General features: G+C 41.4%; 9 protein-coding genes across 22 annotated transcripts; 6 read left to right on the top strand and 3 right to left on the bottom strand.

The window, feature by feature from the left end:
- Positions 1-3,976: 3,976 nt before the first annotated feature.
- grhl1 (grainyhead-like transcription factor 1) lies at positions 3,977-22,784 on the top strand. The gene is made up of 16 exons (XM_054796680.1): positions 3,977-4,144; positions 6,611-6,800; positions 7,231-7,304; positions 9,579-9,712; positions 9,800-10,032; positions 11,274-11,356; positions 11,572-11,725; positions 11,805-11,916; positions 12,043-12,137; positions 13,878-14,121; positions 14,228-14,355; positions 16,241-16,269; positions 16,503-16,588; positions 20,570-20,655; positions 20,836-20,900; positions 22,227-22,784. The coding sequence occupies exons 1-16, from the start codon at positions 4,125-4,127 to the stop codon at positions 22,339-22,341; spliced, it is 1,848 nt and encodes a 615-aa protein (XP_054652655.1). The 5' UTR covers positions 3,977-4,124; the 3' UTR covers positions 22,342-22,784.
- An 11,382-nt stretch (positions 22,785-34,166) lies between these two features.
- LOC129192540 (Krueppel-like factor 11) lies at positions 34,167-37,139 on the top strand. Its single transcript, XM_054796681.1, has 4 exons — positions 34,167-34,376; positions 34,906-35,169; positions 35,357-36,233; positions 36,410-37,139. Exons 1-4 carry the CDS (start codon positions 34,338-34,340, stop codon positions 36,712-36,714), a joined length of 1,485 nt encoding a protein of 494 aa, XP_054652656.1. The 5' UTR covers positions 34,167-34,337; the 3' UTR covers positions 36,715-37,139.
- Positions 37,140-38,286: 1,147 nt separating this feature from the next.
- Positions 38,287-42,114, top strand: dnaaf2 (dynein axonemal assembly factor 2). 2 transcript variants are annotated; one of them, XM_054797685.1, is made up of 3 exons: positions 38,287-38,455; positions 38,748-40,357; positions 41,501-42,114. In XM_054797685.1, exons 2-3 carry the CDS (start codon positions 38,807-38,809, stop codon positions 41,783-41,785), a joined length of 1,836 nt encoding a protein of 611 aa, XP_054653660.1. In that variant the 5' UTR covers positions 38,287-38,455; positions 38,748-38,806; the 3' UTR covers positions 41,786-42,114. The 2 variants fall into 2 exon arrangements, with proteins under 2 accessions (XP_054653660.1, XP_054653659.1); XM_054797684.1 differs by having other exon boundaries at positions 38,748-40,372; positions 41,501-42,112.
- A 13-nt stretch (positions 42,115-42,127) lies between these two features.
- lrr1 (leucine rich repeat protein 1) lies at positions 42,128-48,404 on the bottom strand. Its single transcript, XM_054797686.1, has 5 exons — positions 47,867-48,404; positions 46,701-46,799; positions 44,950-45,202; positions 43,619-44,093; positions 42,128-42,739 (listed from the first exon to the last, which is right to left on the bottom strand). Exons 1-5 carry the CDS (start codon positions 48,047-48,049, stop codon positions 42,484-42,486), a joined length of 1,266 nt encoding a protein of 421 aa, XP_054653661.1. The 5' UTR covers positions 48,050-48,404; the 3' UTR covers positions 42,128-42,483.
- Positions 48,405-49,081: 677 nt separating this feature from the next.
- On the bottom strand, positions 49,082-57,261 carry si:dkey-13p1.4 (transmembrane protein 151B). Its single transcript, XM_054796608.1, has 2 exons — positions 56,822-57,261; positions 49,082-52,806 (listed from the first exon to the last, which is right to left on the bottom strand). The coding sequence occupies exons 1-2, from the start codon at positions 56,930-56,932 to the stop codon at positions 51,193-51,195; spliced, it is 1,725 nt and encodes a 574-aa protein (XP_054652583.1). The 5' UTR covers positions 56,933-57,261; the 3' UTR covers positions 49,082-51,192.
- A 259-nt stretch (positions 57,262-57,520) lies between these two features.
- On the top strand, positions 57,521-74,106 carry rpap1 (RNA polymerase II associated protein 1). 5 transcript variants are annotated; one of them, XM_054797566.1, is made up of 27 exons: positions 57,521-57,551; positions 58,288-58,488; positions 58,792-58,940; positions 59,113-59,205; positions 59,918-60,107; positions 60,656-60,823; positions 60,962-61,180; positions 62,871-62,986; positions 63,062-63,160; positions 63,681-63,782; positions 63,852-64,019; positions 64,103-64,279; positions 64,395-64,529; positions 64,615-64,785; positions 64,873-65,030; positions 65,110-65,280; positions 66,226-66,421; positions 66,656-66,765; positions 66,847-67,042; positions 67,854-68,000; positions 68,125-68,267; positions 68,984-69,416; positions 69,506-69,624; positions 70,818-71,049; positions 71,139-71,315; positions 71,600-71,656; positions 73,573-74,106. In XM_054797566.1, the coding sequence occupies exons 2-27, from the start codon at positions 58,290-58,292 to the stop codon at positions 73,699-73,701; spliced, it is 4,254 nt and encodes a 1,417-aa protein (XP_054653541.1). In that variant the 5' UTR covers positions 57,521-57,551; positions 58,288-58,289; the 3' UTR covers positions 73,702-74,106. The 5 variants fall into 5 exon arrangements, with proteins under 5 accessions (XP_054653541.1, XP_054653540.1, XP_054653538.1 ...); XM_054797565.1 differs by having other exon boundaries at positions 57,522-58,488; positions 59,921-60,107; positions 60,659-60,823; XM_054797563.1 differs by having other exon boundaries at positions 57,522-58,488; positions 59,921-60,107.
- Positions 74,107-81,015: 6,909 nt separating this feature from the next.
- Positions 81,016-199,573, top strand: ltk (leukocyte receptor tyrosine kinase). 8 transcript variants are annotated; one of them, XM_054795931.1, is made up of 33 exons: positions 81,026-81,125; positions 82,224-82,337; positions 82,407-82,622; positions 85,759-85,843; positions 132,697-132,795; positions 135,676-135,742; positions 135,969-136,197; positions 139,239-139,375; positions 139,512-139,655; positions 140,136-140,285; positions 140,949-141,049; positions 141,124-141,284; positions 141,358-141,452; positions 141,821-141,892; positions 142,099-142,273; positions 143,907-144,057; positions 144,225-144,344; positions 144,723-144,879; positions 148,456-148,641; positions 148,823-148,921; positions 156,098-156,250; positions 156,345-156,455; positions 160,426-160,612; positions 162,660-162,750; positions 162,916-162,980; positions 171,417-171,546; positions 171,625-171,722; positions 171,801-171,893; positions 172,714-172,815; positions 175,717-175,851; positions 175,942-176,032; positions 176,480-177,529; positions 179,413-181,654. In XM_054795931.1, the coding sequence occupies exons 4-32, from the start codon at positions 85,769-85,771 to the stop codon at positions 177,494-177,496; spliced, it is 4,491 nt and encodes a 1,496-aa protein (XP_054651906.1). In that variant the 5' UTR covers positions 81,026-81,125; positions 82,224-82,337; positions 82,407-82,622; positions 85,759-85,768; the 3' UTR covers positions 177,497-177,529; positions 179,413-181,654. The 8 variants fall into 8 exon arrangements, 6 of the variants coding, with proteins under 6 accessions (XP_054651908.1, XP_054651906.1, XP_054651907.1 ...); XM_054795932.1 differs by having other exon boundaries at positions 81,047-81,125; positions 82,213-82,337; XM_054795933.1 differs by lacking the exon at positions 82,224-82,337 and having other exon boundaries at positions 81,016-81,125.
- itpka (inositol-trisphosphate 3-kinase A) lies at positions 182,600-199,833 on the bottom strand. Its single transcript, XM_054795938.1, has 7 exons — positions 199,343-199,833; positions 194,309-194,405; positions 194,017-194,230; positions 190,148-190,352; positions 187,361-187,462; positions 185,340-185,411; positions 182,600-185,205 (listed from the first exon to the last, which is right to left on the bottom strand). Exons 1-7 carry the CDS (start codon positions 199,583-199,585, stop codon positions 184,987-184,989), a joined length of 1,152 nt encoding a protein of 383 aa, XP_054651913.1. The 5' UTR covers positions 199,586-199,833; the 3' UTR covers positions 182,600-184,986.
- A 345-nt stretch (positions 199,834-200,178) lies between these two features.
- On the top strand, positions 200,179-211,430 carry ivd (isovaleryl-CoA dehydrogenase). Of its 2 annotated transcripts, XM_054795936.1 has the most exons (14): positions 200,192-200,230; positions 200,303-200,445; positions 202,085-202,174; positions 202,309-202,360; positions 202,450-202,619; positions 202,715-202,808; positions 205,414-205,544; positions 205,652-205,748; positions 205,831-205,924; positions 206,010-206,091; positions 206,182-206,286; positions 206,765-206,837; positions 210,076-210,205; positions 210,493-211,430. In XM_054795936.1, exons 2-14 carry the CDS (start codon positions 200,314-200,316, stop codon positions 210,512-210,514), a joined length of 1,272 nt encoding a protein of 423 aa, XP_054651911.1. In that variant the 5' UTR covers positions 200,192-200,230; positions 200,303-200,313; the 3' UTR covers positions 210,515-211,430. The 2 variants fall into 2 exon arrangements, with proteins under 2 accessions (XP_054651910.1, XP_054651911.1); XM_054795935.1 differs by having other exon boundaries at positions 200,179-200,445; positions 210,493-211,426.
- The last annotated feature ends 3,529 nt before the right edge of the window (positions 211,431-214,959 follow it).

Here is a 214,959-nt window from a genome sequence, read left to right as displayed (position 1 = left end):
AAAGGGCATTCTTTAATACAATACCAGGGGTGACTCACTTCTCCCTCAATATTGTGCCGAAAGCAACTGATGCTGTCCGACACACCAGACGTTGTCACATGTCTAATTATCTGGCTGTGGAAAGCTGGTTCTATGTTAAATGCACAGGCAAATAATTGCGAGATCTCTGTGTGAAAGCAACCGGCTCACAGGCTTGCCTTTGCCCTTTCATGTGTGACAAAGTGCTGTTTTATAAGCTCCTTTTAATGTTGTACCAGCGCATAAAATAAACTGTAAAACCTATCAAACAAACTCAAATGAGATGCTAAATGACAGGACAGGACATCCATGGTTATAGGGGACAGAGTCGGTGAGAAAACAACCCCAGGGTGATAAATCGCCATTAAAAACGTATAATTACACCCGATGCAAAGCGTGCGCAATGCAAACAAGAGAGGACCTAGAAAAGTACCTTGGGGCACGCCACAAAGGAGAGTTTCACATGAGAGCACCTGAAGAAGAGGGTAGGAACTGAAACAGTCCGGGGCTTACCTTACTGCTACACACCCACCACTTAAGAGGCACAAGATGCCAAAACACAATCAAGCGACGCCCTGCATCAACGTACCCCCTTAGAGCCTCACAAGTGCTCGTTTGCACTTGTTTCACAGGTTTGATCCCCTGCCTTTTTCCCGTATGGTCTCCACATTGTGCTGTGTCGAGTCAGCATCCAGGCAGCCATCAACAATCCGGCCTCATATTCCTACCCCCCCCCCGTATCCATCCATCACTGCACTGTCCCATGTCCTCAGTGCAAACACAAACAAGCTCCAAGAGAAGCAGGTGTCGTTCCTCTGGGATAAATAAACAGAAAACCAGGATCCAGGAGCAGGAGCTGTTCTACGTATGTGTGAGTGAGAGAGTGTTTGTTGGGTGGGGGGGTGCTTACAGTTAGTTTCTGCTCCAATGTGTGTGTGTGTGTGTATGGGAGGGGTTGCTCCATATATTGCTGATAGCATCTCTTCAGCCCCTTTTGTCTCAAACAAAGCTGTTTGTTTGCACCAAATGCGCTGCTTCTTTTTTATCTCAACCTTTGGAGTGTTTTTGTACTATTTTTATTTGTTTATACCACATTCTGACCTCAATCGGCTATTTCCGTGACCCAACAGCAAACAAATGAGAGAGGTGGCCTACCCCCTGATTTGGATGCGTGCTATTTGCCTGCAAATTTACCTGCAGGTTGATGATAATCTACACTGTACAAGATAGGGGTACAGTAGGATGCTGCTAATTCTTCAAAGTGCAGTACAATCGACACTAATTTAAGGGCAAAATGGCTCGTTATTGGACTTTTTGTGCTTTTAGGTATGGGTCAGGAGTACAACTGCAGTGAAAAGATGCTGTTACCTTAAAATATACAATGATAAACTTTTAAAGTGTCCTCAAACAGTTTATAAAGACTTTTTTGTCAGTGGAAGTAGTAGTAAAAATGAAAGTATGTAAAGCACATAAATTAATTACAGTGCAAGATAAAATGACATTATGAATAGACATTATGAATAGCAAGCTTTATAAAAAGTAAATACAGCACAATACTTTCACATATGATCCATCCTTGATTATCTGGGGGTAATATTAAAAAAAAATCTAACCCTGCATTATGTAGTTTCTCCCTAAGTTTCCGTTGGTATTTTTAACAAATTAATAGTACTGGTAATATTCAATAGACTAGCGTAACAACAAGGCAATGAAACTACTGCAATCCAGTCCACAAAGCATACAAGTAAATACATTTTAAAAATCGACAATATGTTAAATACAAAAATAAATGAATAAAAACATGGTTTAAATAATGAATAAAATACAGAAAATAAAATAGATATAAATACTCACTCCCCTACTCACTGAAAAATAATTTTAATTATAAATAAATTGAACAGGTAAAGATAAAAGGAACGGCAACTAATAATACATTAAATAAGCTCCTCACACTTGGCCTGTCTCCCTCCCTCTGTAACTGGGTGTTTAACTTTCTCACAGGCAGGCCCCAGTCAGTCAGAGTCCACAACCGCACATCCAGCTCAAGAATTGTGAGCACTGGGACCCCACAGGGGTGTGTGCTGAGTCCACTCCTCTACACGCTCTTCACCTACGATTGCGTGGCCTCCCAGAACAACACCAGCATCATTAAATTTGCGGATGACACTACAGTCATTGGCCTGATCACTGGTGGTGTTGAAACATCATACAGAAGAGAGGTGGCGGACCTCATAGCTTGGTGTCGTGATAACAATCTCCTTCTCAATACGGATAAGACTAAAGAGATGATCATCGACCCAAGAACAAGGGCAAAGGAGCCGCATAGACCCCTGTTTATTGATGAGACTGAGGTGGAGAGGGTGAAAACCTTCAAGTTCCTTGGCACACACATCAGCGAGGACCTCACCTGGTCTCACAACACCCAACAAATTCTGAAGAAGTCCCAAAGGAGACTGTACTTCCTGAGAAGACTGAGGAAATTTGGCATGCCCACCACAATCCTGAGTTGCTTCTACAGATGCACTATCGAAAGTGTCCTTACCGCCTCCATCACTGTTTGGTACGGTAACTGTACAACACGTGATAGGAAGGCACTCCAGCGAGTGATCAAGACCTCACAGAACATTGTTGGGGCAGCCCTCCCCTCACTGCAAGACATTTATAAATCTAGAGTCCTACGCAGAACACACAACCTCATCAAGGACAGCACACATCCACAACACTCATTATTCACACTCCTACCGTCAGGCAGACGCTACAGGAGTTTCAAGTCCAGGACCACAAGGCTGGCAAACAGCTTTTACCCACAGGCCATCAGGCTCCTCAACGAAGCACTCGCACACGCCGCACGCAACACACGCACACACTCATAGCACTTTATTTATTTATTTATTTATTTATTTGTATTATTTACTTGTATTAATGTCTCTTCTGTTGTTGTTGCTTAATTTATTGGTATATATGTTTATGTGTTTATGTTTCTTATGTTCTTATTCTTTCATTTGTTTTCTTTCTTTTCTTGGGAGAATGAACAGAATAAGATTTTCATTGCATGGTATAACTGCTGTTTTACTATGCACATGACAATAAAACTCTCTTGATCTTGATCTTGAAAATAGTACAACGTAATTTGACCTTCTCTACATTTTTAATTGTCCAACGGTTCAATACTTTTTCACAACTTTCTGTTCTCTAACAAGGAGCTGAACGGCAAAATTAATCCTAAAAATGCGCATCCCTGTTGCAACACTCTTCTATGCCGCATATCCTCACTAAGGTTGCGGGGGTATGCTGGAGCCTATCCCAGCTGACTTTGGGCGAGAGGCAGGGTACACCCTGGACTGGCCGCCAGTCAATTGCAGACACACAACCATTCACACTCACATCCATACCTATGGACAATTTAGAGTCTCCAATTAACAAAAGATAAAATACATCTTTTTGGAATGTGTGAGGAAGCCGGAGTACCCGGAGAAAACCCACGCACGCATGGGGAGAACGTGCAAACTCCACACAGAGATTCCCAACGGAGATTTCAACCTATATCTTCCAGATGTCCTGACTGCGTGGCCAACATGCTAACCACTAGGCCACACTGCCTGCATCCTGAAATATCCCACACTTTTTGTGAGAAGTGTATTATATTTCACTTATTAATCATGATGAGGACGTCTCTGTCAGCCTAATTTGATTTCAAATTATTATTATTGTTTTTGTACAAGCTAATCACTTTGTAACCTACTTAACAAGTCAACAAAGTCAAATCTCAGTCTATATTTCTACCGGTTCCACAGTTATATCTTCGGTAGGGATCCGTTTCAGCCAATCAGAGCCTCGTACAGGGTAATTGACATTGTGACCCCGCCCCCTGGGCACCTGTAATCCAATCCCAGGCGCCGCCACAGGTAAAACCGGCCTCGATTTCTCAGCAATGCCCCCCCCCCAAAAAAGCGAGTCGAGCCGACAAAACCCGTTCTGCTCCGTCGGGGACACCTTGTTTGTTGCCGCTGCCCTCATCCAAACGTTCGTGGAGGAGTTTTTCCACGCTTAAAGAAGACGGATCGGATTTTCAGTCCCAACTAGAAAGTCCAGTTCGACCGACCGAGATGTCACAGGAGCATGACAAGTAAGTTGTTGCTGGACTCGCCACTTTTCTAGCCTTCACAACAAACAGCCTCACGCTATAACACAAAAAGCCACCCGTTATTCCTACTTTTTTGGACTTTTGCATGTTTTTTTCCCCTCTTTGTCACGGTGGAGTTTAAACGACCATTTTTGGCTTACTCACGTGTCTCACCTGCCGCTGCTTGTTTGATACATGTACATTTTTTAACCTGTCCTCTGAACGCTTCATGACTTGAAATGTCACTTTAGGATTATCCTCTCTGCTTTTGTTTTTAATGCATGATACACTTATTCCGGGAATGTTATACTGTCACTCTTGTGCTTCACCTGTCATGTTGAAGCCTGCACAGGTGGATCAACACCTGTCGTGAGAACACAGGCGCCTGTTAGAATAATCATCATCATAATAAAAAAGACTGTCCCGAGAGGGTGATGTTTTTTTCTGCCTTTTTCATTTTGAGATGTTTGATTTTGCCCCGAGCGCTAACAGTTGGAGTCTTATGTGTTTAGTCCTAATGATGTTTGCTCAGGAATAAACAGCAGAGAGGTGATGTCAGTCAGATGATGTTGTTTTAGGTCATTTTGTAAAGTTCTATCTTCACTTTGCTGGATGCAAAAAAATATGTGTGTTTTTCCTCCATGCTTAGGTCATCATTTTTAACCTTTTTTTGTTTTGAGGGCAATGACGAGGAGACTTTTGAGGGGAATGAAATAGTACACCTGCTAGGCGTTGGCTCTAGTATAACAATGTAAGCAAGCATGGGGGCCGTTTGAGGATTTTAGTTGATTTTTCTGACAATTTTTGCCAAAATGAAGCTTTAAAATCCAATGAAATTATTTAAATATCCTGATGAGACGCAAACTCATTGTTTTCTGATTGGATTTGATTTCCCTAAGAGTTTCATTGCACCTAAATACACCTTCTTATCAGGTTGCGGTTTTAGAAAAGGCACAATTAGATCTAGGGTTACTAATTATCACTTTGCATTGATCACTGAGAGTGGAAAAGACTGCATTTGTTGTAGATACTCTGCATAGAAACTGAGCCAAGTTATCATTTGTTGTGGGTGTTGTCAAAGCTCAAGACACAAACAGTGGAACTGTGGTTCCTTCCTGCGACCCGAAATGACTCAAATATATCACATATTGACTTGATATTGGGTATAAATATGATTTCATTACAACGTCAGTAGTTTCAAGCTAAATAACAACTGTTTTTGGGTCCCAGCTTGCAGTTTGGAAGCCTGCATTTGAAGATAGATAATGTTAAGCAGGAAAGCCTCATCATTAAAGTTAACATGAGCAAATATATGCTATGCAAACAGGCCAATTCAAATAGTGAAAAGTCCAATATTTTCTAACATGTTGATGGCTGTTTTATTTCCAATTCCAATTAAAAGAACATGGAGTTCAGAGCTTAGAGGCTCACAGTGATGACACAACAAGCCACAAAGAGGTTGAAACTGTAGTTGAGTATTTAGTGATGCGACCGGTGCGGTGGCGGTGTTTACAAAGCAGCAGAGGCACACCAGCATAAGACAAAAGACGCAAGCTCATCGAAACGTATTTTCACGAAGTGCGTTGTCTTATAAAAACGAGGTAAGAATGTGGCTGGGTCAGACACGTCACCCGGTGGTTGACTTTTGGACCAATGAGGAAGCGGCGGCGCCCGAGTTGTCACACTGGACAAGCCTGAAGAGCATCTTTTCTCAAGGAGCATCGGCCGTTTCGTGACCGAGATTTGTTGCACAATCACAGGAGAGCCTGAACAACTGGTCCTGCAGATAAAGAAGTCATTCTCTTTCTTGTGTGTCTGTTTAGCGGAAAGGCCGTGATTTCTAACCTTGTTTTTCTTTTTTTCTTTTTTATTTTGAACCCTCAAAAAAAAAATCACATCATATTAATTATCTTTTTACAACATGTGTTCACCTAAGCATCAAAGATGATTTAAAGTGCATGAGAAAGTGGAACAAAAAAATATCTTTAACCACATGGTCATTTATTAACAAGTATATTGCAAAAGACAGTAGCAAAACAACCAATGTTGGAATATTGGTCAACATCAGACTGTTCAGCCAGCATTAACACTGCTGATGAGTTCCACATACCAGCATTTTAAAGTGCATGTAGAGATATATAAGGCTGCTGGATGCTGACCACTCATGGTGCTAAAAATGCTGCTGCTGCCATCTTGTGGAGTTAATAAAAACTACATTAAGAGGTTGCTTGCAGCCACAGCTGTTAATGACAATGTGTTTTTATTGTGAAGCCTAGAGGTTGCTTGCTTTTGTACACTCTCACAGACTCTGTGGTCACGATAACTCATTCTGGTAGCAATACAACACTGGCATTAAAACAGGAGTTCAGAACATTCAGAAAAACATCTTCCCCATTAAAAACAACAATGAATCCATGAATCATTAATCTTATACTGTTCTCAGCATTTGTTTTCATCTTTGTTCTACAGCAAGCGTGCCGTCCTGGTCTTGCAGAACGACCCCAACTATGGCGGCCAACGTCGCTCTTTCACCACAGAGGATGAAGCTTGGAAATCTTTCCTGGAGAACCCCCTGACGGCCGCCACCAAGGCCATGATGAGCATCAACGGGGATGAAGACAGCGCCGCTGCTCTCGGCCTGCTCTACGACTACTACAAGGTATATCATTGATGAAACGGAGGTTGGACCGAAAACCCTCAAGGTTCTGTGCAAAAGGCATGAGCTGATGACTGATACAATTCGAGGATTTTTTTTGCTATGCTGATTTACATGTTGAATGGGCAATATTGGTGACAGGTACGCCCGCGCATTGGTAGCGTTCAAGAGTGCAACTGTCTTGACTCGTGCTGCAGCTCAGATGACACAATCACTGTGGACTTAAGCTCAATCAAGAGTGTAGACTCATGAGGTGGGGGGGGAGTGGGTTGAAGGGGGGATTTGGTTCCCAACCCCTGCTCTAAGCAACATGCAAGAGCGTGTCGCAACATCTGTTAGGCAGAGAGCGCATACGATGTGGCATGTAACTGAAGACAGCAGATCGATGTGATGTGGTCAGACGTTCAGCGGCTGTGTTTACCCTCCTATACAGGTGCCCAGGGAAAAAAGAACAATACCCCAGAACAAGCCAGATGCTTTGGTCTCTGATGTGGATCCCAACAAAAGGTAATGGTCATAATGTGCAACAGCAGTGGGCTACCACGGAGAAATTGTAGCATTCTCTCAGTGTGAATGAAGTGTGCCGCATCCTCAGCTGGTCCAACCACAGTCATCCCTCGCCACTTCCTACTTCAAATTTCTCGGCTTCACTCTGTCACGGTTTTTCTAAATATATTAATTAATAAATCATTCTGTTTTGTGGTTGAATATGTCTTATTATTTGTAAAAAAAAAAAAAAAAGCATATTTATGCAAATTTCTATGTATTTTTTTGCCTAAATTAAGCATTTTCAAGCATAAAAATGGCTAAATGAACCTAAATGTAAATATAAGGCATTCAAAAGACGCATTCAAAGATGTGATGATATGTAGTATTCTCCACTGGTCCCGAAGTGTCAGTGATGTTACTGTAATGTTCGGTGAGACACACAAGCACCAGACTTGATCGCCGGAACAACAGGCTTTTGTTGCAGGTTTGAATTATCTCACAACAGGCACAATAATCCCTAAGACGGACTACTGTTGCGACTGTAGCTCAGGCCAAGCTAAAACTCAACTTTGAACCCTTGATGCCACTTCCTGTCCGTGCCACCCGAACACGTTTACAGCAGCATACATGAGTAAGAGTCTTATTTATGTTTAAATGGCCCATTTTATGATATTATCTACTATATTGGGTAATACAACTGTAAAGGTGACTATAGGGGTGTTATTTTTTTGTCTAGAGGGCTCTAATAATGTTTTCAAAAACTATTTAGAAGATTGTAAACATATTTTCTATGCTATAAGTACAAAAATATTCCATTCTACTTTGCAGAAATTCACTGGCACCAATTAACCGTGATAAATGAGGGATTACTGTAGTGTATTTTGAATGATAAGAGATTCCAAAAACATGCCTTCTGACAGTTTGGTGCACCATGTATCATGCTTATCGCATATCGTATCGACTCGAATATTGGACAACCCTAACAATAATATTACATTCTCAATATCAGTGAAATAACAACTGGTAGATTGCAACAGTTGTTCGACTTTGCTTCATTGATCATCATTATTTTAAAATGAACCAATCAAATGAATTTACTAACTAATTAATTAATCAAACTAGGTATGCTCAGTAAAAAATCATGTGATCGGCACATGCATTTCAATGCGATTACAAAAGCCGATCACCTGCTAGAGCTTCACCAATGTAGTCTCACATCCAAAGTCTCCTTAAAGACGCCGTCTCATACTCTAAGTTTCCCGAGTGATATTTCTATGTTCTCTTGGGGAAAAACTAAGTAAAATGTTTTTGTCTAAATTAAGGTGATTTTATGGTTCCTTTTTTCATATCATACAGCCAGTAGCAGCGGTGTAGCCAGGAATTCTGGTTCCCATGAACAAAAATCTTGTTGCCACCCCCCCTGCACCCCTGGCCAATGGTACTTGTCATAAATAAATGTAACAATGTGTAATTAATACATGTGATAGGTATCTGTATCGGTATCGGACGATTGGGTCAATATGGTAATATGTTTTTACAATGATACTGTAATAATGTCTGCATTTCAACCGTCTGAGATGTATAAATGAAAATGCTGAGAACGGTTTCTAATATTTTGTCCCTCTCGTGTGAAGAATGACCTTTTAGCATGATGCAGTGAGGTCAAGTTATCTTAAAAAAAAACATGCTTGATACAGTTGCTATATAAAGTACAGTCGTACCTTGTTTTTTGTCATTAATTAGTTCCAAAATGTCAGAAAAAAGAAAGGCAATTTTTCCCATACTATATATTGTAAATCCAATTAATCCGTTCTAAACACCCAAAAATATGAACAACAAAATACATTTTATAGAGAATAATTATAGTTTTACATGCGGAAAACAATGTGATATAATGATAAAAGACGACTGAATGGAACTTATTGTAAATGTGGACTTCCTGTACATTCTCTCGAGATTAATTCAATAGTGTTTCTCACCTTCTTTATCAAATTGCTGGCACTCGCAACTTTCTGTGGTCCCATGGCGGGTTATTTGGCAGCCACATTCAATAAAAAAATGCACGGGCAGTGAGTCAGCAACGTGGAGGGTGTTTTGTTTAGGCACTTGATTTTGCGGAATGATAGAGAAAAGGGCAAACGGACCACATTGTTACGTGCAGTGTTGTACAAAAACCGAAACTATGAAAACTGAGGAATATTTTAGTGAAAATTTTGGACGAAAACTAAATTGTTCGAAAACCGAGGTTTGACTGTAAAAAGCTCAAACTAAACTGCATTATTCTTTTTGCAGACACCAGCTTCAGGCGGGACATTCCATCCCTTCCCTCCCAGAGACGAGCATGGAGAACAGGATCCAGGTCCTGAAGGGGCCCTTCAATATTCTCCAGTTGGCCCAGGACAAGAGGACCCAGTTCCCATCACCAGGTAGGTCTCCCCATGTCAGTCTCTCCTCTTCCACCATGAAGCCATCATCATCTCACTCATGTGCTTTTTTAAAAAAATTGTCTTCAGACACAACCGTCACAGTGTCCATCGCCGCCCTGCAGAACTACCCATCCGTCAAGACGGAGGTGCCCATTCACGGTTTGAGCGTGCCCAGCAGTTGCGCCGAAACCGACAACCACGTGGGCGTCTTCGACCGCCCTCAGCTCGCCCACAATTCAGTCCAGTTCAGCCCCACCACACAATCCCGCACGCCCCCGGACTCCACCTTCTCTGAGAGTTTCAAGGACAGTTCCCAGGAGGTGAGTGTTTCGATCCGATGCCTTCCTCTTACGGAATCCCGTTATTGCATTCCTTGAAAAAAAAAACAACCAAACCCTCCTCTCTTTACTGCCCTCAGATCAAACAATAGCACTTTTACCTGATCCCATGGTGGAGCCGACGGTGGGCTCAGCCTCCCTTGGTTTTATTTGAACACGCCAAAATAGCGGGCAGTATGTTATTATGTCATTGTCTCAGCTACACAATAAAGTGCTGTGCTGTTCCCCGACAATGGCCAAAGCCTCTATCCTCTTTCTCTTTTTTAACCTGGAGGGGATTTACCACAGAAAAGAGTAACCTAACAAACCTCCTTTTTTTGGGGGCTGGGGGGTTGGCACCGGGGGAACATGGAGACATTTGCGCTCAAAGAAATGAGGATAAAGGGAGTCAATTAATTTACCACACTGGAAGACCTTTTTCTCATTTTCTTCCTTCCTCATTCTCCTTTTAATATATTAAAAAAACACTTTTATTGGGAATATGTGTGAGTTTACACCAGTATTTGAAAAAGGGATGGCTATGGCTTATTTTCTCTGATTATATCTACAATTGTGGGTAATATGAGTGTAAAGGTGCCTATATGGGTGTTTTCTCTGCTCTAACTACGAAGATATTCCATTTATAAAAAAGGAATCCAGTTTCGCACAAATTCAGATGTCACGGTCGGGTCTGGAACCAATTAACAGCAATAAACAAGGCGAAGTCACAACTCCTCAAGGAAGCATTATTCTGCTCAATACAGCACTGACATTGAAACCGGAGTTCAGAACATTCAAGGAAGGATTTTTTTAATTACAATGAACTGATCGTTAATTTTCAAGAATAGTTAGTGTAAACTCATTTCAAACAGCAAAAAAACAGTTAAAAAAAAGTATGAGGTGCTGAATTTCCGGTTTGTAGCTGCTTTAATTTATCATCGAAATTAAGTAGGATAAAGAATATAAGAGATTCACTTTTTGAATTGAACTACCGAAATAAATTAACCTGCACGTGCTTGCACTAACTATTTGTGTATTGGAATGCATGAGAAAAATTCAAAACATGTCCGGTAGGTTACATGGCGGTTGTCTATGCCAATACATTTCTTGTTGAAATGAATGAAAAAGCTGTCCTATCAACCACAATTTACCATAATCCTGTCATTTATTTTGTCTTTTGCCAAAGTTTCATAGAAGAACCCTTGGTTTCCTAATAATTTCCTCATTCTATACATGTGTTGCAGGTCTTTTCCTTCCCGGGGGATCTCCAGTTACGTATGGCCTCCATGACGCCTGAGGACTACACTCAATTTGACACGGTGCCGGGGTAAGTCGCATTGCTTGCCGCCCGCTTGCCCGCCACCACACTGCCTTTCAGCTTTGACACCATGGTGCAGAATGACCTCCTTTCTTTTGCGCTCTCAAAGGAGACACCGGACTCCCTCACTGTGGGACAGACGAGAGCGTACACCGATGTTTGTAATCCTGGATTCTAATAAAGGCTTATTTTTCATGTTGTACTATTGTATCTATGTATTGTAGGAATAATTTCGAGTATACCCTCGAGGCGTCCAAATCTCTGCGTCAGAAGACTGGCGACGGGACCATGACGTATCTAAACAAGGGACAGTTTTACCCCATCACCCTGCGGGAGATCGACAACAAAGGCCTGCAGCAACCCATCACCAAAGTCAGGGTGAGAAGCAGTTGAGTTTACTTCATCCATTAGCTGTACTTGTTTCAAACTCTTAAGTGGAGGATGTACTTCATCACAGAGCGTAGTGATGGTCGTGTTCGGAGAGGAGAAGTGCAGAGATGATCAGTTGAAACATTGGAAGTACTGGCACTCAAGACAGCACACTGCCAAACAGAGGTGTCTTGACATTGGTAGGTGGAACTTTGAATTGATTGTGTAGGTGTGCTTTGGTTAGACCACAAATGTGTGGAAATAATGCGCACACAACCACGGCATGAGATGTACATGCCGAAAACTCTGCTGTCTGCCATCCACAGCTGACTACAAGGAGAGCTTCAACACCATTGGCAACATCGAAGAGATTTCCTACAACGCCATTTCCTTCACTTGGGACACAAACGAAGAAGCCAAAGTAAGATGACATAATAAAATAAATAAAATAATGGTTAAAAAATATTTTAAAAATGGAGAAAAAAGGAGGGAAAATAAAAATGAAATGAGATAAAATAGTGTCAGATTTTGAAAAAGGAAAACAAAAAGTTTTACATGCATGAGAAAGGTAAAACGAGAAGAAAAAATAAATAGTGAATAAAAAATGAATCGTAACATTATCATGATGTAGTATAACACACTGTCCAAAAAAGTGTTTTCCTAAATGGTCTGTCCCTTCTCCACCAAGATGGAAAGCTTTCATAAATAACACCAACAACATACAGTATAAACCAATGAATGGGGAAACTCAGCAGTTGGTCCTTTTTCAAGGGAATAATTCATCTCTTCAGTTCTCCTTTGCTGTGGCCCTGAGACGTTATTGTACTGTCAGTTTGGAGGGAAGATGAATGATGTAATTGGGCCTCTACACAGCCTTGCAGCCTATTGCTAATGAGTGAAGTCAACTGCACAAACATGCCTCACGCACGCACACACGCAGACCAGGATGTGACTCGAACCATCTCATGACTCCAGGCGTGTGTCCATAGGATATTCATCCTTGTGTGTGTGTGTGTGTGTGTGTTTGTGGTTTTGTCAGCACCGCGCCACTAGCTTGTTTGATGAAGATGATGCTTGCGTGTGTGTGTGTCACGTTTTGCCCTGCAGCATTAATGTATGAGCAAAGGCATTGTGTAATGTTTACCTGACATTTAGCGATGTTTAAAATTGAAAAACTACCATCTAATCCATGTTTTGAATTTAATTCACCTCATTATGTCATCACAAAGTGACAATGCAAGCATCAATAGACGACTACAATGGAACCCCCACCAAGGCTTAAAAATCATAATTCGGATCACATTGTCCATATTCCTAGATACCCACTTCTTGCATAAGCATACATTATGCCATTGATATTCATGCATTATTGGTTTACACAGTAAGGAAAATGTAGGTTTAACATTAGTGACTTTGCACATTCATAAAACAAAATATTAGGATAAGTCTACTTTTTTTTTTTTTTAAGAAAACAGTATATCTGTGACCAAATGGTGCCTGATAGATCTATAGTCCAACTTTTTGATGAGATATCATAATTGTTTAAAACATAAGCACCTGGAGGACGAATTCAGTAGGAAATGCAGTCGTCATGTGTTGACGAGATTTGGCCACGAGAGGGAGGCACAGAACACTAAACAGAGAACGAGGTGCTGCCTTTTTCAACCGTACCGTTTTTGTTTAAAAAAAAAAGCGCAGCAGTTATATAACATATACTAATTTCTTATTACTGTAAAAAATATATGTTGCGTATTCAAATATATTAGTACTACTCTGTAATGATAATGATTTAATGTGTTTTGAACATGCATACAAGTTACATTGCAATACATCACGTAGGAAGAAGTAAGGCTTATTTAATTTCACCCCCCATCCGTTTCACATCAATTGCAATATATTTGTTCACTTCCTGTATTCCAAATATATTCTTTGCCAGTTTAAAATTAGGAAAATATATTCTAGTGTGGATTTTTCATGGTATACAGTGTCAGAGTCAAAAGTTTGGAAGCTCTTGAATTAAAAAATGTGTCCAAACTTTTATCTGGTACCATATTTGTCTTCAGTCCAAGAATGTGTGCTTTTTGTCACAGCAAATCACTGAATTTTTAACAAATCATCCACCAGTCAGTCTCTCTAATGGATCTTCTGGTCCCTCCTGCAGATCTTCATCTCAGTCAACTGCCTGAGCACGGACTTCTCTTCTCAGAAGGGCGTGAAAGGCCTGCCTCTTAACCTGCAGATTGACACGTACAGCTACAACAACCGCAGCAACAAGCCCATCCACCGGGCATACTGCCAGATTAAGGTGTTCTGTGACAAAGGAGCCGAGAGGAAGATCCGAGATGAGGAGAGGAAGCAGTCTCGCCGAAAAGGCAAGGTGGCTGACCTCAACCCTGGCCTCTCCTGTGAGTGGTGACCTATCTAAAAACCTTTTTATGAGGTAATCATGTCGGTGCCATAAATGTATTTACGATTTAAGATGCTCCCTTTATGCCTTCTGCCAATTCCCAGTCGCCGATGTCAAAGTGCCCATCCTTCAGAAACGCAATGACGTGACCATTTTCAAGATGATGACTGACATTGAGACCCAGCCTGTCCTCTTCATTCCTGACATTCACTTCTCCACCTTCCAACGTCATGTGAGTTACCACACACACACACACACACACACACCTTCAGGCCATAAACACACACGCATCCTCCCACTCATGGGCCGACCGGGTCACGCTGACCTGCTTGCTCGCTGGCGGGAACAGACAGTTCTGCTTTGGTGCTGATAGGAGGTTCTGATTACTGATGGTTATCATTCACCGTGCTCACTGTGACCCGAACACCTCATCTGCTCACAGCAATGGAGGGAGAGCTGTCCGCAAAGACGACGCCATATGTCGTTACACACACGCGGCACGTACACCTAACTCAGCTTTTCATTAGTGTTAATGTGCAGTAGCTGGCGTCCTGCAGGAGACGTGTTCAGTGTGGACTCTGACCAGGTCATCACATGGAGGTGTATGTGTGTGCATACTTACAGATTTCATACAGATACAGTGAACACACCCCCAATAAAATGGCAGGTTTTGCCTCATGTAAAAAAAAAAGATGTCACGATGAATCATTGCGCAACTTTCTGTAAAAGAAAATACTGTGACCGATAATCTGTACAGTTTAATTGGAAAATGAACAAATTTGTTCATTAGTTCCAAGCGTGGTCATGAAAATGAATATTTGTGCTTAATTCGGTCTTTTTGGGTCATAGTCTATCGGCAGGGTACAGCTTGACTTACTCCCCCTTGCAGCAGTGCTGTAAATGTGTCACATTGCGAGGGTATTGCTCGTGAACATCTCCCATCCGGTCACCCAGCATTGGATGTAGGTATGGAAAATGATGTACTGTATTTGTTTTGTAAAAGTCCATAAAAGCAATGCGTTCATGGGTGAAAAGGGGAAAAACTCAACTAGAAGACATTAACATTTTAAATAATGTTAAATAAAAATGAATGTCTGCTCCTAATTTGTGCATAACACTCTTCAGGTATTGTGTGCAAAATAGGTGCAACAACAAAAAAATATGGAGGAAAAAAGAAAAATGCACAAAAATACACCTGTTAAAATAGTAGGTTTTTCAGACTACATAAAAATGTGTACATTTAATAAAGAAACATATCTGTAAAAAATGGACTGGAGGCTAACTAATAGTTTTGCTTTAATGACAGCATCCACTCTTTAGGACTGATAGGAGTCCATCGAGCATATCACATCTTAACTTAGCACTGTTTGCCTGCTCTTCCTTGCTCCAAATGTGTCAGACTGTGAGGGCATCTCTTGTCCACCGCCCCCTTCAGGCCATCCCACAGACTTAAAATGGATTTAGGCCTGGGCTCTGGCTGGTGAGCCATTCAGAAATAAAGCATTACTCAACAACAGAGATAAGGCAACAACCCCCTCCATTGATTGATAGTGTTGTGCCAAAATGGGTTTCTGTTATCCCCCCCACCCACCCACACACACACACACACACACACACACACACACACACACACACACACACACACACACACACACACATAATGTTTACTTTGCAACATCGGGAGGTTATTTTTGGTGTTGCCGCTGACATTGAAACTGGCTCCAACTCTGTTTGCCCCCCTCCGCTATCACTTTCTGATAAACCCTTTAGTTTACTGTGCTCCTCATGCCTAGAATAGAATTCTATAAACAGCAGCATCTGCAATCAATACCGTTGAAGACTTTAAAGGAGGGAAAAGGAAACATTTGTTCTTCCATTCATAAATAAAGCAATCAGTTGTGGCTTCCCTCTGCCTAAATAGAGGCTCAGTGGATGTTGGGACCTGGATCAGTTCAATAAAGTGGGTCAACCCTGTGAACTTGCCTGGCCTGTTTTTCTACCGTGGAGCTGCACCTGCAATGTATCACTTCCCAGCATGCACCAGTAGTTATGAAAGCGATTTAAGGTGTTTTTAATGTCAGTTTTTGACTCTTTGTCCGTGTTGTGTGTCTTTGCAGCCTTTTGCAGCAGAAGAAGGAGAAGACAGGTGAGACTTAACTTCACACTGGCTCCATCCACGTGTGCTTTCACAACTAGATGGCAGCCTCTGGCACCTTCTTAGTAAAAAAAAAAAGGCACAATGGGGAAACATGTTTCTAGGAAATACTTGAAAGCTTTTGCTTGCAAGCATGTGTTTGCTCTCGTGTGTCCTTTATTGCCTGTTAACTGGCTGTTAAGGGCTCGGAAGCAGTGATTTATGTGTTTGTGTGTCCGCCGCAGCTCCGGCATGAAGAGGTTACCCTTCAGTGATGACGAGTTTGGGTCGCCACCGAACAAGATGGCCAGAGCGGAGGAACCTAAGAAAGGTATGCAAATGTGTGTGTGTGGTGTAAATGTTACTCATAAGGAGGTGGGGGGATTGACGTAGGGGGTCTTTCAGGAAGAAAAGCGTGTGAAAGCCAATGCACGTGCATGTGAGCTTGCTCTGGTAGCCTGCTCTTGAGTTCAACGGCGTAAACATACACACGTGCCAGAAGCCTTCACTCATTGGTTTCCAACTAAATACCGCTGTACACACACGCAACACGCACAAACCGGTGCCCTTTACCCTAGAATAGATCCTACTCAAACACAAATGGGCCTTGTACAGTTGCAACTAACTAGTGCAAATTGTTGAAAAGAGTCAACATTTTAAACTTGCAACTTTAAATTACATTTTAAAGTGAAATCATCAAAGCCAAATGCACCTCAAGTTGTACAAATCTGAACATTTCCAGAAAAAGTTGCTTTTTTCCAACACTTATTCCACTAATGTAGACCACCATTTTTATGTTGTCACGGGAGACCACAGTTCAGCAAGTATTAAAGGATTTAAGCGTGTCTTTGGCTTTTTGTTTGGCTATTTTGCTAAACGTATTCCAAAAGAAGAAGCAGGGTTGAACAGAAGAATATACACCGGAAGTAACGTGACGTAAGATCCAGCGTCAACTAACCAGTGCAGGAGTGTGAAAAATGTTTAAAAATTTTGGCTAAAATGGAATATCATTTTGACTTTTTATCATCTAATCACATTTTACAGCGGAGCCTCCAAAGCATGTTTAAAAAAAAAAGTTTTAAAATACAAAAAAACACGTAATATAAATTTGACTTTTTCATCTTTAAAATTACATTTTAAAGTCAAATGCCCCTGATCTGAACATTTCAGAAAAAAAGTCGCTCTTTTCGACACCTATTCCACTAATATAGGCCGCCATTTTGTTTGATGCCACTGAGACCACAATTCAGCAACCGTTGAAGGATTTAAGCTTGTCTTTGCCTTTTCCTTTGCTTTTTTGCTAAACGCATTGAACGAATGAGCAGGGGTGAACAAAAGAAGAAGAATACACACAGCAAGTAATGTGAAGTAAGCCGACTTGCGTGCAGACTCAACTTCAACTAACCAGCGCAGGAGTGTGAAAAATGTTTTTTGGCTAGAATGTAATATAAATTGGACTTTTTCCATCTTCAAATTACATTTTAAAGTGGAACCACCAACGTCAAATGCCCCAGATCTGAACATTTCAGGGAAAAAGTTGTTTCTTTGCAACACTTATTCCACCGATTCCACCGCCAACGTGTATCATGTCATGTGAGACCACCGTTCAGCCGGTATCAAAGGATGAATGTATGTGTTTGGCTTTTTCTTTGGCCTTTTTTGTGAAATTTATGCCTAAAGACAGAGTAGGGGTGAACAGAAGAAGAATATACACAGGAAGTAATGTGAAGTACTGTAAGCCTAGTCACGTGCAGGATTGACTTCAACTAACTAGTGCAAGAGTGTGGAAAAAATACGACATTTTTGCAAAATGGTAAAATATTTTTGACCTTTTTGTAATTGGAAAAATGTCAGGAAAAATACACCTAAAGTTGGAACCGACATTATGCGTGACAGGAATAATTGGCTATTTGTTGGACTTTTAATGGTGTGGTGTATGACATCACGCAGTTGAGTGAGTATCAACAGATGAACATGTACGTCTGCCTTTTCTCCTTTTGTTGTTTTAAAGGTACGGCATTTTATTGTTTTCATGTTTTACAATGAACTCTGTTGAACGTCTTTTTACGCTTGTACAACTGTTAAGAATGCTAAAGTGAGGCGTGTATGCGGTGTGTGTTTTATTGTATTTACTTTGAACTAGCAGTGGTTAACTTATCTTTAGACTTGCAAGAGTTTGGAATATTACTTTAAAAAATGCTGTACTTTTTTTTATGATAGTCTTATTGTGGTTGTTTCAAAATGTCAACAGAAAAAGTCAGTATGAGCAAGAGTGCTTGTTTACATCACTGATTGTAATCACGAGGTTCCGAGAAAAACAAGAATGGGCTGTGTGCTATTTTGCTTACACCTAATTCGTTTTGAACTTTATCCTTTTTTTTTTTTTTTTTTAATGTTGCCTCTTCATCTTATCATGCAGCTACATGCTTCCACGCTCGAGTCAATAATTCCCCAAATAATCAATGGATTAAAATGAATAGAGGGTTATTTTCCACGCGATCGTTCTGTGTTTGACAAGCCTTCATGGAGCAGCAGTTCAGCCTGTCCGCCTGCCAGAGGTGATTATGTTGTTGTCTAACAAAGCTGTCAATCATTTGCAGCGCTGCCTGTTCAAATTACGCAAAACACATTTTTACATGGCGACACGGCGGCTCCAGACTATGATGAGTGAAACCAAACTTTTTTTTATTTTTTTCCTCCAACAGCACAGAAATGACTCACAGAAGTTCACACTATTTGTGCTTTTAAATAGAACCTGCTGACGGACATAAGGCAGCGGTTAGATGTCTAAAAAGTCACAAGTTCCAATAAATACAACAAAAAGGAGAATGAGTGCAGCAAATGAGATTTATTGTAGGTCTACCCTTGAGTTTATTTGCGTGTTTGCAGTCATGTTTGATGATTACAGTGTGTGTCTGGGCCCTAAGTCACTTTTTGGGAGTGTGGATTAATGACCCTGCAATCTGGTACAGTTAAAGTGATGGAACACGAGAGGTGAGACAGATTTTGACCTTCTTGCTTGTGGACTTTAACTTGGGGTTCACCCTGAAGGACTTGGTCAGTCACTACCAATAACTAATAAACTGAACACCTACGAACCTATTATGGATACTAATATGGAGATAATTGGATACATTTTTGTAAGGAACAATGTAAAGTCATCATATGATGGTATTTTTACAAACTAAGTACATATCTGGAAAGCACTCATCATGGCCTCAAATATGACGTATGACTCAATGTGATTTTTGACCCAGTGAACCCTGATCTTAGCTGGGCTCACACGGAAGGTCAGAGCACCTATCACCAGAGGTGTGGCCTCGGGTCACAGGTTGGATAACTTTGAGCTTGACTTGACATCATCATCGAAGACTTGTAACTCGACTTGGACCGTGACAGCAATGACTCGGGACTCGCTTCGGATTTTAGTCTGATGACTTGGAAATACTTGAGATTTTCAGTGAATGTGTTGAGTAAAATGTGCCCCCATTCAAAGTATTTGACCAACATGACCACTGTTATATCTTTTCCTCAAGAACACACAATTTTCCCTCAGAATCTGCCGCATAGAATGCGTCTGTTAACGTCCAATCAGGTTTGAGAACAAACGAGGGTGTGGCTTACGTTTCTGTGAGTGCCAGGGCTCTCTCCACACGGAAATGTTTTCAGGTCAAAACGGCCAAGTATTTTAGCGTTTCAGCCTCTCATCCTCGTGGAAACGCCGTTCTGGATGCCCTGAAACGATATTTTTTTTAAACGGTTTCCGGAGTGGGAAAATCTGAAAACGCCGGCCTGTCGAAACTATGATGTGACCATCAGCGAGCTTTGACGACAACATAATATCGGAATATTTCAACGGACATCACTCACCCCAGTCATTCTCCTGAGATTTTGCTGTCTCAAACTCCGTCATGACTCGCAGAAGTAATTCCACTTCTCATGAGCCTTGGAGAGCGGAAGACGACGTACTTAAGCGCATGCGTTCTTTCTTCACACACAAATTGAATGACGTAAGATGAATATATCCTGAACGTCTTCAGAAGTCAATTTGTTCTTGTATTTGTTATATCAGTACTGTGTTTCTGTAAATAAGTCTAAAAGTAAAACACTTCAAAAGGCTTTAATTATAAAAAAGCACAAGTTTTTTTTCCATGTGTGCCCTTAACTTTGAGATCTTGCACATTTACTTGCAAATATTACGACATATTGACAGTGCACGTACACGCTTAGAAAGCACTCATCGGCGTGTTTAATATGAGATATTACTGGGTTTTTTTGCAAATCGCCCTTCTTCCGTGTGTGTCTTCTCCAGTCCTGCTGTACGTACGTAAGGAGACGGAGGAGGTGTTCGATGCCGTCATGCTGAAGAATCCCACACTGAAAGGCCTGGTGGATGCCGTAAGTATGGAAAAAAAAAAGCTGCTCAGATGAACTCCGGGACTGTTTTTGTGTTGAATCAGTCTTGTGTGCCGCTTTGGGGGTAACATAGCAGCTAAATGAGCTGTGATTGGTGTACGGATGTCCACGGTGGAAAAGTGAAAATAATGTATTCCGTTTTGGTTTTGTTTTCTTGCTCAGATTTCAGAGAAGTATGACTTGCCGTTGGACAAGGTTGGAAAAGTCTACAAGAAGTGCAAGAAAGGGTATGTATGAGTCATCACACTTTCTTGACCTCATGGCTGAATGAACAAACCTGACTTACTGGTACTTTTGTTTGTCATATCTTCTGTCACGTCATCTCGCTCATCTATCCATAGCTGGTTTCGCGTTGTTTCTGTTTAGACGGCAAACTAGTTGAGACCGACTCAACAGCGCCTGTAGTGGTTGCAGCCAAGTAGTGCACTCCATGCGGCCTCAATTGCTTCTACACACCATTAATCAGTTCCACACATTTAAATTGATAAATTCAACATGATGCCCATCCTTTGTGAAGACACGTTTTCAGTGTCAAAAATTGCCTGGTGAGATACATTGTGTGTGTGTGTGTGTGTGTGTGTGTGTGTGTGTGTGTGTGTGCGCACATGATCTTGGATTTCTACTAGATTTTGTGGTTGTAGTGGTGAACAAGTGCACTGCATCATACTAATTGGTGTTTCTAATACAGTATTATGAATACCGTAATCCCTCGTTTATCGCGATTAATTGGTTCCAGACCCGACCGTAACAAGTGAATTTTGGAGAAGTAGGATTGCTTATTTATAAATGGAATATTTTTGTAGTGAGATCATAGAAAACCTGTTTCCGACCTTCTAAATATGGTTTTTAACATTATTAGAGCCCTCTGGACATGAAATAACACTCCATAGTCACCTTTACACTCTTATTATCCAATATAGTAGACATAATAAGAGAAAATAAGCAATTTAAGGCATAAATAAGACTTGTATTATTATAACTTTTTCCCCAACCTCATTTCCCAAACATTACACCTCTATTTTGTTTGTTTATGTTTTGTCCGGGTACTCCGGTTTCTTCCCACATTCCAAAAAAAACATGCATGTTAGGTTAATTGGCGACTCTAAATTGTCCATAGGTATGAATGTGAGTGTGAATGGCTGGGTCAGGGTGTACCCCGCCTGTCGCCCGAAGTCAGCTGGGATAGGCTCCAGCATGCCCCCACGACCCTAATGAGGAGAAGCGGTACAGAAAATGGATGGATGCATGGATTATTTCTCTTAATATAACTTTAATATTCAGAATATTAGGACATTATTCTTTTAAAATGATGACTTTTTCTTGTTAATTACAACTTTTTTCTCTTAATATTTTGACTTTAGTCTTGTAAAATTACTGCAGATTTTTTCCGTTTTTGCTGTTGATTATATTGATTTCGTATTCTTGTTAAAGGTCACGGACCAGTAAAAAAAAAAAAAAACATCCGCAGGCCGCAAATGGCTCCTGGGTCGCAGTTTGGGCACCCCGGCTACATGTCATGTCTGTCTTATCATGCGATGATCACTACCTTACAGGATCCTGGTGCACATGGACGACAACATCATCAAGCACTACTCCAACGAAGACACCTTCCAGATCTCCATGGAGGAGCTGGGCGGCATGTACAAGCTCACCCTCACTGAAATCTGATTGGACGACATGAGAGGAGGAGTAGGATGACGGAGGATAAATGGTTTACACTATCCAGTGATGACGGACTCTCGTATCATGTTGAGCTGTTACATAAAAAACGTGGTATTTAAAAAATAAAAAATAAAAAAAAAGCCATATACTGTAGCTCTTAAGGTGCCACATTGTTAATAAGTAAGGAATGTCAGATCAGAAGGTTTTTTTTTTCTTCTTGTGATGAAACTTTTAATACTGTGTATTTGTACAAAGCTTCTGTGTGCCTCTGCTGCTATACCTCATTGTTTGCAACAGCAGCAGTGGAATATTATGAGGAGAAACATCTTATCTTATAATCACAGCACTGATGATTACGATCTGTTATGTTGAAGGGCTACTGGAGCCCACAAAATGAGCAAAAAAAAAAAAAAAAGTGGGGGGAAGAAGCCCCTAAATGTTGAGTGTATTCATACTAAAACAACATTGCAGTATTTAGCGTGTAAAATGACCAATTAGGGTAGCAATGTGTAAATGTTTTTAATTTGGTGTCTGTGAGTGAGATGACTTCAAATGTGAAAGCAAGTAAAATGATGGCCTCTTTAGTGTTAAATAGGCTAAAACTGCATCTTCCTTGTAGATGATGATGATGAAAAAAGCTAAGTGAAGCGGTTTAGTAACACTGTTCTGGAAGTGCAATATGAATTTTGGGTTAAACACATTCAGGAAAAAAAAAAGTTGCCATAAAAAATGCTATTTGATTAACTGATGAATGAAATATTGTATATAATCTTTGCAAAACATGCTTAAAGGACCTTATGGCCGTCTTTGTATCGCAGTACTTATTGTGTATATATTTATTAAGGGTTGTGGGTTTTTTTGCATTATTATATATTAAGACGTCTATTACTCCTATTAATATAATGTTTTTGTATGGATTTATTAATACATAAATGTCAAAGGACAGGAAGTTTTTAATATTGAATTGAGATGCCTCATTTTTTTGTAAAGCTTGTGCACGAAGGCCTCAATAAAAGCTGTTGTGCTGTCTTCCTGCATTGAAATCATATGGGAGATAAAAAATTTTAATAAAATGTGCAGTAGCAGATGTCTAGGCATGAGCTTAGGAAGTACAGGAAGTGTGCACACGTGGTGTGGAGAAGAGGCTCTGTCAGAAACCTGGACGCAAACTTCCTGTGCTTGGCCTTTAAATCATTTTTTAAAAAGGCCTCCCGTGTTTTTCTGGAAGTGGCAGTTGCTACACAAATAACATGCTGAAAAATGTTGTTTATGAACTAGAATTCCAACGAAATAAATGGAGTCTATAATGCTGTTCAGTATATTACCGCACATCATAGCAATCCATGCAAATACGCCCCCTAGAGGCTGTGAGACGTATAGTGATGACATCACAGCAATGTGACTGGACGCTTATGAAGTATTTCACTGTAATGGCTGCAACGTCATATCATTCACCTTGCCGACAACGCTCAAAGAAGAGGACATGTTGACTTAAAAATACTTTGAAAAGCTGTTATATTTCTCATGATTAAAAAATGTGTTCATTTTCTAATTTTAAAAATGTATGCAAAATTGACTCGGAACAAAAATGCTACGTTTACATTACTTTATTGGATTTTGTTAGTTTAACACAAAAGTATGACGTTGATTTAAATTTAAGAAAAAATACCGTGTTTATAGAAAAGACATAAAAATATATATACACAAATAGGAAGTTGGTCCAATTAGCAAAATATTAAGTTTATCCAACAGTAATTTAATTGTTTTTAAATCTGTTGTGTTCATGGAATTATATACTTTAAGAAAAAAAAGATAATCTAATGTTAAAATGATATAATCTATATGTATATATAAAGTAATATAATATTGAAATATAATAATAAATATACAGTGTAAAGCATTTTTTTTTTATTATTTGGGGCCGCATGGTAGCCTATAGTGGTTAGCATGTTGGCCACACAGTCAGTAGATCTGGAAGATCTGCGTTTGTATCTCTATTGGACATGTCTGTGTGGAGTTTGCATGTTCTCCCCGTGCGTGGGTGGGTTTTCTCCAGCTACTTCGGCTTCCTCCCACATTCCGAAAACATGCATGTTATGTTAATTGGAGACTCTAAATTGTTCATAGGTATGAATGATTGTTTGTCTATATGTGCCCTGCAAATGACTGGCAATCAGTCCAGGGTGTACCCCGCCTGTAGCCTGAAGTCAGCTGGGATAGGCTCCAGCATGCCCCTGCGACCCTATTGAGGATAAGCGGGATAGAAGATGGATGGATGGAAATTTAACATAAAATCTGACATAAACATAAAAATTCAATTGTGCAACCTGCTGACATCAAAAATGTATATTTACACATACTCAACCCCCACTGTAAATCACATTTATTTTAAAAATGTACAAACTTTCATAGATTTAAAGAAAAATATTAACCTTGTCGAGCTAAATAGTTTATTATGATTTAATTTTCTTTCTTTCTTTCTTTTTGAGTCTGATGAAAATGTCCAATATTTTATAGCCTGGCATGCATATTGTGTTTCTTTCCACCATTGCGGGAGGTCCATGTGAACAACAAGCAATGATCTCCGTCCTTTAAAATAGCAGGATAAAAGCTTTACTGTATTAACTACATCATAAAAGGTGAGGTTGGCGTTGTTGTCGCGTTGTCATGGGTGTGTATCATGAGCAGCACAGTGATGTGTGCGTCCAGAGTACATCCAGGCAGCGTGATAACACGTGACAATGGTGACAGTCTGAGGAAGTGGAGGAAGTGAATTTTACCAAGCAGCCATGCCAAATGTTACCATACTGCCTTTAAAAAAAAAAATATATATCCCTTTAGGGCGACACCATCTGCTCTCAGTCTTTGTCGTCACTCTCCATCTCGCTGTTTCTCTCTCTCTCTAGCCACTCTGCCAACTTTCCTCACACGTCCTCATTTCAACTCACACTTGCTGCCTTTGTGCTTGCGCGGCCACATTCTGTTTTTCATGTATTTTTTCATTTATAAGAAAACCACGAGAGCAACTCGGTTGATTTTTCTTCCTCTTGAAAACACATCAGTCATCTACTATAGCTACAGGGTATACAAATGTATGTCCTCATATATTGTCTCACTGACGGCTGCATTATGTTGCTGCATGACCAAAAAGCATTCGTTCCTTTTGAAGGGTGGAATGATTATACAACGTACATCTTCAATTATTTTTTAAAAACGGTAATTGGATGCACAAATCTGATTTTAAAATTCAATTTACACAACTGAAAAAAATGCATTCACCTCTATAATAAGGTTCCAGAACATCTGTTAACCCTTAGTGATCACAATTGACTGCAGCTGTATACAGCACTCAGGTGTATACCTGTATGTCCTCAGAGAGCACTGGCGAAGCATCCAATTCAACAGCTCTGATGTCATCCCCTATACTACCGCCAGCCACCAAGGAGGCATATTTGAATGCTACTTGGGAACTGCAATTAATTTACTTCTTAGAAATGGCATTTTTTACATTTTTACATTTATCGGTGCACTCACAAAAAGCTTGTCAACCCACTGACTGTAAGTGGAGGTCAGTATACCTGTTATATACTGTATACCCGATATAAGAACATAACAGTCTGACTCTTTAAATTGATCTTTTAAAGTCACGTTAGTAACAGCACTAAATTCAGCACACGGCAACTCCATACTCAAAAGGTGTATATTGAAATATCAAAACATGTTCCAATGTGACATTAAAATAAAGAAAACACCAACATTTTAAAGGTTTCCCATAATGCATTGCATCTGAGCATTGGGCCGCTGCGATGACGTCACCTTCCCTGGTCCTCTGGCTTCCTCTGGTGGACAGAAGCAGTATTGCAGCCAATATGCTCTCCTCCGATGAAACGGTTTCCTCAACCAAAATGCATTATGGGAACACTTTTAAAATGGTGCGTTTTTTTCATATAAAACTTGTATTTATACGTGTTTCTATATTTCTGAGGTATAACGTTTGAGAGTTATTTTCTGTGTGATGAGTTTAATGTTTTTTGTAAGATCAAACCGTGAGTCAGACTGTTATTGCAATTTCCAATGGGTTGACAAACTCGTTGTGAGTTTATTAATAGCTCATCATTGGCCCCTGTCAAATAAACAGCTATGTTGTCCTCACGAACTTGTGCGCACCACCATATGCCACTTTATGACATGGGTGTGGCCTATACACTAGAAATTGCGGTAATAAATGATTGCTGTTTCGTGTCTGACTATGGACTATTATTGGTCCTAAAATATTGAACAACAAGTGACATGACAAATGTAGCATTCTGGTCACTAGGCGTCAGTAACATTACATTGATGAGACATGACATTAGATGAAATTACCTTCACATTGCATGGAGTCAGCGATGGCATGTCAGGTTTTGACTTCTTCCTTTGTCCTTCTTCCCCACTCTGTTTGAAACCTTTCCTTAAGTTTAGAATAAATACATCGGAGGCTAATTAGTTAGCATGCTATGTTTAAAGCGGCGGCTGTCTCTTGTGTACCAGCAGTGATCCCGTAGCCTGCGCATTACAGTTGAGCAATGTGTTGTAAACAAAGAATACGAGTGTTTTTCCATAGTTTCTAACCATGTCATTTTAAATCTAAAAACATTTTTAAAACATATTATTATTTGCATATAATTTTTTTATATATTTCCTATCAAATCAATGTTCCGAATTTGAATTTATTTACCATATACTGTATAACAAAACAAAAGTTTAAATCTGTATAATTTGCGTCTCTCGCCCAAAGACAGCTGGGATAGGCTCCAGCATACCCACGACCCGTAAGGACAAGCGGTATAGAAAATGTATGGATGGTTGGAGGACACAAATACAAGTTGCATAATGTACAGCCCCAATATTATTTGTGTATTATATATTTTGTATGCAGTCATTTCGAACAGTGTCTGATTTGTACAATTTTTTGACACCACCATTTGTCTCTCGATGAGTCACTTTCACCGAAACGCTCTCTTAGATAGGAAAAAAAAAGTCCTGGGCAATAATTAGCTCACTGTGCGCGTGCACACTTGATGACATAACAGACAGAATCCTTTCTTTGTTTCTGCTGTGCTTCACTGAAAATAGCAAGGATCACCTCCAGTATGGATCAGCGCGGTGAAAATAGACTCACTCACACCAAAGCTGTTTGTTTTTGGCGTGGAGGTGAATTATTTAACAATTCCACAGATTTCCGCAGCCCTTCGGAGGCATCATTAGGCGCCACACATGCTCAGTGCACGGTCTCCAATGGGAGCTAACAGCCACTAGGGAGTCTGACAAAAACCCTGCCCACTGCTCCTCATGTTGCCAGGACAACAGACAGCCAGCAAGCAGCTCTGCAATCAGTGTCTCCTAGCAGCAGATTGGCCTCAATGTCCCCTTCTGACCAATCACGAGCCTGCTCTTGTGAAGGAATGTCTTGTTGTTGCTCGTGTGTGGGAGGACAGGGGCGGGGCCACGCCTCGTGAGCTACACAATGCAATGGTCGCGTTCACAGCCCATGACAACAATGACGTCATCACACCTGATATTCATAAAATACATGATTTCGTTTCACATGGTTTGAAGGGAATTGGGGGCAACATTCTATATGTTGTATAAGAAATGCAAAAAAAGACATACACTGCGACATTTTCTTTGTTTACATCATTAATGTAATAAAGATATATAATCAATAGTAACCATACAACATATTAATGTTGAGCTTTAAAGGCTAACTTGATGCTGGACAGTAACAGGACCTGGGCATTAATTTTGCATGAATGGCTGCAGCTGACTTTTCATTTAATGCTAAATTTATTTTTTTTATACTGTATATATTTTTTCTATATATAAAATATATATAATTTTGCTTTATTTTAAATTAAGAATTTCAATATATTGTACAAAATATGTACAAAATAGTGTGTATGTATTCTTCAGTGTAATTTATAATATTTTATCAATTTAATACATATAATGTTAGTATTAAAAATAAATATTTCCTTTTAAAAATACCTTTTTAAATTAAACAAAAAAAAACTAATAAGTATTTCTCATAATATGCCTGCATTGATTAGTTGCATAAACAGAGAAAAATAAATCAAGATAAGGAATGATTAAAAAAAAAGCAAAAGAGCTAAGTCGGGCAGCATGTAGAGAGCTATAACGAGAAACAAGCTTTACCTGTTGTGTCCTTTCACCAAGATGACAGCAGCTGATCTCAAGTGGTATTCGAGGCGTCTAAATTGCCATCTGTGTATAAAATGGACATATCAAGAAACATTTTATGATAACGTCACATTGAGTGTTGCAGCAGCAAATAATGGATTTTACTCACTTTTCAACATTAATTGTCAAGTTTAAAATAATCCGATCATTGTTAATAGTCATGTTAACAGTTTAACTTCACTTTGATAACAAGTGACTTCTTCTATTCTCTTGTTTTGTTGCATTCAGTGTTGTAAAAAGCCAAAAAAACGCAAAACATGCGTGTAAAATGACCCTTGACTGTACTGTACTGACTTCTTGTGAAGTATGCCGATGTCTGTGTCGCCGTGTGCACGCAGTTTCTGCCACATCCCACTCTGCCATATTTATTTGTGCTGTATAAAAGGCACAGGTGTATAGATAAATGTTGGATCTAGTGTTGCAGCTTTTTCAATGGATTTCTGCATGAAAAAGGATACTCGTGGTTCATTCTGCACCGTTCTTAGATCAAATGTAACACAAATATTTCAAACTTCTATGTTCTTAAATAACTGCAGTTGGAAATGACAATGCAGAAGTGTAACTTTTCTCTTTAGCTGTTTATCATTAGATCGCTTCAGGAGCTGTTTGTGAAATATGGCCCCAAGGTGGTATATTTAACCCTGCTGGGGCATCCCCCCCCTGACTCCTGGAGTTCCTGGACTGGGGAGGTGTGCATGCGGAGGCCCAGATAGGGCCCGCGTAACCTTTCCTCCAGATTCCCCGCCTAAGTTGAAGCGGACTTCCCCACTTAAACCACAAACAGGCTGCAGGACTCTGGAGCGGGCTGCCTGTCATGTGTGCGTGCAAACACGTTTACCCCCCCCCCCCTGCCGCTGCACTCTGTCGCTCCTCCTCCACCCCACCCTCTTCTCTGCAACGCCACACACACTGCCCTCATTGCTCCCTAAGGTCATGCTTACAGTATGGGAGACACAGGTCTGCAGTGGCGGCACACACCTTCTGTACGCTGCAGGCTGGGTGCATGCAGTCTGAGTGACATTATGGTGTGGTCATTAAAACCTATTTTTCTAGGAGTGTCTCATGATAATCACATTGGGTGCGCCCCTATTTTTCTTTATTAAATAAGCTCTCCAAATGTAATGGTTCATATTCCTGGAGCGTGAAATTGCTGGATTTTTCCAACCATGACCCTCAGAAGTATGCCGGGCCTTCTGACACGTGTTCGTTTCATTTGCACAGTGTCGGTGACATAACGTCATATGTAGGTCAACACTAACTTTGGTTCTTTTGAATGTATTTGCAGGGAAAGAAACTGCCCTACTAATACTTACATTAAGTTTTAAGAATGTTTTCATCACCTTCAGAAAAAAAGGATGTTGGTTTGTTTAGCAGTTATTCCGCCGACTAGAATGAGTTTTGGTTAGTGAGGTTAAAAAAAATCAAAATCTGATGTAGTTCAGAAAGCCAGGGCAAAGAGACAGTCTTCGCAAATTAATAACTTCAAAACATGCAATGCTGATGATAGTGATCAGTCACTAACTCAAAAATAAGCTCAATCATACTTTAACTCCTCCTTGCTCAATATCGCTCACTTTTTTAGCGTGCTATCATAATTTTTTTGTGCTGCTTGTATACATTTTACGACAATGACGTTCTTGTTTATCTGTTTTTCTATGAGGCAGCTGCAAAAACCCAAAAAGCAACCGTGTGCGTCATCTGGCGGTAATGCTGCGTTCAAATGCTATAGGAATAGGACTATTTATACATTCCTGCAGGTCTTGCAGCTTTTGTGTAAGCGACTCGGTTATGAAACATCGTAAAATAAATGCTTTTCTTCTAATAAGCTCTGTAAGTCGGACGTGCCCTGAACACCTCCCCGTCCTACCGGTAGGAGGCCTCGGGGAAGACCCAGGACATGTTGGTGAGACTGGAGAGAGGAGCTGGACTAAGTAGCCGGAGAGAGGGAAGTTTGGGTTTCCCTGCTTGGGCTGCTGCCCCCGCGTGAGTGTTTTCACAGGAAGAGGAAGCCATTGTGTATTTCTTTATACAATTAGTTTAAGTGAGTTAGTTATTTATACTTGACTTATCGGTACAATAATTAGGGCCCTCTGAAATCAATTTGATTTTTTTCCCCAAATGTAATTTTTTCCAGTCTAATTTTTTTAAATTCAATTTTTTACCTTTTACACTTGTTTTACTAGCATATAGTGAATTTTTGGGACAGTAAGTAAAATGTCTGTTAATTAAATGCAAAAATCCTTCCATTCATTGATGCAATACATTGGCCAATTTTGCCCAGGGTTTCAGAAACAGATGAAGCTTGGCTAACTTTTCTAATGAGACGTCAGCCTCTGCACACGTTGTTGCAAAATCTTCAACAAACTGTAATGCCCGTGCTTGTGGTTAAGGAAGACATAATCACCAATGCATTTCCAATTGCGTTATTAATGTTAAAGATACTTTTTATGACACCCTTATTTCGTTTACACAATTAGTATGTGGCAAATCGTACTTTTACTTTGAAGGCAAGAAGTGTGTTGTGTGTGTTGAGAATGTCTGTTGATGGTTGATGGTCTCGTCCTTATTTTACTCAGAACTGGCACAATGTCAGCGGGCATCGTAAAACGCTTGTTTGCATTAACAAGCGGTAAAAAACACCACGGGTGAAAATACATTCATACAGCCTGAGTCACATGCAGATGGCCGCGCTAGCATGCTCTGCTAAACAAAGCTAACCCGGCTAGCTTCCATTCAGTTTTTTCGCCAACTTTCGCCAGTGTTTCAGGTCACCGTTTTGACATGTTTAGCTCAGGAGGGGGCGGGCTAGCGTTTGTGATGAGGTTCTGCCACAATTGAGCAGTCCGCCAGGGAAATACTTGCCCACGCAAATGTTCCTTCTCTTCTCAATGACAGCATTTCATTCACATTACGTCAATTTCCACGAGACGCCGCGCTTAACAGTCGATTCCGTGTTTATTGGCCATTCCACGAGTCCGTTAATGCAGATATGTTAAGAAGTTTGTTGTGCCATCATTTTGGAGTAAAGTGAACAGCGATTATCCAGTGTGGGGTGGGCGCATCGATCCAAATAGTCAATAGTATTGATACCAAGGGAAGTATCAGTATTGGATTGATACTAGCATGATCAGATTGATATTTTTTTCACTCCTCTTCTATGCCAGCAAATATCTTTTGTGTTTTTTTGTGTTGTCCTCTTCGTATTGTTACCTGTCGATATTGTTTCAAAGGACCTCTACATTGGAGAGACCAATCAACCCTTATGCACATGCATCACACAACATAGGACAGCAATTTTCAGGCTCAGATTGCAACTAGTTATATAACAGTTATATATATATATATAACTAGTTATATACTAGTATAACTAGTTATATATATATAACTTCCTTTGAGGACGACGATGCCCAAATTCTGGATAGAAAGGGCCGCTGGTTTGAAAGAGTGTGTGAAAGAAGCCATTCATGCCACTCTAAAAATGCCCTCTCTAAACAGAGGCGGAGGTTTGCACCATCACCGATCATCTGCTTACAACAACATCCTGACATCTCTCCCCCAAAGATTGTCTCACTCCATGTAAAGAGTGGCCACTGTTGAGCTGTTTTGCCACCAGCCAGGAAGACAACATGTTGTTATGCAGGGCGGCAGCTCACCAGCCACGCCGGGCAACAACTACACTATTGTGACCACCCGCAGGGGACACACCCCACCAGGAACATAAATAGGGAGACTCCACAACTGAAGAAGCCTGTTGGATTCAAGGTACAATGTCTTCAACAAACAAGAATCCAGTTGCCTCGATTCAACCTTTGCTGATCCTGATCAAAAAATTTGAGGCAAAATCACAAAAGATTCAAGCAAAAAGCAAACCAAATCCATCCGAACTAAGAAAGAGAAGACATAAAATAGTTTTTTTTTTTTTTTTTTATTGTAAAGGGGTCAACTGGTAGATTTCCAACTCAAACTCTTATACCTCATCTCATGCAAATGAATTACATTCCTGAACATACCAAAAAGTTACAACATAAAGAGATACTTTCTTTGACAACTGAATGCAAATGCCTGGATTCAGGGCCCCCTGCTCGGGGGCCAGGGTCTGAGGACAAAGCCTGAACAGGAGATGGTTCACCGACTGCTTGTCTCAACCATGAGACGATCTCTGCTTGGATGTACAGTACATTATCTACCTGGAAATACACACTGAATCAGAGCCCACAGACATTACCTACAAACAACTCAAAAACATTTGCTATGACTTCTCAGCAAACATGTGACCTAAGTTTTAAAATTTGTTCATCACAGTCGGTATCGACAATAATGGCCCTATATTTATTTGGCATTGGATCAATGCCACAATCTTTAGTACCACCCACCCTGGCTATCCACAACTTTCCACAATGGCACTGTAGACTCCATCCACTTTCTATGCCGTTTTTCATCACTAGGGTTGCGGGGCACGTCCAAAACAACCAAGCAGAATTTTCTTAACTATGGGGTGATGTTAAAGATATGACGTTTCGAACAAAGATAGATGGCTAGATAGACATTTTATTCATCTCCAAGAGAAATTCACATGGGTCATCAAAAACCCTGATACAAAAGATCACTGACGCCATCGCCATCATTGATGAACGCTAGAAAGAATTTAGCAAGAAATCAAGTGCCGCCTTGATATGCTTTGTGCAACTAATGGATCCCACATGGAGGTATATTATAAATGAAGCAAAAAATCTTGACTATCTACTCCTCTTTTTGCAATAATTTCCACAGATTTGACTATTTCTTTGATTTTTAAAATACATTTGTTAAATTGTAAATAGACTTTATTGACATACACACACACACATATACATACATATACACACAAATACACAAATGTTTTTTTGATTTTCTGTATTGTCTGGTAGATTTGACAATAAAGCTTCTTGAATCACGATAAACAGAAATTAGTCAAATTTCATGACTAAACAGGTTAAACAAGTAGGTCGAATAGTTATTGGAAAGAATGAACTTGAATTGTTTTGCTTTTCATTTTTTAACACAACCATTGAATAGAGCAAAAAGGCACGATGTAAAGAGCAAAAGCTGAAATGCTGATACTAATAACTAAAAATAACACAAAGCTCTGTGTTTAAACATACTGTGTATATATAACGGTTTTTAGCCTTTTTTACGAAATAAAAAAATACCAAAGTGGCTCCCCGCACCCTTTGATTTTTCAGTTATGCGATCCTCAGTGATATAAGTTTGGACGCCCCTGCTTTAAGCGTTGCAAATCTGTCTACTGAAGTGGAAGGATTTTTATTCCCACAACCCGTGAAGGCAGCATACACTCGATCGACCTTTCGCCTAGTTTAACGGATAGAGGTTCATCGGGTTTACTCTGACACTGCTGACTCTCTAAGCCACGCCCACCAACGGCCACGCACCCCGTTTCCTCCAACCGCCCGGTGAGCATGCACTGTCCACGCGTCTGCCGCTCGCTGATTGGGCGAGGTGCTGCACACACTCGATTGTGATTGGCTGAGTGTTGCCACCCGCCGGTGCGCGTTGTTGAGTTTTGTTTTTCTTTTTTCTCTCCGCCCCCTGTTTTACTCACACAGCTGAGAGAAAAGGGAGTCAGTCCGAGGGAAGGGGAAAAAACACACCTCACAGCCCTGCCCGCCTCAGAACAAGCAGCGGCATCGGAAATCGCCGTCTCTCTTTGTTCTGTTCTGGCCTTTTAACAACAAAAAAGTGATATTTAAAAGCGTTGTTCACTCATGCCATCCCGGAAGTATATGGACATGGACCCTCGCGGGGTAAGACGCGTTATTTTATTGTTGTTTTAGCTTTCCAAAGTTGTTTGACTGTAAACCGTTACGACCTGCTTTACCCGTAACGTTACGCAATCGATGTGTTAATTTTTAATGTTGTCAGCACCCAATTAATACGTAACATCACAATTACTGTTGCTTTCGTCATATTTCCATGACTAGTGTTTTCATTCCCTTCAACATGTCAATCGAAATGTAACTTAATAAGGCGGTGATTGTCAACAGTGAAAGCTTCCATACGGTTTGTTCACTGTAAAAAAACATAGGTTCCTGAGGCAAACCTGCTTTATGGGGATTTCACATGGCTCATCTGGGCAGCACGTCACTCTTTGGTCTATATTTGGCCATGGGAGGCGTCCTGGCTCTGAGCCTGAGGCAGTGCATGCTGGGCCAGGATGTAGTCAGCAGCCCTCCACCCTCTTACTTAATTTAGTTTAGATGCAGTAGCAATGACAGAGCACAATCCTAGGTATTTCTGTACGGCATCGTTGTTTACGCCACTTCTTCCTTTCAGACTGGTGATCACTGCGGGTCTAAGCGAAGGAGGCATGACACCGAGCAGTCTGGCACCAATAGATGTTCTCCCGGTCTAGAGTACACAGATCTGGAGGCAGCCGAAGCTCTGGTGTGTATGAGCTCCTGGGGTCACTTTGTCAGCAGCAACAGGCCGAACCCCTGCAAGCCGAGACCTCTCACCCCTGCCTCAGATTCCTGCGACTCCCTCCTGCCCCCAGAGCTCCCAGAATCCCCGAAAGACTTTGTGTCGCTTTCCTCTCTGGTAAGATTCATGTGAACATGTAACTGTTTATGCACGTGGACTGGTGGCTTAAGGTTCACATGGAGATCCTCCTCTTAGATGGGGGTCATAAAAATTTTGTTACAGCTTTCTGTACCCACTCTGAAGAAGACCACCTAGGACTTGTTTGGATTTTCCCCCCAATTCTTCTCTCTTCTCTCCTCAACAGTGCATGACGCCCCCTCACAGCCCAAGCTTTGCCGAAAACTCATCCTCCAGTGCTGCCGCGTCCTCGCAATATTCAAATAACACCCCCTCCCTCCCCCCTCCGCTGCAGCCCTGTAGGTCTATGGCGACCAGCGTAATTCGCCACACGGCAGACAGCTCCCCCTGCCAATACCACATTCGAGTGGTACCCAATTCTGAGAAAAGCAGAGACGCTGAATCGGCTATGACGCCGCAGCAGCAGCAGAGCATCACCCTGACGGAGCAGATCACCACACCCCCGTCTCCTCCAGCTCTTCTCACACCCTCAAAAACAGAAGCTGGTCGTTCTAAACCCTCTTTGGACATTGTCTCCACACTCATTCCTGTCAGCACTCAACAGCAAAACAGCCCTCCAACTCCTGCAACCCTGACCCCGCCTCCAGTCACCAGCCCTCAAATCATCTGCCAAATGTTCCCCTTTAGCAGCCAATCAGGTATAATATCAGCCTTAATCCCCAGTGCGGTCCACACATCCTCCACTGGGGCCCGAACTGCCTCCACACCCATTCTCCCTCAGCCGGCCACCTCTAACCCCGCCCCTGTGCAGCAGTCCCTCATTGTGGGCTCTGCAGTGCCTCAGGGCACGGTGATGCTGGTCCTCCCCCAGTCCTCTGTCCCCCAGACCTCTCACGGACCTCAGACTGTCATGACCCTAGGCAACACCAAACTCCTTCCTTTGGCTCCGGCCCCAGTGTACGTGCCCACCGGACCCGGCGGCAGCACAGCAGCCACAAAGATGGACTTTTCCCGCCGGAGAAACTATGTGTGCAACTTCCCTGGTTGCAGGAAGACATACTTCAAGAGCTCACACCTCAAGGCTCATCTTCGCACACACACTGGTGAGTATTCTGGGTGTAAGTTACAAGGATGTGGAATTTAGTGTGACGACCGCAGCATCCTGTAAAAATTCCTCTTTGTCATTCCCGGAGCGGAGGAGAGTGATCTCATTGTTCAAGCTCAGTCACACATTGATGTTTTTATGACCACATAGTGACTCTTCCTTTTGGCCTGTTAGGTGAGAAACCCTTCAGCTGCAGCTGGGACGGCTGCGACAAGAGGTTCGCCCGCTCCGACGAGCTCTCTCGTCACCGACGAACGCACACCGGCGAGAAGAAGTTTGTGTGCTCCGTGTGCGACCGCCGGTTCATGCGCAGCGATCACCTCACCAAACACGCCCGGCGCCACATGACCACCAAGAAAATCCCCACCTGGCAGGCCGACGTTCGGAATCTGAACAAGATGGCTGCCGGCAAAAACCCTCCCGCCAAAGCCACCAGCCTGGCCACCATCAGCATGCTGGTACCTGCTGGCTCTCAGTAGGCAACAAACACCTTACTAATGCAGGGAGCGGCCCGGCACGAATGGCTGTCTGACTCATGGGAATAACAAGAAAAACATGCACTGGACCTTTAAATCTCTACTGCTCATTTGTACATGTTCACAAAAGGATTCTTTTTGTTTCATGGATGCACTCTTTGCCAAAGCCTTTGTATGACTTTGCATTTTGTAATCTCCACCTCTTTCCACAGCGTTTTTATTTGTTGTGACACCAATATGTGAATGTATTGTTATGTTGTGTTTCCGGGAAACGTTGCGATATAAACAGTGTAAATATGAATATGTAATCAGCATTACTATGATTATACCTACATGATTACTGCATACCTCTCTGTTCTGACTTTCATATTATTTAATACATATTTGTAATTAAAAAGATGGCTCATTTACTGTTCGTTTTGTGCTCATTTTCTTTATAGTCATGACTTTTCCAGTGTTTAATCTGGGAAAAACAAGGCGTGGGCTCGAAGTTGAGTCAGCAATTCTTTGCGTGGTGCCCGCCCACATCCTGCGTGTCACACTCTTCGCCCTCGCCGCCCTTTTTTGGTCTAAAGCCTGCTGGCATCCTCACTAAATGCGCTGACGAGTGTGTGGGATAGCTTCCTGTTGGCTGAATGATTTGGTTATTGGCGTTATAAAAGCTCGTTTTGTAAGACCACGCAGAGATGTCACGTCCTGTTTATTACCTCCTCAGAGCCAGACTGCTCAATGAGTCAGGGCAGACCAAATGTTGAGTGTGTGCCTTCTTTCATTGCTAATCATAGACGGGGTAGATGGGAACTGCTTATTTATTCATATAGCTCAATGTGATTCCTTGAAAACCAAATAAAGATTAAGACATGAGAATGCTTAAATATAATTACACTACCGTACTAATAAAACATGTAGACACTTTCTTATGCTATTGAATGACATTGTGTGTCCAAACTATTGACTGGTAAGCTACTGTATATTTATGTCATATCTATGTGTAATGTATATTATTAAATCATTTATGTAGAAATGATATAAAACTCCACCTGTACGTCATCTTGCCATTGATGCTTCTTCCTGGTAGTGGTTTCCTTCACTTAGTAACAGCACCTTCCTACCAATCAGACAAAGAGAAATGTGAACTGTTGGGGGCGCGACCAATCACATCTCTTTTTGAGGCACCCGCCCCTTTGCCTTACTGACCGACTTACTCGTTGGTTGGTTGTACTGGGAAGCGCGGTCAACAGCGACACCTGCTGGCAGAAATTAGAAATTAATACTTGCCATAATTAAAATTATTATTATAGCAATTAGTTGTTAAGGCAACGTTTAAAGGTACTTTTTGTTGTCTTTATGTAGGATTACATTTGCTTTGATAAAATAAGTATGGTAATTGTGTTTGCGTAAATAAAGTGACACACAGTCTCTTTGCTGTTTGCAGCTGTTTACAAAACTTAAAATGTCTAATGTACAAACGTGTTTATCTTTTGTATTACAAATAACATCACAATTCGTGGATAGGTTAAAAAATACATTATTGCTCTTTTGAAATGTCTATTAAACGTTTCATAGTGAGGCGTTTCCTTTACAGACGCTGTTGTTGTTGGCATGGTTACATGAGCAAACGACTTCAGCAAAAGATATCGCGTTTAAGAGAAACTAGATCCGTATATTGTTGGTTTCTCGGACCATGTATTAAAAAAAACAACCGAAGACATTTTGTTTACATTCAACTCGGGACAATTATGCGGTAGGTTCACATAACACACACTTTGGGTGAAAGAGATACAAAATAAAACAAGCTAACATTAGCATTGAACGTCACTAGCTAACCAAAGGCACGTAAGTCAAATCAATTAATAGTGTGTCAAAGCATGTAAGGTTCAATCATTTACGTCACTGATATTACAAATGGTACTCAAGTTGTGTGTATGGAGAATTACTGGAATCCTCTCACCCCCTTCAAATTAAGGCTGCAGTAGCAGTTTGAGATAATGCTGGCTAAGGTTTCAGTAAGACGTTTACTTCTGGTGTCTCTGCAGGTGATCTGAGAGTGAACCTTAAAGCGCTGGGGGCTCCCCTGTGATAGGAATAGTTCAATATGGAGTTGGGAGAAAAGCTAAAGGAGCTTAACATGTCGGTGGATGAAATTAAGAGACTGACAAAGGCTTTTAAAGATGAGAAATTCAGAGGAATGCTGCGTGATTACGCTGAAGAGATAGCAGATCCAGAGAATAGGAGGATTTATGAAGAGGAGATTGCTATGCTGGAGCAGGAGAGGGGAAACAATGTCGAGTTCGTCCACCCGCAGCCATTCAGGGCCCTGAAGACCAGTCTGAACCGCAAGCAGAAGTGTTACATCAACATCTGTGGCAATGACAAAGTTGGGAAGCCTGAATGTAAGTGTGGGATGTCTGAGGACGGTCGCCGAGGGCAATGCTGGTCACTTCCTCACAATCTGACCCCAGGGAGGCGAGACACGGATCCAAAGGGAAACAAAATCATGATCTATGATGTTATTTTCCACCCTGACACCCTCCACATAGCAAACAAAAACTCTAAATTTATGGAAATGGTGAGCAGCACGGCCGTGAAGGGAATCCAGGATGCCTTCAAGGTGACTTTGGACGAAAACAACATGAAGGAGTTGAACACAAAGTACAAAGGCATGCCTCATCCTTGTGTCATTCGAAAACCCGTCCCTGGATTCAAACCAAAGGATCCTGCTCAAGATCAGCCTCTTGCCTTCCCATATCCAGATGAAAAACCACAAACACTCAGCCCTGATCCCAAACCTAGGAGTTTTGAAATCCAACGTGAGAAAAACAAAGAGCCCACAGAGCCAAGCTATTCTGTGAAATACAGATCCTTCATTGACCTGCAGGACTTCAGGTGCTCCAGAGACTCGGCAAAGAGCCCCAGGCCCAAAGAGATCATCATCACTATAGATGTTCCGCTCATGAAGTCAGTAGCACATGCTAACCTGGAAGTGAAAGAGAAAACCCTGCTTCTGGAGTCTAAGACGCCTGCCTACAAACTGGAGCTACCTTTGTCCTACCCTGTGGACGAGGAGAGAGCAGTGGCCAAGTTCATCAAGCAGAAAGGACAGCTGACTGTGACCCTGCCTGTCCTTCCTTCCAAAGAGGCCTCAGAGTTCTTTGCTCAGTGTGCTGGTAATAGCAAAGGGACAGAAGGAGACGTGGAGGTGGGGGACAAACAGACGGAAGGCAGGGAAAGTCAAGTTCATGACGAGGAGATGAAGAACAAGGATGAGGAATCTGTGAAAGATGTCATTGGTGAGGAGGAGCAGTTGCCAGAGAAACTAACGGGTCAGGAACCTGTGGTAGAGCAGCAGGAAGTTGAAGAAAAGCTGTATGAGAAAGAAAGACGGGAGGAAGCGGAGGAGAATGTGCAGGAACCTGGAGAACAACAAGAAATGAGCAGACAAAGTGAAGTCAATGAAGACAGAAGCAAAGATTCAGTCAGGAACGAGGATGCTCCAGCAAGCGCCGATCCGCTGCAGACTTCACCTGACGAGCAAGGCCCTGTAGTCCCCTCTGAACCACCTCGTGATGGAGAAGATGTACAAGTAGACTCCTGTTTAGAGTCACAAGTGACGGACCTGTTCATGCAAGAAACCGCAAAGGAGGAGGTGAGAGATGTTAAGGTGAGATTTTAAGTCTTGATATTCAAACTCAAAAAGAACTTTATTGATCCCACAGCAGCTTTACAGATGCCATGTCTGCATGGTGTATAAAAAATAGCATACACCACATAGACATGGCATCCATAAAGCTGAATCGTTACATCGCCGTGCGGGCATCTGTAAAGCTGAATTTTCAAGTGGCGCTTAAAGCGATGCTAAGCACTTCAAAGCGGACCCGAAATAAGCATTTAGAGCAGGGGTCTCAAACTCAGCGGTGAGGCTGGGCCGCATCAAATATTCACTTCGGAAACCACGTTTCAACCAAGTGACTCACTTGTCAACAAATACCACCGAAAGCTGTCACAAGCATGGACTATGGAAGGCCTTAAGTGCTAATAAACAACAAACAAAAGTATAAAAATACACTTTAGCTTGCTTAAAAGAAGCTACAATACTATTGTTGGATGCTATCGCCGGAAGTGCTTCTGGCTTCCCAGCATGCCTTGCGGCACTTGTTTTGTGAAACGTTGCCAGTTAGTGTTGCGTATTTTTCCCCGTAGTAGTAATGTAGTTCGTGTTCTGTCCTGTTCTGCCTTTTCATTTCACTGCGAGTTCGGTGTTGGCTATTTCTTGCCCAATTAAAGAGCTTCTTCCTTTAAGCAAGCTGAAGTGCTGGTGTTCCGCCACAATATATGTACCGCTAATATAAATATTACTCACCCAGGTTGCGTGAGCTGTGCTTACACTACATTTTGATATCAAGTAGGGGGCCACATGCAGCCTGTGTGTTTGAGACGCCTGATTTAGAGGTTAATTATTACATGCTGGACAAGCACAACTGAATATGTGGGGCATGTATTTTAAGGTGTAAACACTCCTGGAAAGAAAGCGTATTAGGTTGTTAGTCAACAAAGTCTGTATGGGTTGTTGGGGGACCACGACAATCCGATGAAGAAATGAGTTACACAACATTAGGATAATAAGGACTACCTATGTGTGTGTTTTAAGTATCAGTTGTGTTTGTGGTGAATATTGCCCTCTAATAAACACCTTACCACTAACAAGCGTCTGATACTCATGGCAGTTGAGTAAATTCACACCCCTGGCCATTACAAGACGAAATACAGTAATCTGTTTTCTTTCTATCAGATGGAAAGAGACACATTTCAGGTAGCCCAGACAGAAAAAAGCATTGAAGAGGGTAACAAGACGCCAGCACCAGAGGAAGCAACTTCTATGGAAAGTTCAGCAAGTCACCCTTCAAAGAGCACCCTTCTCTCAGCGAAGGATGAGGAGAAGCCAGAGCCTGACAAGAGGCAGCCGCCTGTGTTGTTGAGGGAAATCGACAAAGATGGCAACGTGACCGTCGTCAGCGATCACTCTACGTCAGCTGGATTCCTCTTCCAGAACTCCCTGATGTATGAACTCGACTAAGAGTCATCAGTGCCTTCTAATAATATCAATATCAGAACTGTATCCCCCCCCCCCCAAAAATCTAAAATAATGCTCAGTTTTGATTAAAATTCTTTAACTGCCTGCTGGTAATTGTTGAGCAAAACATTCATTATTGTGCTTTTAGTTTGCAGCGCTTGTAATGTTTTACAGTACTATTAGAAGCACATTTTAGTACGATACTGCGCAATTCTACATTACACGTTACATTACAAAATATATTATCCTGTTCAGTTAATAGCTAACATTTTTTGTGCAAGTGTGCCTAATATTGTGGCCAAATTGTTAATGTTTTTAAAAAGTCCTGCAATAAACTTCCTAAGACAAAATGCATACTTTTATTTAAATGTTCAACACATATAAAAAATAGTGGGTCATTAGCACAATAAAAAAAAGGCCCTTTCAGAAAGCAGCTACAAGAGGCAATGAGAGCACGGAAAACCTAATTGCGTTATTCCCTCTTCCTGCTGAAGTAGGTCAGTAGGGGACTGGGAGAGGGATATTTTACAGGTGAGTACTTGCCTCATTTGCAATGTTCTAAATGCTAGATATTTTTTAGTTGTAAAACAGGCAGCTACGAAAAACAGTTTAAAACTGCCACTGTTGAGTCCTGTTGGTTTTACTCGAGCTCGCTCAGAGGGTCGCACCTCCTGCAAACTGCTGTTCCAAGTCAACGTCCCTCATCTGATTCCCCTCTGGAGGGAGTTGTCCAAGAACTCTGAGTAGCAGGAAAGGGAGCAGAAGTGCTGGGTCACTGGAGCGTCTGTGCCGCCCATGTCGTCCACCAGGACCACGGTGTGAGACACTTGGTGCAGGTTCATGCTCACGGCTGTCTTAATGTAGGAGCTGATGCAGAAGCATCCACAGTCGCAGGTCTTTGCACCTTCCAGGTCTTGGCATAAGTGAGCGGGAATGACGTGAGGTCCGTATGGAATTCTGGTCAACAAAAATGAAAGAAGGACTTTCAATATTAGTGCAGACCTGCCAACATGTATGAATTTGTCATGCTCAGCATTGAATTTGACTCTTGAATACGCTTATATGCTTCATTGCTCTCCATTTTGTTGCATTTCGCTCGTTTCAGTTTCAGTATGTACAGTACAGATAAATAGATATTATCAGTTTCTCGATTGTATTTCACATCAGAGGGGCACAAAAACATTTCTGTCACCTCAGTGGGGGCATGACAGAAAATAATTGAGAACTACTGCCTTTAGGAAATGAGGATATTAGCGGTGTCATAAGATCTCGCGAGATTAAAACGTGATTTCTCATTCAGGAAAAGAATGTCTCGTGGGCACCAGGCCTGGGACAATATTAAATAATTAATCACACAATAAATTTAAATGAACTTCATCATTTTGCCGGCCTCAATATATTGCCTTGTGCACGCGTTTCTGTTTTCCTCGTCTCTCGCCTCCAAACAGGCAGGAAGAGGGAATGTCTTAGAGAAATGTTCGAGAAATGTCTAAAATGTCTAACAATATCGTGGGCCACCACAATGTGTTAATTCCATGACATGATATGTGATGTCACACATATCGGTCGGTATCGGTTGATATTGGAAATTGAGCGTTGGACAGTATCGGCCTATGTATTATCAGCAAAAAAGCCAATATCGGACATCCCTAATTAGTAAAAATATATACCTGTGCAATATTGTCAATTTAAAAATATTTTTTCATTGTACTTTTCTTAAAAGTGAAGTTAAAATCTCGTCTTGTTCTCGTAGTGTTCTGTATCTGTGCTCTGTATCGTCGCGTCTTGTGAAACCCCTAGAGGACACAGAATCTTTGTATGGCAAATCATTCTAACCTGAGGTCTGCTACAGCCCTTGAAGCAAGCTCTTGAAGAGGAACCGGGAATGTGAGCTGCATTGTGTTGTCCAGAGGGTTGGGCTGGATGAATGGGTTCCCAAACAAGTCCAGGTTTTCCAGTCTCAGCTTGCGGAAGTCACTGGGCAGCACCGCCAGCTGGTTGTGTGCCACAGACAAGAACCTCAACTTAGTGAAGCGGCCGATGTGGAACGGCAAACAAAGCAGTTTATTGTCGTCCAGCTTGAGGTTGACCAGTTCCCTTAGCTGGCAGAACTGAGCAGGGAGGGACTGCAGTCGGTTCTGGCTGAGGTCCAGGACCTGGAGGGTCCGCTGCAAAGTGGAAAGACAAAGGGCCTCGCTGAAGGCTTCCAGGTGGTTATTGTGGAGGACCAGCTCAGACAGGCAGCCCAGATCACCGATGGTGGCGGGGAGCTTCTTGATGTGATTGTTACTGAGGTCCAGCTTACGAAGAGCTGAAAGTACATCAAAGAAAATACAAAAATGATCAAATCAAATAGTGAGTATACCCCTCACATTTCAGCAATTAATTTTATTACAGTAAATCTTCTCTCTGGACAGGTTGTGCTTTAGAATAATCAGTGTACAGCTTGTATAGCGGTATAGACTTACAATTAAAATGATCACCACCCAGCAATTACTGGCAACACAAGTGAGTAGCAAGATAATTGTGTCTTGCCTACAGTCAAGCGTGTTGGTGGTAGTGTCCTGGTCTGGGGCTGCATGAGTGCTGCCGGCACTGGCGAGTCACTGAGGGAAACATGAATTCCAACATGTACTGTGACATTCTCAAGCAGAGCATCATCCCTTCCCTTCGGAAACTGGTTGGCATGGCAGCTGTCCAACATGATGATGAGCCCAAGCATACTTCCTACATCCAAGATGACAAGTACCTTGCTGAAGAAGCTGAAGGTGATGCAAGTCTCTTGGCCTGAACCCAACTGAGCACCTGTGGTCCATCCTCAAGGAAGGTGGAGGAGCGCAAGGTGTCTAACATCCACCAGCTCCACCAGTGAGTAGTGGAAGAGGATTCCAGTAACAACCTGTGCAGCTCTGGTGAATTCCGTGCTCGAGTATTAAGGCTGTGCTAGATAACAACGGTGATCCCACTAAATATTAACACTTTGAACAGTGATGTACACACTTGCACTGCCAGTTATTTAGTCAGTAAAGGTTGTGTGTTGACTTACTTTCAGAGGACAGTATACTTATAATGCTGTACAACCTGTACACTGACTTCTCTTCATTTCTATACTATTTCATTTCTGTAGCCCCCCGGAGGAGATACGATAAAATGGTTGCAACTCGCACCTTTGAGCGTGAGCATGCGCATGTCAACACGTGACAGCTTGCAGTAGGAGACCTGCAGCTGCTCTAGAGAGTAAGGGAAGCTGGAGGTGAGTGGGTAGTCCTTCTTGGAGATGATGGTCAGCTTCTTCTTGGGCTGCTCCACATCTCTGGCGCGAACGGGCGTCAGGGTCGAGAGCGGAAGACTGCTCGTGACGCTTCCCCTGTCGGCCAAGCGAGCTGCCGAGAGAAAGTTCTTCAAGCTGTTGGCGTCGGCCTGGGAATGAATTGATGTTATTAGGATGGTGATACAGAAGATCGGTCCTGTGAGTTAAATAAGTTATTGGTTATGAAATATTGGGCTTTTTCCTGGAAGGTGCAGTCACTGGGGAAACAATACAGTATGTAATGCAAAGATCTCAGGTCAGCGAGCATGCAAGGATTACGTAACTCTGCAAGTTTTGCTTTTTTTTTTTTGCCTTTATGTGGCTTTTTGCAACACTTCCAAAAGATAAATCCATCGTCATGAATGATGTCACACGAGAAATCATCATACCTCAGCATAAAAAAAAAAAATACTGCAGCTGTTTTGCTGTTTTCTCTTTATCATTTTGTGCGACACTTTCTCCAAAATAGGTAGCTGCCTCCGCCAAGGGATGTTAGAGTCACAATAAATGTAGCAATAATGCAGTAATGAATGTAGCCTTTTGTTGTTTTCTTTCAATCTACAGTTGTTCACTTCTTTTTACGCTTGTGTGATTATTACGAATATTAACTAGTGAGATACAGTTCACCAATTTCATCATTAGACTGAGGTTGTTTCCCCCCCCCTTTCTGTTTTACAGTTGCCAGTGGTTACATTATTTTTACATTTGACAGTTAACATCTTTTGTTGTTTCCTTACGATCAACAGTCATTCACTTCTTTTTACGCCTGTGTTGCAATTAAAAATGTTAAAAAGTGAGACGCATCTCATGGATTTTGTTATTAATCTTAGAAACAAGTGTTTTTTTTTCCTTCACGTTTTTCTATTGCCAGTGATTAACTTATTGTTACACTTGAATGACTGGCCTGAACAGCAATAACAGTATTATGATGGCGACAGTTTGGTGCTGGGACACATTAATTAATTATCTATTTTAATTATGAAATCAGAGCTCACCCTTTCTGGAGCAAACTCTGTTCAAGCTTTTGATGTTTCGACTGTTTTATTGCATTATAACTGGGGACTGCTGTGACGGATTAACCAGTGAATCAGTTTGTTTCAAACAGGCGACTACTCCTCTCAGCGTTCATTTCTGGGTGAGGTACACTTTCTAGCACAGTTTGTATGTATTGTAACCATGACTGACATGATCATTTATAGCGGCCTACTTTCTTCGATGAAAGGTGCACCTTTGTCGTCCACATAATTAGTAATGATGAATAATAAAATGTGTGGTAAGTGTCAGAAACAGTATTTAGTCATCACTGAGGGTGTGTGCTTGATGCACAGATTGCCTCATTGTAGGATGTAATTCTCCATGTTTGTTTGTTGAGCGAGCGCTATTGTCAACTGTGTTAGAAACTAGGTGAAATGTCAGCGCTGCCTCATAGCATTCAGGCTCAGCAGCAACTGGAAACAATGAGGCTGCCATGGTGTCTGTCCAGGCAGTCAAAACAAACACGTGTTTGTCTGGACAACAAATGACTGAGTGGACAGTTGCAACAATGAATGAAATGACAATGAAGTGCCGCAAAATGTCATCAGCTATGACAAATGGAGGATGTTGTACCTTGCTCAGACAGATGTCGACAGCAGGTTCCTTTAATCTGACAGTAGCCTTGCCTTTCTCCACAAACCACGTAAAGAACTTCTCTATGTTGTCTTTCAGCTGCAAGACACGAGTGGAAAAGTCAATTTCACAACAGCGCATCGTCATTCATCCGTCACATGCTCAGCAGGTTTCGACGGGAACACGACGCACGTTCCGACAGCTTTCTTTTCACACATGCTTCAATCTTTTTACATGAATTCATCAGAGCTCATGGAAACAGTGTTGATGGGTTGTCTGCAGGTGATAGCAAATATGTAATTGCTCAGGCCTTTCATGGCTGATAGTAAATCAATACAAGTAAATAATTCAATAATTTCATTTCAAAACATGAAATGGTGAAAATGTGTTCTCATACCATAGATTCACAATATTAGGTACACATGCCTAAGACTGAGAAAAAGACGATAATGCTCAGTTTTGACTGACACCGTCAAGTCAGTATGTTTCAATTTAACAACATGGTAATTATTGCGGCAAGTATGCAATGGTACAATAACATTTTGGTACCGCAAAAATTTTAAATATAAAAAAATGTAAAAATAAGAATTAAAAAAATAATTCTAATGAAATAAATTAAACATAACATATCAGAAGAATATATAGTATAAAATATCAATACAAAAACTTAGTAAACACAACATAATATACGAAAAGAAAATCAAAAATTAAAAAAAATAAAGAAATACAACTAAGAACATATCCAAATAAATACATAAGAAAATATTAAAATAACAAAATGGAATGGAAGCTCATCATTCACTTCAAGTTATGTGCTCAGCATCTCTCTGCTATCATACAAGTACGCCTTTGTATGATGTATGTATCACCTTACAGGGAAAACGCCAAACCTGCATTGTCTTACACAAATCTTATTGACTGAACAAGATCAAAAGGGCCAACGAGTGCATTCACTCATCTACATGCAGTATGACGCCTGGTTAAGAAAAAAAAGATTCTAATTTGTCAATGAACAAACTATGCATGTATGCATTGCAGCTAAAGTACAGACAGTGGAAAAGTCTTGACTGAGCGTAATCCATCGTCCTATTGTGCAGAATGGCGAGTGCATTACTTGTCCGAAACCAGCAGCATTTAGTGTGCATAGTGAATGTTGCATATCATACCTTATATTTGGAGCCTGCTCTGTCCTTAGCTGTGCAGATCATCATATAGACAGTACTGTGTTGATTCGTCTTGTCCAAGTGTTTTCCGATGGACAGCACCGCTCTCGCCCCTTTGCCGCGACTTTTCATGCCGAAGGTGGGCAGCATCCTGTTGACCACCTCCACATCACACTGCAGCTTCATGTCGATGGGTGGGAGTCAAAAGTTAAAATGAAGGCCCTGGCTTGTAGCTACAGCCAGGCAGGCAGCTAACGAGGGTGTTATGTTAGCAGTGCATGGCACACAGGATGGGTGGGGGAAGTTCCGAGAATACAACCTAGCCCCGACTGCAACTTACGTCCTGGACGTCAACATGAGATCAGGCATCGGCACAAAACAGACAAAAAGTCGCATTTCGACGACGACGCGACAATACACAGACGAACGTGTACAAACACTCGCAGTGCAGTGGTACTAGTAGCACTGCTAGTAAAAAGTGTCGGCCCTGAATAGTTGTATGTGGATGACAACACTCTGCTCTCATTAGCGCTCGTTAGCATAAGCCCGCGCGCAGGAAGTGACGTCAATGACAACGCACTTTCGCAATAACAGTAGCTAATTGGGTTGTAAATATGCATGTCATCATATCCAGTTGACATTGGCTGACTTTTCATGAGGTACTCGAACGTATTAGAAACAATGTTAAATGAATAGCGATTACAGCCCTTGCGTACATAATGTGGCCTGAGTGTATGTGGTGGACTTGCGTGAAACATTAAAAAAATGTGCCTATTAATTACATGAAATGACTCAATTTCGCCTCATACAGCAGTGCCTGCTATGGAATATAAAATAACATGTGCAAATATTGGAATTAAAAAACGAATTGAATATATTACCTTACCTTACCATGACATTACATTATTATTACGTTTATACATTACGCATATACAGCTCTTAAATGTTGTGCAATGCATTACAGTACTCATGTGAGAAAATTAACTTCATTACAACCTAGTACTGCCTGACGCATAGTGTATTCAGTCCCGACATTATTTTAGATAATTGTATATTATGTACACTTATTTGGAAGCAACTTGCTTTTTCCTCTGTATAAATTTTGTAACGTGTGTATGCTTGTTGACATCTTGTTGACATTTGTTAAAAATTTCACAATGTCATAATTGTTTTAATTATATATGCATTCTCTACAGTGTGACAAAAAACAACAACAAAAAAAAACAGATAAAAATGTTGTTTTTTTATAGTAAAATAGCGTTATTGTTTATACAGTTGTAATTCACTTCAAATCATCTCTCATTTCTCTACTATAATACAACGAGTTTGGAATGGAAAAAGGACCCCTCTTCAGTGTGTTTTCTCTTCATGAAAAATAATAACTTTACTAAACTTGACTAAAAATGTGGAGCTCTTCCTGTTCTTGGACAATTAGTAACAATAGTAGATAAAATGGGCAAAATAACACACACACACACTTATATGATCATATACAGTATGACATCTGATTTAAAAAGTATTCACTGTGTCAGTTCAAATGTAACAAAAAAAAACATTGTGTATCTTTGCAGGTACAGCACAGTGCATAAGTCTTAGGACCTCAGGATGCACTACTTGGCTACAACCAGCAGAGGTGCTGTTGATCCAGTGTCAACTAGCTTGCTGTAGCAAGAAAACCAACATGGCATCAGCTATGGGACGCTGAGCTACATCCACACTATGGCACAACTCCTCCAGGCTGCATTACTCTGCTCAATACAACACCACCATGGAAACAGGAGTTCAGAACATTCAGACAGAGATTCTCCAATCCCAATGACAATAATATTGGAAAAAAACAACAATGTTATTTGAAATACCCTTTTCACAGCAATTGTTTTGACATAGTAAAACATTTAAAAGGACGGATACATATAGCAGAATTATGTAAATAATATCAAACTGATGACTATGCAACTTATTAGAGGGCTGATGCATTGGCCTAGAAAGAACCCATTCAATTTTGGTGAGAATCCGGATCAATGGGCAGCTACAGGAGTGTATTTTCACATTTTGGCATCAATGAAACCATCAAGGCCCCTAAATCATAATGGCGCTGTCCACCATCCTCCATGAACCAGGAAGTAGCCTGTTACGAACAACAAAACTAATGGTGGCTTGTATGACTTTTGCATGTATGAGCACTGTAAAATGCACGTCCTTGTGTGACACCATGAACATGTTAGCAGGCCGTAGCAAGCAGTTTCTGGTAGGAAAACAGTTTAACACTTCATATTTACATTGGCATTTATTGAAAAAGATTTCTTCTGGCTAAGGCAGGGGTGTCCAAAGTGCGGCACAGGGGCCATTTGTGGTCACAGATCATGTTTTATTGGCACGTGGCACATTCCATAAGTACAAGAAAACTAAAAACGAAAACAAAAATAGCAAAAAGGCATAACGTAATGAGAAAATGACATGCATGCTTTTTTTTTTAAATGTAGATGCATCTCAGTAAATTAGAATATAGTGCAAAAGTTATTTGATTTCAGAAGTTGAATTCAGACTAAGAGACCAATTTAAAGCTCAGGAGGTTTGCAGTCTTTTTGTTGATTAGAGTGCAAAGTAGTTTACGATATAAAACTTATTGACAATTTTTCACATTTAATTGGATAATTCATCCATCCATTTTCTATACCGCTTCTCCTCTTTAGGGTTGTGGGGACATGCTGGAGCCTATCCCAGCTGACAACAGGCGGGGTACACCCTGGACTGGTCGCCAGCCAATGGCAGGGCACATACGTATAGACAAACAACCATTCACACTCACATTCATACCTATGGACAATTTAGAGTCACCAATTAACCTAACATGCATGTTTTTGGAATGTGGGAGGAAACCGGAGTACCCGGAGAAAACCCACCTACGCACGGGGAGAACATGCAAACTCCACACAGAAATGCCCAAAGAAGAATCGAACCCAAGTCTTCCCGATCTCCAGGCTGTTACTGTGTTGGCCAACATGCTAACCACTAGACCACCATGCGGCCTAGATAATTCATTTTTCAGATTTTTTATTTATTAGATACTGAATTTGTTTTTTTTTATTAGCTGTAAGCTATGCTACTCAAAATGATTAAGAAATGAAATTTAAATATTTCACTCTCTGTGTCGTGAATGTAGAGAATGTAAGTGTTTCACCTTCTGAATGAAGTACTAAAATAAATGCACTTTTCAAATATATTCTAATTTATTGAGGTGCACCTGCATGTATAATTTCTTAGCTTTTTAGTACGTCGGCCCTCAGTAAAAAAAAAAGTTTGGACACCCCTGGTCTCAGGAGTAAATGTCACAGGGCCGTCTCCACGCATGACGAGTCTCTTCGTATGTGGCTACGCTGCACCTCTCCGCCATTCTCGCCCCCGCAGCCATCAGGTCCATGCACTATAAGTACAGGAAAGAACCTTGCATCACTGTAATTGGGTGGACTGTCGCTGAGGGCCAGCTGACTGGAGTCTGAGCGTCCCCCCTGCTCGTCCAGGCAGCAGGGGTCCGTCATGTTGCTGCTCCGGCTCCTCCACAGACCCACCGTGCGACGTGACCCGTACATACGGCAGAGAGAGAACCGGGACGTGGCAGAGGACAGGCGGGAGCGGAAGCGTGCCCCCTGGCAGGAGAAAAGGGAGGAGCAGCTGGAGCTGGTGATGGTCCTCCTCCTCATCCTCCTGCGCCCGCCTTCCCGTGTGTTCTGTTCGCTGACTTGCTCCGACTGACTTTGGAGCGCTCCGTAGCTCTGGGTGGTGGGGCTGCTGTCCAGAAGGTAGCAGTTGGAGGATGTGGTACATTCAGTGTCATGCAAAGAGTCAGAGTCGGCCGTGCTCATGTTTATCAGCATGGCCTCGGAGTAGCTGGGGATCACCTGGCGGTTGCAGCGGATGTGCCATTCTAATTCCGTGCTGTCCAGCGTGTCGACTCTCGGAATAGCACAACCGCTGCTAACATTCCTGTCTTCGTCTAGCGGGGAAGTGTAGTCTATCCCAAATAGCTTCTCTATGCGATAGTGCACGTATGCAGTGCGGTACTCTATGAGGACTCTCAGAGGCCAGGAGAGCATGAAGAGAGCAGCCAACCAAAATGCCACCTGCGACGTGTACCAGGGCATCTTATCTGGGTGCACATACGCTATTAGGTTCTCCCTGAAGTCCACATTCTTCAGCTGCATGCCTTCCCTGGCCTCCATGTAATCATCCAGACCTTCAATTTCTGAGAAGAACCTCGCTCGCTGATTGAGGTAGTCGTTCTCGGGGCCGGCCTCAGTGAAGCTGAAACACTTGGTGAACTGCAGACGGGTTGCAGGATGCTCCTCCAACCCTCTGACGTCACGTGACACATCCTTCATGCCACAGCGGCTGTAGTCAAACTCTCCTTCAGCTACGTGCGTGTTGACCCTCTCGTTGTACACTTGCGTGGTGGTGTAGGCGTCCCCATTCCGGTAGCGGGTGACTTGCCGCGTCCTGCGCACAAAGTGGTAGCTGATGGCCTTCCACCAAATGCAAGGCTGAGCTTGCTGCATGCGCAGCACGCGTTCATACACGCTGTCTACATCCGCTTTGCACTGCAGCTCGCTGCGGGCCCGGCAGTGCCAGCACTCCACCATGTACAACACATAGAGCATGAACAGGAAGGCCAAGGGGATGTAGATGTAGCCATCAGAGCAGGGACTATCGTGGTAGATCATGGAGTGGCCTCCAGGTCCCATCCCGGAACTCCTTTGTGGTGAGGAGGAAAAGGAGGCTGAGAAGGCGGAGGTGAGGGCAGAGTTGAAGTTGATCTTTGTGACCCGACTCAGTTGGCACCAGCTGATGGCGCCCAGGCAGCTGTACATGAGCAGGGAGAGCAGCAGGCAGCGCCAGTGAGGCTCTCGGCACACGCAGGCTCCCAGTGACTGCTTGACTGGGCGCTGCTGCAGAGAGAAAGAGAGAAAAAAAAGCTCATGAGGAATGGGCACTTAGAGAAATGAGCTGCTATATCATGACTCGTCCGTTAAATGCTAATGAATGCGGACGTTCTGTAAAATTGTGAGGCTTCTCCACGCCTAAGCACCAAGTAAATCAAAGGAAACGAAAGCTCAGGGGGATTCAATTAAAGCATGAAGTGGCCCTCTGAGGCTGTATGTCATGTTTTCACACATCTAACTGTGAACTTTATATTATTGATAAAGCATGGGGTCAAGTGGACTTCATCATCTCTTTTGAAAGGTGGTAGACTGAATCCCAAAGCCATTACTGTAATCCAGTCCAACGATTCCCAACCACTGTGCCTCTGCACATGAGAAATCGTCAGGTGCACTGCAGGAAATTATGCAATTCCACTAAATTGGTCTGAAAATGATTACTTCTTTACAACATATAATGTATGCTTGTTTATCTAGCTATGCCAGCAACAATTATCTCATTAAACGTACTTTTTCCACGTCTCATTGGAACTTTTGTGGGACACACTGTATTTGTGTAGTATATGTGACATTAGAAGTAAGTCATTTTAAACATCTACAACTACTATATTATATCCTACTATATAACTACTTTATATATGTGCTACTATATGTGCCTATTAGTATTTTATTTGTTCATCACCTTTTTCTTCTTCTTTTCTTCCTTTATCCGTGCATAAGCTGTCTATCCATTGCTACACATTCTCTAATATTTTCTCTTTAATTGGAAAATGGTGACTCTTAAAAAAACTTTAAATGACAAAATGTAAGCAAAAAAAATGGAGGTTAATTACGGTGGAGTGCACAGTTCATTTGATGCCACAGTGGCACAATGTGTGAAAATAATATCGTATCCAGATTCTCACCAATATTTAACATGCTCCTTCTTGGCCCAAGCATCACCTCTCTACCAAGAAATCATTTGCATAGTCTTGCTAACTGCATCTGTCGTATTTACTCTTACTATGTCACAATTATTGCTGTGGACACAAAATACAAAGACAGTGGTGGACCAAGACTTTTGCACAACACTGTACTTTTTTTTTTTTAGTCGTAGTGAATATTTATTCACCTTGAGGCAGACACAAAAAGTGCTAACATTTGCAAAACCAACAACAAGTCAAATTGTTGCAATCGGCAAAGACAATTGCCTTAAGCTAATACACTAGTACATGCCCCCTAATGCATTCAAAGCTAGTAAATCAGGTGTTTATGTGCAAGGTAGGTAATTTGGAAGCCAACATATTAGAAAAAAAAACTTTTTAGTTGTCAGTCCTTCTCAGGAGATGCAGTTTTGTCATGTCTAACCACTGGTGTTTAATGGAGTGAAAGGATTCTTGCTGACAACAAGCCATCCATTAAGGCACTGACTCAGGCGAAGAAGAGATGTCACTGTGCTGTTTCAAACGCACTTGATGTATGGAGTGGGACAAAAAAAAAACATGGATTCAATTGTCATGATGAACCACAGAGGACAGGACCTTTGGCAGCCATGGATTCAACGCAATAGATGGTAATTATTGTTTGTGTGTTTTGTATAGATTCTGTATGTCTATTAATTCCACATACTTCTGTGACATTTTGACCTTTGCTGTAGGGCCATCAATCAGCTCAGTGACATACTCTATGGATTGATGCAGCATTTTGGAGAGAGTCATAGTCTCTAGGGGATGTATTGGATGATCATTGCTCCCTGCAAGGATGCATTGCATTCCCTTTAACCTTTGAGTCAATAACAGGCCAACGTTTCAACTCCTCCAAACCTTTTTTTTAACCAAATACCCACAAAAAAAATCCCTAATTGTGTTGTTTGTCAATGTAAGTACCTGAAAGACACTTTTAACAATGAATGTAAAGTATTTTTATTTGATATTTATTTATTTTGTTTCATTTGTTACATTTTTGTTTTTCATATTTCCATATTATTAATTATTAGGGCTGTCATATGATTTTTTAAATCTGATTAATCGTGGTTTTCAAATGAATTAATCATGATTAATCACCATGTCACACGATGTTACCTTATATTACCTTATCATATTACCTTATCATTTTCCGATGCATTTTAAACTAGCAAAGAGGACATTTGGAATACAGGAAGTGAACAAATGTATTGTAATTGATGTGAAACGAATGGGGGGTAGGATTAAATAAGCTTTGCTTCTTCCCACTCCTTTTTGGACATGTAGACCAGTAATTATTATGTGATGTATTCCAATGTAACTTGTATGCATGTTGAAAATAAATTAAACTATTGCCATTATCATGTCTGAAATATTCCCATTTTTACTGTATTTTATTGAAAGAAAGATAAATGACAGGGCAGGATTATATATATTTGTATGTATTAACAGCGCCAAATTAACTTAAAATTTAAATCAAGTTAAGAGATGGCACACATGTCTGAAAATCTATTTACCTAACACTGGTTTCTTAGTAGCACAATATTTGAAACAGACTTGAACTGTGTTGTTAGGAGCAATCAGGAGTTGCGTTCAAAGACACTACGTCATTTAAGTTGAATTCACACGTTTTGAATGAATTTCCTGGGATTTCCGAGCACACTTAAATTCAACAAATTGTACTTCCGCATTAACAGTTACAAAGGGAGTGATAATAATATCCAGGTATTGATTTTCATTGCATTTCTGTTCATTTACACCACCCATACACAGATAATAATGACGTTGTTGTGTGTTAGGAGTGTCCATGAACGCATCTCGCGCTCTGTCTGGGGACAATGAGGAAGTGTTGCTGCAATGAATGGACTAGAGACGTGTTTGTTTGTTGTAGGACATACAGGTATATGGTGTATGGTGGAATTGCACTGCTGTTGATGTGTTTAGGTAAGAATAAAGTTATAAAAGAGCGTCAGACACTGTATGACTCTGCGGGGAGCTGCACTGTGCCGCCGTCTGTCATAATAGAGAGCCGTGGCTTGCCATGATGTGTGTGCATTAATTACGCAAAAAAATGTAACATAATGAATGAAATGTATTAGTTACTGTCATTAACGCGCTATTTTTGACAACCCTATTAAAGATCTAAAATAAGTATAAGTATAGTTAGTAATGAAGTGTTTGACCATTTTTCCATTGCTAACTGTTAACAATTATTAATACTGGAATATAGTTTATTGTTCAGAATCTGCATGTGCAAAACAAACAAAAGGTTTGTCTTGGGATGACAATGTGTGAAGAATAAAACAAATATAATGAAATAAATATGCCACAAAATAAATGCATACAGTCCTAATGTGAAATAAACAATAAGAAAACACATACAATGCATTCATAAGCTACTCATTGTATATGAATATCCATTATTTTGCAAATAAATAATGCATCTCTAAACACTAAATACATTATTATCTATTGTCTACCATCATAACCTTTTTCTCAACCTTTTTTCAGTGAAGTACCCTTTTTGAAATATATTTTTTCAGCCAAGTATGCACCACCTAAGCAGGGAAAAGCACTTTTGGTTGGAAAAAAAAAAAGTAAAACAGTGCTGGAGAATCAATCTGATGGAATCTGAATAGAACTCATCTGTAGTGGTCTTGTTTGAAAGATTTGGACATAAAACAAATGCACATCATACAGTATATACTGTATATATAAACATATACTGTAATATATATTGCACACATGTACACATGTATTGTACCGCCTGGAGTGCCTTCAAGTTGTACACCGATTTGTGAACGACAGCATTAGAAAAATAATGTTTAATTATCATACAGTACATATTTTTTTCTAATTAATAATATAGATACCTAATAATAACACCCTATGTCTTGCCCTTTATGTTTTAATAAGGCTACTAATATAATAGAAACACTTGTCAGTACAGTTGTAGGCTACCTACACTATTGCAAACATCAATAGAGCCACAGTAATAAACCCAAACAACCTTTCTGAAAGTCTCAATCAAATCTGAGCAATCTTTGCCTCTGTGATGCAGTACTTGTAGTGTTGTCTCCTACCTCCTCCACATCACTCTCAGCCGGAGAGTCCTCCTCCTGCTCCTCTTCCTCAGCATCATTGAGAACACTGGCCTCGGTGTCTTCCGCAGAGTCCAGGTCGGAGGAGAGCATCCTGCACTTCTTGCATGTCAGACAGGAAGTGCACAATCACTCTCGTTGTATTTATTTATTGAGTTGTCCTTGCATCGTGCATATATCTATCTCCCCTCTATCTGTTTGCCCTATTAGGCTTCCCCGTCAGCACCGCACTGTTGTTGCTGCTCGCAGGCTGCAGCTGCACAGTGCAGTGGGGATCCCGCGGTGGTCCCGGCTGGTCCGACCGAGGGGGGCGGGGTTGAGGGATTTCACCGCAGCAAAGGCAGCAAAGGTTGACCATCGTGCAGTCAGCAAAACTGTAAAGCTGGTAGTGGGCTTGAATATGTCCCAATACAACCAAACATGCTCAGTTGAACGGTGCCATTAAGTCTCCACAGGGAGGAAACCTAAAAAATAAAATATGCCTTCATGCTGATATCACTTACATTGTGAGCACAACGACAGAATGAAACGACAATTGCTTGTAGTCGACTTTAGACCCCATTCCTAATATATAAAAAGCGACATATAAGTTGAAGTCATAAAAAACATTTTTCCGTTTACAGGCCGGGCTTTTATTTTGAAAGCAATGTGTCTTCCGTCACATCAAACAACTTCCGTATTTTGGCTAATCTGCAGGCAGGCTCAGCGTCAGGTAAAGTAGCATAACTCACTGCACTAAATTGAACAGCTATTTTGTTGTTATTTTGTCGTGTATGTAGCTGCTGTTGCTAAATATAACAACGTTGCTTCTTTTAAGACGCGGAATTTGTTTGGTTCACTTTTTAAGGATTCTGGTGGCAACTTAGCCACACGTGATAACACAATTCTCTCTCAAACAAGGATACCGTTACGTAATTTATGTGTGCTACTATCCACTATGTAGTGGCATATAAAGTCCACAAGATAATCTTAAATGGTACAGTTCACTAAAGTAAAGAGGCATTAGCACCACCGGTTGTTCTGACATTTTTCTTTAGTGATCAGAGGCGGAGCCATCATTTCAAAGGGTCTCATCCAACTTTAGTTCCCATTTCACCATGTGTCCATGAAATATTCATGTCTGCTCAGAGCCGACATACATGGCAGATTAATATAATAAGAGCTATCAACTGGTGAAATTGGCATCATATTTTCCCTGCCTTATCCAAAAACATGCATTTTAGGTTCACTGGAGACTCTAAATTGTCCTTCGGAGTGAATGTGAGTGTCAATAGTTGTTTTATCTAATATGTGCCCGGTGATTGACAGGTGACTAGTCCAGGGTGTACGTCACGTCTCCCCTGAAGTCAGCTGGGATAGGCTCCAGCTCACCGTCACCCTAATGAGGACGAGCAGTATAAAAATGTATGGATGTTTGAAAATAATGCTGATGTTGTTCTCCTCTCGAGGGATGTTGCGACGTCCCAAGCCGACAGACTCGGAGGCAGACCTCCTGAAGGAGCAGCAGGAGTTCATCAAGTCTGGAAGTCTGTCTGCTGCTAGCGTGGTCCGCCGTCCTGACAAGAGGAGAGGCGAGGCAGGGGGACATGCAGAGGAGGCTCATAATGATCACAATACAGAAAGTCAGAGGGATGTCGTCACCATTGAAGGTAATAAATAATCTATACCAATAAATAATAGGTCACCCATGTAACTCTTCTTCTGCTACATCACTGAACACAAAAGGGTAAACATTTGACAAAACATGCATGCTCCCGGCATATTTACAGATTTCTTTTGTCTATCTCTGCAGGGGCACGGGTGGGGCTTAACAAGTAATTGCCCATAATTCATTGAACATTTGTCTGATGGTTATAAAACATTTTGAGCACAACCCATAGGTTGTGCCACAAATTTAGATATATAATTTAGTTGTATTATACGTAATACAAAGACGATGTGTTTGCTTTAAGATCTTCCGGACGATCTTCCCTCTTTGACACCGGCGCCTCCCAAAAAGTCCCGCTTCAAAAACAGCCGTGTCACCTTCGACGATGAAGATGCCGGGGAGAGGTTGGATAGGCATGACACGCACATCAGTGCTGTGCTCTCCAAGATTGTTGTAAGCAAGCACCGTTAAGAATAATGTGAATAATTAATTGTTTATGTGCTGTAATGTAACGAGAGCCCCAAAGGAAACACATCCCAGAACAGTCATAATAGTCTTGTGAAGTTTTGGTTATATTCTGTTATTTGTATTTTCATGCATGACTTTGTGTTATTATTCTTTTAAGGAGCGAGATACCAGTGCCATTCCAATATCTCTACCAGAAGTTACTGGCATGGCGTTCCCCAAAGTACTACACCGCTCAGCCACCAGCACTCAGGTATAAATACATGAAAACAAACCACGACAGTGTTTCCCACCAGACTGCAATCCAACTATGGCGGTGGGTTGGAGGGGAGGGCGTGTGTGAAGATGTCAACATCTCATTTGCATAAGTGGCCGTGACGCATGTACATGTGATTTTTATTGTCAGAAAGCACCCAAGAGAGTTACTGATCTCAGCACACACAAAACCAGAAGCGGAAGTGACACGTTCAAAGTAAAACGTTATAAGAGCCTCCGCCTAGACGTGCATAAACATGGGGAATTTTTAACAGGTTGTGCCAATATGTGGCGGTCCAAATTTCTTAGTGGTGAGCCACCACTAATAAAAAATGTATGGGAAACACTGCAGTAGGTGTAAAGCTACTCAAAACATCCAATTATTTTCACCTGTGGTGCTTAAAATTGGGAAAAAAATGAAAGTATTGAATTTTAGACTCCTTTTAAAATGCTTGACATTTTACATCTGTCACAAAAAACATCAGTGTGGTTGAAAAGTTCCTTGTAGTAAAGTGTGTAAAACTAAATTTCCCTTTATTTGTTCTCTCTTCATGTTTTTTACAGCATAGACTAATACATCTCTTTCAATGTAATCTTTAGATTTTTATCATAATGCAAAATGCCAAGTTCTGCGGGAAAACTTGAAAAGTGATCCTGCCTAAAAAAGGTGTATGAACCCTAATAGGTGCACATCTCCTCCTTTTGTCCAGCAGGTTCCTCTGCCTGCCATAGGTGGGAAAAAGAGCATCTTTGCTCGTCAGATTGCTGCTCAGAGACTAAAAGAAGGAAAGCTGCCATTACACTCGATGTCGCAAGCCCCACAGAAACCCAAACCCAGTGTGCAGAACCGTCCTACTCAGACAAGCATGGATATAGATCTGTGTGATCACGCAGGCGATTGTAAGTAGTTGCATCACTTTATTTCTCTTTGCTACAGTTCCTCAAATAGTGCCCACCTTTCCAATAGAGATCTGCCATGATGTATGTAGATGGCACGTCTCGGTTGCTGCCATTAGGGTGCTGTAGTCCTGCCATCGTGTCCATATTTTTCATACACAGCACGCATTTTGATCCTTGAATATGCTTTGTTGCTCTCAGGTATGCATTTTTTTTAGCATTTCGCCGGTTTCATTTTCCTCGTTCAGTCTCTACGTGCATCCATCCATCCGTCCATCCATTTTCTATGCCGATTGTCCTCACTCGGGTCACAGGGGTATGCTGGAGCCTATCCCAGGTGACTTCGTGCGAGAGGCAGGATACACCCTGGACTGGTCGCCAGCCAATTGCAGGGCACCTATAGACAATGCCGTGCCCTAAGCTTTGCAGTTTAAATTTTTGAAAAACCGCAATAGAGTGAGAGAGCGATGTTCGAACCGTGATGTAGCGAGGGACGACTTTACGGTATATTGAAATCCTTTCTCCAGCTCATACATGGTAACCTTCTTCAGCAGGGATCGCTCCAGTGTCAACTTCAAGGCTGGTGTCTGGTGAGAGACTTGGGGCCCCAATCAGCTCAGAGGAGACCAGGAGGATCCACAGGGAAAACCAAGAGAAGCTACTGGCTATGTCTCAGTCTGAAATACTGGAGGAACAGAAGAAGCTTCTATGTCAGCTTGGTAGGCAGTTAAGTTGTTTGCATCAGTAGTTAGCAGCTATCTAGTATGTGTGGATACAATGACATGATATGCAACCAGGCAAAGACCTTTTCTGTTTTGTTGGACCCCTTGTTGAAAAGAATTATTTCTGCATGCCAGATCCAAGGCTGGTGGAGTTTGTTCGATCCCGCCGAGCTGAGAGCTCCTCACACAAACACCCAGAGGGCAAGAGCAGCGAGGAAAGTGTTCATATCAGTTCAGGCTCCTCCAGCGGCACTGCACCCTCTCCCAAACCCAAAGAAGTGGGGGTGGAAGAGGAGGAGGACGAGGGGCAGGAAGAAGAAGAGGAGGAAGTGTCTCCGCGATGTGTTATAATTGGTATGATGATTTCATAAACAAACCTTCATATTGTTATTTTCACCTTGTCTCTTGCTTTTGGCTGGTGGAGAGCCAAATGAACTAAATGCAGTCAGGTTATGTGATTGTTTCACTTTGCTGAGCTCGACAAATCCTTTAATCAGTCTTAATTCTGGGAGCTGTCATTCCAGATGAGACGGTGTGTTACCTCAGTCTAGGAGATAAATTCAACTTGAAGCCTGACAACTTCCTGCACCTCCGTCCCTGACATTGTCTTTCCCATAATTTGTGGACAAAGCCTCAGTGACATTACTAATTGATGTTTTGAATGAAAACCAAACAGCACTGTCCCACAGACGTCTACTTAGCAAATTTATCAGCTAAAGCAACCCTTAGCTTTTATAGCAAGGCCACTCATGTAAGTTTTTTGTATTTTTTTTAAATCAATATCAAGCATTCCATTAATTCCTGGGTTCCCAAAGCGGGGTACGCCAATTGTACTAGGGGATACGTGAATAAAAAAAAGACGTGTAACACTCAAAATTATGAGGATTAGGGAGAAGAAAGGAGACGGCACAAGTTGGTAATTGCTCTGTGTACATCATCTGAAGAAATAAGTAAGCTTGATGATTATTTTGTACATTAAAACTGTTTCATCTTGAAGATTTCATTTATATTGGTGTTCCAATCCGCACGGCGCAGCGGTTAAAACCAGTTGTCACTGTGAGTGGGGATTTCCCCCCTAAAATTTGGCTTTATCGTTGGCTGTATGTATTTTTGTACTTCATATACTGCTTTATCATGATTGTTAAACATTCCCCTTCAACTTGGTATTGCATTAATATGCAGATTTAAACTATAGCAGTCGTGAGTGGACAAAAAAAGTCATATTCAAGCCATTCAAACGGAAGCATGCCAACATCAGGCTGGAATAAAAGATATGCAGGATGATTACATATCTATTTATCAATGCTCATGAAACTTTCATCAAAACGTGACCATGCAAAATACAAAATTTGAACCCAGAATTACTGTATAATGAATTAACCAATTAATTATGTTCTATATTTCAAGTTAATTAAGATAAAAAAAATTGTATGTTTTGTAAGTGTGCAGGTGTAGGGGGTGCATGGCTTCACGTCCAATGTCTGAAGGGGTACGCGACTGTAAAAAGTTTGGGAACCACTGCATTCATTGGTAGAGTCGCCCTCTTGTGGCGATACAAAAATATCCACTTCAACATCTGTTTAATTTTTAATAGCTCAACGACGCCCACTGTTTATGTAAATGAACAGCAGCTTCTCTCTATATATCTCTCTTGAACATCTTGCTTCTTGCACAGGGCTTCTCTCCCCAAATGTCCAATATATCATTCTATAACTTCAATTGGCCCATTCTGCTGCATGGCTAAAGCCAAACACAGGCTTTACTTTTGTTTGATCAGCTGGAAAATCACTCTTTGCTATTCTGTTCCACTCAGTCCTGATGAAATAATAAAGGAAGAGTTTGTTTTTTTTGTGCTTTACAGTAATTGATTATCACAAACAATTTACAGAGCTTTTAACTCACTTATGACGATGTTAAAACAAATAAGATGTCATCTACTCGCTGTTTAATTTTGAATAAATCTGTATATACGTCCTTGGTGGTGAGAAGAACAATGCTAAATCAGCTCCTGTAAATCCTCTCTCTCCAATGTGTGTGACTTTAGAGAAAGAGCTGCCAGTGAGGCCTCAGAAGGACTGGGTCCACATGGACCAAGTGGAGCCAGATAAGCTGGAGTGGATGGGGAACCTGCCTGCACCCAGAAAAACTAGGACCAAACAGGTAAGCAGAGCAGAAAACAAACAAAGAAACACCTCTCAAGTTGAAGACTGCATTCTGTGCTTTTATGTTGTTTAGGAAATGCAGGCCCGTTTTGATTTTAACGGAACTCTAATCCCACCAATGGAGGATTTGCCCACCCACCTGGGTCTGCACCACCATGGAGAGGAGCCTGAGGTCTCTAGGCTATATGTCCTTTCATCATAATTATATTTACCATTCCACAATACATTACTTTTTAGTATTTTCCCCCACAAAATGACATCCAACTGGCTATTTGTTTGTTTCATAGTTTTTTTTATAAGTATATACTAACCACACAGAAAGTTAGATGCACCAATCCAATTCACTGCAATTAAAAAAAAACAGCATTCATTTTTTGTTTTAAAAAGAAATACAATGGAAATCAATTCAAGAGCAAAAAAGGGAAAAATGTATTTTCCTAAGACAATGTTAATAAAATACCAAAATACAATATTATTTTAAAAATCTAAAATGGAATAACAAAAAAATCAAATAAAAGGATAAATGAAATTAAAAGAAATCCAATATAAAATGAAGAGAATGAATAAAGAATGCATATGTATATTGTTGTGTTGCATGTGTTTTGGCCAACGATTACATTTTTTCATTAGTCAGGCACTTCTCAAAGTTCACTCTTCAGAGGGCTAATTGTTTTGCGTTTCTCCCTCCCCAGCGTGCAGGTTATTCCTTGCAGGAGCTCTTTCTGCTGTCTCGCAGTCAGCTCATCCAGCAGAGGACTCTGGCCCTCAGCACCCTTGGAAACATCGTCTCAAAGGTAGACACTCAAGTCATAACCAGATTGATGGCATGTATTGCTCACTGGGTCGCACGTCTCCCTCCGCAGGCCCGTGCTGGGGAGTACCATTCAACTCTTAAAGGCAGCATATTGTCTACTCTCCTCGACGCTGGGCTGCTCTTCCTGCTCCGCTTTGCGCTGGATGACGGCGTGGAGGGAGTGATGGCCGCCGCCGTGCACGCACTCAGAGCGCTTCTGGTGTGCACAGAGGACGAGGTAAGACTCCTCAAAGCATGATGCAAAACACTTCAGACTGATTTTCCTGAAAAGCCTGAAAATCATTTTTTCACACCTTTCAGGAGTGTTTGGACCTCACCTTCTCCTGGTTTCGTGGCCTGGCCTACTTCCCCCTGCTGCCGTCTCAAGAGGAAGAGGAGGAAGACGACGAACTGGTGGATGAGATTTTGCAAGTGACGGCCAAGGAGAAGGAAGAGAGGAAGACTGATCATGATGTGGCCCGGCACGATGTTGTCAAGGTAATGCTAATGTGCCATTGGTGGCAATTGCTCTTTACCTGAGGACTTCAAAGACATCTATCAGGTATTGCTGCTTAGTGTCTCCTAACTTCAATCTGTATGTTTTTTTTTCCAGGGTCTCTTGAGGATGAAACTGCTCCCCAGATTACGTTACATCCTCGAGGTGGTCCGACCCTCTCCAAGGGTGGTACAGGATATTCTGGAGGTTCTGACTCGTATTGCCAGACACTCCTCTTCATCTGCCACTCAGGTAACTTTTGTGTACAACAAATCAATTAATTAATTATTAATTTACATTTTTCCTCTGCTCATATATCATTTTTGGCACCTCTCAGGTGTTGGACTGTCCTCGTTTGATGGAGACGGTGATGTCCGAGTTCCTTCCCACAACCTGGACAACACCGTCTTTGCACCTTCCACAGTCTGTTTATGGACTCCCTCTGGCCTGTGCCATGAAGCTGCTAAGGATTTTGGCTACATCTGGCAGACATACATGTGCCAGACTGGTAAGTGGTAAGGCCCTTTTTACTTGCTAAGAGTTACTCTTCTTCTTCTTCTTCTTCTTCTTCTTCTTCTTCTTCTTCCCCCTACAGTTGAACTCTTTCAGTGTGAGGGAACGTCTGTCCCGTCTTCTCAGTGCTGAGCCCAGTGAGCTTCTACTGGAACCATACGAGGCTCTCAGGGTCACAACGGAGGCCTACAGGATGTGGGCTGTAGCGGCCGGCTATGGCCAGGCCTGCGACTTGTACATGTAAGTAAAAATTAATACAGCCAAACTGTCACCATGGACAGTTTGTTCTGGCTAAATGTACTTGGTTGTTGTTCCACAGAGACCTGTATCCAGCATTAGTGAGGTCGTTGCAGTCATTTCACAGAACGCTGGCTCCTTCTGATCCTCTGTTGCAGCCACAGCTCCAGCGGGTTCTGGCTCTGCTCGCTCTGCTTATTCAGGTCACACACACTGCCGGTTGCCACCAACAACTGCACGCCGGCATGGTTAGGTAAAAAGAACTCACTCACGGATTGATTCATTTTGTCAGTTAACCAAAATACAACCAAAAGTAAAAACAGAACTGAAGATTAAGTTGTGGTTAATTTGTCACATCATATCAGCAATCTAGGAACAAAATACAAACGGAATACTTGTCTAGAGGCTGTGAGAAGTATAGGAGATGACATTGGAGCATTTTGATTGGGGTAATTAGGAAATGCAGTGTTTCCCATGCATTCATTTATTTGTAGCGGCCCGCCACAAATACATTTGGACCACCACAAATATATTTGGTGCTACCCGTTGGCCCTTGCTCATAAACACATTATAATATTATAATTATAATGGAACAGTGTGTGAATGTACCTTGTCGTCCCAACTCTGTACAGTAGATGCCGGAGAAGAAGGAAGACGTAGCAGGAGGGATCAGTGTTACTTAGTGACTTTGTCGCTGTATTTAGCAAATTTTTTTTTTTAAAGGTAGTAGCAACAAATCTAGTCTTATTGGATACTCGCTCTTCTCAACAAGCAGTGGGTCCTGCTGTAATGTATTGTGCTGAATAGTTAAAGCAGTCTCTGCAAAACTGCGCAGTGTTGTGTCACGTGAGAAAAATAAAGATGGCCCCAGTATAAGCTGATGCATGCCATACGCTCATGTTATTTTACACCGCTGTAAAATAATCATCTTTTGTGACAGAAAGTCACAAAACACTAAAAGAAGCGATAGTTCATTTGTATTTCAAAACATATTGGTTTTGCTTTTCATGTTTGTTGCTCGCTTTTTGTCTCTCACACAAAATAGGTCATTTATGCAAATTAGATGATGTCATTCACCAGGCCCCCCTCCATTTTTTGTTGCGGAATAATAATAGCATTAATGTTTTTCTCATCATTCACAGTTAACTAAACTGTTCATGTTACTCACATTGGACCTTATCTCTGTTATCCTTTTCAGTTCTAGAGGAGATGAATGTCCTCCTCCTCCTCCAGTGTCATGGGGTCGTGTGACTGGCTTACCTGCACCGCTATTGGGCCATTTGAAGAGTTTTATAAAAGGCCTTGATAATCAAGCACAGAAAGATGTCAGTCTGACTCTGCTGCCAGCTTACCTGCTCTACTTTGCGGCGTTCTATCATCAGCTCACAAAACAGGTTTTGATCTACTTGCCACTTTTTATTATGAGTCCTTGAAGGGTAATTGATTCTGTTGTACCAGATGTCAGTGCTTTCTTTTGCTGCCTCAGTAACACTGCAAATTTGTCTCCCATTGATCACCCACAAATAGGCATTGTTCACTTGTGTTCCTTATGACACAGAGCAGCTCACGGTTCAGTCAAACCCAAATATGTTATGGGTATTAACTTTATGTGTCTCTATATCACTCAGAGCTGTTTCAAGCCAGTGGAAACACTTTATGAACTGGAACAGCTGACATCTGAAGTTCTTCTCCCCCTGATAAACCACAGTGTTGTGCAAGACCTCATCAAGAACCTCAAGTATATTATAATGGTTTTCTCACTACTTTATCAGGTAACGTCTCGATATAAAACACCAATTCTGTCTGATTTTGCCGCCAGATCTTCCTCAGTAGTGTGCAGTGACCAGTCTAGTTCCGTACATCCAGACACTTCACCCAGCCTTCCTGGTTTGGCCTGCCCAGGATGGAGGAACCGTCTGGTGTTGATGCCATCCTCCTGTCCCCTCCCCCTCCTCACAGGCCTGACGCTCCTCTTGGAAACAGTCACAGGCATCCACAAAGGTCTCATGGGCAAGGTTAGTCATGTGGAGCTAGTGATAGTTTGGATCACCCTCTTGTACCCACATTAGGTACAGCACATGTTCTACATGTAACCTAACTATCTTAACTAATCATCGATGATGCTGTATATGGCGAGGTGTGACTGTTATCATGTTGACCTGAAAATAAGAAACACGTTTATTCTCTTCAAAAAAGTCTGAAAAAGACAGCTTGTCTTGTATTTGGTCAAGAGCAGTTTCCCAACCTTTATTAATCCAAGGCACATTAGACACATCTCACTGCACACCAAGCGTGCCATGACTTATTCTGTTGTATTCTGTATGAATAGTACCAGGTTAATTATGTACCTTCTGCTATTTAATGGAAGATCATTTAATTGTTCTGCTTGTCATTGTGTGTCGCTGGCATAGATAGTTGAACAAAGACAGCGGTAAATAAATACAAGTAATCATTTTCGGACCTGTTTGGTGGAAGTGGATCATTTCCCGTGGCACACCTGATGATCTCTCACGGCACACTAATGCATCACAGCAGTGGTTGGGAATCACAGGTTTGGAGATTTATAGATGCACACCAGCAGCGGATTTGGAAAACACGATTTAGAAAACTAGATTAGTTTTTCCAAAATCTGGTCATGAATAAGAGGGGTGAATGTGGTATTTCACGCACAGCACATGAATCACAACTCCTAAAAACTGCTGTTTGAAAAGTTTTAGCCATTGTTGAACGTATGTGTTTATGTTGTGCATAAAGAATGGACCATAGAATGTAGTTTGTGTCCATGTTCAGGTTACACTCCATCAGTTCTACATTTATCTCCTCTAGTTCACTGGCCTCCTCGTATCAGAACCAGTGATTGATTACCTGCGAAGCATCAGTCAGGCCACGCCAACCCTGTCTCACACCCAGGCCTGGCTCTTACGTCACGAACACCACCTCATCTACCTGTTGGTGTGCTTGGCCTACCGATTGGTACGTTGATGGGATTTTCTCTTTGGGAAATCTGTAGTTAAATTTTGTGTGGAAATCTAGCTGTAATGCAAAAATTTACTGTCTATATGTCATCCTTAAGTTGTCTTTTATTGCCTTTTTTTAGGTTCCCATCGAGGCCCAAGTTGCAAAGCATGCCCCTCTCTACCACCAGGTGGCGCTTGTTCTTCTCCCGTGGTTATTGCCAGGCAGTGAGCATCTTGCTCATGACCTACTCTCCACCATCATCTTCAGCAAGGACTTTATATCGTGAGTTTACAAAAACTGTCATTAGTATACTAATATCTATATATCTTTTTTCAAATAGCAAATTGGGTGAACACAATCCACCCAGAGAGTCCAAAATTGTGTTTTTTTTTATTTTAGCTTTGTGTATAGAAGTCCCTCTGTGCTGGGGTGCCATAAATATAATATAATTATACAAATTACATTAGAATATAAAGGCAGTTTATTCATAATTTCATCAGAGCAGCAGATGACCCATTTTCACACAAAAAAGATGAACCAAATACACTCTATTAAAGTGCTACTGGTGGAAAGCCACTGGGTAGAGATACCTTTTGTATCATTTCTAGCTTGTTCTTCTACTTAGACAAGTATAGTATGGATTTACATGCATCGTCGAGCCAAGTCATGTGGCTGCAACAAAGGCGTAGTTTTCCACTTCAAATCTCTCACATGATTTTATAATCAAGACATTTGAAGGATCTAATTTTTCACCAAAAAGGCAACTGGCATCCAAAACAATGGATTTGTGAACGTGATTTTTTTGACATGACTCATCTCATGGCTTTTCAGAAGAATCTGATTGTAACGGTGGAGCTTGTACAATAAGTCGATAGAGCTTTAGCTACTTTACACCACTAACATGCTTTTATATACAGTAAATGCTAAATATGAGTTTCATATCTTAAACGTCCTGTTAATACTGTACATCTTCCTGCAATATTGCTCACGGACCAAAGAGAGAGCCACAGTGGAGGTCCGGAGGCCATCGAGCTAGGTGAGCTGAAGCTCCACGAGGAAACGAGTCATCACACCTCTCCTTCGCTGCAAAACGTGGGCGCTCTCCTGAGAGAAGCCTGTAAGAACCTGCCATCCATCCGGGGCTGCTTCCTGACTCACCTGGCCCACATGGAGTTATCCGTGCTGGTGTCCCAAGATGCTCTCCTCGGACGCAACCCCTGGATTAAATCCCACCTCCTTCCAGAGCTGACCGGTCCCACTCTGCCGTCAGACTGGCCTTTCCTCCCGCTTGTCAGCTTGTACGAGAAAGCAGGGGTGTCTGGCGGTGGAGGGCTCGCTGTGGAGCAGCTCCCACATGGAGCTCTGCAGGCAGTCACTCAGTGTCTGCAGTGGCTGCTGGTGCTGGAGGTCTGGAGGGAGGAAGCCCTGAAGGTACCTGGGTTTCTTCTTCCTACTATTTCTGCAATATACTACATTTAAGAAGAACATATCCATAAAGTGTTTCATTTGATCATCTTTAGGTGATCCTCCCAGTTGCAAAGGTGGCCCGCCTGTCCTGTGTGTTCCTGTGCTCCAGCGATTTGTTCCTGGAGAAACCCATTCAGAAATTGACATGGGGTCTGTTCAGACTGCTGACCAGGTTTGATTCAAACAAGTGCACTCATCCCATTTCCTCAACTAGTGGCATCCACTTCAACGGACGCCATACCTTAATTAATGACTGAATGCCTCGCCTTAAATAAATAATAGGTGGATCTAATTACTCTCAGTATAGCCTCTTTCACATCGACATCCCACAAAATTGCTGCTGTAGCCAGCAAAGGCGGGATGTTGTCGGAATTGTGTGCTCTTTCACACAGTGACATGGAATCCCGCAATCAGATAATTAGACCAACATCTCAGACAATACCAGTCAAAAGTTTTGACACACTTGGCCATGTTTTTCTATGAGAAAGTGTGTCCAGACATTTGAATGGTAGTGTAAAAAACATAATAAACTGGCGTGACTTTGTCCCCGAACAGCGAAAAATCAGGTGGTTGATATGGGCTTATTACTCTGATACAGTTGTGAGCAATACAATCTGGGGGGGCAGAAAAATGTCACTTTTAGCAGTAACGGTAAAAGGGGCTTACTTCAAATACTAAACAAATACTAATAGAATGTACTGCTATAATAATGTACAATATATAAAAATGACCAGAATGTAATATAAAATATTAATTTTTTAAATGAAAGGGTAATATACACGTAAATTATTTTAAGTACGGTAGTGTCATTTGTGTGGTTGGCCGGCCACCATGTTTTTGCCATTTGTGGATAAGGGCTCTCACTGTGGTTCGCTGGAGTCCCAAAGCTTTAGAAATGGCTTTATAACCTAGACTGATAGATCTCAATTAATCTCCGTAAAGTTATATTTTAATGGGGGGGGGGATTAAGGGAGATTCTTTTTTTCTCCCTTAATAATAAAACGTTTCATATAAAAACTGCATTTTGTGTTCAGTTGTGTTGTCATTGACTAATATTTTATTTGTTTGAACGGACAACTGACAAGTGTGACAAGCATGCAAAAAAATAAGAAATCAGGAAGGAGGCAAACACTTTTTCACACCACAATACATATGACTGGTACTGTATGTAATACTATATTATATTAAATACAAATGAAGGCCTTACCTCTAATACATGCCCTGGTACTTTCTGCAGTTGAGTAAACGACCACCATTGGTCATTATTTGAGGAAATATGGTAATCATCTCTTAGAAAAGTGATGGGAAATAAATAAATAAATAAAAGTGTGTATGACGATTAAACTACATTTCTCCTGCATGCAGGCCATCCAAGCTGGACTCTTTGGACCTGAACGTCCCTCCTCCAGGTCTGGCATCCTTCCAGGATTTGTATTCGGCCCTGTTGACTCAGTATGAAGCCGTGTCCTTCGGTGACCGCCTCTTTGGCTGCTGGATTCTGTTGCCCCTGCAGAGGAAATATAGCACCACCATGAGGCTGGCCGTGTTCGGGGAGCATGTGGGGAGTCTGAGGTCACTGGGTGTCACTCCAGACCAAGTAATGAGCCTTTCTGTTTTAAGTGTGCATTTTAAAGCCACTGATTGCCTTTTTAATGACATTCTATTATTGTGCCTTTTTGATGGAAGCTTTCCATCCCGATGGAGCGCTTCACCTCTCCACCTGAAGACTCCCTCCCGCTTGTGCATCTCTACTTCCGTTCTCTTGTCAGCGGGAGCCTGAAGCCCTGCTGGTGTCCTGTCCTGTATGTGGTGGCTCTGGCTCACGTCAACACTTTTGTCTTCTCTCAGGATGCTGCCGCACAGGTACGCTTATCTGATATCAAGGAAATGCATCACTTCTATCACTTGCAGTCCTGCACTCCCTGAATATTTCTCATATTCGGTTTGTACTGTAGGGAAACACTTTGTGGTTTTATGGGGGTTATGCAGGAACTTAACCGCGTTACTTCCAATTTGTTGCGGGTTACAGTTTGTTAGTTTCATTTGTTAGTTCTTGGATGTTTATATTGTTTACTTGTGCAGTTTTATAAGCTTGTAGCGGACTGCAGTCCTGGAGCCTTTTGATTATTTCTCTTCATCATTTCCAGGAGGTTGACGCAGCGCGGCGCAACATGCTGAGGAAAATCTACTATATGACGGATGAGGTAATTTTTTTTTTTTTTTTTAGGGTATATCCATGCTGTTCTTCTTAACTGGTGATGATGCATACACACGGCAACTTCTGAATGATTTTTTTTAATAAAGGATATTTCAATTCTTTGAATGACAATGGACAAATTCATGCTATTCAGCTGGGCTGTTCTGCCTTTTATGACAGTTAAGGTCACTGTGCAAAAGCAAAACACATAAAAAAAATAATGCACCACAACAATGCAACACACGGGAAAAAACAATATTACAGTGGTTAACTAATTTTCAACACTTTAGTGACAGTTAAGAATGGTAAAATGTTAATAAAACATGGCCTGTAAAGAGTTATTCATAGTTTTACAATGTTGACAGACTCTGGAACAGATTATTTCTATTGACATTATTTCCTGTGTGAGAGCTGCCATTTAACTTGTTTTTTTTTTTTCTTTTGTGTTCCGATTATTTTGTGCATGCCTTTCACTTACAGTATATATGACACGTTCTCCAAACCTGCAGAGGTCTTTACGAAGATCTTCTATTCTGTGTATATTTCTGAAGTTGTTAGTTGCAGGTTTGTCTGTGTGGAGTTTGCATGTTCTCCTCGTGCATGCGTGCGTGCGTGCGTGCGTGCGTGCGTGCGTGCGTGCGTGCGTGGGTGAGTTTTCTCTGGTACTCCGGCTTCATTCCACATTCCAAAAACCTGACAGGAATGACACACTTTTATTGAGTGACTCTGATATTAAGCCTAATTGCATCCTGGAAAATGATTTTCAGTGGAAGTCATTACAGATGTGCTGTTTGCAAAATACACACACAATTTCTGCTACACAAAAAATACTGACCAAGTACAGCAACTTAAGAAAAACAATAACAATCATTACCTTTCGTGTCCGCTGTCATCACGTGCGTTTATTAAGGTGGCATTTGCCTTGAATGCCTTCTCTTGTAAAGCAAGAAGCTAGGCTATAGTTTACTCCATGTGAATAAAGTGTTAAATTAATTATGTATTGATATCTAACAATCATGTGGTGTCCAAATCATCACGATTGTCGCTGATGTAAATATTTTGTGAGTGCAAGGTTTTATTAGCCACTGTTTTTCTGATGTGGCCAAAATAAGCAAGTCATGAGTGCACTTCAACTTAAAATTTTGACTCCCTTGTCAGGTTTTTAGTCAGCAGGTTTGGAGAACGCGTCTTTATATAGCAGTGATTCTTGCCCCCCAAAAAATGCTGTAATTAGCCGATGTCCCCGAACGCACCTCGCGTTCGTGCTATTTGCTTGCTACGCCACCACGATGTGCGTGCCATGTCTATGGGCGACTTGGCCAAGCTTGAGCAGGAAGGAAAGGACGTGTGAGATTCAACACAGCTACATCGTCTTCATGTCTGCTAGAGAAGAGCGCACTATAAAGGGACGAGTGTCTCTCTGCTCCATCTCACGTTTTACTGCGGGGGTATTCTGCCCACAATGAAGACTCGCAGGTACAGTTTCATGTCCAGTTAGCGCTATTGGCCTAGGCAGAGAGGTGGTCTACAGACGAACTAGGCCTTTTATTATTAATATTAAACTTACCTGTTGAGTTAATCAGAAAAAAGTTAAATTTGTACATTTTGAATTGGACTTTTTGTTTATCTGAGGAGGGTTCAAATAATTTTGAATTTGTGGCTAAAAATGTATTGTTCCTGAGTAGGAAGCGGGCAGGATATAATGCTTGCAACGCGTTAGACAGTAAGCACCCTCTAATTGTTGCAAACAGGCTTCTTCAAATATAAAATATTTAAGGCGTTTTGGTTGAAAAAATTCCGCAGTTGCGCTTGTCCTTAAGGGGTGATGGTGGGTCCTGCAGCCAGACCAGTTGAGAACTACTGATACACATTATATACAGTATGATCTTGTTCATCCATCCTAACTGTCTGTCTCAAACGCAGGTGCTAAAGAACCACTTGCTGTTCTTCCGCCTGCCCAAACGGGACTCAAAGTTGGGGTTTGACACATATGAGCAGTTGCCTCCCATAAGAGCGAAGCATCTGGACAGTGTTGTGGGTCTGCAGCGATAGAGCAGAGAAGCAGTGATGGAAGTGGCCCGGAAAAGAAAGTTGGACTTGGGAGCAGGTGTGCTTTTGTCATGATCTGATCGTGTTTCTTTCCCAATTTATGGCCTTATGTCTCAGTGACAACAATTTTCCCGCTTAAAGTAAAAAGGGTGGAGCATTGGTCAAGGCAGAATCCACTCAGTTTTGTGTGTATTTGCATAATGAAGGATTTTTTGTTATTTTTTAGCCAATATTGGATGACTCATCATGACAAAATCCAGCGTATGCGTGGGTTGGGTATGGGCCTGTCACGAACGAGTTGTTGCCGGTAAATGATATTAATGTCCGGTGACATACATTGTGGTCATCTCTCGTTGTATGTATGTGTGCGTTTTTGTACATTAGTGTGTATTAAAATTGTGGTCTGTGGCCAAAGACTAACATATTGCTTGGCTAAACACATCTTTCATGAGAACTTTGTTTAAATTGAGTTGAAAAAGTCCATAAACAATCATCCAGATTATGTGTATTGTGCTTTATAAATTAGAAGAATACACTGTGCCTTTATTGTACATTGTTGCAAACTAATGAAGTCCTCCACGAACAAAGACTCCATGTATCCGAGCTGAACCATCTGCTCCCAGCCATCGGATTTGGAAAATGCCCACGAGGGACCGGTTTGTTTTCCACACGTGTGCTCGCACTGCCCCTGCTCGTGCTGTGTTTGTAAGCAAGTGTTGTGATGGGATGACGCCAACTTCAAGAGACTGCCTCTTCTGTGAGCCATAAACAGCCCACAGTATGGTCATTTATGATGCATTTATATCGCGTCCTTCTGGGGAATTCACCTAAGGCTACGATGGCATCATGTCTCCTAGTTCAAGGCTGCTTGTAAAGGCGGCGGTGTTTTGTTCCTCTACGTAGGAACCAATTCATAGTCAGGATTCCGTGAATACTTGGTTTAAAAACACTTTTCGAACATTTTCGGAATGGTAATGAGTGAAAAATCATATTTTTTAAAACCAGGTAAATGTAGCTGGATCATTTGTTGGTATTTTGTAGTAGGCAGCTACTAAGACATACTCTACTTCAATACCATACTTACATACTATATTAGATATTTATGTACTACTTAGATGTGGAAATAGCCTATTACATTTACTCACGTTACTGTGAAAGAGTAGCTTTTTTGGGGGGTATTTGTGCTTTTAAAGTTGTCTTTAAAAATATGAACCTGTACTTCACTTACGTTATAGTATTGTTATAGTACTTTATAGTATTGTATTTTTTTTTTTTACATTTGAAAGCTTAGTAGAAGAAAATATAAATACAAAGGAACAGCAGTGAATAAGAGGCAGTACGACCAAATACCTGTAGTGGTAAATTCCGCAGGAAGATGTATAGCGATGTAATTGATCTCATTTAGTATGTATTGTGTAAAACTAAGACAGGAACAACATCAAATTAAAAGCACAAAGTGAATACAGACCCACCATCCACCACTATAAGCTTGGCCTTTGTTTTTCAGAAAGAAGATGATAGCGCCGCTGCTTGATGTGTGTGCTAACAGGCAGTGTGCTAGCATGACTTAACTTGAAGCACAGAACAAATATACACATTAGCGCTCAATAACGTCATCAAACTTTAATTTTATGCATTCCCACAGAGTATCAGCATTTGGGAGCAAACATGAGGTGAAAGAAAAACGATAAAAATACAGTATAGTTGACAATCTGTGCAGAGAGGGAGAAGGCTAGCGCACGTACAATGGTGTGTTCAAGTACTGTCAAAAGTGGGACACATGCAACAAACAACATAAACATGCAAAAACTTCCAACTATATTATTTTTAAAATAAAATAATGGCCAATATTTCCAAAATTGTTACGCATTTACTTAAAATTTTATTTAGTTATTTACAAAAGTATTTTTGTGTGTTTTTCTTTTATTTTTATCATTGCGCCTGAAAGGTTTCCTCGGCCCACTTCGGCCCCGCCCACGGACCGGTGGTTGGGGGGACCCTGCCTTAAAGTACATTTGAAATCAGTTTTTTACTTGTACTGGAGTACATTTTTAGACCTGTACTTGTGTAATGTTTCAGAAAAGTAAAAGTTGATATTTTAGTTCTCCTGCCACATCTGGTTTTATTCTTGAAAGTTACTGCTTTTCGCTCCTTATGAAAAACATTAGTCGTATTGTGGGATTAATCCTATGCCAGAAGTAGACATTGAATGTCTCATTTTGCCCAAACTGCCCCTGTGCTGTTGTGTGCACGCAAATTTTCACCCGCAGGGACACGAATGCTCTAAAACCCCATCACAAGCAGCATCCTCGTGAAGACGAGATGTTTGACGATCACAATAACAAGACAGTGTTGCTTTTTCTCCAAACTTTCTCCAAGCGAAAGTGTTTAAACAATGACAGCATATCATTTCAACTTTTATTTCTATCGTGTAATGTAATACGATGGTTTCTGTAATGGGAGTGTCGTACTTGCTACTGAGCACCAGAAGGTGAACCATTTCGTCATTAAAATGTTTACTGTAGGTCATCCATGGAAGGTTCTCCATGCTCACTGGCCTCGTTTCTGAGAGTAGAAGAAATGTGACAAACACACAAAACCAGTGTGGTTTGAAGTAGCTCAACTAATGGTCCACAGATTGATTCAAAATAACTCAATCCCTCTGATCTCCTGACCTGGCTTGACAGCCGCCATATGGTCAAAGATTTAAGGGTATCCTGTGCAGTAACAACTGCTGTGGAGACGGCTGCAAATCACGCATGATGAAGGTTCCGTCCTCTGAATAAATCTACCCATCCTGACACTATTTTAAATGCCGATGTGGTTCCCATTTGTGCTTATAAGGTAAACACTGTCACTTTAAATAAGTGCCATTAAAGATCCATCAACTTAAATTCACTTGAGACCTGGCAACGCTGCATACAGTAGATCATAGATTGATGGGGGGCTAGTACAAATGCCCCAGTCCTTGTTAGAGAACAGCAAGTTGTGCGAAAAGTACTGAAACATTCAAATGAAGCGTAAAAATCCTAGTGCATATTTCACCTGAAAGCTGAATATCCCTAACTTTTATTGAGTAGTGTACAGTACTGTATATTTGGGTTGAACTTGAGTCGCAAACAACAACGTCTCCTCAAATAGTTGGCCCCGCTTCTAATAGGCGCTGCGTCTTTTAATCGTTCACTTGGGGGAAAAAAAAAAAAAGTAAGTGCCTCTCCTCATAGAGGTACAGGAATTCCTCGTTTATTGCAGTTAATCGGTTCCAGACCTGACCGTGATTAGTGCATTTCCACAAAGCAGAGTTTCTTATTTAAAAAAAAAATTAATATTTTCCTAGTTAGAGTTTAGAAAACCTGTTGACGACCTTCTAATATGGTTAGAGCCATTTAGTCATTAAAATTACCCAATATAGTAGACATACTAAGAGTAAATAAGCCATGTAAGACATAAATAAGACTTGTACTCTTATGAGTTGCAATTAATGTGTTCCCATTTAGGGGTGCAGAGTGACTGGTGGACAGGAAGTTGTTAAGAATTGAGTTTCAGCCTGCCATGTGTTACGGTCGCAATGAATTATTAGATAGGGATTTGTATTATTGTGCCTAGGGCTGTCTTTGACTAAGGATTTTCATAGTCGAGTTTTTTTTTTTTTTTTTTTTTTTTTTTTTTTTTAAGAGCAGAGCTAATGGCGATCCGGACAAATGAACAGATCTCATATGTGACTTCTTCCGCCTCAAAGAAACAGGCTAAAACACTGAGATAAACAAATAAACATGGTAAGAGTGCAACAACAGTACCTTCATCCATTTAGCGACACTGAAAGCGAGACGAACAAAACCGAAACACGGCTGTTGTCGGCACACGTCAGAAAGGTGCACATAGAATAGAAACAACATGGCTTGAAAAACAGCAAATTGACAAAACTCTCCGTTAGCAGCCTAATTTCTCACATTGAAATCCACTGTTTGTAATATAAAATGAATTTTGAAGCTTTTTATTCATCTTCAACCTTCCGAAGAAGACGCACAGAGCCTAAGTGGACTAAATCAGTGTCAGCAGTTCCTAATGCCATAAGGCACTGTCGGAATTTACTGAAACTGATTTTATTAGAGAGAGGACATTATGGTCTCACGATGTCCCGCTAACAAAGAATGCCTTTAGACTTTTACTCCATGGCAGACAGAAAAAACAAGAGCCTAGACATGCACGTAGGAATGGAAAGATAGGATACAGAGTGGTTGGTATGTGAAAAATTCAAAACTTCAGGCATTTAAGATTTAAAGTGCAATACAGCTCACAAAGTCTCTCATTTCTGAGTTTGAAAATGGAAAATGCTCCAGCTGTTAAGCACATGAGCTAGCGCTTTAAATGGATGTTCCAAACTGTGATACTGTGGCATTTCTAGAAAGGTCTTCAACTTAACCAGGCAGAAAATGTTCACCAAAACAATCTTTGTAACCTGAAGCTTTCTCTCGAAAGAACAACACTGCCTCTCTGCCGTCTTTCTCGGCCTTGCTTTTGCCTTACTCTTCTTCCGTTGTAGTCACGAGTGGATTAAATACAGCGCTACCTCGGTTAACGCCCTCCCCGGTTAGCGGCTTTTACGTTTAGCATCCAAAATACACTGCCCTCTTGGATCACCCGGCCAAGACGAAATCTTGCGATAATTGCATGAGATCGCGCACCACTTTAGGGAGTTTATATCAGAGTTGTAGAGAGATACGTGATGTTACAAACACATAGATCGCACAAAAGAGAAAGGCGATGGACCGTACCGGGACAAGGGTGCAAGACCTCTCCGTGTGAAAATGTGACGGGAGTGGCTCCGTCATTGGCTGCAATGCATGGTTCCGGCGTAACTGTCTACCAACCCGGCGGCACATTGAGGGTGACACTCGGTGTTTCCGCCTGTCTTCTTCTTACATCCATAACAGGCATTCGAGTCAAACGTAGCACACGTCACCATCTCGCCAGTGCGCTTCCGTGACGTCGCTGCCGGCAATTTTTTTGTTCTTTTTCCCCCCATTTTCTATATTAAACTGCAAAGTACATGTTTATGGAGTCTGGAATGTTGATATTTAGTTTGATATATTTTTTCTATTTTTGCAAATTGTGGTTACAGTAGAATAATGTGTTTATTATGTGTTACCCCCCCCAACAGAACAGGTAAAATTGATGGAAAATGTTCATGTCCGTTTATTTGTCATTTGTAATTATTTTTGCATCATTTTCTGCATGTAAAACTATAATTATTGTCTTGTGTTAACATTTTTGGGCGTCTGGAGCAGATGAATTGGATTTGCATTATTTTCTATGGGAAATTTTGCTTTGGTTACAGTCCGTTTTGGTTTGAGTCAGACCCTCTGGAACGGATTAATGATGTTAACCAAGGCACCACTGTATTTAACACCAAAGCTAATGAGGGCCACGGCTCTTGAGTCAGGCTGAAATGTGTATAATGACGCATGTCAAGTCATGAAAGGCTGAGAGTTGGATTCGCATGATCATGATTTCAAAAGCCCTGGTGAGTGATGAGAAATCTATTCTTTTTCTAACTTGTAACCACCAGGGAATTGCTTCACTTTCAATATCTGGCATGTGGATGTGTGTTTTTAGTAGGTGCGTGTATTAGTTGTTGGATGGAGGCAGAAACACGGTAAAAACCGGAACGGATGCAGGCTTCTATCAGGGGTTGTGTAACTTTCGGCTCCTGAATGAGTACATGTTCATATTACATATTAAACACATAAATGAACTCATGAGGGTTGTTAAATGCTATATAAGCTATGGAAGTCTGCAGCATCAATGACTCAATATTAGCGGAATGTTATCAGTGTTGTTTAAAGGTGCGTGACAGCGATATTTTGTCCAAAAAAAGTGTCAAAGCAGGCAAGCAGACAGTGTTGCTTGGGCTATTAGTTTTCTGACAGATACACCACAGGGTGGCGCTGGTATTAAACCACACAGTGTGACCCCATACATTCACATGCCAATGTTTTTGTCCATGACTGTATGTATGTGTTGTGGTGAACAGGAAATTAAAAACTGTTCCACAATTCCATCCGCCCAGGCGGAATGTATTTAGATCTGTCTTCGACTAAGGATGTTCATAGTTGAATCTGATTTGTTAGATTTTGTCCATAGTCAACTAATAGTTGAATGTTTTGGTGTTTTTTAAACAGCAGAACTAATGGCGATGCCAAAACAAATAAACGGATCTCATTTGTGACTTTTTCCACCTCAAAGAAAAAGGCTAAAACACTCAGATAAACAAATGGGAGGTGTGCAACAACAGTACCTTCATTTATTTAGTGACACGGAAAGCAAGACGAACAAAACCGAAACACAGTTGTTGTCGGCACACATCGGAAAAGTGCACATAGAATAGAAACAACATGGCTTGAAAAACAACAACTTGCCAAAACTCTTTATTAGCAGCCTAATTTCTTGCATTAAAATTCATTGTTGTAATATAAAATGAAGTTGGCGAAACGGACTTACCTGTTTTAAAAAGGGGTTTCAAATGATTAAAAAATTTTAATCCGATTAATCACGGTTTTTAATTTGAATCATGATTAATCCTGTCACACTATGTTACCTTATATTACCTCATCATATTATCATATTACCTTATCATTTTCCTGTGTATTTTAAACTAGCAAAGAGTACATTTGGAATACAGGAAGTGAACAAATGTATTGCAATTGATGTGAAACAAATGGGGGGTAGGATTAAATAAGCTTTGCTTCTTCCTACTCCTTTTTGGACATGTGAAACAGTAAATTTTACGATGTGAGGTATTCCTATGTAACTTGTATGCATGCTCAAAATAAATTAAACTATTACCATTATCATGTCTGAAATATGCTTATTTTTACTGTATTTTATGGAAAGAAAGATAAATGACAGGGCAGGATTATATATATTTGTATGTATTAACAGCGTAAAAATGTCGATCAAGTTAAGGGATGGCACACATCTGAAAATCTATTTATCGAACACTGGTTTCTTTAGTAAGCAGAATATTTGAATCAGACTTTAACTGTGTTATGAGCAATGAGGAGTTGCGTTCAAAGACACCAAGGGATTTAAGTTGAATTCACCCGTTTTGAGCTATTTTTTGGGGGATTTCCGAGCACACTTAAGTGCAGCAAATTGTACTTCCGCATTAAGAGTTACCAAGGGAGTGATAAGAATATCCACTTATGGATTTTCATTGCATCCTTGTTTATTGAGACCACCCACCCACACACACACATAATAAATACGTTTTTGTGATGTTCGGAGTTTCCATGAACGCATCTCGTGCGCTGCCTCGTGACAATGAGGGAAGTGTTGTTGCACCAGAGAGTTGTTGGCCTAGAGACTTGTTTGTTTGGAGTAGGACAAAGATGGTGTTGGAATTGCACTGCTGTTGATGTGTTCAGGTAAGAATAAAGTTATAAAAGAGCGTCAGGCATTGTGTGACTCCGTGTGGAGCTACACTGTGCCGCTTTCTGCCGTCATAATAGAGAGCCGTGACTTGCCATGATGTATGTGCGTTAATTATGCTAAAAATGTTTATGTAATTAATGAAATATATTAATTAACCCGCGATTTTTGACAGCCCTCGTTTTAAATGGGGTTGTCGCGTGATATGTACAAAGCTGCTGACACAAGTTGCACTTCACTTTCTGAGTCATCTTTATTTAACCTTTTCAGAATACTTCCACAAGTGTGTAAATGCTAGCGTTCAACGATAGCGCCTCAGCTAGCTCCTTTGGGCTGTGGATTATTTTATTAATGCGTGGTATGTACCGTCATTTCCAGTGTACAGTTGTCCCTCGCTACATTGCGCATCCCACAATATATCGCATTTTTCAAAAAATTATTAATTAATACGTGACCGGTGGTTAATGGTTATGGACTAGTATTAGTCAAAAACTATTGAACAACAGGTTTGCATTCTGACCACTAGGCATCAGTAATGTTACATTGATGAGACATGGTAATCATTAGATTACCTTCACACTGCATGTGGTCAGCCATGGCATGTCCAACGTGACATAATGATAAGAAGTTATCCTCCCATTCCGTGTGGAAGTGGTACGTTTTGGGTTCCTTTGTCCTTCTTCCCCACTCCATTTGAAACACTTTCACTTAAGTTTAGGATAAGTAAATTAGAGAGGCTAACTAGTTAGCTCGGTAGCTTGCTGTGGTAGAGGCTGCCTCTAGTTTTCTATGGTATAACTACAAAAAAAAATTCAATTTGTTTATAGTGAATCGTGGTCAGGCCTGCAACCACCAACGACTTTATAAGCTGCTAATTTTTTCTCACGCTTTGAATCCTGCGCCTGATACAGTGATGCAGCTAATTTATGGCAAAAATAACTACAGTTCCCATGATGGTTAGAGTGCAGCTTCAGGAAGCAGTGAAATGAATGAGAGAAGTGGACGCTAATATCACGTTTTGAAGTTTTATGCAGCGATCTTGTTTTGATCTGACAAATCTTAAGTAAGTTTGATCAAGCGTAGAATTTCCACAGTTTCTGTTTGGACTGTTTGGACCGCGGCATGTGTCGAACTACGATGAAAAAAGTGTCTCACGTCTCATCATTGGCGCTAACGTGAACAAGTGACGCTGGGAACATCAAGTGGAGGTAGGATTGCAAGGTTTATAGTGTGTCCTTCTTTATCTCTCTGTCTCTGGCATCCTTCTGTCTCGATAGACAATGGTTTCGAAAGGCTGGAGAGGACTGCAGCTGCATCCAGAGGGCTAATTTGCCTTAAGACGAAAGTGACACTGAGAGCGACAACGGAAGAGAGCGAGAGACTGACAAAGTGTGTGACGAAGGAATTATGAGGCTGTTCAATTCCGATGCTGAAGAAGACGACTTTAGCGGTATATCGGAGGAGGATGAAGACAGCGATGAATAACTTTTCTGGTAGGCTACTGTTTAACCAACCGAATTACACGCACTGTTCGGCACTGTTTGGGGAAAAAAGCATTTATTTAATCAAAAGTTGAAAAAACCTTCATGTGTACCATCTTTCTGTGTAAATTGTCTGTCTAAATTAAGCATTTTCAAGCATAAAAATGGCTAAATGAAGTGAAATACAAATGTAAGGCATTCATAAGATGCATTCAAATACACTGTGAATTATATGTTGTACTCTACACTGGTCACTAGGTGTCAGTAATGTTACTGTATTGTAATATTCGGTAAGACACACACTCTCTCTCACACACACACACGCACACACACACACACGACAGACTTGATCACCGGAACAACAGGCTTTTATTTCTATGTATATTATGGATAATGTATAATATTTCATTTATAAATAAGGAATCCTACTTTTCTCATGCACTCTTTATTACAGTTTTTTTTTTAATATAATTTGTTTCATAATTTCCAATTAATGCCCCATTCTTTGTGCCAGCTATAATTAGAGCATTTTCAGTACTAATCTTAGTAATGTTACAAAGTCACTGTTGATTATGCTGCCTTTATAAGCAGTGGACACTGATTTCACATTGGAAAGCAACACAGCATATTTGTCCTTGTTGAACTCGTCATCTGGAATCTCCCTGATGATCAGGCATCTGCACGGATTTCACTCATAAGTTCATACGAATCATGAGAACAGTTTATTTTTAATGTGCACTTAGACAACATGGTCACAACACAAGTCGTGCATCCACTGAGGTTGGCTAATGGTAAAGTTAGATCACTTCAGTATTGATGGATTTAATGGGTGGAGGAATGCACAAACCCCCTAATTAATCAGTGCACCCTCATTCGTTCATGCTCTCCATCCAGTGTAATGCTGTCCTCATTGTAGTTTCATGGCCGGAAGGGCAATTGGCATTTGTCCAATATTTTATTGGCATGGATCTTTACGTGCTTTTAACATTGGCGTGTGGTGTGTAAACAGCTAGCAGTCTAGTAGTGACCCATGACACACAGGAGCAAATCCTACCTACCCATGAGGGATGAGCCGGATACTCGTTACAAATCGTCTTGAGTTAAATCAGCCCTTTAGCTTGAGGTGTTGTCTTCATCACACAGTAGTACAGCCTTTCAAAACCAGTTAGTTATCGTGGATTGTAGTTATAGTGGAAAAAGTAGCAGCTTATACACCGAAAATGACGGTAGTGGTAGCACCATGTAAGAATTCCAGCTCTCATTTAGCACACAATATTAATGAAATCTTTAAGATCAAACACTCTGCATGCACATCATCATTAAACGTACCTATTTGTTCATATCACACACACAGAGCAATGAACATCAATGAACTTTGTGTCTGTCTCCTTTCTTGTGCGCCGTACATTGTTCACACAATGAGGCGTTCAAGCGTTCGTTTAACTTTGAGCATCCAGCTTTCAGATAGGTACCAATGTAGCCACTGCAGTGTTTTTAATGTTTATTCACGTACCCCCATGACAATCTGCGTATCCCTGGGTGTACAAGTACCCACTTTGGCAAACAAAGATCTCAGTCGTGTCCAAGTCAAGTACTATAGATGTCTGGTACTGTAAGCAGAAGAAATGCAGGCAAGGGTAGCTGTGGCTTGATGTCTACCCATGTAGAAACAACAGACCTAATAGGGCATTGTCCCTGTATCAGTGCAAGTGCTGGCCAGTCATTTCTCATTTCCTCTCCCCTGTCTCCGCTGTGTTCATTTTAACAGATGAGTGGTGACAAGTCATTTGTGAAATTTCCAGCTCTGTCGTATCCCATCGTACGGCAATTTGTGTCAAAACACACACGAGCGCTGTACGTTGAAGATCACCTAAATCTAAACTGTGCTGTAATTAAAAGCACATTCAATCTTAGACATTAGCAGTTTATTTTGTATCATGCTATGCCCAAGTTCTATTCTCCTCTTTTTGATTTATTAACCACTTAAAATCTTGCATTGCATTCAGTATCAGAAAAAACTAAATATGCATAAAAGGTCAGTTGCACACTTGCCTCAGTATAAACCAGTTTTTGTTCTACAAATGTTACTCATGATATTCTCAAAATGTCATTGTTGGTATGTAACAACAAAATAATGGTTTTGTTTCAGTGGCAAACAACCCACACTTATTCCTCTAAAAATATGTTTGGGTAAATATCCAAAATGTTTCTCAGTTCAACATCTGCCGAGAGACGTCATTAGACAGGGAATGAAAATAATCAGCAAGTCACTCATCTTGCCTCTAACAAATAAATACAAATTTGTAATTAACCTTGAGTCAAACTTCAGACGTGGGCGCCAGCAGGCGTCCATAAAGATCGTGGAGCCAAGACAAGTAAAAATAATCTGCCAAGCAAAGTGAAATGTGCAATAATAATAATTTGATTAGGCGTTGTCCTATTAAATTTTTATGTATTACGATTATGGTGTATTATTATTATTCATTGTGTATTATTGCACTACAAATGTTACGTGATCTGTCCCATATTTATTTTTTTGTTTATTTATTCTTATTGTAGTTTAGGGACCTGACTCACAAACAATATTGTTGGTCATGGTGTGTAATAAAAAAGTAACTTCAGCAATACTTTGGTTGCATTATTTTTAATGCTTTGAAGAGGTATTTTCATAAACATATTCAGTTCCACAAATTCATGTTTGGAACAAAAGCTTATTATTAAAAAAAAGAAATGGATCGGCAAGACTATTAAACAAATGTGGATCGAGACATCCCGATATAAAATACTGCATATCACAATTTGAATGCGGCTTCTTAATGTTTTATATTTGTATTTTTGTTCCTTTAGCCATTTTTATGCTTGAAAAGGCTTCCTTTAGGTAAAAAATACATGTTTGCTTTGCATGTTTGCTTTGCGTGCATACTTTGTTTTCCTAATAGGTCGTGTTCAACCACGAAACAGCATAGTTTATTAAATCCTATATTTTTGCAAAATTCAAACTGCGACGTGGCGAGGTATGACTGCATTCCCCATGGTTGCTGTTCCCACAGGCTTTTTTTAGATCCCCTTTAAACCTTCTCACAAAAAGCCGACAACTCAAGCGACATCGTTTCCAAAAACGTGTGTTTGTGTGTTGAATTCCGTGCAGGCTGACGTCCATGACACTGCTGGCTTCTAATTGGGACCTGCTGGATTTTTCACTGTTGGAGTCCACTTCCCGGCCACAACATGAGGTACACATACACAATCTAATGCCATCTGATACATATACTGTATCAAACATAAAGGCAAAGTTCGTGGAGCACTGTGCTTTTAGCTGTCTGTTCCTGGTTCATGGAGGTGAAGAGGTGGAAAAAAACCTGACTTGTCATTTTAGTGTCTGTCCGTCTGTCTGTTAGTTGTACACTGCATGACTTCATGAGTAATGCAGGCCACACTGATTGAAATGAGTATGATGTAATTGATCTTATTTATTATGCATGGTGTAAAACTAAGGCAGGAACAACATCAAATGAAAAGCACAAAATGAATACAGACCCACCATCCAGCCGTACAAGCCTGGAGTTTGTTTTTCAGAGAGAAAATAATGACGTCGTCGTTTGATGTGCGTGGCCGCAGGCAATGTGCTAGCATGAATCAACTTGAGGTTGCGCACCGAACAAATATGCACATTAGCACTCTAATAACCTTACTTTTATGCATTCCCACATATTATTCGCATTTGGGACCAAATGAGGTGATAGAATAACAGAAAAACTACAGTGTAGTCGTATATCTGTGCAGCGTGGGAGAAAGTTGGCAAATGCACACGACTGTGACGCGGTCAAGGGCCGTTGAACAAAGTGGGACTGGTCGCCGCTCGCAACAAACAACATAAACATGCAACAACTGGGGGATTTCTAACGGTATATTATTTTTTGAATTTATGGATACATAAAACTCAATGTAGTTATTTACATTTTTTAAGTGTGTTTTTTTAAACACAATTTAAACAGAGTACAGTTAAAATTCAAAACACAAATCAAAACAAGTGTTGACAGTAGTATTTAGCATGGGAAGATTACAGTATGATGGATCCCACCTTCTGTCTGGACCTGGCCGAAGGACCTCATCCACATTGCTGATGGTGGCCTTTCGGGCTAAACAGCGAGGGAAATATTGCCCCGTGTGCCTAATCCAGCCCTGAATTGACCCCACAACATCCCCCGCATGCCTCCTCCATTGTTTGGAGAAGAGGCACGTGTTTGACGGTCACAGACTCTCCAGCGCCATGCTGAGAAGGATTCTTCCTCAGGTTGACAATTGGGGAGAAAGGGGACAAGTACAGCACTGTGTAGTTTTCATGGGTTGTGAACCAGTTCTGGACCTGAGCAGCCCGATGGAAACTAACATTGACGCAGATGACAACAAAAAAAGGTGTGTTCAGGTCTGTCCGTTGCAACTACACGATGGTAGTAATATCATGCGGGGTGTGTTGTAGGGGTCTAAGGTTGCATGATGATGGAGAACTCCTCTCAGACTTAAGGCAGCACACAAGGTCATATTTCCCCCACACTGCCCGTGATAACAAGTAACAAGTTATCTCTGGCCTATAATATTACACCCCCTATGCCAAGTTTGGCCAAGTTGAAACCGCTTCAACCATGAAAATGTACTCATGATGCTGTGCGGCTGCATCAATGTCGAGAACTCACTGAAATAGAACATACTGTATACATACAGAGTATCTCTGTGTGGAGTTTGCATGTTCTCCCCGTGCGTGCGTGGGTTTTCTCCGGGTACTCCGGTTTCCTCCCACATTCCAAAATCATGCATGTTAGGTTAATTGGCGACTCTAGATTGTCCATTGGTATGAATGTGAGCGTGAATGATTGTTTGTCTATATGCGCCCTGCGATTGGCTGGCGACCAGTCCAGGGTGTATCCCGCCTCTCGCCCGAAGTCAGCTGGGATAGGCTCCAGCATACCCCCGTGACCCTATACATAAAAAAAACCAAAAAACAAAACACTGGATTTTCCTCTCTATGGAAGGACGACAGTGACAAGCACCTTTCAGCTCACGCAGACCCCACCCCTTTAGGATGAGGAGAATACTGCAGTCGCCCCATGTAGCTGCAGTGAGATTGTCAACCAAATGTCTTTGGTCAAAAGACGACTTTATGGAATCATTCATCTTTTTCCCTGTCTCACTCTGGGACAGTATTAACATTGTTTTTGAGATAAGATAGTTGATTTTTGCCATGGAGACCGATTAATCCACATTTGCACCAAGATTGAATGAGTCCCTCCCTTGCCCATTTGCCACCACTCTTTTTAGCTTTCATCAGTTCAGTTATTTTTACGTGATCCTGCTAACTAACCAAGCAACACATAAAACATAAAAGCAATACTTTTTAATGCTTTGTTTTTATGATAAATTTTGATTGGCTCTTTTCTGCTTATTGATTTTTGATTGACTAAGGAGAAGATGCACACTCTACATTTTCCTGTACTGGATTTGACCTGAAACTATATGATAAATCTTTTCTACAAAGCCGTCTCCAGATTCCAGACTCAGATGTATCATAGATGACGTGCAGCGTGGCCACATTCATCCATCATCCTCCTGACATATCAAACAATGAAATGTACATGTGAATGTTGCAGTAATTCAGTACCTCGCACACAGACTGTCACACCCCGATAGACGGCGTAACCAATCATATCTGTTGCATTTCTTTCCGCCCCTCCGTTACCCGCTCTTCCCTTTGATAAAGTGAGGCATGGCAGCCTCATGCTACACGCACTGTATATGTTCCAGTAATTCCATCATGATCCCATCAAAAGGCTGACTATACTCATCAGACGTAAAAATTGTGCTAATGTGGAGCGCAGCGTGAGAAAAAGGGGGAATTTTGTCTTGTTAAATGCACATGGGGGAGAAAAAACAATAACGAGCCTGTGAATTTCAACACTCCCTCAAACAAGATAAGCGACTAATGGGGAAAACAAATGGTTCTGTCTGTGTCTGAAGTGTCCCGCTAGCACGTGGAAAGATAAACCAACACTAATTGCTTTTGTTACAGTATTACAATATTTCCTGGTATAAAAATGAGTCACACTCTCAACAGAAGTAGAATGAATCCCTGTTATTTTATTTATTTATTTATTTTTTTAATTGCATCATAGACACTATCACACCTTATCACATACACGGGTGGGGCGGGCTGGATTGGGGTGCCTCGTGCACCTCGGCGTCTGCCCGCCAGGGTCGGCGGTGTGGCCGGGGGCCTGGCCGTCGCGGTGGCTCGCCCGGGGCGGCCTGGCCTGTGGGGTGCCCTTGTCTGGTTCGCCTGCCCTTCCCTGGGGTGGCCCTCTGGGGCCTGTTGATGCCGGGGCTTGCGCCGGGGGGGGCGGCTTGCGGTGCCCCCCCTGGACTGACACGTGCCGCGGGCGCCTCTGCGCTCTTGGGGCGGGTTCGGCGGTCTCCGGGGGGCGGTGCTGGTGCTTCGGGTGGCCCGTGTGCTGTCGCGGCGGCCGGTGGTTGCTGCGCTGTGGCGGCTGCTGGGGCGCCGGGCCAGCTGGTGGGTTGGGGCTTGGTCATGCTTGCGGGTACTGTGGGCCTGGGTGGCGGGGTGGGGGTGGGGGGGCGGGTGCCCTGGGGCCGGGCTCGCTGGGGGGGGTCGTGCTCTGCCGGGCGCTTGGGCGTCTGTCGCCGTTGCGCTTTGTGCGCTGCCGGGCCGCTGTCTGTGTCCTCGCCTCCCCCGGTCTGTCTGTGGGCTTGTCGGGGGTGGGGCTCCGGTGCGCGGGTGGTGCGCTGTCGGCTCTGGTGGCATGTGGCTGGTCTGGCTTCTGGTGGTATGTGGGGGCCGTCGGCTGGTCGGCTGCTGGTCTCGCCTTCTCGGCGCTGGTGCTTGGCCTCCCTGCGGCTTGGGGTGTGGTGCTCCCGCTCTCTCTTCGGGGTTTGCTGGCCCGCGGGTCTCGGTTGGCGCTGTGTGGTGGTTCGCCTGGCTGCTCGCCCGTTTTCCCGCCTGCCTGCTCGGTTTCCCGCTCTCCTCCTCGCTGACTCCCCTGTCTGCCTCGCTGGCGGCGTCCTACCGCTGGGGGGGTGTGGCCGGGTGTCTTCCTGCTCCCCGGCAGTCTGCGCTCTCCGCCCCTGGGTTCTGAATCGTATGTCTGGGACCCCGGGGTCCCCGGCTCCGCTGCTCCTTGGGTTACCAACGGGGGATAGGGTGGGGCTTCCGGGTGTCGGGCAGTCGACCACTGTGTGTGTGTGTGTGTGTGTGTGTGTGTGTGTGTGTGTGTGTGTGCGCGCTTGAGTAAGTAAGAGTGTGTATGAGCGTGCGCATAGGGGTGTGTTTGTGCGTAGGAGCGTTTATGTGCGTGTGTGTGGGTGCGTAGGAGTGTGTATGTGCGTGCGTGTGTGTATTTTTATTTATTTATTTATTTTAGTTATTTATTTGGGGGGGGGCATACAGGGGTTTGCTCCGTGGGGTCAGGTGCTGGGCGATACATCTCTGCCGCCCGTGCCTCCGCCGGGTGGGTGGAGGGTGTGCCTCCTGCATCCCTTGGCGGGGCGGCCCTGTGTCGGGGGTCGGGCGGGGGTTGGCCCGGGGCGGGCCGGGCTCCGCTCCCTGGGGGTGGGGGTGGCGGTGGGGGAGAATTGGCGCTTCCGGCGCGGGCGGGCTTCTTTCCGGCTGTGGAGGCGTCTCTGGGCCTGCCGGTTTGTGGCCCCCGGTACCCGTCTGCCTTTGTGGGGTGTGATCTCTCGCTGGTCTCGGGGGTTGGCAGTCCTCCGGCCCGCTGGCGCCCTGTCCTTGGCTGGGATTACCTCTCTTCGGCCCCTTACTGGTCTTCCCGGGGGGGGGGGGGCTCTCTGGGCTGGCTCTTGGGGCACTGTTCTTTGTGCTGCCTGCCCCTATGGGCCTGGTGGCCTTCTGGCGGCCGGGGCCCGGCCTTGCTATTTGGGGCGGGGCTCTCTGGGAGGTGGAAGGCGGCCCCTTTCCTTTCATGCACTCTCAGTGACAATCACACGCCCACACATTCCTGCACCTTTATATATATATGAAGTCTTCCTTACATACAGAGATACCTGTACATATGCACACTCACAGTACATACGTACTTCCCCACATTACTCACTGAGTTATCCAGGGTGTTATTATGTTGTTGGTTTTATTACAGCGACGGTGATTTCAGCAGTATGACTATATATATATATGTGTGTATGTGCGGTATATATGTGTATATATATATATATATATATATATATATATATGTATTTATGTATGTGTATGTATGTATATATGTGTGTATATGTATTTTTTTTTTTTTTTTACAATGATGTGCATTACAGTAACTTTGATTCTATTCACTATCATGGATAATCATTTCATTACTACAGTTATGTGTGACTGTTTCAATGCGGTATTATCATGGTGATCACTATCATAATTCATCATTTCATGACTGCTATTGTGTGCGACTGTTTCAATGCAGTATTGTCATTGTGATCACTGTCATAGGTCATCATTTCATGACTGCTATTATGTCTGATTGTCATTGACAGCTTTGTCATTGTGGTTGTTGATATTGATTTGTCCTTTATCCTTGTTCGTCTTTATAGTTGTCACGGACATTTATTTGCTGATGTCGTTCGGTATGTTTCTGTTGTTCTGTCACAATTGTTGTTGTTGCTGCTGTTGTCCTTGTCTCTTGTCTCTCTTTTTTTTGTTTTTGTCTCCCCCCCCCCCCCCCCCCCCCCCCGTTTCCTTTTCTCTTCTTCTCTGTCCCCTCCTGCTCCGGTCCGGGCGCTCCAAATTTGCTTTATAACAAGCATCAAGGTCGAATAAATTTTGTATGACAGGGGAAGTGTATATCACACTTCTCTCTGGCAGAGTAAATCTGTTGAGCACTTGACGGCATTTAGGTATACAATTCTATCTGCTTTAAAGGCTGGACAGGACAGGGGGAAAAAAAAAAAAAAAAAAAAAAAAAAAAAAGAATGAATCCCTGTACGTTTGTGATTCGGCATTCACGGCCCCGCAAATTTTCGGTTAAAAAAACAAATGTAGGGGCGGCATGTCTCAGGTGGTAGAGTGGTCTTCTCCCAACCTGAAGGTTGTGGGTTCGATCCTCCGTCCTCCTGTGATCATGTCAAAGTATGCTTGGGCAAGATACTGAGCCCCCAGTTGCTCCTGATGCTGTAGGTCTTCAGTAGGTAGATGTGCTAACAGTGTCAGGGCGCTTTTAGTCCACCTTGGAGGTGGAAAAGCGTTATATAACACATTATGTTTCAAATTTCGCGCTACCCTCTATCACAGTTTTTCAAAATATATTAATTTATAAATCATTGCTGTTTTGTGGTTGACTACGGCCTATTATTAGTCAAAAAAAGCATTTTTAAGCATGAAAATGACTAAATGAACTAAAATACAGATATATGAAACGCATTGAAAGACACGCTGACATGGGACATTCCTAGTATCAATTACTTGTGGATTTTTGCTGGTAAGCGTGGAGCTGAATTCCTGTGAAAGGCAGGGATCTACCGTACTCTAAGGCAAAGGTCAAATTTTGATTAGGACTGTTTTTAACCAAAACACAACAGCAACAACAACTTTTTGTATAGTAAAAATGTCAACTTTTCTAGTGATCGTCATAGGTTTTTGTTAACATTCCCATCTAAAGAGTGGAAAAACACTAGAAATGACGTGTGAAAGGGATAAATAAACATTGAACGTCACTTCTACATTGATGGAAGACTTGATTGTTGACAAAGACTGCTATGAAGCAGTGGTGAGCAGAGATCCACACCGACACCATTATTTTTGCCATGAGTTATTTCTTGAATTCACTCGTGTTTCTCAGCTTCTTTACGAAAATGCTGGCACTTGCAACTTTATTTGGCTCCATTGTGGATTATTTTGCACCCGTGCTCACAAGAAAAGCAGAGACTTGTGGTGTAACTGTGTTACTTAGCAAAGAACTACGCAGTCGATGTAATAATGTGTCATGATGGCGTCATAGACGGGCAACCCAGCTGCGGGACAATGACTCCCGGTTCCGGTTTACATGCTTACAGTAAGAGGCTGCTAACAGCGACGTTTTGTGATTTAAAAATACGCAGTTGGACTCATACAGTGTAGCACGACAGGACGCGTGTCATATTGGAAACGTACATGAACCTGTTATGTTCTGCTGGAGCTGCTCTGTTGCTGCATGTCTGCTCTCTCTTGCAATGCACTGCTGGGTCTTCCGAAGCGGAGCCACCTGTGCACACCTGGCAACAATCCTCATCATGCTTTCAGTCTCACCAGACTGTCGCACCTCCTAAGCCTGTTTCTAGCATAACCTTCCTTTTGTGTTTTGCTATTTCATGCGTTACTTGCTTATTGGCCTTTCCGTATCTCTGGACCTTGTTGAGTACTTTTGCTAGTTTCTGCTTCTTTTTGGGGTCATCATTAGTTTATTTATTCTTCCTGTTTATTTGTCCTGTTTTTGCGTTGTGCTTTGTTTTTGCTTTTTGACTATTATTTTTTCCACTCCTTTTGAGTGTGCGCTTTTTGTTAATAAACATTGTTAAAGACATTTCTTGTCGTCTCTCCTTTGGGGTCCAACTTCCGGCTTCTAGCTGTTTCTTAACAGAACCGAGGCAAATTTGTTGCAAAACATGTTGGACGTAACCAAAAAAAAGAAATATGCAAGACATTAGTTGAGAAACAATCATCAGAAATGTAAAAAAAAAGAAAAAAAGAAAGAAATATTACTTTCACATTTAGGCAGTGCAGAATGATTAGAAAACTGATAAATTAACAAAGACAGCAAAGTCGTGATACAGCCGAGGATGAAAACCAGAAAATGTCCAGCAATTAAATGATTATTTTTTTTTTAATCATTTCCCAGTAACTGAAGAATTGGAAATACGAGCTCATTTCTTCACGGTGTGCGAGCATCAAAATGAATCATCACATCTGTTGCAGTAATGTGAGGCAGCACTGATTCCAAAGAAGGCGTTATTTGTCTTTTAAGGCTGATTTTTGTGTTTTTGTATTGTTTTGGGAGGCTCTTATCACCATGGTTTGCTGGCCTCATTGTCGGTATAAACAAAATCCAGTTTAGGTTTTCAGCAAAGTAGAGCAGACCATTCAATCAGGTGAATTATCTTAGATTTCAAAGTCACAAACACTTGGCAACATTTCGATAAAACCCAATGTTTTCGTCCACTCCGGCGGTAGCAACACTGGCAGGGCTTTTAATCACTTCAATCGGATTTTTCTGCTTCCGCTCTACTCTAAAGCCAATTTCTGAGAGTTAGGTGCGGTCAAGGACAAACATAGGTCACCCTTTTGCTCTGCTTTCATTCCGCCATGTTTTTTTTTAATCGCCTAAGCCTCATTGCCTGAAGAAATAGTCCTATGCACTATGCATTTAAAAAGAGTGGACTTAACATTAATAATAACAATACGTTACAATTCTTAGACTTAGACAAGACTTAGATTTTGAAAAAGTGCATGTGTTTCCATGAAAGTGTGTCAATTTTCCAGTCATTGAAGTGCCACTAAATGCCACTAATTGTAAACAAGTGTGTTTTTGCCATGATATGGAGGTGGTTGCTTATTTGACATGGCCTCAGCTTCAAATAAACATGGTGTGGAAACATTTATTGTGCTCACTGAATTGTAATCCTGCGTTAGTTTCATCTTTTTCAAAGGGCAAACCGCACAGTGTGCTGACAAGCTCACATTCTCTCCATGACAGTAACATTGACAAATTGGCAGTAACCATATGACTCTGATATGCCGTGTTATTTTTTTTTTAACAGTTGGGTGACATGATGGTGGTGTTTAAGAAATAAATGTCAAGTACATTTGTTTTTCTCCAAATCCGAGTTTGTGCCACTGGGGGAGACAGGCATGTTGTGTTGTTTTTGCTAAGCCGATGCGGTCGAAGGAGCCTTAATGAAGTGATGAACGGTCTCCCATTGATGTTTTAATGGATGCAAATTACACACGCCAGAACAGGCCAGTGAGCTAATTTGACCTGTCGTTAGTTGGCAACCGTGTTAGCGGCTGGATGTCAAGCGCAGTGAGTCTCCTTTTGACCTTAAAGTTACTGATGAAGTCTGGTTAATCACAGATAATACTGTATGTAGTAGTAGGACTAAAAGTGATGGAATAACATGACAACATGAGGTACGCCTGCACAATCGAGTCCGGTCCAATTGGAACAAGGATAGTGCAGTGGAACCTTGAAAGAAGAACATTGTCAAAGTGCTACAGTTAGGAATATGACCAAATATTATGGCTAAGTGTTGGAACCACTGTCATGTATCAGAATATCATTTGAATTCTGCTCAATGAGCATCAAACAAATTAAGAAGTGCGTTTTGTGTTTATGATACCATCACTAAGGGTACCGATGATGGCAAAGAGGGAAAAATGTTGATTACCTTTCACTATGGTAAGAAAATCTTCCAGGTCGGGCACAACACACTGTGTTGTGTTGTGTGACACAACACAAAAGAAGGGGGGATTTGGCACAGTTGGAGCTGCCCCTTCCTACACGCAGAACAAGCACTGGGCTTAGGGCCTCACAATCCGTAGGGCGGGGGGGGGAATGGGTGGCATTTTGAGTGTTTTTACACCGTGTTGTGTTTTACCGCTTGTTAATGCAAACAAGCGTTTTATGATGCCCGTTGATGTCATGTGAGTTCTGAGTGAAATAAGGACAAGAGACACTGTTATTCTTGCTCCCAGCTCGTCTCAACTCTCAACAGACATTCTCAACACACACAACGCACTTCCAAACCGACCTTAAAAATAAGAGTGCTGTTTGCCACATACGGTCTAATTGTGTAAACAAAATAAGGTTGTCATAAAAAAATATCCATCCAACCGTCCATTTTCCTCCTCTTATCCGGGTTGCGGGGGCAGCAGTCTCAGTAAGGAAGTTCAGACTTCCCGGTCCCCGGCTACCTCTTCCAGTTCCACCAGGAGGACACCATGGCGTTCCCAGGCCAGCTGTGAGACATAATCTCTCCAGCGTGTCCTAGGTCTGCCCCGGGGCCTTCTCCCGGCTGGGCACGCCCAGAACACCTCATTATGGAGGTGTCCGGACTAGATGTCCGAGCCACCTCAACTGGCTCCTTTTCGACGTGAAGGAGCAGCGGCTCTACTCTGAGTCCCTCCCGGATGACTGAGCTCCACACACTATCTCTTAGGATGAGTCCAGCCAACCTACGGAGGAAACCCATTTCAGCCGCTTGTATCAGCCATCTCGTTCCTTCAGTCACGACCCAAAGCTCATGACCATAGGTGAGGGTGGGAACATACTGTAGATCAGTTGGAAAATTGAGAGCTTTGCCTTCCTGCTCAGCTCTCTCTTCACCACGACGGTCCGGTACAGCAACTGCAGTGCTGCACCGATCCACCTGTCGACCTCACTCTCCAACTTTCCGTCACTTGTGAACAAGACCCCAAGATACTTGAACCACATGGTCTGCAAAGACCAGAGACGAGATCCTAAGGCCCCCAAACCGGAGTCCCTCGACGCCTTGGCCGTGCCTACAAATTCTGTCCATGAAAATTATGAGCAGAACTGCATTGGTGACTCCGACTTCCTTAATCACAAGCACAGGCATTACAGTTTGTTTTACAGATTTTGTGTGTGTAGGTGGCTGCAGACTGTGAGGACACTTGGGCTAAGTCCCATGTGTCCAACAATAAACTATATTTTTCCACACTTTCAGTTTCAGCATTTTTCCACAACCGGGCTCAAAACCATCAGCTGACTGCTGCACATTCTGACGCCTCCATTTGTCAATATCGTGACATATTAGATTTTTATGCATACATTAGGCAATATATTACAGTTGACTGAAGGATGCACAAATCTATTTTGAAAACATATTCAAAATGTAGCGTGTAGTCAAAGGTGCTGTTTGAACCTACGAGCTATGAGTCACGGTCAAAGCCCCTCAAATTGTAAAATTTTCCTATGTGTGAATGATGGTGTTTGTGCCAATATTGAAGAAAAAGAGCAGAAACTGAAAGCGGAGCTGTACAAATAAAGTGCTTACTTTCAGTCCAATCTGGTGTCCCTGTACACTAAGTGGGGGGAGCGCAGTTGTGCGTGTCTGTTGCTGTTTTACTGAATGCAAAATAACCCGTGGGTTTAACACTGCTTGAAACAGCTTGATGGTTGGAAATTCTGTGGCTGTTCAGAAACGTCCACCATGTGGAGTGTGGAATTCTTCTCAGCATCTAATGTTTATGAGGTTACTTCCATGCTGATGCTTCATGAAGGCCGCCTTTTGCTACAGTAATGCCTCAACGCATTGTGGTTCCAATGTTCACTCTACCGCGGCATTTCAAAAATAAATTAATTCATTAATCTTGCTGTTTTGTGGTTCCATACGACCTATTGTTAGTTCACAAATATGCATATTTAAGTACATTTTAAGTAGTTTTCGCCAAAATTAAGCTTTTTCAAGCATAAAAATGCCTTAATGAACTCATACAAATACAAAGCTTTAAAGGAAAACTGCGCTTTTTTTTAAATCATCCACAATCCTTATATGAGACATGAACACGTCTTTCTCTTTTCTGTGCGTTCTAAAGATATAAAAACAGATTAAAAAAAGAGGCAGCTCATCAATGCACGTAAGGGGACACACCTATTCCGCCCAGGGAGATTGCTATTAAAACATCTCCAAAAACTTTACTTTATTATTTTATATCTTTCTTATTTATATAACCATGTAGTAACAGGCACATTCATGATAACATTTAATACTTACAGCATTTTGCCGTACTTTGGTCGTTTTAAGCATTCGTGGAACTTCCTTCCTGGGCGCATTGATTTCACAGAGCAACATAGAACCGAACGCTACATCTAGCGTGAACTTTTCCAAACTCAAAAACAAAAACACAGCAGCAGTGGCCGCAGCTCCAATATGTAACGTTACCTTTTGGTAGCGGCCTTACGTCTTGTGAGTGTGTGGTGAAGCTAGTTGCTAGCCGGCTAGTAGCTCGCCAGTGTGCTGTGGCGAGGCGTCACTCCGCCAATAAAATAGGCAAACAATGCACTAATAATAGCACTAATAATAACAATGTCGCCGTACATTATGTACATGGAGCCTTGTTGGCGATTTTTGGAGGTTTTTTCAGAAGGCTTTATAGGCGGAATTGTTGCATCCCATTACATGCATTCTTAGCTGTCTCTCTTTAGCTGTTTTTATATCTTTATAATGCACAGAAAAGAGAAAGACGTGTGTTCTAGCCTCACATAAGGATTGTGGATGATGGTCAAAATTCCCAAAAAGTGCAGTTTTCCTTAAGACGACACATTCAAACTGTGAATGGTCAGCTATGACATGGCTATGATCATCACGTAAACATGCTCTGTGTCAGGAATGTTACTTTGATGTTCGGTGAGGCAAGCGCCAGACTTGGTCACCGGAACAACAGGCTTTTTATTGCATGTTTGACTTATCTCACAACAGGCAAAATAACAATAACATAATAATCGTAATCATAATAACGCAGGCCACTGTTGCGGCCATAATCCACACCAAGGTAAAACTCAACTCTGAACCATTGACACCAACATGTATCACTTTTATTTATGTCTTAAATGGCATATTTTCTCAGATTCCATCTACCATATTGGGTAATTAGAGTGTAAAGGCGACTGTTGGGGTGTTATTTCATGTCTATAGGGCATGATAATGTAAAACATCGTATTTAGAAGGTCGTAAACAGGTCTTGAAAATAGAAAGTATTTGGAAAATAATGAATTTATAAATAAATAAGAAATCCTATTCTGCGGAAGTCGGGTCTGGAATCAGTTAACCGTGAGGGAGTATTGTCTCTACAGTATGGGTGATTTACTGTATCGACTCACACACAGCCTGGAAGCAATTTGATGGGTTCCTATGTGAAATGCAATCCACAAACTGCCACATAATGGTGCATCCAGACAACACTGTTTTGAATGCATTGTTGTATTACATTTTTCCGTTGGTTAACTTTGCAATTAAACATCCAAGCTGAGTAGAGAGTGTTGTCAGACGTCATGAAGTGATAAAGTTGTTTTTTGCAACAGGAAACAACTTTACCCGTCAAGTCTAATCTAATGCACGTGAAAGACAGAGCTGCCTCATGTTTAGCAATATTATCCCTCATCTCTGTAGTAAATGTGTGTGTCAATTTATGAAAAACACATGTTATTTCATCCGTCCAAAAAGAAAAAGAGGCTCTATTTGACATTCCTCTCCTCTTAACAGTTAAGAGCACATAGATCTGATTATTTGTCTGAGCAGGTTCGGCCAGGAGTCAGATTTAAGCCAAAAAAGATCACATTTTTCAGTTGATTTGGATTATAATCATTTAAGCCTGAAGACAGGTATATGAGATTGGCATCAAACTCACTATGCAAATGTGATGTCATTTCCACAAAAAATCCCAAAGATGTAAAAACGCCTTTCGCTGCTGGAAGCTTTGACAGTGCAAAGGAGCTTGGCAGACAGGAAAATCTTACTGGATTTCATTTCCTGCTTGCAAAGTATCTAATCCAGAAGTACATGCAGTTGATGTAAGGGCTGTTTCACGTGAAAAGTTCTTGGAAAAGTAGATAACCTGTACCACTGCACCCTGTTTGTTCTCAATGCAACAACTTACGTACATTTTTAATCGTCACAATAAACATAATAATAAAGCAATGTCACATGCTTTTGCTTTTGAAAAGCCTTGAAATCCAGCCTGCTGCCAACAAACAAGCCTCCTTTCAATATAGGACACCCTTCACGTGATAAGACACTGAAACAATGCCTTAATTCTGCAAGCCGTTCAAAGTAAAAGGGTTCTTCTAATCGAATTGCATGATTAAATTCGGGATGGTCCTGCGAGATGGTAGACTCAGTCAAGCAAGTATTAGGGGAACAGGGAGAGACTAACTACACTGCTCAAAAAAATTAGAGGAACACTTGGAAAACACATCAGATCTAAACTGGGGGGGAAAATGATCTTGAATATCTTTCCTGATAATAAGTGGGTGATGTATTAGTAACAAAATGATGCCACATAATTTGATAGAAATGAAAATGATCACCCTATAGAGGGGGGAAATCAAAGACACCCCAAAAATGAAAGTGAAAAAATGATGCAGCACACTGGTCCATTTTGCTCAAATGTCATTGTAGAAACTCAAAATGATTCTCAGTAGTTTGTGTGGCCCCCACGTGCTTGTACGCATGCCTGACAACGTCGGGGCATGCTCCTAATGAGACTACGGATGGTGTCCTGGGGGATCTCCTCCTATTTAAGATTCAAACTTGCTTCAGTGGAGAATTGAAGGACTTACTGCACTAAGTTGCAGGAGAACCTTGAAATTGTCTCGATGCGGGACAAGGAAGCAAATGTTTTCTTTGTTAAATACGATTTGACCTCTATTAAGGCCCTGTAGACATGAAATAACACCCCTACAGTCACAGTCCCCTACAGTCTTTGTTGACACCACACTGCACAGGCTACGGGATCTCTACAGGAACATACAATGGCCATGGTTAGCATAGCAAGCTACCGAGCTAACTGTTAGCTTCTGAAATCTACTTATTCGAAACTTAACAAAGTGTTTCAAACAGATTGGGGAAGAAGGACAAAGTAAGACACCAAAAACGTGCCACTTTCACACGGAATGGGAGACTTTTTTTTCACTGTCATATCGGACATGCCATGGCTGACTCCATGCAGTGGGAAAGTAATGTAATATAATGTCATACCTCATCAATTAGTTAGTTAGTTGGAAGCCACCAGGTCATCTGTGTTGCACAAAGAGGTATAAGACACTCCATTCCAGAGAAAAAGAAAATATGGGGAGGTTTAAGACGAGAGCGCCAAGAAACACCTCTGAACGTAAACCCTCCAGAAGCCTATTAAATCAGCTTGAGCTGCATTTATGGTGACTTGTAAAAAAACATTGTTATTCTTAGACACCCTGTTTTTGGCCTCCTGTCTTAGCAGTTGGTTCTTTGGCAGGTTAGTTGGGAGGCAGGCAGGCTCGGGTAGGTAGGTAGGTAGCTCGGTAGGTAGGTAGCTAGGTAGGTAGGAATCAGTGGTGGCCATTGGATTTGGTACTTGGGACTTCAGTGGGGACTTAACCGACTTAATCCACCTCTTAATACCACCACTATCACGTCAAAATTATACAAACAATAACGTACAGAACTGCATTTCGGGTATCGGGAATGAACATCCATCCATCCATTTTCTTTCGCTTATCTGGGTCTGGGTCGCGGGGGCAGCAGACTCAGTTGGGAAGTCCAGACTTCCCGCTCTACGGCCACCTCTTCCAGTTCCACTGGGAGGACACCAAGGAGTTCCCAGGCCAGCTGTGAGACATAATCCCTCCAGCGAGTCCTATAGGTCTGTCCCGGGGCCTTCTCCCATCCGGGCATGCCCGGAACACCTCACCAGGGAGTCGTCCGGGAGGCATCCGGACTAGAAGCCTGAGCCACCTCAACTGGCTCCTCTCGATGTGAAGGATCGGAAAGGAAGGGAATGAATATCAATATGATAAAAGCACAAAACCCAGTAAACACTTTATCTTCGAATACATTGTTGCCCATACTCCTGGGTTACATTTCTGCTAGTCACTTTAAGCATTACGTAACATCCACTGGCAATCACCGGTGGAAGCTGCTTGAAATTTTGGTACTTGGCCATATGTAACAAGCATCAGACAGCTCCAAACCTCTACATTACAACACCACCTGGAGCAGTTCAGAATCATCAATCAATCAATTTTAAGCACTGGTCTGGAAGCAGTGAACAAACACTTTCCCGGGCTGAGACAAGCTAGCTACAGGGTTGGCCGACCTCTCCTTAAGATGTCTAGCTTTTCTGGAAATTGATGACTGTCTGACACCAAGTCAGACTCCAAGTCAGACTCCTCCTCCGTCGGCCATTGTGGGAGTTATTGTGTGCAAATCGCTACAGATTATTCAGCTTGCCCAACTTGGCTTTGTTTTGCACTGATCAACCTATCACAGTACGGAAAAATGTTGACATCTAGAAAGCGACTACTCGAATTGAAGTTGTAAATGTAGGTCGGTGCTTCTGATCGTATTGAGGCCAACAGTGAAGGCTTTGCTGGCCATGATGGCACACTACTGGTAGGAATCAGAGAGGCAGGAACATTGGATGGTTAAAAATTTGGTTTGTTAGGTTGTTTATGGGTAGAATGGTAGATAAGGAGGTAGGGGTGTCCCAATGCAACTTTTTCACTTCTGATAAAATTTCGATATGACTTTGAACTTTTGAAAACTATTTACTAGCAATGTCCGACACGAAATGTTCGATGCACCAAAGCGCGCACTGCTCATCCTCTGCGTGGGTGCAGAAGTTCAGAGACTTTACACGTTGAGGGTCGCTGATGATAAGTACGAAACGACACTGGAGGCCCTCACTGACTTTTTCACGGCGAAAGCGAAACGTGGTCACCGAGCGCTACCGCTTCAGACAACGGAGCCAACGTCCGGGTGAGAGCACAGACCAGTTTATTGCTGCATTGAAAGAGCAAGTTACGACGTGTCAGTTTGGAAATACGGAAGAGGAGATAACAAGGGATCAAGTCGCTGAAAAGATGAATTCAGCACGCATCAGAGAGCGTTTGCAGCTGGAAATACTCACTCTTGCCAAGACTTTGTCACTAGAGTGCCAAATTGAAACTGCTGTGTCGGAGGCCAAAGCCACGTGCAAGGGACCACCAGACAGCAATGTTCACTTCGTTTACCGGGATCAAAAACACGGGAGGTTGAAGAGAGGACCGCAGAAACTGCACTCACCACCACAGACAACACAAAGCAAGACATGTTTCAGATGTGGTTTGACTCAACACACTGGTATATTCTATGGATATCCTGCAAAAGAAGCACTTTTCAATTCCTGCAAAAAGAATGGACATTTTGCTGAAGTCTGTAGGGGAAGCAAACACATGAGTGAGATCGTAGCTGTCCCTGAAGTTACTATTCTGAATGTGAAGACCAGTTGCTCTGATAGCATGATGTGTACAGTTACAGTCAGCACCGCAGGGTCGGAAGTGCACGACATTGACCTAATGCTAGACACAGGGTCGGCAGTGTCCATAATACCAGAGTCACTTGTCACTAAGCTATCATCATCTCAGGTGGAACAAATGAACACGACAAATGACTGACAGCTGTGCTTCAGCGTATACAGGAAGCTGGACTCCAGCTAAATCACTCCAAATGCATCTTCAGACAAAAGGAACTTTCTTTCCATGGACAAACAGTGTCAGAAAAAGGGGTGTCAGAGCTGTATCTCAAGCACCGCCACCTACAGACCTGCCCAAATTAAGGTCATTCCTAGGGCTCACGTCATGGTACCCCAAATTCATACCAGACTATTCTGCTGTTGTTGAGCCCCTAAGAACACTTCCGCGTGGAGCAGACACACTCACATGGATGCCAGAGGCGCAAAAGAGCTTCGAGACTCAGAGTGACCAGCCCTGCACTACTCTTCAATCTGGAATTACCCACTGTTGTCACTATGGATGCTTCTGATTATGGACTGTCTCTGAAAGAACTGTTGCTTTTGCATCACTCAGGCCGAGAGAAAATACTCTACTGTCGAAAAGGAGGCGCTGTGGTGTGTGTGGGTGACAGAAAGTTGGAGAACTTACTTGTGTGGGAGGTTTCATGCTGCGCACTGATCACAGCCCTCTCACCACACTTCTTGCTTCAAAAGGCCAATGTCAAGCAGGTTTATAGCCAGGTAGTCATCCAGACTGTTGTCATTCAACTACGATATCTAGTACAAGCCAGGTTGAGAGAACTGCAGACTGCTTGTCTCGACTACCACTGCCAAGCTCAGAACCAAGCTTGAAAGATGACACTGAGGTGGCACTTACTTCAGCCCTTACTGCTATCACTGGTGATAACTTTAAAGCTGCATGTGCATCATGTCCTGTACAGACGAAACTACATGAACTGCTTACTTCTAAATGGCCATGTCTGTTGCCAAGTTCTTCAGACTTCAACATGGGCTCTCACGACAAGACGGCCTAGTGGTATGTGGCACGTATAGACTCTTGGTGCCAGAAATTCTTCAACCAAAACTGAGTTCCTTGGCACATGACACACACCCAGGAATTATGAGGACAAAGCAACAACTCAGAGGGGCATATTGGTGCCCAGGCATGGACGCTCAGGTTGAGGCAGCCATCAGATCCTGCCAGCCAGTCAAGCCAGGCACATGACAAGTCGGCAGTCGCTCACAACACTCCACTACAACCTGAACCATACCCCAAAGAGACGTGGGAAAAACTAGCTAAAGATGTGGTTGGGCCCTTTGACAGTCATTCTACAATAACACTTATTCATTACCACAGCACATGGCCGGCACTAACTTTTATCCCATATGTCACCGCAAGGACTGTTCTTCAATTTCTATCTGCAGTCTCCAGCAGAGAAGGAGACCCCAAGGAGCTGCTTTCAAACAACACTCTCATTTCCTGTCACGTGAACTGGAAACAAAATCATCTGTATACTAACCAAGAGCAAATGGAGAGATTGAACGTTTCAATCGGAGCTTGAAAGACTTATAGACAGCCACACTAGAAGGGAAGCCATGGAACAAGTTCACAAGGGAATTTCTGCATGTCTACCGAGCAACACCCCACTCAACAACACAGTGCTCTCCAGCTGTACCGTTGCATGGTCGACATGGTATGCTGTATTATTGTCAGAGTGAGGTCCAAGTACACGTCACATCAGTTATTTCAAGTTTCATTTTCATTGTTTCAAGTTTTGTTTATTTCTATTGTGCAAGGTGGTGATTATCATTTAGGAGAGGGAATAGTGATTGCATTAATTAAACTACTCAAATGTTGTGCAGTGAATTATTTTGAGTACGGTAATCCCTCGTTATCGCTGTTAATTGGTTCCAGACCCGAACATAAGTGAATTTCCGCAGTTAAGAGCATAGAAAACCTGTTTACAAACTTCCAAATATGTTTTTTTAACATAAGATCCCTTGAGACGTGCAAAAGAACACCCATATAGTCACCTGTACACTGTATTACCCAACATAGCAAATATAATCAGAGAAAATAAGCCATTTAAGACTTAAATAAATGTGTGTCGCAGTAAATGTGTTACAGATGTGTGGAGGACAGGAAGTGACGTTGGGGGTTCAGAAGTGAGTTTTAGCTGGGCATGGGTTACGGCCGCAACAGTAGCCTGCGTGTTATTATGATTGTTGTTATTATTGTGCCTGAGATCATTCAAACCTGCAATAAAAGCCTGTTGATCAAGTCTGGTGCTTGTCTCACCATACACTTAAGTAACATTAATGACACCTAGTGACCAGTGTATAATACTACATTCACAATTTGAATGGGTCTTCTTAATGCGCCTTGTATTTGTATTATAGTTCATTCATCCATTTTTATGCTTGAAAATGCCCATTTTAGGCAAAAACGACATGAAAGTTGCTTAAATATGTATATTTTTGGCATTAATAGACAGTGTTCAACCACATAACAGCATGATTTCTTAATGTATTCATTTTTGATAAACCGGGATGACTGTATTCATATTAATTTATTTTATGAAATGCATCTGTTATCATTAAGAACTGGCAAGGAGTGATCGCATTACAGGCATTGTATGACGGTGCTACGTTGCGCAAAACAGGACAGACTTTAGGAGTGGGCCCAAGGTTCCAATGGCCTGGTGTTGAGTACACCCTAATAAAGGACAGGACGCCTTCACTGTAACACATTCTGACCACTGAGTTATTCTGTAAAGTAAGAGATTAAGGTTATATTATATTTTAAAAAAGCATATTTTTGGCCTCTCGTCCACATACAAATTTTCGTCCTTAAAAACATCAGCGTTTGCATGTGGACGTGTAATTAGCTCATGTTTTTAAACCTTATTTAACAACAGAACATGAAGTTATCAACTTACGGGCCTGACAGCTGATGAATGTGTGTTTTTCAGAAATATGTTTGTGTGGACATAGCCTTAAATCATTTCATTTACGTGTTTCGCTGTATGTGACACAATACAGACGAGCAGCAACAAACAGCGGGAGAGTGGAGTTCATCGAGGTCACAGTACAAATGTCACGTTCTGTTTTCCTCCCTGTGCGAGCGTGCATCACCAGACTTCAGAGCAACCGTTCACCAATTACATAGAAGCAGGGACAACGGACACCCGATGTCTTAACTGCATACAGACCTTGAGTTTAAAGGTTCACTCCAGGAGGTGAACCTTTCATGTGAAAACCCTGCCTATTATCATGATCTTTCGTACTGGAGTCCTCTCTCTCAGTTGTTTGATGTACCTACAAAGTGTGCTTTTAAATGCATTCCATTACGACAGATTCAAAACAATTTATAAAGGAGAACCACCGAGTTAGAAGACACAAAACAACTTTGTACTTTATCCTCACAAAGACATTGTTCTCCATCTTTTATCATGGGTATCACCTTACCTTTAGCTATTGATTAAGAATAGTGGGATAGGTTTCAGAGCAAACAACATTATCTTCAGAAAATAGACCGCCTACATCCTACCAAGAAGTCATCAAGCGTCGACCCATAAAACATTGCATGACATCCTCAAATATACAGTGTCAGCAAGATGATGGATAATCTTGAAGTGGAAACTGAGCTTATGGGAAACACACGCATTTATCCGCCACACAGTCAGGAATGTTGTAAGAATGGTCTCGATAAGTGCGTATGAGCTGGATAACGATCTTTAAACAATATCCCCGCTTGGGCTTGGTCAGTTCAAGTTGTCAGCCTCATCGTTCACACCTGCACAGGTCTCGTAAGAATTTGCTCCAAAGCTGAGTAAAGGACTTTCTTCATCTGTTGTTTTTTTAAATACGCTTTTTACAGTAAGAAACTACATCATTGCCATTTGATCCGAAGAGGCCAATGTAGTACAGTGGAGCCTCGCTTAGCATAAGACCCGAATAGTATGTACCCAAAAATTTTGTCTCGGTTCGCGGTACAATAAGGCTCACGGTGTTTTAGCTCCGACGAGTAGTTAACTCGTTCCCACTGGATAGCATATTACCACAATCCTGCCGCTCATTGGATAAACAGTTGGGTAGCACAGTGTGACAGTGTGGGCATTCTTTGCGGTGTCCCTGATTAATTAAAATTGTCTGATCCCATAAAGGCTGGAGCTTTTATTATGACTTTTGTTAATGTTATAAATTGTATAAATTACATACATGACAGTGTGCAAAAGCTCACCAATTTGGCTCTCGGCACTTTAGATGCGGTACATTGTCAATTACAAGCAACTTTTGCCATGGCTATGCAAAATCATATTGCGCTAGATGGTCTGCTGAAAGAGAAGTCTGTCAAATGTTTGGGGAGTTATGCTGTACTTTTATTCACAACAACACAGTCCCAGATGGCTCCTTGACCAGAGCTCTGGATGACTCAAGTTCCTCTCCAACCGAAAGGCTACCGAGTCTGGAATAGTTCCAAACCCCTTGCTAAGAGGTTTGAGGATGTGTTTGGTAAGTGGTGACGTCTTGTCCCCTGCGGGGCCATCTCCGTCTCTACAGTATAGTCACTGCTATGATGGCTCTGTGTGGTTGCTGTATACCCTGTATTGCAGCTCTCATCCTCATGTGAAAAGACAGTGCCTTGGGCCGCATTGATGTCAAGGGCCCTCCCCTGGCCTGGCAACTCCCGGCTGTAGAGGAGGGTCAGCCTCTTCTCCCGATGGGTGAGGTTCTTCATTTGACCGGCCCTACTGCGCCCCGACCACCAGACTGCATATACAGATTGTTACGGTAGTTGTTTTCCACACTGTTACACCATACACCTGTCCCCCGGAGAGACGGTGACCTGAGAGGGGGCAGGTCCACGTGACTGAAGGGGATTGGCAAAGCACATAAACTTATTTTGCATACATACACATGTTGTGACGTGCCTTTAACGCATGTCAACAGGGGGTCTGTTAAGTTGACTAGAATTGGACAACAGAAGCACTGAAGGAATAAACAATGGATGCACTGTTACTTGAATTTTGCACAGACAAGTCGGCTGGCAACCCTATCGAGCTTGCACACACCCAAACACACAAACCACACACCCACACCTTCGATTGACACAAGCTGGAGCCAGTTAGATGCAGACACATAGTCACGTGCTGATCAACTTAGGAAAGGGTACCACCCCTGCATGGGCGGGACTCAAGAATAGAATGACAAGGTAGGCACTTCCTAGTTCGTAACCTTCCTATTCCTTCCTTGATCGGCAGAGGTCCAGCACTGTACTTTATGACACCTTCCAGACAATTTGTTTAAATTGAAAATACAGAAAAGTGTGTTTGACTGATCTCTTCTCAGGATGAACAAACTTGAAATTAGGAGAAAATTTAATTTAATTTAATTCCAGGTGGCTGTGTAACTACCACAACTACTGGTTAGCTTAGCTTGCTAGCTAGCGGCCATCTAGAGTCCCTGTAGCATAATAGTTGTGCAATCCGGTGTAAACAATGAATAACATGAGTGTAATAGTGACTATAGGGGTGTTATTTCATGTCTGTGCGTCTCTAATAATGTTAAAAACTATATTTAGAAAGTCAGATACAGGTTTTCTATCCTCTAACCATGAAAATATTCAATTTATTTACATTGAATCCTATATCGTCGTTTATCGCGATCGGGTCTGGAACCATTTAACTGCTATAAATGAGGGATGACTGGAGATGAAACGGTATTTCCATCCATCAATCTTCTATGCCGCTTATCCTCACTATGGTCGCGGGCATGTTGGAGCCCATCTCAGCCGACTTCGGGCGAGAGGCGGGGTACACCCTGGACTGGAGGCCATCCAATCGCACAAATAGGCAAACAACTATTCACTCTCACATTCATACCTATGGACAATTCAGAGTCACCAATTAACCTAACATGCATGTTTTTGGGAATGTGGGAGGAGGAGGAAACCGGAGTACCCGGAGAAAACCCACGCACAGGAAGAACATGCAAACTCCACACAGAGATGCCCAACAAAATTGAAAGGGAAAGTTGAACAAACACGATAAAGCAGTATCCAAACGACAAAAATACATACAAGCAGCGATAAAACCTCGTTTTGAGGGGAATCTCCGCTCTGTCATCCTGACACGCACATACATTGACACGTTTGCACAGTGCGTGGATTGGAACACCAATATAAATGAAACCTTCAAGTTTAAACACTCTTAATACACCATATAATCATCAAACAAACTTACCGGTGCGTATTCATATGACTCACACAAGGATAAGCGGCATGGAAAATAGATGGATGGATAACTCAAACAGAGCAATGAAGAACTTCATGCCGTGTCTCCTTTCTTCTTTTTGCTATGATGGTGCGCTCTGTGCTATGAGGCGTTCAGATACACTCGTAATAGTGAGTATGAGGCGCTAATTGATTTCCATTTTTATTCACATACCCCCAGTGACAATTGGCGTATCCCTGGGGGTACACGTTCCCCCACTTTGGGAACCGAGGCGTTATGCTATTTTGTGGTCGTTTGTCATTATTTAAAGGCATTGAACAGTTATCATAAAAAAAACTACTAAGAGTTGAAGCAAATAGTCTTTGACTCTTTGTGAGCTACTCCAAATCAGCTGGCGAGATAGGAGACCCCTGTCATAGTAACACCCTCATAAGGCTGGACACACTATGTGTTTAAGGTTATCATTCATTCATTATTATAATGACAGCAAGAGGGTAAAGTTGTTCAGTGACAGTTTAAAAAGTTAGCATACGTGCCCCATGAGCATGATATCCACTTGTGGCTTCCCCATGGGACAACAACGAGCTCCGAACTAACCGCGTTGCTTGTTCGTTTTAAAAACAAAATGTCACTGTGAGATAAGGCAGATTTGGAGACCAAAAGCGAGGCGGATAATTCTATCTAGCTGCCGCCAAAGTACAGCCAGTGACAGTTAGGCAAAGGCTGTAAACAAAGATGCAAGAATAGTCTAACTGCAATAGGTTTGGTAAGGGAGTGTTCAAACATGCCGGCACTGATTGGCGTCAATCACTGATGCGTCATTTTGTTGGAAACCCTACGTGACTCAGCAGACATGTAGGATTTGCCGCCGCAAGCCGATCGTTTTTTCTGATCGGCTTTCAAAGGCGTCTATCGACAACATGTTTTTTTTTTTTAGAGAAATCGGACAGTAGCCTATTGATCAGTGGCCGATCGATAGAAGCATCCCTATACTGTTCACATTTTAACATCATCAAGACCACACCTACCAATTGGTCAACAGCACCTCACCATTGGAAGGGTTCAAACAGGATGTTCACAGAGGGAAGTTCAGGGTATCATCAGCAGAGCCACAGAAAGGCGAAATGCGACACACTTTAGAAATTAAATTACCCTCCGCCCCCAAAAAAACACAACAAAAAGGTGCAATAAAAGAAAAAGCTAAAATGATTCTACTAATGACTAATACTACAACACAGCTGCTGTGTCTTTAAATATACATACTAAAACCCCATTTACACCAACCATGATAAGCACATTTCATCACAGTAGGATTCCTTATATATAAATGGAATACTTTCATAGTTACAGCATAGAAAACCTGTTTGCGACCTTCTAAATATGTTTTTTTAATCATGAGAGCCCTGTAGACATGAAATAACACCCCTATAGTCACCTTTACACTCCCAATATACCCAATATAGTAGCGACAATAACAAGAAATAAGACATCTTGGACATAAATTAGACATAATATATCCTCACTCTTTAGCATTGAGAGATTTGGTTTTTTTTGGACAGAGTACTTCCTGTGGTGGCTATTGTCTCGTATTACTGACACAACATTACTGACACACGGTGGCCAGTTTAGAATACTACATGTCACATCTTCAAGGCGTCTTATGAATGCCTTCTATTTGTATTTTTGTTCATTTAGCCATTTTTATGCCGGAAAATGCTCAATTTAGGCCAAGAATATGTCAAATATGCACATTTTTTGACTAATAATCGGCCGTAGTCAACCATGAAACGATAATTTATTAATTAATATATTTTGAAATATCACGATTGAGCGAAATTTGAACCGGAACGTGGCGAGGGATGACGGTAACACTTTTTGAAAGCCTTTTTAGGAAAAAAATATAAATAAATAATCAAACTGGGCCCCCACATCCTTTGATTTTTCAATATGCGGCCCTCGGTGGAAAAATTTTGTCCCCCCGGGCTGTGGTCTTTCTTTGAAAATGTATTAGTTGAGTCATTAGTCGCCTGTTGTTCATTTTGTCCTTCAGCCCCTTGTTACAGAGCAGCACTTAGACATGTGCATTCACAAGTTTACAGAAGGTCAATTTAAGTTCAATTTAAGTTCACTAATGTAGTGCATGTTAGCTTCATACTGAAATTTCTCCCAAAAGCTGAATACCCGTAACTTTTTGTGAGTAATGTATGTTTGTATTTATGTTTACGTTCCATGTTTGTAATGAATAGTATGCGCTTTTTGTTGTCTGTGTGATATGTTACATCATTAAGAAGGCTATAATTCATCATTATTATTAAACACACATCGGTTGTAGTAGTTTTCAAGGTATTTAGTGAACCTAAAACTATTCGATTAGCTCCTTTTAACGTTTGATGTGTGATGGTCAATGTTTGTTTCTCTTGAATATGTATACCGGGTCATTAAGTAAGGCAAGGAACAGAACATGAAAGAAATGCAGTCCTTAATGGGGAAGAAAAGAACGTCATTGGGGGCGAGCGCCAAACGCGGGAGGGTGGAGACGTTTGTGGTGACGTCACTGCAGCAGCATCAGCATCACTCACATCGCCCAGTGCGCAACTTGGCCAAACAAGCAACCAACCAACCGGCGCACCGCCTCGGTCTCTCGGGACCGCTTGTGAGCGTCTTATCGACGGCTACATGAGGATCTAAAGACGCCCAAAAAACACGGACTCTCAGAGGAGAGAGTTGACAAACACGGGAGCCATGGACGTTGTGGAAAAGCGCGTTTTTCTGCCCATTGTCATTTTAATAAGTAAGTGACTTTTGTCAAACTTTAATCGTTTTGATGTCTGAATAAGTCCGGAATGGATCTTGCTGTTTTGTACTGCACATTTTGTAGTTATCTCATTTTAATACGCGCTGTCAAATGTGTTTGATTGTGATCCTCAAACCATCGTCACTTGGGGCGAACTTGAGAGGATTTGATTTACACGAATTTACTGGACATTTGAGAGTAACAGGGATATCATTGTCTGAAAAATGATGTTCATTCACTTGTTTTTAAAAAAAAAATATCATGCAGTTTTCTTTTGCTCCCCTGCTAACTCCGTTGGATCAGGTCATAGTGAGTGTTGTCTTATCACATGGTGATAACTTCAATATATTGGTTTATTAGTATTGCTGGTTTAAAGTGGCTTTTTAAGTGTTTTTCTTCCTGAGCTAGTTGCCAGATTTGAAGGGCTGCTGCTCATTTTGCTCTCCAAACAATTCTTCATGATGAGCAGCTCTACTAATCAGTGCATCGGTATCAAGTGTGCTTATCTACACAGGCTTTAGCTTCTACAGCGGCACTGCAAACTTTGCTTCTCGACAAATGTAATGAATGCACATAGCGGCAGATGCTGGAGCCACTCATTGCATTTAGCCACGGAGTGTAAGTGTCCATAATTGCTTACTGCAGTCAGTGCCCAGCATTGATTTGTGCCAAACGTCCCAGTATTATGTTAGCTCTGCCTGCCTCTTGATTATCCTGAGTTGAAGCCAGCGTGCATCTTATAGTTGAGCTGCATATATAGTTCATCTCAAATGGTATACAATACAGTTTATGTAAATGCACACATGCAAGACTGACTAATAGATAGAATGTCACATTTAATAGTTGAGGTGAGTCATGTCTCTTTCCATTGAAGTGAATGGGAATACTTGTTTCCTCTTTAGATATGTTGGACGTCCAATTTCACTTGCTCTAATTTAAGTTTGCATCTTTCATTATGACCGCACGCAAAGCATGGCCAAAATGCATAGTTGCATGAGGTAAAATAGCAGTACTTTTATAATCACATAGCCCAGTAGTGTTTTCTCGGGGGATTTAACAATATTTTTACACAAATTACTTATTTTGTGTCAGAACCGCACCTTCTCATTAGCCTCCAGGATAGAGAAATTCAAATAAAAACAAAAAACCCTCTAAAGTACTTCCTAATCAATCAAATTGCTCTGATGTCACCAATTCACACGGCCGCACGGTGGCTTGTTGGCCTCACAGTCCGGAGATGGGGTTCGAATCTCCGTTGGGCATCTCTGTGTGGAGTTCGCATGTTCTCCCCCCGTGTGTGGGTTCTCTTCGGGTACTCCGGTTTCCTCCAACATGCATGTTAGGTTAATTAATTGGAGACTGTAAATTGTCCATAGGTATGTGAGTGTGAATGGCGCCCTGCGATTGGCTGGCGAACAACCCAGGGTGTACCCCGCCTCTCGCCCGAAGGCAGCTGGGATCGGCTCCAGCATACCCCCGCGACCCTAATGAGGATAAGCGGCATAGAAAATACATGGCTGGAGGGTCACGAATTCACATTTTTTTATCCTGTCTGGTCCGGGTGGGCATAAAAAAGAACTACTTTCTTTAGAATTAGTGGTTGGATGCTTGGTTTTGTAGCAATGGATGTGAAATGTGTAGTGCACTACTTGGTAGAAAGCAGGAGGGGGTGGCCTCCATTCAGCCTCACCTCATTTGCTAGCTAAAGAGTTGTGTTGCAAGAGCTAGCCAGCCATGGACATTGTAAGGTACTATTACTTGACATTGCAATCGGAAGGGAAGTTGAAAGCTTTTTGAGGGAGTCTCATCATCCGTTGATTGCAACCCCACAGACAAGTAGCTACGTAGTGCACTGCTTGTAATGTTAGCCTGCCGGTTTTTGACTGCTACAGTCATCCCTCGCCACATTGCGGTTTGAATTTTGCGGGTTCACTCTGTCACAGCTTTCCAAAAATATATTAATTGATAAATCATGCTGTTTTGTGGTTGAATGCAGCCTATTATCAGTCAAAAAATATGCCTATATTTCATATTTTTTGCCTACATTAAGAAGTTTCAATCATTAAAAAAAGGCTAAATGAACTAAAATACAAATATAAGGCATTCAAAGACTTTGATGAAATGTGGTGTTTTAGACGGGTCACTAGGTGTCAGTACTGTTGCTGTAATGTTCGGCAAGACACACAATGGTCAGACTTGCTAGCCGGAACAACAGACTTTTATTGCAGGTTTGAATTATCTCACAACAGGCACAGTCATTCCTAATAAAAACACGGGCTACTTTTGTGGCCATCACCCATGCAACGCTGAAACTCAACTCCGAAGCCCCGACGTCACTTACTGCCCGCCTCTCTTCCAGGTCCTGTAGGGCAGGGGTCCCCAACCACGGGCCGCGGCCCCGTACCAGAAATCCTACAGTTTTATCCCGTTTATGTTGTTTTGTTTCATTGTGTTCCACTTTTTTTCAATGGTCTTTGAACACACCATAGTTTGTGCATGTGCTAGCGTGCTCCCATGCTGCACAGACAGACTACCCGACTGTATTTTTTCCCATTTTCACCTCATATTTGGTCCGAAATGTTGATACTCTGCGGGAATGCATAAAGGAAAAGTTAGAATACTTATTGACTGCTAATGTGATGTTGTTCCTGTCATAGTTTTACACAATACATAACAAATAAGAGTGCACGGTCGTCCACATTCATCACCAGTCGGCGCTCTTAAAACTTCTCAAGATCCCCCCAACTGACTTAGTTTTCTCAATGATATGCCGTGATGATGTATTAATCCATGTTTTCTTTGGCATTCCAACTCTGGGACAGCATCACAGCATGAATGTGCATCTTCTGAGGAGGAAAGATGGAAAAAGCCTGACTTAACCTAGTTTAGGTTGCATGTCCTTTTGTGGGAATATTGTCTTATATCGCCTACTGTGAGAATATGATGTTATATGACCTTCGGTGAGGATATTGCCTCATATGACCGTATGAGGGGAAACTGGCTATATCCGATTTCAATAGAATAACATGTTACTAATATACTCAGCAGCATTGACACTGGAGCCGATCATCTGTGCTTATTTAGTGCCTCGTTTTGAAACGTATCAAAGGGACATTCTTGTCTGCGAACAAGCCGATGAGTGTGAATGTCATTAGAGCAGGCGGTGCACACATTGCCATGAAGCTTTCATTTGAATGCAACCATACTCAACAAAAACATAAACAGAACACTTTTGTTTTTGCTCCAATTTTCCATGAGCTGAACTCAAAGATATAAAATTTTTTCTACGTACACAAAAGGCCCATCTCTCCCAAACACGAATCTGTCTAAATCTGTGTTAGTGAGTGTTCATAATTCACTAAAATGCACCTGTGTTGCGGTGGGTTTATCTTAGGGACTAGGAACACATGTGCATGTTATTGATGACTTTTTGAATGTACAGCAATACAATGACAAGACCCTGAGGCCCACTGTTATGCCATTCATTCACAACCATCACGTCATGTTGCAGCATAATGCACGGCCCCATGTTGTAAGGATCTGGACACAATTGCAGGAAGCTGAAATCCCCCCAGTTCTTGCGTGGCCAGCGTACTCACATGTCACCCATTGACCATGTTTGGGATGCTTGGGATTGGCATTTATGGTATTTGAGGCAAATGGTGCTCACACCAGATCAGATACTGACAGCCCCCCTACTCCACATTTATGAGTGGCCTTATATTGTAGCCAACCGAAGGCACACTTGTGCAATAATCATGCTGTTTCATCAGCTTCTTGGTATACCACACTGGTAAGGTGAATGAATTGTAAATTATGAATGCTCCACACATCAATTAAACTAAATAATGTCTCACACTGGTTAGAATGAATGGATTTCTCAGTCCGTAGTGAATTATTTGGATTGTGAGACCAATGTTCCAGAAGCTTCTGGTTGCTGAGCATCCAACCTAATTGCCTCTCAGCTAAATTTCCCTGTGTTGCTATTTCTCAGGGCTCTTGTTGGTCATGTTGTTGTCCAGACGCTACCATCTGTGGTCAATCAAGAACATTTACAGGAGGTGGTTTTGTTAAATCAGAAGGCATTGTGGAGCTCTCAGCACCTGTGGTCATCCCAAATCCAGTAATAGCCCCGCACGTCATTAAGAAACCCTGAAATGTGCAGCAAATGAATGGCAAATGTTTGAGTCAAGCTGTTATCCAACATTGTGGCCTCGGAGATATCCGTTACATGTGATTTATCCAGTATGCTGCTCATTTGTAATTCTTTTGCAAGTGCAGTCTTTGCCACTTCTTTGCATCACTGATTTGGAGCTTTTTCCGAGCAACGTACATCCTATACTGGCTGTCTTCTCACAATATATCTTACAACATCCCTCCTCTTTTTCTTCTTCTTTTTTTAATTTTTTTTTTTACAATGCATAGCTCTTGATCCAACTCCTAAGTGGCTGGACGAGCGTCCACTGTATGTTGCAGATGAAAGCGGGCAGGCGACTCGGCTGAAGCATGAGCTGGCAGAGGTGTGGAGTAGAAGCCACGCACTTTAAGGACCTTTCGTCATTCTGGTCATTAAGAACAAAGCATAACAGGAAGCAGATTGGATGGCAGACAAGAACACTTGAGGAAACACTCTCAGTTTCGCTTGAAATGTCCCAATCATGTCTCGAGTGTTGATTTTTACACAGCTTAGTTGTTTGTGGCTGTGGTGTATCATGGTTCCTCCTGAGCTTGTTTTAAAACCCTTCCTTTGTCGAAGACTCCATTCAAACATACACAGTTAGAAGTGTAATCATTACAGTTTGGTACGTACTGTACCTTAGTTTTTAGGTCACTGAAACAGATTAATTGATTAATTGGTTAATCGGTTGATTGTGTATAAATTCTTGTTAACCATTTCTGGAAGGAATTGAAAATGGCATCAGCTGAGCTACATTGATGCTATAGTGCAACTCCCCTGGGCAGCATTTTTCTGCTCAGTACGGTCGTCCCTCGCTGTAACGCGGTCTGAATATCGCTCCCTCGCTATATCACGGTTAAAAAAAAATATATATATATATATATATGATTGCTGTTTCGTGGTTGACTATGGCCTATTATCGGTCAAAAAATATTGCACGACAAGTTATATGTGGTATTCTGGTTACTAGGCATCAGTAATGTTATGAGACATGACGTTAGATTACATTACCTTTCACACTGCATGGAGACAGGCTATTGAGCCAGCAGTGCCGAGCCGACACGCCATGGCTGAGTGGTTGGCTCCATAGACATATATAGACACCGCATGGAGCGCTGAGCGGTACGTCAACGTCGCCGCCATATTGGATGTGTCAAGGCTGCGCTGTAAATGAATCCAAATAAATGTGCTGACTTTCATGCAGCGCCTTTCTACACAGAAATTACAGTTAATTCCTCTCGTCGATACATTCACACACGCAATAATATACTTGGGAAACACTTAGGCACCAAAAACAACGTATTTCATCTTCTCAAATTTTTGGTGCCAAATGTAATGTGAAAGTGAATTTTTGTCAATATTCACTTTTGACAAACACATCCACCCATTCCTGGCAGTTCAGGCAAACTAAACAAACAACCATTTGCTGGACTTTGTGTTCACTCGGTACTAAAAATGGGATTTTAAATTAAATGAGATACATGCTTAAGGCTTCATTTCATTCATTGCCCTGCTGACAATTTGAGAGGGGAATGTTATTTCTTGTTAACATATTTTTTTCAGCGGAACTTATTTATAATGAATTTTCAACATTTGTGCACATGAGATGCTTCCAATTTAATATAACATCAAATGAAAATCTGTTGTCATCCGCGGGCACATGTCCTTGAGACAATAACAAAGTGGCCAAAGTCAAAGACTCCATGGTCACATGATGATGATGTGTCACAAGACTCTTTGGACATTCTGACTCAGTATGTTTGTTTCTTCCACTGGACTGCTGTATCAAAAGGTTTCCAAGGTGGAGGATTTTGGCTTTGTTGGGAAGACAGCAAATGCTCATTTATCCGAAAACCAGAGTGGTGACTCATATTCGGCATTGGCTGGTCACAGCGATGTTCTGGTTTAATTCCACCTTCAAGAACCAGATGTAAAGAGACACTTGTTGGAAGAGTATGCACACTGTCCATGGATGCTGCTGTTGTGGGTGGCGTCAGCTCAGTGGATGGATGACCGGGGTTTTTCCTCTGCATGCCACTGTTGGCTGCCACAACTGATGCTTAAAGGTGTTTGTGGACATTCTCATCCATGCAGGTCATTGTATTCTCAGGGCATTGAATCTATCACATTTTTACTGTTCAGGTTGGGTAGATAGGACAGCTGTACTGTAGTCTGAGGGGATGGTGGAGGATCCAAATTGGTTTCAGTCTTTTGTGGTGAAAATGGACAGTCGTTAAGATACATTGGAGTGGGTCCTCTGCCACCCTTGTTAGACTTCCATTCAGTTGTACCATGGTCACGGATGCACACAAGACCAAAAATGGCTGTGTCGTGTTTATTTGTTTGAGGCTTTGCACAGCATTGTATGTGGGAGATAGGTGATAGGAGATAGGCTTCCACCTCTGTTTAGAGATGGTTTCTCAACCTCGACATAGATGGCCTCCCTCACCCCCTTTCAAACCATCTGTCTTCTCCGTCCGTGATATGTACATGTTTGTCTTCAAAACACTGCTGTTTCTGTATGAGGTGCAGGTTTGACAGCTGAGTCTTGACCTGAAGAGTCGTGCTTAGGCTCCCCAGTATATAAATCAGTGCATTCCTCTGTGCACTGGACAGCATACAGCAAATTATTATCCAGGGTATGGGGTGTCCGATCTTTGGCGTGTACTAGCCTTTGCCTCAGAGAGTTCCCAGATTTGAAGTGTACTGGAAAGTTGTGTTAGTTAAACATTTCGAAGTTTCTCAGATAGACCTGATACACATGGATGGACAATGTTATTGCGTCTGCCACTCTTTTTGCCACTTAGCTCTTGTTCCTTTTGGAAACAGATGCAGCAGCTGCAGCACTCCCAAGCTCTCAAGATGAGTGATAATCAGTAACATTCAACTGCCTGTTGTTGTCATAAACATTGGCTTAATAGTGATATGTCAGTCGTGAATGAATAGGCTCCGAGAGCCGGCTGTTTGAAATGAATGACAGGAGCTGGCTCACGTTGTCGAGAGCCTCTTGGGGGCCGATTGTTTTTTTGTCACCTTTTTTTGTTGTTGAAGGCGAATGTCGTCGGTGAAGATGTGTGGCGTGTCCACATTGAGCCGGGGAAGGGGCGGGGTTAAACACACAGGGCACAACAAAGCAGCACATGAACAAGCGGGAGGAAGACAGAGGTTATGGAGGCACATGCACGAGAAAGGGTAACGAAAAAATGGTTGACAGAAATAAGAGTTTTTAATGCCAATCTTAAGTAAAGACATAACTGTTACCCGGATGCTGCTTTTTGTTTTTGTTTTGCACTTTTTAATTAATATTGCAGAAATTTGACCTATTTGACCTATTGGGATGTTTTTGCATTTCAAAATATTGTATTATAATATAATATATTTTTTTGTAGCTGTTCATTCTGGATTTAAATAAATCCATATTAATAGTAAACATTTGCTATCATGTATTTTTTACATTAGTAATTCATTTTACACAACCCACATAATTTGGCAATAAATTAATTTTAGCCACTTGGGAGCCGAAGTGAGCTCACTAAAAGTGAGCTCTCTAAAAAGCCGGAATTTCCATCACTAACAGTTAAACCGGGCTTATGCGGGCTGTAAAAGCATCCATCCATCCATCTTCTCTGCCGCTTATCCTCACTAGGGTCGCGGGTATGCTGGACGAGAGGCGGGGGTACATCCTGGACTGGTTGTCAGCCAATTGCAGCTTCTTGTTTGAACATTGCCTTGCCATCTTGGTGTAAAAGCAATGAACGGAATTTGTTTTTCTACATTTGTTTGTATTTTTAATCTTTTAGGGATGACTTCTTTCAGCCAAAAGAAAAATCCTCTACACAGACTTGTCCGAACTTATGTATTATCTTCAGCTAATGCACAATCCTCATTTTATGAGTCACAAGAGGTCTGACAAGCATTACTAATCAATTGAGGTAGTTTCAACAAACAGCCTTTGTTGTGGTTCTTCCAGTGAGGACAGTTGCCTTACTATGACAGAAACACATGCCCTCCAACAACCCAGCAAATATTTTTGCCTCATTTTACTCAAAGAAGAAGTTCTTGTAGTTGGTTTAGTCTCAATCTGTGTTTTGTCCTGCCATGCCATATCTTATCAATCAGTGGACCTTGTAACATTTAATTCAGGGCGCTGGTTGACCTTTTTACGAATTTTGAAATAATATTTCTCATAGGAAATAATATATTCCAGAATCAGACAATCACAAAACATTTAACCGGACAGGAATTTTTTTACAGAGAGAAGATCCACATTTTTTGGCCTCCGATCTGATCCAATTTTTTTTTTTATAGTTTTGCCGAGCCAATCCGGCACCAATCCTTTTTTTTTTTAGAATTTTTTTTTTAAAATAATAATAAGCTTTTGTTACAACATGAATTTGTGGAATTGATTATGGTTATGAAAATAGCGCCTCAAAGCATTAAAAATAATGCAACCAAACTATTGCTGGATTTACTTTTTTGCTACACAGCATGACCAACAATATTGATTGGCTTTTGTAGCAAAACTCTGTGAGTCAGGTCCCTAATCCAATAAAAGATCCAATAAAAGTCCATCCAACGTGGTTATAGATCAATTTGGGGTGTGAGTTAGAATATATGAAAAAATCTTTTTAAACAAACTCTCTTCAATGCAGTAGTAATTTATTGACGGTCCCTAGTATAAACAACCAGCTCCCCGCACAATGCCACAGCAGTCCGGCCACAGTGAGTGGGAACTACCGCTGCAGCTACGGAACCGAATATCCAAACTAACTTCACCACGGTACATCGCGGGCATGTCGACATGGTGATGATGCGTTTTCTTTTCTTGCGGGTGGCGGGAGTCGAGTGGCAACCTGCTTTGAGGCGCATTACCGCGCGAGTCACGAACGTTATACGGCAACCGGATTGGCCCGATCTCATGGCGGAAGCCGATATTTTCCGACCTTCAAAATACAGCTGATCTGTGGCCGAGCCTGATTCTGAAGATCGGATCGGGACTTCCCTGGACAAGATAACTGTCATACAAGTATAAAAATAAGTGAAGTAAAATGCAAAAGCTAAAAACACTCAGTTGTGGTCCATTTTAAAGATCAATGACTGGTTCCGTGACTGCTGTTGTCTGAATGTGCCTTGTGATTGACGGGCGACCAGTCCTGGGTGTACCCCGCCTCTCATCCGCAGTCAGTTGGGATAGACTCCAGTTGACCAGTCACCCCGAACAGGATATGTTGTAGAACAAAAATAGACAGATAGATGACGAAGGCATAATGATTTTTATTTCCATTAAGACGCTATGAATCACGAAGACCAGGGGTTTTCAAAGTGGGATGCAGGCCTCACGAGAGAGGGACGAAACTTCAGGGAAGGCGCAGCTGCTTAAGAAAAATAAAGAAAAATGCATATTCAAACCTGCTTAGCTAATTTGAGTTACGTCAAAGGCAAGGAGTGTCTAGACTGAGCAGAAAACTCCAAGGAGGCCCCAGCTGGATTTTGACAGGCTCACTCTGCCAAATGTCCTCATTTGATTTCTATATGGAGCATAGATATTGTAGTTTTTCTGGTATGTAGCCTACCTATTGTATGACGCTCTCCTGACGTTTGATCGTCCTGAATCCTGACATTCACTTTGTCTTGTGTTATAAATATAACCCACATAGATGAAAATGCAAAAAAAAAAGCCATCACATTATCCTAACGAGAGCGCGTCACCATGCCTCTAAGCTTTTAGTCACATTTCTAATCACATCAACATGTCAGCTTACAGTACTTGCCCTGAGTCACCTTGAATTAAATGTATATTAGTTTATGTTGTCCTGCCATTTCTCATCATAGCTGATTGTCATAGAAAACACACACACACACACACACACACACACACACACACACACACACACACACACAGGGCATGACCAGAAGAGTGGCGCAAACAACTGCATAGCGGTGCATTTGAACTGTTAACTCAAGTCAAGCTGCAGCCAATTTGTTCATAAATAGAGTCATGCGCCTTAATTGCTTCGGAAAAGCACACAGATATTTGTAGGAGGCGTGTTCACAAAGAAGCTAAAGAGGTCAGTTCACAGACATATACAGTCCATACATCATTTTAACAAAGGCATGCACACTTCAGGGCGATAACCAACTCGAATGTCGCCTACCATTTTACTTAAGCTATTTAGGTTGAATGGAAAAACGGGAATGATTTCTTTGCACTAAATTCTCCTCGGACGTAAAGCTATTCACACGTACAGTAGGTTTTCACAAATCATGTTTGCCATGAGTCCCTCTTGGGGGGTGGGCAAGAATGATCAGAAACGAGATATATTTAGCCTTTGGTGAGGAAAAAAAGATATACACTACAGTCGTCCCTCATTTATTGCAGTTAATTGGTTCCAGACCCGACCGTGATAAGTGAATTTCCGCAAAGTAGGATTGTTTTTACTGTTATTGGAGCCCTGTATACATGAAATAACACCCCTATAGTCACCTTTATTCTTTCCTATTATTCTTGGTTTACACCACATTGCTAATGTGCAGGCTACGGGATCACTGCAGGGACACAAAAGACGGCCACGGCTTTAAAGGGATAGTTCGGATTTTTTTACATGAAGTTGTATGACATCCCCATCAGCAGTGGACTACAGCAACAGCGAATTACCCCCCACTTGGTCTGCTAAGTCCAGTTCTGGTCGGATTTTGGTGATGACGAACGCAGTTCCGCTTAGTTGCTCGGGACATTTAAGTCAAGAGTTTGGCTTCTCAAAACAAAATGTGTTCAGAAGAGTTATACATTTGCATCCCAAAAATGCCTTCTCCAAAAAATCTGACCTCACAAAACGCTCGGCGTTATATTTGTCTCCCGCCGCACCCCTGCACACTGTCGCCAGTGCATTCATGTGTATGTGATGAACACACTTGCATCTTCTTCCGCAGTGGAACACATACGTAAACAAGAAGGCCACGGCACTCGGACGTGAAAGGAGAGTGGCATTACCGCGAGTGTGTTCATCACATACACGAGCATGAGTCTTATTTATGATTTAAATGGCTTATGCACTCTTATTTTGTCTGCTATATTGGGCAAATCCAATGTAAAGGGCTGTTATTTCATGTCTAGAGGGCTCGAATAATGTTAAAAATCATATTAAAATTTCATGAACTGGTTTTCTTTGCTATAACTACGAAGATATTCACTTTATAAATAAGGAATCCAATTTGCGAAAATTCACTTATCATGTCTAGAACCAATTAACTTTGATTGGTTATTTTCTTCCAGATTGACTACCTGCAGGTGTCTCAATACTCGTGTCCTTAGTGCATTTGACAAAACACCATACGATACATTTGACAGTTTAATAGCTCAGTAAATTTGTGTTAGTTTCAAAGGAAAAAAGGCACTCAGCTGCGGCACGCAAATTGGCCGCTGCTTTGTTGCTCTGGTGGAACTTTCCATTGGAATAAAAGCAAGCGATGTTTACAAATATAAATAAACGCGGGCAGATTTGCTCTTTGAGAAACCCACAGCCAATTTGGGGAAAGCCGATCTTTTGATTTCTCACTGGCTTGTACCAAAATACATCTTTGAACAGATGTTATCAGATGTAGTCGAGCTGCGTACAAATTCCCCCTGTATGTTAAGTTGTTCAACAAGAGGCCTCCGGGCTAATGTCTTCTTCAAAATATATTGATGTCGCTCTATGACCTCGGCGCCAACCAGCAATACAAAACTAAATCCGCCCCAGGCAAGCTCAACACATTGTCTTTGCGTGATATATTTACTATAAGAAGTCAAACAGAGATATTTTAGTCGCATTCTAACTCGAGTGAATGATAGTCACAAAGTGTCACTTGTGTCTAATAGTAGTACGTTCGTGTGAAAGCTTTGGAATAGAAAAAAAAGTAATGGGGGCTAAGCTTCTATATTAGTTATTATCTGCAGGCACAACTTTATCATCTCTAAAACAGCAGGGAATGTCTGAGTCAGGCACAGGTTAGCTTAGCTTAGCATAAACACGCTCTGGCTCTGTCCTAAAGTTAGCTAGCATGTTTTGTTTTTTTCCCAAAAAAGGAGGATTCTTTGCACACGTAGGGGCTTGAATGTGATAGTCAACAATAACGATAAAAATGCCAAAATAGCCAATAGCAAAATAATATTAAAAAAATAAGTTTCAAAGAAATAAATTCATATTAATGTTGTTTGTAACAACTACAGACAAAGAAAACCTTACTAATAATAATCTAATGAATGACATACAGGCAGACCAAGACTGGGTGACGGAGACCCCCCGTTAGGGGTGCTGTGTGTAATGACTTGTGCATTGGGGCCACGGTTGGCGTCCGCACCGGTTAGAGTGTTTTTCGGTTAATGTCGAAAATGTACGCTGCAATCTTGCCTCAGTTTGCATGCAATGATAGTTTTACATTCATGAAACAACACATACTGTAAAGCCTAGGTCACAACTGGTTGCACGAGCTCCCACGGCGTGTGGCGTGCTGATTTCCGAGCTGTAGACTGACCGCAGAGGTTCTTTTTCATGTCAAACTGGACAGTTTTTTTTCAGGTTGCAAGACAAACCTACGCACTTGACACATCTTTGTGTGGCCAACGTGTGTCTTTCGTACGTTTTGCTGGTGTCAAGTTTGGGCAAATGTCAGTTTTTTTGTACGTCGCATTTGTTGTTGTTTAGATATTTTGTACAATCTCTGTGCGTGTCAAGATCTTACTCCCTCATGGTCACCACAGCTACGTTCTCCACGAACAAAACAAAAACAAAAACGCATCGATTTGGGGAACGCCAAAAAAGGCACGGGCAAAAAAAACGTACGTCTGGTTGTGACCTAGGCTTAAATGACGAATGGAAGGGATAAATTAATATTTACCTCTGCCAAGGTGCAAGCGTTTTCCCCCTTTGTCCACCGTACGTGTTTACCGTCCAATGACTGCATGAAGATTTGGTAAAAAAAAGACCACAAATTTGTGGTGCTGTGTCTAACGGTTGACATGTACACAGATAAATGAGTGCATGAAAACTAGGTGGCGGAGGATCACCCTTTGGTACTGCTGTTTGTAACGACTGCCATGTAGCTCAGCCAACAACTGCACAAAAACTGGGTGATCGAAACCACCAATCACCGGTGCTTCATGTATTGACTGACATGTAGACCGTCTAATGGCAACACAAAGCCTGAGTGCTGCAGACCACCAATTAGTGGTGCTGCATAGAATGACATGTAGACCGACCTATGACTGCATGAGCAGTGACTGTGAGTGTATACAGTTTCTACATTTACCTGTAGAGAGCATGTCTTGAAAAAGAGGTCACGATAGCTAATCATGTATGCTGGCTGACTATCTTTCTGGAGGTGGTGTTGTGACACATGTGTAGTGTTTGAATAGTCTTTCTCCTGGCCAATCCACATTAACATGATTTATTTCTGCCTGCAGCCTACTTCCCGCTGTAAAGTAGTCAGATGAAATTTCAAATCTTGGCTCACTTTAACAGCTAAAGGAGTAAGGGATTGGAACATGTCAGTATTTTATTTGTATGGATTTTATTAGCTCGGAATACAGTATGTTAAACAGGTGGAGAGAAAGAACAGTAAAAATAAAGATGGCATCCTGCATACATACTTGGATATACATAGAAAAGCAATGCATTGTGGCTCCATCTTTAATCAATACACTTTGCACAAGCTAAAATTCCGTTCTTAAATGTCATCTGAGTGTAAATGTAGGTTATACTGGAATGACAACATAGAGGAAACATATAAGTCTTTCAAACTTCTTTTCCTTTAGAGCAGGGGTCTCAAACTCGCGGCCCGCGGGCCATTTGCGGCCCACCAAATCGTATCTTGCGGCCTGCGACTGGACATCAAAGATTAGTGTAACTGCAGCCCGCAACAGCTCAGTGTTACTTCCATACTTCCAGGGGCAAGGAAACACCAACACTGAACTAACAGTGGTGTTATCACATGGATGTATTGTGAATTGTATCGTATCGTGAGGTACCCCGAGATTCCCAGCCCGACTCCCAATACTTGATGCCTCACCCAGAATTTACCTCCACTGGCCCCCAGTGAAATTGAGTTTGAGACCCCTGCTTTAGAGTGTTCCCTCGCTCTATTGCGGTTTGGTGTATTACAGTATGAAATGAGCCTGGCCCTTTAAGGAGAACCAATGGAAAAGCCTGCACAAAACTGTGTGCACTGATGTTTTTGTGACTTTAAGGTCATATATCCCGAGGTTGAATTCCAATTTGTGCAACGTGTGGGGTGTTTTTCTTTCCCAACAAGGTTCGCATACGGTAAACAAAGGAGCCACTTTGATATTTTACATTTTGCATACTTATATACACTTAAAGGCTGTGTGTAACAGCTGACAAAGTGGATTTTTACTTTTTCTGCGCTGCCTGTTCTTCTATTTTTGCTGTTGTTGTTTTTCAGATTGACAAATATTTCAACTGTCTTCTTGTCATTTTTCATAACACTGTGACTTTATTCTCATAACATCTCGTTATCACGTTTTCCCAACCTGATTTTCCAAAAATTGCAACTTTATTTTTTGTTTTGTTACTAATATTGTGAAAATGATTGTTTTAAAGTTATAAATATTATTATGTTACAATTTATATGTCAATGTTATGACTGAGTTCCAACATTTCTACGTTATTTTCATAAAATTACTGCTCTATTTCAATATTTCTTGTTGTTTGTTTGCACTTTTTTCTACTGTTTTTTTCCCACGTCTGAAGTTTTTTTTTAAATTTTCCAATTATTTCAACTTTCTTCTTTTAACTTTTTGTTTTATAATTATAAATATTATTATTATTATTATAAATATTATTCCCATAATATTTGGACTATTCTTGTAACATTAGAACTTTTTCTGCAACCTAATAAAAAAAATGACAACCTTATTTGTGGTTTGCTTCGTTTCTCACAATATTACAACTTAAAAATAGTTTTTCTTTAATATTGAAACTTTATGCTACTAAAATGACATTATTTTTCCATGTAATATTACAGTGTTATTCTCGTAAATATGATGGTGTTTTCTTGTTAGATCACAGCAACTTTTTTTCTAATATTTTGACTTTATTCTTGTAAAACTCCTGCTGAATTTTTTTTTAATTTTTGCTGTTGTTTTTTGTTTTTTCTTAAGTTTTCTTGTTAATTGTAATTGGGGAAAAACAGCTGTGGGCGGCAAAAGGTGCCCGGGCCGCACTTTGGACACCCCTGTTTTACAGTATTGTAGTGGTTGCAATGAAATGTGCTTCGTATGTCCATATCAAATCCAAAACATGTCTTCGAGAGGGATATTGCCAAACATTACCCAGCTTTCCGTTCTATTTGATGGCTGGCAATTGGCCACACGACAGTTTTCCTAAAAGCCTAAAAATGAAGCTCAGATGTCTGTCCGATAAAATGGGATTCTCTGTGGGGAAATGAAGCGAAGAGACACGCAAGTTACTGGTGGAAAGCAGAAGAGCTGTAGCCTTGAACTAAATCAAATATGCATGGAACCGCTTTCATCCCCCCGGGGCGCTTTGGGGCAAACACCTTTAAACAGATTTACAGGTATACCCTAACACACCATGTTATTTGGTGTTGGAAGTATGGACTGAAGGAAATGCACTGTCTCGAAGTTTTATTTGTGTTTTGACATCTGCTTGCAAATCTGTTTATTGTTTTTTCCACTTTACAATCCCAACAGGACAAGGCAAACAGGAGTTGTGTGTGTGTGTGTGTGTGCGTGTGTGTATGGCAGTGGAAGAAAGTTAACTGCATATTTAGGGGGATTCCAAAAGCCATCCAATGTTAACAATAGGCCCATAATTTTTTTATAGGTCAAGTGAATAACCCTCTTTAACAATAACAATGACATGTAGCGCTTTCTGTTTTAATAGTCCAACCGGCTTGTTAGCGCTATTGCTGCTGTTATGAAAGTGTCTTTATAATAATTTGATTAGTCACACCGGGCCTTTCACTGACCTCGCCTTAGGGCCGTCCCAGCTCAATAATAAGGCTGTTCAGAAGCCGCTCAGAAGTTTCAATGAAGAAAACCGTCATCTTCCTTGCTGTTTGCCGGTTGTGCTCGTTGGGTCATAAAAGTACGCGCGTCACGTGTAGCATCCACACCCCCCCAGGCAATAACATGTTTGCTGCTGTGCTGGGGAAGGTGCCAGGCGTTGTTACCTCTTCCGAGGAAATTATCCACATGCTTTTTTTTTTTTTATCCTTTCAAACTTTTACTTTTGGATTTGTAACGTTTTTAGAATTTCTTCCTTCAAGGGATGTCCCATCAAACTGACGACAGCCCACACACTGATGTCATAAATAATTGTCAAAATGTCTATGTCCCTCCGTTTAACAGCAGAAGCCGCACATCTGTCAAATCTGATTTGGTAAACTTGGCGTGGTCAGCACGTGTAATTAACATTAACATGGAAAATGCCATTTAACATGTTGATGTTATCTGACTTGCTATAATTTGCTATATGATTCGAAATATTTTTTTGTGTACAGTGATCCCTTGTTTGTCCCTTGTTAATTGGTTCCAGGCCTGACCGTGATGAATGAATTTCCACAAAGTAGGCCTCCTTATTTAAAAATGGAATATTTTTGTAGTTAGTGTGAGGAAAACCTGTTCAATACGGTTTGTAACATTATTAGAGCCGTCTAGACATGAAATAACACCGCTATAGTCACCTTTGCGCTCATATTACCCAATATAGTAGACATAATAACAGAACATAAGCCACTTGAGACCTAAAAGAGACTTGTGCGTCTTGCAATGTATGTGTTCCCTAGTGGAATTGAGTGGCAGGGCGGAGAGAAAGTGGCGTCAGGGGTTCAGAGTGGAGTTTTAGCTTGGCGTATGTTGCAACAGTAGCGCGTGTTTTTATTCAGGATTTTTCTTTGGCATTATTGCGCCTGTTGTGAGATAATTCAGATAAAAGCCTGTTTTTCGTCAATCAGGTCTGGCGCTGGTGTGTCTCACTGAAAATTATAGTAACATTACTGACACCTAGTGACTAGTGTAGAATAGTACACCAGTGTCTTTGAATGTGTCTTTTGAATGCCTTATACCTGTATTTATATCAGGGCTGTCAAATGGTTACAAATTTTAATCAGATGAATCACAATTTTCAAATTAATTAATCATGATTAATCACCATGTCACACAATGTTACCTTATATTACCTTATCATATTATCATATTACCTTATCATTTTACTATGCATTTTAAACTAGCAAAGAGGACATCTGGAATACTGGAAGTGAACAAATGCATTGCAATTGATGTGAATCGGATGGGTGGTAGGATTAAATAAAATGTGCTTCTTCGTACTTCTTTTTGGACATTCACAACAGTAAATTGTACTATGTGATGTATTCCTATGTAACTTGTATGCATGTTCAAAATAAATTAAACTATTACCGAAAATGTATTTACCTAACACTGGTTTCTTAGTAGCAGAATATTTGAATCAGACTTTAACTGTGTTGTTATGAGCAATGAGGAGTTGCGTTCAAAGACACCCCGTCAGTTAACTTGATTTCTGGGATTTCCGAGCACACTTAAATGCAGCAAATTGTACTTCAGCATTCAGTGTTACAAAGTGAGTGATAAGAATATCCACTTATGGATTTTCATTGCATTTCTGTTTATTTAGACCACCCATACACGCATAATAAAGACGTTGTTGTGATGTTCGGAGTGTCCATGAACGCATCTTGCGCTCTGCCTCGTGACAATGAGGAAGTGTTGCAATGAATGGACTAGAGACGTGTATGTTTGTTGTAGGACATACAGGTATATGGTGTTGGAATTGCACTGCTGTTGATGTGTTCAGGTAAGAATAAAGTTATAAAAGAGCGTCAGGCACTGTGTGACTCTGTGGAGCTACACTGTGCCGCTGTCTGTCGTCATAATAGAGAGCCGTGGCTTGCCATGACGTGTGTGCATTAATTATGCCCCAAAATTTAACGTAATTAATGAAATATATTAGTTGCTGCCGTTAACGTGCTATTTTTGACAGCCCTATTTTATATTTTAATTTACCCATTTTTATGCTTGACAATGCTTAATGCAGGCAAAAAATTGCTTAAATATCCACAAAACACAAATATACCACAAAACAGCATGATTTATAAATGTATAGATGTCTGAAAAACTGAGTGAAGCCGATGCAACGCAGTGTTATTTCCCTCGAAAACAATCTAAAAAAGACAGGGCATCTTATACATGGAGTGTAGAGATTTATACAGGCGAACCAACAGGTGGCGCCAAATGACTTGACCTGGAGAGACATCCAGTGAAGCAGGATCACCAAATATCGAGCAGCTTACAAATCCTTTTTAGTGCAATCTCCCTGTTATTTATTTATTATTATTATTTTTATTGAATTATTTGATTATGGCTCCGGTGGCAGAGTGGTCGTCTCCAAATCTGAAGGTTGCGGGTTCGTTCTTCCGTCCTCCCGTGATCATGACGAAGTATCCTTGGGCAAGATACTGAACCCAGAGTTGCTCCTGATGTTGTGTCATCAGTAGGTAAATATGCTAATAGTGTCAAAGCGCTTTCAGTGCCTTGGAGGTGGAAAAGTGAGAGACCGTTGAAAAAATATTTTTCCGAAAGCACTTCTTGAAAAAGAGGCCTTGTCTTATATTCTTGTCCATACAGTATTATTTTGACCTGCATGTTTAAGCCTTGGTGGAGGTCTGCACTCTCTGGAGGTTCTTCAGAGGGTCTGGAAATGCAATAATAAACTTGGCTATAATCTAGTATATAATGACTGTAATGCAAGGCCAAGCATTTCTAAATCAGTGATTAGCTTTCCACTACATGTACTAGTACAACAATAAAGCCAAAGAATAAGTTCAAATAAAAGCTTTCAGGACATGATCCTTTAAAAAGTGGTAAATTGCCACTGTGTTGCCTCATGCGGCGAATGTCCTCATCCACTGTTCAGCACAACACAGGGAATTTGAATAGGGTTGACAATCCTGCATTCCACTAGCTATCACTTTTAGTTTAACTTCTCTATGACTACAAAGCCGAGTACCGTTATTGTGAATATACGCTTACGAGATGAAGCACGGGAATACATTTCACGTAATACATACACAGGTCGTTACTCGCCCCAATTGTCATTTAAACATCCTTTATAAACAGTCGATTGACTCCATTGGTTCTTTTCTATCATGCAACTTGGACATGAGTATGTCATGAGACTGATATGAGTATGTGAGACTGTTGGCTTCTCGTGTCTCAGCATGTCAACAAACAACATTTATTTATTAGGTTCTTGTTCAAGCATGAATGTAATAGATGCAATTTACCCCTTGTATAGGGCACATACACTCCTGATCAGAATTTTAAGACCCGTTGAAAAATTGTAAGAATTAATATTTTGCACTATTGGATCTTAGGGAGGCTCTGAGTAGAGTTTCATAATGCAAAAGGGGGTGAGACAAAAAAAATGGAGTAAGCAATTTACTGCAAATAACCATTAAACTGAAATAGTCTGTTCATCAAATCAAAGGTTTAAGACCATAGCTCAAAACTCCACCGAAACTCACTAAAAGTATAAATACAATTTTCCAAAAAGGACTCTGTAATGACTAGCTGCGTCGTTGTGGTTAATCACCTCAAAAATTGATTTGGACATGCTTGATGCCAGTGTTTCCAGGAGTGGAGGGCATCCACTGTTTGGAACTAATGTCCATTTTTGTAAACTTCCCTTGCCATCCATCCCCAAATGTTCTCAAATGGATTTACAGTAGATCGGGGGAACACGCAGGATGGTCCAAAAGAGTGACGTTGTTCCTCTGGAAGTCTTTTGTCAGGCAGGCATTGTGAACTGCAGCGTTGTCCTGTTGAAAAACCCAGTCATTATCACATAGATGGGGCCTTCAATCATGAGGGATGCGCTCTGGAGAATCTCCACATAGCAAGCTGTCGTTTGACGCCCCTGCACAACCTGAAGCGCCATTGTTCCACTGAAGGAAAAGACAGCCCAGACCATGATGGTGTCACTTCCACTGTGTGGAGGTGGGATGAGGTGGGATCTCCTTGTCATGCCAGTAACGTTGGAAGCCATCAGGACTGTCAAGGTTGCGTTTGATCTCATCTGAGTTGAGACCCTTTGTTCTTGAGACCCTTCTCTCGCAGGTGACGTCTGATGGTTATTAGACTGCACTCGGCACCAGTAACAACTTTCATTTGGGCCGAGGATCATCTCGTGTCTTGACGGACAGCCAATGGGATCCTTTGGCTCAGGGCTGGTTAAATCTTTTTGGGCCTACCACTTGACCTTTTTGTCCTCATAACCCTGAGGGGAATGGAATTTAAAAAAATGCCCCTGAGGATCTTTCAAGAAGTTTAAAATGACTGTCTTACTGCGTCCAACCTCAGCAGCAATGGTGCGCTGCGAGACGTGTTGCTTATGCAGCTCAGCAATCTGACCGCATTCAAAGACAGAAAGCTTTTTTGTCTTTTTTGTCCATCAGGAGATCATGACAGTGTGAATACCTGAAAGAAAATGACGTCGAATCCACATTTTTGACTTGTAAAGGCGGTTGTCTGATACTTTGAAGAGCCTATTTCACTGTGATGGCTGTTTGAAATAAATCGGTGACTCTGTTTTTTTTTTGTCTCACTGTCATTTATTCTTTTTTACATTTTGAAGCTCTACTTAGAACCTCTGAAAGATTTTGTGAAAAATGTTCAAACCTTGACATTTCATTTTAATAGGCTTCCTGAGACATTTTTCAGAATAGGATGATGGATACAATCCAAGAGAATGTAAGCATTTGTGGTGATTGTGTGTTCTGTGTCTTTTCAGTCATCAACTATTGCCACGCACTTCTGGGCAGTCTTCTGGAAGACAGCATGTCAGATCCACTTTTTGCTCATCACCTCAACTCAGAAGACGACAGTCAGTGTAAGATTTGCACATGACATTACGCACTACAAGACAGTGTTAGTTCAGTGGTTCCCAAAGCTGACGTACCTTGACCTTATAAGTCATTCCACATCAAAGAATTGTATTTTGCATGGTCAAATTTGGATGACGTTTCACATGAGCACTGATAAACAGATGTAATCGTCCTGCTTAATCCAGTCTGACATTGGCATTCTTCCATTTTAAAGTCCTTCCAAATCGAAGGGGAAAGTTCTAACGCATACAGAGCAGCATCATGCTCTGTCTCCTTCCTGCTTTCTGCTCCGTGCTCTTTGCGCTGTGCAGGTGCCAGACGCACTTGTAGTTGTGAGTTTTCAGTGCTAATTGTTTTTCATTTTATTCACGTACCCCTATGACCTGACCTGATTGTGGAACCTGATTTTTTTTTTTTATTAGTTAAACAACTTTTATGGCACGTAACATAATGCTCCAATTAACGCCTGTATTACATAAAAAAGGCAACTGGCTGCAGGCAACTTCCTGATGTCGTTTTTGGAAAATGAATTCCTGTGGTCAGCATCCCGCACCTTTTAGCAACCTCTGCATGCACTGTAAGATGTCGGTTGCACTGCTCACCTGTTGCACTTGAACACATCAGTGGTATTAATGCTGGTGGAGCAGTTTGCACCTTAACTGCTATTACAACATTGGCTCTGTTGCTGCCGTGTTTTGCAGTATTTAATCAAGGACCATGTGATCAAAGAAAGCTTTGTTTTCCTTTCCACTTTCTGATGCTCTCCAAATCATTTCCACAGTTGAAAAATGACACTGTTATCTATAATGACTTTTCAAATATTTGGAAATAACATTCTCTCCATTTATCGCTGCAGTTTCCGTAAATAGAAGCCCCGGCTATAATTACAGCAATTATGGTATACTGCATCACTGATAAGGATGCCTGAAGGGTTACATTGTGGTTTTCTGTGACAATTTGTTTTCCAAGAATAATTTATTCAGCTCAATGACAAATGTATTAATGTGAATAATTTGGTGCTTACCCAAATTCAGGTTGTCTTGCCAGAGGGCCATTTTATTTAGAAATGAACAAGCACTTCAAAAGATTTAATTCATAGAAAACTACCCAGTCTAAAACTGGGGGGAAGCGTAACCAAAAGAACAAAAGTTGCACACAAGCGTTTTGCTGTAGGCAAAAAGGCAGTTTGACAAAAAACCTGACTTGTTTTAGGTCCTTTTTGTGAACAAAGTATTCACTGTAATTCAATTATGACAGGGGGAAGTGAATTCCATTTTTTTAAGATAACTGTTTAATAATGGAGCTTGTGCTTGTATTAGCCCCACACGGAATCTGTTTGCCAAATTGGCTGAAGTGCCACTTTCCCCTGCAGCTGTCACATGACGTGTTTTTTCTGTGTATGTCTGCAATATGATGGGCAGACACACTATCACTCCAAACAGAACAGAGCCTCCATCTGTCTGCCTGTCTGTTACATACCTGATTTTATCCAAAGCCATTTAAGAATAGAGTGGAACATTGGTTAGTGTCATTAATTCGTTCAATAAGGTATGACTCTAACTGAATCAATTTTTTCCCATAAGAAATAATGCAAATCAAATGAATCTGTTTCAGAAAGCCAAAAATGTTAACACAAAAAAAACGCTTTTATAGTTTTACATGCAGAAAACAATTCAAAATGCATATAAATACTCATATTTAAGGTTGCTTTTACTTGTATTGAAGACGTGATTGTTGATGTGACTGTCCCCAAAGACACAATGTGGCAGCGAGATCAGCCACCACCACCTTGTTGTTTTGACATGAGTTGTTTCCTGAATTCAGTAGTGTTTCTGATTTCAATACTGTAACCCAAAATGGAGCCAAAGAATGTTGCAAGTTGCAGTATTTTGATAAAGAAGGTGAGAAACATTATTGAGTTCAAGAAATAACTTATGACAAAACAGGAAGATGGTGTCCGTTGGGTGTCTTGCTGCTGCATCGTGTCTTTGGGAACAGTAGTCTTCAATTAAGGTAAAAGCAAACTTAAATGTTCATTTAGCCCTTTCATTCGTCATTTATATGGATTCGGAATTGCTTTCTGCATGTAAAACTATAATTCTAAAACTATAAAAACGTTTTTTGTGTTAACATTTTTGAGAGTCAACCGCTGATGACATCATAGATGGGCAACGTAACGTCCAATTGCCATTTTGTTCGCTAGCTAACAGGATGCTAATAAGGAAGGACGTTTTCTGATAAAAAAAAAGAGAGGAATAGAGATGGACTCACGCAGTGTATTAATAACACAGTAAGACATGTGACATATTGTACGCTAACCGGAGAATACACGCAAACCAAGGGAATATTGTGGCATACATTTTCGATGTTCACCAAAAAACACACTAATCGGGGTGGACACTAGCCGAGCTTCCGCTGTATGTTCCAAGGAAAACGGCTTGCCGTAAAGTTATTTTCTTAATGAAATGACTCAAGCACATGGTAATCTCCCTGCATGGCCTCATCTCATTTGTTTCACTTTCACAACAGGGTCTCTTTTTTTCTTCTCAGTCACCGATGTGAACAGCCTTATTGTACTCTTCCTGAAATTCAACATGTCTGTAACATGTTACAGACATGTTAAATGAATGCGGGATGTGGTAATAATACCCGTAATCAACATTCTGTGGGTTTTGCCTTGAAGATAAACACTTCCATTAATTACTGCATTTCCCCTAATGAGATCCAGTTTGGTTTTGAATTACTCTCCCAACATATTTTGACCATGATAGTGAATCACACATGCGTCATGTCTCGCAGTTTCCTCCTGTAATTTTGAGACACCGTGCCTCTGGACTTTATCAAATCACAGCGACCAAAGTGACTGGTCGGTGGTGTCTGCACAGCAACCGGGGAGAGAGCAGCAGGCAGGTTCCAAGCCTGAGGCGGACCACTCGGAAGGGAGCTCTGATGGTGAGAGACTCACACAGTCCGTGCTCATGTTCTTGTAGGCATTAAATATTCATAGGGAAAGATCTTCAGATGCAGTTTAAAAAAAAAAAAAAAGGATCTTTCTCTGTGTTCCCTTCATTTTTGATATCCATATCTGGTATGTTTCTTTGAAGCATGGAGCAAAAAAATGTATGACACAGCTATAAAACATTCAAGTAAGAAACAACTCATCTTTTTTTTCTTGAAGGTCTATTTCTTCTTCTAAGCCCCTCCCCGGGTTCCAAAGCTTCAGGGAGTTGTGAGTACCATTTAACCAGCCCAATCATACACAGAAGTGAGCACCAGTGTGTTTTGCGTCTGGCTCTGTATGAGACATCACCAACAGCGGGGGACCTCTTGGTCCTGATCAAGCCGCTGCACTCAAGTTCATTCGCTGATGTCATCGCTGTCCGGCCTGAGAGACGAAAGGACATCAGGTCAGCAAACGTCCACCAAACATGTCATGAGTATTTGCTTTTGTGCATTTGCATAAAAGAATAATAATCAGGAAGCAAATAGGCTAAAATCCCTCAAAACTCTCTTGTTTACACTTGTCTTGCGAGCAGGAAGTCACACAGACAAAAAAGGCTGAGTCTCAAATGGAATGCAGTCATCCCTCGCAACATCGTGGTTCGAACATCTCTCGCTTACTCTATCGTGGGTTTTCCAAAATTAATTAATAAATGATTGCTGTTTGGCTTATTATTAGTAAAAAATTATTGAAAGACAAGTCATGTGTAATATTCGGGTCACTAGGTGTCAGTAATGTTACATTGATGAGACATTGCCTTACATTACATTACCTTCACAATGCATGGTCAAGGTCCAATGCATGGTCCAATGCAAACGAAGGACGACTGTACTTCTGTCAGTACACATTAATAGGTATCCTGTGTACACTGTGTACTTCAAGATTCAAGATTCAAGAGAGTTTTATTGTCATGTGCATGGTAAAACAGCAGTTATACTATGCAATGAAAATCTTATTCTGTTCATTCTCCCAAGAAAAGAAAGGAAAACACAAGAAAGAACAAGAATAAGAACATAAGAAACATAAACATACTTAGTTCCATGTTCACCGTGTAGTGCTGTCCCAAATCCATTTTTGTTGTTGCACACTTCACAAATGTAAGAAAGACAATCAGCCATCTGATTGTGAACTTCCCACGGCACTTGCAGTAGTTATTATTAGCAAATTTGCGCTGTAAAAATAATAAATATACCGTGATTCATGCAGGCAGGTAACAATGGAGTGACTTACTTTGCCGTCCATGCCTACATCTATTGTGATTGAAGTGCTTTGCAATTTGATGTCCACCCTATCAAGAGGAAAAAAGTTTGGCTTTAATGCAGTGAACGAGGCCAAACGAGACCACACAGAATGATACCTTTTACTTCAGTGGTTCTAAACTATATGAAAAACATCCAAGACGATTTGTGGAACAAAATGGCATATGGGCAAACAGTCCCAGGTGTATTGTTTGGGAATACAAGGACAGGTATTTGCTCTTGATTTAATACAGACGTGCAGCCGTCTCTCGTGGAACTAAAAGCATCCGTGTCTCCTGACGTAGACTCTGGATGTGAATTTATATAATCTCTCAGGACAGAAGAAGGATGGGTGGGCATATGCAATAAGGTGGTATGACAGCGTGGGTGGTGTCTTTGCACTAATAGACTCTGCAATGCCTGTGTGCTACGCAGACAGATGCACCCAGTGCTACCTTGTGTGGGTCTAGATTAAGGATGTATCACGTTGTAGCATATAAACTGCACAGTATGTGCTCTTCTTCGCACAAACGTGGCGTAATAATTATAAAATTCCATGTCATTCAGTACACAAGGAGGCGATAGCAAGTACCAATCCTTGACACTTGATTTCTTGAGATTACTTTTAATTTATATTTGGACACCAGACTCCTACATGTATCTTTATTAGCACTATTTTTGCTTCTTTCTGAGTTCAGTAGGCACAACATTGTCATGACTATTCACACAAGTTTTATTGGAAATATCCCTAATAAAATCTGTGTTTTCTAAATCCTTACAGCAAGCGCCCATGAACAAAATCTACAATATCATGATTTTTCTTCCAAGCAGCAAGAGGCATACTACGTCATGTTGTGACTATTCCAGTATGTTTTACTGGAAATCTATCCTGATTATCAAATTCCTGTCAGCAAGCAGCATGTAATGCAATAATAACAACTTTGAGCATGTGGTGCCAGATTTGCCCCACTTGTTAGCAGCTTTTTGCACATTGTGTGGCAGGATACATTCTTACTCTCCTTGCCCAAAGAAAAATGGCAACTTAGGTTTTGGTCACACAAACTCTGACAGTTGCCTGACTCCGGTGTCAAAAAACTCTCTATCCACACGAATGGAGTTAAAAAAAAAATGTCTGTCCACATAAGAACACAGTCACCGGCTTTCATGCACATACTGCCTAATCAGAAGCCTGAAAAAGCAACCACCCCTGACTTGGCCATGTGTTATATCACCTCTATTTGTTAATATTGAGAGAGACAGGCAAAGGCCCTTGAGATTCTTGTCAGGTGGTTGCGCTTTTATGCAAGCAATAACAAAACTGAACTCAGACTGAGCGCTTGACAACACAATGAAACAGCACGACACAGCACATTAATACACAACAGCTAAGTAACACACACAGGACATACTAATGCGACTGGAAATGACAAGCAACAACGTAATGTAGTGCTCAACATACAAATCTAACAACTATTTACAGCAAGCACTGTTTATGCTGGGAACCCGGGAGCACTCCAGCCACGCTACAATATTGTGAGATATCAGAGGCACAATGTGTACATTATCTTCAAAGTTTGCGCTCGCTTACACAGAGCCCAGGAAAAATCATGTTTTTTTAGTCGTATTATAAGGCACACACAAATGAATAATTCCTAAGTCAATAACTTCATGTGCTGTTCATGTTGCACATTTCTCAAGGCACAAACCAAAAAACACACAATCTCCACTCCAGAGTTTGTTAGGCCAAAAACCTATGTTTGCGTGTGGAGGAGATGCCAAAATGCATAGAAAATATGAGTTTTTACAATATCCGTATTCGTGTAGACATGGACTTATATTAGTATTACTAGTAACAGTTTAGTAACTCTCTCTCTCACAATCCAATTTGTTGAGGCGGATGGCCGCCCCGCATGTAGTCATGTTTCTTTTCAAGGTTTCTTCCCATTACCTGGGAGTTTTCCTTTCCTTCGGGCAGGTCTTCCATTACATTTGTCTAAGGGCCAGAATATTTCTCGGCAGACACCGTGAGGGCCAGATGGTATTATAAAAAAAAAAAGGCGAGCCAATCGAAAAGCTTTGGCGGGCCTGATGTAGCCTGTGGGCCGCCTATTGAGGGCCACTGCCGTAGGGTATTTTTAATGTACAGGGACAGCAGTTCTTTCTGTAATGTGCTCTATCCTTAAAACCGCATCAAATTTGGTTGATGCAGGGCGGAGTGGGAAGCTGTAGAGACTTTGATAGGCCAAGTGGACAAGCCCTTCCAGGTGACCCTAAGCTACACCGGGTGTGTGGAGGGCGGAGCCACAGTGGCTCTTGACTCTCTGCAGTTCATAGATTGTGAAACAGGTGAGTTGAAAATGTTTCGTGTGGAACTTCCCTCACATTTGACCATACATAGCAGACAGACAAAGTCAGTGGATTAGTTTCATCCTCTGACTGCCATCGGAGGGTTACATCATTTCTGTTTTCTCTTCTTGCTCAGATAAAGAGGATGAAGTGATCAAACCAGATGTGGACTGTGGCGATAATTTCTACTGTGAAAACTCTGAATATTACATCGACCAAAAGCAATTGTGCGATTTCCACACAGATTGCCCTTTAGGAGAAGATGAGGGTTTGATCTGCGGTGAGGATTTATTTGGCAGTAATGCATTTTCATGACCTGTTGATGATCCTTGTTAAAATGTTCTTCCTTTGATCAGAAGCTTCAGATCATTCCGACAGCCGAGGGACTACATATACCACAGACGATGTGCAGGAAGCTATTTTTTAATAGTATGAACGTCTTAAGCTTGAACTTGTCTTCAGATTTTGGTTTTGGATCATTTCCACCCAAGGATCAGCTCCCACTTATGTGAAAATTCTGGATGACAAGCAGTGTCTTTCCAATGAGATGATGTTTTATTTCAAATCCACTGTGGTTTTGTATCTAGGCAAGATCATAATAACTCTACATATCAATAACAAAGCCTTTTTGAAGCATTGCACATGTCCTAATTCTAAATTCACAACCATCTCCCAACATTGGGAAATTAAGATTCCGAGGGATGAGATGGTAGTAGTACCAGCTGGGGTTTTCTGACAACAATCCTGCTGTCTTCCTCAGGTGCACTTCCATTTGGCTCACACTGCTCATTTGAGCAGGATGCTTGTGCTTGGTCGGTGTCCAAGCAGCACTCTGCCTGGAGGAGGGTGGCCGGGGATGAGCTGCTACAGAAAGAAGACATGCAGGGTCTCACCCTGAAGAGTACTCCAGGTAATACCTTTATGTCCAAGGGACATGTTGAAGGTCTCATATTATATTATTTTTTAAAAAATATTTTTAAAAAGTCTAAGAGTTCCCTAAATAATGTAATCTAGCCTGGATGCTGGAATTTAGACATTTTATAAGTGCTAAGAATTTGAGTAAGTGTTGAGTAAGTATAAGTGTTAGAATTTGTATTCACCTAGCTTTTTGTGCAACAGTGCTAACATTACACTCACATTCTAGGTTAGCCTATTTACAAAACAAAATGATCAAACTGTAGCTCACAGGCGGGTAGCTGTAGCTGACTGGCGGTTGGTTGGCTCCATGATGTATTTTTAAATGTGTAGCGAAGCCTGCTTTTTAGTTTTTACAAAGCTACTCTCTGTGAAGTGACGGTCTTAGCTAGCCAGGGACGGGTCAGAGGTGGTATCATGTGCACAAGGAAGGAGGTTTTTCCTTCATGACATGAAAACCTGGAACTTCAAAAACAACCGTTTAAGTGCATCTTCTTTTAAAAGGGATGCTTGGTGCTCATAAACAGGCTCCAGGGACATGTATTACTGTTATAGCATTATTAAAAATTAGTTTTGCAGATAAGGAAATCTTGAATACCAAATATACGGTAAAAGTGATGAGATGGTATAACACAATAAACTTTGCTGCTGTGCACAGGACACTTCTTGTTCCTGGAGATAAGACAGAGAAATTTTGTGCAAGAGGCATCTGTTCACAGCCACGTTTTCCCTCCTCCTGTCTCCAATAAGACTTGCCAGGTAAGATCACTCCTGTGGGAATAAACTTAATTATTGACCTGATGCTAACTCCTTCCTTGCATGTATTTGTACAGATGCGTTTTTCTTTTTACCTGTTTGGGCGCTTCAATGGCTCCTTGTCAGTGACTTTAGAGGAGAACGGGACCACCTCTGGACATCTGGTTTGGGAGAGAAAGAGTCCTTCAAAGGATGACTGGGAAGATGTTGTCCTGCTCTTGACTGGACTTCATCATGAGTACTTACAGCATATATCATATTTTGCTCCACTCTTATCAATAAACCCACAAAAATGATGTCTTTCTTTGCAGGTTCAGTGTTAAGGTGACAGCTGTTTGGTTCCAAGGCTCCAATGCTGATGTTGCCCTGGATGACATCGCAATAGGTGCCACCTGCTTTGATACAGGTGAGATTCATAGACATTTTAATCACTTGACCACTAACTGCTGATAGTGGCCCATACAACAGAACTTCAGGCTTTGTTTTTCAATCATTGGCCATTGCCTGAGAAGGTTTAATGGCCACAATATTAGTTATACTTGCAAATATGTGTAATAACACCCGGTGGAAGAGCTGCATTGTAATTGGTGCGTGAGTTGACAGTGGTGTAGAACTGCACTGTATCATACAGAGAGTTGTTTTTAATATTTTTTCCCTTCTGGCTTCAAAGGTTAAGTCATTCGTTAAGTTTAATGTTCCCATTTTCTTTCAAACGTTGATTCAACCAGTCATTCTCCACCACTTTACACCACATTCCTTTGTGTCCCTTCTCAGATCTCAACTCTTTCCTGCCCATGTCTGACCTGAGGGATTTCTTTAGCCCCCTCGCAGAGCCTTCATCATCAGGTGAATTTCTGCTGCTCCTTTGCTGTGTCATTTTTTAATCCATTATGAATGGCAAATCTTATTAGAATGTAACGGATTGTTTAATCATGCTGTCCAAAGCCACCAGAAACACCTGAGCAATGGTTGTTAATCCATTCTCATGTTCCAGGTGGATCCTGCAGTGAAACTCACAGAACAGGACTTTTTTTTGTCTCTTTGTCTTCTAGAGGTGTCTCTGATGACCTGGTTTTTTAACTCATGTGGCGCGAGCGGACCCTACGGGCCAACCCAGGCCCAGTGTGACAGTACCTACAGGAACAAAAATGTCAGCGTGATTGTGGGGAAGGAAGGGCCCTTGAAAGGAGTCCAAATGTGGAAGGTCCCTGCCACCAACAGATACCAGTACGTGACGTGGTGCTTTATTCTCATGTAGCAGGGTTACGTTTGTCCTGCAACATGTGTGTGTGGATTTAAAGGGACAAATGGCAGTTCTGAGTGATGTGCTCTCAGTATCAGGTTACCATAGGTCACCACAATGAACGTTACTGAAGGCAACAGAGTACATCCTGTGCCTGAACCTGACACTGCTAAACATGGCAGACAGGATTGTGCTTTTACACAACCACAACGCTGCGCAAGAAGCTCAGTGTTTTTCTCACACAATATAAGTGGAGCTAACTAGAAATGTATTCTCACTTAACTTCTAATATGGAAAACTATATCCATCCCCCTCGTACTGAGAGATGTTTCTAATATTTGGGTTATCCTGCTACATGAGAAGATGAATATATGGAGTACCATAATGATGATGATAATAATCCATCGATACATTTCCTATGCCGCTTATCCTCATTAGGGTCGCGGGGGTACTGACTTTGGGTGGGGTGCACCCTGCACTGGTCGCCAGCCAATCGCAGGGCACATACAGACAATCATATGGACAATTTGGAGTCGCCAATTAACCTAACATGTTTTTGGAATATGGGAGGAAATCAGAGTACCTGCAGAAAACCCACGCACGTGAACATGTGGAGAACATGCAAATTAACACGGCATCAATAAAAATTGGCATCGACGGCTGTGGCTGTAAGCAACCTCCTGACGTAATTTTTTTAATCAACTCCACAAGATGGCATGAGCGGCATTTGAAGTATCGTGAGTGGTCACCATGCAACAGCTTGTTTACCTCTGCATGCGTTTTAAAGGGTTAGTTGCGCTTTTCATGGGTGTTACACTTGCTGAACTCATCAGCGGTATTAATGCTGGCTAAGCAGTGGTACAACAGTGAGCACTATTACAACATTGGTTCTGTTGCCGCTGTACTGTGCAAGACGGGTCACCTTACAAGGGAATGGCGAAAAATGTCAATTTTTGACACGCCCCTCCCGCCCCTCCAAACCTTCCTCCTAGCTTGACCTTGACCTTCTCCTCTAGAGGTGTCACCAGATCTCTTGTCACACGATCCCGCGAGATTAAAACATGACAAAATTTCTCGTTCAGAAAAAAACGTCTCGTGGGCACTCGTCTCGTCTCGTACACCCAGTCTTGCACATGGTCTCATCTCGTGACACCCCTGTTCTCCTCCAATTTCTGAGAATTATAATTGATGATGTTAGACGATCGGTGGACAGACGGAATTGGAGTCATGTTGTAACCAGTCACAGCACACTATGGCAAACGACTAATTGGTGCGTTCAATGACCACCGAACAAAGTGCGAAATTTCAAAGCTTGATTAAAAAAAAAATATTATCAGTGAAGCAGATAGACAAACATGTAAAAATGTTGCGACTTATGTTGAATGAGATGTGTTTTCTTTAGGTGAAAAAAACACCCCGGCTATAATTAGAGCAGTTATGGTAACATTCATAAAGTAATACCTCATAAATGACCGTGATTGTTTTTGTAAAAGCATAATTTTTGATACAGCTTTTGTGTGTGTACCTAATTTTATGGCCCCTGAGAGGATTGCTGAGAATTCCCAGCAGTAAGCATTTAATGTCTGTGTGTGATCCATCATCCCCTTGCTTGTTCAGGATCTCCGCCTACGGGGCTGCAGGAGGGAAAGGAGCCAAAAACCACAACAAACGCAACCACGGCATTTTCATATCAGCTGTGTTCCCTCTGGAGAAAGGAGATTTACTTTACATCTTAGTGGGCCATCAAGGAGAGGATGCATGCCCGGGAGTGAGTACGGCAAGCACAAGGACCAAATGAATGAATATATTTGATCTCCTGGATTTGCCAGAGAGTGTTCAAAAGTCAAGAGGATGACCCCGATTGAAATAAATGCTTTCCCTAATTTGACTCATGTTTGTGTGGGGTTTGACTTTCTTTCTCACATTTCGGTGCAGAGAAATTCCCAATCCCAGAAGATTTGCCTTGGAGAGTCTTCTGTGATTGAAGATGGACACCAGGGGGAGGAGTGGGCTGGCGGAGGAGGCGGTGGAGGAGGAGCTACCTACATCTTTAAGGTCATTACATATATAGTAACGCCTTCTGCTAATTTGCGTGAAGAATTTAATAAGATTGTTAAAAAGATTGATGGTTGGAAAGCAATTTTTTACATCGTGTGCTACACAAACAAACTATTGTGGTTGTAATGCATCCCTTGCACTGAGCGCTGTTTCTAATGACTTTATTTAGCTACATGACAGGGCATAAATACTGTATATTTAACAATAATCATTTGGGGTGAAGTGCAGTTCTACTGTACATCGCTGCACACCACAATAATAAACATATTGTTAAATGAATACCTCTCTGACACTGTCTTATATATAATGATACAGCTCTTGTATTGCATCGTATTACTGTAGATTGTGCAGCAAACTAACATACTGTCCTATCAGATGGAGCGTGACGTGCTGGTTCCCTTGATAATTGCGGCCGGTGGAGGAGGAAACGCTTACATGGAAGACCCAGAATCCAGTCTGGATCAAATACCTCTGGAGCAGTTTGAGAACAGCACCACAGCCCCCAGTACCGATGGCCGAACTGGCGCTGCAGGTATGGACATGATGATCCTGCAAGTGCTTGTTTAGAAGGAAGGCTGTGGTGATGTCCCACCATGCGGACCAGGCTCAGATGTCTGCTTGTATTACTTTAACCATCATGTATTCCTCTTGGCCCAGCAGTACAATCAATGTAAATCAAATCAGGTTTTCACTGGGGCTCCTTTTTATGCACAGCAGCCTCCAAATTTGTGGTATTACTGACATTTTACATAATAAGGACAGCAAAGACACACACATTGCGGTGTATAAATGAGATGCAATAGCTATGAATGCTTGTGACACCAAAGATAGGCTACTAACTGATTTCCTTCTGGGCCATGCAGCCTAAATTGCTGTCATTTATTTGATGTGTACCTGCAGTTTTTGCATATTGAGATGTGTGCCCAGACTTTATTTGAAAGCAGCCCTTTGCATGCATGCTCTAACTCAGCAGGATGTGCAGATAATAGGATCGGTCTGGATGATATTGTTCGTTTCCTAGCGGTGACCTTTGCAAAATTCCATGCACTCAATGGACACTTCATTACCTTGTTCGTACACGTGCATAATCTAATAAGTTGCAATATTTTGCCTTGATGCTGGCAAGATTTAATATTTTAGTTCCTTGTGCTAAGAGTTACTGGAGTACACAAAAATACATACAGGCCAGAATCAGCATCTGGAGCTACTAAGGACGTGATATGACATGAAATGAAATATTGCTCATTCTGTACCAAGTAATGCTTTTCATTTCCAGACATAGCGTGCTATACAATGCAGCACCTGCTGAGATACAATAATAACACAGTGGTGTGCAGGCAGGGCCAGCAAGGCCTTCTCTGCAGTACTGACCTACATTTACAACTTAAATTCTAGTATTTGTTCCATAAAATTGTATTAATTTATTCCCAACAGTTTTCTCAGTTTGGGATCAATTGTTGTTTGAGATGGAAAATGAGTGCAATGGAGTGGCCTCAAGTTGGAGCCCTCACATTTCTTCAGTTGCACAGATGTATTGACTTATTGGTGCCATGTGTTGGTTCCATTTCCTTGAACCGTGGAAATAAAACAGTTTGAGCACCTCAGCATGCAACCTAAATTTGCTATATCTCCTGAACATGCTTGTTGCTGCTTGGCTGGATATTTACACGGAATTAGGATTTAATGTGTGTGAGCCCAGCTGTGCAGCGGTCAGTTTACGTTTACTCATAACAAGGAAGTCCTGCCAGCTGGCAAAAGATGTCAGAATATACTACTTACGGCTTGCATATTGTTCTGAATGTGTGCGCGTACTTTCCTGCATTAACAACATTGACATGTGAATCTAACAGCAGTCCCCATTGGTGTTTATCAAGCTCCCATGTGCACTTTCCGATTATACATTGACGCCATGTGATTCTGCTAATTACACCAGAATGAAAATAGGTTTCCCTGCAAACATAATTGAATGGAGTAGCAGGGAACATAAATCCTAAGTCTCATACATGCACAGAGAGCTCAGTTTGCTGGCCGGTCAAAGCGGCCTGTCTCAATGAATGCCTGTGGTGCCGGTTTAACCTGCTAAATCTGCTAAATGGAACACGGACAACAGCTGACAAGTGGCACCGGAGCCAAACACTCAGCAAAACATGTTGCGATGTTCTTAATTTAACTCGTCTTCACCATACGACATACGCAACCGTCTGCCTGCTGGAGACTATAAAGCAGCTGGATGCAGAGTACTCATGTCTCCACAACAACCCTCTGTATCTTTAACTCCATAAATCACTCGAACTTTTACAGGGCCCCCGAGGCCTGCTTTAAGGTCGACAACAAAGACTAGACTTTAGCATTTGATTTGTTTGGATTTATAAATGTTCCTAAAAGAAACAGTGGAACTCAAAACGATCAGTTCCAGAGGAGGCTGTTACCATCAGAAAACGTTTATTAAATGCCTTAAAAAACATTGGAACATTCTTAAGTGTCATACAAGGGTACAGGAAGCTATTCCTTACAGTAATTGTAAAATGTGAAAACATGTTCTCAACCTTAACCTTTGACTACAAAAGGGTGTCCAAACATTTGATGCGGGGGCCACTTTGACATTTTTTAGATTTGTGTTCATAAAACACACTGAAACCAGTCCAATCATCATAGATCATGTACGAGGCGTGTATTAAAAGTTTTAAGTATCAGAAAAACTAAAAGGGATAAGGGTTTTTTGATCATTTCTTTTTCAACATAGTCCCCCTAAAGGGCTGAACACTTGCTCCAACGGCGCTGAAGCGCTTTTATCCCGATGTAGAAGAAACCTTTTTATTTGGGACTCAAGAAACCCCTCAACTGCAGCGATGACATCATCATCACTGGCAAAATGGCGACCAGCCAAGGCTTTTTTCATTTGGGGGAAAAGATGATAGTCAGAGGGGGCCGGGTCTGGCGAATAAGGTGGATGGGGAACAAGTTCGAATCCACAATTGTGAATTGTTACCATGGCAGCCACTGAGTACACTGAGCCACTGCACAAATTTCTGTTTTCTCCATTTTTCACTGAATCCTTGACCCGTGCTTGTTCAAAAATCTGCAAAAAATATAAGAAGCATGTTAGAATCTTAAAATTTGGCGGGAATACTTACAATAGGTTGAACTTTCAAAAAAATCATAGGTTTGACCATGCATCAACGCTTCTGATACACGATGCTTAAAACTTTACACCCCTCGTATGTTAAACTGTTTAATATAGCTGAATACATACACAACACAGGCCGGGGTAATTCTTTTCAATCTCAATTTTAAATAGATTTCCTGATTATCCAAATACTGTATAAATATTTTATATATATATATATATACAGTATATATATATATTTATATACTATATAAATATATTTTGTTTTTCATTTTACAATGTCAGACATAAATGTAGACAATGGTTTACTTTTAAAAATGTTTCTCAACTGCAATTTTAAAAAATGTTTGATAATTGCTGGTGAATGTGATTTGTTTTTTGGTCTATCAAAGGCAATTATAATTGCAGATACTGTTTTTTTTAATATGCAATTAAATTTTCTTTAATGGCGAAAATGTAAAAAAAAAAATTCTTGTAACCTTTTCTTTTCAGTCTAGCCTCAATCGTCCTTGCTAATGTTTTTTTTTTTAATTGTCTAAACTACAATTAAAACAATTTTAGAAAATTATTTTTTTTTTGGTCTGTCAAAGTCAATTATAATTGCAGATGATAGACGTTTTTTTTGAATATGCAATTATTATTTTTTTACATAGTGAACAACTTTTTCCTGGCAAACCTGTTCTTTTCAGTGTAGCCTCAATCATCCTTGCTAATGTTTGTTTTACTTATTTAGTAATATTCTTTAGTTATGTAGTTATTTTCTTCAAGGTGTTTTATGTTTTTTTTAATGTTTTTTATTTTTTAAATGCCGCAGGCCAACAAAGAAATGGCTCTTGGGCCACACTTTGGACAGCCCTGAATTATGGGGATGTGGAGACAGGGGATTACTGCATTTCCCTTGCTCATATTTGTGTATAAAAACATTGCATTGCCACCTTTACTTACTAGTATGTAACAATGTCAAGTCTGTGTCCGTCTAAGGTGGAGGTGGAGGCTGGAAAGACAGTCCAGTCTCTCACCCTACGGCTGGCGGGTCCTTGGTGGAGGGTGCCAAGGGGGGTGCAGCGTGTCTTTTGGCCCAGTCCAAACTGGGCTGGTCCACCTACGGGGGGTTTGGAGGCGGAGGTGGTGCCTGCACTTCAGGAGGAGGCGGAGGCGGTTACAGAGGTGACAATATTCATCAGTTCTTTTATTCTTACTGAATACTATGGAATTTAAACAATATTTTGGAGCAATATACGAAGTGCAGACCAGCATAAAATACAATGTTCTAGTCCAATGCCCCCATATACAGTATACTGCATATTGAAGGCTATGAACCACCCTTTTCTTTCCATTCATTTGACAGGAGGTGATGCTGCATTGACGGATGACATCACAGCTGATGGTCGCGATGGAATCTCCTTCATTAACCCAATTGGCGAGATATACCTGCAGCCTCTGGCAGGTGAGTTATAATACAAAATTTTAATTCGGTTGAGCAAAAATATACCGTACAGTAATCCCTCATTTATCGCGGTTAATTGGTTCCATACCCGACCGTGATAAGTGAATTATTTATAAATTGAATATTTTTGTACTGAGAGCATATAAAACCTGTTTCTTCTAAATACAGTTTTTAACATTATTAGAGTCCTCTAACCATGAAATAACACCTTTACACTGGTTTACCCAATATAGTAGACATAATAAGATAAAATAAGACATAATCTAGACTCACACGTTAACATTGGGAGAGTTTATTGTTGTTTTTCCTATTTTTAATTCTGGTTTCTGTACAGTAATTCCTGTGGTGGCTATTGTGTCATCAATGTAACAGTACTGACACCTAGTTACCAGTGTAGAAGACTATATAGAACAAAATGTCTTTAAATGCGTCTTCTGAATGCCTCATACAGTGGAACCTTGGCTCCAGAAGGTCCGACTCCAACCAACCTTTCCCATTAGAAAAAATGTAAATTAAGTTCATCCTTTCCAGAAAACAACAAATGTTGTCACAACACACATTTGTATTAGTTTTACATTTATAGTTCTACATGCAGTTTGAAAACAGTTTGAAATGCATATAATTGCATATAAACCAGGGGTGTCCAAACTTTTTCCACCGAGAGCCACATACTTCTGGGATTTCCGAGCATATTTAAATGCAGCAAATTGTATTTCCGCAGTCAGACATATGTTAGTGAGTGATAACAATATCCACTTACTGTGTTTGTTTGACTTTCTGTTTATTTAGACCACCCATACACGCATAATAAAGACGCTGTTGTGATGTTTGAAGTGTCCTTGAATGCACCTCGCGGTCGTCTAGTGTGGTTCCCAGGACGTGCTGACTAGAGACGTGTTTGTGGGTTGGAGATACATACTGTACTGTATATGGCGATGGAATTGCACTGCTGTTGATGTGCTCAGGTCAGAAAAAAGTCAAAAAAGAGCGTCAGACTCTGTGTGACTGTGGGGACGCGACACTGTGGCTCCGTCTGCCGTCATAACAGAAAGGTGTGGCTTGCCATGATGCGCATGGATTAATTACACTGAACAGTTACACTAAACCTAACTAATGAAATAAATTAGTTACCATTAAAGCGCTATTTTTGACACCCCTAACTAATAAGTTCTATATATTTCACAAAAAAACTGCATCTCATCTTTGTGATATACTGTAGATGAAAGAGTGTATTGTTAGTATGAACTTCGGTCTTTGCCCTTTTTTCCCATTTTTTCTGTTTTTTTTTTTATCCAAATATTTCCAAAACTTTATTTTTAAATAATCTTAATTAAATGTTCATCTCGTAATATTGTCTTCATTCCTATAATATTTAAACTTTTTCCCCAATCAAATGTTCCAAAAATTACAACATTATTTAGTTTTTTTGTTTCTTGTAGTACAACTTTAATAACTACTGCTGTGCTACTAAAATGTGGCAGAAGTGAAATTATTATTTTCATAAAATTGCGACATTTTTTCTCGTTTCTCGTTTTTTCTCTTAATATTTTTACTTTATTCTCATAGAATTACATCTGTGTTTTCCATTTCTGCTGGGGTTTTTTTTGTTATTATTTTACAACTACTTCAACTTTCTTCTTACAAATTTTCTTCTCGTAATATTGACTTTATTCCCATATTTTCATTTTTTGCACCAACCTGATTTCCCTAAAAGTACAGCTTTATTTTGTTTTGCTTGTTTCTCATAATATTATGACTTAAAGTCTTTTTTCTTTATTAGCTCCACTTTATGCTACTAAAATAACATTACTTTTCCTCATAATATCACATTATTTTCATAAAATTATGACTTTTTCATTAGATTGCAAATTTTTTCTTTTAACATTTTCACTATATTTTGTAAAATTACTGCTGACTTTTCCATGTTTGCTGTTTTTGTTTTTTTAGTTTTCTTGTTAAATTATATTTTTAGAATGTGTCACGGGCCAATAAAAAAACAGCCGGACCCGGACCACACAATGGATAACCCTGATATTAATAATGGATGAAAAGGGATAAATTAACATTTAAGGTGGCTTTTACCTTTACTGTTCCCAAAGACATTCAAGCATGAATCAAGACACTAACAGACCTGCCAACCTTTGCGAAATTGATGCCATACCCCACCCCACCCCCAACATCACACCGTAATCCCCCAGGGGGTCCGCCCCGCTATTTGGTTTGAGAAGCATTGCCCTATGGTGTCTTTGTCAATGGAGGACTACCACACTTGAAATGCTTGATTACCGTAAATGCTCTAATTATAGTCGGGACATTTATTTTTATACATCGCAAAGAGGTACTGCCTATATTTAAATAGAGAATATATTTTCCAACTACATTTGTTAACTTTAATAATGATTTGGAGTACATGATAAAGTGAAAAAGAAAAACATAGCTCTCTTTGAGCACATTGTATATTGCACAACACAACAGTAACAGAACCAATGTTCTAATAGCGGTAAAGAGTAAACTGCTTAGCCAGCATGAATACAGCTAATGAGTTCACTGTCAACAACAGTACGGCAAGTGTAACACACATTTGAAAGCGCATGCAGGGGTAGATCAAGCTTCCGCTGCTTCAAATGTAGCTAATGCCATCTTGTGGAGTTAATGCTGTTAATGCTTTTTTTTTTTTTTTTGACCCGGTGCCAATCGGAGACCTCAGTGGCTATTTGCTTTTGTAGACTATGAACCCTGCAACTATAGGAGACTCTGCGGTTAATTGAATAAAGGCCTTAATTGGAGAAGTCATGATACATCACATGATGTCCCCCAAAAAGTCTCTTTCGTGTCATCAGTGTCTCCTTTGTTGTGGGCCTTTCAAGTACACCTGTTAAAGAGAAACAAATCAGACCTGCAAATCAGCAAAGGCCCTATAGATATATGTATAATTATACATGTGCAATTTCAGCCCCCGACAATAACCACAAGCGCATCGAGGGAAATCCTTAATGAACAGCCATCAAACGAGTGTGAATATTAAAGCCTGATCCATGGCGGATATCTGAGCACGCCACATAATTCACTCTCCTGTTTGCTTGTGGGGGTATTTTCATTCAAGGCTTTGTTTTTGTCTTTGAGAGACGACACGCCATCTGACTGTGATTACCGAGTGGGAGGCACAGCACTAATTCACAGCCTCATGCAGCCACTTGTCCTCGCTACAATCTTCCATCTTCAAGCTTAGGCATCCACTTTTAATGTTTTTGTTTTTCCAGAAAATGACGGCATCTGCCGCATGAGAGACATTAAAAGTAAGATTTAAGGAAAAATAAAACCATAAACCAGCTTTCAATGATGGTAATATTATTTCTGGCAAACATAGGAAATGGACACAAGTCTTCAAGAAATGGTTGACGTTTTCTCTTCATTCTCTGGCCACAGCATTAGGTACACCTGCAATACAAGAAGATCAGTTTGTCAGAGCGGTACATAACAGTAGTCAGCAGGGATGCTCCGATCGATCGACCACTGATTAATATCGGCCGATTTCCGTAAAAAAACGCATGCTCGGTGTATGCCGACAAACGGCTTTCAAAGTAGATCACAAAGTCAAATTGGCGTGCGGCAGCAAATCCTACATGTCTGCCGTGTCACGGAGGGTTTGCAAACAAAATGACGCATCTCGTATTGGGCTTGACACAGGCTACGCCAATCAATGCCAGAGTGTTTGATCACTCTCTTACCAAACCTATTGCCGTTCGACTATTCTTGTATCTTTGTTTACACTCTTTGCTTGTCACCGAATGTACTTTACATTCGCGGCGGCTAGCTAGAGTTATCCGCCTAGCTTCTGGTCTTCCGACTCCAAATGTGACTTTTTATCACAGTGACATTTTGTTTTTAAAACAAACAAGTAATGCGGTTAGTTCGGAGCTTGTTTTTGTCCCGCGGGGAAGCCACAAGTGGATATCACGTTCATGAGGTACATACTAACTTTTTCAAGTTTCACTGAATAACTTTACTATCTTGTTGTCATTATACTAATTATATCTTGTCCTCAATACACTCTATTTGTGTGGTTGTTTAATGAACATAAACACATAGTGTGTCCAGCCTTAGGATAAGCGGCATAGAAGATGGATGGTGTCCAGCCTTATGATGGTCATACTATCACGGGGGTCTCCTATCTCGCCAGGTGATTTTGAGTATCTCACAAAGGGTCAAAGAATATTTCCTTCAACTCATAGTAGTTATTATTTGTTATATTATTATATTATTATTATATTATATTATTATATTATATATTTATTATAGTTATAACTGTTCAATTCAGACTTTATACCATTATATAACGACAAATGAGCACAAAATATCACAAAGACGATGGCCACACTGTTTGAGTGGAGATCTGCTTGGTAAATAAACTAGTGTACAATGTAAATGTTGCCAGTCATAAATAAAACACAAATAGCTGGCAGCTGTATTAGCGATGAAAGTGGGAGAGTCCTGCAACCTGGACACTCAATTTATTCTGTTTTAAGTTGAGCAGGACAGATTTCTATTGAGTAAAGATATTTATTTGTATTATTTTATTCTGTTAATTTTGAAAAGAATTATTGAACAGTTTATTTCCCCTGTATTGTTATAACTCCAAAACATGCATCAAATGAAATTCAGGTTTGTGTCGAATAGTACATAAATTGTTTCACATAAATAAAGGCAAAAAAAACCCCAATCCACCCAAAATTTTATTTTTTAATAATTACCTATTTGCCAGCTGTGCCCCTGACAATACTACTCATCATATCGCATCGGTATCGGCCAGTCTCACTCATGGACGATCAGTTGAGGAATCGGCAGCATAAAACCCTGATTGGAGCATCCCTAGCAGTCAGCAGTAGTGTGGAACTGCATTGCATCATACAGTATATACAGTACGTAGCTAAATGAGGTCAACGGAGGTCTTTACAGATATGAAACATACTGTATATTACCCTGTAGTTTAAGGCCGCCACGACCTTCACTGTTCTTATGGTAATTATGGATTGATTGCTAAACGAGCAAACACAGTGGTGCTTAAAACTTGTGCATTGTAATGTATCATATATAATATTTGATGGAAATTGTCTCCATTATGTGTCAAAAATGGTTGTTGTCCCTCACCACATCGCAGTTCGAAATTGGCGGCTTCACTCTATCACGTTTAAAAAATATATATATAAATAAATTAATAAATCATGCTGTTTTGTGGTCGAATACGGCCTATTATTAGTCAACAAATGTACATATATAAGCAAGTTTTACATATTTTTTGCCTAAATGAAGCAAGCATAAAAATGGGTAAACGAGCTAAAATACAAATACAGTAATCCCTCGCTTATTGCGGTTAATTTGTTACATACATTTCTGTGAAATATTATTTCTCATTTACAAATGAAATATTTTTGTAGTTAAGGCATAGAAAACCTGTAGATAGCCTTCTAAATATGTTTTTTTTTATCATTATTTGAGCCCTCTATGCATGAAATAACACCCCTATAGCCACTTTCACACTCATACAGTATTACCCAATGTAGTACATATAATCAGACAAAATAAGCCATTTAAAACATAAAGTAAACTTGCTTGTGCTAGTGTGTGCTGCAATAAATTTATTACAGATGTGTGGAGGACAGGAAGTGACATTGGGGGTTCACTTTCTGTCCTCCAAACATCTGGAGCACATTTATTGCAACAGACAAATCTCATTTGTGTCGTAAATGGCCTGTTTTCTACTATATTGGGTAATACAAGTGTAAAGGTAACTATAGGGGTGTTATTTCATTTCTAATGGTGTTAAAAAGCATATTTAGAAGGTTGTAAACAGGTATTCTATGCTCAAACTACACAAATATTTGAGTTATAAATAAGGAATCCTGGTTTGGAACCAATTGACCTCAATAAAAGACTAACAAATAATTGTAAAGGAAAAAAGAATAGAATTTCAGTTTGGAAGATGAAGGATTACTGCTTTGAAGTAACATATATTTTCTGCTTGGAACTATTTAACATTCTTAGCTGTCATACAAGTGCAAAAAGAATTTAAAGGTTCAACTAACATAAAAAGTCAGCTTTGACTTTCATGAGTTATTGCCTCACATAAAGACTTCCCACGGCTTATGTCCTTGTCTATATTTCATTCTCGGTTTGCTGTTGTCAACTTAGCCATGTTGTACTGAGCAGCCAGGACAGAGATATGTGTATGCACACATACAGTGTGACCACTTCAATGTCTGGTTCTATGGAGGGAAAGGCTTCTTGAGACGTCATCTGTACTTCTGTGAAGAAGGTGTACAGAAGTATTTGTACTTAATTTATCCCACAGCGGGGAAATTCACTTAGTTCACAGTGAAAAAGTACAGATGACGTCTCAAGAAGCCTTTCCCTCGATGGACAACTCCTGTACGACTGAGAGCCTACACAGACGTCTGGTTCTATGGTTGTCATTACACATGCGGTGATGACATTTGCTAAAAGTATAAAATATAAATATAAAAAAATGCAATGTAGAAGCAAAATACACGTGTGAAGTGAAAAATAGGATAGACTATTAAGTAACAAAAAAACAACTATATTGGTCACATTTTAAATATAAATCCATTTAGCTGTTATACAACATTACAATATCATTTATTGTCATTTATCAATATCAATAGCCTTTTTTTTAATGTATTTATTTTTATATATTTAACTATTTCAATACCAAAGAGTTATTCATATGTTTTTATAATCCCGAATGCCTGATGCCAGCAACGTATTTATACGTCTTACGTTTGTTTTCGCGAGAGGCAAAAAGAGGTGATGATGCAACCAATGCACTAATGCATTAACATTTCAGAGCACTTTTAAGCCATAAAAACGGCCACAAGGTGGCAGAAGTGCATTTGATAAGACCGTGGCAGGGTCATTTCAATGGAAGAATCACACATGACAGCGAGGAGGAAGTGAGAGAACATGTAGAAAGTTTGGCAACGTAGGGAAATTTTAACGCATGCACACGCACACACACGCGCGCACTGGTGCACACGCGTGCACACACATTGTTCGGTTCCAAATGTGAAAATTGTAAATATTTATTTTTTTTCATGGTGTTCATGGTGTTTTCGGGTATTACTGGAAACACTAATACTGAATTTATATGTTTTTTTTAAGCCATGGAGAGTCACGGTGAGTGTGAGATCAAGGTTCAGCTCAACTGCAGCCACTGTCAATCACAAAGCTGCAGGCGTGATGAAGATACGCACCTCATCCTCTGCCTGTGCCACAACGATGAGATCCTGGCCAGCGACAACGTCACCTGCATTGGTACAGTAGGCGAGAAAATATTTATAAAAGTGTTTTTTTAAAAACCTCCTTGTCGTCTATATATAAACACACATACATCTTCTCCACCACGCAGCTCCTCAAGTCCTGCCTCCTCAGGGCCACATGTCGACGACGTTGATCCTGGCTATTGTGACCTCCATCGTCGTCAGCGGTGTGGCGTTGATCTGCGCCACCATCATCCTCAGTAAGATACTCGTGCGGTTTTGCGCCCAATCGGTGCCTTCTACCTTTCATCGGCTGTGAGGTGTCGTACACCTGATAAGAGCGCATACACATGATGCGCTCTTTGGCTAAGTGTCGCTCAAAGTGTCCTCCACTGCAAACTGAGTCAAAAAGTATAACAAATACCAAAGTTGTCCATTGGCGCACTGACTACTTGAAAAGTGCGTCCATTTAAGTGACAACCAATTTTTTTAAAAGCAACACAATTACAGCATCATAAATGTTAACAATGTACATCAATATAGATTTATTTTTGCTGCTGAATGTTAGCTATTGTGATTCACAAAAAAAGGCGTTCTTGCCATGATGAAAAGGTGTAATGTCTGTAATGACTTTTTGTATTATTTTGCAATGCAGAAATGGATCATTTCCTGAATGCATGCACATATGGGCATTTCTTTTCTGTAATAAAGAGTAGAGCGGAACCATTTCACGCAGCAAAAATCCACTTGTGACATTTTATCCTAGAGTCACATTGCTCGAAAGTACTTGTCATTATTCTTGTCTGTAAAAAAACTGAACATTTGTAATATTTAAAGACTTTATAGTCATTTTTGTAATTATACTCTGGTAGAAAAAACTTAGATCAGGGGTTTTCAAAGTGTGGTACGTTGAGCCTCCCCTCATAGAATATAAACGATACAGTATAATGCCGCTCTTTTGAAGGCCTCTGAAGGCCGCTCTTTTGATTTTGAAGTGCCGGAAGTGTGATGAAAATGTGTTTTGACGATGGCCAAGTTAATCAATTAATCTATTTATCGATTATCCTGACAGGCCTACTCCAGAGACGGCCCGCCTCACACTTTCAAAACCTCTGCCTTAGATTAGCTAAAATTTCTAATGAGGCATTATTAGCAAAATAAGTTTCTCTGTGGTATATACAGTTGTCCCTCGCCACTTTGCGGTTCAAATTTAAAAAAAAATATATGAATTAATACATCATGCTGTTTGTGGTTGAATATGGCCTATTATTAGTCAAAACGTATGGATATTTCAGTTAATGTTACATATTTTTTGCCTAAATTAAGCATTTTTAAACAAAAAAAATTGGCAAAATGAACTAAAATACAAATGCAGTGTTCCCTCGCTCCATCGCGGTTCACCTTTTGCGAACTCGCTGTTTCGCGTTTTTTTAGTGTAATTTTAGTGCTTTTTTTTTTTGACATATGAATGGGCATTGTGTTCTGCGTCCTGATTGGCTAATGAAGAACCTGCGCATTGTGTTCTGCATCTTTATTGCTTAAGGGAGAACCTGCCTATTGTGTTCTGCGTCCTTATTGGCTAAGGAAGAACACACCCATTGTCTTCTGCATTGTCAATCAATCACCTTTGTGGCGAACTGCTGTGTTTCCTGTTGTCTGATTGCTAGCAAACAGCTTGCAGAGACTCTGAACTCTGTATGTTTGCACGTTTTCTCCCCGACAAAACCCACAATGTCGACGAAATGTCCTGCACCCAAAAGGCAGAGGTAGATGCTAACCATCGAAAAAAAAGTTGGATTTGTGGAGATGCCGAAGGAAGGTAGAGGTTACGCGGCTGTAGGGCGCCGTTACGGAACACTGTAAATAGGAGGTCGATGAGGAGGACGAGGACACAGTAACAATATGTTTTAACAAAGATATAAAAATGCTTCAGCAGAGCGGCACCAGGACAAAGAGGCACGGGCAGAGGAGTAAAATACACGTGAGCCACTTACTACTTTCTTGTGTCCAACCTTGTAGGTTGAGCATTAAAATTCATATGAAGGTTTGAACGTAGAGTGTTTAAGCAAGAGAGAAATGTGAGAAAGTGTCTCAGAAAAGTGTATAAAGTTTACGGTGAGGGGTTTTACAGCCTTAAAACACATATAATAATTGTAAAAATAATAAACTTTGCGGATTTTACTTATTGAGGCCTATTTTGGGAACCTATCCCCGCAATAAATGAGGGAACACTGTATAAGGTATTCACAAGACGCATGCAAAGACATTGATGTAATATTCTACACTTGTCACTAGGTGTCAGCAATGTCACTGTGTTCGGTAAGACACACAATCACCTGACTTGATCGCCATAACAGCAGGCTTTAATTGCAGGTTTGAATTATCCACAGGCACGAGAGGCACAATAATTCCTAATAAAAATCAAACAAAAACACAGATTACTGTTGCGGCTGTAATCCATGAAAGCTGAAACTCAACTCTGAACCCCTGACGTCACTTCCTGTCTGCCACTCACTCAGTTCCTAGGGAACACATTTACAGCAACACACGAGCACAAGTCTTATTTATTTTTTATTCTTAAATGCCTTATTTACTCTTACTATGTCTACTATATTGGGTCATAAGAGTGTAAAAGCAAATACAGGGGTGTTGGGAATCCTACTTTGTGGAAATTCAGCTATCACGGTTGGGTCTGGAACCATAGAACTACAGTAAACGAGGGATCACTGGAGCTTTAATTTACAGAACCAGTCAAAAGTTTGGAGACACTTTCACATTCAATAGAACGCAAAAGTGTCACAAAACATTCGTCTGGTACTGTACAAACTCACCACTTTTGTATTTTAAATGCAGCAGGATAGGACAACCAGGGATTCCACTGCTAATATTCTGTGCACCTTTTCAACAGCAAAGAGTAATAGGAAGAAAATCCTCATATTTTTCTTGAAGGTTCACTCAAACACTCATATTTAACAACTTCATATTTGCTTCCAGTACAGCTGTGACCAATAAGTGAGGCTTGCTTTGTTTGAACGAGAGCCTTGCACAGACAGACCTAGCATGACAAAGACCAGCTTCAGCAACACATGCTAATAAATCATTCTCATCCTCATGGAGGATTAAATAACAAAGGTTTAACCACAGCACAAATTATACACAAGCAGGAAATAATTTTATGCTTGTTCTTGTATTTTAAAAACCAGAATTATTCTGTAATCTAATATGCATAGCTGATGCCATTAAACTCTCATGGGACAGGAAGAGCCAACAAACAAGCAAGCAGCCACCACGTGATAAATACATTTGATTTGATTTGCATGGGGATAAATTATGTAGCCATAATATGAAATATCACCTTTCAGTTCCACAGCAGTGCCGCATTTTTTTTTTTTTACCTTAGTGAGTACTATTTTTTATGCAACCCTTATATTACCGTAGATGCCATTAGGTGTACCTAATGATGTGGCCACTGAGGATATGTTGGTGTGCTGGGTGAATAAGGTGACGATGACGGTAGTGCTTATATCAGGCAGACTATGAAATAAAGCCAGATAGCTCTTCTCACTACTCATGACATTTGTGTGTACAGTAATTGTGTGGCTTGAATAAAAGTACACCAACCAAGACGGAATGCTTTGTCTATTTTATATAATAGGATTAAAAAATGAATACATGAAAGCAAACCAAAGCTCCACAGGTTAATGGTGTCTCTTCACCTGAGCTCTCCCCCATGCAGAGAGGTAGTCTGTTCCCTGGGCGTCCCCCCCATCTCCTCCACCCTACTCCCCAACCTCATCCTCTTCCTCATCACCTATCCTCCATCTCAACCCTTCCCCTCATCCCGAACACCCCTACCCGAGACCCTTCGCATCTGCACCGGGCGGTGGCTCGACGGCACCTCTTACCTGCATGCAACGCGCCCCTCCCTGGCAGACTACCAACCTGCATCGGGGCCGTGGCGGGTGAGTCCCAGCTCACAAGTGGAGGATTAGTAGCCATTGAGAAGACAGCCCACATATGCATCCTTTAGAAATGATAAGGAGGATTTAGCATTAGTTGCATTGGAAATGTATTCCAGGGTTGCATGGACGCTCCTTGTGTTACTGCTCCTGTTAACCTTATATAAATTCCATGTGGGGGAATTTGGTGCGTGTGTGTGTATGTGTGTTGCTTTTGCTGCTTTTTTTGAAGGTAAAAATTTCAAATCTTCTATTCCAACTTTGTCCCCAGTGTGGCACCGTTGGAAGAACGATCTGCAGGCAGTGAGGGGCCGCCTCCAGAGTCCCGAGTACAAGCTGAGCAAGATCCGCTCCTCCACCATCATGACGGACTACAACCCTAACTACTGCTTCGCTGGCAAAGCCGCAGGGCTCAGCGAGCTGAAGGAAGTGCCACGCAAAAACATTACACTTCTAAGGTATAGTAGTGCATATCTTAGATTTTCTATATCACTTATCCTGTTCAAGGACACGGGTAAGATGGAGCCTATCCAAGCTCACTATGGAGCAAGAGGCGATCATTGTACAGTTGTCCCACTTTGTGCCTCAGATTTCGCGGTTTCACTATATCACAGTTTTTCAAAAATATATTAATAAAACATGCTGTTTTGTGTTGAATACGGCCTATTATAGGTCCAAAAATATGCATATTTAAGCAAATTTTACCCATTTTTTTCACCTAAAATAAGCATTTTCAAGCATAAAAATGGCTAAATGAACTGTATAAGGCATTCAGAAGACACATTGAAAGACACTGTGATGATATGTAGTATTGTACACTGATCGCTAGATGTCAGTAATGTTACTGTAATGTTCAGTAAAGACAGACAAGCACCAGACGTGATACCTCACAACAGGCACAATCCCAAACATGAGCTACTGTTGCGGCAATAACCAACGCTCAACTCTGCCCCCCAACCCCTTTCCCCACCCGGTCGTAACTTCCTGTCTGCGGCAACACTTTTACTGCAACTCACACCAGCACAAGTCTCATTTACATCTGATATGGCTTATTTTCTTTTATTATGTTATATTTTATTATATTGTGTGTAATTAAATTTATAAATAAGGAATTTTACCTCACGGAAATTCTCTTAGCCTGGGTCTGGAATTAATCTGGCAGTCTCAGAAACTTGGATTGATGCTGACAAGGGCAAGGATGTTGAGCTGTAAGGATATGAAATGAAGTGCATCAATAGGAATAACAAAAATGGAGGAGTGGCTGTGTACGTGGACAAACATCGGAACTACAAAGTGGTAAAGAACACATCATTTGCATTTTAGAATGCATAGCGATTGTAATACTAAATTGTGACTAAAATTTATTACTAAGTTGCTTATATCGAACACCCAAGTCAAGTTTTGAAATGTTCGGGGACTGAATCAAAACAACCTTCACAGACATCAGCCAAAAAATACTCTTTGTTTTTGGAGACCTCAATATTACATCTGTAAAGTCACAAAAGATCTAAAGCTAGTATTATTTGTAGACGATACTATTGCATTTTGTTCTGGAGAAAGCACATAAGAACTAATCAGAAAAGTCACAAATAACTATAAAAGTACAGTTCACTCACTAAGTGTACTGCAAAAAAGGTATGTCCTAAAATCACAATTATTAAAATTTGCTGATCTGGTAAACGTTCAAACAGCTAGAATTATGCATAAAGCAAACAATAACCTGCTGCCCAAAAACATAATACAATCCTTCTCAAGAAGATAAATTTGACCTTTACGGAAAAATTCAACTTAAAGCATTCATAAGCGAGAACAACGCTAAAATTTTTTTAGCATATCTGTATGATGATCAAATTATGGAACGTATTGGGTAAAGAAAATGAGCCATTTCAAGAAACACTACAAGCAGTTAATGTTTCCAAAGTACAAGGAAGACGAGTCCTGAACCACTGTGTACACACAATGCTATGTCTAACCACTACTACACTTACTACTAACTCTTCATTTCTTGGGACTTTTTGAAGTATTACATTGTTTGTACTCACTCATCATCCAACTATATTTCTGTCGACTATTAACTCGTTTTAATTATATATATATTATCATTTATTATGACTGCTATATTATTTATTAACAGTCATTACAAACCCTCACTCCTATTACAGTATACCACATTGTTATTCTGCCTTATAATTTTCCTATGTATTTTAAAATTGCCAGAGTATACATTTGTAATACAGGAAGTGAACAAATGTATTGCAATTGATATGAAACAGAGAGGGGGTAGGGATAAATAAGCTTCTTTTTACTCTTTTTGGACATGTGGAACTGCGAATTGGATTATGTGATGTATTGTATGCATGTTCAAAATAAGTTCAACCATTACCATTAAACCATTACCATAACTAACCGTGATAAACAAGGGGTTATTGTACTTTTAATTCCTTCCATTTCAAGAGGTTTTTATTTCTGCTCACTTTTTGTACTTTTTGCCATTTTTACTTGCAGAGCCCTCGGCCACGGCGCCTTCGGTGAAGTGTATGAGGGTCAGGTTCTTGGAATGAGCACTGAGAACAGCCCCATGCAGGTGGCCATAAAGGTCAGTTACCATTTATCTGCCTGGTGATGACAATGCACCTAAAGTTGGATGAGAGTCATTCATGTTCATCATACAATCCACTACAGCAATGCTGCTGATCCAAATGTCACTCGAGCAGAATGCATGTAATTATTGCTCCTGAAGATGCGTTTTCCTGCTCCACAGACCCTTCCTGAAATCTGCTCGGAACAGGATGAAATGGATTTCCTCATGGAGGCGCTGATCATGAGGTACAGTTCTAGCGTCCACCACATGATCACCATAACACAAAGAACACATGATGAGAGCATAGTCGCCTTCTGCATCTGGTGTCTGAATAATACAGCATCATGACCAGTCATATATCAAGATTAAACACAGGACTGTCGCAGCTACTCATTATCCATGTCTAACCAATATATATCTGCAAAACTTGTACAAATAACAAAACATCAACAGTATTTCAGTTCACTTGGCAACTGTTGCCCTCTCCAAGCATCTGTCATGCATTTATCTAATCACATGCCTCTGGTTTCCATCACAGCCTCTGTCCTTACTTTGCCCCATCAATTAGTGCACTGTTGTGTTTTTATTCTCTGTGCACATCCATCACTTTCAAATTCCAGCTAGGTCGACCTCAGCGCAAACCTTTTTGGGTCATTTCATGTCCACACACATTTGTTGCTGGTCTTTCGTGGGAGCTCAAAATCCTTTGCTGATCTGAATGTTACTTACTATCTTCTGCTATATTGTATGTCTTCTGGATAATGACATCCACATCTACTGTGGTGTTCTGCTCTGCTCCCATCCATCAAATGACATGGAGAGTAGGACTGTGTTTCAACTTGCGCACTTCCATACTTGACCTTAGTTTTTTGAGTACAGAAGTGCATTCATACGAGAAGTGCGGCAAAATCCAATGCACTGCGCACAGTACCCGGATGTTTCCCTCAACACGCATCAAATGGTGAGTGCGCAGCCATGGACCCTAACCACCCTCAATCATTACCATCTTGGCTTCATAGCGGAAGAGGGGGGACTAACTCAAGTGGTTTCAACTCACAGTTAAAAAGGAGAGAAGAAGAGGAAGCGGATAAATATTGCAATTGTCATTTTTCCGGTAGGGGCACAATGACAGTAATGGATTTGGGACAGCACTACACTGTCGAAATCCGCACTCAGTACGCAGTGTACATAGTAGGTGCAGTGTCACGGTGTGGCTTACGCCAAAAAAGATTGGAACCCGTGATGCAGACTGACACCTCGCTAGTGAGAATACGATTTATTACACAAGGTAATAATTACAATAAGTACAGGCAAAAAGAATACAAAAGCTAACTAAGGAACACAGGGCTAGAGCCAAAAACAACAATGAACGAAAAACACTGCTAGGCAGGAAAAAAGGGTACTCACAAAACTAAAGGAGCTGCAGGAAAAAAGGTGCAGATCAGGTAACGGCAGTAACAAATCACAATGGCAATAATACGTGAGCTAAGGAGACCAGTTGGGAGCCAAGGAATGAGGAGCAGGAAGCAGGGATGGCAAGGGAATAACTGGCAACCGGGTAGTGACAGAGCAGAGGTATATACAGAGAGCAGCAGATTGATCGCAGGTGTTCCTAATTGCTCATCAGAGCGGTCATGACACTGCAGGGACAAAGCAGAGGCGGCAGCAGAGTGCAAATACACACAGAACATGACAGTACCCCCCCCCTCACAAGTCGCCCCTTGGCGGCATACCTGGTTTATCGGGATGGAGAGAGTGGAAGTCGCTGATGAGCGTTGGGTCCAGGATACAGGAGCGGGAGACCCAGGAGCGCTCCTCTGGTCCGTACCCCTCCCAGTCGACCAGATATTGCGCCCCCCTACCCCTCTTCCTAGAGTCTAAAATGGCCCTTACCGTATACGCTGGGAGGCCATCGATCATCCACGGAGGAGGCGGAGGCTCAGCAGGAGGACACAGTGGACTGGAGGATACTGGTTTAAGACGGGACACATGGAAGACGGGATGAATCTTGAGTGACGAAGGTAACTTGAGTCTGACGGCGGCTGGACTGATGATGGATTCAATCGTGTATGGTCCCACAAATCTCGGTGCCAGTTTCCTATTGGTGTTGGCTAAGGGTAAGTCCTTGGAAGACAGCCATACTTCTTGGCCGGGTTGATAGTTCGGGGCCGGGGCCCTGTGACGATCTGCCAACCTGCGGTTGCGAGTTGAAGTGCGGGTTAGGGCTGCTCTGGTCTCACGCCAAATCCGGCGGGCCCGGCGGATGTACTGATGGACAGAAGGGACAGCTACTTCCTTCTCTTGAGCTGGGAACAACGGTGGTTGGTATCCAAGGGCGGCCTTAAAAGGAGACATGCCTGTGGCTGTGCAGACGAGTGAGTTGTGGGCGTACTTGACCCAGGGGAGGTGGACGGACCACGAAGATGGATTGCGGTGGCAGACGCACCTGAGAGCGGCCTCCAAGTCCTGGTTGGCCCGCTCAGTCTGGCCGTTGGTCTGAGGATGATATCCTGACGATAAGCTCACTGATGCTCCCAACGTCTTGCAGAATTCCTTCCACGCTTTGGATGCGAACTGAGGGCCACGGTCCGACACAAGGTCCAACGGGATGCCGTGTAGACGAAATACATGTTTAACCAGCAAGCGGGCTGTTTCCATCGAGGAAGGCAACCTGGGAAGAGCAATAAAGTGTGCCATTTTAGAGAATCTGTCCACAATATTAAGTATGACCGTGTGTCCTCGGGATGCCGGCAGGCCTGTGATGAAGTCCAGTGCAATGTGGGACCAGGGGCGGGACGGGACTGGGAGAGGTTGGAGCAGTCCTGCCGGCGACTGGTGGGAAGGCTTGCTTCTGGCGCAGACTGAGCAGGCGGCGACGAAAGCTTTGACGTCTGAAAACATGGAAGGCCACCAAAATCTTTGTGCCAGGATAAATTTAGTGCGTCCAACTCCTGGATGGCAGGCCAACTTGGAATTATGTCCCCATTGTAACACCTCTGACCTGAGACCGTCGGGCACGAACAACTTATCCCCCGGGCAAACGTCAGGGATGGTCGCCCCGGAGTTGGCCTCCGAAACCTTTCTCTCCACCTCCCACTGGAGAGCCCCCAACACCTGAGCCACAGGCACGATGGTGTCCGGAGTCTTGTCTGCCTCCGCCGGGCCGTAGATCCTGGAGAGAGCATCAGGTTTGACGTTGCGGGACCCCGGCCTGTTGGTGATAGTGAAATCAAATCTAGTTAGGATGAGCGACCAGCGTGCTTGGCGTGAATTCAGTCTGTGTGCTGATCTGATATAAGCTAGATTCTTGTGGTCCGTGAAAACGGTGAATGGTTTGGCTGCGCCCTCCAGCCAGTGCCTCCATTCCCTCAGCGCAAGAACGATGGCCAGCAGCTCTCTATCCCCCACGTCGTAGTTTCCCTCTGCTTTGGTAAGGCGACGCGAGAAGAATGCACACGGGTGGAGCCTCTGGTCGGCCGGGGATCTCTGGGATAGGACCGCTCCCACTCCTGTATCCGAGGCGTCAACCTCAACGAAAAATTGAGCAGAGGGGTCAGGATGAGACAGTATAGGGGCTGAAGTAAATAGCTGCTTAAGTCTACAAAAAGCTTTATCGGCCTCAGTGGACCATACAAATGGTTTATTAACAGATGTTAGCCTTGTCAGAGGTTCGGCAATAGAACTGAAATTCCGGATGAACCTCCTATAGAAGTTGGCGAACCCCAAGAACCTCTGTAAAGGCTTCCTTGCTGTCGGAGGCGGCCAATCGACCACCGCCTGAATCTTGGCGGGATCGGCACGAAGCTTGCCGCTCTCCACAATGTAACCCAAAAAAGACACAGAACTGGCGTGGAATTCACACTTCTCAACTTTGACGTAAAGTCTATTCTCCAATAAACGCAGTAGGACTTGACGGACATGTCGTACGTGTTCCTGCAAATCATGGGGAAAAAATTAGAATATCGTCTAGGTACACAAAGCAATTCTTATTGATAAGGTCGCTAAGAACATCATTAATGAGATTTTGGAAAACAGCTGGAGCGTTGGTTAATCCGAAGGGCATCACTAGGTATTCGAAGTGCCCCAGGGGCGTATTGAAAGCTGTCTTCCACTCATCTCCCTCCCGAATCCGTACCAAGTGATAAGCACATCTGAGATCGAGTTTGGTGAAAAATTTGGCATTGTGCAGTGTGGAGAAGGCCGAATCCATCAACGGAAGCGGGTAACTGTTACGCACTGTGATGTCATTGAGTCCCCGATAGTCAATACAGGGACGGAGAGATTTATCTTTCTTTTCAACAAAAAAGAATCCCGCCCCCAATGGTGACGTGGACGGGCGGATGAGACCTGCGGCGAGCGAAGAAGAAATGTATTCTTTGAGAGCAGCGAACTCGGGACCGGAAATGTTGTATAATCGGGAGCTAGGGAGGGTGGCGTTAGGGAGGAGATTAATGGCACAATCGTAGGGACGGTGTGGAGGTAGAGCTTGGGCTAGGTCCTTGCTAAAGACTGGTTTGAGATCATGGTAACAGGTGGGTACATTAGCTAGATCAATAACCTCCAAGCTTTTAGCCATGACGGGAGTTTTGCTCATGGCGGCGCGTAGGCAGTTGCTATGGCAAAAATTGCTCCAATTAGACACGCGGTTATTGTTCCAGTCAATTGAGGGATTATGGAGTTTGAGCCACGTGAGGTCAAGCACAACGGGAGCGGCTTGTGAGGGAATGATAAAGAATCTGATCTCCTCTACGTGGTTGCCCGATAATTGTAACGAAATGGACTCGGTCTGGTGAGTGACGGTGGCGAGTTGAAGTCCCTCAAGTGAGTGTACTTCCTTAGGATCAGGTAGCTCAATGGTTTTAATATTCAATTCCTCGGCTAAGTTAGTGTCGATAAAGCTATCATCAGCCCCAGAGTCCACCAAAGCCATTACCTTGTGTCTAACCCCCCTTACAGAGATTATACCCTCAATCTGTAGTCTTTGTTTGTCGTACTGACAGTCCGTGTGAGTCCTCTCATACTCACGCTCCGGGAAAGACTTGCCTTCGTTAGTCCCACAAGGAGTCGCGGTATTCACAGGTTGCTCCTCGCCGTCAGAGCAGGGTGTGGGGCGGCGACTTGGGCGCACCGGGCATCTGGCGATGTGGTGATTGGGTTCCCCGCAGTAGAGGCAGAGGTGGAAACGGCGACGGCGAGCCCTCTCAGCGGACGTGAGGCGTCGTCCTCCCAGCTGCATGGGCACCTCTCTGTTGTCGGCGCCGGAATGACCCGTTGAAGTATCCAATCTGCGACTGCCGGGGTCAGGAAGTGGCGTGTAGACCCAGCTGCGTGTCTCCCTGGCTGGCTTGTCTCCCTCGAGCACTTCCCGGTCACGCTCCCTCAGACGATTATCCAGGCGAATGGTGAGATCGATGAGTTTGTCCAAAGTTTTAGGAGTCTCACGTACCTCTAGCTCATCCTTGAGCCGCGGTTGCAAGGCCTTGCGAAAAATCCCGCGCAAAGCGGCGTCGTCATACCCGCTCTCGGCGGCCAAAAACCGGAAGCTTACCGAAAAGGCGGCTGCGGAACGGCCACTTTGCCTCATGTCGAGCAAGCGATCCCCTGCTTCACTTCCCCTCACAGGGTGATCAAAAACCTTCCGCATTTCAGACAAAAAATAGGGGTAAGACAACCGCGCGGCGGGTTTAGCGCTGCTGATTGCCAGCTTCGTCGGACAAAAGGCTCATAATAAACGCCACCCTGGCAGAGTCAGTAGCGTATGTAGATGGCTGTTGGTCAAAAACCAGCGAGCATTGGTGAAGAAACTGGTTGCAGGACATAGACTCACCCGAAAAACGAGGAGGGTGGGGTATGCTAGGTTCACGTGTCGTGGGAGAAATAGCGTCGGTAGCAATGTTGCTTACCGGTGGAACGACCGGAACAGCAGGTGGAGAGGGGCTAAGTGGTCCCACAGCGAGTGCTTGTTCCAAACGCTGGTCAATAGACCCGACACTCGTAGCGAGAGCCGTAATGGCGTCCATCATCTCGCGTAAGGACTTCTCATGATTGCCCACCAGCTGTCCTTGATGAGACAGGGCGGAGCGCAGGTGTTCAAATTCTGCGGGTTCCATAATTGGCCAGTTATTCTGTCACGGTGTGGCTTACGCCAAAAAAGATTGGAACCCGTGATGCAGACTGACACCTCGCTAGTGAGAATACGATTTATTACACAAGGTAATAATTACAATAAGTACAGGCAAAAAGAATACAAAAGCTAACTAAGGAACACAGGGCTAGAGCCAAAAACAACAATGAACGAAAAACACTGCTAGGCAGGAAAAAAGGGTACTCACAAAACTAAAGGAGCTGCAGGAAAAAAGGTGCAGATCAGGTAACGGCAGTAACAAATCACAATGGCAATAATACGTGAGCTAAGGAGACCAGTTGGGAGCCAAGGAATGAGGAGCAGGAAGCAGGGACGGCAAGGGAATAACTGGCAACCGGGTAGTGACAGAGCAGAGGTATATATGGAGAGCAGCAGATTGATCGCAGGTGTTCCTAATTGCTCATCAGAGCGGTCATGACACTGCAGGGACAAAGCAGAGGCGGCAGCAGAGTGCAAATACACACAGAACATGACATGCGGGCAATACTTTATCGACAATACTGGTATCGATTCGACTCTAAGTAAATACAGGACTGCCGACATCGATAATGATACCAATACTTTTTATGTGAAATTTTTCAAGCTTCTTGAATTGTTTTGTGGTTTTGCCTTTAATTTTTTGATTATATAATAAGTGTTATTGGAATAAAATACAGTACAAAGGTTTTTGGCAAACAAAAAAAAACATATTGCTCAACAAACTTATTTGTAAATAATTTAACAGTATATATACTGTACATACTTGTATAAGACAACGGAGCAATATCAACAAAATAATACAATTACAGTAGAACTTGGGTTTTCGTATGCCCCAGTTTATGTAGGATTCATTTTTTTAAATTAAAATAATTGCCAAAAATATGCCTCAGTTATCGTACTGCCATACAGTGTGCCTAGTTTCTTTTAGAGTTGGGACACTATAGACAGATTCCCACCAAGGAATCACTTACAGTAATCATCTTTGTTCATACAGTAGAATGCACACAGATTGATGAACAGCTTTGTGTCTGTCTTCTTCCCTCCTCCTAAAAAGCACTGTGCGTCCTGCGCTGATGTGCCTTTCAAGCGCACCGTGTATTCCTGAATGTCAGGCAGTATGTGCTTTTTTTTTTCATTGACTACAGCTTCAGTCGTCATTTACATATTTTTCACATTGTTTTTGGCATCTAAAGTTATAATTATTGTTCATAAAATGTGTTTTTGTTCATATTTCTGGGTGCCTGGAACAGATCAATTTGATATGTCCTTTGGAGAAGATTGCATCAGTTCAGTGTTTCGGTTATTGTCAGACCTTTTGTAACGGATTAATGAGGGAAACCGAGGTTCCCTTATGCCCTTTTATTACATACAGTTGTAATAAAGTCGGTGGTGCAAAATAAGGAAACAAAAGCAAAAACTACTATTGGCTCTCAGTCCAATCGTTTGGTGTTTTGCCCGCAAAGCCCTTCTGTGTTCAATAACGTATTTCTTGTAAACAATATAACAACATACTGAATAAATGTGCACAAAAAACACACTGATATTTCTGAAAATAAGCATAGAAGAGAGTTGAAAAATATTGATCTCATCACCCTAGTATCTATCTGATACTTATACTACCTTTTTTGGTGAGACTATCGATATTAGTGATGTGCAGATCGATAATGAAATATCAATACCTCCGATACCAGATCTTCAGGCTCTAAAATCGAGACTCAAATCCACCCATCCATCTCCTATGCCACTTATCCTCACTATGGTCGGGGGTATCCTGGAGCGATTGATTACCTTTTAAACGATGTTAAATCGATATATGTCATCCTGAATGGAAACTTTGCTGGACACAGATTGATGAAGTTGGATCATAGGAATATAAATCGATGCATCGATGTATCAATGAATCGTTATAGCCCGAGCAATCAATAAAGACCAGCCTGAATTTTACTCAGTATTGTATTGGAAAGGAAATCAGTATTTGCATATATGCATCCAAAACAGCAACGGTGCCAAAGTCGCCTCCTCTGAAACAAACCACCTTCTCACCTCTTGACGAGTCCAAAAACATTTCTTCTTGTCTCAACCCACTGAAACATTAGCTCTTGAGATAACGGTGAGATCCGACAGAAAACCTGACTAGCTTATAAATGGTTCTGTTCAGGGTCAGAAATCCAACTTTAAACCCTGCGTTCTTTTCATTCAAAAACTCATAGAAGCTTTTGTGGCTCGACTCAAGAGTTGTTTTTTTTTACATTGTATTATGCATTGGCTTCCTGATATTTTGCAGAGACAGATATGTCTGTATTTCTTCTGTACAGGAAGCTGCTTTTTTTAGGGTGTGACTTTAAAGCACCAGTATGGAAAAACTAGATGTTAAAATAGCAGCTTCAAACATATAGTAGCGAAACACTCACCAGACAGGATTGACTATGTATTTGCTGGTTCCTTCATCTTTAAAGATACCATCATGGCTTTAAAAAAAAAAAACAGCAGGACCCACGATACATGAGATACATGCTTTCACGTTAGTGTAATTCAGTGCGGATGTGTGTCCGTGCAGCAAGTTCAACCATGAGAACATTGTACGCTGCATCGGCGTCAGCCTCAACATCCTGCCACGTTTCATCCTGCTGGAACTCATGACTGGAGGAGACATGAAGACCTTCCTGAGGAAGAACAGGCCTCAACGTGTACGTCTCACCTGCACTTTTTATTTTTTTAATGGTGCTGATGTATGCGTCGTTTAAAATGAGCTATGTTGGTTCCAGGGCCAAGCTCCTTCTCTCAGCATGCACGAGCTGCTGCAAATGGCAAGAGATATTGCACGTGGGTGCCGTTACTTGGAGGAGAACCACTTCATACACAGGTGCTGATCCTTACTGGCACACTAGGGATTCATAAACGCCTTGCTTTAACGTGTTATGTGTTTTTGTTCATATTTCAGAGATATTGCTGCTAGAAATTGCCTGCTTACCTGCCCTGGACCGGATAGGGTGGCCAAAATTGGAGACTTTGGCATGGCGCGAGACATTTACAGGTTTGTATACTTAGGAGCAAACGACTTCAGAAAAGTAATGCAAAAATAAGTACAAGCAAAAGTGCTCCACAAGTTGAAGAGGTTTTCCTTTTGATTATTATCTAGTATGTCATCCATGATTCATCCATCACATGAAATGACAAAACTACAGGGTTTTTTTGCACAAGTAGTTAGGTAAATGTCCTGAAATACCGTAAATTCCCAATTCCTGCCGCTATTCAATTAGCCTCTGAGTTTCCTAGAGTGTTCCCCAAAAGCAAATGACCGCTGGGGTCTCTAAATAACGCTGGGTCAAATAACATTGGTGTAAACAGCTCTGGCTGTAGGCAATTTGTATTATCTCCATACAGCTACAAGATGGCAGTAGCTGTATTTGAAGTATTGGGACTGGACAGCATCCAGCAGCTTTATCTACCTCTGCATGCGCTTGCTCTACTCAGCCGTTAGTGTGAAAGTCTTGCGTAAGACTTGTCGTACTGTCGTTTACAAGGAACTTATAGCAGTCTGCGCCGTACTGCTATTACAACATTGGTTCTGTTCTTGCCACATTCTGCAATAAATGACCATGTGGTCAAAGAGAACTATGTATTCCTCATTATTCAAGTTTTTGAAATAAGTTATTATAAAAGTTGAGTATTCAAATTACAGAAATAACCCTCTCCAATTATTGCAGCGGGTTGGGTAAATAAATGCAATATTTAGAGCATTGATGGTACCTTACCTGCATGCGTGTGTTCTGCTTATGTGTAAAGTATGTGATATTTAGAGAGAGTGTTATTTTAATTCCAGTGTATTTCCATTCCTGTTTGTTGGTGTTCAGAGCCAGCTACTACCGGAAAGGTGGTCGTGCCATGCTGCCTGTCAAGTGGATGCCACCTGAGGCGTTCATGGAGGGGATCTTCACCTGCAAGACTGATACGTGGTAAACTGAAACCCCATATAATATGTGAGAATCAGCTATAACCTTCGGCGCACCTGTGCAATGTAATGAGATCCAATTTAAGAGCTGCAACCCCAACAAGGATAACAATGCCCAGTTTGAGCGACACAATCAGAAATGTAAGAATATGTTTCTTAGGAATCCATCACAGGAAGGCATCATGTTTATGGATGAAGTGTGTTTACATGAATGCCTTTCAAGGCTGAAAAAACAAGAAGGTTGTTGGACCAGAAATGAGCTTAACTACGACAAATCACATTGGAGTGAATGAAATGAAAATCCACAGGTTATGCATCATGAAAAACAATATTTTAGTATATGGCATGGGTGTTGGAACTTTGTTTTTTTTTTTTTACTTCGATTGGATTTTTACATCCTCATTTTGTACAGTAAAGATTCTAAAACTAACCCACTGTAGGTCATTAAAGTCGTCCCTCACTCCATCGTGGTTTGAACATCGCTCCCTCACTCTATCGCGGCTTTTCAAAAATTAATGACTTGATAAATGATCGGTGTTTCGTGATTGACTACAGTCTAATATTAGTCCAAAACTGCATATTTAAAAATGTTACATATTATTGGCCTAAATTAAGCATTTTCAAGCATAAAAATTTTCTAAATTAACTAAAATGCAAATACAGTTTAAGGCAACACATGACCTTTATGAACTGTACATTGGCCACTAGGTGTCACTAGTAACACACACCAGGCTTGATTGCCAACGGCAGGCTTTTATTTTATAATTATTTATCTCACAACAGGCACAATAATAACATAATAATAATACGAATAGTCATCATCGTCATCATAATAATAACGCGGGCTACTGTTGTGGCTGTACTCCAGCTAAAACTCAACTGAATCCCCGACGTCACTTCCTGTCCACACATCCGGAAGACATTTATTGAAACACACATGATCACAAATCTTATTCATGTTGTAAATGGTTTATTTTGTCTGATTATATCTAATATGTTGGGTAATATGAGTGTAAAGGTGACTATAGGGGTGTTATTTCATGTCTAGAGGGCTCTAATAATGGTAAAAATCTGATTTAGAAAGTCATAAACAGGTTTTCTATGCGCTAACTATGAAAATATATTGAATCCTACTTTGCGGAAATTCACTTACCGCGGTCGGGTCTGGGACAAATTAACCGAGATAAACGAGGGATTACTGTAAATGATAAGCTATCTGAACAAAACATTAGCGTTTTAGCTTTGTGTTATTGGTGACAAAGCCAATTAGTGTAATAATTAATAATGTAGCTCATTAATAATGAATTGATGTTATTTTGGCAATAGGGACAATAAAAACAAGCTGCATGATGAAAATGACCCTCAGGCCTCACTTTGGACACTGAAAGCATGCATCACATTACAGCCCAAAAGAATGAGGGTGGGGGAAATACAAGCTCTTTTGAGCTATAAAGTGATGAGTTTTCCCTTCGGGCGCAGCGGCTTTGTTCTGGCGATGATACCATAGTAACACAGAACAGTCACCTGCATAACTCACAAGCTCTCATACATTTTCCCCCTCAATAAATCAGAATCCCCATTATGGCTTGATTGCACTGCAGCACCCTGAGAGTTTATTCTCTCATTTTGTTTATTAGCTATATAAACATGGAAGACTAATAAGTATATTATTAAATTAGTTATGTTAGTTATTATGAACGTTTGGCACAACAAAGTAGCGAACACTTCCATAACAATTCAACTTCGACATGACTGCCTCAAACAGAATGAGGCTACTGTTTTGCCATGATGCCATGTTTAGCTTATAATAACAGGTGTCGATGCGTGTACGCATTCACACAACTACTGTACTCTTCCACATCATTTGTCATTTATTGGCCCTAAAAACAAATAAATAAATAAATACGACAAATGCTAGATACGACACTCAGAAATCAAGCCCGGATGACTTAATAGACAATACAGTAGACGCCCCTACAACGTAAAGAATCTGTTCCGAGAACCTTTATGTTATAGGGATTTTATGTTATACGAAGCGTAAAATACATGTAAATAGCCTAATCAATATCTTCCCAAACTCACCCCTTTGGCACTTCAAAATATTCAAAGTCCACCAAATAAAAAAATATAAGAAAATATAGGAAAATATAAGAAAATGTTAGCATAAACATAGTAGAGTAACATTCCAATATAAAATAAGGTAATAAATAAGATTACTGTAAACGAATAAAACTGAAAAACAAAAACAATCCTACCATTCACTAGATGTCTTGATCAGGAGCGCAAGTGGAGGCAGGAAGGAGGAGGAGGACTAGCCTGAGTCGAAACGCGACTCAAAGAGTCTAAGAGTCAGCTGGTCTCCCAGACAAACGCACAAGCACTACACGATAATGCTGTGTGCAAAATTTTAATTTGTAACTTAACTTGATTGTTTAAGTTAGTTTCAGGGGGACTACGAAGAGGAAGGAGGTTGAAGGGACAAGCCTGTCTCTCACACAAACTCACGTACGTGCTGTATAACTCAGCCAATGAGATGAGAGCGTAGGCGGTGCCCCGATAATCAGCCAATGAGATGAGAGCGTAGGCGGTGCCCCGAAAATCAGCCAATGAGCGTGATGCGTCAGAAGGGGTCACCAGGTGTTTGTCTGAACTTGCACCGACTTTAGGCATCAATAAAGTTGATTGAAAAAAAAAAGACTTGCACTGACTTGACGCTTTATGTTATATGGAATTTCTTCTGTAATACGAAGCAGAAACTTTACATAAATTCTTTATGTTCAGTGGAATTTATGTAAAAGGAGGTTTATGTTATGCAAGGTACTACTGTATAATGTTATGGAGTGTCAAGAACAGGGCAGAAATGTGACACAAGTCGACTCAGATTGAGCTTTGTCGCCTCCTTCAGGTCATTCGGAGTACTACTGTGGGAGATCCTCTCTCTGGGTTATATGCCCTATCCATGTAAGACCAACCAGGAGGTCCTGGAGTTCGTCACCAGTGGAGGCAGGATGGACCCTCCCGAGGGATGCCCAGGCCCCGTGTGAGTACTGGTGATGCAATACTGTACAAGTACTGTGCAAGTACTGTGTAGTTTAAATAACACGGCATCTACTTCTGTGTGTGTGTTTAGCTATCGGATCATGACCCAGTGTTGGCAACACTGTCCTGAACACCGGCCCAACTTCTCCACTATACTGGAAAGAATCAACTACTGCACTCAGGTATGGTGTATAGACAGCAGATACAGGCCACTTCATTAGGCACACCTACAAACAATACGATATTCAAATTCTATATTTTAAAAAAGCAGTGAAAGTGTGTATCTTGATGAAGTGTAACTGTATTTTTGTTTGCAGTTAATTGTTGTCCTTTATTTTTGTTGTGAGACATTTAAATGTTATGGACAATTATGTAAATTGATGCCTCGTGAGAGCGAAACATCATCATTTATTAATTAATTCGTATTTGAAAAACCGCAATAGAGTGAGGGAGCGATGTTCGAACCGCGATGTAGCGAGAGACGACTGTATAGTCCATTCAGGCATTGCTGTTGCAAAAAATATTCATGAAATGTATTGTACATAATGTGAATGAATGAATAATAATATACAATGTGATGTATTTATTTAATATTGATTTCCACCATTCCATCTCACTTCTCTATTCAGGACCCAGATGTGATCAACACACCCCTCCCAGTGGAATATCGGCCTACCGCAGACAACGATAGCGGTGCAGTGATCCGCCCCTCTGATCACACGCCCACCAACCTTACTCCCCTCCCGGTCTCCCTGGACTCCTCCTCCCAGCTGGGCCTCTTGGCGCCCTCAGCTCATCTCCCGCAGCCCGACAAACCTCGCCTTCTCCTCCAAAGAAGCCAGCCTGTCCAGAACGAGGTGACATCCTGCCGGGAGGTTCTCCTAGAGCCCTCCTGGGCCGAGCCGATCCCGCCAGCTCCTGCGTGCATAGGAGGCCCGTGGCTCCACCCTGAGCCTCTAATCCAGCGACCTTGCCCCAAAAACAGCTCTTCCACGGGGAGCCAGCGGCTGAAAAACAAAACCAAGAATTTGTGGAACCCGACATACGGCTCGTGGGTTTTGGATAGCTTCAAGGTCAAGAAGACCCTCGCTCACACTCAGTCCATGCCCCTCTCAAGTCCTCCGTCCACTTCCTGCAATGCACCAGCAGCTCAGTCCTATATCACAGCCTCGGAGTGCAACCGGGCAGGCTGTGAAATCTCCAAAGCTCCCAGCTTCTGCTCTTCCTCACCGCCTTTCTGCCAGGGTCCAGTCACACAGAGCGTGGCCTCCAATAAGAGCCAAAGCAGCGGCGGACACTCAAAGGGTGGCATGGACCTGGCTAAGCTCCAGAGTTTCCCCTGCGGCAACGTCAACTACGCCTATGACGAGCAAAGCTACGAGGCAGAGAGCTTGCCCTTGGTGGCCCAGACAAAAGCCCCGGATGTCATCAAAAACACCATCTCCGCCCCCAGCGTCTCCTCGGGTTTGGGGCTATCTCTGGGCCTCTACACGTCCTCCTCCTCCTGCATGCCAAAGCTGCTGCTCAAGCGGCACGCCAGCTACGGACATGAGGACGTGAGAAGACACACCAAAGCTGAGAAGCCCACGCGAGACCGAGACTCTGGTTTCTCTCTGTCTGAAGACCTGAGCGTCACCCCGATCTAGGAGCAAAACTCTGCCAGCTATTAGGTTTTCTGGGTAATCACCATTAATTGACAAAAAAAAAGTGAATACGGTCCTGTGGAAATTGCAGTTTTTTTCCACATGTCAAGAAATAACATCATGCTAGGTAGACTCAACAAAAATCTGAATGCAACACTTTTGTTTTTGCTCCCATTTTTCATGAGCTTTTTGTTATCCATCTCAAATATTGGTCCCAAATATGTCTAAAAGGTTGGCCACAATAAAAGGCCACTCCAAAATGTGCAGTTTAATTGTATAGGAGGTCCAAAAACTAGTCAGTATGTGGTGTGGCCACCATTTGCCTCAATACATTTGTGGGCTTTTATTGTGGCCAATAATCATCATGTCTAAGCAGCATCTTTATATGCCACACCTCTGAGTTGGATGAATTATGAATGCACTAACACGTATTTAGACAGATTTGTGAACAATATTTGAGAGAGGTAGGCCTTTTGTGTACATAGAAAAAGGGTGTGCAAAATTTTCCACCAAGGGCCACTTACTGAAAAATGAGAGGACGCAAGGGCCACTTTGATATTTTCTACACCAATGTACATATGCTAAGATTTTTTATATATTTCAAGAAAAAACTGAATCTCAGCTTTGTGATATAGGTACAAAGGCGTACAATTAGTATGAACTTCAGTCTTTGCGTTTTTTTTCCCCATTTTTGCTGGGTTTTTTTCTGTTGTATTTCAACTTTTTTCTTGTATTGCTTTTTTCCCATAATAATTTGACCTTATTTCCATAATATAACTTTTCCCCAAATCCCCTAATGAAATTATCTTTCCTCATGCTTTTTTTGGCTTTATAGTTTGTACTTTATTCTTGTAAAGTCACTGCTGATTTTTACATTTTTGCTGTCTTGGGGTTTTTGTTTTTTTTTTTGTCATATTTTTAGAATGTCCTGCGGACCAATAAAAAAAACAGCCGGTGGTGCACATGGCCCCTGGGCCACACTTTGGGCACCCCAGGTTTACATCTTTGAGTTCAGCTGTTAAAAAATGGGAGCAAAAACAACAATGTTGCATTTATATTTTTGTTGAGTGCAACTGCAACCTATAACCTATACAATTACAGTCATCCCTCGCAATATTGTGTTTTGATTATTACTCCCTCGCTATATTGCGTTCTTTTTCAGGAAATAATTAATCAGTGATCGCTGTTTTGTGGTAGACTGTGGGCTATTAATAGTAAAAACATATTGAAATACAAATGATATGTAGTATTCTGGTCACTAGGTGGCAGTGATGACACAAAACATTTAGACATTACTTTACATTACATTACCTTGACACTGCATGAAGTCATGAAGCCAGCCATGGCACGTCCGACATGATAGAGTGGAAAAAAGCTCTCCTCCCGTTCCGTGTGGAAGTGGTACGTTTTAGGCTTCTTAGGTTTAAATGAAATAAATTCGAGGCTAGCTGGTTAGCTTGCGAGCTTGCGAGGCAGCGACCGTCACGAGCCCCTGCAGCATAAGAGTTGGGCAATGTGGTGCAAACAATGAATAATAGGCGTGTAAAAGTGACTAGAGGGGTGTAAGTTCACGTCTACAGGGTTCTAATAATGTTACAAAATTTATTTAGAAATTCATGAACAGGTTTTCTATGTTCTAACTCCGAAAATGTACTGTATCGCCATTGGATGCTGTGTCGCAGAAATTCATTTATCAAGGTCGGGTCTGGAACCAATTAAGCAAAAGAGGTGTCCGTGCAATCTGAAAGACTTGGGACACGTGTCATGCTGATGGACTACACTTATTGTACATTTTCTATTCATATATAGAAAATTGACTCAGTTGACTTGTACAGTCATAGGTCCCATGATATTATTGTGTAATTGTTTTCAACTAGAAAACACTATTTTAACACAAATGTTGTTCATTTTCATTGCAGTGCTGGAAGAAACCCTCACACACACCTCTGCGCTGTGATTCAGAGAGCTGGACTCTTTTTGCTGGAGGCTTTTCATGTGCTTCTCCTTCCAATCATTGTCTCCAAAATGCTGAAACGTTGTCTTAACTATTTTTCCTGAAAACGTTTGGCAGTTGACCAAAAGCAGCCGAAAACCACTGGAAGGAAAATCGCCTCGCAATTTGCTTTAATGGACGTTTGTATTCACTGAGCAAAAGGATGGCAGGAATGACTTTTTGGACTCATTTTTGAGCAACTTGGATAATGTGAAACGATCCTCCTCCCACGTAAACACTGCAATAACATGTACTTTTCTACAAAGAACCCCTGAAGAAAAAAAAAAAGACACATTAAAGACAAGCAGGCTACCTAAGCATTTCATCCACATTTACTGGTCTTGTTGTCATGGAGACGACATGCCATCATGACCAGCTGGTGGCTGCAGAGTCAAGGTGGGCGATACGGTACCAAGTAAATACAGCACCAGTATTACCGATACCAGTAGTTTTCAATATCTTGATTTTTGCCTTTAATTTGTTGAAACGCAGGACAAAGATTTTAGGTAACCAAAAAAATGTAGACTTATTTCTGAACAAGATATACTGTAATTACAAAAATAAAAGATAATGTAACAATATTAACAAAATAATAAAATGTTCTGTTTTATTACATGCAATTGTTTGAGCAACATAAGTCAACAAAAACAAACCTATTTGGGCCAAGACCGTATTCCCTGAGTTTGTTAACAACACATACACTATATTTGAACAACACAACAACAAAAATTAATATTTGTGAAAGTAAACTGGAAAATATCGCTCTCACCATGCTACTATCGATAAGATACTGATATCACCGTTGTGTCCATTCTCTTGACATTTGGATCGATCCGCTGACCCCCGACTGATCGATTGCCAGCTACTGTATTCTGTTGAGGTTAATTGTATTGTTATGGACTAAAACGCAATGTAATGTAATGTAATGTGTTTATTGCTTTTTAGAAGGGATGGAGGCCAGACAAAAGCAGATGAGCTCTTTTAAAAACCCTTTTTGTGGTCTTGGAGCTATGCTAAGATAAATCAGGCTAATCTGTACGGAACTCAGGTGGTGTCAATGTTATAAGCGAATATATTTTACAAATTCCTGAATTTCCACTTAAAGGAGCTGGGTATTTTTGTTTAAAGGGTTAGTTCGGATTTTTTGACATGACATCCCCATCAGCATTGTAGTCCAATAACAGCGACTGGCTCCCGCCGTATCCCTCCGCACTGTCGCCTGTTCGTTCATGTGTATGTGACGAAGACATCCGCATCTTCTTCCGCTGTGGAACACGGACGTAAACAAGATGGCCGCGGCGCTCCGTCGCGGAAATAGATGCGAGCGTCTTTTTCACATACACATGAACGCACAGCGCGACAGTGCGCAGGAATACGGCGGGAGACAAATATATAACGCCAAGCGTTTTGTGAGGACCAAGTGGGCGGTAAGTCGCTGTTAATGGACTACAATGCTAATGGGGATGTCATACAACTTCATGTCAAAAAATCCGAACTACCCCTTTAATTCAGAGTAGCACGGAGCTGAGTATCGTCTTGAGTTGATTTCTCAATGTACAAATGTTGACATAAAAGTATACAATGATGACAACCATGCAGCTGTGAAATATTTGCTATTTTTATACTCACCTCTGTACACTGGACTAACATTTGTAATTTTTTTACTCGTCATTTGTAGCCATATAATGTACATTGCTTTGTCAATCACTGCCATACTACGACACTAGAGTTGTAGTACCCACGGTTACTCAGCAGAGGGGGGTATTGAGCTGTGACATACCAAACAAGCTGCTGCATTGATCTCGGTCTTGTGTGCTAATCACGTTACAGTAAAATGAGATCATATGTATACAGTTTTTCTGATTTGTTCTTGTAGATTATTCCTCATCAATCACACTTTTTTGATCACACTATTGTTCACCTTAAAAATGTTTTATTTTTACATGCTTTTACTGCTGATATGTTACCTGCTGATATTTGAATGACAAACGCAATGTGTGTTTTAACATTGTCTAACTCTGCTTATTTTTTTGTGATATTTGTTTCTCATAGCTGAAGCTAAAGTGTGAACTCTATGCAATGTAATGTCTTTCACATTTGCAACTAACCAAAATGTACCCAAAGGAATAAACTGAACCAACCATTCATCCATTTTTTGTGTATAATTGTTTATCTTTTTTTTTTAACCCCCAGAAGCAACAAAATAACTTCACAAGAACCCATCCAGAACCCATCAACAGCATATCCCTTCACAATTTTGTGTACATCACTTGTTACAATGCTGATTTCCAAAATAAAAGTGTGGTGTAATAGCATCTTTTATCTATGTATTCAACAAGTGAATATGTATATATATATATATATATATATATATATATATATATATATATATATATATATATATATACACACTCAGTAACAATTCCTAAGTACTGGTTGCAACTTGCGATGAACAATTTGGAGCAAGTCCAACCAATAGGGTTCTCGCTGTAAGCATAGAGAAAGGTGTGGTCGTAGACAACCGTAATTTATCCCGGCAGGCATCGTTTAATACACGTGCATCAAAATGAATTTGAGCATTGTGAAAAAGTAACATTAAAACGCATCATAAAAACTCCCAATTTAGCATCTCATGAAAATTCGGAATACAGTTAAAAGTTCAATAGAGTCGTCCCTCGACACATCGCTATTCCAATTCTAACAATATATGAATTCATAAACCATCACCGTTTCGTCGTTGACTACGGCCTATTATTAGCCATAAATATGCGCGTTTAAGCAAATTTTACATATTTTTGGCCTAAATTAAGAATGTCTTAAGCATAAAATGACTAAATGAAGTAAAATACAAATATAACACATTCAGAAAATACATTGAAAGACACGTTGATATGTAGTATTCTGCACTGGTCACTAGGTGTCAGTAATATTACATTAGCCACTATGTCCCGGAAGTAAAAAAAAAGAAACAACGCTAACATGGGTGAGTCTATATTATGTCTTATTTTCTCTTATTATGTCTACTATATTGGGTAATACTAGTGTAAAGGTGACTATAGGGGTGTTATTTTTTGTAAAAAAAAATAAAAAAATTATATATACGTATGTATGTGTATATATATATATATATATATATATATATATATATATATATATTTAGAAGGTCGTAAATAGGTTGTCTATACTAAAGAAGGAATCCGGAAATTCACTTATAACGGCCTGGTATGGAAGCAATTATGGCGATAAAGGAGGAATTATGGTGTCCACTATTCTAATCAGCAAATTAGCTAAGATTCATGAAGAGTTTGTGAGATTGCATGGGGAGGAAAAAACAACGTTGAGGTCATGTGGCTGAGGTTTGTTCACAATGAAGAGTCAACATTATTATAGATAATGACTTTCAAAGTAAAAGCATAGTTTTACAATGCTGGGCTTATCGTTGTGAGCGGTTTAATTGATGTCAGTTTGTTGACTCAGTAACGAGGCCTCCTTGATGGCCTTTACACGAGCAGGTTAGCTAGGTCATCGTAAAAGCTCGAGGCCAGGTTACTGGAGTCCATGGGCACTTTGAGATTTAAATTCTGTAAAAAAGGCTTAAAGCACTACATACAGGTGGTCCTCGACCTACGTATGGGTTCCAGTCCTACAACGGCATTGAGTTTTAGTGTAAGTCGTAACTTATACCTAAATTAACACCTAAGTCACTCACACTGTACAGAGAACACATGAAGAACATATGAAATACAGTTATTAAAAGATTACGGTAAATACAAGAATTAAATTATTAAACGCTTCGTATGTCTTTGTGCGGCGTCCGTACGGCCAACGTGTGTCTTTCATACATTTGCTGGTGTCAGGTTTGGGCAAAATGTTCATGTTTTTCGTACGTCACACTTGAGGACTCCGTATGCGTGTCGTGCGCCAACGCACGTTCAGATGTTTCATACGTCCTCCGTGCGTGTGGAGTAAGTCGGTGGTGTACCGTACGGTGATGTGCGGATCAATACTCAAATATCGATACTTCCAATACCAGCGCTTCATGCTTTGAAGTCGATTCTTAAATCAAAATATCGATACTTTGGTTACTTCAGATATATGATTTTGTCCTATTAGCGTGGCTATATTGTAAATCACACCGTTACCTTAATATACTTCAGGGTTTCATGGAGAGCAGTAAATTACTATGATATCTTGTATTCTTTATGGTACAAAATTTTAAATGCTATACACTACTTTTTAAAATTTACCAGACACATTAGGTGTATTTACACGTTTCGGTATCGGATCGGTATAGCAGATACCGGCCTGAATTTTACCCAGTATCGGATCAGAGAGGAGATAAAAGGTGGCAGAGACGGAGGAGAAGCGAGAGAGATTTGGGGAACGTCATAAATCCCACAGCCAGGGCTTTAGCCAGACCTTTAGTTATCACTGTCCATTTCATAGGAGCAGATCCTTTCACATGTTCAAAGATACCATCTTCATCCTTCATGATGGTCGCAACAACGGCTTGGACCAAGCATGCGGCCAACGGTGGCCGGCATTTCTCCACTTTCTGAGCATTTTACGATGTTTAATTTCACTTTCACTTTTTCTTTCTTTGAGGCAGTGCGTCAGGAGAGTCTCCGGAAGTTAAAGTTAAAACATGTACTAAAAACAACAAAAGTGACGAGCCCCATGGTGGCCCAGTGGTTAGCATGTTGGCCACACAGTCAGGAGATCGGGAAGATCTGGGTTCGGATCTCCGCTTGGAGATCTCTGTGTGGAGTTTGCATGTTCTCCCCGTTTCCTCCCCAGAAACATGCTTGTTAGGTTAATTGGCGACTCTAAGTTATCCATCGGTATGAATGTGAGTGTGAGTGGTTGTTTGTCTATATGTGCCCTGTGATTGGCTAGCGACCAGTCCAAGGTGTACCCCGCCTCTCGCCTAAATTCAGCTGGGATAGGCTCCAGCGACAGGCGGCGCAGAAAATGGATGGGATGGAACAAAAGCGACGTTGTCCTGTTTCTGTGTAGTGACCACGTATTGTTCCACCCACGTATTCTTCCTCTGCACGCACGTTTTTTTGGTACAGTATTAATCATTTATGGGAGTCGTAAAACGAGGACCATCTGTATGTATTTAAAGACAAAGCTTTGTGTTATTAGTATCAACATTTCAGCTTTTTTCTCTTTACTTTCTGACTTTTTGCTCTATTTTTTTACATTTTTGCTGTGTGTTATTTCTACAGTGTGACTAGGAACTTTACTTCCTACCTGAATATGATACACTCATCATATTTTGGGCATCTGAATGCTTCCGACTGTGTGTGAACCTACTTCCTGTAGTTGTCCCAATACTTTCTTCCACACGCCTGCTTTTCTTCCCATCACAACCTGTTTGTTGTGGAACGGTTCCACTTTCATAGCCCTATTAAAAACCCACAGTAACACTTACTGAATGTCTCTCTGTGGTGACCTTTCACCCACTTCCTCTCCATGTTTACAGTTATAGTCAGGTTTATTCACGGCTGCTCCCCTCGCTGCTTACAGCCTCCAGGGTGTGGATGAGGTTTTGCAGCCCCCACAGGTATCCGTCCTCGCGGTTGCCCTCTCGCCACGGAATGTTGTGTTTCAACATGTGGCCCTCTGGTAATGCCGTGGTCTTTCCAAAGTCAATAATCCACACCTGAGCGTTGCCTGTGTGGTCGTGGATGAAGAGCAGAGAGCTGCCAATGACCTACGGGGGCCGACATGACAGCTCTCAGGCAACACGGTAATATTTATTCTGTAGGAGTAGGATGTTTGATACAGATCTTGTATCGATTCATTGGATAGTGCAGGGGTGCCCATCGTCGTCGTCGTCATATTTACCTCATGCCGCTTGAAGAACTCTGATGCTGTCAGCGCCTGGCGGATCTCCATCAGTCTGCTCAGGTAGGACTTCTGTGTTTGAACAAGATGAGATGTTAGAGTTGCTTGAACTTGGATGTCTGTGATTGTTCTGTGCTGTTATTTCAAAGACAATAATTATGGGTTGGATTTATGCACTGTGTTGTAAGAGAAGCAGTGCTTGGCTCTTGCAGTTCAAGCATTACCATTTATTTACTGACTCCCACTGTTTCCTAAATGAAAGGGCACTGCAGCCAGACAGATGTTTGCAGATGTGCAACCACATCCTGCACAAATAAACAAACACTCACGGGCCACAGGAGTCGGTGCACTTGCATAATGTAGTTATCAGTACCATAATAAATACGATCCAGATAGAAGAGCTGTTTACTTTTTTGATATGACGTAATATTTATATTATTACGTTTTTATTTATGATTGTATTTGTAATGTATAAGTGCCGCACGGTGGCCTAGTGGTTAGCATGTTGGTCACACAGTCAGGAGGTCGAGAAGCTCTCCGTTGGGCATCTCTGTGTGGAGTTTGCATGTTCTCCCCGTGCGTGGGTTTCCTCCCTCATTCCAAAAACATGCATGTTAGGTTAATTGTGTGAGAGTGAATGGTTGTTTGTCTATATGTGCAGGTCCAGGGAGTACCCTGCCTCTCTCCCAAGGTCAGCTGGGATAGGTTCCAGCATACCTGTGACCCTAGTGAGGATAAGCGGCATAGAAAACGGTTGGATGGATGTATTGTATAACATACATATTTCCCTCTCATAAAACAAAATAAGGTGAGCAACTGGATTTTTTGTACCTTCAGGAGCATTTTTTGTCAAATAAATAAATTTAAAAAATGATCATGCAGCTAGTGCCGTAAAGGTGTTTAAAATGACTGAAAAATGTCAGTGAAACTTACAGAAATGCCACTTTTTTCCCCTTAAAATGAAGGAGAATTAAGTAAATGAAGTTGAAATTTTTGTGTAATTTCTACAAACTGTTTTGCATGCACACAACAAATTAGAATTTAATCAGACACCCAAACTAATACAAATACAATTAATCACATTTCATTTCTGGCTTTGGTTTAGTTTAGAATACCCGACTATAAGATGACCTGTCTACAGAGTCACACGTGCAGTCTTAACAGGTGGCGCCAAACATCTCCCCAGGCAAGTCAGAGCTTTTCCCCCTGTCACTCACGCACACAAGTAACCTGTAGAGATGCAGCCGCTCAACAGCTGCAAATTTTAAGATAATATTGATTGTCGGAGCCATTTGTGCTTGGTTTTGCTCTAGTTCATTTGGTTCATTTTTGTCCTGGTGTTTATGTTTGGTGCATTCTGAGGGGCGGAAGTGACAGAACATGGGTAGGGGGACGGGAGGTCACATGGCTTTTACCCCTCGCTCACACACACACGATCAAGTAGGCTCATTGAGACTCATGCACGTCACCGCACGCGCCTGCACCACACTTCCACACTCACCATTGGTCCAACCGGCCGCCATTCAGGACATGGAGTTCATTTACTCATACTTGTGCAATAAACGGGATCATAACCAAAACTGTCTGCCGTCTGGACATCCTATCCCCGCACGCAGAAGCGACTAAAAATGGTATGCTACAGCAATCAATGAAGCTGAGTCATCAAGCAACTGTCGAGCAGCTATGAAATCTGATGAATAAAGTATTAGGAATACATTTTACTGATACTAAAAACAGGATTTAAAAAAAAAAAGATTTGTTTCCTTTGATTTTGTCTAATAATAAAAAAAAAAACTCCCATATTTTCCACTTAATTCCATTAAACTCCCATGGAAACATTTCTGAATTGTTATACGTATACATCTTTATAATAAAGTCCAAAAAAAATAGCTTTACTGTTATTTTGGATCTCGTGCGGTAATAATGAAATGTCCAGTGAGTGTGTGTGTTTGTGTTTGTCCATGCATGACTGACCATACAGTGTCCTGTCATCCATTGTACTTTTTATGGCTGCCACATACTATAATGTTGACGTTCCCTCCGACAAAGTCCTTGAACACCACCATGACATCCTGCTCCGATCTGGTTCTCTTGAAGTCGGTCCGACATGTGCCGTCACATTTCTGACAACACAAGAAAAGGACACAACAAGGTCAAGATGGACGCGATGTGGTCATTCGCTCGAGGGCGCAAAATAGCATTTGCAGTTCAATTCAACTTTAATTTGTTTGCAAATGTAGCATTCAGGCACACTTTCTGGTCATAGTAGGTAAATATGAGGTCCATTCCAAAATCATTATTATATTGTATTGAGCAACAACTGATTACATGGAGCCGGTATACGGCATCTCTCCCTCACATTTCAGCAACCATTTTAGAGTGGAACCTTGGTTAGCGTCACTAATCCGTTCCAAAAGACCCAACTCTGAACTAAATATACTCCAATTGAATCACGTCGTCCCATAAAAAATAATGTAAATACAATTCATTCGCTCCAGAAAGCCAAAAATGTTAACACAAAACACCTTTTTATGATTTTACATGCAGAAATGAATATGAAATTAATATAAATGATGGATGAAAGGGATAAATGAACATTGAACGTCACTTTCACTTTGATTGAAGACACGGCTGCTGACAAAGACGGCGATGCGGCAGTGAAATCCCCAGGAACACCACCTTTGTGTTTAGCCATGAGTTATTTCTTGAATTCAATAGTGTTTCTCACCTTCTTTGCCAAAATGCTGGCACTTGCAACTTTCTTTGGCTCCATGGCGGATTATTTTGCAGTCGTGATCAGAAGAAAAACAGAGACTTGTGGCGTAACTGTGTTAGTTAGCAAAGAACTACGTAGTCAACCGCCGTGACATCACAGAGAGGCGACAGAGCTGACTTCCGTGTCCGCGCATTAGCAAGCCAACAACAGGCTGCTTCCAAGGATGTTTTGTGGTAAAAATACAATTAGAACACAAGACACGCACCCTATTGTACTCTAACCGGAAAATGTACGCAAACTGAGGCAAAATTTTGGCATAAATTTTCAGCTTTAACTGTAAAACATGCTAACTGCAGCACCCGATAACTGAGGTTTCACTGTATCGTAGCTTTTCGAGGGAAAACAGTAGAAAAATTCAACTTGGATATACTTTAGAGTAGTCAGTGTACAGCTAATATAGCAGTATATAGAGTATTTACTATATACTAGCCACTGAAAATGACTCAACACATTCGTTACTGTCATTATGCCCATTGGCTTGTTGACCTGTAATAAGAAAAAAGGAAAAAGAAAGTAGGGATGCTCCGATCGATCGGCCACCGATCAGTATCGGCCGATTTCCATGAAAAAGCACATGATCGGCATGTGCCAATAAATGCCTTTCAACGCCAATCACAAAAGCCCATCCTCTGGCTTGTACGACTGCAGCCTATAGCGATCGTCCCCCGCCCGCTTTCCTTCACACCGCGCGGGCGTGCCAAACCCAAAACAAACATGTCTGCCGTGTGGAACTTACCTGCCGTCTGTGAGAGTGATATCAATTTTGCACCCTGCAAAACATGCCACAAAAAAATACCTCGCCGGTGGCAGCACATTAAAAAGCTTCAGTTTACTACGGCATTTCAAGAACAAACACTTGACAGACTGTAGTGAGTTTTCAAGGCTCACAATGTGATTATCTGTCAAACGGCAGCCAAAACACTGGACAAGTCTGGCCCGTACGTGCTTGACAGTCGCAAGTTGAAAGCAAATAACCCCAAAAACGATTGAATTCATCAGACGTGATGACCAGCCTCTCTCAGCAGTGGAAGACATCGGGTTACCCGACTGCTCTCTCACTTAGAGCCCCACTGGAAGCTACCGGAAGTCCTCAGACAATGTACTCCCACACCCAAGTCCCCTTAAAGAAGCTGTCCCATCCTCTGTGAGTTTCACCAGTGATGTACACTTTAGAGCACCCCAATTTCTCCAGTTGAAATTCAAGTCGTTGAATAGCTCGAAAAGTGGGTCAACAATTAAAAGCTGTTCTGCTGGAATGGATGTTGATCAAGCCTTGGCAGTTGGTGCAACTCATTCCTACAGGTGTTCCAAGTTCTGGAGAACTTACTACCTCCCCTGTCTGCATAAAAACAGTGTTCGGAACACACTGTGGTACTGTACCCTCGTGAACATCGGTTGAACAACTTTGTGCTGGAGAAAGTCATTTGTTGCTACAAAAATGGCCAGAAAAAAGGGAATTAACAATGGAAGAGAGACCGACCATCTTAACGCTTAAAAATGAAGGATTTTCCTCCAGAGAAATCGTCGTGTTGTAAAAGTTTCCATTGGTGGTGTATGTTCTCTTGAAAAAGTAAGTCAAATATGTTTTTGTCTCAATGAAGGTGAATCTATGGTTCCATTTTTCACATCATATAGCCAGTAGCAGGGGCCCCTCCTTTTAATTTTTAATAATTACCTATTTTTGGGGGTCCTGTGGCAGTCAGGGGACCTTGGAATTGTCCTAACTTTTCCACTTTATCCATCACCCCTGGCCCATAGCGCTCATCATAAATAAATTCTCTTCATCTATGTGATCATATCTGCCGATTTCACTCATGGATGATCGGTATCAGAATCGGCAGCATAAAACCCTGATCGGAGCATCCCTAATATCAAGCCTTTTTGTACTGAGTTATGTATGAAAGCTACATATGTCTTGTCACTGTGAACACCAGGTTTACCCGATAAGTGTCCAGTAGGTGTACAGTCCAGACTTACATGAGACTCCATGTTGGCATGATGGAGCAAAAGAGTCCTAAACGGAAGTCTTTACCTTGATGCCTTCTATTCTGAAGCCCATGGAGTTGCTGGAGCTCATGCTCTCCCTCCACTGCATGTAGCGGGGCTTGGTGACGCCACGTTGGGAATGTTCCTGGGGAGTGGGCCCTTCGCTGTCCACCTCCACCATCTTGTTGTACAGGTCCTCCCTCGGTTTAGGCCGCTCCCGTGCTCGAACCAGTTCTTCCTCCAAATAGGTTCTAAAACCAGCAGCAGGAGAATGTTTACATGCCGTCGGCATTTTGTGGAGAAAAAAAAAAAAAAAAAGTCAACAGGTGACAATCGCTGTTGACTTTCAGGGTTTGTCTTGTTTTCACACACTTTTGACTTGGTTTGTTTTCAACAGAAGCTTTATTTTGTAGGCGAAAGTACAGTTTATTCCTACGAGACGGCTCTAAACGAGCAGATGTGGCTTTTCAGTTTCGGTTTTTCGAGCATCGCTTCCTCTGTTTTGCGGCGGGAAGCTGAGAGGAAACTCCGGCGCGCTGCGTTCAACAGCATGTGTTCATGCAAGCTTGCGGTTTTGCAGCTACGTGGTGAACAGACAAAAGGGGTGGTGTCTCCAGGGACACCCCAACTGTGTGAATGTGTAACCTCAGAAATGTGCACACACAATTGTGCATGTGAGGACAGATTTTTATGTTTATTTTTTCGAAAAGGGAAGTAGAGGGGTGAGTGTGTGTGTGTGTTGGGGGGAGGGGGGTTATTGGAGTGTACGTGTGCTCATTTGTCAGTGTTCATGATGATGTGACAGGAAGTCAAGCACAAAGAGTGCGCTTAGAACAGGTGTTCCCTTGCAAAGAAACTCGATTTTACATATTGACGCCTTCTTAAAATAATCACCGAAGTCATTTTTTCCGAGTTTTTCAAAAAAACCCGCACAAAAAAAGCTACACTCTTGACATAGGCCATACTTAAAGTGTAGAATCACATGATCCGTTAAAGGATGAAGATGTAGACAATTTCACCAGAGGTGGGCAGCATCATACGGAGTTAATTTCTTTTATTTATGTCAGCTTTAAAGCGATAATATAACATAACAGCAATATAAGTAAGTTATGGCAACCACAGAGCACCTCCTTTAATGATCTACAACGCCGATGGACCAGTCAGGGAAGCTTTAAAGGAAAACTACTTTTTTGGGGGGATTTTGCCCATCATCCACAATTCTTATGTGAGACGTGAACACGTCTTTCTCTTTTCTGTGCATTTTAAAGATATAAAAACAGACAAAAAGAGCCAGCTGATTACCGCACGTATGGGACACACTTATTCCTCCTATAAAGTCACCTGAAAAAGTCTCCAAAAAGCGACAAAAACGCCCCATTTACATGTAATTGTGACGCGCATATTAACCAAGTTACAGCGACATCGTTATTATTATTTTTAACATTCTTACGGCGATCGAACTACATTGCTGGCGTATTGACACTTAGCCAGAACACACCGGCTAGCTACTAGCCGGCTAGCGAGCCGCTTCACCACAAACCCGCTCAATGCGCCGAGCAAGGAAGTGCCGGTAATGCTTAGAAAGGCCAAAATACGCAAAATACTGTAAGTATTACATGTTACCATGAATGAGTGTGTTACTACATGTTCACAGCATGGCTAGAAAACCATAAAACCTTGTTGGAGGTGTTTTAATAGCGGCCTGTGTAGGCGGAATACTGTAGGTCAGGGGTGTCCAAAGTATGGCCCAGGGGCCATTTGCGGCCTGCTGCGGTGATTTTATCGGCCCGCCGCACAGTCTAAAAATGTAATTTAACAAGGAAACTAAAAAAAAACAAAAAACAACAGTAGCAAAAATGGGAAAAATCAATCAGAAGTCAAAATATTAAGAGAAGAGTTGTAATCTAGCAAGCAAAAAAAGTCATAATTTCAAGAATAAAGTAATAGTATGAGGAAAAATGTCATTTTAGTAGCATAGCGTTGAAATGTACTTTTTTTTTTTAAGTCAAAAACAATTAATAAAGTTGCAATTTTTGGAAACTTAGGTTGCGGGAAAATTTATAACATGGGAATAAAGTCAAAAATATCAGGGGAAAAGAAGTTGAAATATTTGGAAAATTATACCAAAAAAATAAAATAAACAGCAGAAATTTTAACAGAGTAAAGTCACAATATTACGAGGGAAAAATCAACTTCTAATTTGAAAAAAATATGAGAATGAACTTGTAAAATGAGGAAATATATCATTTCAGTAACAATGTTGAAATAAAGACCATTATTTTTTTAAAAAGATATAAAGTTATAATTGCGAGAAGAAAATTTACAAGAGGAAAGCTGAAATGAAACAGTTGGAAAATAAATTTAAAAAATAAGCAGAAATTGAAAAAACATCTAATTTTACGGGAATAAAGTCAAAATATTATTCATATTCAAATGTAGAACAGAAGTGCCAATTTTACAACAATAAACTCGTATTATTACAGATAAAACGTCATTTTTAGTAGCACTTCACCTCTATTACAGATAGCTTACAAAGGTGAAATGCAGTTTGTTCTTGAGCTACGTAGCTTCTTAGCATATCTCTATGTGTTGGTTTACTAAATATCAAAGTGGCCCTCGCATCCTTTCATTTTTCAGTATGTGGCCCTCGCTGGAAAAAGTTTGGACACCCCTGCCGTAGGTGTGTCCCGTTACGTGCACTACTGAGCTGTGGCTTTTTATCTGTTTTTATATCTTTAAAACGTACAGAAAAGAGAAATCCCACAGTTTTTGCATGTTTATGTTTTGTTTCAGTCTTTCGGGGAGCGGAGACCCATCCCACTTTGTACGATGGTCCTTGAACACACCATAGTTTGTGCGTGTGCTAGCTTTCTCCCACGCTAAACTGATAAACTACTTTACTGTATTTTTCCCGGGGGTTTTTACAGGCGCAATTCAGTCTTGTTTTGTTGCACGGAAGTACGCTAAGATGACGTATGCGATTACGTAAGTCTTTATTTAACTTTATTTAACTTTATTTAACAAAGAGTTGCTGCTGAGCTTGTTAACTCCTTGTACTTTTGGTTGTGTTTGAACTTAAAACAAACAAAGTTATATACAAATATGACTTTATTGCCTGTGGAAACATTTCAGGGAGCTATTTATTGAAGTGTTTAGTCGACTTCGAAGAGATGCTTCTGAGTCTCGGAACTCCATGCTCTTCTGGAGCTATTTTTCTATTTGTTTGGTTAAATAAACATGCTTTAGGCACTTCAACGAAGTTAAAGTGTTTGTATTATTCAACATTTTTACGCCAGTTTTTGCACTTTCACTGCTCATGGGTATCGACTCCAAATATCGGTTATTGGCCTCCTTAACTACTAATAATGGGCATCGGCCCTGAAAAACCCACATCGGTCAATCTTTATCTAAAACAGCAAATAACCACCGGGGCCTCTAATTAGCACCGGGTCAAACACGTTGCTATTTTACAACTGTGGCTGCAAGCAACCTCCTTATATATACTGTATATATATATATATATATATATATATATAAAATTATTATTATTTTTTAATTAACTCCACAACATGGCAGTCGCTGCCTTTGAAGCGTCTAGCAACTTTATCTACCTCTGCATGCACTTTAAAATGCTGGTTGCGCTACTCAGCCGTTGGTGTGAAACTCATGCGTGTTACACTTGACATACTTTTGTTGACAGTGACCTCATCAGCCGTATTAACGCTGGCTGAGGAGTTTGCTCCTTACCGCTATTCCAACATTCATTTCAAGAATGTGCGATATAAAAAGTTACTATACATGATGAGTTTTCACATTTCTGAAATAACATCTCCAATGATCGCCTGCTTCCATTAAACACGCCGTCGACAATGAAAACATTCCCAGTAATTTAGAGGGAAAGCAGATTAACTTTACCTCACACCCATCTTGCAGTCCATGACATTCGGGAGGTCAAAGCTTGCCAGCAGGTCAGCCATGTGCAGAAAGGACTCTCCATCTTTTTCCACAACGCCGTGGTACACGGGCACAAACGGGAGCAGAGCGTCGTCTCTCAGCCTCTCGAAACACCACATCTCATTTTCAGAGTACTTCTTCAGAATGGTTCCCTCGTCTGCTGCTTTAAAGTTCCCTGAGATAAGACATCAACGCCTCCATTCAGCAAAGCAGAAGACACTCACAGACGTGAGGGTGAGTGGAAGAGCGCTACCTTTATGACCGGCAAGCTGCACCCAGTTCAGTTTCCTTCTCTGGGTGGCGCTAAAGGGCCATTGGACGATGGTCTTTAACTTCCACCAGGGCTTGTTCTGATGAACGATTACAAGGAAGCCGTAGAAATGTTTTAATTGCCTCCTATTACACAAAGTGATATGTTGGGAACACAATAGAATGAGACCCAGTCATAAATGAGTATGAGAATATATCATCCATCCCAGCTGCCACCTCATCCAACTCATGATTTGCAAGACACCTTTCATTGCCCCTCGGTGTCATGAAATAAACAGACAACATTCAGCATTCATTTACAGCGCCGCCTTCATCCAATATGGCGGCGACGTTGACGTCTGGCTCAGCGCTGGATGCGGCGTCTAGCTATGTCTATGAGTGGCCCAGCCAGACGTTTTTCATTGGGGTGGCCAAGGTGAGACCATTACTCACATAGGGGTGGCAATAAGTTGATACCTGAAATGTCTAGATGGCCAGCGGGCCGGCCACGGCCACCGTTGGCCACCACGCTGGTGCTACGGCGCCGAATGTCCAACGTGAAACTAACTTCACCACGGTACACTGCGGACATGTCTGCATAGCGGTGTTGCGTTTTCTTCTTGAGGGCGATGGGAGTCGAGTGGCGACCGCACCTACCATGTTGGAGTGTGGCTCAGCGTTACAAACGTGATACGGCAACGGGATGGGCCCGATGTCGTGGTGGGAGCCGATGTTATCCGATCTTCAAAATACAGCGGATCGGCAGGATCGGGCCGTCCCTACCTGTCAGCATGAGTACCTAAGGAAGTGTCCAGGAGTTTATGTATAAAATAGAAAGCTGGCCATTGCGTACGCATGGAAACCTTTCATTTGAGGCTGAAGACTCTTTTGGAACTGTTTGCAGACTTGAGCCCATAAAAACGCGACTGTGGGGTGAATTACTGCCTTTGTTGTCAGAAACGTTTATTTTACATGACTGGTTGGTTGTTTGAGGGCTTCGCACTTTATTCGCCGCTGTTTTCTCCTCTCTCGCTTTCTCACAACATACCGATATGCAAACACACACACACACGCACACACACACACACACACATGCAAGAAAAACAAAGTGACAGCTTGCATATTTCACAGACACACAGTGGTGCTTCACACTTTACACAAGGAACTGCCTGTTTTTATTTCCCTCCCATAAAAGAGACTAGATCTTAAATGTTGTGCCATTATCGTACTCCTATAAAACATGACAAACACACTCGAGCAGGTAAAATTGATTCCCACGTGTTGGTATTCAAATTTTAACAGGTTCTCTTCATTTAAGTGTCGAAGACGTTCATTCAAGACAGTCATTTCATTTCATTCTGCAAGAGGACACTAAAACAAGTCATAAAACATAGGCTTAAATGCGACATTAATGACTAGAAAAAGTTGACAAAGACCCAATCAGTGACACAAAGACTGAAGGAGTATGTGCATTTAAAAAATAAAAATAAATCCATTATGTATCCCCGTACCCTTCTAAACAGTTTTGATACGTTTATGACATTTTTGGTGACACTGTGCAAGGTTTGAGCTGATAACTAGTGTATATTCAAAACTACATTTTATTGTACATTTTTTGTATTTATTGTGTTCCCTCGCTCTGTCGCGGTTCACCTTTCACCGATTTTTTTAGTGGTTCTTTATTTTTTTAAATTACAGCGTATGAACGTTTTTTTTCAGGCTGAGCCTGGCCCTTTAAGAAGAATTGCATTGTGGGAAGTTGAGTGTCTATCTCTTCCCTCTCTGTCTTGTCTGTCTGCACCGCCCATTGTTTTCTGCATCCTGATTGGCCGTAGACCATTGTCAATCAATCTTCTTGCCGTCCTGCCTTGTCTCCTGTGTCATCGCTAGCTTGCTTGCTTGCTAGCTTGTAAATGAATCTTGGGTTCGTCTGCAGCATTATGTTTTAATAAGGGTACAAAAACGCTACAAGACAGTGAGAATGGCACCAGGACGAAAAGGCACAGTCACAGGAGTGAAATATGCGTGAGTAACTTAATAATTTCTTGTATTGATCATTAAGGTTGATCATTAAAATTCAAACGAAGGTTTGAACTTTTTTGAGAGTGTTTCAACAAGAGAGAAACGTGAGAAAATGTTTTTGCCTGTCTGAGAAAAGTGCATAAAGTGTATGGTGAGGGGTTTTACAGCCGTAAAACATATAATAACTGTAAATATATAATCATTTTATTTATTATTATTTATTTATTATTATACTGATTATTATATTTATTGTGAAAAAAAATCTTAATAATGACATCACATTGTTATCATTCTTCTACTGTATGTATTAAACAATCACAAATGGAATACAGCACATGTGTCAAACTCGTGCCCTGGAGGGCCGAGACGCTGCAGGTTTTCTCTCCAACCAGTTTCTTCAGCAGGTGATTTAATTGATGACCTCCTTCCCTCAAACTGAAGGTGTTGATCATTAAAATCACCTGCTTTAGTGACCGGCTGGAAAGAAAACCCGCAGTGTCTCGGCCCTCCATGGCGCGAGTTTGACACCCCTGGAATACAGGAAGTGAATAAATGTACTGCATAAGATGTAGAAAGGATGGGGGTTAGGATTAAATACGATTTGCTTCTTCCTGCCCCTTTTGGACATGTGGAACTGTGAACTGAATTATGTGATGTATTCCATTGTAACTTGTATGCATGTTCAAATAAAATTAAACCATTACCATAACAAAAAATGAAGTTGACTACCTCGCGGAGTTCAGTTATTGCGTGCTATTTTGAGAATACTTCGAGAAAAGTAGTCTTCAATTGACCTAATGCGCATGTTTTGGGGATGTGGGAGGAAATCCACGAACATGAACATGCAAACTCCACATAAATTCAAACCCAGGACTACGCACCATTCCACATTTTTTCACTTCCGATCCGATCCCGACACCGATACAATTCTAATACCACAGCTCTGTTTGCTTTAACATGCAACCACACCAAAAGAATATCAGCAAATGTCGACTTCACAGACAGTCGGATCACACAGAACTCGACATCGCGCATAACTTCCGGGTTGCTACGGACAGCATCGGTAGTTTCCCGTCGGCACCCGATACCGACACTGTATCGACTCGGCCCCACCCGTACCCAGAACCACGTGGCTCTGAGGCAAACGTGCCCTGAAAATCAATGACAGAACCCAAAAGTGTCTGGTGGGATACATTGTGCTTGTTTACAAGCGAATGATTGTTCTGTGAGGTGTGTTTGCCATGTTTCTTCAGGTCCGCGGCCCTCTTTTTGAGATTCCTTTGTGTGTGGGACCCCAGGCCTGAAAACCCAAGCTGATCCAAGTGGTTGTCAACGGCAACGCTGCAAGCACAGGCTGCAGAATTCCCTTCCAAGCAGAAAAGTGAGCAGGCACCAGACAGTCTATGACAAATACCTGCCATCTCCAACTGCACTGACACCTTTTCAGGGGGCAGAGCAAACCTGATTATCACTTTGCAATGACGACCCTCTTTTTGGAACGCTTTTATTTGCGACATACTGCAGACTTAATACTGATGTGCAAGTCTTTTGGACTTCCTGTGGCGGCTCCTTGTTAAATGTCAAGCATTATTACACAATGATATGCTAGCCAGGTTTAATGTGAACGTGTGTGTGGGCTGAGGTGGAGGCTGATGTAGGCATAGATTGGTTTGAAGCAATATTTCTATACAAGCTTTGGGAATGGTGGATAGTAGAAACATGCTCGGATGTGCACTCTTAACAAGTCATTAGTGTTCTCTTTGTTTAAGCTAAACTGACAAGTGCACACCATTTATGGAGAAGCAGAGGACCGTCTAGTGTGTGCTATCATAAACAAACTTCCACCCTGGGCTACTGTTGCGCTTCAGGCGGCTCCCTCAACACCGGCAGCATGTGTGCTTAAGGAGGGACACGTAAAGCAGGCTTTTTCAACATGAAAAAGTGCTCATGGCGTTCATCTGATTCATGGTTATATACTGTACATTTACAATGACATGTTCCCAATAGTACATCATGAAAAGAGAAATAATCTGTTCCAGGGTCTAACTGTTGCATTCTTCAGATGGGTTAGAGTTAGCTGAGGTGCTTCATACTAAACTGAGGTTATTATCCAGCATTCCTCCCGTTCTTCTTTGGTTATTATTGGTAACTCATTGTCTCTTTTTCACCATATTGTACAGAGCAGCCAGGGCAGTGATGTGCTGATGCACTGCTTTCCTATGTTGCAGTAATTCCCATCCATTTAGGGTTCTGTTTGTCATCACATTTTCCGTCTGTGGTAGCGTCACAAAAAAATCCAAAGAATAAGCCAAAGGTAGGGTTGAGTCGATGCGCACTCGCAAAGCACATGCAGATTGTGTGACTTTTAAGGGATATCTTTCTTGAAGGTTTAGGTCACAATCCTTAATTGAACACCCCCAGGGTCTTTTAACCCTTCCAGAATACAGTAAAGTGTCCTGAGGTCTGTAGAGCTTGTTGGTTTCGGTTCATGCACACTGCTAGGGTCATTAAGGTGATGAAAGCCTTCGATATGCCATAAAACATAAGGAGAAATAAGCAGATTTCAATGGGCTTAATGACTTTGCCCGGCAATTATCTTTTATAATGGGAAACATTATCTGTGCCTTCGCCAAATATGTCTTTATTAGGGCCTCAAATGTCCTAATAAATGTAATTAAGCATGGACTGCAAATGATGCCTGAAATGTGGAAGTGGCTTATTTCCCACATGATGTCACATTTTATAGCACTCGAAAATCAAGTAGGCAAACACACTTTTATCACTGTGTAATTGCCCCTCGTTTGCAGTGGAGAGGTCCTCTGGGGGGGATGTTGTTTGCTTGCTGCTGTGTGCTTCACTTTATTCTTGTTTTAGCCTCACCAATTAAAGCCTCTGGAGCATCAGTAATCTCTGTAGGTCAAGGATCTTATTAAATTATGTTGCCTCCAAATTAAATTAGATTCAATTCAGTTCAATACGAGGAAAAGGGACACAGGGGTAGGTAATATGGACTCACCTCTGCAGTGTCCACCAGGTGTTCCAAAGTGACGATGCCTTTACTTTTGCTCTCACTGTCGCTGAGCAGGTCATCCTCAGACTCCACTGCAGAGGATCCCGTGGAGGACACAGAGGAGGTGGACAGTTTTCTCCGCAGGGCACCGTCCATTGCATTAGCACCCCAGTCCTCCTGCTGCATCTCCCGCGACGACCCGCCTCCATCCGGAGTGATGGTCACCTGCGGTACCCGGTGAGCGTCCATCAGAGCATTGAACGCGCTTTCGACCCACCAGGGGAGTTCATCGCAACTCTGGCATCACCTGGCAAAGTTGGCCAGAAGTCTTTCCTGCGCCCCTTCAGGGCATTAAACGCGTCGTGACATAGCACGCAATACCGCCGGAGGGTTGTGGAGACTTTTTTTAGTTTTCAAACGGTCCAAACAGGACTTCCTCGTTGCCTCTGTATGCAGTGTGCACCAAGGACTCGGTGTGCACATTGCTGCCACTGAGATCTGTGTTGGCGCACAATGCGCGTTCATGTTCCACGCCTGCGCAGTCAGTCCAGAACACTATTGCGTTGGGTGAATGCTGAGAGTCAATTGCATTCACATTGAAGATGTACTGTAGTACTACTACTACTCTTAAGAGTCGTTATTAATGTACTATTATTTATATAATCTTTGGGACAATGCTCGTACTTCGTAAACTATATACACGACTGTGTCCATGTTTATTGTGTACCTGTACGTTGCAATAGTTTTTTTAATCTCATAAACACCATGTGATATACCATACCAACCTGCAGGTGGCGATAATGCAGTTATTCCCGTGTTAACGCGCCAACATCCACCGTAGAAGAAAAAGCAACCCAGTCAAATGACTGGCCTGCACAGTGAAGAAGTGTCAGAGTGAGACCTCTAGTGTTCTCAAAGTTGGACTCTGCTCTTCTTTACTTCTTTATTTTTTATTCATTTATCTAGGTCACAGCGCTATGTTTGCTCTCAGAAGTACTCTCCGCCTCGGCCCCAAGCTGTCTATCCCCGCGTTGGCGAGGCGAGGATGCGCCGGAGCTGCTATCCCGGTGGACGATGTGGTGAACGGACTCACTGACGAACAGATTCAGGTTAGCCGCAGCTGCTAGGTAACATGACAACACACACACAGTTCATCCCCTTTTCTGCTGTCAAACTGCCGAAAAAGAATCACATTCACTTTTCGCAACGGAGTCACTGCGTGGTTTTAGCTGTATGAACACAGGATGGCTTATTCATGAAAATATAACAAATTATGTCAGCTAAGAGGCAGAGTAGCACACAAGACCTTTAGTAGTAGTCTAGCTAGCCAAACACTATTGCTAGTTTGCCAACCAAAGTGAAGAAAGTACTAAATTCCAAGCCGCACATGCATGCATATTTTGCAAGGTGACACGGCGAAGGTTTTTTGACGTCAAGTACAATTGCATTGTACTTGTGAGCAGGGAAGTGGGTGGACTTCATAACAAACATTTGATTGGCTGACACGCTGTCGTCGTGCATGATATTTAAGAAGTGTAATACAATGGAATTTAATTCATTTTATATTACGATATATTCCAAATTATGAGATACCCTTAATACGTTTGCATGAAAATGAGGTAACATGCACTTTTTTGTGTAATTCAATAGTACAATGTAAAAATAGCACAATCTAAAATATGTAGCAAAAATTGGTGTGGAACTGCATTGCGTGTTTGTAATAGTTTGTCCCTTCTTGCTGAAAATATTTGCCTTGTGAGCATTTTTTTAAGACAGAAACTTTGATGTTTATGTGCTTTGTACTTTGTACTGATTGTGCAATGTACTTGTAATAATTCCTCAAGTGGTGACCATTGTCTCAACAGTCACAGTTTATTAGACTGGTATTATCCTACCAGCAAAAAGGCCATCCATCTTCTATCTATGCTTATCCAAGGGTTGCGGGTATGCTGGAGCCTATCCCAGCTGACTTTGGGCACCTGCCAGCCAATCGCAGGGCACATATAGACAAACAATCATTCACATGGACAATTTAGAGTCACCAATTAACCGAACATGCATGTTTTTGGAATGTGGGAGGAAACCAGAGTACATGCAAAATCCACACAGAGATGCCCAACAGAGATTCAAACCCAGATCTTGCCGATCTCCTGACTGTGTGGCCAACATGCTAACCACTAGGCCACCGTGTTTAGTGTTAAGTACTGGACGAGATTTTGGGGCAATGCACACTCCCCAGGCTTGTGGAGGTGCCCTGCATGTCTGGATCTCTGCTCCTACTACATATACTTCACCTTTTGTGGCCACTTGTATTTGATTACGGCGTAAATACATGACGCAAGAAACAGCTCCTATATTTCACTTTAAATGCATATCGCATGAGAGTTTGGTGCGGAGTTACGATGCATACCGCCGCCCAACACGTACTGCCAAACCCATTCGCGGCGGACTATATTTATTAGCGGCAGTCCGCTGCAAATAAGTGAATGTATTGGAAACGCTGCCTAATGATCACCAGCTTAGACTGATAACATAACCGCCACACTTATAAACACCACCTTTTCCTCCTTATTACAAAAATTGCATTGTAAAATTAGGCTTGTACCCTAATAAAAGCTTTGCTCCTAATAGATGCTAGGAACTCTTCATTGTTCAGTAAATAAATATCCCGAGCTACTGTATGAAGAAATACGGAAAATGTATCATTTCTGTCAAATGATGCCTTTTTACTCTCTTTCTTTGGTGCAGCTCAGGCAAACTGTTCGTAAATTCTGTGCAGAAAAACTTGCACCCCATGCTGACGAGATAGACAGGAAGAATAACTTTGCAGGAATGCGGGTGAGTTGCTCCACTTTAAATTGTCCAATGTCTAGTAGACATGTCGGAGTTATGGTTTTTTGTATAGTAATGGTGAGAGTGTCAAAGGTTGTTGATACACTGAGATGATGCTGGTTATGTTGTATGTGTGAAAGGAATTCTGGAAAGATATGGGTGAGATGGGACTGCTCGGCATTACTGCTCCAGGTAAAGATATTTTTACTCAATTGAATAACTTTGGAATTCATATGTTTTTATTTACTTTACATTACTTTTCCTTTCTGCGTTTCTTCCAGTGGAATTCGGAGGCACAGGATTGGGCTACCTAGATCACGTTCTCGTTATGGAGGAAATCTCTCGAGTGTCAGCGGGTATCGCCCTCAGCTACGGTGCCCACTCCAACCTGTGCGTCAATCAGATGGTGCGACACGCCAATGAGAATCAGATGGAGAAGTACATGCCCAAAGTCAGTACATCGATTCCTATCTTTCACTAATGGCCAAACGGAAGAAACCTGGGTTCTCTTTCAGGATCTTTTTTCTTAATTTTTATTTTTTACAGTTAATTACAGGAGAGCATGTGGGAGCTTTGGCCATGAGCGAAAACAACTCTGGCTCTGATGTTGTGTCCATGAAACTCAAAGCAGAGAAGAAAGGTATACTGCAGTCTCAGGATTCTCTTAAGGTCAAGCGCTGTGTTTGAAACCATCTTCCCCATAGGAAATAATGGACATTGAAATAGTCCGATTGTTCCAACAGTGTAAACTGTTGCCATCATAAAAGCTTTATTCGCTGTGCATGGTTTTCAGTAGCATTTTAACACTGTCATACAAGTATTAAAAAAATTAGGGCTACCAAAAATAGCGGGTTATGGGTGGTGACTGATTTATTTAATTAATTGCGTAAAAAAAATCCCGTCATTAACACACGCACATCGTGCCAAGCCACTCCTTTCTGTTATGAAGACAGATGGAGGCACAATAGCGTCCCCACAGAGTCTTTTATAACTTTATTCTGACCTGAACGCATCAACAGCAGTGCATTTCCAACACGATGTGCATCTTCAACTCCCAAACGCGTCTCTAGTTCACTCGTCCTCGGAACAACACTTTCTCACTGTCACTAGAAGACCGCAAGGTGTGCTCAGAGACACTCCTAGCATCACAACAGCGTCTTTATTATCCCGCGTATGTGTGGTGTTAATAAAGAGAAAGACAAAGAAAAACAGTAAGTGGATATTATCACTCACTAACATGGAAGTGCAATTGGCTGCATTTAAGTATGCTCGGAAATTCCTGAGAATACGTCTCCACTCGAAACGGGAATTCAACATGAATTACGTGGTGTCTTTTGAACGCAACTCCTCATTGCTCTTAATAACACAGTTAAAGTGTGATTCAAATATTCTGCTACTATTAAAGTGACTAGTGTTAGGCAAATACCTTTTGTATGGTATCTTTTAGCTCGATTTAAATTTTCAGTTCATTTGGAGCTGTTAATACATACAAATACACTAAGTCCCCAACTTACGAACATCCGACATGCGGACATTCAGAGATACGAACGCAAGCTGACTGGTCTATATTTTCATGTATTTTGCCTTGTGGTAACTCCATATTTATACTGCTACATGCTTGACCAGCAGAGGGCACTGCGGCACTGCTAATGGGACCAACAGGTAGAGGGAGAAGGTGGGGAGAGAGGAAGGCTAAGTTGTAGCTGTATGATACAACACGGACAGAGCGTGTGATTTAAAGTTTATGAAGAGTTAATAGGCCTGCTTAATTCTACACCACCCACAGAACACTACCTCTTTTAGAAGAGTCTAACGACGACGATGATTTGTCCTTTTTTTCAATAACTCCTCCTCCTTCACCACAACGACGTATGCTCGACCACTCCTCTTCAAAGGTAAATAACATTTATCATTATGTATTATTATATCACTTTTATTATTGTTTTTTTTATTAATTATCCTTGTTTAATATTACTACTACATCCAAACTCATATTTACATACATACACATATACTGTATATGTATACACGTAGATGTAGTACCTATATCATTGGTAATATTACCTTTTCCCCTACTTAAGAACAATTCGACATAAGAACGGTCGTCTGGAACCAGTTGTGTTCGTTGGTTGGGGACTTAGTGTATGTATAATTGTGTCCTGTCATTTATCTCTCTGTTCATAAAATAGAGTCAAAATTGTCATATTTCACACATAGTTGCAAATGGTAATTAATCATGACAAATACATTTTAAAGCTGTGATTAATTATATATATATATATTTTTTTTAATAATTGGCCAGTCTTGGTAAAAATGTTAACCACTGTTATTAATAATCACAGATGCTGTCATGGAAGTGCAAAATAAGTAGCACAGTTAATGAAAAGACATAAACACAATAAAATGATATAACTTGATTTAACCAATGACAAAGATGTAATGCAAACAGTAGGGGTGTAACAATACGTGTATCTGTATCAAACCGTTCAATACAAATGTGTACCGAACCGTGACCCCTGTAACGAACAATACGCAGTTTCACATTTATTGTATCAACTTCTGACAGCACTCTGTGATGAAAGCTCAATGTATCTGCGATTAACTACTCTGGCTTAGGTTGCATTGTCAAGCACAGAGCCACCGAGCTCCGCCTCCCACATTCATACCATGCTAAAAATGTGACAAATGTTGGCAATTTCAATAAAATTCAAATTAAAAAAGGCAAGGTAATTTTATTTTTTGGATTGGAAAAATATCGAACCGTAACACAAATGTACTGCAATCTGTATGGGGCATTGGGTTGGGGAGAGTGGGGTTGACAGCACCGTCGAATTTGCATAATTGCCATGACTCAAAACTCAGTCCAGAATGGAGATTTTGAAAAACTCAGACTCGGTGTTTGTGTGTGGTCGGGTATGATGGAACTTTTTGGGTTGTGTCATAAGAAATGTGTAACTTTTTTTTTTTTTTTTTAGATAACTTACTTTTTTTTTTAATAACTGGAATTTTTTTATACTGCTGCAGTCTTTTAGCCTTGAACAACCCTTGTTGAGTCTGCTCAAAGCGAAAGCAAAATATGCAAAGGTGCTAAAGTGAGTTCTAGTGAGGTAGACTTATATCTCGCACGACAGCAGGCCATCTTTTTGAATAAGCTTTCCAAAAAAGCCAAAGAAAAAGCATATGACATACCCCGAATGAATCGTTTTATATTCTGCACCATTTTCGTGTGTGTGTGTGTTCCCAAGGTGACTACTATATTCTCAATGGCAACAAGTTCTGGATTACAAACGGACCAGATGCAGACATCCTCATTGTGTATGCCAAGACTAACCCAGAGGCCTATCAGAGAGGCATTTCAGCTTTCATTGTTGAGAAGGTGAGATAAGAGCAGCTCAGATGAGGCTTTGGTGTGGATGTTTCTATTATTGTTGCAATCTTTTCGACTGTCTGCGCCACACACCTCCATGTGGGTTTGTCCCGCAGGGGATGCCGGGTTTCTCCACAGCACAGAAGCTGGACAAATTGGGCATGAGGGGATCTAATACTTGTGAGCTGATCTTTGAAGACTGCAAAATCCCTGGTGTGTCCTAAAAGCACACTGTGAAAAAGAGTGAGCAAAGCCTTGTTTATTATTCTGATCCCATGTTTCTGTCTTGTTTTAGAGGAGAACGTCCTGGGCTCATTGAACAAGGGCGTTTACGTGATGATGAGTGGTCTGGATCTGGAGAGGCTGGTACTCGCATCCGGACCTGTTGGGTGAGGAAATACTCTGATAGCTGTTTCTAATCTTTTGACCTGTAGAAATAGGTATGCAGACTTGAACATAATTACTGTTATTCAGCATCATGCAGGCTGTTTTGGACCACGCTGTCCCCTATCTGCACGTCAGAGAAGCTTTTGGGCAGAAGATTGGACACTTCCAGGTTTGCTCTTTTTGTTCTTTTATGAGGGCTGTCTTTATAGAAAAACACTTCAGAAATGACCCTAAATGCTTTATGCGTTTGTTGTGACAGCTGATGCAAGGCAAGATGGCTGACATGTACACCAGGCTGACCTCCTGTAGGCAATATTTGTACAACGTGGCCCGGGCCTGCGACAGAGGACACTTCAACGCCATGGTCAGCCTCTCATCTACTTTACATGTTTCTGAAATACTAGATACTTCTGCACCACTGCTTGCTTCAGTCACAATACTAAACTGTTGAATTACTGTCTTTACTATCTCCAAAGTGAGAATTATCTTATAAAAGGTAGAATTTGTTGTACAGATCTTATATTAGATCTCATTAGACTCTGTTGATGTTGAGTTGTATCATCAGGAGATTGACTGCATTTTGTTGCAAAATGATTAAAAGTTATGCAAGAATTTTAAAAGTAACATCAGAATTTAAACTCTTGGAATTAGTGCTGTACTTGAATACAATCTGTGTATATGTGTGTCCCTGGGTTTATGCAGTAATACTACAAAAAGAAGTACGCCAGTTTTGAGAAGAGGAATCGGTCTTACTCCTGATGATGTTACAATCTGACAATAACACCTGACACTTAATCCCACACCAGCCCACAGTTGTTTTGTGTTTTGTGGTGCCACTGCAGGACTGTGCTGGAGTGATCCTCTACTGTGCTGAGAACGCCACCCAGGTCGCCCTGGACGGCATTCAGTGTTTGGGTGAGTCATAAGGCGTCTGCTGTATCATTCGCAATCAACGAATCAGTAGAAGAACCACAATGATAGTGCTTTTTTGTGCTCAAAATGTTTTTTGAGTCTGTTAAGCACATGCCAAAGCAACAGGTGGTGCCATAACTCCTAACACTAAGGTTATTTTAGCAGAAACCTCAAAAACACTTACAGTTGATCGGAAAGGACGTAGCCGAGTTTTGAACTATTTTGGCATCTTCCTGACCACACTTCGTGTTCACAAGACTAGAATAGTTTGTTGACACCCCCAATTTGAACTCGGACTGGCGGTAGGTACGGATTCTTTGAAATAAACACATTTAAAGTGCAGACAGTCTGTTAGCAAGTTAAGCTAACCGATTAACTGCTGAAGTGCAGAGCTGTTGCTTAGCAACAACGACCTACGAAAAGCTATATGATTCACCTGCGCAAGCTTCAGGTCGAGATGAAACTCCAGACAGCGAACCATACAAAATGCTGGATGCCAGTAAAGCCAAGGAAGCCCGTCCATTCAAGCCGCTGGAACCCAGAGAGCACGCATTACGTAACATCTTAAATGAAGCAATGCAAATGAAAGAGCTACAGAAGGGAATACAGTGAGATTTGAATGCACACATTGCCACCCTTAAGGGGAGCTTCTCTGAGCAACAGAAGGCGATACCGCGAGACCTAAGTGCACAGATTGACAGCCTCAAGGTGAGCTTATCTCAGATTCGTGAGATTCGAAAATAGAGCACTGCGGAATGAACTGAAGGTACTACAGGCTGATAATGGTGCCTTGCACGCCACTCTTAAGGAAGACAAAGAAGCAAAGGAAAAAATAATTGAGCAAATGAAGATCAATTGATGAGGTGGACACAAGAAAGAACCATGTGATCCCGACTGGTCTCCAAATCAAACCCAGGTCATATGCCAGGGCGGTTGAGAAGGGAGGAGAACCAGATGAAATGGAAGTTGCTTCAATAGAGCAACAAATTGCCAATTTTCTACAATCAAAGGAGGTGGATGTAGATATTGACACCACTGATGCATGCATTCCACTGTATGGCAGAAACGACACCACACCCATCATTAAGTTCACCAACAGGAAATACAAGATTGTACTGTTGAAACCAGGAAAGAAGCTGAAAGGTGCAAACGTCTAAATAAATGAGCATCTGATGCTGATATCCCTAAGTAAGCATTCCACTTGAGGAAGCGGGGAAAACATTCAAGGTACTTGGAGCGCCAACTGCAAAATCTACATCAATCTAAGCGGTGGACCAGAAGAGGCCAGAGTGCTTATTGTCAAATACATCAAGGACTTGAGATCACATCACCATGACAACAAGGAAAATGGAGGACACAACTCCCAAGAACTATGCAGACGGAAGGATTACATTTATTAACAATGATAACATCACCAGCACGGTGCAAGGGACTGCTCGACAAGACGTACTGGAATTAGGAACCCATTTGTCTGTATTCAGTGACATTCACAATACAACAAACCTTTTGCTTCCCGGACCCCAAAGATTGGAATTGGACAAGGATACAGACAAACTTTTTTTTCCAATATTAGAAACGACTGCTTTTTACTACACGGAGGAAGAATACAACCATAACATAAAATCGGACAGCAAGTTATCAATTATTCACATCAACAGCAGAAGCATGTACGCAAACTACAACATCAGACAATATTTCAGTCAGTTTAAGGAACCTTTTCAAAGCGATCGCAATCTCAGAAACTTGGGTTGATGTTGAGAAGGGCATGGATTTTGAGCTGGAAGGATATGACATGAACTGCATCAACAGGTACAACAAAAGTGGAGGACATCTGAACCACAAAGTCGTAAAAAACCATGTCATTTGCAATTGATAACATTTTAGAATGTATGATTGAAAACTGTAAAGAAACAAAAATGTATTTCTAAGTTGTTTATATAAAACACTGAAGTCGAGTATTGAAATGTTCGAGGACTGGATCAAGGCAACCTTCAGACATCAGCCAAAAAAGCATCTTCGTATGTGGGGACTGCAGAAATCAGGCCTATTCTGAATCCAAATAAGCAACAGATAATCGATGAATTCATTGACACAATGCACAGCATGAGTCCATATCCTAAAATCACTAAACCAAACCAGCAATGGTATCCATGTCAGCCTGTCTGCAAAATTCTGTTATGGTGACCAAAAATGCACTTAAAATATTGAAAAAAAGATGTTTTCCATGCTTGTGGTGGCTTCTTCCTGATTGTCCTCATACATAGTGTGCACACCAAGGAACAGTTGAAACCACAATGATTATGGAGAGACCCGAGCATGCACTTACGGTGGGGAGGTGTGGTTTTAAGCAAGTAATAAATGAGCGTGCGGCGAAAAAGAAGAATGAACGTGACATTTCACTGCTGACATTTGGAAACGTAAAAGAAGCTGAGCCTTCACAAGAACTTAAACGATAGTGCTTCAGTTTCATTTATGTATTCTGATTAAGCTGTGACATTTAGCCAGCGTGCACTCGTCATACCGTGTGTGTGTGTTCCCTACTAGAACTGCGTGGAAGCAGGAGATCGTTTTGACAAATTGTGTCAAATTTGATTCATTTATTGTTCATACAGTGTTTCCATGAGGACTGCAATCTATCTGTGGTGTTGTGCGGGGGGGGCTAGATGACGTATTTGCTAATTTGCATGGCACAAAACGCTGTCTGGGGTGGAGACTTTCAAAAAACGCTGGCTCAGTGTTTGTTTGTGGACGGGTAAAACTGAGATTTTTGATTTGCGTCGTAAGAAATGTGCATAATAGACACATGAAATTATTGATTTTGATCTAATATCGCTCTATATTGATGATCAGATGTGTTTTATAATGCAAGACCAAGTCAGGTGTGTTTATATAGAGTACATATGAGGTGTGTTACAGGTTGCGTCACTCCCATTTCTTTTTTTTTTCTGCATTTTGAAGCTCTACTTAGAACCTCCTTAAAATCCAACAGTGCAAAATGTCAATTCTTGCAGTTTTTCAACTGGTATTAACATTTTATTCAGGAGCGCGTACTCCAGTATCCACTTTGCTACAGTGCTCCTTCTCATTCCGAGCGATGCGTTCACTGCGGCGGGATTTTTGCAGTTTAGAAGCAGGAAACCGACAAGCAGCAAAAGTTAGGCCTTCCAACAAACGAACGGACTTCAGACAACTTGTCATCAAGTGCCAAATTATTCTACTGTGTTACCTATTCTGTCGCCAGGCGGCAACGGCTACATCAACGACTACCCCATGGGACGGTTTCTGCGGGACGCCAAGCTGTATGAGATCGGTGCGGGCACGAGCGAAATCCGCCGCCTTATTATTGGACGATCCTTCAACGCCATGTTCAAGTAGGAACGCCTCTTCGTATCCCTACGGCCTTAACTTGTTTGACTCATTGCCGGCTCATCATGTGTGAGAATCTGTTCATGTACAGTAGATGTAATTATGCAGTGTAAACACCCATAGTTGGAATAAATGAAATGTTTTATTCATTTCCATATCAAACAGTAATGTTGTTCTTAGATGGCCCTGTTACATTACATTGTGCAATGACACTTTTGAATCTTTTCACTTAATGTTTTTTTTTGTTGTTGTTGTTCCTATTTCATGCACACTGACTGTTTTTTCTTAACAGTCCGACTTCCAAAAACCAATAAGAAAAAGTTGTTCCTGATCCATTGGTATGACAATAAAGCAGAGCACAGACTGAGGATTGAGAACATTTGGTGTTTAGTCGCGCTGCTGGGTTCAAACCCGGAACACCCAATATTGACTTTCTCCAGCCTTCCAGGCTTTTTTATCGCCACACGTACTGTAACCATTCACTATTGTACTTTGTTGAAGAGTCCGCCTTCTACCATGCAATGCCAGCTCAAATGGAACACTTGTTTGGCTTCTTTTGGTAGGAAACAACTTCATCTTGAGTAGGCTCGATCAGCCCCATTGTGTTGACATCTTTCTACATGGATTGGAAATATGTAGATGTACATTATGTATGAAAATTGTTTGCAATCAAATAAAAATTATTTTAACGTTTTGTCTTATTTACATAAATGCACCTGACAGTAGTTGTCCATAGAAAAGTGACTTCTTTTTTATAGTAAATACATTTTAAATCTAGATATTAGATATTATTATTATTATATTATTTTAGCCAGCAGTCACATTAGCGAGGGCACCATTCTATTAAGTGCTGTAGAAAGCCATGACGCTAAGAAGGAGCTTGCACCCAAAATGGAATGCGTCCATGAATAATGGAACTACACTGGTGCTTTTTCCTGCTTTCAAACGCACACACACACGCACACACACACTGTGACTATAAAGAGAGGGAAACAGTGGCATGTCACATGACGCATTCCCTAATTACTGATATTAACTGGCATGCAGCAGATTGTGGGTTCTACTGGTGTTGTGGGTTCTATTTTAGAGTCAATTTTACCTTCACCTGATAAAAAATGTGATTCAAAACTGAGTTGCCATCTCATTTTTTTTTTTTATGTGCATAATTGTCACACAAGTATAAGAAGTTAAACAATATAACTATGGAGTTTTTGTGGAGGCTGAATTAAATATAAAGTAAAAAAATAAATAAATAAATGTATTAAAATGTCCATTAATTAATCCAATTCCAAACAATGTACACATTTAGTAATTATTTATTTCATAATCAATTTATACATTTCATGTCCTTTTTAATGAATGTAATGTATGTTAATGAAATAAGCACATTGAGCAACAGCCCTATGGAATGCAACATGAATTATAGGAATCTGTCTCTCCAAGAGCTGGAGGGCTGGATCCATTATCCAGTTGGTTCATCCACCATGTAAATAATTAAAAATGCTGTTAAAAATGTGATTAAATAAATATATACAGGAGTTCTACTGAAGTGGAATTAGGTTTAAGTGGGAAATCAAGTAAATCCCTCCAAGAAATGAAATAGTTTTACATAGTAATGATGGCTTCGTCATCTTCATGACATAAATAGTGGTGTTCCTAAGTTTTCATCAGTACAATCAATGCCCAAGTGAAGGTTATTTACTATCATACTACAACGGAACACACTCATTTTTTCTGCGTTTTTTTTCCCACTCCAGCTTGAATGGACCCGGTAAAGCCAGAAACACTTTTTTTTTGCCATATCAGAAAGTTTAAAGCACGAGGTTAACCTTTGAGCCGAGTATTGTACTGAACTGCTTAATTCATGACTCAATCTGAAATAATGGAGCAGCATACATAATAGCTTGACCTAATGTGACATTTTTCATAACCTTATTCAAGAAATGCATGAACAACAGGCATATTTTAAGATCTGCTGTATTATATTTCAATCTAAGATGTAAAGTACTCTCATAAAGGTCAATGAGCCATTTAACTGCCATCAGTATTTGATTATTATAAGTAAGGTTGCCAAAAGACATGCGGTCCTCTCTTAACATAATCGAGTGAGGCACAAATGTTTTGACCTTCACGGGACGCATAATCTGCATTTGTTAACATGCTTAACACAATCTCGTATGAACCGGTATGAGAGCTGTGTCATAATTGTGCCCGTGTAACGATGATAATGCAGATAGAGGCTTTGATGACTGTGGTCACACACTACAACTGCATTGCATCAAACGCATTTTGCATTTACTGTTTGCTTACGTGTGTCAGTACTGGTAATTCTGCAACGCTGCAAAGCACAATAATTAACACATCGTTAAAAGTATACTTTCCTACAGTGCCAAGCATAACTAAGCATGATTCTGTGTGGGGTAGAAATGATAAATACAGCTTGTGTGTTCTCCTTTCCATGTGGCTACATATGCACAGTAACTGACAAAGAGGGGACGGTATCTTCACACTGCACTGACTACTTTCCATTGTATCAAAGTGTCAATGCTGTCTCATGAAAAGATACAAGCTCAACAAAAATATAAATGCAACACTTGTTTTTGCTCCCCTTTTTCATGAGCTGAACTCAAAAGATGTGAAACTTTTTCTATGTACACAAAAGGCCAGCGCTCTCAAATATTGTTCACAAATCTGTCTAAATCTGTGTTAGTGGGCATTCATCGTTCATGATTCATAATGTATCCACCTCACAGGTGTGGCATATCAAGATGCTGATGACACAGCATGATTATTTCACAGGCGTGCCTTAGGTTGGCCACAATAAAGGCCACTCCAAAATGTGGAGTTTAACTGTATTGGGGGGTATTCCGGAAGGGTCTGAAAACCAGTCAGTATCTGGTGTGACTCCCACTTGCCTCAAATACCATATACACCGATCCAGAGCATCCCAAACATGCTTGCTATCTTCAAAACGCCATCATAGAACACACCTGTTTTTGTTGTCCCATGCCATGACCGCACTGCCACCACGGGCCACTCCATCCACAATACATTTTACCGTATTGATAGCATTTTGAATGCATGGAGATACTGTGACGGGAGCCTGAGGCCTATTGTTGTGTCATTCATCCACACGCACCACCTCGTGTCGCAAGGCTCTGTACACAATCCCTGGAAACTGAAAACATCCCATTGCTCATACTCAGCTGACATGTCACCCATTCAGTATGTTTGGGATGCTCTGGATTGGCGTACACGATATTAGAGACAAACTGTGGTCATAGCAGATACTGACTGGTTTTCGGACCTCTCCGGACCATGCCCACTTCAGTTAAACAACACATTTTGGAGTGGCCTTTTATTGTGGCCAATCGAAGGCAGGCTTGTGCAATAATAATGTGTCTCATCAGCATCTTGATATGACATGGATAGACTATGAATCATGAATGATGAATGCTTACTAACACAGATTTGTGTACAATATTTGAGACAGGCAGGCCTTTTGTGTACGTAGAAAAAGTTTTAGGTCTTTTAGTTCAGCTTATGAAAAATGAGTGTAAAATATTTTCAGGATGTGGGGGGTGTTCTCACTTTTGCGAAGTGCTGTACATAGTGTGTTCTCATCATTAAATCAACACCTCTCTGATAGTGTCAGTCAACACTGGTTATAATCTTTGGAAAGGCATATTTTTATTTTAAAGCTCTAGTATTGTCCCAATCATTTGGCTGCATTAATAATTGTTCTACGTGTATATATTCATTATTTCAGAAGTAGTATTGTAATAAACATGAATCACCATTGCAAACCATAAACCAGAGGTGTCCAAAGTGCGGCCCTTGGCTGTTTTATTGGCCAGCGGCACATTCTAAAAAATATAACTTAACAAGGAAACTAAAAACAAAAGAATAAGAGAATAAAGTCAAAACGTTAAGACAAAGTTGTAATCTAACAAGAAAGAGTTGTAATTTTACAAGAAAAGCGTAATATTATCAGGAAAAATTATGTCATTTTGGTAGCATAATACTGAAATATTCAAGAAAAAATGTTATTTTAAAAAAGCTCTAATATTATGAGAAACGAACAAAACAACAAATACATTTGTAATCTCTGGAAAATTAGATTGTGGAAAAAGTTATGTTATGAGAATAAAGTCATAATTACTGGAAGAAAATTTACGAAAAGAAATTGTTTTTAAAAATGTAAAAAAGCAACAACAGAAATGGAAAAAAACAGCTGTATTTTGTGAGAATAAAATCACAATTTAAGAGAATATTCTTGTAATATTATGAGGAAAAATGTTATTTTAGAAGGAAAGACTTGAAATATTAAAGAAAAAAAAATTAAGTTGTAATATTAAGAAAAACAACCAAACCCAATTAAAGTGTATTTTTTTGGAAACCTAGCCTTGGGGGAAAGTTATAATATTATGGGCATAAAGTGATAATATCCATCCATCTATTTTCTACGCCGCTTATCCTCACTAGGGTCGCAGGTATGCTGGAGCCTATCCCAGCTGACTTGGGCGAGAGGCGGGGTACACCCTGGACTGGTCGCCAGCCAATCGCAGGGCACATATAGACAAACAATCACGCTCACATTCATACCTATGGACAATTTAGAGTCGCCAATTAACCTAACATGCATGTTTTTGGAACGTGGGAGGAAACCGGAGAAAACGGCAAACATGGGGGAAAAGGAGCAAAGAGTGAAGTTTATACTAATGTTACGCTTTTTCACCTACAGTATATCACAAAGCTG

The sequence above is a fragment of the Dunckerocampus dactyliophorus genome, chromosome 13 (genome assembly GCF_027744805.1).
Source record: "Dunckerocampus dactyliophorus isolate RoL2022-P2 chromosome 13, RoL_Ddac_1.1, whole genome shotgun sequence".
NCBI lineage: Eukaryota > Metazoa > Chordata > Actinopteri > Syngnathiformes > Syngnathidae > Dunckerocampus > Dunckerocampus dactyliophorus.
This window is presented reverse-complemented; position numbering and strand designations above follow the sequence as displayed.

What these genes read in the sequence shown, in the direction of transcription:
- grhl1 (XM_054796680.1), top strand. Translation starts at nt 4,125, where the DNA reads ATGTCACAGGAGCATGACAA. An exon ending in CAATTTGACACGGTGCCGGG is followed by an intron (nt 11,357 to 11,571) that starts GTAAGTCGCATT and finishes TATGTATTGTAG; the next exon opens with GAATAATTTCGAGTATACCC. An exon ending in ACACAAACGAAGAAGCCAAA is followed by an intron (nt 12,138 to 13,877) that starts GTAAGATGACAT and finishes TCCCTCCTGCAG; the next exon opens with ATCTTCATCTCAGTCAACTG.
- LOC129192540 (XM_054796681.1), top strand. Translation starts at nt 34,338, where the DNA reads ATGCCATCCCGGAAGTATATGGACATGGACCCTCGCGGG. An exon ending in TTGTGTCGCTTTCCTCTCTG is followed by an intron (nt 35,170 to 35,356) that starts GTAAGATTCATG and finishes TCTCCTCAACAG; the next exon opens with TGCATGACGCCCCCTCACAG. An exon ending in TCATCTTCGCACACACACTG is followed by an intron (nt 36,234 to 36,409) that starts GTGAGTATTCTG and finishes TTGGCCTGTTAG; the next exon opens with GTGAGAAACCCTTCAGCTGC.
- dnaaf2 (XM_054797684.1), top strand. Translation starts at nt 38,807, where the DNA reads ATGGAGTTGGGAGAAAAGCTAAAGGAGCTTAACATGTCGGTGGATGAA. An exon ending in AGGAGGTGAGAGATGTTAAG is followed by an intron (nt 40,373 to 41,500) that starts GTGAGATTTTAA and finishes TCTTTCTATCAG; the next exon opens with ATGGAAAGAGACACATTTCA.
- lrr1 (XM_054797686.1), bottom strand. Translation starts at nt 48,049, where the DNA reads ATGAAGCTGCAGTGTGATGTGGAGGTGGTCAACAGGATGCTGCCCACC. An exon ending in GAGCAGGCTCCAAATATAAG is followed by an intron (nt 46,800 to 47,866) that starts GTATGATATGCA and finishes CGTGTCTTGCAG; the next exon opens with CTGAAAGACAACATAGAGAA. An exon ending in AGGGCTGTAGCAGACCTCAG is followed by an intron (nt 42,740 to 43,618) that starts GTTAGAATGATT and finishes TTTGTTGACCAG; the next exon opens with AATTCCATACGGACCTCACG.
- si:dkey-13p1.4 (XM_054796608.1), bottom strand. Translation starts at nt 56,932, where the DNA reads ATGCTCTCCTCCGACCTGGACTCTGCGGAAGACACCGAGGCCAGTGTT. An exon ending in CTGAGAGTGATGTGGAGGAG is followed by an intron (nt 52,807 to 56,821) that starts GTAGGAGACAAC and finishes TTCTCTCTGCAG; the next exon opens with CAGCGCCCAGTCAAGCAGTC.
- rpap1 (XM_054797562.1), top strand. Translation starts at nt 58,221, where the DNA reads ATGAGGACGAGCAGTATAAAAATGTATGGATGTTTGAAAATAATGCTG. An exon ending in TTCAGCAAGGACTTTATATC is followed by an intron (nt 68,268 to 68,983) that starts GTGAGTTTACAA and finishes CACGGACCAAAG; the next exon opens with AGAGAGCCACAGTGGAGGTC. An exon ending in TGGGTGTCACTCCAGACCAA is followed by an intron (nt 71,050 to 71,138) that starts GTAATGAGCCTT and finishes TTTTGATGGAAG; the next exon opens with CTTTCCATCCCGATGGAGCG.
- ltk (XM_054795929.1), top strand. Translation starts at nt 111,621, where the DNA reads ATGGACGTTGTGGAAAAGCGCGTTTTTCTGCCCATTGTCATTTTAATA. An exon ending in AGATGAGGGTTTGATCTGCG is followed by an intron (nt 139,656 to 140,135) that starts GTGAGGATTTAT and finishes TGTCTTCCTCAG; the next exon opens with GTGCACTTCCATTTGGCTCA. An exon ending in TGCCACCTGCTTTGATACAG is followed by an intron (nt 141,453 to 141,820) that starts GTGAGATTCATA and finishes GTCCCTTCTCAG; the next exon opens with ATCTCAACTCTTTCCTGCCC.
- itpka (XM_054795938.1), bottom strand. Translation starts at nt 199,585, where the DNA reads ATGGACGCTCACCGGGTACCGCAGGTGACCATCACTCCGGATGGAGGC. An exon ending in GCAGCTTGCCGGTCATAAAG is followed by an intron (nt 194,231 to 194,308) that starts GTAGCGCTCTTC and finishes GTCTTATCTCAG; the next exon opens with GGAACTTTAAAGCAGCAGAC. An exon ending in GACTGCAAGATGGGTGTGAG is followed by an intron (nt 190,353 to 194,016) that starts GTAAAGTTAATC and finishes TGCTGGTTTTAG; the next exon opens with AACCTATTTGGAGGAAGAAC.
- ivd (XM_054795936.1), top strand. Translation starts at nt 200,314, where the DNA reads ATGTTTGCTCTCAGAAGTACTCTCCGCCTCGGCCCCAAGCTGTCTATC. An exon ending in AGAAGATTGGACACTTCCAG is followed by an intron (nt 206,092 to 206,181) that starts GTTTGCTCTTTT and finishes TTGTTGTGACAG; the next exon opens with CTGATGCAAGGCAAGATGGC. An exon ending in GGACGGCATTCAGTGTTTGG is followed by an intron (nt 206,838 to 210,075) that starts GTGAGTCATAAG and finishes TTCTGTCGCCAG; the next exon opens with GCGGCAACGGCTACATCAAC.